This window comes from Mesocricetus auratus, unplaced genomic scaffold (assembly GCF_017639785.1).
Source record: "Mesocricetus auratus isolate SY011 unplaced genomic scaffold, BCM_Maur_2.0 Super-Scaffold_4256, whole genome shotgun sequence".
NCBI lineage: Eukaryota > Metazoa > Chordata > Mammalia > Rodentia > Cricetidae > Mesocricetus > Mesocricetus auratus.
The window spans coordinates 34,953,741-35,202,277 of record NW_024429182.1 but is presented as its reverse complement, the minus strand read 5'-3'; the positions used below and the strand labels follow the sequence as shown (position 1 = coordinate 35,202,277).

The window sequence follows — 248,537 nt, the reverse complement described above, 5'->3', positions numbered from 1 at the left end:
GAGCCCTTTTTGGAACTGGATCCATCAGCTCTTGTCAAACTTCCAGATGACAAAAGGCATGACTGCAGCTTCATGAGCCCCCTGAGGAAGAAACCTTCAACATCATGTTTGTCTAAAGCTGTCGGGTATTGGAATAATTTGGGGCTCACCCAACAGGTTATGTGTATATGTTTAACATTTTAAAAATCTGTTTTAAACTTTTGAAGAGTTATATGTGTGTGGGTGTTTGGCCTGCAGGTATGAATGTATACCATGTGTGCCTGGTACCGGTGGAAGCCAGAGAGGGCATGAGACCATCTAGACATAGAGTTAGATGGTTGTGGGGAGCAACCCGGAGTCATCTGGAAAACAGCCAGTGCTCTTCACTGCGGAGCCATCTCTCCAGCCTCCTCTTCTTAGATATTTCACCGTAATACAAAGCTGATTAACCATGTGCAGCGTTCTTAGCATTTCTATTGTTCTGCCCGTTTGCTATGTCACGCTTTCTCAAACATTCTTTATGGTGGGGCCACTGGATTATTTCCAACTTTTCAAAATACTGTCACAATAAAAAATATTGCACATTAGCTGGTCTGGTACTGAGAGTGCAGTAGACCAGGACTCTTAGATACATAGAAGGCAACACAGAGAAGAGCTCCTAAAGTACACAGACAGCTATGAGCAAATATTGAATACACACAAAGGTTAGATAAGTGAATGACCTTTCTGAGGACCTACGGCAGTGAAGGGGGCTGGGTGACGTTATTTGTTTAGACAGTAATAATGGCTTGCTAGAGAAATACAGAAGCCACAGGAGACAATAGGGCCTTGGAAGGGACCTATAAATAATTGCCTTGGCTGAGAGTGTCAAAGCAGAATCTCAGAGAGAGTACCCCTGAACTCAAGCCATTGTCCCCAGCCTGTGAGGCTCTGCCCTCCTCCTCTGGCTGGGCTTTGTCCAGTTGACAATTGTGGCTGGAAGAGAAAAGATGACTTGGGTTTTCTTTGTTTAAATTCAGCTCTGTGTTATACATACCAGGTCTTCTCTGAGCGTGGCACTCATGAAAAGCCTCTTAAGAAGCCAACAGCGGTGGTGCATGCCTTTAGTACCAGCACTCAGGTGGATCTCTGAGTTCCAGGCCAGCAGGTCTATGGTGGGGGCGGGGGGAGTCACGATCTTCCAACTGTCTTTCCCTAGATTCGTTGGTTCTGCCATCCCGCCTTCAACACCATCCACCTTCCTGACGAGGTTCAGGACTGGCGGATAGGCACACTGCTATTCTTGGCTGTGACTTCTTCCTCATGTGCATGCCGGCTGAGGCTGTAGCTCAGAGGAAGAGAGAGTGCTTACTCGACACTTGGTCCTCAGCGCTGCAAAATAGAAAATGGAAACAAACTGAGAAAAACAACGAGACTCGATTAAAGAGAGTCACACAAGATACAGGAAGGTGCACTAACATGACCGGTGCTACTTTTCATTTAGGGCCCTTCCTGTCCTCAGTCTGGGGATGCTGCCCCGCCACAGAACAGAGGGCGAAGAACTCGATGTCCCTCAGTGGCAGGCGGGTTTCTTCAGCAGCTGCATCTCCTATTAGATCTCAGCAGTGCTAATCCTCAACTGAATGTGTGGCAACCCCCAGCCCCACCCCCACACTGCCGCCCTTGCCCTCAGAAGGTTGCTCCTCCCCACTCCCAATCAGCCACACCAGAGAACCTTCATTTTTTCTTCCACTCAACATTTGTTTGAGGAGAAGACTTTGAGTCTCAAAAGAAGGCTCAGTTATTTGAACACCGCTGGGTTAGACAATGGTGCTCTGAGGTCAAGATCAAAAGGTCACTGGGTCAGGATCGCCCTGCCAAGAGGAGAGTAGCTTTGGTGACAGTGAAACAGTATGTTATTATCAGCAGCTAAATGAAAACAAAAAGCCAGAACTGAGACAGTGACCTAATGCATACATTGTACCAGCTGAAAGTGACCCGATTCCACCTTGGTTCCAATCCTGTCCTCATCGTCATGGCTTCCTGCAGAGAGTGTAACCGGTTGGAGCCTCCATCATCTTCTCCACACACTGTAAACAATACCCATGACCACCTCACAGGACAGCCAAGCTGGCTTCCGGGAACGCTTTTCCATCAGTGCCAAGCACAAAGTAAACTTGCAATGCATTTAATCCACTTTTAAAATTTTATTTTATTTACTGGTAACATTTTATGACTTTTAAGCTAAAATCTGTATTGCAGATATATATATATATATATATATATATATATACATGTACCCTTGTATACATACATCTATATATGCAATGCCCCTGCAGCCCTAAAGTTTCTTGGGATCATTCACGTTTGTGTCATTTGAAAGCCTCACTAGCACTTTAAGCAGAACAGGCCCATGGTGCATACTTGGTAAATAATATTTCCAAATGAAGCAAGTGTGCCGGGCCAGGCTTGTACACATAATCCCTCGACTAACCATCCCAGTATTGTCACACTCCTTTCGATGTTCTATAAATATTTGATAACAGCCACAATAACGTAATAATTATAATTATGCCTAAAGATTACCCTTAGCACGATATTCCTGAAGTAGGTTAGCAACATATAAAACTTACATAGGCTTTCAATTCAATGCAATAAATTCCAACATGTTTTAGAATAACTATAGCAAATGAATCGTTCTTCACCGTTTCACCCCCCCCCCCACGCCCACTTCCAGGGAGTGGGCATTGGGGCTGCCACACTCTGGGTTGCAATGTGTTGGATCCGCTTCTCTTTCCACATTTAGGTAATTACCACCTTACTTGTTTTCTAACCGTAGGCATCTGGACTATTTTGCTGTCATTGTCTGGGCTTTGTAATGTTCATGACTAAGAGGCAAAGTAGCCAGTGAAATGTGAGTTCAGAACATTGGTGCATAGGAGGGACTAGAGCTGGTCGGGTGGGCCATTCGTTTCTGCTTCCTTGATTACGGTTTTCTTCTTAAGAAGAGGTCGCCTGAGCAGCGTTCTTGGAGAGGAGAGCCAGTGCCACAAGCAGAGGGGAGTGGTCCACATGGAGACTTACAGATTTGATTTTGTAATTCTTTTTCAAGTGCTATGTTTATGTGTATGAGGGTCCTGTCTGCATGTATGTATGTGTGCCCTGTGAGTTCCTGGTGTCAGAGAGCCCAGAAGTGTTGGACCTGCTGAAACTGGAGTTTCAGAAAGTTGTAAGCCACAATGCAGGCGCTGCAAACCAAACCTGGGTCCTTGTCTAAAGCAGCAAGAGTCATTGTTATTGTTGCTTTGGTTTGAGACAGGGTGGTACTCTGTAGCTCAGGTCGACTGGAACTCATTCTGTGGCCAGGCTGCCCTTGAACTTGCAACAGTCCTCCTGACAGAGCCTCCTGAGTGCTAGGAAAACAGGCTTGAACCATCAAGCCTACCTTGAGTGTCTTTGTTTGTTTGGTGGTGTTTCTTCAAGACAGGGTTTGCCTGTGTAACGTTGGCTGTCCTGGAACTTGCTCTATAGATGAGGCTGGCCTCAAACTCACAGAGATCCACCCGCCTCTGCCTCCTGAGTGCTGGTTTAAAGGCGTGCGCCACCGCCTGGCTTGAGTTTTTAACATTAACAAATATTCTGTAGAAAGAACTATCCTTATGCGAGGACTTTGGGCAAGGGTAAGAGGACATATAGTTCCCCTTAGTAAATCTAGGGCCCTAAAGGGTTTACTCCATTGGAAAAGGACATGAACGTGGTGGCACCAGGTGTCGAGAAAGGTATACCCCTGCCCCAGGTTACCTGTTCCCTGTGAAGACTCTTTTTTTTTTTTTTTTGCCTCCGTTTGAATACTCAAAACAGACACAAGCCCATTTCTCACTGCTCTGTGCAATGTTCAGCATTACCCCACTCCCAAGAAAACATCAACAATCAGGCTACACATACAAAACCCTCTCACCTAGAACTGGGGCATACAACCTTTACTTATTATGTTCCATATTTATTTGTTTATTTGGTTTTTTGAGACAGGGCTTCTCTGTGGCTTTGGAGGCTGTCCTGGAACTAGCTCTTGTAGACCAGGCTGGTCTTGAACTCAGAGAGATCCACTTGCCTCTGCCTCCTGAGTTCTGGGATTAAAGGCGTGCACCACCAACTCCCTACTCCCATTTTATGTATTTTTAAGGGAAATGAGAACCAGACTACTATATCTGAAATGCTAGCACTTGGGAGGCTGAGGCAACCTGTACCACACAGGGTTCTTCCATGAAAACAAACAAATAAATAAAATAAATAAATAAAGTGAACTGCAGAAGAGTATAAAGAAGAAAAGCACCCTCCCCCCCAGGGTCTGTACTGATTCCTCTGGTCCAAAAGATACCTTTTGCTTCTGGTGTCTCCTGCCTGGGTGTCGTTTTCTCCCCCCCCCCACTTCCTTGTTTCATGTTCCCTCTTGGAACACTGGATTCCCAAGTGCAGGATGGTCAAGGCTGAGGAGTTCCTATTTTGATGAGACATTAAATGTTTTTGCATTTGTTTATTGACTATTCTGGGTGTGTATGTACCATGTCATTCATGTAGAGGAGGACATCTTGTAGGGAGTTCTCTCCTTCAGCTGTATAGGTCCTAGGGACTGAATGCAGGACAACAGTGCCATTATGGGGCTGAGTCCTGGCTCTTGGTGAAGAGGTGTTTTGTTTTTTGTCTTTTTCCCTTTTTTTCTTCTTAGACAGGGTCTCTCTATGGATTCTTGACTGTCCTGGAATTCTATGTAGGTCAGGCTGGCTTCAAACTGACAAAGATCTGCTTGCCTGGATCTCCTGATGCTGGGATCAAAGGTGTGCACCACCACACCCAGCCTGATAGAATGATTTAAAAAGTGTGAAACTGAGCTTCAAAAACAGACAAACAAACAAACAAGCAAGCAAGGCCGGGTGATGGTGGTGCATGCCTTTAATCCCAGCACTTGGAGCAGAGGCAAGTGGATCTCTATGAGTTCAAGGCCGGCCTAATATACAGAGCTAGTTCCAGGACAGCCAGGACTACACAGAGGAACCCTGCCTCAGGGGAAAAACTAACAAACAAAGAAACAAACAATCCCCCCAAAACCAACTACTGAGCTTCATATTAATTGCTTCATATTAATGTAATTAATAAGAATTAAGTCAGTAACTATATAGAAAACAACAATGATGACTTGCATGTGTTCAAAACTGGTATTTGTGGGGTGAGGGAGACTGCACACAGTCAGCAAAGTGCATGCTGCATAAGCGTGGGGATCAGCTTGCGTTCCCAGCACCCACGCACAAGGGCAGCCATAGCGGTGTGTGCCTGTAATCCCGCCGCGCCCATAATCCCACCACACCCGTGGAGGTGGAGACAAGAGGATCCCTGGGGCTTGTTGTCCAGCCAATCTAGTTGAACTGGTGATCCCCAGGTTCAGTGAGAGACCCTGTCTTGAAAAATGAGGTGGAGCTAGGAGGTGGTGGTGCACGGCTTTAATTCCAACACTCAGGAGGCAGAAGCAGGCAGATCTCTGAGTTTGAGACCAGCCTGGTCTACAGAGTGAGTTCTAAGACAGCCAGGACTGTTGTCTGGGAAAATCAAAAAAAGAAAAGAAAAAAAAAAAGGTGGAGAACCACTGAGGTCGATGCCCAGCATAACCTCTGACCTCCACACACACAATCATGTACACATTGAAGATGCACACACATGAACATGTATAACACAATACACACACACACACAAACCCTGATACTTTAACTCAGCTATTTTAAAAAGACAGACCTAAACTTCAAGCCAGAAATAACAGATGGACATTGAAGACTCTTTCACAGCTTGCCCTTTGAGGTAGAGTTCAGCCTTGAATAACACAGCAGTTAGAGTGCCTACCCCCTGTGAGGTAGAAAAATCCCCATATAATTAAATTAGCTACACAGCTTGCTGTTGGCTTGCAATGACTAACAGAAGGCCTATGAACCATATTCTGTATATTACACATATTGTAGACAGAGAAAATTTATGAAAAGCCAGGGAGCATTTTTTTTGTTTTTGTTTTTATGAGACAGGGTTTCTCTGTATTGTTTTGGAGGCTGTTGGTCCAGCCCAGCCTCGAACTCACAGAGATCCGCCTGCCTCTGCCTCCCGAGTGCTGGGATTAAAGGCCTGCGCCACCACCGCCCTGCTCAGGCTTGTTTCTAACTAGCTCTTATAAGTTAAATTAACTCATTTCTCTTCATCTACGTTATGTCACATGGCTCCTGGCTTTTACCTCTCCTCCTGCATGTCCTGCTCCCTCTGCCTCCAGCTGGCAACTCTTCCTTTCTTTTTCCAGGAGACCTCTCTGCCCTCAGAAATTCTGCCTAGTCACTTCCTGCCTAGCTATTGGTCATTCAGATCCTTATTAAGCCAATCACAGTGACTTATCTTCACACAGTATAAAGAATATTCCTCAACACAGCACACAGAACCTTAAAATGAAAATTAATCTAAAAAAAACATGCACAAAGGTCCATTTGAAACCTTTACTAAGAATTCTTGGCTAAGCCTGCTTCTGCACAAGTCACCCATCTTCTGCTTGAATGGCTCAACTGTCTCCCTCCAATCTCCAATCCCAGTTTCACCTGTATCTCGATGTCCTTCCCTGACATCAGAAGGATGATGTCAAGGCACTTGGAACCAAAGGAAAGTTTACTGAATGGATATAAACAGAAAAGACTGTTCCATCTTCAGAGGCTGGATATGAGCTTCCTTTTTTAAAAAATATTTTATTTATTTATTTGTTATGTATACAGTGTTCTGCCTACATGTAGGCCTGCAGGCCAGAAGAGGGCAACAGATCTCATTATAGATGTTTGTGAGCTACCATGTCCTTGCTGGGAATTGAACTCTGGACCTCTGGCACTGCTCTTAGCCTCTGAGCCATCTCGGGGCCCCCCATGGGCTTCCTTTATAGCTAAGGATGAGTGCTCACTCATTGACCCAAACAACTGTTTTATTACAGCTCAGCTTAAATCCTGGAACTAGCTCTTGTAGACCAGGCTGGTCTCGAACTTATAGAGATCCACCTGCCTCTGCCTCCCAAGTGCTGGGATTAAAGGCATATGCCACCACCGCCCTGCTTGCTTCAACATTCTAACACAGCAGTGTTAAGACCTGTGTGGAATTAGAATTCTTCTGGAAGAGCTGCAAATCACTGCTAGTATGTTTTATATAAATTCAAGAGCTTCTATATATGTTGACATGTCTGACAATTTTTTTTTTTTGCATGTTGCACTTCCAAGAAATGTCTCACTCTGTAGAAGATTCCATTCAAAAGACTGATGTTCGCCCATGGTTACTCCCTGCTACCATCCCACTGCAGGTGAGCTGGGGTGTAGAATCAAGTGCTGACTGATGTCTCTTCTACAGCCTGGAGAGACCTCCAGAGTGAAAGATGCCTCAGCTTTGAAAACCCGTATACTGCTATCGCTTTTGCTCATGTGACACAAGACAGGCAGACCCTAGAGACAGAAAAGTAAAGCTTAGCGGTTGCCAGAGGCTGGGGGTGGGGTGGGATGGGGAGGCTGACGATGGTTCTGTGGTTTCTTACCAGGGTGATGAAATTACTCTGAAATGAGTGGCAATGGTCTGTCTGTAACTTTGTGAGTATCTTCAAGCACTCCAACTGTGCACAGTGAGGGTAAACTATTTGTGTCAGTTGCTTGAGTAAATATAAAGTGTCAAATATAAATCTGAAATTTGGAATCTGCTACTTTGTTTGTTTTTGAAACAGGGTTTCACTGTATATAGCATTGGATGACCACCTGGTTGGTCTCGAACTCCCAGAGATGTACCTGCCTCTATCTCCCAAGTGCTGGGGCTAAAGGCGTGTACCACCACAATAGGCTTGCTAGAATTTTTTTTAATTGATCACATTTTCCTGCTGTTTGAAAGCCTGCATGTTTAAAATACTCATTGACTAAACATAAAGAGGGAGAAATGAAGGGGAGGTCAAGACTTGGAATGCTGGAGATGGAGGGCATTGATTTTTTTTCTTTTTTCTTTTGCATGTGTGTGGTGTTCATGTATTGTGTGGTCATATTAGTGTGTGCAGGTGAACATACGTTTGTGTATGCATGCAGAGGCCAGAACATGAAGACCAGACATGAAGTCGGGTGTCTTCGTGGAGCGCTGCGCACCTTATTTATAAAGGGGGGGCCATCTTGCTGAACTTACAGCTCACTGATCTATTAGTCTAGCACATCAGCTGAGGACACTTTAAAAACATAGCAATTCCGGTCCTCTGATTCTCTGCTGGTGAACACATTTGATTGTAATCATCCTTAACAGCGAAAGGCGGCACCATGAGGCCATGTGGCAGAGTATCTCCTGAATCCAAGGACCCATGAGGTCCCCAGTCACCGCCTGGCCCTGTCACCCAGGGCCTAAGTGCCTAGAAAAGGAGCACTCTAGGCTGTCTTTGCTTGTTCTCTCCATCTGACCTGGGGGAGGGGCAGCAGTTTGAGGACTTCGCAGGAGTGTATCCTGGAGAATCAAGGTAGCTTCAGTTCTGCAGCTTCTCTCCAGGGCGAGCCGTTCCCCACACAACATCACGCTCTTCTCTAAGCAGTTAACAGATAGTGAGGTGTGGGCGTTATGCTTGTTTTGGTTACACCAGTGTTTTTTGTTTCCATGTAACCCAGGCTGGCCTAGAACTTGCTATGTAGCAGAATATGACTTAGAACCCCTGATCCTTCTGGCTCCAGACTTGTGCCGCCCTGGCAATTTAAACACCAATTACTCGGCCTTCCTGTCCCTAACCACCTTCTTAAAAGAGGTCTCGGCCCCCAGCTCATCTCTTGTGGATCTATTGCCCTTGCTCCAGGTGGAGCTTTTAGGACAACTGACTTCTTTCTTGGGCTCCACACCCTGGAGCCAGGCCGAGTCATCTACAACGCCAGACTCCTCACTCGTCAAGGTGCTGGAAGGAATGTACTTAGGCCCCTGCGTTGTCCTGGTTGGCTGGAAGTTTCCAGTCGTTTCAGAGAGGTCCTGCTTTAGACTTGTGAGCTAGAGTCCCCTACTCCATCCAAGTTCCCAAATGAACTTCTTCTTCGTCTTCGTCTTCGTCTTCTCTGTATTGTTTTGGAGGCTGTCCTGGAACTTGCTCTGTAGACCACGCTGGCCTCGAATTCACAGAGATCCGCCTGCCTCTGCCTCCAGAGTGCTGGGATTAAAGGCTGCACCACCAACGCCCACCAACGCCCGGCCCAAACCAACTTCTTAACAGCACCGCGCACAGGCGGCTATTGGGGTATTAATCTGCACCTGGCACGGCCAGCTCGCCTAGTCGGTAACTTGCACGAACCGAGGACATCCAGGAAAGGATGTAATTCATCCCCTGAGAACGGGACGGTCGCGTTGATGGGAAGAAACCAGAAGTGCGGAGGTACGTCTGGAAGAGTTGAGGTAGCGCGCAGGCGCACTGGGCTCTCCACGGTGGGCTCCTCGGTACAAAGAGTGCGCTGGCTCTGGCGAACTTCTGATCCAAGCTGCGGCCGGTCTGTCCTTGCCCGTGCGTCCCTGCACGCGGTGACTCCGGACAGCCCCGGGGTACTCGTACGCGGCGCTGCAGGATCCGGCTCCGTGCTCCTGGTGCAACTGGAATTTGATTCTGGCGCTGCCCGAGGCTCCGCCCCGCGCTTCCCAGTCCCGCCCCGCCAGCCGCCCGCCCTGCGCCAGCTCCAGACCAGCGGCGCTGGAGGTGAGTAGTGGCAGTTCTGCGCTCCTGTCCCCTGCTGGGACGATCTGAGACGCCTGGGCTCCGACCCGGTCCCGAGCCAACTCGGTGGCCAGCTTCTCACTCTTGGTGCGTGCTGGGGCGCACGGCGACACTGGCACTAGGATTGCCCTGGGGGTCGGTGAGGTTGCCTCGGCTAGCAGCCGCCTGGGATCACCGCTGGCTCTCGAGGGGGCGGCGCCTCCCGACCCGGAGTGGGGCGCGCTGGCCTTTGGGTACCTCTCCGGCCTTTCGGAGCCGGGGTGCGGTGCAGAGCCCTTTTCTGAAGCGTCTCCGGGGTAAGATCGGTGGACCGTCTGGCTGGGAGGAGCGGCGATTAGGACCCCTTTATTCTGGTTCTGGAGCGGCAGGTGGCCCCGGCTGGTGTTGCCGGGTCTGGGCTTGGGGGAGGGGTGGGGCGCGGCCTTCAGGGACCGCCCTAAGCTCAGGGACAGGGGTGGGTTCCTGAGGACCTGCGGTGTCAGGTCCAGTAGGGCGGGTGGCTGGTCCCGAGGCACACTTGGTCGCTCAGGCACGTGGGGAACCCCGCGCTCCCGGGCCGCGGGGCTGGTGAGTCTGGTCCCCTCGCCAGGTCCCTTTGCAACTTTCAAAGGCAACTTTTCGCGGGCGGTCCCGCTGGAGCTGACTGAGCGCAGCTAAGCTGATCTGGCGCAGGCCGTGTAGTTTGCGTTGACAACGTTCTGTGGCGTCCCCCAGCGCTTGCTTTCTTCACTTCTCTTCTGAGAGTCGGCTCATCTTATTAATGTATCGAATCAGACCCAGAGCCGGAGACAAATCAGGAATGCCGATCCCCCAGATCAGTGACCTTGGTCGTCACCTGGACTAGATGAGAACCTAAGCCTCCTTATTTATGTTAATGGTGAGCTTGTTCGAGTTGGTTTTTATACGGTATTTAGTTGTTAATCTTGTTTTCTCTTTTCGTGCATCGCTCTCCAATAGGTCTTTGGATCTTTCCACGTTTAATCTATTTAAACTTAATTTTAAAAGTTGAGATATAATAAACATCATCCATATACCTCTTAAAATTCATGAGTCGTTGACTTTTAATATAATCATAAAATTATTTCATCAACACAAATCAGAAGATTTTCATTGCTCCCCACCTTCCCACAAAAACCTTAACCCACTCCGCCCCCCACCCCCGCCGTTTGCTCTTTCTGCCTCCTTGGCCTTTCTCCCATTGTAAGGGGATAGGTAGTGAGTGAGAAGACACGTGATCAAACTTTGGTTGTTCTACTGTTAAATTTTGGGAAAGGTGCTGAGCCGGGTGGCTGCGGGTAAGTGTGGCAGTTGCTTGGGGAGATTAAAAAGGGTGAACATGGAGAAGTGTGTGCCCTTGCACTAGGAAGTCTGCCCTTGCACTGAGTGCTCTGTGTCCAGGGGGCCTTTGGCAATCTTTCTGAGCCCTAGGGTTGCCTCCTCCACGGGTCGCCGTGGTTGATAAGAGTTACTCTAGAAAGAGTGGGGCGGGAGAGCGGAACAGAGTGAACTGGAAGGATTGCAGGTATCAGAGAACATGCACTCTCACTAAGGAGAGACTAAAGGGGAAAAACTTCACATTTAAAAGCAAGGGTTGTTTGTTTTTAGTCCTGGGGCTCCAACTCAGAACCTCAACCATGTTAAATAAGTATTCTACCGCTGGGCTCCACTCTTAGCGACTGAAAGTACTTTTAAAATGTTGCCAAAATTGCAGGCATTGATTCATCGAAAACTAGGTTATTACTGGAGATCATAAGGGGTTCTCTTCCAGGAAGGATGAGAGGGAGGGGAAGGGTCTAGATGGGGAGCAAACAAAGGTTTGGGGAGGCAGTTCCTTTTAACAGCTGTGTAGTATTCTATTTCAAGACTGTACTACACTATCCATTTTAGGATTGTAACAGTTTCTAGTTTGTCTGTGGCAATTGGGACTTTGAATCTGCATACATGCATACATGTATTGGGAATAGGAGTCAAGCTAGGGGTTCTAACCTAGAGTTTGGATTAGATGATACTGCCAGATTTCCAAAGTAGTGTTCTGTTTTGTTTTTTGTTTTTGTTTTTGTGTGTGTGTGTGTGTGTGTGTGTGTTTTAGATTATATTTTTATCAGCTGTGTGCATGAACTTTATACTGGCCTTAAACCACAATTAAACTTAAATAAGAGATTTGTAGCAGTGTCCTCTATTTGTTCATTTGAAGTCACAATTCTAATACTTCTGTAGTGTTTGTTTATTAAATATTATATTTTAACAGTTTTGAAATATTATTAAAATATCATAAAACCCGTGTGTGTGTGTGTGTGTGTGTGTGTGTGAGAGAGAGAGAGAGAGAGAGAGAGAGAGAGAGAGAGAGAGAGAGAGAGAGAGAGAGAGAGAATTGACATGGGATCTCAGGCTGGCCTCAAACTCCCTTCTAATAGAGGACAGTCTTGAACTTCCAAGTGCTGGGATTGTGGAGATGTGCTACCATGTTCACTTAGGCACTGGGGTGATTCTGGGGTGTGCTTTCATGTGACAGTAGTCACATATAATTCCCACTGTTGGGAATGTTTAGTCTTTCTTTGGAATGGTATGTATTGCTGCAGAAGTGATCTTTGTGGGTAGTTTTCCCTCTCATTCTTGGTTGTTTTTGTAGCTGGGGCTTCTCCTTTGTGTGTCTCTGAATCCTTGTTGTGTTGCTCCCTGTAAAGCTGAGGGACCTCTGAACCTCGTATGGAATTGAGTAAAGAAGTCTGTAAGTTGGTAATACAGCACAGCAAGAGGGTCTCTTGTGGGTTGAGATGCTATTTCTGAAGATAATGACAAGGTTGACCCTGCTATCTTCCTTCTAAATAGACCAAATTGCAATTTCATTGAAGAGTCAGGTTCAATTTTCCTTTGTGAGATACTTTGTGGCAAAGACTCTGAGCCAGGGGCTTTAGTAGACAAAAGAAGGACCTACTATAAAGTGGTTTGTTTTGTTTGTCCAGAAAGAATATGTAAAAATGTAAAGCTGGACAAAATCCAGCCCCAGACAGGGGGTTAGTCTTATCTCTTTGGTGTTTGCTGTGGATGCTCCGGAGTGGGCCCTGAGAGCTGTCAGTCTTGGGCTGACCTTCAAGGGATCTCAGGGGAAGTGAGGGACCACTGAGCATCTCTAGGTAGCCACACATTGCTGTTCTTCAGGAAGAGGGTAAATATCAGAGCCACACTCAAGTTCACATGACGAGAGCTGCTTCTTACCTGCACATCGGCGCTATCGGGGCTCCTTGTGAGGACTGGAGAGGCTGGGGTTCTTGAGTGACTGTTTTGTGTAACTGGAGTTTGCAACTTCTTTTCTTTTCTGTTGTAATTCAGTGGAAATTTCCCTAGTGGGGAATCTGGTGAATAAGGTGGTACCCCTTAAGTCTGGTAAATAATAATTATATGTCTATGGCATGCAGTGTCCTGATGGAGGCATCCTGAGCATATAGCAAGCGGGGAGGCACCAAAGTACGGAGCCAGAAAAGGAGGAAGGGGTTCGGCCTGCCTGCAGTGGGCCCCAGTGGTTCATTCTCAGGCAGTCATTGAATTGGGGGGAGGTAGCAGGGGTCTAGGTGACAAGCAGTGATTGTACCTTGAGAACCAGGAGCTCAGGTAAGCAGCGCTGTAGAAGTTAGGCACCAGCAGTGCTGGACATGTGATGGCCCTTTGAATGGCAGTTTGAGATTGCTGCCTTTGTCCATGGACTTGTGACTGTCAGGCCTTCCTGCACATGCAAATAGTGTTGTTCTGTGTCCAGATCCCCTGGCTGGAATGTAGGATCTGTTGCTTGCTTTGTGAACTTTGGTGAGCTACTGAACTGCTCTAGGCTCCACTTTCCCTTCTGTGAAATGGGTAAGTAGGCTGAGTCTGTGGCATAGGCCTGTCATCCCAGAGACTCAGGTTGTGGGACTAATCATGAGTTCAAGGCCAGTCTGGGAGAGACACCCGTCTCCAAATACAAAACAAACAAAACCACACAAGGATACTAGGTCTTCCTAGTTATTGCTCGGCAACAAGAATACCTAAGAGGAGGTGGTGCTCCTTCTTAGCTATTTCTAAGTTCTGAATTTTAAGGTTTCTAATTTTCACAGTGCAATTAGGTTAGACAACAACAAGTTTACATTGAAAACTAAAACCCATCACTTCTCTGATCCCAGCTTGCTGTGGTCTGTTTCTGATTTTAGATGGTTATTATTTAAAAAAATTAAAAATAAAAAACCACAAACAGTGACTTAAAAATAGTTTGCTAGTCTTTCCGATTCTGTGGGTCAGCAATGTGGACAGGGCAGGGCAAGCTTGTTGAGGAAGTCAACAGGGACTGAGCTTCTCTGGAGAGTCTTGGGTATCAGAAGGGAGGCTGGACTCAATTTTGACCACTTCTGGGAGGGCACACAGGGTGACTTCATTTGTCTCCTTGATGACTTAGCATGGTGGTTCCGTAGTTGGGCTTTGTTTATGCAGGGTGGATTTCCCCCATGGGTTAGTCGGTAGTTCTGCAGGGAGGGAGGGAGGGAGAGAGTGAGAGGTTTTAAATTAAGGAACTCACCATTCCGGAGACTGCTAGTATAAAATCTGCAGTGTGGGCTGGCATATGGCAAGGCAGGCTGGGCATGATATAAATGAAAACTGAAGAAACTGAATTGACTGGAGAATACCTGCCCCCATCATGGATGATAATTTGATTTTCCTAGAGCTAGGTTTACATGTCACTCTCCTCCAAAAGCAGCCTTGAGTTCACACTGGAAATCAGCCCTACAGCAAACACCCCCACAAAGCAGGTAGAAACTCCCTTTATAACCCAGTCTCAAAAGTTAGGTAATGTACCCTGCTTTTGACAACTATACAGACTTCAAGGGAGGCATAAGCGTGTCAAAACATTTGCCCCTCATAAAGCTGTTTATCTTCTAGATTTGATGTCACAGATTTGCCACCCACCCACCTTCCAGGAAGCAGTGGAATTGATATTACTACCCCATTCTCTTCTCTCTTACAGTTGTGTGTGTGTGTGTGTGTGTGTGTGTGTGTGTCGTGTGTGTCTGCTTGCTAACTTTAGTTAATAGTCTTTGTATTTTTAGGTAGAGCATTCCATCCTTTCTTTACAAGGCTCTGGAGCCCAGGTTTGTTGACTGTGCTGACTGTGCATTGTGTGCTTGAGAGGGGCCACAAAAGAGAAAATGGAATTGGCTTGGGTGTGGGAGAGCTGACCTTGAGGCTGCCGTGAGCCTCCCCCCTTTCCCTAGGTACTGGAGATGCAGTTGTCTTTGCCCAGGGCAGATGGGGTCCTGAGAACAGACAGTGGCATCACCTAAGGGTTTTATTTCACCCTTGGTTTTTAAGTGTAGACCTGTTAGCTTTTTCCAGTCTTGCAGTTTGCATTTAAATGGTGGTTGCTGGAAGCAAATGCCACCCTCAGTATGAAGACTCTTGGGACAGGCACAGCTCTAGTTTCTCTGGATGTGTACGCAGAAGGGCTTGTTAATAGTGAGCATCCTTATGCTAATTTCATTACAGAAGCAATCGGTTCATTGGAAACAATTATAGTGCAGTGTCAGGAGCCCTGTAGCTCAGAAGAAGGTGGCTTTAAAAAAAATTCATTTAGTTAATGGAATTGGCCAGTGAAGCTTACTCTAAGTCTCTGAGGACACACTAATCCCTGTTTGTATTAGGAGCCCTGAGGATCATAGAACTGCTGCTCTTGTTGCACAAACACTGTGTAGCAAAAACCACTTTCAGCGTTTCTTAAAATGAAAATGTTGGCTTGATTTGAGACAAGAATATAAACTCCTATTCGTTGGTATTTGCATTCCAGTTTGGGTCTCTTGGCAGTAGATCTTTCTGTCTGTCTCACTTTGTCTCTCTTTCTTTGCGCCACCCCTCCCCCATCTGTGACAGAGTCTCCCGGGGTAGCCCAGACTGACAACAAACCTGGAGATCCTCTTGCCTCAGCACACCATGCCTGCCTGTTGTCTCCTCTCCTTTGCTTTCCTCCCCATTTCCTCGTCTCCATTCTTTGTGCTCCCCCCACAACGGGCAGTTCCTTGGCTGTGAAGGTAGCTGCAGGTTGGGATTGCCTCTCCTTTGTCACCAAACTACCTTTCCCCAAGGAGGCCCTAGATCTTTGTATTGTAGTCCCTTGACATTACTACTCGTATCTCTGGTATCCAGATTAATTTTGCCTGTTTTGAATCTTATATATACATACAATCATAGGGTGTGACCTTCTGTTTCTGGCTTTTCTCCTTGTGTTCTGTTCCTTAAATAATCTTCACTGTTGTTTGGGGATTATGGGTTGTCTCCATGCTTGCTGCTGTCTAGTAGTTTTTTTTTTTTTTTTTTACGAGACAGGGTTTCTCTGTATTGTTTTGGAGGCTGTCGGTCCAGCCCGGCCTCGAACTCACAGAGATCCGCCTGCCTCTGCCTCCCGAGTGCTGGGATTAAAGGCGTGCACCACCACCGCCCGGCCTGTCTAGTGTTTTATATTTTGAATGTCCCACTCTTTATCATCTTACTGTGGAAGACACAGGGTGGTTGCCCCTTTGAGGCTAATATAAATAAGACCATTGTGATGAGTAATCTTGGTTGTTCACCTGATACACTTGGGAAGAGGGAACCTCAGTTAGGAGTTGCCTCCTCAGATTGGCCTGTGGAATGTCTGTGAGTATTTTCTCGATTGATAATTGATGGAGGAGGACCCAGCCCACTGCGGGAAGCAGCATTCTTAGGCAGGTGGTCCTGGGTTGTGAATGAAAAGAAAAAAAATAAAAAGGAAAGGATATGACTGGACCTGGTTTTTGATAACAAATGAATGAAAAAAATAAAAAGGGAAGGACTGCTCCTAGGTGGAGGAGAATGTTTATTGTAGATTTGTGGGAGAGCATAGCCAGAGGCAGAGACAGGGCTATCTGGGAGAGTCCAGAGTGGACGTAAGCAGACTGAGCTGGGCCAGGAACGGGGTAGGGGGAGGAAGAAGGGAGAGAAAGGAGCTAGGTGAAGCAGCCAGGAGACCCAAAGGTACAAAGAGAGAGCCGGTAACCAAAATGGTTGGCTTATCTGGGGAAGGGCAGCTGGGGGAAGGACAGCCCAGCCCCTGGGCTGGAGAAGTTTAGGGTAGGGGGTGGGGTATGCCAGCCTGGAGGACTCTGTAACAGGTAGGGGCTCAAGGATGCTGGGAGAGCCTGGCCAGGTTCACTTTGATATGTTAAGTAGGCTCCTCAGCCATTTGCTCCAGGTTTGAAGCCTAAGTGGATAGCAAGCCAGAGGAGTGAGCCAGTAACCGTGGTCTCTGCTTCAGTTCCTGCCTTCAGGCTCCTGCCCTGACTTCCCTCAGTGATGGACTGGTACCCGGAAGTGTAATTGAAACAAACTCTTTCCACCCCAGTGTTTTATCACAGCAGTAGAAAAGAAATTAGGACCATGCCATGAAGCTCCTTTGTACTGGTTTTTGTTTTGTTTTGTTTTGTTTTTTGAGACAGGGTTTCTCTGTATTGTTTTGGAGGCTGTCCTGGAACTCCCTCTGTAGACCAGGATGGCTTCGAACTCACAGAGATCCGCCTGCCTCTGCCTCCCAAGTGCTGGGATTAAAGGCATGTGCCACCAACGCCCGGCTTCCTTTGTGCCATTTTTATTGTTGATGAACATGCTGGGCATCATCTACTTGGGAAATATGTCTAGGAATAGAGTGGTTGGTTCTGGAGTTGAAATGGGGTAGGAATTGCCAAAGTGACTTCGCTAGTGTCTGCTCTGGACATTGGTGTGTCAGCTCTAAAGCCCCACTTTTATATTTTTGTCAATGGTTACAATTGTCTGTGGCTTCATTTTAACTGTGTAAGTGCATGCTACTGAGTTTTCCAGATGACTAATGAAGACAAGAGTCCCTAAAGTGCATATTCTTTATACTTTTTGGTATAACAAAATAGGAAGTTCATTAGAGGTCATCTAGAGCTGGCAGGGCATGGCAGTGGTGACTGTACACCCAGCATTTGGTGGAATCTTGAGTTCTGGGCCAGGGAAACCCTGCCTGAAAACCAAACAACCAGCCAACCACCAGGACGATTTGTATCACTTACTTATAACTGCTCCTCCATACCACAAAATTCACCTTTTTTCATCTTTTCAAGGGATTTATGTCTAATCAAAATTGAAAGAATAGAAATTTATTAGATAAACCCAGCTAATTCTAAGAGTGTGATATTCAGTGTATTGTTAGGTTTGAAAGCTGATACTCAAGCTATTTCAACTTTTATATTGTGCTAAATTAGTTCATTGATTTTTGCTTCCTGAGGTGACATTTTTTACAGGAGACAGTGTCTGAGTCATGCTGTGGAATGGGTCAGGAAGAAAGGGAGGAGAAGGGGGGCGGGGGATGGGAGGAGAGTAATGGAGAGTCTAATTGACCCAGGGTCAGGTGATATGGTGAGGAATCCTAGGCATGGAGTTTTTGATGCTGACTGGGGAAAAACACATTGTCTTAGGAACTTAACCTGTGGGGTAGAGAGCTTGGTGTGCTTTGATTCATGTCCTGGTGGCTGTTTTGAATTTTTTCCTTCACCTTCAGAGCTCTTGTTTTGTCTTTTCCATTGGTTTTGTTTGTTTCTTCCGCTGTGCCGCCCTAGCTGCCCTGGAACTCACTCTGTAGACCAGGCCTGGCCTCGAACTCATAGGGAGCCACCTGACACTCCATTCCATGTTTGCACTACCACCACCCCACCTCAGCTCATTCTTTTTAAGGACTTGCATTTCTTTAAGAGTACCATGCATGGGGCTGGAAAAGATGGTTCAGCGGTTAACAGCACTGGTTGCTCTTCCAGAGGACCCTGGTTCAATTCCCAGCACCCACATGACAGCTCACAACTGTCTGTAACTTCAATTCCAGGCGATCTGACACCTTCACACCAATACACATCAAATAAAGGTTTTAAAAAAAACAACAAAAAACTAGCATTCAGCTGGTGCTAACTGGTTTGTGTATTCTCTTGGACCTTGGAAATTAGTATGAGCAAGGGATGGATGCCTGTGGATACCTATAACATACTTGTGAGGATTGTCCCTGTTGCTTGGTGAGTGTAAGTCCTGGGCTATGAAAGAGGGAATCTGGGCTTCAACCTGGGATGCAGAATCAGATTTTTGTCTCTAGAGCCATCCCTTTAACTTCCTTCAGAGCTAAACTGGGGAGTGGGATTATTTCACTGAACCCCTATCAAGGAGAGGATATTGGAGAGACATGGATGAAGGAGGTATTAGCCCTGGTAGGCTTTCTGGAAGACATTTGGATAACCCACTGCAGATGGGACTTTCTGTGCGTTGTTTTTGCTGGTTCTGCTGTGAAACCGTGTCTTTCGGGAGGCAGTGGAGAATGCTTATGGCTCTGGGAATTGTTGGCAGTGCTGGAAATGTTAGGTTCAGGGCAGAGCCCCTGGCTCTTGGCTACAGGGGGGGAGAAGCTAGGCTGCCCTTGATAGGCATTCTAAAATATTTGCTAAAACACATCTGAGCTATTTTTTATCAGTAGCAGAAGTGCCTGAAGGTTCTGCTTTACCAGTCACCTCTGTGGTGGGTCAGGCACCCGGTGGTACCTGCCCCTTGGCTGCAGAGTCCCTGTTTCCATCAGCTAGCCCTTAGCACTTAAGATTTAAAGTAGTCCCAGTGAAGTTTGACCCCAGCCACCAAGTGTGCTTCTGAACCCCCCTTTTTTGTTCTCTCACTCCTGTCCCCTCACCCCTTTCATGGATTTAGAACATGGGGGAGCCATGTCTCATGTTCCTGAGGATGCTGCCCAGGAAACAGGAAAAGCCAGCTGACGGCCTTTGTGGCCCCACTCCCGAGCTCATTTTACCTGCTGGAGGATTTAAGAGTCTCATTGGGACACAGTGTCTCTCCTTGAGAGAGGAAAGCTGTTCCAGCGGGTCACCTCTCAAGGTACAAAGTGAGCAGTGAGAAAAAGAAAACAACAACAAACTCTGAAATGTGGATGACCTGGTAGCACTTGCTTTTTAAATCCCAACAGTCGGGAGGAAGAGGGAGGCATATCTCTGTGAGTTCAAAGCCAGCCTGGCCTACATAGCAAGTACCTGCCACCCAGAGCTGCTTTGGTGGGAAGAATGGTTATGCCTGCTCCTACTCCTTACACTTAGAAGCAAAGGCGGTGAGAAATTCAGGGGCAGTGGACTTTATACAGTGTAGCAGTCATTGTCTTGGAAACTTGTAAAGAAAATGACTTGGAAACTTCTGAAGAAAACTTCTATCTAGTTTACCCAGATAGCTGAGTGTGCCCATCTGATGGAGCCTAGTCAGAGCCACTATAGAGTTGTTGATTGTGGTTCAGGCGAGGCCTGTGGTCAAATCTGACCTTATCTCTCCTGGACTCTGAGTTTGCTAGACCAGCATTTCCTCTCCTGCTTCTCCTCACTGTTGCCCAGCTCTGGGTTGAGAGGATCTGGTTGGATATATGGCAGGACTTAGGCCCTTGGGACTCTGGAGTCTCAACCTCACTTTTTCTTGCTGGACATGTCTCCCTCGCTTTTCTGTGTTTGACAAGAAGCTCAGAAAACATCATGCTGAAGGGTGTAAGTATGTTTTGGTGAATTTGGAGTGAATGCTGGGAGCACATAGGAAGGACAATCAGAACGGAAAGACGATTCCTGACTGAGACGCCCTAGAAAATCAGAAGGGTTGCCTTGATTACTTTAGAGAAACGGGCCACCACCCTCACCAGCCCACATGGACCAGGGAGGTAGAACTCTCATAAAAAGTGACAAATGGGGGCTGGTTTCCAGGGGCCTGGCTGGCCACTTCTATTGAGTTCTGCCATCACCATCTCTGAGCATTCTTAACCTGCTTTTTTTTTTTTTCTGTCTGCAAATGGGAATGCTGAAGGCTGCCTCACTGCAGTGGGATAATCCTTCTGTAAACTGTGAATATGCATTCCTCTCATTGATTAATAATAAACTGAGTTGGCCTATAGCCAGGTAGAATAAGACTAGGTGGGAAAGCCAAAGAGAGATACAGGGAGAAAGAAGGGCACAGTCAGGAGACGCCAGAGGAACAAGATGCCAGAAGACAGGTAAAGCCATGAAGCTATCTGGCAATATAGAAATGAATAGAAATGGATTAATTTCGGTTGTAAGAGCTAGTTTGTAGTAAGCCTGAGCTATAGGCTGAGCATTCTGTAATCAAAATCAGCTTTTGTGTGTTTATTTGATACTGAGTGGTCGGGACAAAAGAAAAGCTCTGCATCCAATTACACCTCACAGCAGACCTGAGGGGGTGCTCAGTGAGGTAGTGTATTGTGGACCTCTGGCTCACAAAGAGCATTGTTGAATGTTGCTCAGGAACTGTTGAGGGCAGAAGTTCCTGGGGCCTGGGTTGAGGAAAGATGAGATCTTTTTCTTGGGATATCCAAATTGGTGCTTGGCACATCTTTTCTGAGATCTGTGGGTGTAGGGGTTGGGAGTGGGGCTGGAGGGGACTGCAGGTTGAGTAGAAACTTCCCAGGTCTGTGGTACAAGCAATTCATTGTTGGCAACAGTGTTTCCAGAGAATCTGCATAAACGCCAGTGATAAACTCCCCCCACACCCCTCCTGTGGCTGGCCTGAAGTTTGAGGAGAGGAGATAGTGATTTGTAACATTTATTCCTGGAGGGCTACCAGAGGTAGCTTCCTCATTTCAGACAAGTGCAGAGTTGGCATGAGGAGTCCCAGGTTACTTTCTGGGCCACTGGAGAACACAGTGTTGTCTGTTCTCCTATGCATTCAAACAAACTTTCCCTCATCAGTACAAGTTTAGAGAGTCAGGGTGGGTCACAGAGAAGACACTTGTTCACTTGTCATGTATGTCTATAGACCTGTGTAAATTATGTGAAGACAATTACAGGAGAGTAAGAATGACGGAAAACTCAGTTTTTAAACTGAATAAGATGACATTTGTAGTCATCAGGAAAATGCCTATTAAGACTATTGCAAACAACCGGTCAAAATTTAAAAATGACAAATCTTGATGAATAATAGCAGAGATGTAGACATGCACTCTATTGTATGGTGCTGATCAAAGTGTGAGTGAGTTTATCCACTTTGGAGAGCTGTTTGGAAGTACCACTTAATGCTGAACACACCCTGTGACTTAGCAACCACACTCATTTCCATGGAAAGGTATGTATCATATACTAGCTGAACATATATAGTCATCAAAAGCATTTGGGGGACTCTATAAATAGTGCTGATTAGAAGCAATCCAAATGGGTCAAAGGTCACTATGGCATAGTTCTACAATGGAGTATTACTCAGCATCAAAAAGGAAGAATGGCAGTCATCCAGAATAAGACAGATTGTATAGATGCTATAAGAGAAATAAGTCAGACACAGCTACTTATTCCATGACTTCATTTATACAAAGCTCAGAACTAGACAGAACCAGCCTAGGTGGTAGAAGCCAGGACAGGGCAGACTGGGGCAGGGAAGGAGGGGTGGGGATGTCTAGTCACTCTGCCCTGTCTCTGGTCTAGGTGTTGACAGGTATTTTCATTTGTAAGACTTAATCCAGATAAACATTTATAGAAGGCTAACTGTTACTGTTCCATTTACAGATGTACAGATCAGGTTTTTTTTTTTTTAAGGTAAAGTCATTTGAAAGATATTTTGTTAAAAGGAAAAACCATGTGGTTTAAACAGGCCAGCATCTGGAAAAACATCTGTGAGATTGCTGGTTAGTTTTATGTTAACTTGATGCAAGCTATAGACATCTGAGAAGAGGCAGGCTCTGTATGATCAGGATGTAGGGCATTTTCTTAATTAGTGACTGATGGGGGAGAGCCCAGCCCATTGTGGGTGGGGCCATCCCTGGGCTGATGGTCCTGGGCTCTATAAGAAAGCAGGTTGAACAAGTCATTAGGAGCAAGCCCTTAAACAGCAGCCCTCCATGGCCTCTGCATCAGCTCCTGCCTCCAGGTTCCTGCCCTGCTTGAGTTCCTGACTCCTTTCAATGATGAACAGTGCTGTGGAAGTTTAAGACAAACCCTTTCCTCCCCAAGTTGCTTTTGGTCCTGGTATTTCATCGTAGCAATAGAAATCCTAAGGCAGAGATCAAGTAATATTCATCAAGTTCTTTTTAATTGGTGTTTGAAAAAAAAGTAGTTCAAATCTTGGTCAGCTGTCCAGGCAGCCACTAAGACTAAGGAGTTGAGCCAAACCAGATACCTAAAAAGATTTCTACTTTCCATCACATTGGCAGACAGTTAGTTACATTTCCTGGTTTTTCCAGGAGCTGGGTCTGCCAGTTAAGTTTATAACCTCGATTCTTGCTTTATCCCCTACTGGTTAGACATTAATTACACACCTGTGCAAAGACTGGCTGGACGGTGTCTTCTGTGAACTCACTATTGTTTTCATTAAGGTCTTCTCAAGGTCAGGCAAACCAGTAGCTCAGTCTTCTTGTTCCCCAGAGCAGTGTGCAGAAGCTAAAAACTTTAAGTGGAGAAAAGGCAGACACTGTTTTCTATTTGTTTTCTCATTGGTTAGCTGAGCGTTCTCTAACAGTGAAACCTGTATACCTGGCTACTCCTTCAGACCGCTCTAGGTGGTAATTCCACTCCTGGTTGTTATCATTGGTTTCAAGAATGAAGTGGTTGCGTCACTTGCCGTAGACAGTGACTTAAACCACTTTTATATTATATGACAGCAAGAACTTTGTTGCTGGGGACTTGCTGGCTTTGGGTTCAGACTGAACAGGCTAGCATACCCACTCTGAGACATAGTCTAGTGGCAGAGTGTAAGGAAGGAAATGCCTCTGTGCCTTTTTGTGGATCCATTCCACTTACTTGCAGTGGGTGAAAGCCAGTCACACGACAAGCTGGCCAGCAGGAGGAGGTGGGAGTATAATTAATTCTTCCATCGGGGAATATTGTACGTCATGTAACAAAGGGAGGGGTATGATCTTCTTGCAGGGAGGACAGCAAATAATTGCAAATAATGTAATCTCCCATAATAGAAAACTATATTTAATTCAGAAGGGTTTAATGACCTCTATGGCAATGCTGAAGTGTTTTTAGAATTGATTAAAGTGCATTCTGAGTTTCATTTTGGAAGGTTATGCCTCAGAAATCTGCCTGGATTTGGAAAACAAGGTCCACTCTCTGGACAGGACTGATTAATATTTCATGGGCTGAGAGCTGTACTCTCAGCTTGGTGACTTTCCATTCACCGTTACTAAGAGCCCAGCTCTGCATTTTAGCCGAGAAATCGTGTTTCTTAGGGCTAGAAATGTAACTGACTTAACATGTGCAAGTTCCTCCGTTCACTCATCATACCACCCCCCAGCCCCTCCCCTTCCCGTGCACGCCCTGCAAAAGAAAAACCAACCATAATTATATTTGTTATTCTCTGGGCTTTCATGTCTGGATTTTTCGCGTTTCATCTTATGAGTCAAGTAATCTTGTTTAATTACCCAGGTTGATATGGTCCTGCCACCAGCCACTAGTTAGAGGTGATAGTGCTCTCAAGAGAAGGGTAGGCATGTAAGACGGGAGGTGCATATGGGCAAAGGGCTTCCTCCTCCAGCCTGAGAACCTAAATTTAATCCCCAGCATCCACATAAAAGTCAGGTGTGGCAGCCGGGTGACTGTAATTCTAGAACTGGGGAGGTGGGGATGGGAGGGTCTTGGGACTTGCTGACTTTCAAGTCTAGCCAAGCGTGTGAGCTCCATGATCAGTAAAAGTCCATTAGATGCCTTTAGGAAAGCTATGGTGTGTAAGAATTCAAGTCTAATTACCGAAGGGGAGCACAGGTATATAGAGAGCTGTGTATGCCCCGGCTGAGCTGGTTTTCTTTTAGCTTTCTCTCAAGTCCCAGCCCTTTTTGGTGAGTATTCTGAAACAGCACTAGGAATGTGCTCCTTCTCTGTCTCCTTCCCTTCGGTTGAATGAAACTCAGATAGGCATCAACATCTTGGCAAACTGCTATTGTCTCCTTCTTTGGTTGCTTCACAACTCTTGCTTCTTAAACCCAAAGCCCTTAATTTTAGGAAAAGTATCTTTTGAAGTATTTCTTGCCACAGTTCTGTAAAAGCAGTTGTTAGCTAAGACTTGAAAGGATTACTTTGTGCGTGCATCCTAGGCACAGAAGAAATTCTAACAGGCTTTTCACAAGTGATAGTGTGGGTTCCCAAAGCTGAGGAGTAAACATCCTCCTGGAATTTGTTTTTCTCTTGAAGTCTTTGGAGGAATCCCTTTGAATTCGGGGAATCCTTGCAAGTTTTGATGCATGGGTGCACACAGAAACTGGTAGTATTTCATGTGCCTGAGTTGCCTGTATTGGAGCTGATGACTCTATCGGGTGCACTGTATTTCTTTCTACTTAAGTAGGTGGCTAATTTTAGGCACTGTGACTGGCAGGGGACCATAGGAGTTAAGTCAATGTCCCTGCAACCCTGGTGACTGCATTTCTTTTAGAACTGGGGTCTTCAAGTCAACTCTTAAGCAAAGTGTACACCTACCTAGTATTTTACCGCATCAGGTTTTACTCCAAAGATTAGTACTTTTTAAAAAAAAATTTGTTCACCTATAGCCATTAGACTCTTACAAATTATGTTTTCTGTTTAAGATGGTTTTAAGTAAGTTCTGCATGTAAATCCACACCTATCCCCAATTCCACCTCTCAGGAATGAGGTTTGGAAAAAACAAAGTACTGATGATTCTGGTTTATTTTGCAATCTTAATCATTTCAGAATTGATAAAAATTATGGTGGTGACTAGAAAGCCTTAGAAATGCTGAACTCTTCAAGGAATGTGACTCTCCTGGCATTGTCTCCAAAAACTTCTCCCAGTGAATGAGACTGCAAGGTGGTGACTGTCCTAACCCAAGTAGGAGTTAGTTGGTAGGCAGCGCCAGCAACAGTGACCCAGAAACCACCAGCTATTCTTAGAACTACTTGCAAAGTAGCTGTTATTATTGGGGCAGTACAGATAAAGCTATTCCTTGGTTCTCATTTGTTGTGAAGCAAAATCACTAAGAACAACCTCCCCATCCCAATCTGGAATATTAGATCTGGGAAAAGTTTTAGCAATGGATTATTCATGTATGTTTGCAAACTTTGTTTATTGAGGCTTGGTGTCACTGTAACCCAGGCTGGCCTTGAACTTGCTATGTAGCTGAAGGTGACCTAGAACTCCTGATCTACCTGTTTCAACCTCCCAAAGGTTAGAACTATAATTATGCACCACCTGTTGAAAACAGAACTCAGGTCTTCATGCATCCTAGGCAAGCACTCTACCAGCTGGTCTACCTCTCTGGCTCATGTTTATATAATTGAAAAAGACAAGTTCTGCAAAGGCTTTAAGTACGCCACCAATGCCTGCCCCCCCCCCCCCCCCATACAGGGTTTCTCTGTATTGTTTTGGAGACTGTCCTGGAGCTCGCTCTGTAGACCAGGTTGGCCTCAAACTCACAGAGCTCCGCCTGCCTCTGCCTCCTTATATAAAACAAATCTCTTTTTTAAAAAGGCTAAAAGGCTAAAATGATGCTGTGCAGTGGTGGCACATGCGTTTAATCCCAGCACTCGGGAGGCAGAGGCAGGTGGATCTCTGTGAGTTCGAGGCCAGCTGGTCTACAGAGCGAGTTCCAGGACAGGCTCCAAAACAATACAGAGAAACCCTGTCTTGAAAAAACCAAAAAAAGCAAAGCTTTAAGTGAAACTGCCTGCCCCACCATTGTCATCCTCCAGTGCTGTCCACTTAGTTTTAGTATGAGTGATTTACATGCATTGGTGTGCACCGTCTGCATGACTTAGTTTTAGTATGAGTGATTTACATGTATTGGTGTGCACCGTCTGCATCTGCATGACTTAGTTTTAGTATGAGTGATTTACATGCATTGGTGTGCACCATCTGCATGACTGGCGACCTTGGAGGTCAGAAGGTGTCAGATACCCCAGATTGGGAGTCATGGTTGTTTGTGAGTCATCTTGTGGGTGCTGGGAATTGAACCCAGGTCCTCTCCAAGAACAACAAGTGCTCTTAACCACTGAGCCATCTCTCCAGACCCAGTCTACATTATTTTTTGAGACAGAGTCTCTCACTGATTTGACAAACTAGCTGTTCCGCAAGCTCCAGGGCTCCTCTTGTTTCCCCGCCTCTCCCTTGCTGGGGTTACAGTTGTACCACCATATCTAGCTTTTTAATGTGGGTACTAGGGGTTCAAGCCAAGGTATTCATGCTTGTGTGGCGCTTAATTGACTGAACTATCTCTCCAACCCCTAAATGACAGTTTCTTGAGAGAGTGTTCTGGGCTGTCATTTTAAAATAATAATAATAATAAGAAGAAGAACTTTAGATAGTGTTTATTGAAGTTATTTTGTGGAAGAAGATGAAGATATAGCTTGTAACTTTTCAGGGTGGTAAACAAATGGCTCAATGAATAAGAGGGCTAACTGTGCAAGCACGAGGACCTGGGTTCAAATCCCAGAACCTACATAAAAAGCCAGATATGGTTAAATGTGCCTTAATCCCAGCACTGGGAATGGAGATGCGAGGGGTCCTGAGGGCTGGTTGCTCAGCCAGCCTAGCTGAATGGTGAGACCCTGTCTCGAGTTTGGAAAGATAAGAGCTGTAGAGGGAGGGTTCCCTGCATCCTGCTCTGCAGCCACAGGTGCTCACCCTGGCCTACACACCATCCTCTTGTGTACAAGCCACATGCATGCTCACACTGGCTTACACACCATCCTCATGTGTACAAGCCACATGCATGCTCACCCTGGCCTACACACCATCCTCATGTGTAGTACCACACGCATGCTCACCCTGGCTTACACACCATTCTCATGCTACACCCTGCCTTACACACCATTCTCGTGTGTACAAGCCACATGCATGCTATGTCCCCTCAGAACCATGAAGATGTACACCCACAAGGACTACCTGTTTGTGGGCAGGGATAAAGAGTGGGGTTTTCTTTTCATTCTCTTGGTGAACGTTTTAAATTCTTTGTGCCAAGAATTATGAATGACCTTTTTTTTTAATTCATTTTTTTCTGGGAACACAGTAGCCTTTTAAATCTAGACACAAGAGCTATTTTAGTTTCTGGAAGGTTTATTGTCTCTCACAGTCCCATTCCCCCTTTAGAAGTCTTTTCATCAGATTTCTAGTTTCAAATGTTAGTCATTCAAGAGCGATCCTCTGTGTTTTTTACCATTTCCTTCTCCTAATTTTTGTCTTGATTCTAAAAACCCGTCTGTTCTAGTTTGTTTTATGAATTGCCACAGCTTTATTTGACCGTTTTGATGAATTAAAAAATGATTATCAAATGACGAACGCATGGCTTATATAAAGTTCTAAGTGTATTGAAGAGGCCCCCCAGCCATCCCCAGAGACCCTGCTCATGCGACCACTTTGACTATAGCAGCACAGTATTTTTTTTAATGGACACCCCTCATTCTGTTTAATTTGTTTCCCATGAATCTTCTTATACCCGGATGCTGAAGGATACAGCCTTGAGTGTTTATTGTTGGGCTCACATGATGAATTCCGTGTTGTCAGGTGACAGGACCCATGCATTTGTACTTGTAGAGGTTGCTCCACTGCTTTTTGGTAAGGCTGGGCTGGCCCCTGCCAGGGAAGTGCAGAAGCTACTGTTTCTCTGGAAGTTTCAGGGGTTTTTTGTATGAAAAAAATGGTATCTCAAGCGGTTTTAGTTTTTACTTTTTTTAAGAGGCTGAGTGTCTTTCCATGAGCCCATAATTGCCATTTGTGTTTTGCCGGTCTCTGAGCTGTTAGTCCTTCACTATCCAGCCATCGTGTCGCTTTGACTTTGTCACTTTGTGTGCACTGGAAGCAAATCCCCTTATCTGTGAAAACAAGTCCTTCTTATCTGTGAAAATAAGGGAGGAAAAATAAACTAGGACCCTACTTACCTAAACCAGTTCAAAATGGAGCAATGATTTTATTATGGAAACTTAAAAACTGGGGCTGGAGGTAGATCTGAGAAGGCACTTATTTCCCTCCTACAAGGCCCTGACTCCAACCCCACCACCAAAAAATGCAAACACAACAACAACACACAAAAAGCCCTGAAACCATAGACATAGCAGAGGAAACACTCCTTGGACAATAGAAAAAAAAAAAAACAGCCAGGCATGGGTCGTCACACCTTTGGGGTTTTTTGTTGTTGTTGTTTTTTTTTTTTTTTGCTTTTTGAGACAGGGTTTCTCTGTATTGTTTTGGAGGCTGTCCTGGAACTAGCTCTTGTAGACCAGGCTGGCCTTGAACTCACAGAGATCTGCCTGCCTCTGCCTCCCGAGTCCTGGGATTAAAGGCGAGTGCCACCAACGCCCAGCTAAGATTAGTTTTTTATTAGGGAGGATGCAGTTTAATTTTATGTATTTGACTATTGATTCTAACCTTCAGTTTCATAATGGCATTTAAACCTGAATTTCACATCACTTAAAAGAAACCACTCAGAGTTTATGTAACTTGAAAATCTGATGACCTGGGCTGACAGAGGTCAGGGTTTTAACTGGAAGTTTGCCTGTCTGCCTGCCGGCCTTTCCTTCCTTCCTTCCTTCCTTCCTTCCTTCCTTCCTTCCTTCCTTCCTTCCTTCCTTCCTTCCTCCTCCCTCCTTCCTTCCTTCCTTTCCTTGCTCCCTCCCACCCTTCCTTCCTCGCTGTCTGGAAAGCATGGTATTATAGCACAGGTAAGACATACTTAATTATTCACCTATGGGCTCAAGGTTGGCTACATATCAACATTCCACTTTTAGAGGAATGAGTAAAAAAAACTAGTTGCAAAGCAAAACCTTTGGATGGAGGGATGGGTTGGGGCAACTCTGTCATTTGAGGTGAACTCAGGTAACCTGGGGATGACAAGCTCAGCTTTAGCTTCTGTTTATGTGAGGTAGAAAAGAGACTGCCATGAGTCAAAATCTGATTCATTCTGAATCATTTTGGTGTCCTGAAGCAGCCCATAAAATGTAGACCCACTGCCATATGTTTGAGGGAGACCTGTTGCGTGTTATTACACTAGGGGAAAGTGTGTTTTTGGGCATGTGTACCTGATGACCAGACAGTATATCTGATGTGCTGTGTAAGGTATTTTAAAGCTTCTCTCTGGGTAATAATTAGTTTCAAAGACTGATTGGGCTGGGCTTGTGATACAGGTCTGTAATCCAGGATTTGAGAGGCTGGGGCAGGAAGGTCCCAAGTTTGAGCTACAAAACTTGGCTACAAAAACAAAAGAATAGTCAAAACACTGGTAGCTCAGTATGAACGCAAATGGGGAGCAATTATGGAGTGGTTTGTAAAGTAATTGATAGATTATGCCATGCTTGGCCTCTGTTTAGGCATATGCTGTATTCTCTCTCTCTCTCTCTCTCTCTCTCTCTCTCTCTCTCTCTCTCTCTCTCTCTCTCTCTCTCTCTCTGTTTAGTGGCTCAATAGCTTCCCCCTCTTTTGCTTGTATGTGTGTGATATGCAAACATGTGTAGAGTTACATTTACTGTATATGGGTCTCTGTGTATTTTTTTTTAGTGGTTCAATAGCATTTGGGTTTTCTTTTCTCTTTTTTGCATGTATGTGTGTGATATGCAAGCACACGTATAGGTATGTTTACTGTATATTGGTGTATGTTGCTACGTGTAAGGCCAGAGGTTGGCATTGTGAGTACTCTGTACCTTATGAATTGAGACAGGGTCAGTTTTTTTCTATTTTAACCAGTTTCCTTCCTTCCTTTTCCTTCTTTCCTTCATTCCTTCCTTCTTCTCTCCCTCCCTCCCTCCCTTCCCTCTCTCCTTTGTTACTGGGAATAGAGCCCAGGACTCACACATGCTAGGCACTGTCCACTGAGCTGTGCTCCTACCTCTGTTTTTTTAAGTGTTTTAGCTGTGTTGCCACTGTGTTCATGTTTTTGTGACCAGCATCAGCCTCCCTGCCAAAGCAGGAGCTGTGTCCCACTAAACTTAACTCACTTCTGCACACAAGCCCTGGTGACATCTATTCTGCTTCTCTGTGATTGTTTTATTTAGATACAGAATTAATACTCAGGCGCTTTAACCCTCTGTGTGAAAGTCTTCATCAGTATGCTGGGTTTCGGCACCCACTTCTACTGAAGCCAGACCTTGGGGTTTTTTGGAGCACCTTGAAATGGGATGAAACTTGTCTGACACAGCATCACTCTTCCAGGTTTCTGGAGTGTAGATCAAAGCTTTTCTTAGGGTAGCATCGCAGCCAACTTGTCTTTCATATTTCTTGGCCACGGAACTAAATTGGCCCCTGATTTATGATAAAGCTTGTGTACTCAGCTGCAGGAGGGAGCAGGGAGGTGACTGTGGTCACAGGCAGGGTGACTTGTAGAAGATAATGGGGGGAGAGAGAGAGAGAGAGAGAGAGAGAGAGAGAGAGAGAGAGAGAGAGAGAGAGAGAGAGAAAGGAGGTTGTGATAATCATTTATTTTGCCAGTAAAATTTGTTGAGCCCTGAGGGCAGTTTGGAGGAGTCATAGCTGAATTTCACTTCTGTTGAGAGTGTGTCATAAGTGTTAACCCTGGACTAGGCACATGAGTTCGTCTCGGGCTTTAGAGCTGCTAGCTTGTGACTTCAGACTAACTTGTTTAACCTTAAGTTTCCTCATCTGAGGAGTGGACATAGAAAGTGCCACTCTTTGGAAGGTCAGATAATACTTCCATAGCACACTGAAGGCCATGCACAGTCTAAAGACTTTTATATGAGGCCTCATGTCCCTGGACAGAACAATGAAGTGGAAATTATATTTTAAATGTATACTATACATCTATAATTACATATGTACATATGCTAGATGTGTGTGTGTGTGTGCGCGCGTGCACGTGCGTGCGTGTGTGTATGAATCTTGTTGAAGGTGCCCAATGAGAAGTGAGTACTCCAGAGTCCCCAACTGGAGTGGGCAGAATAAATAAAGCTATGAAAAGTCAGGGCTTTTGAGCTGTTTCTACATGTTACTGCTTTCCTCTGAGCCCTGGGTTGGAGTTTGCTTTCTGTAGTTAGGTTCATTATATAATTGTGACTCAAGCCGCCCCTTTCTCATGTTTATGACAAGCAAAACAAAATCCGTTCAGTTTGGGAGGATCTGGATGCTTACCAGCTGCCACGCCCAGATTCCACAGAGTGGGTGAGATAAGGGGAATGTCACCTAGCACCTTTCCCTCTCGGCTCTTCTGCACAGGCCCTAGTAGAATTTGCCACCTGGGGGTCGGGGCAGCAGTGGGCAGGGCTCAGAGCTGCTTCCCCTGACTCTTGCACTGGAGCTCCGCTGCTGCCCATCTTGCTCCACTTGGAAAGGGCGTTGAGCAATAACATATCGTGGGAGTGTGAAGAATGAGCCCTTAGACCAGCCTGACTTGGAGAAATTCAGCAAATGAAATGCAGAAATGTAGGTCCTTGCAGCTTCTGTGGGAGAACTTCTGAAGCCTGTTCTGTTTGGAAAGCCAGATTGTGCTCATTGCGCTCCTGTGCCGTGACCACAAGTCTGTGTCCCAGAGTCGTGACTGGGAGCCATCGGGAGCGGTGAGGGTGAGCAGGAGCTGTGGGAGGTCTTCTCAGCAGGAACTAGATCTAGAAAGAATGAGTGGAGGAGGCAAGGCTGGCTCTGGAGTGGACTGCAGACTAACATGCCTAATCTCATCTTTCTCTACTTGGCTTTTTAATAGAAATGACATTTCGTGTACTCCTGTGTGTGCGGATGTCCGAGGATGGCATGTAGGTTTGCAGAGACTGGACTGGGGTCGTAGGTTTGGTGGCCAGTGCCTTTATCAGCTGAGCCATCTCACTGACTCCATGCTGGGCTTTATGGGAAGAGTTCCTAGGGTGGCTTCCCCTTGGTTATGCAGTAGTCTCCGGGATGACATTATCCTGGGGAATGAGCTATTGCTGTCATTGAGGATATGGATGCAAACGGGCTAAAAAGGCTGCATGCTTTGAGTGTTTTTCTTCTTCCTGTGATGCCTTCTTCTTGGAAATTTTATGAAAAGCATAAAAATGAAAACTTAATTACATTAGGAAAGGAAAACTGTCATTCTTACAAAGATCATTCTATATGTTTCTATAAAATCTGCTTTGCCTTGCCCTTGAAGTGTTGAACGGGCACTGTTTTGTAGCTTGGGTTTTGTGTTATAACTACGCAGGTGGAGGCTGAGGTGGGAAGCCAGGCTTGGAGAATTGAGAGTGATGTATTTCTCTGAGGTCACCCCATCACCCCTTCCTGTTGGCCGAACAACCGTGGGACCTGGCACATCACTTCCTGTCCAACTTGGCACCGAGAGTGGCGCAGTGCCTCTGCCTAGTGCTCTCTGATTGGCAGGTTTCCAGCCACACAGTCACCCTGAGAAACAACTTAGCCTCCCCCTTTGCTTTCTGCAGCCTTGGGCAGCTTCCCCAGACGTTGGTACCTCTGTCCCCTGCATTTTGGAATAGCTGCATTGAGTCCTCAGGCCTCGCTTTGTTTAGCACTGGCTTTGGAATAAGGTCCCTTAGCCTGATTCCCTTCTCCATGCCAGGTGCCCATATCTTTCCTCGGAGAAGTTGTATCACGTGCTTTCCTGTGGGAGAAAGGAAGACAGAGACCTGTCAGTCATTTTCTTCCCCAAGCAGAAAGGAACTCAGATAACTGTTCTAGTGTTCCATCTGTTAAGCCCTGTTACTGAGCTTTTCCATGTTTGACCCTGATTGCTGGATTGCTGAGTAAGCCTTGGTGTAGGTTGCAGAGAGGCTACTGGTCCAATGACTAGGATATAAAGATGTTTTAAAGAAGGGGCCTGGAGTGGTGACTCAAGCCCCTAATCCCAGAACTTGGGAGGCAGAGGCAGGTGGATCTTTCTGAGTTTGAGGCCCCAGCCGGAGCTGTTACATAGAGAAATCCTGTCTCTAAAAACCAAACAACAACAACCATATGTTCTGAGGAAAACCACCTTCTGCAGTTTGAGTGAGAGGGATGGGGAAGCTGCCGTGAGGACCAGGCTCCTAGCTTGGAGGTTTCACTCCCCAGAGCATATAGGCAGCAGGTGGGCTGGTATTTGTGTTGTTTTCTGTTATCTGCAATCTGTTTACCATGCTTCCCTCTGAGCGCTCAGCTGTTAACACTCACGTTTCTGTTAACAGGTCCATTCAAACCATTCTGTAAGTTTTCTGTCATGTTCCCCTCAGTTCTTGCAGGCTCCACACAGCACGTAATTCCAAAGCTGCTCCCGTGGTGTTTAACCTGTCCTTTCAGCATCCCCTTGTCTGCATTAGTTTCCCATCTCTGCTGTAGCAGAAGGTACACATCTAATGCTGAAACACAAACTCTTCTACCACAGTATAGGGCCAGAAGTTCCACGTGGATCTCTCTAGAGCAGTGGTTCTCAATCTGTGAGTAGCAACCCCTCCTGGGGTCCAATGACCCTTCCACAGGGGTCACCTAAGACCCCTGTCGGAAAATAGACATTTACATTAAAATTCATAACAGTATCGAAATTACGGTTAGGAAGCAGCAATGAAAATAATTTTATAGTTGGGGGGTCGCCACAACATAAGGAACTATATTAAGGGGTCTCAGCATTAGGAAGGTTGAGAGCTACTGCTCTAGAGTAAAACCCACAGGCTGGCCAGGCTGGCTCTAGAAGGCTCTAGAAGAGTCCATGACCATCATGATGGGGAGCATGGCCATGACAGATATGGTGCTGGAGCAGTAGCTGAGATCTTACATCTTGAGAACATAGCCAGGGGGTAGAGAGCTAACTGGAAATGGCGTGGGCTTTTGAAATTGTGAAGACTACTTCCAGTGACACATATCCTCCAATTTGCTTCCTAATCCTTCCCAAACAGTTCCACCAAACATTCAGCTGTGTGAATCCACGGGGGCCATTCTTATTCAACCCCCCCACAGAACCCGTGGTCCTTGCTTATGGAGGCAGTATGCATTCCCTGGCTCATGACTCCTCCTCCCCACAGTTTTCAAGGGGTGAGCCCCATTAACGTTTTCAAATTTCCTTGGCGTTTCTTCTGGCTTTTTAGGATTCATGATTAGCCTGGCCCCATTTGGGTAATCCAGGAGATGGTCCCCCATGTCAGCATCCTTAGCCTCCATCTGGCCAGCAGAATCGCTTCTGCTGAATGTGTTAGGTGTTCACAGGTTCGGGAATTAGGAGCAAAGCAGTTTCAAGAGATAGAGCTTCCTGTCTGCCATGTGAATCCAGAGTACAGTCAGTCATCTGGTCTGTGTTTATAGATGTTACTTGAATAGTGGAACTATGAGCATTTTCTCCAGGGTACATTTTTCACGTGGGGCTGGGAACATGAACCCCTTCGGGGTGAAATGACCATTTCACACAGGCCACCTAAGACCATCAGAAAACACAATATGTTTTGTAACAGTAGCAAAATTACAGTTATGAAGTGGCAACAGAAACAATTGTATAGCTGGGGGTCACCACAACATGAGGGACTGTGTTAAAGGGTGGCAGCGTTAGGGAGGTTGAGAACCACTGTATTTGATGAAGAGTGGGAGCCCCCTCGCCCCTCGTCTTAGGGACTGGAATGAGAAAGGGAAGCAAAGGAACCATTGGGGCTGTGACCGTCCTCCTTGTTGTGAATTGAAGAAAGAAGCCTACTGTCCAGAAGACACCATTCATGACTGACACAGGATGCTGGGTTAGGAGACTGAGGGGCCTCCTAAGGGCTCCTTCCCCTTTGAAGGCGAAGCTAAGCTGAATTGTTGTTTGATCCTGTGTGCTTTGTTGGAAAATTGGACCCCTCTGTGGCATTTGGCATGTTACTGAGCAGGGTTCCTTTGTGGGGGGCAGAAGCCCCCTCTCGAGACACCTGGAATTTGATGCCAGCTCCCATCTGACAGCTGGCTCGCCTGTCGGGCCCTCACAAGCTAGGTCTCGTCTGAGGAAAAAATGTGCAAGCAGATCAAAGCATGAGTGGGTTAAATTAATTTTTCAGTAAACTACTGGTTTAGGAGAGTGTAAACACCATCTCTCGGGTCCCTGATAAGCAAGGAATTTTGAGTCTTTTTGTGTTTTTTTTTAAGATTGTTCAGTCTGCATTTGATATATGTGTGTCTCAATATGCTAGAAAAGAACTCTGAAAACTGGATCCGGCTGTGTACGATGAAGCCCCGCGGAAACTAGCCTGTGATGCTCATGCTAGGTGACTGCAGCGCCTGCCTTCCTCAGAGCAGTGGTTCTCAGCAGGCTGGGGGTGGGAGTGAGAATTCTCCAGGGACATTCTGTCATGCAGACACATTTCTGGTCACTGTGACTTGGGAGGTGCCACTGGCATCTACAGAACATAGGGCAGAGACTCTCACCGCCCCCATGACAGCCCCACAGCTGAGAATTACATAACTCAAAATATCAACAAGACCTGAGGTTGAGAAACCTAGACTGAGGGGCGATGGTTTTCTGATTTTCACTTGTTGGGTATTTCTCTTTTCCTCCCCTTCCCTTTCCTCATCCCTCCCCTCTCCCCTTCCCTTCCTTCTTCTCTTTCTCTTACCTCCCTCCCTCCCTCCCTCCCTCCCTCCCTCCCTCCCTCCCTCCCTCCCTCCCTCTCTCCCTCCCTCCACTGTGAGACAGGGTATCTTAATTATTTCTCTATTGCTGTGCTGAGACACCCTGACCAAGGCAATTTTTAGACACAGAGTGCATGGGGGCCTTCCACTTTCAGAGACTTAAGAGTCTGACCACCACCGGGCGTTGGTGGCGCACGCCTTTAATCCCAGCACTCGGGAGGCAGAGGCAGGCGGATCTCTGTGAGTTCGAGGCCAGGCTGGACCGACAGCCTCCAAAACAGAGAAACCCTGTCTCGTAAAACCAAAAAAAAAAAAAAAAGAGTCTGACCACCATGGAGGGGAGTATGGCAGTTGGCAGGCAGGCATGGTGCTGGAGCAGTAGCCAAGAGCTTGCTTAGATTTTGGAGGCAGGGAGGTAACTGGAGACAGTGTGGGCCTTTGGACCTCTTCCAATCCTGCCATACTCCCTGGTCTTTCCCAAACAGTTACACCAAGTGAGGTTCAGGCATTCAAATATATAAGTCTCTAGAGGCAATTCTTATTGAAATCTCCACAATGTCTCTTATTATTGTAACCCTGGATAGCCTGGAACTTACTGTAAAGACCAGGCTGGCCTCGAACTCACAGCGCTCCTCCCTGCCTCTGCCTCCTGAGTGCTGGGGTTAAAGGCGGGTGCCGCCACACCTGGCTGATTTCTTAATCCTACTACTGTATTGAGTTTCTTTGGTGATAGTGATAGGGATTCATGACGGCTTGGTTTCCCAATAACCGGAACATCGTGGCCTGGGCTCCCGTACTTTGCTTATGCCTGCACCTTGCTCGAGGTCTTCGTCTTTTTGCCTTGAATCTGAGTCACTCAGGGCAGCAGGGAGGAGCAAATGGCAGCTGTGGCAGGATCAGCTCGGGGAAAGATGGTCTGGGCTGCTCCTCACCCCTGCTCCTCACCTGAAAAAAACAGTGGATAGTAGCAGCGACTTAGGGTGTTTGTGGGTTTTTGAGGCAGAGGCTGCTGCCAAGTGTGCCATGGAACAGACATGCGAATGTAAATGCCCCTTTCCCAGGCGACTTGCTCTAGGGGCCTAAAAGCCATGCTGTATATTTTAAAACTTAATAGGGAAGCCTTACAATTCTGGGCTTGCTCTTGGCTCTCCCTGGAAAGAGAAGGGAATTTAGAGCTTTTCTGCAAAGGTTACTCCATGATGGACAAAGCACTCTCAAGTACTTCAGGAGCATGAGGGCCTCAGGCCAGAGCTATTTTATCACCGACTTGACAGCAGCTAGTTCAAGTTGTAACACTCCAGACTTAATTACAGAGCCCATGGTTCCTTCACACAGGTGGGTTTTGGCATTTCCTAGATTTGATGAAAGCTAGGGGGTTCATATTCGTTCTCCATCCCTCCCACTTTCTTGCAGTTAATCCTAGGACCTCTTACACGATAGGACCTCTTACTCTCCTACTGAATGTTGCCATCTCTCACACACATGCACACGCATGCACGTGCTTTTTTTAGTTACCAGACCAACCTTACATTTTGATCCCCCTGTCTTATCCTCGTAAGTTACTAGGATTATAGACTGGTATCCAGGCCCAGCATGTTGATTGAAAACTGGCTTAGAATATGTGGCTAGGAGTAAAATTGTGTTTGAATCCCATTGCTAATGTGACTGGACCCTCACTGTTGTAGTTGGTAAGACAGTCATAGTCCCATAAATGGTTATTAAAAGAGTCTAATTAAGGCTTAGTAAATATGTAAAAAAGGATACTTATAAACGTTATTGTTTGGGAAATCTTCAGTTTTTAAGTAGCATCTCCATATTTTTCTCTAGGTTGTTTTATTTGGAGTCTTGTGGTTTTATGCAAATTTTAAGGGTTTTGTTAGTTTTGTTACTTGTTTCTGTTTCTTTGAAAATTATCACTGGTCTTTTTATTATTAGCCTTGGCTGTCCTGAAATTCACTCTGTAAACCAGGCTGGCCTCAAACTCAGAGATCCACCTGCCTCTCCCCTCCCTAGTGCTGGGATTAAAGGTGTGCACCACTGTGCCTTCCTATGTTACTGGCATTTTGATAAGGATTCTGTTGAATCTGTAGTTTGCTTAGGTAATGTCATCTTAGCTATATTCTGATCCATGGACAGATAATATCTTTCTATCCTTTTCAATGTTTTTAATATTTGTAGCTGTTCCACAGATCTCTTCTTGCTTTAATTTGTCCCTAATTTTTTTTTTTGAGACAGAATTTCTCTGTGTAGCCCTAGCTGTATTGGAACTCACTCTGTAGACCAGGTTGGCCTCAAACTCAGAACTCAGGTCCACCTGCCTCTGCTTCCCAAGTGCTAGTATTGAATGCCTGGCATTCCTAAATTTTTTTACTGGTATTGTAAATGAAATAATTTTTTAATTTTCTGTTTTGGCTAGTTCATAATTTATCTCACGCTGATTTTACAGACTGAAACACTCTTGTATGACACTATTCCTTGAGGGACAAGAACAAACATCTGGGGCTGGAGAGATGGCTCAGAGGTTAAGAGCACTGGCTGCTCTTCCAGAGGACCTGAGTTCAATTCCCAGCAACCCCATGGTGGCTCACAGTCATCTATAATGCCCTCTTCTGGCATGCAGCTATGTGCAGATAGAGCACTCATAAACTATAAATATTAGAAAAAGAACAAATATCTGCTTATCACAGATAGGGAACTGATGACAGATCAAGGTAAGGGTACCACCAAAGTTCAGCTTTGTAGTGAGCTTTTTTCTGTCTAGCAGCTCCCAAGTCATGACATGGAGACTTATTATTAATTATGAAAGCTTGGCCAATAACTTAGGCTTGTTTCTAACAAGCTCTTATAACTTAAATTAACACATTTCTATTAATGTACTCTCTGCCTCATGGTTTCATTACCTCATCTGTGTACTGTCCATCCTGCTTTCCTCCATGTCTCATGGCTTCTGTGCCCTTCTTCCCAGTGTTCTCTGTGCCTGGAAACCCTGCCTAGCGATTGGCTGATCAGGTTTTTTTTAAGCCAACAGAGTGACGCATCTTCACAGCCATTGAGTTTATTGGGGTTATTCGCAGGAACAGATATAACTCAAAGACAGCTGCACCACCAAAGCCCACCCCAGCACACCTGGCAGGTCACTGGGAGTGCAGGCATCTCAGAAGGTTGGAGAGTGTCCTTTCCATGAAGTCTCAGCGTCTTCCAGTCAGCTCAGCTGATGGTACTGTTAGTCTGAGCCTCTTTTAGGCAACTCGGTTTGTCTGAGAGTGTCTCACAGCAGTTGTTGCTTATGTATTTTGGGGGAAAGAGGGACCTAGTGAATCTGATCAGCTTCAGGGACTTCCTGAAGCCTTCAAATTGTTTATTTCCTGAGTTTAAGCATTTTTGTGCAAGATGGAGCATTTAACCTGTGTCTCGAACCTCCCTCCAAGATGGAAGAGATGGCTACACAACAAACACTAATTCATATTTTAAACAAATTTAAGGTGGAATTTTAATTTTTTTTATATTTAAGACTGTATTGTCTACAAAGAGACTCCTGTGACTTGGATGGAATTTGTTTTCATGTCTTATTGCTCAGGACAGGTCCAGTACATACTGTCTAGAACTGACAGTAGGAGATACTCTTGTTGTTTCTGATTGTAAAGGATAAGCTTTGGTTTTCTACTGCTGAGTCTGGTGTTGGTGGTGAGATTGTAATATACAGTCTCTATTACACTGAGGCATATTTCTTCCATACCTACTTGTTTGAGAGGGTTCTTTTTGAGAAAAAAATTTAATCCTAAAGGCACATAAAATTTTGTAAAATTCTTTTTCTGTGCCTGTTAAGATGATCATGAAATTTTAATCTTTGATTTTTGTTAATGTGGCATATCATACTTATCAATTTTCATATAGGTGTTGAACCATCTTTGCACACCAGGCCTAAGTTTCACTGATCATGGTGTGTACTAAGTGTCTCTTCTGGCCTGCGATGGTGTGTATGTGTGTGTGTGCATGTACACAGTGCTGAGTATGGAGTCAGTTTTCACCTTCTACCATGTGGTCTCCAGGGACTGCACTCAAGGTTGTCAAGCTAGGTGGCAAGCACCCACCTGCCTTGATGTATTTCTTGAGGGCAGTTCTGTGTTTTGTGTACTTAGATACAGCTATGGCTCTGGTACTGAGAGGGTGTTCTGTAGTCTTGGTACTTACTGTGTTCATTGGCAATAATGAGTCACAGCAGATTTGAGGTCGGCAGTTCATATAGCTAAAAGGTTTATAGCTAAAAGAAATGGAGTCTGTGTACTTTTGTAGGCAGAGTCAGTGTTCTGATGGGAGAGGCTCAACCCCACGTAGACACCTAACAGTGGGAACAAAAGTCAGAGATGAAACATGCTGGGAAAGGTTGAGCTAACTGGGGGTGGGGTGGGGCACACATGCTCTGAAAGGAGGCAGAGCACGCTCTGTTCGCACCAGGAGAGAGCGAAGTTTGAGACTTCACACTGCAGAGTAGAGTTGGGTGTGCATAGGATAGGGGGTGGGTATAGATTATAGAGGTGCGCTGTGGGAAGAACTCTTGGACTTTTCTCGAGGGTGGTGGGAAATCTTGGTGAGTTTTATTTTGGTGAGTGATGTGACAGGACGTAGCAGGTTGGAGAAAATGTCTCCGGTGTATATGTGTGAGAAAGGTCTGAGAACAGAGCCTCAGGAATATACCCTGGTGAGTGGAAAGCTAGCCCAGGCCAAGGCTTAGCCAGAGGAAGGTGAACAGACTAGAGTCGGTGGAATGCAAAGAGAAGAGTCAGGGTCAGTGCTGGCTCAGGTTTCCTGGGAGATCAATCAGCTGCTCAGTAAGAAAAATCCTGGGACATTGGTGGGGGACAATGAGCTCCTTTATGGACAGATGGGGGGTGCTAAAGGGGACTTAGTTGGAAAGGAGAGGAATTGAGCTCTATGGGTCTTTACACAGATAGATGGCGGTACAATTGTGAGGTAGTGTGATCACCTGGTTTGAGCGGTGGAATGAGATAATGCTGAGGTTAAAGCTGAAGGAACAGCCCGCAAAGGAGGCGCAGGCTGGCAGCAGGGAGCATTTCCAGGAGGGAGCAGTTGCTGGTGTCAGACTCTGTGGAACTGAGTCATTTCTTCTGGATTTGGCAACAAGAACCATGTAAGTAATTGAATGATTGTCTGACAGGCTCCAAATGGGGAGCATTGTGCAAACAGTACTTCCTCTGGCCTGGTAGGGCCTTGTGTGGATCCATGGGTATGTGCCCCTTTGGATGGGCACAGTTTCTGGGTACATAGCTTGGTGAGTGGACATCATGGCTGGAACTTCATCTCCTATATGCCACCATAGTGAGGATACACCTGTTCAGTCTTCAAACTGCGCCTCTTAAACACCCAACACAAAAGCGTGACACCAAATCTTTATCTTGTCCCAAATGGCATTTGTGCAAAGCTCAAGAGAGGCTGTGTAAACAAACCTTTTAAAATTTGGTTGTGAGCTGGTGCATGCCTTTTAGTATCAGCACTTGGAGACAGAGGCAGAGGCAGAGAGATCTCTGAGTTCAAGGTCAGCCTGGTCTGCTGAGTTCAGGACAGCCAGTGCTACCCAGTGAAATCCTGTTTGAAGGCATTCCTGAGAACATTGGCCCAAGTTTTTACGGACTGTGGCAGTTGTCTCCATGACTCCCCAAATGGTGCCAGAGTGTTCCCAACCTGTGTCTCTTGGTCATCAAGTAGGAAGGAGTTCCTCACTGTTCAGTCTCCTGTAGCCTCCAACACCCACATGTGCAAAATCGGAGATAAAATCTGTGTGTCTGTATTCCTCTCTCCAGGCACTTTGTCAGACATTTGCATTTTAATACCATGGGTCAGCAACTTCTATTTTGGCAACCCAGAAACACTGCTTTGGCTAGTCAAGAGCAGCCCATAATTCATGGAGAGGTTGACAAGGCCTTGGTGTGTGGCTCCTTCGCTGCTAGTCAGCTCCCCTTGACTGCGGGTCTTGGAAAGCAACAAAAGTGTTCTCAGACTTCCAAGAAGCCTTGCTTCTGGCTCTGAGAAGAGGGTAAGAATGCTTCTCACCAGCAGCTTTCCGGCATTTTGGGAGCAGATCAAGTCATTATCTCAACAATGTCAAAACTGTGTTCCCAGCTCTGTTGCTGTTTGAAACATTTGGGGCTGATGGAGCAGAGAAGAATTAATTAGCGACTCTCTCCTGGTGTCCTTTTTCAGCCTTCTCAAATAGCAGTCCAAACACTCTGGCTGCTCATTTGATGATACTGTTCCATTTGATACTAACGATTGCTTGTTAAATTTTGTGAGCCCCTCCAACCTGAGGCTTGCATGTCTTGGTTCCAATGGTCAAGCAAATACATTGCCACCTGCGGTCAATGGGGAAGGAGTTGGATTTGCAGAACCTATTTGGAAAGCCCTGGGTGAGTGTGCTGGGTGCTGATTCTACGCTGAGGAGGGCTTTTTTTTTTTTTTTTTTTTTTTTTAGTGCAACAATGTATAAGTCTAAAGCCCTTGAAAGAAAGTAAATAGGTTTTAATGTTGCCATTTGGCAAAGTCTACAAGCCAGAGAGAATGCGTGGTGGAGAACAGTGTGTGAAAAGCTGATTAAAATGAACTACTGGTCATACTGGCTGTGAATTAGGAATTGGATGTCAGTCTGTTCCTTCTAATTACTGTCTGTAGATATGTATTTTAGGTCTTTTTCTATTAAATTGTTTGCTCTATGGTTTAAAAGAAGGCCTCATGCTAGTCTTCTCTTCCCAAGTGGTGAACACCAATAAATTATAGTAGCCTTGGTCTATAACTCCATGACACTTCATGTAACCTTCACCTATTTGTAGTAAATCAGCTCATATAGTAGAAGGGAAACATAGTGGAAAGCAGGTTTGGGGCAGGGCATTGATGCAGAGTCATATTTCCAGCGATGGCTGATCAGGTTAAAATTCTGGAAGGGAGCTAATTGCAGTTAGGAGAAATAAATTATCAAGAGATCTGGTGTACATACAGCAAGTGGAACATAGTAAATGACAATGCGGCGTGTTCTTAGGCAGTAAAGTGGATGGTATGTGCCTGCACAACAGATGTGACAGCTATGCAAGGTCAGACACTTGCTGATTAGATGGATGTGACTGCGTACATACATTTAGCCAAAGTGTACACACCGGGTTATCGGTCAACTTAAACAAATAAAAAGCACCCAGATCAGCTTGTGCGTGTGCTCATTTAGTCAGGACTATAAAGGTCTCTCTATCTCCACCCCCTCCCTCATTTCTATAATGTGAAATTTGGATCTGTGCTAGAATATGGTTTTTTTTCTGCATTTAAGAGAACTATTTATCATGCTTTGTAACCTTGCTAAATCTTCCAACATGTATTAAAAACCCTTGATAATTATAGTGTCATGGACACAAATGCCAGTAGTCATTGTCAGCTATGTTATGAATAACTGGTCAAAGTGGCCAATGAGGGTTTTTCTCACTTGGGGCATTAACCTAGGAGGGTGTTCCTAAGGTCTGCTACTTAATGCGAGAATCCCTCTTTGTCTAACTTGATACAGGAGAACTTGATACTGACCTGCCTTCTCAGCCCTCAGTGGCTGATATAGATGTCCCTGTGTGGTTTCCAGGTCTATTTTTAACAGTAAACCACAGGAATACTTGCCAGGAATGTATGAGGAGAGAATACAAATGAGTCAATACTTACTTACAAGGTAGTTATGTGAGTTATGTGACAAAATCCAACAGGGGAGCTGAACCTGCTGCACAGGACTGTGGTTCTCACTACTTGGAAGGCCAAGGCGGGAGGGTTGTCAGTTCAAGGCCTGCCTGAGCAACTTAGTAAGACACTGCCTCAGAATGGAAAGCATCGAGTGCTAGAATGGAATTCAGTGGTTCTGTTTTCCTGATGTGCAGAAGGCGGTGGTGCAGTTCCCCACTCTGGAAAGCAGATCCACTCATCTAGGCATGCATTCGTGCATACATGGTTGCATAGGAAAAATAAGGGGGGATGTGATAAAAAGTTAATAGTAGCTGGGCAGTGGTGGTGGCACACGCCTTTAATCCCAGCACTCAGGAGGCAGAGGCCGGTGGATCTCTGTGAGTTCCAGGCCAACCTAGTTTACAGAGCTAGTTGCAGGACAGCCAAGGCTACACAGAGAAGCCCTGTCTCCAAAAAGAAAAAAAAATTAATAGTGGTAAACTTCTCTGGTAATTAAGTAATTGCATTCATTAGTGTATATTCATTGTACAAAATAATGGATTTCATTATGATATTTTCTTGGGCATGTATCATGTACTTTTATGATATCTCCCCCCAGAGTACCCTTTCTTGACCCCTCTTCCTCCTATTTTGCTCCCAAAATAGAGCCATTTTTACTTTTGTGGTGTATATACATTTGTATTTTCTTTTCATTTGTTTGTGTATTTATTTACTTTTTTCTGGTTTTTCCAGACGGGGTTTCTCTGTGAAGCCTTGGCTGTCCTGGAGCTCACTCTGTAGACCAGGATGACCTTTCACTCACAGAGTGCCTGCCGTTTCCTCCTGAGTGATAGACTGAAAGGCATGTGCCACCACACCCGGCTACATTTGTATTTCCATGCAAATGTATATTCACATAAGTATATATGAATGCCTGTGAGTGTGCAAGTATCTCTATGATATGCTGACTATGATATGCTTTCTGTGTGTATCTAGAAGTCTCAGTGTGCTGAAGTTCAGTAAGCTGGTAGTTGTCACGTGACTTTTCTTGGGACACTGTAAAGAAGAAAGGCTATTTACCCCAGATTGGGGGAATTTCTGACAGACCACAGAAGTCTAAGTGGTGAATGTGTGTGTATACCCAAGTTACTTATAGAAGAATGGGCCGTATCCCCAGGAACCTTGGCTGCTTACCCAAAGCTACATCACTGAAGAGTTCCACCCCAGCTTGGGTAACTTACACTAATAACCACACCACAGTCCCCTGTGCACCTTCATGACTGACTAGTGTCTTCCCCCACATACCAAGCAATGGTTTTCTGCTTCTGTAACCTTCGGAGGGGCTGGACCCCGTGAGGATCTTGAGGGTTCCATCTTCCTCCACAAGGACTGTTAATAGACGAGATCTCCCAGGAGCGAGGCGGTTGCATTTGGAGACAGGCATGACCAATCATCAGATTATTTTCTTCAGTAGACCCTGCGTGCTGGCTTCCATAACAGCTGCACTAATTTCTGTTCGCACCTGCAGTGTGTAAGGATGGCTTCCCCTCCTCTCAACCTTCCCAGCGCTTGTTTGTTTTTATGATGGCCATTCTGACTGGGATTGCCAGTCATTTAAATATTTTTTCATTTATTTATTTGTTTTTTGGTGTATGCGCATGTATGTCAATGTCTGTTGCCACAAGCAGCAGTGCAGAGGTCAGGGATATTTGAGACATTCATTCTTTTCCTCTGCTGTGTGGGTTTAGGGGATAGAACCGGAGACATCAGGCTTGGCGGCCAGCACCTTGACTCTCTGCACCACTTCTCTGGCCTGCAATGCACTATTGGTATACGTTTCTACCATGGCTAAGGATATTGAGCATATATTGATTGCCTGCTTATACTTATCTGAAGGACCATCCGTTTAATTCACCTGTTCACTTCCTGACTGGATTATTTGTTTTGTTTATGTTTAAATTTTAAGTTCTTCATATATTTGGATACTAATCCCCTCGAAAGTGTCTGGCAAAGGTCCTTCTCCCATGTGGTGTGCTCTCTCCTCCTTGTGTCATTTCCTTTGTTGTCCAAAAGCAAAACCCACAGCAAACCAGAAACAGCCTGTCTTGTCTTTTCTCCAAGGCAAAGTGTCCAGGGTTGGTTTGACTATTTGGGATCTTTTGTGTTTACATGTGAATTTTGGAACTTTTTACAAGTTTTATTTCCTTAATTTAATTTTATTGTTATTATAATTTTGGTCTTTCAAGACAGGGTTTCTCTATGTAACAGCCCTCTATGTCCTAGAAGTAGCTCTGTAGATCAGGCTGGCCTCAAATTTACAGAGATCCTCCTGCCTGTGTCTCCTGAGTGCTGGGATTAAAGGCCTGTGCAACCATGGCCCAGCTTTTTCTGTTTTTAAAACTTTAATTTTCCTGTTTGTGTGAAGAATATCATTGGAGTATTGACGGGGAGTTTCTTATAGGCTGCTCTCAGTGGTAAATCCATTTCTAGAGTATCAATCATGCTTCTCTGGGTGCATGGTATATCTTAAACGTCTTTAGCATCTTCAGTGTAACATTGCAGAGTATTTAATTTCTCTCATTACATTTATTTTGGGGCATTTTATTTACTGAGGCTATTGTACACAGGATTGTTTTATTTCCTGATTTATTTTGTGGCTTGTTCATTATCGAGGTATAGAAAAGCTATGATTTTTGTATTTTGATTTTGTGTCCTGCTGCTTTTCTGAACATTTGTTAGATCTGAGAGTTTTCTAGGAGAGTCTTTAGGGCAGCAGTTCTCATCCTGTGGGTCACACGTGACACTGCTCGGTAACAAAATTATAGTTACAAAGTAGCAACAAAAATAAACTTATGGTTGAGGGTTTCTAAGACCATTGGGAGTATGTTTTTCTGATGCTTGTGGCCCACGGGTTGAGAACCTCTGCTTTAGGGTCTTTGAGTACAAAGACCAATGTCTGCAAATAGGGATAATTTTACTTTCTGCTTTCTTGTATGTATCCAATTGATTGATTGATTGATCTGGCTAAGACTTACTGGTGTGACATTGAATTAGAATAGAGTGTGGCCACCGCAGGAAGCAGAGGCAGGAAGATCTCTATGAGTTGGAGGCCAGCCTGGTCTACAGAGCTAGTTCTAGGACAGCTAGGGCTACACAGAGAAACCCTAGAGTGTGGCCACCCTGACTGATTCCTGATTATAGGGAAAATGATTTTCAGTTACAATGTTTCCTATAGCTTTTTCAGGAAGGTATGTACAGAGCCTTTATTGTGTTTAGGCTATGTTCCTTCTAGTCCAAGTTTCTTCATTTCTTCAGGGCTTTTCTCATAAAGGTGTTTGAATTTTGTCAACGGCCTTTTCTGCCTTTGTGCAGATAACTGTCGTTGTGATTTCTGTCACTGAGTCTATTTATGGACTGTATTACCTTTTTTTTTTTTAATGTATCTTAAGGCATCAACGGAATGAAACCAACTTGCTGGTGACATATAATTCAATGTGCTGTTGAACTTCTTCTGGTCAGGATTTTAAAAGTTTTTTATTGATCATTTTATCTTTATGTGATAAAGATACACTGTAAGGGGGGAAGTAAGTATAAGTAATGTGAATGATGGTAGTTTTATAATCTGGCTGTTTCACATCAAATTATAGATGTGAGATTACAAAATTAATATCCTTTCAATTCCATCAAAAGTTTGAAGGAAGTGTCTTCCGTTCTTTATTATTTCCACTGGGAAATAGAGGAGTATATGTGAATTTTCAACTTAACTGGTCTCTGGTTTCATTCCTCCCTTTGTCCTACTTTGATATTTCTTTCTGGTCTATTATTATGAAGTGTTTTAGAGACCAGTGAATAGCTGATCAGAACACTTTGTAAGATCTCAACTTCCTGGGCTGGAAATGAATGCTTGCCAGCTGCCAATCTAAGCCACTCACCACCCACCCAACCTCCCAGCATCACAGACTTTGGGCAGAGTGTTTAGCAGCAAGTGATGGAGTCTCATGCTCATTGGGTGACTTTGTTTATTTAAAATTTCTTCAGCTTGCTTTCTTGTTTTTATGAGTTTGGACTCTCTAAATCTAGTGTAGGCCAGTCTTCAGCATTTTCAGTCCTCCTGCCTCAGCCTCATGGGTGCTGGGGTTGCAGATATTCTTCAGCTCTTGTTGTGTTTGTTTATTTTTATTTTTTTCCATTGGTGTTTTGCCATGGGCATTGGATTCCCTGGAACTGGAGTTATAGACAATTGTGAGCTGTCAGGTGGGTGCTGGGAATTGAACCCAGGTCTCCTGGAAGAGCAGTTAGTGCTCTTAACCACTGAGCCAGCACCCTAGCCCAGCTCTTTTCATGACAGAATTAAAGTAAATCGGTAGAGAAAAAGTCTTACAGTATTTTGAGACAGGCTCTATCTCATGGTGAGAAGTTTCCTTTCCCCTAGATCAGTAGTTCTCAATCTTCCTAATACTCTGACTCCTTGATACAGCTCCTCACATGGTGGTGATCCCCAGCCATAAAATTATTTCATTGCTACTTCATAACTGTAATTTTACTACTGTTATGAGTTGTAATGTAAGTATCTGACTTGCAGGTTATCTGATGTGCGGCCCCTGTGAGAGGGTCATTTGAGTGAATGTCTGGGAAGTCTTTAAAAATGACTCGTTTTCTTTTCCCTATTCTGGCTCTAACAGCTGTCTAAACACACAGTTTGAGGTGGGAACAACCTGGTTTCCTCAATCCGCAGGCTGCACTGGGGGTGTGTGACAATGAAGAGTCTCCATCCTCCCTCTGTCCCAGCCACCTGGCCCCTTTGTTCTTTCTTCTTGTTCTCTGGGCAGCAGTGACTCCAGAACTAAGGAACTAGGAAGTGGGGGACTAAATCCCTGTGCAGGTGGCCGGCTATTGTGTGGGGGAAGTCAGCCTGGTTCTTCCTGGGGCTGCTTTCATCTCCTCAGCCTCCAGAGGGTAAAATGATGCCTCACTGGGGCTGGAGGTTGTCAAACACAAAGCGGTGGGGTCAGAAAGGTCCCCAGGGAAATCTAGAAAAGTAGATGTGCCACTGGGGAAAACTTACTTGGTGGAGTTTAGTCTTCTCTGAGGCTGTTGAAATCAAGGACTTGCTTTCATGTGTGGGTGCGTGTGGAATGTTGACAGTCTTGATACCATCAAATGGGATGCAAGATACACAGAGTTGCAAGTGTGTATATTGGGAAACATGTGGGCAGGAGCATGTACATACACACACACACACACACACACACACACACACGTTGGATCAAACAGCCTTCCTCGATGACAACTGTAATTATCAGTACTGTTTTAGATAATTCTAAGCAGAAGCTTCCATCTTTAGCTTTTTAATGAAAACTGTCAGGATGTTTACTACAAAAAAACCTGAACCTGCCATTTAATAATGTTCCTAGCCACTCCTTTCTCCCACAGTGGCAAAGGGGCCTAAGTGCAGATCTTAAACAGTGTCAAGCTTTGAGCCGAAACAGCAGGAGCAAGTATACCACCTTCTCTAGAAGCCTCGGGAGTGACCTGAACTGTCCTCAGCAGGGGAGGCAGCTCCTGGCTGGAGGGGGAGCAGGGAAAGCCCTGAGTGACTCCTTTGGAATGTGTGAAGAGCAGGGCTAGGAGGGAGGCAGGGCTCAGCTAAACTTTGTGTCAGGACCAGGAAGGATGTCTGGTTACCATGGTTGCCATGAGCATGCGCCTCAGGGAAACCAAAATGGTGAGAACCCCAAGTGGTTACTCACTCTTCCACCCTAGGGGAATTTCTAAGTATGAAAAAGGTTCAAGATACACAACAATCCAAGCCCTGGGGAGGCAGAGGCAGTGGATCTCCCTGAGTCCAAGACCAGCCGGTTTCCATATCAACTTCGAGACTAACCAAGGCTATGCAGTGTGATCCTGCCCCCAGATCCCCATATGATGTTGTGCATTTTGGAGGCACATCATCTTCCATGATGAGATGTAGGACCAGATTCTATATACTAGGTTATTGTGTTTTATAGGTTTGGTTCAAAGGATTTTAGAATTTACTTGTTTGTGTATAAGTATTTGCCTGCGTGTATGTCTGTGGAACTTGTGTGTGCCTGGTGTCACGAGAGTGTCAGATTCCCTGGAACTGCATTTATGCGGTTGTTAGCCAACTTGTGAGTCCTGGGAACAGAACTCAGATCCTCTTCAAGACTGCTGAGTCACTTCTCCAGCCCAATTCCTAGAATCTTTAACCTGAAGTCAGCGAGTCATTTAAATGACAAAGGCTCCTATTTATCTTTTTCTTGATTCCTCTGGAAACCAGACCAATTGTTAGAAGGTTTTGCTCTGGCCCCGGTGGGTCTGAGAATCTGTGTTCACCTTCCACTTTTGAAATTAGCTGACTACTCTGGCTTGGGAAGACAGTAATGTCCAGAAGGCTGCTGAAAATTCACTCTCTTTTGTGCACCAGACCCTGAGCTCATTATGTTAGCAACACAGCCAAGAACAGGCATGGTGCCAGCCGGCATGCAGCTTCCAGCCCAGAATCACAAACACTAAACAAAGTTACTAATGGGCAAGAAGTAAAAGGAGCCTGTAATGGGAGGCCATAACCTAGCTTAGACCAGGCAAACATTCCTGGTGACTTAACCCCTAAGGACTAATAGAATTAGCTGTGTGAAGGTTAGAATGGGCGCTCTGTGGTGTAACTGTGGGACATTTGCAAAGGCCATAAGGTAGAGGGGGGGCTCTCCCCTTCTTGAGGAGCGGATTGGGATTATGTGGTCACTAAGGGAGAATGGACAGGGGAGAAGAAGGAAGGATGAACCAATAGGAAGCCAAGAGTAAATGACCTGCCCAGGACTCCACCCAGATCTGTTCACACCTCTTTCCTTAGCGATGACAGGAATATTTGGTGATGATGCTTATATCAACTCAGTATGTATTTAAGCTGTTTCACTTTATTGTTTGAAACAGGGTCTTAGTATATAGACCAAACTGGTCTCAAACCCCAAGATATCTGCTTGCCCCTGCCTCTCAAGTGTTGAGATTAAAGAAGTGGGCCTCCTCTCCCAGCAACCCAGTACAAATTTAAAAGATCCTTCAATGATTTCTTTATAAATGGTGTTTGCATTTTTTAATTATAATATAAAACATTGTAATGTTAACCACAAAAAGTCAGGAAAGACTCAATGAATGAACTCAAAGAGATTTGAAATGTTGCCTGCCTCAGCCAAAATATAGCCTAAAAAATTTTTTAGTCACATCCTCGACCACTCCACCAGGTCTGTGCTTTGACCTGGCTTTCTCCTCATGGCAGTTTGAGGGTCTTTAAAGAAAGTTCTAGGAGGTGTTTTCTCATCATCACAGTGTTTTCAGTTGGAAGGTTTGCACACTGTTTTTGTGGGTTTTGTTGTTGTTATCTTGTTACTTTTTAGTATCCAGCCTAGAATGAACTATTTTCCATCATGGACATTTAGACGTTTGTATCCCTTGTCTTCTCTGGACTCGTGAATGTTGAGAAGCATTTAGATTCAGACTAAATTGTTAGCTGATAGTAATGAAATTATTGCTGGACTCCTGTGGTCCTAGACAGTGACTGTCTTTGCTTTCATTCCCCTCATTTCCTTTTCTCTCTCATTCCCTCCCCCTCTTTCTTTTCCACTTTCCCTTCCTTTTTCGAGTTGAGGTCACTTATCCTCCTGCCTCAGTCTCTCGTGTCCTTGGGACTCAGATGACAGTAGACTTCAAACCCTTTGATTCTCAAGACTTCTGCACGCTCAGGGCTGTGTGATGATTTTTAATTACATGTTTTGAAGCTGAGGTTCCGGAGACTGAGTTTCCCAGCAGTCCCTAGGTGGGCTGTGACTAAGCAGAGACCTCAGTTGTTTTTAGGTTTTCAGTTAGTACTGGGTGTTGCCTTGATGCTGGGTTTCTGTGTAAGCAGAGGTATGCCCTTCTAAACTCTAGGAAGAACTCAATTCCAGAGCCCAAGTGAGGAAAAAATGAAAGCCAGTTGCTAAATTTTACATTATTCTTTGTCACTTTTGATAAATTCAAACCTTCCTTTTATTTGACTTTACTTCCAAAGAAATATTAGAAAACCAATAGACTGCACCCAATAGATTTAGTGAAAACTAAACCCAAATACCAAGGCAATCCGAGGGAATGATCCCTTTAAATACATCACTCTAAGAGGGGATCCTCAAATTTCTGTGCTCAGCTGAGTCCCCTGGAGGCCTGAGGTGTAAAGTATGGGGTCTCTGAGTCCAGTTTAGCCTTTTTTCTTTCCTTCCCCTTTTTGGCTTTTCGAGACAGGGTTTCTCTATGTAGCAGTCCTGGCTGCCCTGGAATTTATTTTGTAGAACAGGCTGACCTTGAACTCACCGAGATCCCGCCTGCCACTGCTTCCCAAGTGCTGGGATTAAAAGTGTGTGCCCTGCCATTCTAGCCTTTTCTGTGTCTGGCCTGAGAGCTGGTGTGTCTCACAAATTCCTAGGCGATGAGTCTTCATCTGTCCATCCACAGATACGAATGTGACTGGGGAGGCCAGGAAGTCCCACCATGTGTAAGGGGGCGGTGGTGGGAGTGCCTCCAAGCTCCAGGAGAGCCTGTGTGTCTTGAGTGAAGTCTGAAGGTCTAAGGACCATGAGCCCTGACGTCTAAGGGCAGGAGAAAAAAAAAACACGTTGGTTATGTTTCCATCACAGTGATCAAACACCGTGACCAAAAGTAACTCAGGGAGGAAAGGGTTTCTTTTGCTTACACTTCCACATGTCAGTCCATTATGAAGAGAAGTCAGGGGAGGAGCTGAAGCAGAGGCCATGGAGGAGCACTGCTTTACTGGCTTGTCTCCACAGCTTGTTCAGCCTGCTTTCTTAGTCTTCCTTTTCCCTTTCCTCCTCCTTCTCTTTCTCCCTCCTTCCTCTTCTTGATCAAGACAGTGTTTCTTTGTGCAGCTTGTCTGTCCTGGGCTTGCTTTGTAGGCTGACCTCAAACTCAGAGATCGGCCAGCCTCTGTCTCTCAAGTGCTGGGAAGAAGGACGCGCTCCACCACCACCCGGGTGACTCAGCCTGCTTGCTTTTCTTTTTTGGTTTTTCGAGACAGGGTTTCTTCTGAGACTTTGGGAGGCTGTCCTGGAATTCACTCTGTAGACCAGGCTGGCCTCGAACTCACAGAGATCTGCCTGCCTCTGCCTCCCCAGTGTTGGGATTAAAGGTGTGCGCCACTGCAACCACCACCACCACCACCATCAGCCTGCTTTAGGATTACCTGCCCAGGGGCTGCACTGCTGCCCCCACCACCATGGGCTGGGCCCTGCCCTGTCAATCATTAATCAAGAACATGCCCCACAGACTTGCCTACAGGCAATCTGACAGGTGTTTATTTTTCAATTGAGAGTCCTTTTCCCCAAATGACTACCTTGTATCAGGGTTGACGTAAAACTAGCCAGCACATGATGTGAGCTAAGAGATGATTTGCCTTCCCTCCATTTCTGTTGTGATTTGGATGCCTGTCCACACTGTTGAAAGAGGTCTTCTCCATAACGTCTCCAACTGCATGCAGGTCTTTTGCAGAGGTAGACTCACGGACATACCTCGAAGTGACTTACTAGTCATCCCAGACTTGCTCCGTTAACTCTATGTGACGGCTGGACTAAACTGTCACCTTAGATAATGCTGCTGCTGTTGCTGGTGCTGCTGCTGCTGCTGGAATTCTGGGCCACACACTCTGAGTACCACTGGTGAGCAGTGAGACAGAGTTCTGGGACAGTATTAGTACTAATGAAATAAGATGATCCAGTCCTGAATCCTGGAGAGAGCCATTTCCCAATTCTCGATACATTTGTAATCAATAGCAAGTGGATCCGATGCTCATCAGGGGTGGCGTGAGGCAAGGACTCTGTGGAGCCAGCATGGAGGCAGCACCACCTTTAGGTGGATAGCGGAAGAGTGTGCTCCACCCCGTTACATGTGATGGCACAGAAGTGCATTCTGGGATGACTGTACTCTTCTATCCTGCTAGGCAGGAGACAAGGGCATGCACACTACTTGAAATAATCATATGACTAAACATCAGCTTACGTCCAGATTCCGGTACCAGCCAGTCATAGTGGTGCAGAGGTAGGTGGGTCTTTGTGAGTTCCAGGGCAGCTTGGTCTAAGCGTGTGTGCGTGTGCGTGTGCGTGTGTGTGTGTTTGTGTGTGTGTGTGTGTGGTGTGTTACAAAACAATCAAACAAAAAATTCAGAAACCTGTTTAGTTTACTCGGGGACAGAGGGGTATGTGTGATTGACTTCCTCTGGGGTGGTTTTGGCCACAAGAACTGGATCCCTCCCTCCCTCCCTCCCTCCCTCCCTCCCTCCCTCCCTCCCTCCCTCCCTCCCTCCCTCCTTCTCTCCCTTCCTCCCTGCCTCCTTGCAGTGACTGAGAAGTAGCTGGATAGCTGAAATCACAGAGTAAGCCTTCAGGAATTCCTTCAGCTGTGATGTGTCCAGACTTGTACCAGCATACAAAGTTTTGGATTTGACAAGATCTGTGGGTTCCCAGCGCGTAAGCGGTTTTTAAAAAAAGTGCTTTTCAAAATACAATTAGGGAAAAATTCCTTTGAAATGCTCGAGTTACCCTTGGGTGGTTATAAAGGTACTGACAGCTCCTTCTACTTTTGAATTAAAATGATTTTTAACCTTTCTTATGCTACGGTACCATCATTAATTGTGTACACAAACATCATTGGTCATGTGTGAAGTGATCGTTAGGATTTTTTGCAGAGCTATACTTAAGTCAACTGGTTTTTTTTTTAATCATAGCACTCTAATTAAGATGTTACTGTGAAGTTGGTGGGGAGGTTGGTCACAGCTCTACAGTTTTTCTTTTCCTATTTGGGGTGAGCGTGGTGGAAAGATAGATATTACTGAATACAAAAGCATTTTTCAAATTCGTGTTTTATGAATGAGAGGGAATCTGAGCTTACTTTTGATAATAAATGTCAAATTGGAGAAGGGGAGGCCAGAGTGTGTGGTTCAGTTGGTTAAGTGTTAACCTAGCATACCTGAAGCCCTAGGTTTGATCCCTAGCACCCAATAAAACTGGGTGTGCTGTCGCGTGCCTGAAACACTTGGGCAGGGGAGAGATGGAAGGGGGGGAGGGGGGAGGAGATGGAAGGGGCGGGATAGACATTGAAGTTCAGCCTCAGCTACTGCAGCAGCCAGTTCTCCTGAAACAAAGAGGAGGAGCGAGATGGTTCAATTGATAAGGTACTTGCTGGGAAGACGTAAGGACCTGAGATCAGAACCCTCGCGCCCGTGTGATAGCTGTACATGGTGGTATACATCTGGTAAGTCCAGGCTGGAGGGGACATCATCCTGAAGATAGGATCCCTGGTTTTTGTCCATGCTGACAAGAATGTCTGTCTAGCTGAATCTGCACATTCCAGTGGGGAAGGATTGGGGAAGACTGCTGATGTCGTGGCAACCTCTGACCTCCATAAACTCCCCGGTGTACATACCTGACACCCCCCCTACCCCACCCCACCGTCCACACAAATGAGCAAGGTGGGAGAAAAAAATGCATTGTTAGTTATCTTATTGTTCTTTTTAAACTTGTTGAGCATGTCAAAGCTTTCCTGTATGCCTGTCTGTCAAGACGGTGGGAAGTATTTGTAAACTTGATAGCTGAGCTGTGCTGACTGCTGGCTGAGTATGGTTTAAATCCTGGTCTCTGGAGTTGGAGACATGTTCCTGACTGTGTCAGGGAACCCTAGGCCTCAGTTTTCCCTTCTGTAAATCAGCTGTGATCATAGTAACCTTCACATATGGTTCTGAAGTACCCTACTTGGTCCTTGTATCTTGGCTATCATCCTGGTAAGTTGAGGGCCATGCCTATTTTCTTTTCTAGAGATAAATAAGAACCCAAGAGATAGACATTTGCACTGCTTTCATCCATTTCAAGCTTATTTGATTTTGGTCTTTTGGGGGTAAGAAAATACAGATTTGCAAGCAGGAAACTTTTGAACTTGTAGCCAGGTTATTAAGGTGTGGTGTACAAGGGCGTTTATGGCATGGAGGTTTAGGAAATGAAATGATCTAGGCCCTGTGTGTGGAAGATTTCCCCTTTCAAGTTCATCACTCCATGGGCCTGAAGTGTGAGTTTTCTAGCTGGATTGTTGGTGCCATTAAGATAATTCAGCCTCTTACCCAATTACTCTCGTTCTCCTCTTTCCACCTCTTTGAAGCCCTCTGGTTCTTGCCCTGCTGTGTGTTGTTCTGCATAGTTTGAGGTTTTGTTATTTTCCACTTTCTTGGGGGCATTCCTCCAACTTAATTTTTCTGGTTGAGCGAGCTTGTTTTCTTCGAGCTCTGTGGCGCTTTTCTGCATTAGTCTCAGGCAAGTCTCAGTCATTATGCTGGGGCCTGGAGAGCCTTGTTTAGGGTCTTGAATAAATGCACTAGAACAACAGCTTTGAAATAAAAGCTCTGCAGACAGCTCACAATAGGAATTACAACCTTTCTTAGGTTTGATAGTGACATGGTCATGTAAAGCAAAAATCTTTATCGGCTATGTAAAGGAAGTTCTTAAAGGTTAAGAGAGAGCTTACTTTTGCTCTAAGATGTAATAGCAAAGGGCTGGAGAGATGGCTTCTTGGTTAAGAACACTGGCTTCTCTTGCAGAGGACCTGGGTTCAATTCCCAGCCCCCACATGGCAGTCACAACCACCCATAACTTTCCTTGGCAAGGGATCCTGTGCCGCTTCTGGTCTCTGGGCAACAGGTGCACATGACACACACACACACACACACACACACACACACACACACGCATGCATGCACGCACACACTCATGTATAAAATAAAAATAAATCCAAAGAAACTGGACAAAAGAAGGACTAGATGAAAAAGAGTAGCCAAGGATCATACTTGTTGCAGCTCACTGTGTGTCGGATTCACGTCTAATCTCCTCATTGTTATATATGTTGGATGTTTTCTTGAGTAACAGATTCTAAAATGGAGCTCTGGGATCCTAGCATGAGTTTCTCATCTACATGCGTATCTTCTCTGTCTGTATTTGCATCTGTATATGCAACTGTCACATCAGAACATTTAAAGGCTCCTTGAGCACCAGTGGAGGAAATATTTATGCTCTGAACTTTTTGGGTAGCTGTTGAAAAATGAGTTTTAAAACAGACAGAAATGTAGGTACAGTCATGTGATGGAGGATACAGATGTTTCAGGAGACTGCTCACATAACTAATGCAATCTGTACGTTAAGAAGGCGGTCTGAGGTGTCTGAGGCTACCTAGCAACCGAGGAAATGTGTTTGCTGCTGGGCCTGTACAAAGGTAGCAGACATGTCAAGGAAGCAAGGTGTCAAAAGGTTAGTGTGGTCCAGAGAGAGGGTTGGAAGAGAAAGTCAAGTCTGGACAGTAAAATCATCCACAAATCATTTGAATGTTGTGACAAAGGACATTTATAAGGGAGCTGAAGGAAGGTATACAGAACCCCATTTGACCTCAACTGGGAATCTGTGTGGAATGCACATTTAAATAGATTTTAGTGAGCAGATGAATTTGTAAATAGAGAATCTATTAATGATATTATAAGTACTTTTACTTATTTTGTTCATGAATTTTTTATGTATAGGTATCTGTATTTTTTCTTAGCTCTGGGGGAAACCTTACTGATAGGCACTGAACATTTTTTTCTCAGAGATTAGGTACTGTCTTGAGAATTGTCTGATCTGTTCTTGTGCCTTACAGATTTATTCAAAACTATTAAAGTCACTGAGGAATTTTTGCAGTTGTCACTGATTTAATTTGTTGTGTGATGAATTTTATAGTAATCTTTGACTTATGTTGAGTCTTTTAGTTTTTTTCCCTCTAACTTTAGAAAACTCAGGGGTGGTGGGTTTTAAATGGAAAGATCAAAACAGCTATGTATAAAATTGGTAGCTACCCAGGCTGAGGGAAGTGACCACATGTGAACGACACTTGAACTGAGGTTGAAATGTTCAATCCCAATTTCATCTTGTCTTAGCATACTTTAATGTCTTGGAAAGGTAATCCATTTCAAAATTCTTCACAAACTTCACAAGATTGTTAGAAAAAAAAGTATATATTACCTTATGTATAGACTTCTGTTGTTAGTCTTTGAAGACGGGAGAAAGACCAAATGATTGAAAAGACAAAGACTGATTTTAAGAAACTGACCCATAGCAATTTCCTGAGAGAGAAAATGCCTGGGGTTTTCTAAGCCAGGAGGCTCTAGGTGATCCCTAGTGCAGTCTCAGTTCCATCCTGAATACAGAGACGTCCCCACCATGTGCCCAGACTGGCCTTTGCCTTCTTCATGCCTGTGCTCCAAGCCTGGCAACAAGTTCCTTCCTACACAGTAGTGCTGCTCTTCTGGAACTGTCCTTGGCCTTTTGTAGTTGTTTGTGGATGTTTCAGGTTTTCCCTGGTAGAACAGGAGCTTCTCTCGCAGGCAGTATTTTCTAGACAAGTGCTCTGAAAGGAGGAGAAGAGACATGATTATAGACAAGTGAAGGACGTGCGGGGAGGGAAGGATTGGTCCAGGGTTAGCGAGGAGGGAAGTCCTTATGAGTTCTCCAAGAACTAGCCCCTGCTAAGGTCATCTGGCTCCCTTGAAAACGAGTTTCCTGATGCAGAGAACATTTGGGTAATGGCATTGCTAGAAAATGCCAGAATAAAGCAGAGTGCTGGTCTGAGTTTCTCAAGATGGTTTTAGGTGAGTTGTAAAAATAAGGGCCAGAGAGACAGGTACATGCCTTTAATCCCAGTACTGGGGGTGGGGAGCAGAGTCAGACAGATAGATCTCTGTGAGTTCGAGTCCAGGCTGGTCTACAAGAGCGAGTTCCAGGATCATCAGGGCTACAGAGAAACCCTTTCTCAAAAAAAAATGTGAGAGAGAGAGAGAGAGAGAGAGAGAGAGAGAGAGAGAGAGAGAGAATGCCTTCTCATTTCACTAATTCAAGGTTTTTCCTGTACATACATACACAAACATATATTATTATTATTATTATTAACAGTTGCTTTGTTATCAGATTGAGCCTGTATATCTGTACATGTTTATAAATATCTTTAATGACATTTATATGAATGTACTCTTACTAAAACTGTCTTTGGGGATAAAGAGGTAGCTCATTGATTGACAGTTGCTTTGCTAGAGGACCCAGGTTAGATTCCCAGCACCCACATGGCAGCTCACAGTCATCTGTAATGCCAATCTCAGGGAATTCCATCCAGTCAAATGGGTAGAGCAGTTCTTACCAAGTGACAAAAATCTTAGTTTGGGAAATGTGACCTTTGCTGAAGAATGTGGGTCAGATTCTCCAAAATGGAATGCAGGTTGAAGTTGGTTCTTTCGATGTTACTTATGGCTCTCCATACTTTCCCAGCGGTATGAAGGGATCTGCTAAAGTCTGGTAACCAAGTCAGAGATGCTGTAGGAGGGGTTTGCATCTAACTGTTAAGATCTATCAGTAGAGGCTGGTTTAGAGTCCCACCACCCACATAGCTACTCACAACAGCCTATAAATTCAGTTCCATGGAATCCTGGAACTGTCTTCGGGCCCCTAATGGGAATACACACATGTGGTGAACAGGCATATAGACACCCATATGCAGAAAAAAAAATCTCTCCCTAGGAAAACAATGCGACATCCAAAGAGATCAATTAGCAAAGAGAGACACAGGGCAGCCTCAGTTCAGTGCTCCACAGAGTGGGTCACACAGTGGACTAACCATTCGGTTTTATTTAATTTATTAGTTAGTTAATTTTTGGTTCTACTCGAGACAGGGTCTTTTGTAGCCTAGGTTGTCCTTGAACTTGCTAAGAAGCTGGGGATGACTTTGAACTAATAAGTCTCCTATCTCCACCTTCCTGGTGCTGGGATTAGAGACATGGCTACCTCATCTGGCTGTTTACCTGTTGTAGTATTTATACAAGTCAGGGGTTTATTTGTTTGTTTGCTGTTTGTTTTCGAGACAGAGTTTCTCTGTGTAGTCCTGCCTGTTCTGAAACTAGCTCTATAGACCAGGCTGACCTTGAAGTCATAGGTCCACTTGCCTCTGCCTCCCAAGTGCTGAGATTAAAGGTGTGTGTGTCAGTCTTCTGTGAAATAAATCGATTGTGTTTCTATACAGACCCAGAATGGAGTAAGCTTTGCTTCTGAGGCACTGGAATCAGGCAAAAGTTCAGGGTTGTTTTGCTCATGTTTTACCCTGGCAGCCCCCAGGCTCAGCCTGCATAGACAGTGTGAATCCGAGGGCTTCTCTACGCAGTAGATTCAGCCATACTGTCTGGTGAGCAGTGGACCTCCACAAGCCTTGAATTCTTAGTGTGTGAGACAAATGACCAGTTACCACATTCCCAAAGTCACTGTGAGGATTATATGCAGTGGTGCATACTTTTTAATCTGTAAACTGCTGCATGATTATTGGCTGTCATTGGCAGCTTCTAGAACATTCTTAATGGACAAAGAAGCTAATAAGCTTCATCAAGAAGAGGTATTCTAATTTTATTGTTTTCATGTTTGCCTCATAGCTGCATCTCACTTACACATTTGTTGAATGAATGCAAGAAGAATATATGGGGGCTGTAATGAAACAGTAAATCTGCATTATTTTCCCCCTTGAAAAGATGTACTTGTCTTTATGGGATTAACCCTGTTACTCTTAGCTTTAAAATGGGGAACCAAGGCCACTTGATCTCAGCAGATTCCAGTTACTGCATCTGGTATCCTCGTGTTTTTTAAAGATAGAACCAGGCCTCCTGTCGTGTAAATTCTTTCAGAGCAAAGGGATGCAATCTTGTATCGGACTTGATTTACTCACCCTTATCAAAACTATTTTTTTTTTTCATCTGTCAAACTCTGATGTGCTAGGAAGCCAGTGTCCCTGAGTTCCTGATATGGCAACTCTGTCTGTGTCTCTGCCCTTTGTGCATTGTGTTTGGTCTCTAATAATGAGTGTTCCATTCACTGGAAAGTCTGAAGAGCCATTGTGTAGCTGAGTGACATTGTGTCAGTTCTCTGCCTTGTGCTTGGGAGTAGAAGTGGAGTTTTTCTTCTGGGGGGTCCTCTCTCACTGCCACTCAGAGGATGCAGCCGAAGAGGGAAGCCTATGAATACGCCTCCCAAGTAAGTACTCTGAGTTTAGGACAGTATGATTATTATGTGTGTTTATATGTTAAAACGAAAAAGTAGAACTAATCATTTCTTATCCCCAGTCTTTGGGTAAAAAAAGCATCAATGAAATTCAATGCAGTTGTAGTTGTGCGTGCATTCCTAGGAGATGGTCCATTAAAAAGAATAGAGTAAGTGCAGTGTATCCAGTGATGCTTAGGGAGCCCTGGCCGAGCAGTATGTTTGATCAGTGGTAACTTTGTTGCTGGAAAGTGATGTAAGAATCTAGACTGTGGCAGGGCTTGCATCGGTGCTAAGAGAATATTGCTGGAGTCTGGGGAAACGTCACAGATGTTGCCTTTTTTCTTTGCTGTTACTCATTGTTGTTGGTGGGCTCCTTGACAAGCACAGGGTCTTTGTCATGATCCTTCACAAATGTCTTAACCTCTGTCACTCAGTGTAATAGAAAATGTACTTTCTGGGTCAAGTCTAAGATTAAAAATGTTTTGAGAGACTCAGATATGCTCCAGCAGGCAAAGAAGTGTGCTGCCATGCCTGATGACCTGAGTCCAACCAATGCCTGGGACTCACATGGTGGAAGGCAAGAACCAACTGTCTTCTACCCCTCCCTCTCCCTCTCTCAGGTGAGAACCAACTGTTCTCTCTCTCTCTGCCCATTTCCCTCCCTCCCTCCCTCCCTCCCTCCCTCTCTCTCTCTCTCTCTGCCCATTTCCCTCCCTCCCTCCCTCCCTCCCTCTCCCTCTCCCTCTCCCTCTCCCTCTCCCTCTCTCTCTCTCTCTCTCTCTCTCTCTCTCTCTCTCTCTCTCTGTCTCTCTCACACACACAGAGGAGAGTGAATAAATCTACTAAAAAAATTATGCCTTTACTGTAACGTGTAGTCTTCCTGCCTGCCGCTTGGTTCCTGTTGCTGCTTTCAGCCCCCAAATAACAGGAAGACATATATTAATTATGAAGCTGTTGGCCATTTGCTTGGTTTCTTATCGTCTAGCTCTGACTTGATTATTAACATATAATTACTAATATATGTTTTATAAGAACTTATCTTTTTGAGGACACACTCCTGAGCACCCATTGCTCCCAGGAGATCACATGGTGAGAGCTCTCCTCACTACAATTCCCAGAATACTCCTAGACTCCTAGTCCCACCTGTCTTGTTTCCCTATTGGCCAACAGTGCTTTATTCAGAATGATGTCTCCCAACACTTTACCGTCGACAAAAATTCTGAGCCACACCCTCAATGTAGACAATTTGTAAATGATTCACACATGTCTGCCTCAATAGAGAATACATGGTCTGCTTTTTTCATGTTAATAACATGAAGTGCACATAGTTTGTACTGTGTCCTAATTAGCTCTAATTGTCAACCTAGCACAACCTGGTGTCATCTGAGAGAAAAGTCTTGATTGCAAAATTTTCTGGATCAGATCAGCCTGTGGGCATGTCTGAGCTAGCAGGGGCAGGTGTCTTAGTAGTTGATTGATGAGGGGGGGCTAGCCCACTGTGGGTGGTACCATCCCTAGGTAGGTGCAAGCTGAATGGGCCTGAGCCAGAGAGCAAAGTTCCTGTTTCCAGTTCCCGTTTTGTTTTGAGACCTCCCTGAGTGATGACCAGTGACCTAGAAGTGTAAGATAATAAATATTTCCTACCCTGAGCTGCTTTTGGTCAGAATGCTCATTACAGCAACAGAAATCAAACTAGAACACAGCGCTGACACAGGATGTGGACAAGGTGTTTTAAGTGTCCTGGGAGCCATGTTGGCTTCGTCGATATTAGAAACTACCAAAAAGGGCACGTGGTGTACCTCCTTCTGCTCAGTCCAACAATTTGGCAGTCCTGTTATCTGAGCATCTTTTGTGGCTCCTTTCCCATCGCGTCCCAATGCTTCCTCACCCAAATTCCTGGGAGTTGAGAGCTGATGGTCTAAGCTCACCTTACCTTAAGCTCATGCAATCTCAACATTGCTTTGGCTCCTCCCGACGAATCCATTCTGGTCCACACCGGTGGCTGTGTTCAAGGGGGATGGTCATGTGGCCCACATGTGGCTGCCACCTTGAATGTGTGGGGCTCTCCACTGTGAAGGAGCCTGAGGAAGCTGGGCAGTGACTGACCTCATTACACAAAGGACTTTAAGAAAAGGAAGCAAGGGCTGGAGAGGTGGCTCAGAGGTTAAGAGCACTGACTGCTCTTCCAGAGGACCTGAGTTCAATTCCCAGCAACCACATGGTGGCTCACAGCCATCTACAATTCAATCTGGTGCCCTCTTCTGACAGAACACTGTATATGTAATAAATAAATAAATCTTAAAAAAAAAAAAAGGAAGCAAAACCTGCCTTCCTCGGTGAAACCCATGACCCTTGTGAGGACCAGAAAGAGTGGCTAGACAGCCTTTTTGTAATTAGAGGAACCAGAGACTACTCAGTGTATACAGAGCCTTCATGCCCTCCTACCTTTCCTGACTTGTGACTGCTGGTGAGAAAATGGTAACACCCCAACTTTAGGGCTTTGCCAGGACCCCTTACAATGGGGAAGTGAGTGCTGGACAATGAATTACAGTTGCTCCCATCTGGCCTGGTACACAAAGAGACCTTAAAAGATTTCTCTACAGAGCCCAACTGTTCTTCTAGGTCCCTACTGGCTACCTGGGAAGCACCATCAAAATGAAGTGTGGTTGGAGTGTGAAACCTAACTATTCACGGAGATGGTTTCTTCTGGAAGTGGTACTTTTCTTCATGGAGGTTTGGTGCCACATTGGTTCCTGCTAAAGCATCTTGGCTACCAGATGCCTGCCTGCCAAGCTTGTACATTTGGGTAGTTCACAGCATTAAACCTGGAGGTAGTTTTAACTGACTTTGATTCCCATCTTAGGGAGGGAGAAAAACATTCAAAAGTTAAGTTGAGCATAGGGACACATGTCTGTAATCCCAGCACTGAGTTAGAAGCAGGAAGATCAGTGTTCAGGGTCATCCTGGGCTGTGTAGTCTGGGCAACCAGACAGACAGACAGACAGACACACATACACACACACACACACACACACACACACACACACACACCTGTCTCAAGCAAATTACTCCTTACGTCAAAAAAATTAAGTCATTTGTCTATTGTCTGTAGCTGCAGACTAGCCAGGCATGAAAGGTTTGGATCCTGAGTGAGAAAAGTGTACATTTTATTCCTTCTCACAACATTGCTACCAAGCTACCAAGCTTCACCACCTGAGTCTGGTCTCCAGAAGCCACATGGTGAGAGGAGAGAACCAGCGGGCGAGCTGTCTTCTGACCTCCACAGGCATTCTGTGCCATGCTCGGCCTCCTGACCCCCCATGTAAATAGGTCAGTGTAAAAGAATAAGTTAGCCTCCCCAGACAGACTTCAGATGGAAGGGGAAACCATTTAAATTCTCTGGTCGTTTCTGGTTTTTCTTGACCTTCGTTTCACACCTAGCTTTCAGCTTAACCAAACTTATTTCCCCATCTTAGACTCTTCATAGATGTAATGTCTGCGTAGTAGCTGAAAAATCAAGTTTTTGAAAAATTTGCCATTGTCATGGTAAATCAGTGACTGTATTTGCGCTGAAGTCGCTGGACTGATTGTCACACATGAACATACACAGGTCTGTCTGTCTTGGTGTCTGTCAGTCACACTGCACCTTATATTTTGAGACAGTCTCTCACTCCATCTGGAGCTCACCAACTTGGCTAGACTAGCTGGCCAGGAAAGCCCGCAGATCTGTGTTTCTGCGTTCCCAGCACCAGGGTTCCAGGCATGCAAGCAGCATGGTGGTCAGCTCTTTTACACTGGTGTGTGTCTGGGATTGAATTCAGGTCCTCACACTTAAGTGCCAAGCACTTTAGCAACAGAGCAGACACCTCCCTAGCCTGGCTGTATTTTAAAGCCTTATTATTTTCTTACTATGTGTTATTAGCTGCAAAATTATAGGGTCAGAAGTAACATTAAAATAAATCGTAAGCCGGATGTGATGGCTCACACCTCTAATCTCAACATTTGGGAGCTGAGGCAAGAGGATGGCTGCGTGTTCAAGGTCAACCTGGGCTACAAAGTGAGACGCTATCTCACCAAAACCAAACAAGATTATACCCACATTGAAGACTTGATACATTTTATTAAGTTGATTCATTTTACAACTGAGCCGGCTTTTGGCTGCCACTGCTGACTGTCAGTGCTCCCTTGCCAGCAGGGAGTGGTAAGGATTGTTCCAGTGCGTCTCCCCCAGCCTTCTTCATCTGGGGAGGCCCCTCATGTGACGAGACCCTTGGTGCAGTGTCTTCGTCAGTAGAATGAGTCTGACCCAGTCTTGTATGCCTGCTTCCCTGCTACTCTTCCAAGGCCTTCCCTTCCTGGTCTCAAATCTGACTCAAAGAGCAGTGATGAGCCCGGAACAGCCCTGTGATCCCTCCTTGAGTCCTGTATCTCTGTAACCATTTACCTTGGGTGGAACTTCTGAGATGCTGTTAGAGTTGTTATTTCTGTGTTTTTTGTCTTTTTTGTAATTGTTTAGTGCATTTATTCATTGTTACCTTTTTCAAATGGATTGGTTATTTGTTCTCATTTGGGCAGGTGGTTCTCTTTAATTCCTCAACGTTTGTATCTCTCTTTGTTCTCCTGGTCACTGGTCACGGGAGGTGTTCTTTAATTCTGTACTGTCTTTGCTCCTAAGCTTTTCTGTATTTTCATAATAATAATGTAACTGGATTTGTGTTTCAATCAATAGTTATTGAGAAGAATTTGCTTTTCATGTGTTGGGATTCATTTGTGCAAATGCCCATCACTTCTGTCATGGTTTTGTCTTAATTTGTGCTTCGAGTGTGGTCTGTCATAGTTACTGGTAAGAGTTTATGAATTCTTCTATGCTCTAATACAATTTATACTTGTGTACATTTGAAACAAGTTATTAATATAAAGATGACTTAGGTTTGCGTTTTACAATCCCAAACTGCATTCTCGTGACTGTGGGGGGGGTGTCTTGAGTACAAAGTGACCATGAAACCTTGACTCCTAGCAGAATAGCTTTGAGGTTGAGTTATGCTGCCTGGCTGCCCAGAGGGCACAGCTGGTGGATGCCCTACCCAATACAGGGAAGAGAAATCAAGACATGGTCCCCAGAAACCTAACCTGTGACCTAGACTGGGTCCCCAGGTACTTTTCACCAGGAGGTCCCATCTGTTAAAAGATGTTCATCATCCTGAAAGGCAGGAGAATTGTAATGCTGCTGATAAAACCTAATGTGTCTGCTTAACACCATTTATTATGGAAATTCAGGGTTAGACAATTCACTTTCCTTTTTAAAATCATCTGCCTCCATTAACTTAGATTGGTGTGTGTGTGTATGTGTGTGTGTAGAAAGAGTTGTATACACACATATACATACTAGGTAGCAAATTATATTGATTTTAGATGTGATTTTATTAGCTTGAAAGCCCATTTGCATAGTTCTTTGCTAGACTTCATCAACTTTTTAAATGCTTGCCTAATAATTTAAGTTTCTGACTTTTACAATAATGAAGTAAGCAGCAAATGCCTTTCTTTGTAAATATTTTTGGTGAACATTATTTCCTTACTGTGTGTTTTTTTTTAAGAGGGAAAAAATTAACTTCAGAAGGTTCAAAACTTATAGCTATCTGTGGTGGGTACATACATGCCTGCTATGCCAACATACTGCAGAGGGAGGAGGATCCCAAGTTCCAGGCCAGCCTTCTAACACCCCAGACCCGGCTAACACCCCCAGACCCTGCCTCATTTTGCTTTAAGCCATTTTGTTATTTTGATAGGCATGCTTATTTTATGTGTATGAGTGCTTTGCCTGCATCTGTGTATGTATGTATGTGCACCAAGTACATGTGTGGTGCCCTCTGAGGTCAGAAGAAGGTGATGTATCCCTTGGAACTGGAGTTATGGATGATTGTGAGGCACTAAGTAGATGCTGGGAACTGAACCCAGGTCCTTTGCAGGCACACAAGTGCACTTAAAACTATGAGCCAACTCTTCAGCCCCAGTTTGGCTTTTTTGAATGAATACTAGGAATACAGTTGGCATTCAGGGTCTTGGTGACAATTTTTTTTCTTGTCGGTCTTTTGTTTTAATTTATTTTTTACATTCCAATCCCAGTTCCCCCTCCCTCCTGTCCTTCTCTCCCCACCCCACCCCCACCTCCCACCTGCTCCTAAGAAGAGGGTAAGGCCTCCCCTAGGAAGTCTACTAAGTCTGTCCCATCATTTCATTGAGGCAGGACCAAGGCACCTCCCCACCTCCCCTTGTGTCTAGGTATCTCTCTATACATAATAGGCTCTACCACATTTGTGCATTAGTGTTAGATCTTGGATCCACTGCCAGTGGCCTCATATATTGCCCCAGTCACACCATTGTCACCTATATTAAGGGAGTCTAGTTCGGTCTTAAGCAGACCTGAGTCAGTGATCTCTCACTAACTCGGGTCAGCTGATTCTGTGGGTTTCCCCATCATGGTCTTGACTCCTTTGTTCGTATTATCATTCCTCCCTCACTTCGATTGTACTCCAGGAGCTTGGCCCATTGGTTAGTTATGGATTTCTGCGTCTGTTTCCATCTGTTTCTGAAAGAGGGTTCTAGCTTCTTTGGGGTTGTGGATTATAGGCTGAGTATCTTTTGCTTTATGTCTGGTATCCACTTATGTGTAAGTACATACTATATTTGTATGTACTTAGGATGATTTGTTTTAGTTCTGTCCATTTGTCTGAAAATTTTAGGATGCCATTGTTTCTTACTGCTGAGTAGTACTCCATTGTGTAAATATGTCACATTTTCTTTATCCATTCTTTGGTTGAAGGGCATTTAGGTTGTTTCCAAGAGCTGGCTATTATGCATAATGTTGCTATGAACCTAGTTGAGCAAATGTCCTTGTGGTGTGAGTGTTCAGCTGACAGTCTCAAACACACAGAATGAGCAATGTCCTTTATTAGATAAACAGCACAGTTTATTCAAAGGCAGTGGAATAATTATCCAGAGAGAATTAATGGTTTATAGGGAAGTTAGGCATTTGGTGAACAATTCAGCTTCTTAGTTTCATGAATCAAGTCTTTAAGTTTACTTCGTTATGCCCAGGTTCCCTGTGGGTCTAGAGCACCTGTGGGCAGGCATTCTTGTGGAGACACCTATTTCTGTTTCTTGGTTGATTTTGGTTTTGAGACAGTTCATTACCTAAGTAGTATAGGTTGACCCCAAGTTCATGACTGCCCATGGCTTCCTTGGCCTCCTGAGTACTGAGATTATAGATGTGTGCAGCTACGCCCAATGGAGTAGTTCAGTTTTAAAACAAGTTGAAACCAAGAAGTTGATGTTTTCCTTCCACTAATACATCTCAGGCTTATATGTGTAATAGTGACTAAAATGTATATTTAGTGTTTTTAAGGCATGTCCACTTTAGCAGGAAAGTTTAAAATGTTAATGTGTTTGCTGCATGAGTACCTATTATAACTGATGAGGACATAAAAGCTGTTTGTGGCAGAATGACTTTGTGTTTTCCAATTTTATAGACAGTAATCCCAGAGATTCAGTCTCCTACTGGAATAGGATGGGGATGCTGAGTAGAGGAACTCAGTAGAACTTGCTTTTGCATTCTTTTATTTTTAAAGATTTATTTACTTATTTATTATGTTTATATTTTTACATTATGTTATTTATACAGGGTGTTGCCTGCAGGCTAGAGGAGGGCACCAGATCTCATTAAGGATGGTTGTGAGCCACCATGTGAGTGTTGGGAATTGAATTCAGAACCTTTGGAAGATCAGCCAGTGCTCTTAACCTCTGAGCCATCTCTCCAGTCCCTGCTTTTGCATTCTTGGCAGTCTCTTCAACCTTGCAGCAGTATATGTGCTAATCCAGGGGAGTTTAACTTTAAGAGGAAGTCCCCTTTTCTCCTAGCAAGCTTTATAAATAATAACTGCTGTGGATTTTAGTCACTGGCAGAAGAGGAAGAAAATCTGGCTGTCTGGGGCTCAGGACGGGGTGGGTCTAGACCATGGTAATTATAGAGTGCTTCCTGGTTTAATACCACCACAGAGCAGTCTTCACTGAAGAATGAAAGACAGTGTGACAAAGAACCAGAGAGATGGCTCAGGGGTTAAAAGTACTGTCTGCTCTTGCAGAGGACCTGGCCTCGGTTCCCAGCACCCATCTACTGGCTCACAATTCTGTAAAATGCCAGTATCTGGGGATCTCATGCCCTCTTCTGGCCACCAGGGGCACTGCTGGCACACAAAATACCCAAACACGTTAAATTAAAATTTAAAATGATACTTTGTCACTGGGTGATGGTGGCACAGACCTTTAATCCCAGTGCTTGGGAGGCCAGCCTGCTCTACAGAGTGAGTTCTAGGATAGCCAGGACTACATAGAGAAACCCTGTGTCCAAAAACTAACACCCCCCCCCCCAATACTTTGTCAGTGGGAAGGTCCTGGAATAAAGTTGATTCTTGACTAGTTTCTGTTTAGGATCATGATTTTCTTCTTTAAGCTGGAAGATGTAACTGGCTGTGAGCATCGAAGGAAGGCTCCAGGGAGCGTAGCACAGATGCTGATGATATGATTAAAGCCTTCTCTAACTCGGCTCTCATCGGCTCCCCAATCCCAGTCATAATACTTGTTTTCCAAATCTGAGAAGATGGAAACATTATTTCATTGCAGTAAAAGTAGCTGCTATGTGGCCGGAGAGATGGCTCAGTGAATCTGGAGTGAGAAGATGGAGACATTATTTCATTGTAGTAACAGAGGGATGGCTCCGTGGTTGCTCTTGCAGAGGACCTGGCTTAAGTTCCCATCTTACAACCACCAGTAACTCCAGTTCCAGGAGGTCTGATGCCATCTTCTTGCATTCATGAGCACCAGGTATATGTGTGTTGCACACACATCCTTCCCCCCCACCCAATTTTGAAAAGGTGGCTGAAGTTGGAAGGTCAGTTTTCCCGTCTTACAGCTGAGTGCACGATTTGGAAAGGTGTGCTGTTGGCTTACAGAACAATGAGCTGCTTGTTTCTGTACTTGCAGCTGACTTTAATTAGAGACTGAGGGTAGAAGGTAAGGTGTTTGGAGGAGCTGGGGAAGGTGTTAGTGGGCTGGCCCATCCCCCACAGCCCAGAACTTCCGGGGTGTGTGCTGGGGCAATCTGGATTTGTCTTTTCTGGTGGAAGAAGTCTTAGCCTGTAAAATCACAGAGTTGTCATGTCCATCACATGGTCTTTGTTCTTTGACCACAAAGACTTGGAGGGCTCAGCTCACACTTCTCCTCTCTCTTGGGAAAAGTAGAAGTTTGTCACTCGTAACCTTCCCTAAAGATAAGGAGCATGAGGCTGGGCATGGGTGTCTGCTGAAAGACCAGCAATGGAAGTCTGCTGAGGGTCTGTCAGTCAATACTGCAGGTCTTGTGGGTGGGGCTGCAGCAGAGTCCTGGCCCCGCCTCCCATTCTTTACCCCTGGATTGAAGTAGGACATTTATACATTCCCAAGATGAGCAGCATGGGAGAGACCTTAGGTTTGTAATGCTTTATTGAAGGGTTTGTGTGTGTGTGTGTGTGTGTGTGTGTGTGTGTGTGTGTGTGTTTTAGTTGAAACCTGTATGAATTGGCTGTATCATATCACAAACAGAACTTGTTTTTTTTAATTATTTATTTAATTTAAATTAGAAACAAGTTTGCTTTACATGTCAATCCCAGCTCCCTCCAGAACTTGTTTTTTGTTTTAATGAGGAAAAGTGAAAACATTTTAAAGTTTCAGAATCTGATTTTTTAAAAATTTTTAGAAGACTCCCATTTGCAAAGCTTTAACATAAAACAACAATACCGACGTGAACAAACAAGCAAACAAACATGGTACCTGTATCTTTATCCCACCTGTTGTTTTCCAGGGAGGAGCTCTGGACCCTGATTTAAATGTCATACATACTTCAATTAAACCAGGAAAAATATCCTAGGAGAAGAAGTAGTTTCTAATACAAAGTAACATCTTAAAAATTACATAGTAGTGGGGGATTTATAAGTCTGGAGATAAGTGTCCATTTACATATGGGAAGGTAGGGTATGACATCTGTACAGGACATGCCTGAGGTCTGTCACATAATGGTGACAAAAGCCACATTCCTAGGAGGGATTTCTGTGTGTGTGTGTAATTAATGCAATCACTAACAGAGCTGGTGCTTAGGCGACAGGTAGGTGACAGTGGCCTGAGCCATGGCTTCAGGAGTAGCTCTCTGTTTGGATCTCTGGACCAGACTAAGCACATCATCAGGTGTTCCCAGTCGCTTTTCATTCTCAGACTCAGTAAGTTCACTCTAGAATGATGAATCCAACAGTGGTTTAAAAAAAGAAAAGAAAAACAGATAACGAGTCTCCGTATACTCCTGATAGGGTAAAGATTGGGAACCACAGACTAGAAACGTCCTTTTAACCACTGCATTCGTTTCGTTGTCCTGGTCTGCACTGGTTCTCCATGCCATCAGCAGGGGAAGCAGCCTCCTTTGAGGACTGCCATAGACAGGCTTACTAGCGCCACAAAGGTAGCCTTAGGGGGTGCAGAGGGACTCTGGGAGCTGAGCAGAGCCTGCTGAGTCACCTCCACTCTGCCCTTAGTTCCCTGCATCCAGTGCTCCGTGGCACTTCCTCTTTATGGAGCTGTCTGTCATTCTCAGTCCAGCCTCGATGTCTGCCTTGGCTCTTTGCTGAGGGTCACTGAGGGAGATAACATTTCACTCAGAGTCTGTGCATGCTGGTTCAACTCAGATATGGGAGGCCTCGAGATAAACTTGGCGCTTCCCCTGAAGCTGATTTTATTTCAGACGGAGGGGCCTTATCTTGTAAGTCATTAATATCCTTTGCCTGCCAGGGTAGCAGGTGCTCGGATGTGCAGTGTTTGAAGGGATCTCTAGACAGTTAACACCAACTCTGCATTGTCTCCTAGAGAGCTGGCATCTTCTGCTTCTCTAAAATGTGCTCTCTGGATCCAAGCAGTATCACCTAGGAAGGCTCTAGGAGCATGACTCACACGCTCCACCCCAAACCTCTTGAGTCAGAAGTTCTGAGGTGGGACCAACCGATTTAACAAACCCCAGGGGGCGATTTTGAAGCATGCTAATATTTGAGAAGTACTGTACTTAAGCATAATTAATTTTTTTCTAAGTTTTAACACAGTAGTCTTGTACCTCCTAGTATTTGTGTTTGCCTAGTTCTTGAAGTTTCTCTTGCTATTGGCTTCTGCCTTTTAGTTTACTATGATCTGATAAGATACAGGCAGTATTTAGATTCTTTTGTATTTGTTGAGACTTTCTTGTGGCCTAGAATGTAGTCTGTTTTAGAGATGGTCCCTTGGGCTGCAGAGAAGAATGTGCTTTGTTACTTAATATGTGGGGTATTCTGTAAGTCCATTTGATCAGTAGTATGACTTAACTCTGAAGTTTCTTTGTTGATTTTTAGTTTCAATGATGTATGTAAAGATGGACTAGTCACTCCCACCCCCACTCCCTGGGGGGGTTTCTCTGTGTAGCCCTAGCTGTTTTAGAACTCGTTTTGTAGACCAGGCTGGCCTCTGCCTCCCAAGTGCTGGAATTAAAGGTATGTGTCATCACTGCCTGGCTGAAATGGATTGATATTATATCAGGACTGAGTTGACTTTTAGGGCTATTAGTATGAAATTGGGAGGCCTGATCTTCAGCATATGTATGTTTGCAATTGTAACTTCTCAATGAATGTTTTCATTTTCTAATATGTAGTGTCCTTTTAAAAACCTCTCTAATGTTGGTGTGCTGTCTACTTTATCAGACACCAGGATCTCCTGCTTGTTTCAGGTCTCGGCTTGCTTGATAGACTGGCTTCCATGGTTGAACTGTGTTGGACATGATGCATTCCTTCCTACCTTTCCTTTGTTCCGTTTCTCGAATGAAATTCATTCTCTGCTGTGCCCTTATGATTGAAACTGTCTTCCTTACTCCCGTATACTATTCCTTTTAGCATCCACAGTGCTGGCTTGATCACAAACTGCCTTAGTTTGTGATTGGTTTGAAATGCCCCATCTCTCTATTTTGAAGGGCAGTTTCCTGGCTATAGCAGTGTTGGTTGGGAGTTACTTACTTGAGTATGAAATATGTCATTCCATGTGTTCCATGCTTTTAGGGTGCCGGTGAGATAGTTGATGTTACTGATGTGTTTGGGGGTGATTTAGTGTTTTCCCTTTGGAATGTTTCCTATCATTTCCTTGCTTTGTATATTTGAGATTGTTTCTCTGTGTGTTTTTGGTAGAATCATGTTGCCTTTTCCCGTGTGTGTGTGTGTGTGTGTGTGTGTGTGTGTGTGTGTGTGTATGTGTGTGTGTGTGCGTGTGCGTGCGTGCATGCGCATGCATGCTCACATTCATCTGTCTGTGTCTGTGTGGTGTGTGTCTATGGTGTGTTTGTTGTGTGGGGTGTGTGTGTGGGGTGCAGTAGGTGCATGTGGTGTGGTGTGTGTGCATGTGTATGTGTGTGTTGGTTTCTGTTGCTTAACTGTTAGTTTGATATCTCCCCCACTTTAATCTGGGGCTCTTTCCTACTGTGCAGCCTGTTCTTAAGGGCTCAGGCCCTAACCCTACACATTGAGAGGAACATAACGCTCTTTTGGGATGGGGTTTCTGTTTGCCCTCTTCCTGTGGGGACCCACGGGATTAGAACTGTGTTCATTTTGGCTTCTTGCCTTCTTAGCTGACCTTTTACTTGACACCATTCAGCTCTTCTGTCACCATCTCTGGATTTTCAGAGCTCTTTCTCTTTGGAACATAGTCCATACTTTCTTTTTAGAACTATTTTTTTGAGGGAGGATCTCACAATGTGGCCCTGTCTGGCCTGGAACTCACAAAGATGCACCTGCCTCTGCCTCCTGCGCTAGGATTAAAGGTGGACTCCACCACGGCTTTCCTTATACTCACTCCTCTCCTCATGGTGGCAGCTTCCAGTCAGCCATCTGACAGAGAAGTCTTCTGCATGGATTTAATAAAATGTGTATAGCTGAAAACAGGAGTTGACCACATGCCAGGTTTGGAAAGTGTGTAATGGAGTGTTCGGTTGACAGCATCAAAGAATAGAGCTTGCTGAGTCTGAGAGGTGAAGCCCCTGTGTCTGGAGCGAGGCGAGGTCTAGCTCGCCGCCTCTGGTGTTCGCAGGCGCAGGCACTCCTCCGTCATGCATCTCTCCCCGCCATCCCCTACCACTCTGCCTGCTTTAGGGCTCCCGGCACACACAGAAAACAGAACTCATGGAAGAGATGGTTCCACTGGCAATCTTTCGCTACAAGGAACAAAACCAATTTAGGAATGAATTTATCAGGATCCTGAAATACTCCTTAGAGACCAGGAGCCTCAGAAAACCTGCCGTCCTCACCTCTCAGCTCTGTCCTCGGTGTTCTGAAGGTCAGGGTTGTGTAAGCCGTTCACTCCCTGGGTCCTTTTTGTCAGGCTATTTGTTGCATCAACAGCAATGAAGCTAGGACATAGGGAGTGTTTGGGAGGTGGAGGATGGCCTTTGACACCATGGCCTCATAGGCAAACCCCAAAGAGACCACAGAAAGGACAGAGGCATTCTCCCTGCACATACCATTAGCATGATGTTGCGGAATTATCCTTAATCCCACTCTAGGGGAGTGACCTTCGTGGGCTCTAGACTGATTCTAAACCAGAGGGAGTGTGGGTCTCTTCCGAGTTACTCCATTCCTGAGGCCCCGTGGCTGTCATCACCTGATGTGTTCAGTGATGCCTGTCTCTGTTAGTGCAGGCCTTTGATGAGACAGTGGTGACAAGGGAGCCCAAGTTCTTAGTGAACGGCTTCGAGGTCAAAGCCTTTTCATGGTGTCTGTGTGCTTTAAAAGCCTCCCTTACTGAGAATGTTGAAAGCCAATGACACACAACTAAGACAATGGGCATTGAACCCTCCTTTTCTCCTTTTCTCCCCTTTCTTCGGTCAATAGTTGATTTGAATTGGGGATGAATCTTAGTCCACAAACCAGAGGTACTGATTATTGCCTTTTTCCTGTTGACTTAATATTCACAGTGAGCGTCTCTCTTTGGGTAGCAAGGTTTACCTTGGTGTTCTGAGACTCTTCCCACACCTCCCTTCTGGGGTTGTGTGGTGATTTCAATGAAAATGGTCCCCATAGGTTCCTAAGAAGCAGCACTTTCAGGAGATGTGGCCTTGTTGGAGGAAGTGTGTCACTGGGGCGAGCTTTGAGGTTTGAGAAGTTCAAGCCAGGCCCATTGGCTCACTCTCTCTTCCTGCTGCCTTCAGATCCAGATGTAGAACTCCCAGCTCCTTCTCCAGCACCGTGCCTGCCTGTGCATTGCCATTTTTCCTGCCATGGTGATGTTGGATAAAATCTCTGAACTGTAAGCCAGCCCCAATTACATGTTTTCCTTCATAAGAGTTTCTGTGGTCATGGTGTCTCATCATAGCAATAAAACCCTAAGACAGGTTGTGTTACGCTTCCAGGCCTGATTGCACGTCACAGTGCCAGTGTTGACACTGGTCCCTGCCACTTTTGGACCACTTTTGATGCCATGCTTTGTATACATTCGGCATCTGACCTTTCTCCTGTGGGTGCAGCCAGAGGGCAGATGTGGCTCTGCTATTGTAGCCTCCTTAAAGCTGGGAAGCCAGAGCTACATGTAACTCGGATTTAAACACTTAGTGAACTTCCTGCTGCCAAATCAGTGATGAGCTAACTCAGGCTTGGGTGCTGCCCGGTGGTCTATAAGCCATGCTTCCTCAGTTTACCTAGCCACAGTTCTTTTTCTATAGCTTCCGTGGCTACATCACTCTGTGGGGATGCCAGCTGTACTTGCTTATGACTCCTGAGATGCACAGGACTATACCTGCTATCAGGTGGCAGGGGAATTTGAGACATCTGGCTTCCCAAAGCTAATATGGAAACTTTTCTATTGCACACATGTTACCCTTCAAATTTCTAGCATTGTCTTCAAAGCATCACCAGATTAATCCAAGTATGTGTTTTCCCTTTCTGGCAATGAGCCATTTGGATCCACTAATAGTCTTTGATAAAAAAAAAACCCTATCTTCCTGGGTCACATAGCCATGAACTTTTGCCCTCAGGCCTCAGCAAAGAGCTGTGAGCGCATCAAGTTTAGTCTGCAGCTGCCTCCTGTTGTCCTAGTTTCAGACCCTTAGCACAGCTACTACAGTAAAAAGTAAGATGGGCATTTGGGTAGATAATTAGTGCTAAGTGAGGAGGACACCTGCAGGGTGACAAAGCCCACCCCCGGCACGGACAGAAACAGGCTTGTCGGAGAGTTCTGTGAAGCCCTTGACATCTAGAGTCGTAGCACAGACTGTGTATAAAATATTTATAGAACACAGTGTGTTTCACCTTTGACAAAAGAAGGGGTTCGCATATGCACTGTTACTATGGTATGCACGGTTACTATGGACGTCGCTAACCGATAAGCCACTGGAGGGCCTTTGGAAGAAAGGAAAGCATTTGCCGTTGCTTTTGTAGTGGCTGAGAGAGTGACCTTGATTCTCAGCCAAAAATACTTAACTTTTCATATATTCTCAGAGTGACCCTTAAGTATGAAGAAACATAATGGGGGAGAAGTGAGTTTACCTGTGACTGAGTTTACTAGAGATGCTGAATAGAATGGAGGGAACTATGTATGCTGATTCATGATTTATTAAAGCTTCTGTGAGGATTCAGAAAGCAAAGCCAGCTATAAGCTATAGAGGTCAGGCAGTGATGGTAGACACTTTTAATCCCAGGACTCAGGATTAAGAGGTAGATGGATCTCTGTTAACTCAAGGCCACACTGACAACTTGAAATTGATCCAGTCCGGAAAAGAAACAGCTCGCACAAAGGTGATCTAAGCACCTGGGATCACACGCCTTTAATCCCAGCACTAGGGAGGTGATATGGCTGGGCCGAGAAAGGAATTAAAGGAGGAGGAGACAGGAACTGAGAACTTTTGCCTCTGAGGATTCATGGGGACAGGATTGCCATTTCAGCTGGGTAGAGGTAAGATCTACTGGCTTGGCTGCTTTGCTTTTCTGTTCTTCAGCTTGAAGGTTGAACCCCAATATCAGTCTCTGGGTCTTCTATTTTTCCTGTTACAGCTAGGAGCTGTTTTGAAGCTTAGCCTCTGGGATTATAACTGACAAATCCAAAAGAGCTGAGAAGAGTCTTAAGAATCAGTATATGGCTTATATGTGTGTGTATGGTATGTGTGTGTGTGTGTGTGTATGTGTGTGCGTCAGCCAGCATTCCTGCGTGTGCACCTATAATAGAGGCTAGAGGTCGATGTTTGGTGTCTTCTTTTATCCGCCCCCCCACCCTTTAAAGCATACTCTTATTGAACCCAGAGCTTAACCATTTTAGCCAAACCGTCTGGTCAGAGATACCCTGGGCTCCATCCGTCTCCACCTGACCCCTCAAGCACTAGAATTGCTAACATGTGCTGTCATGCTTTGGTCTGACATAAGGGATCTGAACTCAGGTCCTCATGCCTGTGTAGCAAACACTCAGTAAGCCATCGTCCCATCCCCACATGACCAAGTATCTCTCTCTCGGTTGTGTGTCTGTCTGTAAAAGAGGAATGCTAGTGCCCACCTAACCGCCTGATAAAGGCCTGGAGGATTAAGGCACCTGTTGCTTTTAGTAAGTGGGGGCGATCTCATTTGTTCATCTGTTTTTATGAAGATTACTTTCTGTGATCTTTGAAATAGGCCAATAACGTGGAGCTGCTCCTCTTCTGGAAAATCATAAGCCAGGGAAGGATGGGCAAGGAACAGGCACATGCTAGTGTCTTTCGATACGAAAGCCTCTGGAGACCAGGTCTTTTGGAGACACATAGGCTTCAGCAGACTTTACAAGTGGATATTCCCCTGATATAACAAGGTGGTGTAAATCCATATGGGGAACACTCAGGTAGAAAAATAAACAAAGGGCATGAACAAGAAGTATGAGGAGGTAAAATATGTTTAGCTTATATGCACACTGAGTTTGAAGTATCTATAGACGATAATAGTGAAAAAAAATATTACCCAATTATTAGAGGGGTATGGAAGAGTGGCATTGCCACGTGCCATGGGTTTGACATTCTTATTCATATGATTAGTCTGTGACTTATTTCACAGTATCTTTATTCTCACATGATTGGTCTGTGGCATTTTCCAGAAAAATAACAAATGGTGTGTGACAAGGTATCCAACTCAGCATTGTTTTACAATGCTTAGAAATGGTTTCAGTGAGTCAAAAGGGTTTTAAAATGAGATCTCATGCAACCTTTAAAATAAAGGTGTTAAAAACTAATAAACGACAGTACTTCCCTTAAAATAAATAGGAAAACCCAATTAAAAATAATGTCAGATAATTCCTGTTTGTGTATTATGTTTATAAATTGGCCAAAGAGGGACAAGATCCAACAAGATGCTAATGGTACTTAAAAAGTCTTATCTCTTGAATTTCCTGACCTTATAGTTGAGAACACACTAATTTTTTATTTTTCTTGAGACAGGGTTTCTCAGTGTAACAGCCCCAGCTGTCCTGGAACTCAAAGAGATCCGCCTGCCTCTGCTCCCAAGTGCTGGGATTAAAGGCATGTGCCACCAACGCCCATTTTAGAACAAACACTATCTTGAAAGATGAAAACATGTTACTTGAAAAATCATTGAGCATTAACTTTGTAAATTACCTAACGTTGTGCTGTTGATTTGACGCAGCATCCTATCTGTTTTCTTTTATCTGTGTGAATAACCATCCATCGCGTTCCTGCAGCAGCAGTAGATTAAATGCTGCCTCTCCTGGCTTGACAGCGGAAAGTGCTGAATGGCTCTGTGAGATTTCTTAGGGAGACAAAACCAGGCAAGCAGGGTGGCGTTGGCAGTGCAGAGTTTGACAGCTTAGAACCGAAGTATCTCCAGCTGGTGGTGATATTTTGGGAGCTGGTGGAAACTTTAGGAGCTGGGAGCTGGCTGGAGGAAGTAGCTTGCGCGTGGGGTTTTATCATCATGCATCATGCCTCGTCCTGCTAGCTCTGTTTCCTGGCCCCCATGAGGTGAACCTAGAGGCTCCACCCTGTGAAACTGTCTGTCCAAATGAGGCCTTCCTCTCTAAGTTGTTTCTGTCAGGGTGTCTCACACAGAGGGGTGAAACTAAATAACTGAGGTGTTTTTTACCAGGATGTTGGCCAGGCAGACTCCAGGGTTTGAAAGTGGCTGGCAGTCCACCTTCGGGTTCTTGACAAGCAAGTCTTCTGTTTCCATTTGCCCTCCTTGTTTCTCCTCAGTCTCCTGCCACAGGCATCCTGTGGCAGCCATATTGAAAACTGCACCTGTGGCTTCCAGTTTCTCAAGGCTGAGGCCTCCTGTGAGTGTCCATCTCTTCGGCTCGCCTCTGTGCTGTGTGACTCTGCTGTTGGCACTGTCTCTCACCTTTGTAGTGGCTCCCTCTCTCCTCCGTCAGTTACTTCCTGCGTTCCTCAGCAACTTCACTAATCTTCAACTCATCTCCACTCAGGGCCTTCCTTTAGATTTGTTGTTGTTGTTGTGGTTTTTGAGACAGGGTTCCTCTGCACATCTCTGGCTGTCCTGGAACTTGCTATGCAGACCAGGCTGACCTTGAACTCACAGCGATCGGTCTGTCTTTGCTGGGATTGAAGGCGTGGGTCACCACCACCTGGCCTTCTTTAGTTCTCTATCCATCACCTTTGGGATAAAATTATAGTCACCCATCATCTTTGCCCTTGGCCAGTTATTGTCAGTTATGCTGAGAGCTTGGTTGTGAGAGTCCATTTGAAATGATCACTGCGGCGTGAGATGTGACACATGCTGGACATACGTAAAACTCATCTCTTAGCTCCATGAGACAATCCTTAGACTGAACGGTCTGTTAAATGGTGCCCAGCCTCCCGACATTGCCTCTCAAAGTCTTCTGTAAATGTGCTGGGCCATATTCATATGTACCCCTGGACCTATATGACCCAGCAGGTTAGATGTGCCTGGTATCCACTGGTGGTTGAACCTGGCACACAGAAATTGTAAACAATTGGGTAGCAATATATTTCAAAGCAAACATGTTGTGAATTAATAAAACCAGGCAGATATATCTCCTCAAACATTTAATATGTCTTTGTGGTGAAAACTTTCAAATTCCTTTTAGTAAAAGAAACTTAGTAAAGGCCTGTTGACCTCAAAGAGCACTGGCAGAGCTGACCCAGAAGAGAGTTAAAGTGAAGATATTCACTTTTCAGCTGGACAGTAAACTCGATACACAGTGCCACATTGGACAGTGATGTTAGGTGGTGTGTGATGTGAGGGTTACAGTATGTGGATGATGAGTGTTGCTGGGGCTGGAAACCCCAGCATGTATCTCACAAGGGGACATGATGGTTCATAGGCAGGCTATAGGTGCATGTTTTTGGCAGTTGGACTGGGCTCACTGGAACAGACGAAATTGGAAAGTGTGAGGAGCCGCCCTCGCTATCGCTATCGCCATTAGAAGATGGCGCTGACATCTGCTGTCAGTTGGAGTTTACCGTTTAAGCTGTGCCTCACCCGTCATCTGGGGTGATGAGCAAACCACCAATCCCGGCTCTACACGTCTCACTCGGAGCTCCTAGGCTTATATAAGGGGCTGGGTTTCTTAGCTTGGGGGTCTCCCTCTCAGAAGCTGATCATCTATCTCTCAAGATGTATTAAAGCTTTACTGCAGAAGGATCCGAGAGTCCTGCGTCGTTCTTGCTGGCGAGACGGTAGCGCGGGACAGGAAAGCACATAGTTAATAGATGTAGATCATGGAACAACTGAAAGCCAGCAGAGGAGTTTATATTTGGCAGAAGACAAAATCTTTAACACTAAGGATATGGGTAAAAGAGGGCTTGGGGTTCAGAAGGGTTTTTTGTGTTGTTTTTGTTTTTTCTTCGAGACAGTGTTTCTTTGTATTGCTTTGGAGCCTGTCCTGGAACTCACTCTATAGACCAGGCTGGCTTCAAACTCACAGAGATCCACCTGCCTCTGCTGGGATTAAAGGCATGCGCCACCACCACCCAGCAGGGGTTTAGATGTTTTAAGGCTAGAGAGCCTCAGGGTTGGTGGTGTTCTGTAAGGTAGGATGGAAATGGCTAATGCTGTTGAGCACCTGTGGTGGGGCCAGGAGACAACAGATTGTACTGTCCTTATTTTAACAGCAGCCTCTGGGATGCATGTTCTCATTTTACTCATAGCGAAGGTGAGATTTTTGGCAGAGCAGACATAACCTGGTTACATTCTGCAGAGTGGCAGGAGCATGATTCACATCCCAGGGACCTCTGATGTCCTAGAGCAATGAGGGTGTGAAAGCTGGCATCGGTTCTTGATTGTGTAGACAAGAAAACCAAGAGCTCGGGGACAAGGCAATCTGTTCAAGGCTGCAGGAAACAGGAAGAGAGCGGGCAGGTGGCAATCCACAGGAAGGGTCCAGGCTTCGGGTTAAGAAGACACATGCTGTATGCCTATGGATTTAGTAACAGGCAGTGTTACTAAGTCACTGTTACTAAAACAGTGGTGGTGGATGGCTGTTGGAATTGGGAGTGGTGGAGAGCTTGGTTGAGTGACAGCCTCAAGGTTTTTATCCCAGTAAAATTGCCACTTAGAATGTTGATGATGGAGCAGTCTGAGTGCGGAATGGCAGGAAACCATGGAAAGATCGGTGGGATGCGTGAGCTGACCTATGCATATCTTAGCAACTACACAGAACGGTGACAACTAGGGATGGAAGGCAGCGAGGGACCACGCCTCTTCTTTGAAAGAATACATCACCCGAGAGTGGCAGCCAGCCTTCAGCTAGAGCAGAGACTGGCTCTTGCAATTTCCTCAGTTCTTTATTCTGCTCCCGCTCCCAGCAGGAAAGTTGAGGTTTGACCCAGTCATTGACTACCCCACCTGTGGCTCTCAACCTAGAAAGGAGACTGGACCATCACATCTCCCTCACTGGGATCTTTTCCCTTCCAGAGTGATTGTCTCCATACTGGAGGGACGGCTGAGCTACTGGATTACATCCGTCTTCTGACCATACTAGGGAGCTGTCTGTGGAGTTGAAATGTTTATTGCAGTAACCTCTGACCTTACCTGATTAAGGTAAGCTTTTACTTTTTTTTTTATCTTATAGCCATAGCCATCACAAAGTTGTCGTGTTTGTCTTCTATAACTTTACTTTTTACAGACATCAATCCATTCTCTTCCACAGGTTTTTATGTTCTAATATTCCATTCAGAACCCTCTCAATCTGAAAATGTATAAGAGTGCAGAAAATATTTTTATAGGGTGAAATATGAGCAGGCTGTTTGATGCTGAAAAATGGAGGTCAAATATATTACTCCTCAGATTAAATCAATAAAATATTCCATTTCCATAAACACAGTATGCACAGGCTAGATTATACTAGAAAAATTTATTAGACCAAGAGATGTATTATTAAGGCTACTTGAAATAAATGGAAATACTTAAATATTAATACATTGCTGTTTTAATTCAAAAGACAAAAGTAATACAGGGAATTTAAAAGAAAAATATTGTCTCACTTTCAGAGATGTTAACATTTCACTGGGTTATTTTCCCAGTTTATGTAGTGTGCATGGTTCATTTGCTAGATTGGCTTAGAAATGATTGATGTTTATCACAGTCTTGCCCTGTGTCAGTCTCCACACCATCCCCTTTGGAGGTGTTAATTTATTGACTCCTATAAAAATTATTTCTTGAGCTGGGTGGTGGCGGCACACACCTTTAATCCCAGCAGAGGCAGGCAGATCTCTATGAGTTTGAGGCCAGTCTGGTCTACAAGAGCTAGTTCCAGGACAGCTTCCAAAGCCACAGAGAAACATCCCCCAGCCCCCCCCCAAATAAACAATTTCTTTTGTCCTTTATTATTGTTTGTGAGTGTGTGTGCATGCAAAGGTCAGAAGACAATCTGGATTCTCTTCCTTTCACTGTGGATTGTGGGGATTGAACTCAGGTCACTGGGTTTGTACAGGACCGTGTCTCTCCAGCCTGTCAGTTTATTAACTTTCAGTGATGCTGTGAGATTCTTTTGTTGCCATTTGCATCCAAGAAAAATGAGACTTGGGGAAATTAAGTCACTATCCATGCTTGTAAACTTGGGCTAATAAGCCCCACTGATAGGCTGTTACACACAGTTCACAACATGTCATTTTACATGACTGCGTAACATGCTCCACCCTATCCTTTTCTTGTCTGTACACATCACTTCTCTTTATATAACTCTAGAAGCTTCCTTATTGGGAGCATTTGTCATCCACATGTATGATTATTTCTGTAGAATGAATTGCTTCCACCATGGCCTTGACAGGGTTGATGGGACACTCTGCTAGTTGGTTTTCAGAATTGCTTCCACCATGGCCTTGATAGGGTTGATGGGACACTCTGCTAGTTGGTTTTCAGAAAGCTGTGCCAATGAGGCTCCATGACTTCGGAGTACAGAAGTAACTGACAATGCCCAGCAGCACTTGAAGACTGCAGTTTGAATGATGTCCTGATTTTAGAGATCCCTTAGGTTCTTGCATGTAGTTCCTCTTCACCCAGTGTTCTGGAGACAGTCACATCTGCACTCTCTCTTTTGGTCATTGCTAATGGAGTTTCAGGACAGGGCATAAGGGTGCAGGCTCTGCAGTAAGATGCCTGGCTTTAGATCATGGGGAGTCTACTCTGCCTCCGGTTCCCTGGCCTCCCTGTAAAACACTCTAGGATGGCCTCCCCTGTAAAACACTTTAGGATGGCCTCCCCTGTAAAACACTTTAGGATGGCCTGTCTTCGTACATGCTCAGTAATTGTCTGCTGCAGCTGTCTTCCAGAAGTACATGCTCACAAAAATAAAAACCAGAATAAAAGCAACAATGACGACAGAACAAAGGCTATGCTTGTTTTGAATGCAATGTGATTGTTACCAAATTAGTAAATCACAGTAGAAACTAGAGCACTGATAATGTCATACTTTCAGCATTAGCTGTGATTAACTGAAGCCCACACATAGCCATGCCTGCCTCAATTGATGCAGAGAGGTCACGTATAAGGGCAGAATAGAAACAGAGTAACCAGGCTCTTGCCCCTACATGGCTCCCATTGGACTGGACACACACACACACACACACACACACACACACACACACACACACACACACACTGTATACCTGTGAGGGAAGTGGTTTTGTAGGGGAGTAACTTAACTTGAGGATTAAGTGTTTTGCTCACTGTAGTTCATGAAATGGCAGAGCTGGCAAATACTCTACACTTCTATCTCTGTGTCCTTATTGATGCTCCCTGGGGAGAGCCAGGGACAGAGATGTCCCGGTAAGGGAAGGGCAAACTGATGTTCCCTAGGAGAGGGCAGCCATGTTGGGAGGAGGAGGCTTGGGCAGGGACCAGGTGGAGAGCAAGTGTGCATAAAGGGAGAAGTTAAGGACCTCAGAGGGCTGAATGAAGATGCAAGGAAGAGGATTTCCTTCTTTGCTGTTTGAGTCAGGATCTCTTGTATCCCAGGCCTTAAATTCCCTACATAGCCCAGGCTGACCCAGAACATCTTTTAAAAAATTATTGTTGTTGTTAGTGTGCTCTGTGTATATATGTGTGTGTGTGTGTGTGTGTGTTTGCATGTGTGCATATACATGTGCATGTATGGTTACTCATGCTGTGTTTTATATGTGTGTAGGGGTGAGTATGCCTCAGCACACACATGAGTGTCAGAGAATATCTTTGTAGAGTTGACCCTCTCCTTCCACATTAACATGGGTTCTAGAGATGGTATTCAGGTTGTCGGGTTTGTTAGGAAGGGGCCTTTGCCTTCTGAGCCATCCTTCTGACCAACTTTGAACTTCTCACTCTCCCAACCTCACCTCTTGAGTGCAGGACCACTGTTACGTGTCATCACAACCAAGTTATATAGTGCTGGGGATCAAACCCAGGGCTTCATGGATGTGACAAAAGCACTGTATCGATGGAGCTATATCCCTCCCTGCCGTTGTCACTGTTCCGTTGCTGTGAAGAGACACCATGGTCAAGGCAACTCCTATAGAGAAACATTTAGCTGGGCTCACTTACAGTCTCAGAGGTTCAGTCCATTATCATCATGTCAGGGAGCATGGTAGATGCAGGCATAATAGGAGACTGGGCCTGGCACGACATTTTAAAACCTCAAAGCCCACTCCCAGTGCGACACACTTTCCCCTACAAGGCCACATCTGTTCTAATAGGCTACACCTATACCAGCCATTGGGGTCGTTCTTCTTCAAACCACTGCAATCCCCATGCCCTACTTTTAAAATTGATAGGTAATTTGCATATCTATGCTGTATGGTGTAGAAGTGTAGTACATGTTGACAGATACAGTAATGATCACATGGAATGATGGGTATATGTCATCTCGATCACTTGTTATGTATTGGGCACTCTAAAAATTCTTTCTGAAAATAATTGTATGTGTGTAAATGCATGTGTACATGTGTACTCTTGCATGTAGAGGCCAGCTGTCACCTTCAGATGTCATTCCTCAGGGTCCATCAACCCTGTTTTGGAAACATGACCTTCACTGGTCTGGGGCTTTCCCATTAGGCTAGGCTACCTGATCAGTGAGCCACAGAGATCACACATCTTTGTCTGCCCAGCACTGGAATCAAGCCATGTGTCACTGCATATAGCTTTTTATGTAAGTGATGGGGATACAAACTCAAGTTCCTTAGGCTTGCACAGAAAGCCCTTTACCAACTAAGTCATCTCCACCGCTAACTGAGACAGAAAGTGTGTTTTCTCAAAACCAAGAGCACACAGACCCGGGAGCTCTGAGATAAAAAAGGACCATTCTTAAAATGTTCTGTGTAACCCAGGCAGACCTCGTTGGGATCCTGTCTTAACTTCTCTTAGCTGGGATTACGGCACCACCACATCTGATGCCAAGGCTCCTCAAAAAAGGAAGAATTAAATGATAGTGAAGATCTCCAGAGTGGTAGGGTGTGGGCTTTAGATCAGAGGAGGGGGACATGCCCAGCAAGACTGAGAAGGAATTGCTGTGTAGGAGGCTAGACAGGCAGTGTGCCCTCAGCTCCACTTGTGGTCCTGAGGAGGGCTGGCCAGCATCTGAAGCCACTGGAAGGATGTAGATGCTTCTGATTATCTCTACCCACTGTGACGCTGTTTCTGGTGGCCAAGTGGCTGTCAGGCCATGTTCCCGATTTGCTGGAGTCAGTGCCAGCTTTGACAGTTGCTCAAGTGGACACATGGACCCTGACTAGTGAGGAGCAGGGATTGCTGGCTCAGGTTTGCTTTGAAAAGTCTTTGTTCAGAGCTGTTCTTTGTGGTGCTTTCCTGAATATAGAAATGATGTTGGACTCAGTGCGTGCTTCCAGAATCCCCCTACCATTGCCACAGTTCTCTAGGCTATGAACCTCCACTCCAAGGCAATTTAGGTAGACAAGTAGTTTTCAACTTTCCTGATGCTGCAACCCTTTAATACATTTCTTCATGTTGTGGTGATCCCCTTCCCCCAACCATGTTGCTACTTTATGACTGTAATTTTGCTACTGTTATGAAGTATAATGTGAATGTCTGGCATACAGGATATCTGATACGCGTCATCTAAATATCTGATACCAAAGGGAGTGTGTCCCACAGGTTGAGAAGTACTGTGATAGTATAAAGCATGTCTCATTTCATGATACTTGGTTTCTTTTTCTTAAAGATTTGGCTTTGTAAAACTTTTTATTTATTTTTATTAACGTGCATTCATGTTTTGCCTGTGTGTATGTGTGAAGGTGTTGGATCCCCTGAAACTGGAGTTTGCAGGCAAATATGAGCTGCCATGTGGGTGCTGGGAATTGGACCAGGGTCCTCTGGAAGAGCAGCCAGTGCTCTTAACCACTGAGCCATCTCTCCAGCCCCGAACTTTTTTGCTTTTGCTCATTTGTTTGAGAGTCTCACTGTAGTTCAGGCTAGCCTCAAAACTGTAGTTGCCTCAAAAGTACAACTTGGTTTGTTATTAAGAATGATTGTATTGTCAGTTTAAATACAAAATTCACCTGCTTTTATCAGTTACAAAGAGCAAAACTTCCTCCACATCAATAAGTGACTATTTTGCAGTTATCTAAGGTAATTGAGGAGTTGGCTTTAGAAATGTACTGTAGTTAACAGCTCTCTTTAGACTTATTTGTTAATATCCATCCTTTTAACTATATGTTTGAGGCCAATCTAAGTTTTTCCTTACTATAAAATCAAGAAAGAGGTTTTTTTGCTCTATGTTTCCTGGAAGCCTAATCCAGTCTATAGTCCTTCTATCACTATGTAAGAGGTCTCTCTCTCTCTTCCCATATCTTTATCACTGGAGAAAACTTCATTTTTTACTAAGGAGGCAGGGAGATGGGTTAGTTATGAAGGTACCAGTTGCCAAACCTCACGGCCTGAGTTCTAGCCCTGAGACTCAATATAGCAGGAGAGAACTGACTCCCGCCAGGTGTCCTTAGACATCACATGTGCAACATGGTGCTTGTACACATCACCCCCTGCCCCACACAAAAGAAATAATGCTTTAAAAAATGGGGGACTGATGAGATGGCTCAGCAGGTGGCCTTGCTGCCAGGCCCCATGGCCTGTGTTCCCTCCCCAGGACCCACATGTGGAAGGAAAAACCACCTCCTGCAGGTTGTCCTCTGACCCCCATGCATGTCTTAGCACATGCTTCCCCTCCCCAGAAAAGCATGCAGTTAAAGCAACAACAAAACAAAGTTCCTGGGGCCTTACAGACATAGGAACTTTTTCTAGCGCATTCATGTTTGTTCTTTTGTGGATTTTTCTAGCCATGCACTTTGACTATTTCTCTAGAGAAGTGCCTATTTTTGTTTCTACTTTTCCAGAATGTTTTCCTTCTAAAATGTCCTACTATGGAAGTATTAGTCACTTTTTGGCCTTGAATCATGCTTAGTGCTTTTGACTATATGTAAACATTTTAGACAGTCGAGTGTTTATTTTCCTTTATTATTTCGGCATAGATTCATTTGGAAACAAGAATGTGGTAGTCATTGCACTGTTGTAATCTCTATCGGGTGTGGGCCCACTGGACACACCCTGCCTGGGCCCGTCCCGACATTCTCTTTATCATGGCCTGCAAGGTGTGACAGGATCTGGCTGGGCCTGCTCTCCATCCCCACCTCTTGTCTCCCTTGAACACTGTGTTCCAGTGCTTGGTGCAGGGAACAAATGTGCACGCGCGCGCACACACACACAGACACGCACACACACACGCACACGCGCACACACACACAGACACACACACGTTCTAGAATGAAGACTTTATCTCCTGGTGCTTGGGGATCACTTGGCTTCTTGTTCATTAACTCTCAACTAGTTACTTTACAAACTTACTGGCCTGTGACTTTGGACTCATCTTCATAATAATGCATACTTAAGAGTTGTTAGGATTCACTAGGGCCATTCATGCAAAGCTCTTGGAAATGTCCCCCAGCACAGAAGTGTCCCCGCCTTGCCTGGGTCACCTTCCTGGTATTGCAGGCTTCAGTTTAGACTTCCGCCAAGAGTGTCCTGTGGTCTACCCGCCCATCATTCTCTGCAAAATTCTCCTACTTGGCAGTCTTGTCTCTTCCTTTAAGCACTTACCAGTTGCAATTTTTTTTTTATTTATCTTTCCCCTGTAACTCACATGGGGTAGGGGCTGTGTCTGTAACAGGGTGTCTAGTGCTTTACTTTCTGTATTTAGAAGTCATGAACCAGAACAATGTCCCAGCCACCGGACTGCATGGGAATTGACTTACATTTTCTTATTGTTGTTTTATGACTTTATTTGACATTTTAAATACATCCACTTGAACTTTAGCTTGAAATATTATTTGAGATAGGGCATTTCCCCCTCCTAATGAGTAGCCTAAATGAGTAGCCAAATACAATTCTTTTAAGTCTCCAACTCAAATGTATGCCCTTGGCGACTCATAGTAATTTTGTTTCTTTTGTGTGCTTTTCTCTCATTGGATAGTCCTGTATGAAAAGTCAATGCAGAAGCTGTTCGTAGATTTGAGCCAAATTGGTGAGCGTGCAGGCGGGAAGCCGGGAAAGATAATCCTGGGGTCCTCCCTCAGGGCCCTGCTTCTAAGAAGGAGGGAAGGAGCTGGCGCTAGCTTGGGACTGGTACCACTGGCTCAATGTCCAGTGCTTCTAAACTTGCTGGGAGTTTTAGACAATCTTGTTTCAGGAAATTCTGTCTACTTAGAAATCGCTGGAACTGGGAGATTTCAGCCTTCTGGTACCTGAAGCCCTTTCCCAACCCAGTCTTCCACTTAGATGTACTTTTAGGACTTGGTAGTTTAAAAAATATTGATTGCTATTCCTTATTTTAACTCTTTTAAAATTAATGGCACAAGTAATGCATGCTCACATACTTAATAAAATATGTACGGAAACCAAATAGAAGGTGGGAGAGTCGACTTGGTGGTTAAGAACATTAGTTGTCCATGCAAAGGACCCAGGTTCAATTCCCAGCACCCACATGGTGGCCCATACAACTTTCTGTAACTCTAGTCCTAGGGAATTGAATTTTTTCTTCTCTGGTGTGTGTGCAGAGGGCAATGAAATCTAAAAATATTTTTTAAAAAGAAAGTAAACAAGTATCCTACTTCCTAACTTCCCTTTCTTGTACCCTGCTGAGTTTCTTGGGTGCCCTACCAGACCTACACTCTCTTTCCCTCCCTCTGTCCCTCTCTCCCTTGCTCCCCCCCCACACATACACGCTCTCTCTCTTATCTATGCACTTGCATGGTTTTCTGAACAACATCAAAACCCGACTTTCTTGCACACATCAATGGGTGGCTTTAGTAACACTTGCTGCCTTTGTTTCTTGGTTGGCAGCGTCCTAGAGAAGTCACCAACTGATGCTTTCCCAGGCTTTGAAACACCAGACCCCACTTAGCCTCTGCGACTCACTGGAAGCAGTCTTCAGAGGCCAGACGCCCTGGCACATTCCAGGATGTGGCACAATCTGATAGCAATTTCTGTTTCACTACAGAGGAAGAAATGGGGATTTGGGCACTGTATGAATGGGAGAGAAGTTCACAAGGCTGAAAACTTAGCTACAGTTTTTATTGGATTATGACAAAATCGTTTGATTTCTCTAAGAAACAGGATAGCAGGTGGGACGCAGTCAGGTCATAAAATCATCATAGTCGCTCTTCTTACAAGGCCCCTGTGCCCACCTCCATTTGGTACTGGAAGACTGAACCCAGTGTCCTATATATGCTGCATGATGTCCTGGCCCAGACTACATCCCACCCTTTCTTCGGCTTTTCTTACGCCATGAACAGAAGATAAATTTGGGGTGGGTGAGGGTGGTGGACAGAGTTGACTCCTGGCTGTGCCCTTCACACTGGCTCTAGAGAGCACACAGTCAACCAGCCTGGCTCTGATGGATAGCACCCAGCCCTGAAAACTGCAGAGCTGGCTGTAAGTGATGGAGGCTGTGGGCTTCCACGGAATTGCACTTGGAAGGGTTTTCCACAGTGCCCACCTTATCACACTGCAGAGGCAAGTTTCATTGCTTAAGGGGACAATTTACGGCTATGGCCTCATCTCCATGTTTTAGTTCTTTATGTTTTTCTGCCTCTTAATAAAATGGGAATTCACCAAGCAATTAAATAGTAGTGTAGTTTTCAGGCAGGGAGTGGAAAAAGGCTAACTAGGGGGAAAGGGCTAACATGATTGACAGAAGCTGGGAGGAGATTTACATTGAGAATAACTCGTCCCTCAAAACTTTCTTCATTTTCCTGGCGGGGATTACAGGGTAAATCATTGGCCGGGAGGATGAATGATTAAAAATGCAGGAGTTATGATTTCTTTTTGACTTTGTAAGTCTCTAAATCCTTCTCCACCCTAACATGGAGTTTCATTTCAGAGTGTGAAGCAGTGTGCCCAGGATTAAAGTGATCCCAGGTACCGTGAAATCTTAAAGCGTTAATTAGCTGAGGTTGTTTGTATTTCACGGGCTATTTTAAGAAAAGATGAGATGAGGGACAGAACCCAGGGGTTTGCTTTTCACTTCCTGAACTTAGATCCGTAACAGTAGACATCCTAACATATTTAATAATATTGGGTGAGGTTTCTGTAGTTTCTGAAATGTTTAAAAATAGCCTTGATAATTTTTTCATGCTGTTAGTGTATTTACAGTTCTAGCTAATATAATTCAAGAGTTCATTTCTTACAGATCACACCTGTCTCAAACATTCTCGTATCTGCTAAAGCAGTAATTTACAATATCCTAAGTCCTTGGTGTCTTAACTATAAAGGTACAGAAAATCAGATCCAAGGGGCACAGTGATCACAGCCAGTAACTGCTACCTTGTTCTCCATGGAGTTCTTCCCAGTGCCCTCCCCCTCCCCCGACCATGGACACTGCAAGGGACTCAGAGAGTGGAAATGAAAGAAATGTCCACGCCTAGCCGGGCATTGATGGTGCACGCCTTTAATCCCAACACTCGGGAGGCAGAGGCAGGCGGATCTCTGTGAGTTCGAGGCCAGCCTGGTCTACAGAGTGAGTTTCAGGACAGCCTCCAAAACAATAAAGAGAAAAAACCCTGTTTCGAAAAAAAAAAAAGTCCACACCTCTCAAGTCTCTCTTTTCCTTGCAACCTTTAGCATTAGTAGTTTTTTGTTTTGTTTGAGGAGGGGGGCATGGTTTTTCTGTAGCTTTGGAACTTGTCTTGGAACCCACTCTGTAGACCAGGCTGGTCTCAAACACACGGAGATTCACCTGTCTCTGCCTCCCAAGTGCTGGTATTAAAGATGTACACCACCACCGCCCAGCTCAGCATTAATAATTTTTTAATGACACTTAAAATGAGGCAAAGCTTTTAAAAACTGAATGGATCAGATTTCATTCCAGTCACCCTTCCTCTGCCATGAGGTGACGCCCTTTTGATTGACCCCCTGTGGTTGGTGCAGACCGTGTCCACTGGAGGAATTTAGAGACTAGAGGTGTGTGAATGTTCATATCACCCTTTCTCCTACCCTACAATAATCACATTGAAATGGCTCAAAGAAACGTGGGCAAGTTGTAATAGTTGGTACCCTTTGACAAAGGATTCACTAGGAATTAATGTGCCCGAGCTCCCAGAAAAATAAATGTTCAGCTTACCTCAGTCAGCAAGACAAGAGCACCAGGAATACAGTGCAGCACCCCCGCCCTGCGCTTCCTGCTGTGCTCCTGGAGGGGGCGCTGGTGAACAGTTAACCCAGAGAACAGGGGACTGTTTATTTCTAGAAGCTGATGAAGGGGAACCAGAAGGCGCTTCAAGCAAACATCCTTATCTCCTCTCCCAAGGTCCCATGCTTGGGTTTCAGTTTCTTACCAGAGAGGAAAGAGGACACGAAGCCTCTTTGGTTGCACGTGTTTGGATGAGGTTTGCGTGGACACGAGGAAGAGCAGCCAGAACACAGCCCAGACTGAGCGCACTTAATTATGTCCCAGGCATGTGTCCCATTGCATGGGACCAGGATTGCGTAACTCCTGATTGGGGGGGTGTTTCCTCTCCCTCACCACAGTCCTTCACTCAGGGTATTTCTCAGAGTGGCAGCTAGATGTAGAACGTCCTCATGTAAACCGGCCCCACTGTCCCAATGTCCCACTGTCCCACCGTCCAGCTTTTCCATGCTAACATGTCAAAAAAGAATTGGTGACATACTCGCTTCTTGTAAAATGATTTATTTTATTCATATTTAATTTATTATTTTATTTATCCGTGTGTCTGACACATGGTGTGCAGGTGCCTGTGGAGGCCGTGAAGAGGTCATTGAATCCCTGATGCCCGAGTTACAGGTGGTTGTGAGCCACTGTGTGGGTGCTGGGAACTGAACTCGGGTCCTTTGGAAGACCAGCAAATGTTAACAATTGTGCCACCTCTCCAGCGCCAATGCTGTATTCTTACCTTTGTGCTATTTCTCAAACTTTATTTTTTATTAAGATAAAATTTTCATAGTAAAAAATTAATTTATGTGTCACTCCCATCTCTGTTTTGCAAGCTTTTTATCATTGTAAAAGAATGCTCTGGGTGCACAGGCAGCCTTGCTATTCCCTGTGCACCCAACATCCAACAGCCGTTAATCTGCCTCAGGATCTATGAACTCACTAATCCTGAGCATTTCACATAAATGCTATTTTACACCAGTGTGATATTTTGTGTAAATGAATGTTTCTCTCCTGCCCAACAGTTCCTGAATAAACACTCAGAGACTTATATTAGTTGTAATTGTTTGGTCAGTGACTCAGGCTCTTACTGGCTAGTGCTACATATAAATCAACCTATTTCTAATAATCTGTGTATTGCCATGTGCCCCATGGCTTACTGGTAACGCTATGGCATCTTACTCCTTCGGTGGCTGCTGCGTCTCCCTTGACTCCTCCTTTTTTTCTCCCACTATCTCTGTTTGGATTTCCCGCCTATTATCTATATTCCGCCCTACCATAGGCCGAAGCTGCCTTTTACTAACCGATGGCACTAAAACATATTCACAGCACACAGAGGGCATCCCACATCACTTGTGTATCTCATGTCGTTCAGTTGGTGTGTTTTCAGAGTGCAGGCATATCACAGTGTGCATCAGCTGTGTTTGGGATGAATGGTACTCCATCATCTGTGTAAACCATTATGTGTGTGTGTTTCTCTACTAACCCTTTTCTGTTTGACTGTTACCACTCAGGGCTTAAGAGCTTGCATCACTGTTTCTCACACCTGTGGGTTTCGTATCTTAAAGTGTGCTGTGTCCTATAGGAATTCTATTGAATTGCTTTGAGAAACTAACAAAATGTTTTCCATATCAGCTGACCAGCTTCATTCTCACTACACAGAAGGAGTTTCCCATTTCCTCACATCCTTCCAGTTCATTATTCTTTAAAACCGAGGTAACTACCATAGGGACTATCAACAGTGGCTCACCGAGATGTGGTTCTACACAACCCGTGGTACGGATGATTTCTTCCATGTTCTTACTGGCCATTTGTATACTTTCTTTGGAGGAGTGTCTATGCAAGTCCTTGCCTGTTTTCATAGTTGGATCATTTGTCTTTTGAGTGTTGAGTTGTGGGATTCCTTGCATATTCTGGATGCTAACCTCTATCAGATACTGATTGCAGGCATTTTTTTTTTTTTACTTCATAATTGCTTTGTTGCCAAGGAGGTTAGATTTTGGTGGACTCCTAGTGTCTGAGAATCCATTTCGGAAAGTTATGCATATTTATGGATGTACCTTTTTTTTTGGCTTTTCGAGACAGGATTTATGGATGTACTTTTTAAAAAAGCATTTTGTGTCTTTGATATTGAAATCACTAACTCACTTGGAGTTAACCTTTCATGTGGTGTGGGGTTGCGCCCAACGCCACCCTCTCACACAGTAAGTTTCTCAGCATTGTTTGTTGACAGAACTGCCTTTGCTCATCCAGTGGCCTCTGCACTTTGTTAAAAGCCTCTGGTCTGTATGTCTGTCCTTACGTCACCACCATGCTGTCTTATCACTACAGCTCTAACTTTTGTAAGTGGGGGGTGTGGGTGTCCATGCTTTGTAATTTTCAGCATTGTTTGGATTGCTTAATCTCCCTTGCAGCTTCATATGAGTGAAAGGCCCTGTATCTTTGTTTTTTAGTTTTGCTTTTTAGGAGTGTTATTTGTAGTAAGTATATTGAATGTGCTGGTTACTTGGGGCAGTGTTTTACATCTTAAAATATTAGGATTTGTAATCTGTGAATATGGGGTACCTTTTTAAATTTTCTTCTTCTGAGACAGGAGTCTTATGTAGCCCAGGCTAGCCTTGAACTTGCCATCCTTCTGCATGAGCCTCTCAAGTACTGGGAATTCAGGCCTATTCCACCATATGTGGATACTTAGAGTCTCTTCCCATTTATTTTTAGGTCTCACTTAATTTATAGCCACAATTTTACATGGTCTTTAATTCACAAACCTGTTTCAATTTCATTACCCTTTAAAAGTATTTTATTCCTATTTAACAAAACACCCGACTTCCGTCTTTTTCCCCCTCTTTCCCTCCTCTCTCTTCTCCAGACAGGGTGTCATGTAGCTCAGGCTGACCTCTGACTTGTCATTTAGCTGACGATGACCTTGAACTCCCAATTCTCCTGCTTCTACCTCCCAAGTACAATGGTTGCAGGCATCTGTCACCACACACCCAGCAGAATTTTTTGCTTTCATTTATTTTTATTTATGTGTATGAGTGTGTGTATGTGGGCAGGGGGTTAGGTCAGATCCCGTGGAGCTGGAGCTACAGGTGGTTGTGAGTCACTCAGTGTGAGTGCTGATAAATAGACTCTTCCCTAGTAAGCCATCTCTTCAGCTCCCTGAATTAGTTTCTTGATTTCCTTTTGGACTGTTCATTCCTGTGAATAGAAATACAACAGCCTTTTAACCTTTATTGTCTTTGAAACTAATTTCTGGGACTGGAGATGTAGATCAGTACATTATAAGGTCTCAGGGTCAAATGTGAGTACCACGAAATAACAACCATGTGATAATAATAATAACTTCTATTGGTTATTTAAAACATCTGGATAGGAACTTCACTATCCATCCAGATGTCTTTTTAGGGCCACCCCATTGTAATTTCTGTGCATCCTTTTACAAATTCTCTTTTTATCTACATGCAAATACAGTTCCTTTCTAGTTCACTCAGAATGTACTTGGTCTTTTGATCTGTGTTTGCCTGCAGATGTGGGGTATTTTCTTCCTCTCTCTATCTAGGCTCCTTTAATGCTGAGGGTAGTTTACTGTACAGAGGTATCTTCTATAAGAGCTGTGTTTTATCAGTGGTGGTGGTGCATACTTTTAGATCTTTATGAGTTCAAGACCAACCTGGTCTACAGAGCAAGTTCCAGGACAGCCTCCAAAACAATACAGAGAAACCCTGTCTCGAGAAATAAAAACAAACAAACAAACAAAAAACAGGGGTGGGGGGATTTTTGTGTTTTAATGAATACTTACTTTTTTTCAGGGGGTGTTTTTGTTTTTTCCATTGCAAACAGTCATATACTGTGTCAGTTTGTAACTCCTTGACTGTCAAAAGAATTCCTGAAATGAGAAAAGCATATATCTTACCTTTTAGAAAACTCTTCAGGTTGGAGGATATAGCTTGGCAAGAGGCCCTGACTTCTGTCCCCAGAACTACACAGAGGGGGGGGAAGGGAGGGAGGAAGGGGAAAGAGAGACCCCTATCTACATATTTTTAAAGATTTATTTGATAAACTATATATAACCCTCTTAGGGCTTTTTTCAATGTGTAGCTCAGTAATACTAAGGACAGTCATGTGGCTGTACACCCAATATCAGAATTCTTTCTCATCACAAATGACAAGAGCGCCACACTCATCAATCCACCCCCCTTCCTTTCTTCCTCCGGCAGCCATTTTACCTTGTGCCTGTAAGTTTGACTGTGGTAACCCTGTAGGCAGTGTCATACACTATTCACCTTTTAACACTTTGCTTATTTTACTTATTAGTAAAGCGTCCTCGAGATTTTTAAGACTGAATAATAATACTTCACTGTATTGGGTGCTGCACTTTGATGGACAGTAAGAGCCCCACCCTCTTTAAAAATAAAGTGCCTGCTCCCTTCTGGTCCTAGATGCCTCCCATCGTTACCCAGGATCATCCCACTGATGATTAAGTGCCTGAGAAGGAAGGAAAGATGTGTATCTGAGTCTTTGTCTTCCCATACATGCAGTGATGTAGAGGACAGCAGGCATGGAGCTGAGCTACGTAAACATCGGGGATCGCAGGCCTTGTGTTCCAACTTAATACTGCTAAGCCATGGAGCAGCTGCAGCACACCCCTGATTCTAGGCGCTTCTCTCCCTCGACCTTCGCACGCCCTACCCCATTCTCAGCTACCTTCTTTATCCCTCCACCCTTTTCTGGCAGAACCTCTTAAATAGCTTTGATTTTATGCCAGCAGGTTTGTCCTTTGTTGGCAGATTCTGTGAGTACCCATCTTTCTAGGTTAGGAATTTGCTTGCTTCTCTGAAGTTAAAGACTTGGATTTATCCAGTGTTCTTCTAGATTCATTTCTGTTCTGGTGATGAAATACTCTGAAAAGAAAGAAAGAAACAGGGCACACAGGGGCTTTCCAGTTTTACAGTCCATCACTGCAAGGAAGTCAAGGCAGCAACTTGTAATAGCTAGTCACATGGCATCCACAGTCAAGGGCAGGGAGAAACGAATGCATGTATGCTTGCTTATGCTCAGTTCTGTTGCTCCTTCCTAGGGAATGGTACTGCCCACACTGGACTGGGTTTTCCCATGCCGTTAAGACAGTCTCCCACAGACAGGCCCGTAGGCTGAGCCATTGTAGACAATCCTTCCTTGAGACCCTCTTCTCAGGGATTCTAAGTTGTGTCAAGTTGACAGTCACAGCTGACCATCACTGTAGATGCTAACTGAAAGGAAACCAGACCATGCTTTCCCCTCAGGAGCACCACTGTGATATGTGTGAGCCTCGGGTCTTAAGCCTTCCCAGGAAGATACTTTTGTACAGTGTCCCCGAAGAGGAAGAAGCTGGAAGGAAGCCAGGAGGAAGGATACCCCTGGCTCTTCTCTTGGTTTGCCTAAATTTTTGTAAGTGCTAGAAAACGGTTCAGAGTATGTACTGCTCTCACAGAGGAATCCAAGCACTCACACTAGTTGTGTTTAGAATAGGATGCGGGAGGGCTAGAGAGAAGGCTCAGAGCACTTAGTGCTCTATCAGAGGACCGAAGTTCGGGTCCCAGCATCTACAGCAGGTGGCCCATAAATGTATGTAATTTCTACCAAAGGAGTCAATTTCCACTTCTGACCTCCATGGGCACATGCACACACTTGTATATAGAAACACACACACACACACACCCCTAAGAAAACAAACCCAAAAAACTATTGACAGAGGCCAGGTGTGTCTGAGGACTCCTACTTGCTGAGACATCTCTCCAGTCCCAAATAAATCCATTTCTTTTTAAAGAAACTAGACTGAACACTTTAAACTAAATGCCAAGTTATTTGTGTTTGCTGTGCGCGCCTCTGAGGCGGGAAATAGAGCTGACCCTCTGTGCAGCGACCACCTACTTATTTATCCTAGGAAGTTCCTGTTGTTGGATAAACAAACTTGAAGAAATGGCCAGTTTTACTAAAACAGAAGTGATTAGCCCCGCTGGGTGTTTTGGTTAGTTTGTTTTTTGGTTGTGTTGTATTGGTTTGTTTTTTGTGGTTTTGAGAGCATTTGCCATCTTAACGTGCATCCAAAAAGTGAGTAGGAAATGAACCAGAAAGGAGAGTTTGGCTGTAAATGAATCAGTGCCACTCAGGCTCTTGGACGGTTAGCATAGGTAAACACACTGGAGTGCCTTGTTAGAATTTCTTTGGTCGTAAGAGTTCCTTGGTGGTGTACGACTTTAATCCCAGGATTCCAGAGACTGAGGCCGCCCAGAGTACACAGAGAAGCCCTGTCTGGAAAAGCAAAAGAGAAAAACAGAATTTTCCTGCTTTAGATCCTTTTCGTTTAGTGACCTGGTACAGTCAGGAGCGCAGGGAGGTGGAAAGAGTGAACTCTGTCTTTCTTTTCTGACTGCAGGAGTTGCCCAGAGAAGACCCCAGATAACCCATAGCAATGAGAGGATGGGAGGAGCCGGGATCATCCGACACCTTTCTCTTCCTTCCGTGTTGATTTATTTGGTGTCTTATGATTTGGTGTAACAGTCCCACTGGCTGAATCCCTTGACCCAGGCTCAGACATAGAACTGATGTAGCCCAGGCTCAGGCACAGCGCTGATGGAGCTTGTTTCTGGTTTCAGACAAGGGATGGGATAGTGGACGAAGCTTCTCCGTCTTTTGAGAATTGGGATGGGATTGAAGATACAAGCCGTGTTAAAGTGAGTGGGGTGGCTGTCTGAGTGTCCATGGCAGTCTCTGAGGCTGACTCTAGTAAATGCAGGAGACTTTCAGATGTGTACCCTGTGATGCTATGAATGTTAGCTCAAAATGGTTCATGCTGGTTAACGTCAAGTTTACATAAAATTGGGGTATAAATGTGCATTCAGACATTTAACAAAACCAAACCAAAAAATAACTGAGTCCATTGTTCATACTGCATGTGTGTGTCTGTGTGTGTGTGTGTGTGTGTGTGTGTGTTTGTGTTTGATTACCCTCCCCCCAAGACAGAGTTTCTCTGTGTAATAGCCTTGGCTGGCCTGGAATTCTCTTTGTAGACCAGGCTGGCCTTGAACTCACAGAGATCCATCTGCCTCTGCCTCCTGAGTGCTGGAATTAAAAGTGCACCATGTGTTTTCTTTAAGACAGCCATGCTTTGTTTTAAGTGCTTCTGAAAGTAGACAGAAATCACATCGAGGCCTTTCATTAGAAAAGTAAGGTTCCATTGCATTGGTGTGCTAGACTATGTGCTGGTGGATCCTTGATCTGTTCCTAGGTTATCCCCATCATAGATACTTAGCAGCTAGTAGAAAGAAAAGGTTGTGTTTTTTTTTTCTATGTTGACTTGGCTGTTAAGAACACCTCTTCTGGGCTGGAGAGATGGCTCAGTGGTTGAGAGCACTGACTGTTCTTCCAGAGGACCCCGGTTCAAGTTCTAGCACCCTCTTGGCGGTTCATGGCTGCCTATGACACCCTCACATGCGCATGCATGCAGGCAAAACACCAGTGCACACAAAATGAAAATAAATATTAAAACAAAACCACCCTGTCTTCTGGAGGATGAGAGCTGGGTCCCCAGCACTTGTGAGATCATCTGCCTTTAATTTCAGGGAGATAGGTGCCCTCTTGTGGCCTCTGTGGATACTGCACTCATGTACAAACCCACATGTAGACTAGATACATAATTAAAACCTTTTTTTTTTTTTTTTGCTTTTTGAAAAAGTAATCAGGATTAATAGGTTTTCTGTAACATGATAATAGGTATAATAGTTTTCCTGATGATACACTAAGCCAAACTGAAAAAGTAACAAAACAGGTATATTTGAGTAAAGCAACTCCCAGGTGAGTTCTCCAGTCACAGAGATCCAGGCCGGGGAAGTCATGCCCAGAACTAAATCAGGGAGGTTATATAGCCTGTAGGAGACGGGAGATGATGCATCCACCACAGGCTGGGTTTGTGCCCAAGTATGATTAAAAAAATGCTTGCTGGGCAGTGGTGGCACATGACTTTAATTCCAGCACTTGGGAGGCAGAGTCAGGTGGATTTCTGTGAGTTCAAGGTCAGCCTGATCTATAGAGTGAGTTCCAGGACAGTCAGCTACAGAGAGAAACCCTGTCTCGAAAAACAAAACAAACAAAAATCCCAACCAAACAGACCAAAAAACTTCAGGGAAAGAGCTGCCAAAGCACCAAGAATGCAGAGCTAGGCTTTCTGGTGTCCTTTCTTTGCTGAAGATTCTCTGAGAGGGCAGGGTTTGGAGAAAGAGAGAAGGGACTTCTCAGACTGGGCAGGAGCCAGCTGGAGGTTCCAACCAAACAAGGATAAAAACAAACAAACAAACCATTTTGCTGGTGGTGCTGGAGGAGGGGAGAGGCAGGAGAGAGAAGAGGTAGGGAAGGACCCTCCCCCTCCTCAGCGGACGGCCAGCCCTGAACTAAATACTCAGGGGTACAGGAGACCACACAGCTTAGTCCAGAAAGCTACCGGGTCTAGAGAGGCATGAAAATGTGCTTTGTCTGGTGAGAATTGTTCTCTTCGGGAAGGGTGGCGTCAAGCATGGGAGGGAGAGTGACTTGGTCTCGGAAGAGCTGGCTGGTCTGCACCACCAAGGTGGAGAGGAACACTGGGCTCGTGCTGATGGATGCCCCTGTGGTCTGAGTCTTCTGAGCAGACTGGTTAGACTCTGGCTCTCATTTTCCCTTTTAGCTAACTATATAGAATTAGCATTGGCATATTTGAGCTTAAGTATACAATATATAAGAATTTTAGCTAGCCCATGGTGGCACATGCCTTTAATCCTCACACTTGGGAGGGAGGCAGAGGCAGGCGGGTCTCTGAGTTCAAGAAACCAGCCTGGTCTACAGGGTGGGTTCCAGGACAGCTAGGGCTACACAGAGAAACCCTGTCTCAGGAAAAAAAATTTTTTAAAGAGGTAATTTTTAAAGGTATAAGCCAGTGCCCTCTGTAAAACTGCAGTTAATGAGAGCCAGAATTTGCAAGCTCTTAATACTTGTTCATTGTCTCCTCAGATCTGTATTAAGGCCCTACTGTGTGCCTGATGCTGTTCTTCTGTGGCGATAGCAGATAGAAGACAGAAGGGGGAGAGGGGGAGGGAGGACGGAGAGGAAGGGGGAGGGAAGCATCGTGCTCTCAGGAAGATAGTGTTCCCTAAGGTTTGGATTAGATGAGGCTGGCCGCGGAGTTGGTGTAAAATCCAGGGAGAGAGTTGACGTGGCTTGTCTCACTCAGTCTTTAAGTGTATGCTCAGGGGAAACTTTAACTGGCACTTGACTTCTAATTTTATGAGTTTTTGTGGACCATCCTTCAGAATAACGATCAGGCACATCCTTTCATCCATTATCACCCCCACCCCCATTTATTTGCATGTTGTTGGGTCTTTAGAGTGGCACTGAGATTCACTTTGTCCTAAACTCCTTGTGCACAGGTGACTGTGCCTGCACATCGAAGGCTCAGCTGGTACTCCCCTGCCGTGGGCTTGTCGGCTCATGCGCAGTCTTGCGTTTCACACTGACCCAGCATTGGCTGCATATGCCTGAAAACCTGTGCTTTGCTCCAGGATAGGAGAGCCAGATTGTCAGCTCACCCAGCCCAGAGGTGGAGTTCCAGAAACATTTTCTCTCAGATCTGTGAGATTGTGACTTTTCTTGTTATCCCAAGTCAGTGTGACTGAGGGGAGGTTATGTGCGATGGCAAGAGCGGGAGGCAAAGAAAAGGGGAATGGATGTGTGACGTTAGGTGGATCTAGAAGCATCGTAAAAACATCCCCTTCCTCCCATGCCTGCTGCCCTCGGCTAGCTGAAGCTTAGCGCTGGAAGTTGTCATGTGGGAATTCCTCTGTGTGATTATCCAACACTGTGAAATTTTAGAAGGATGGGATAAAACTTTCAAAATTATAACAAGTGTGACTTTATGTGGGCCTGGGGGATGGCTTAGTTGGTAAAATGTCCACTGTGCAAGCATGAAGACTTGAGGTCCAATCCATAGCTCCATGTTTAAAAAAATAAAGAACAGGCATGTTTGTACATGTTTGGGCAGGGTGGTATTGGAGATAATCTAATCTCTGGAGCCCACTGGCCAGCTAGTCTAGCCAATCCATAAACTCTAAGTTGAGTGAGAGACGCCGTCTGAAAAACATAAGGTGAACAGCAGTAATGAAAGACACCCAACATTTACCTCTGACTTACACAGACACACGCATGCACACACACACACACACACACACATGCACACACACAGGCGTGCACATACAAATACACACATAGAAACTTTACATTATGTTTTTGATGATAGACCAATTTTTAAAATTTTAAATCAGCATTTGTATATACTCTTAAAGACCTAAAAGATTTTGAAAACGCTTCTATTGGAGTTGGACGTGTTGCCTCACAGCTGTTACCCTAGCACGTGAGGAAGAAGAGCCAGAAGACTGTGAATTGGAGGCCAGCCTACACTCCCTCAGAGAGTCCAAGACCAGCCTGGGATACGGAGTACTAGCAAGTAACTAAACAAGAGCAATGTTATCCGTGGGGCAGTGCAGTTGCTTCAGGTCATGTAAGAGGAAGAGGGCACGGGAAAGCATTTGATGGAGATGGTTGGCATTTACAGGGATCTACAGTGATAAACAGCTTCTCCTGAGGGAGGAGCACAGCCATCACTCAGGGAGATGTGGTCACTCAGGCTTTCATCAAGCCAACGGAATAGGCAGAATCCAAAACTTGTTCTTAAAGAGTGTCAGTTATTAGGGTGTGCCTGGTGAGCCACACCTGAGAAGCTACCTAGATGAAGCCAACTCATAGTTTCTTCATAGCCTCCACCCCAGTTGATGGTACAGATTGTATCCAGGGGAGGTGACCTAAGCCAGTGGTAGACCTTGAGTGGGATAAGGCAAGGGCGATATGCATAATGGATGCATTCATACGCATTGCCTCCGTACAGCCTGTTCTTGGATGGAAGCATGGGAAATAACACATAGGCATGTACTCACGCCTCTTGTCAGCGCTCGGGTCACTGCTGGCCTCCTACTCTCTCGCCTGGCTGCCCGTGGGACTGAATCTCTTGGAAGAACATTGAAAATCTTTATGTTATGAGAACCTGAGAACCAAAGGGAAGAAAACTTGACTCCTGAGAGAGAGAGAGAGACAGAGACAGAGACAGAGACAGAGACAGAGACAGAGAGACAGACAGAGAAGACTGAGTGCCGTTTCCTTCATTTAGTAAAGTTTACCTTGTTATTCTCGGCATGAGGTTTATGATGGCACTACAGCATTGTAATTGAGAGAGCATCTGTAAGCTTATTGCTTCTAATTTAAATGGATTGGTTTGTGTGTTCTTTGGGGATTCTTTAACTTTAATTGGCAGGCACCACAGAACCATTGTAAACACATCCGGCAGTCATCGATCTGCTCATGTACGTTTTGCCTTTTAATCCATGAACCTCTCTCATTTCCTTTAGTGGACTTTTCATCACAACTTAAGCCTCTAAATTCTCGTAGAGTCTGATCAATAGCTTAGTTTGGAACTGCAGCAAAGTTAATTTTCCACAGACCACTGACTAGCCAGTAGTTTATGTTTATTTGTTAAAGAAAACAAAATGTTTTCACATGACCTGTAACTTTCACCATTCTCATATAACAAATGTTTTTGTTTGTATAGTTAGTATGAATTTTGATGTGCTTTAATATTTTGGGGGGGTGGACACAACATTTTCTTGAGATATTGGGATTTTCTGCTTATTTATGAAGTCTTTGCAGTTATGATACATTCAATTTCATTAACATACTATGATATATAGACTTTTAATGTTAAAAGTGTAGACTGTTTAATCCTTTGCCACAATAGATATTATTGAATGAGGTCCTCATACGGTAATCATCTATTTCCTTGGAATAAATTCATAAGCATAACTAGATCTTGGGACTAAGTATATATATATATATTTTTTTTTTTTTTTGGGTTTTTCGAAACAGGGTTTCTCTGTGGCTTTGGAGGCTGTCCTGGAACTAGCTCTTGTAGACCAGGCTGGCCTCGAACTCACAGAGATCGCCTGCCTCTGCCTCCCAAGTGCTGGGATTAAAGGCGTGCACCACCAATGCCCGGCCTAAGTATATTTTAATATTCTCAAACACTTTCTATTTATCAAAATTCTTTAAAACTATAAAAGTAAACACACTTGTCTTTACAAGGTAGAACAATTTAGACATAGGTTAAAAAATAATTGTCTACCCAACCTTAGCTCCACTCAGCAAAATGAACCGTGATGTACCCTTAAGCCAATGGATGATACACAGAATGAGAAAGATAGTTCTGATGGGAAGGGGGTCTGATAGAAGCGATGATAATGAACTATGTAGTTAAAAAGTAAAGCTAGGTACGGGGTTAGCTGAGTGATGTTCTCTTTAATACGGTCTCCCAACACACTGTTGTAGTAATCAGCGTTGGCCTAGTGTAGCAGCTGGATGGCAAAGGGCAGGCTCCTATGTGGTGTCCTTGCCCCTTGAGCTAAGGCTGGAATCAGCTCTCCTGGGCCACAGGTCACTGAAGAATCCTTGCAGGTAAGTGAAGAGTGATCTGTCTGGGGCCCTCGAGGAATGCTCATACTGCAAAGCAGGGAGGGTGGGTTGAGACGGCTTTTCTGTCTTTATGTCTGTGAACTGGCTGAGACTTGTCTTCATGGTCTAGATCCATGGGTAGAAGTCAAGTCTGTGGTTTTACTGCTTCTCTGGGAATTGCAGTGAGCCAAGAGACCAGTATATAGTACTGCTGTTGACACAGCTAATGTCTTTTAGGAGCCCAAAGAAGGCAGCAATGGTGTTCTCCCATTTGGCTGTCTTATTGGAGTGTTTCAAAGTCTGTGCTCACTTCCTCTGTTACTCTGGCCTGATTGTCACTTTGAGTGCCAGCCTGTCTCCCTTCATCCCTGTTTTCCAAGAGAAGGTGCCCTGACATGAATACTAGGTTTTTGGCCTTTAAAGATGTCATGTTATTGACCCCCAAAGTTGTTTGCTAGAATAGGCCTAGACCACAACTTTCTACTAGAAACATCAGACTAAGGAATCTTATACTAAATCATGGACGCTGTCAATGAACCAAGTTCAGCTCTCTGGGCCAAATTCTTCACTCATTCTGGGCCACAGTTTCTAGTTTCTAAAATTGCGTGTCTAGGCTTTGTTTCCGGGATTCCATCTATAACATAAGTAGAAAGGATTAGAAACCTCAACTGATGGTTGAGTTTGGAATAAAAACCATGAGACTGCCTGTCTGTCATGCTTTCTGATGTGTCCATATCAAACACCTGGGCTGGCGTGGGCTGGATATCATAGTTTGTGTTCCCTGCAGGGAGGCTAATTCCAGACAAGCTAGGTTTCATGTCCCTTGTGGGTACCACAAGCCTATCTTGTATAGGAGTACATCGGAAGCTTGGAGGACGACTCCCTGGCCTCTGGATGACACCAGTCTCACTTTTCCGAGGCCTTTTTGATAGTTTATCTTCCGAGTAATGTTTCAGTTCCCTCCAGCACCCGGATCGTGTGACTCTTTTGTGCGTGCATGCCTAAGCCTATAAAAACAATCTTCTGAGATAAAACAGCTTCCACTTGCGTAAGGAACACACCTGCTATGCCAAGTGCCTCCTGTCTCGCCCCACCCACACCTCCTATACCATCCTTTGCTGATAAAACCCTTTAGCTGTTCTGTGCTTTGGCCAGTTCGTTAAGCACAGGTTGTAGATGGCTCAGTGGGTGTGTGCACAGCGTGGTGATAAGCCAGCCTGTGCCAGCCTGGGTGGGTGTTTGTGAAGGTGTCTTGGGGTTTTCAATGTCATCATCTTTGTGCCTGCTGCTGCTGCTGAAATAGTTTATGCTCTACCTTTAGGTAAACCGATGTAGTAAAACTGAAAGGCTTTCCTATCAGTGCTTGATATTTGGGAGAATGTGGGTACCTGCCAAGGAATGGGACAAAATGAGTACTGAATTTGTAGGGTGACGAGTAAAGAATCCTGTCAGCCGAGCAAGCTGCAGGAATTAAAGGCAGACACTCCAGGAAGCCACTCTGGAATGAGTAGAAGGTGGGTCATCTCTTTGTGAGGACACTAGTCGGAGGTCCAGTTTGTATACCAGCACCTCTCCTAATAGAGAGTGTACGGGTTGGAGGAGGAGGCCCTAAGCGTCAGGGATCCCCATGGTCTGATGTTGGTTGGGATGAGCCTGTAGTTGCACAGCCAGGGTCCCAGTGAGAATACCAGGTATATGGCAAGCAATCCTGATGGCCTTTATTTATACGCACCAATCTTGGTTTGGGAAAATTTTATGTTGGCTTAAAAGAGCATGTAAAAGGAACTACAAAAATCGTAGATGAAGATACTGGGACAGCAGAAAGAGGGAGTGAGAAAAGGAACAGCTTGTAGGGCTTGGGGACATGCTGGGATAGCCACTGTCTGGTTGCAGGTCCCCTCAGCCAAGGGAAACAAGGAATTGGGACCAGTTGCTCCGTTCAGCTGGGGGGGGGGTGAGGTTACATTGGCACTAGCTCAGGAAAACCACAGGGTGTCACCACATGGGGAGCCATGGTCCTGGCCACCAGCCACATGTTCAGTGAGGATAGCTGTGCAGCTGTCACTGCTGGAGATGGACAGAGCTCCGGTGCATTATGGGAAACTAGAATTTGTTTGTGCACCCCACTGTGCCTATTTCTGAAGACTGACTGATGCTTACATGTAGTGGGCCACATTCTGACAGCTTTCTATTCACTCTCGCCAATGATCTGCATATAAGGCATCAAGGAGGTTACGAAGAGCGGACTTACTTAGCTTCTGGAGTTGCTTTAGAGATGCTCTTTGCATCAGGCACTGTTCACTAGATGGCAGTATTAGCAGCCTTTTGGGGAGTTCAATTGCATTATGACTCTGAAAGACTTTTTTTTAAAAAGGCAGGAAAGTCGTTTAACCAACGCTGTACTTGAAAGAGCAATTTTGCCCTCTCCTTTCACAGAAGCCTGGGGCAAGTGGGAGGGTTAGGGGGGGACTGGGGGTCATGAGCTGCTGCTGGAGGCAGCTGTGGGCATCTCTGGATGCATGGCACTGGGGGTGTAGATATTTTCACTAGGAGCAACTGTCAGTATTGTGCTCTACTCGCTTAGGGCTAAGGCTATCGGGTTCCCAGACATGTCCCTTGCTGCTTTCTCTTTTTTAGATCAGGGCAGAGTGATTGACAGTCAATTTGGAATAATTCTAATATTATCATTAATGGTGTATCAATAAGATGTGAAAATGTATTTCACGAGTGGAGATATATTTTAGACATCTCAGGAAATGAGGTGCCTTTCTCTGTTTATGTGAGGCTGGTTCCCCACTTCTGCCTTTGAGGAGAGATTATATACCTATCTAGTTTTAATGAAAACTCAGATCACTTTAAAATTAAAATGGTATCAAACTCACAGTGGTTCAACCTTACAATTTTTACTGTGTCTTGGTTAGCACTTGGGAAGTCCTAGAAGATCTGCCCTCCTTGTCTTATCCCTAGTGGCAGTTTGCTGCTGGCATTTTGCATGGGTCAGCTCCTTGGCTGCATGGGGCTGTCCTGTGGGTTTGCAGGTTATTCTGTGTCCCTGGCCGTCATCCACTAAACAGCCGAAGTGTTCTCAGACATGACTCAGTAATATTGTGTGTCTGTGAGCATAGTCTTCTAAAGAAATGTGCATTTGGGGCTGGTAAGATGACTCACTGAGTGAAGGCACTTCCTGCCAAGCCTGATGATTTGAGTTCAAACCCTAGAACCCATATGGTGTTAGTGGAGAAAGACAACTTCCTGCAAGTTTTCCTCTGAGCTCTGAGAGAGAGAGAGAGAGAGAGAGAGAGAGGGAGGGAGGGAGGGAGGGGTGCACATACACATACAGAGATAAAATAGAGCTATCATTTTTTTAAAAGAAACATAATCTGCTTTGTATATATTAAAATCCCTACTGTGGCCCCTTACCTCCCTCCTCTTATCAGCATTCATTTTATGCTCTGACTCTGGTTCACTCAATGGAAACAGATTTTCCTTGGTATACAGTTGTGCTGGTTTCATGGTGTGAGTATTTATCCTCACCATGCCTTTCTCTTGCTCTCCTGCCATCTGTTGAGTTGACAGCCCTTGTCAAGGTGGCCTCTTCTCCACCCCACCACCACCTCATTAGATAAATAACACCTTATGCAAGTGGGGACCATTAGTTTTCATTCTGTGAATTTTAGCATCATCTTCCTAAGATCAATAAAGCTGTAACACTCACCGTTGCTTCACGGTAACCATCTGTTCATTCATTCATTCGTTCATTCATTCGTCGTGTTTGCCGTGTTCTGTCTGCATGTATGCCTGCAGCCCAGAAGAGGGCACCAGATCTTATTACAGATGGTTGTGAGCTCCCATACATACACACACACACACACACACACACACACACACACACACTTGGGGTTGTATAATTATTTCTCTGGCAAACATTGTTGCTAGCGGAAGAAGTTTTGAGAAGCCCTGCTCTAGGGAAACAGTTGACTAATTTAGTTGTCAGTCACTTTTCTGGCTGGTTTTTGCATCGTTACACTTTTAACATCGGCTTCTGGATACTGGTTAGGTCAGCATACCACATTAGGCCTGTGTCACTGGGAACAGATTTTACCTATTTCCTTTGATATCTAAAGACAGAAAATAGTGGCAGAGGACACAGCACCTGGCACCTGGCTGACTAAACACACAAGGACAGGAAGAGAAAATAGGGACCCCGGCCTCTGGTTCCAGGAAATGTTGGCTTACTGCTGTTCCTTGGTATGCCAAGATCCGAAGGGGAGGCCAAGTGACATGCATGTTCCCTACTTGAGTGGATGCCATTGCTTGCCTTAGACAAGCCCGGTCAGGCAGAACAGCCCAAAGAGAAGCTCATGTTGAAGACCAGCAGGAACTCCTTTGTAGGCCTGATTCCAGAGTTACCTCCCCACCCAGCAACAGTGCAGCACCACACCCTGATTGACACCCAAAGAATGTTGTTTAATGCTAGCATGTATCAGGCAATAAGGTGGACTTTTCAGGTTTAGGTGAACGTAGAAATAGTTCAGGTTAGTAACATTTTCCCCCTTTGAGCCAGGCTCTCATGCAGCTCATATTGGCTCAGTCTTACCGTGTAGCCAAGACTAGGCTTAAATTTATAGGGCTTTTGCCTCCACCTGCTGAGTGTTGGGATTACAGGCAGTAGCCAACATGCCCAGCTATGGGTACTAGACTTTTAATTTTCATCCAATCCCTAGAACACCCTCATTTTAAGGAAAATCTGTGAGGACTCAGGTAAAACTACCTTTGGTAATAAGTTAGTGATTTCTTTGGATGTAATTGGCGTTAACTCATGTCTGGAGCAACTTGAATTAACCATGGTGGACCATGTATAGATGGTTAAAGTAAATATTTAAATGTAAGTTACTATGAGGCTGTGTATCTCAGATTTTTATTTTAATTTACAAAATTTTCATTGCTTCTCAAACCTGACATTTAATCCAAATGTAACTTAAAGGATTACTCTATTTAAATTTATTTGGTACCAGATTTCACAATGGGAATATTTGAAAGCCTGTCCACTCGTTTATTTACCTATCCAACCATCCATCCACCCACCCGTGTATCCATCTATCTACCCATCCATCCATCCTCCCATGTACTCATCTATCTATTCAACCATCCATCCACCCACCCTCCCACTCATTCATCCATCCATCCATCCCTCCACCCATCTATCCATCCACCCACTCATCCATCCATTCATCCCTCCACCCATGTATTCATCTATTTAACCATCCATCTACCCACCCTCCCACTCATCCATCTATCCCTCTACCCATCTATCCATCCATTCATCATTTACTCATTCATCCATCTGCCCATGTATCCATCCATCCACCCACCCACCCATCCATCCATCCATCCATCTATCCATCCACCCATGTATTCATCTATCTATTCATCCATCCATCCACCCATCTGTCCATCCATCCATTCATCCATCTACTCATTCATCCACCTACCCACCCACCCACCCACCCACCCACCCACCCATCCATCCATCCCAGTTTATTAAGTTCCTTGTGTAGAGGCATCTGGTATTAATTGTGGTAGTAATTATATTGAACAAACCACAAATTCAGTGCCTTTGAGTAAGAAGCAGCAGGTTATGCTACACTCATCCCTGCTGAGGCTACAGCTGACTGCTCCCAGGAGACCTCAGTCTGTTGCAGGGCGTCTTTACTTTTCATCCATTTGCCTCTAGTCCTGACTAGGGGCGAAAGAGCAAGGTTGGCTCCATGCTTGCCCTTAAGCTTTCCTCTTGGATTGGCACGTGGCATTCCTAACACTTCATAACATAATGTATGACCTATTTAAGTCATCTTTAAGGACTGTCTCCATTCTCTTACCAAGTTTATATTCTGCAGTGTTCCAGTCCAGGCATTTCTTTTGTCTCCTGAAGATGTATGGGACCCAGAGGCTAGAGGGGAAAGAACAAGGCGCGGCCAGCATCTAGTGTCCTGGCTTTCATTTCCTTTATTTTCTCAAAAATGTCAGCTCTTATTCATGTGGGTATATCTGCTTTGTCTGAGAAATAATTATCTTTTATCTCTGTTCAAAGAAGTGGGGGACCCTGAAGCTTAGCTCTGTTTATCCTGGAAGCCAGCCTGGCAGGCAGAGCCAGCACCACCCTTAAAGCTACTCGGTGGTGATAAGGAGCCAGACGCTCTTGTTCCATCTAGCTATGGGGGGGGGTGCATGCAAAAATGGGCTGATGGGAAAAACTACTCATGAAGCATGTTTCTCCCACTGTAAGTTAAGGCCAGGAAGCAGCCACCTGTGCCTATCACCCTTGGCACAGGCTCAGATCGGCAGGCTGGGTCAGGGCAGGTATCCAGTCTCATTTGGAAACATTCTTCTGTTGTTCTCTCCCTGTTCATGTTTCTCACAGGAGCAGGCTCCACTTAGACTAGCTGCTTTCATAAAGATGAAAACACATGTTTGTAGAGTGGAACGTCTTCTAGTAGGAGGGTGTGGGTGGAGTGGAGGATGGAGTGAATTCTGGTTGCTGACAGTCAACACAGTTAGAGGACCGCCCTGGACACCAAGCTGATTGTAGGTAGCTGTCAGAGAAGTAAGTGTGGGCACCTACTCCTGATACAGCCCACCCTGCACAGAGAGGCACCTTCCTGAAGACCACTTCCGACACCACCCTCGGAATTCCACTTTTGTTGGACAAACAACTGAATTCCCAAGAATAGAGTGCACAATTCATTGAGAAAAAAATGAACTGTGTTCTCCATTCCAGATCTGTTGCCTCCCAGTCAAAATATTTATCAGGAAGAAGTTATTTTTAAGTAAAGATGGCTTTACATCTTGAGACTGTTTAAATGTTTACACAAAGAGCTGACATCAGTCTGGAATCTTCCACTCTTTTAGAATGAAATGAGCCACCAGATAGATAATCTTGGTAGCTTTCCAGCATTCAGCAAGGGATAAGAGCACATGATGATCTGTAAGTAATTTTACCTTCAACATGTGAATGCGTGGATAGATTTCTCCCGCCAGCCTCGCTATCATTTTTAAGGGCTTCACATAAAAATTACCCCTATATTAAAATCTAGAAACATTAGAATATTGAGAATTTTATATAAATTTAAGATACACAAGGCAGACTTTTCCTTGGGTGATGCATTTTAGTCTATTGCTGTGATAAAACAAGACAAAAACAAGCAATAAACAGAAGACAGAGTTTAAGCCAGGCATGGTGGCATATGCCTTTTATCCTAGCACTCAGGATGGTTCTCTGTAAGCTCGAGGCCAGCCTGATCTACAGAGCAAGTTCCAGGACAGCCAAGTCTACACAGAGAAACAAAACAAAACAGAAGACAGGGTTTATTTGGTTCCTTCGAGAAGGCTTCATTATGGTGGGGAGCAAGAGGCAGACATGACAGTGGGAGCTGGAAGGTGAGAGTTCATGATCTTGAGCCACAAGGAAAGGAACCAAACCAGAAATGGCAAGAGGCTTTTAATCTCTAATTTTGCTCCCAGTAACACACTTTCTCCAGCAAAGCCTTATCTCCTAAACCGCCTTAGAACAGCGCCACCAACTGGGGAGTGGGGGAACAGTACGTTTTCAAATGCCTGAGACTACGGAGGGAGGGGGGACGGGGGGGGAGGGAGAGAGAGAGAGAGAGAGAGAGAGAGAGAGAGAGAGAGAGAGAGAGAGAGAGAGAGAGAGAGAGAGAGAGAAAGTTGTTGTTTAACTTCAGTTACCGTTCTCTGGCTTAGGTCCTATTGTTGTGTTATCAGTTGTCTAATTTAGGTCCAGGCCAACCAAGGCACACTGGTATCTAAGATGGTCTTCTTTTCTATTACCCAGTGCCCAGTGTCATCCACCAACAACACCAGTTGAATTCCTATCACGTCTTAGAAATGGGCCATTAACTCTTAAACTGTCTCTCAGTCAAAACCTAATTTTTGTGGACTGATGTGTTCAGCAAGTGATTCTTTGGAAGAAAAACCAAAACAGTAGTTAACTTTTCTGTGTATGTATAGTAAATTGAACCCAGAGCTGTGACCCCGCTGAATAATTGTGAGCCTGGCTACTGAGCTATCTCCAGGCCATTGATAATAACTTTTTGAAGTTAAACACTGGGTAGAAGAAAATTCAGAAATATAAGGTTTGCTGAAATAAGAAATGATACTTTTTCAGGAAGAGGGTAGGCAAGGTTTTGCTGTATAAGCCGGGCAAGTTTCAAATCTCATGAGGCTCCTGCCTCAGCCTCCTAAGTGCTGTGGTTGCGGGCGTCTGCATACAGTATGGACCTAGCCAGCACTTTCCTGTGACGAGAGTACTCCGTTTGCCTGGAAGCTAGTCAGCATTTGATCATCCAGAGCATAGCATTTGAGTCAAGTTTCCCATCTCATCTGCAACGCTGCAATTAAAGGCCAACCTACCCAACATGCTTCAGGAGTAAAAAGGACTTACTCTCTGTTTTCAGCGTTCCTTGCCTCAAACCCACCAGCCCTCTGGGGGATCCTATCCTATTGAGTAAAAACTTTTACTTTGGGGCTTCATCTTATTTAGGTCACAGAACACCTCACAGCTATAAGGTAATGTTAGCATCTCAGTAGTTGGCGACTACAGTCAAAGAGAGATTAATGATCCAAGTTGCTTGCCTGCCGTAGCTCTGTCAGAAGTCTGTCATTGAATGTGGGCTTTATGACTCATTGCTGACTATATAGTGAAACGAGTGTGAAGAAGGCCTGGAGGTGTGCCCTTGAGTCATAGTCAAATTCACTGGACTGGCTAAGTGTAGACATTCTCAAGTCGTCATTGCTACAAGTGAGAATTAGTGAAGAAAAAGCCTTTCCCAACGGCCAGGAGTCAGTTCATCCGTGTTCTCATCTGGCACGGCTGCCCTCATGGCCTTGAGCAAACCCCGCCAGTACTGTCAGCACCACAGTGTTTGCTCCTCAAACACCCCCTGTCAACTGTGGTGTCTTCCTGCTGACCGCCCTAGTAGGGGGGGTGTTGCCCTAGCAGGGGACACAAAGATTTCCAGATGCTCTGTCAGTGACATTGCTTTGTCCTAGGAATCTCAAGCATTGCTAATGCCTCTTCGGAAGGAAGGAGGGGAGGAGAGGGAAATGCTTATATTAATTTTTTCAACCCTCATTTAAGCATATATGATGAGAGTCTTCCATGGTACGGACTGCTTTTATAGTTTTTATTGCTCCTTTGTGTCATGGAGATAAGTGATGGAGAGAAGACAAGGACTAGAACCATTTGGGCTAGGCAAGGAATACAGGAATCCTCATGAAATTTATCTAGAACCAATGACTACAATTGTTTTGTCTCTAAGACAACTCCTCTTGGAGTACTAAGAAGCCAGTGTTTGTCTCATGTTCCTGTTCTCCTTGGACTCTGTTATGGGGTTCTGTTCTGGGTGTGGCAGAAACACCATGGCCAAAATGCAAGTTGGGGAGAAAGGGGCTTATTGATGAAAGTCAGGACAGGAACTCCAACAGGTCAGGAACCTGGAGGCAGGAGCAGATGCAGAGGCCACAGAGGAATGCTGCCTGCTCGCTTGTTCCTCATGATCTCATGATGTGCTCAGCCTGCTTTCTTTCTTTTCTTCTCTCAAGACAAGGTTTCTCTGTGTAACAGCTTTGGCTGTCTTGGGACTCACTCTGTAAACCACTGAGATCCACCTGCCCCTGCTTCCTGAGTGCAGTGATTAAAGACATGCACCACTACTTCTCGGCCAGACTGCTTGCTTTCTTAGAGAACCTAGGACCACCAGCCCAGGGACAGCACCATCCACAATGGGCTGGGCCCTCCCCCATCAATCATCAAGAAAATGTCCAACAGGCTTGCTTACAGCCTGATCATATGGAGGTGTTTTCTTAATTGAGGTTCCCTCCTCTTGGATGACTTTAGCTTGTATCAAGTCGACATGAACACCTATCCAGTACACCTATCTTGCCCCATGTACATGGATGAAAGACATGTATTCTTAGAAAGAGGGTGTTTTCTATGGGACAGTACAGAGGACAAAGAGTGTTAGGTGTGTGAAAACATGTTTAACAACATTGGCTTCTGGGAAATGCAAATCAAAACCACCTTAAAGTTTTACTCATTCTGATGACTAAAAAATTAAAATGTTTTAGTGAAGATTTGGAAAAAAAGAACTATTGCATACTTGCTATTAGGGGTTATGGAAGTTAATGTGGTCACTATGGTAACAGTATGAACATGCCCCTCAAATTTAGAACCACCATAGGATGCAGCAGTCTTCCTTTTACCTGTCTATCTGAAGACTGAAGACATATTTGTACCCCTAGGATCAAAATTAATGTATAAGTATTCATAAATAGGATCAAAATTAATGTATAAGTATTCATAAATAGGATCAAAATTAATGTATAAGTATTCATAAATAGGATCAAAATTAATGTATAAGTATTCATAAATAGGATCAAAATTAATGTATAAGTATTCATAAATAGGATCAAAATTAATGTATAAGTATTCATAAATAGGATCAAAATTAATGTATAAGTATTCATAAATAGGATCAAAATTAATGTATAAGTATTCATAAATAGCTAATATATGGGATCAGCTAAGGTGTCCATCAAACAACATACGCACACAGACACAGACACACATACACACATACACACATGCACATACATACACACACATACACACATACACATACACACACATACATACACACATACACACACACATACACACATACACATACAGACACACACACACACATGCACATACATACACACACACAGACACACACATACACACACACATGCACATACATACACACACAGACACACATACACACACAGACACATACACACATGCACATACAGACACAGACACACACACACACATACATACACACACAGACACAGACACACACATACACACATACACACACAGACACAGACACACACACACATACACACACACACAGACACACACATACACACACAGACACAGACATACACACATACATACACAGACACACACATACACATACATACACACACATACACACATACACACACAGACACAGACACACACATACACACATGCACACACACACATACACACACAGACACAGACACACACACATACACACATACACACACAGATACACACATACATACATACACACACAGACACAGACACACACAGACACATACACACACATACACACACAGACACAGACACACACATACACACATACACACACAGACACACACACATACACACATACACATACATACACACACACACAGACACACACATACATACATACACACACAGACACACACACACAGACACACACACACATACACACACAGATACACACATACACACATACACACACAGACACAGACACACACATACACACATACACACACAGACACAGACACACACATACACACATACACACACAGACACAGACACACACACACACATACACACACAGACACACACATACACACATACACACACAGACACAGACACACACATACACACATACACACACAGACACAGACACACACATACACACATACGCACACAGACACACACATACACACAGACACACACAGACACACACAGACACACACAGACACAGACACACACATACGCATACATACACACACAGACACAGACACACACATACGCATACATACACACACACAGTAATAAAGATGAAGAAAATTCTGCCATTTGGAACAATGTGAACTTGGAGGCTGTTGTAGTATGTGACACAAGCCAGATTCAGAAAGGCAAATACTGTCCAGTCTCTCAGAGGAATCTGTAAATCCTACCCCTACTCCATCCCCCACCCCACACCCCTCCAGCCCTCTACACTTCTGCATGGAGGAAAAGACTGCTGGGAAGATTTGTTGAGACGTAATTGTCCATTCATTTCCTAAGTTCTTATCAAGCTGGTCCCTGTAAGGAGTGCTACTTGAGCTTTGAGCCAAAATCTAGGAATAGGAAACATTTACATCTTTAAGAACTCAAGTCCAACAAAAACGCTGGCTGTCAGCCTTTTCGAAGTGAAGCAAACTGTGTTTCCTGGTTTCCCAGAAACCCGTGTGGGCCTGAACCAACCTGGGCTCAGAGCTTTTGTTTTTCTGCCTTTCCTTTGAATCTACTGGAAACTTGTGGGCTGAGTCTTCTGATAGTTGTCCGTTGTTTAAAGTTTTACTTTTCTACGTTCATTTTTATGCAAGGGGATGTTTGGAAAATCCCCAGACTCAAGGTCACTTAAAGAAAAAAAGAATCACTCTTCAAATTGGTGTTTTGTCTGAGGTACTGCCCTGCTGTGTTTGCTTACTGAAGCTGCCTCCACAGAGTCACTCAGACAGAGGTTTAGAATAAAATGAACAAAAAGAAGCTTCAAGCCTCTTCGACCAATGGGGCCTGTGCTTTAAAATGGCCGGAGAGATGTCAGGGCTTAAGAGTACTGACTTAATGTAACTCAGAGAATTAGGTTTGAATCCCGTCATGCATAGTGACTCAACATCCTTTTGTAACTCTGGTTTCAGTGGATCAATACCCTCTTCTGCCATGGACACTGCAAGCACATGGTGCAATACATACGTACAGGCAGACACTCATACACATAAAATAAAAATAAATCTCTTTTTTAAAAGGGCTAAAATGATGCTGGGCAGCGGTGGAGCACACCTTTAATCCCAGCACTTGGGAGGCAGAAGCAGGTGGATCTCTGTGAGTTTGAGGTCAGCCTGGTCTACAGAGTGAGTTCCAGGACAGGCTCCAAACCTACAGAGAAACCCTGTCTCAAAACAAAACAAAAACAACTCCCCCCCCCCCAAAAAAAACCAAAAATGACTCAGGAGGCAGAGGTAGGTTGATCTCTATGAGTTTGAAGCCAGCCAAGGAAGGCTACATAGAAAAAACCCTGTCCAAAAAAAAAAAAAAAAAAAGTTAAAATCATTCATTAGAGAAGTGGTTCTCAGCTTATGGGTCTCAACCCCCTTGTGATGGGGTGATCCTTTCCCAGCAATCACATATATGTGATAGCCTACATATCACATATTTACATTATAATTCACAATAGTAACAAAATTACAGTCATGACATAACAACAACAATACTGTTATGGTTGGGGTCCCCACAACAGGAGGAGCTGTATTAAAGGGCCGCGGCATTGGACGGTTGAGAGCCACCGCGTTAGAGTACATTGCAGGAAGAGTGTGAGGGCGAGTGAGCTGCTGGAGACAGCCTGCGGATGCTGTGGCTGCATCAGGACACTCAGTCAGAGCTGAGCCGAAGAAGCGAGGTGTGGGACTGTGGAGACTAGAGGCAAAGGGCAGGGCTGGGGCAGGTGAACGGATGGGCCACAGGTCCAGACAGATGCACGGACTACAGTTCAACAGACCTCATCATATCCCGGAACTCCAGGAGGCCAGGGCCTGCCTGTTGATCACCTGGTACACACAGGGTGGCCGTCCAGGTGAGGGCGTTGTACCCCTTCCTCACTCTGCCGTGTTCAGTGCGTTCTCAGGTCTGGGTTTCCTGACTCAATCCCAATTTTCTAGGATAAATGTAGAGAGCATTATTTTTTTCTCCTGTTTACTTTTGGGAGTAATTCTGTTAGCCCGGGCGGTGCCACACAGATGGAACTGTTCGTGTGTCCACCAAGGGACACAATTTACCTGCATTTGCATTAAACATGGAGCCAAATGTGTCCTCCAAAATCTCATCTCTAGGGACAAGACAGCCTGAATAACCTCTGTGTTATACAATATGGAGGGGCTGGGAAGGTGACTCCATGGTTAAATGCTTGCTCTTCTTGGAGAAGATGAGAGTCAGTTCCAGCACCCACATGGAGTTGCTCACAGCTGCCTCTAACTTCAGTTCCAAAGGATCTGACACTGCTTTGTCTCACTTATGCACAGACAGACGGATAGATGGACATACACACACACACACACACTCTCTCTCTCTCTCTCTCTCTCTCTCTCTCTCTCTCTCTCTCTCTCTCTCTCTCTCTCTCTCTCTCTCTCTCTCGCAAAAATCTTATACAGTATAGAGTAAATTAGAGCAGGACATTGCCTGATCTTATCTCTCTGTCTCTCTCAGTATCTCCCCCTCCCTCCCTCCCTCTTCCCCAGACCTCCCCATCTTTCTACCCCAGCCTTCTGAATGCTAGTGTCTCAGACTTGCCCCACCATGCCCTCCCCGACCCATGTTCCTTTACATTTCTTATATTCTGAGTAGATACCAGGATTTCTCAATGTCTTTGCTTTCCAACTTCTCCTTCATCTCCTTTTGTCTTTAGTTGCTCTTTTATGTTTTATTTCTTAGTTCCTTAGCATCCTTTATTCCCAGCCCCATAGGGTGATGGACAGCAGAGAGTGAACAGCACCGTTCACTGTTCCTAGACCCCCATGCACTAAAGAAGACAATTCCTTAGTATGCCTGTCTGCTCTTAATGCCGTGGTCAAGTCTGCACCGAGGCAGGCAGCGCCTTCATGGGCTGTCTCCCTGCCGGCTCATCTCCCTAAACATGCCTCCCTTCAGTATACTCAGGACCAGCGGGGTTTGACGTAGATGCATTCGCCTTAGATCCCTGCCCCAAACACCTTTCTCCCTGTCTGTCTACTCTGTGCCATGGACAGGACCTTCTTTTTCTCCTTGTTAATAAGCTTTCCTGATAGGTACCTCCACATAGTCTAGGAGACCCTGATGCTGGTCTGGTCTCCGAGAGCCCAGATGCCGCTGCCGAGGATCTTTTCCCAGTTTGGAATAGTCCTGGTTTGGATTTGGTCTCTTCCATCCTGTCTGGCCCCATTGTGGATCATCGGCTGAGGTCTAGCTGTTAAGGGAAAAAAATGATATCATTCTACTTTGGTGGTGGTGTCGTGGCTGGGAGTAGATGTGTGGGGATTGAGGACTCCACATCCTGTCCTGGATTGATGGATTTGTTTTTTTTTCTCTCTCTTTCTATTTTTAGCAATAAGTAATAACTAAGCCTCCTGAAGAATTTGGGTCCAAACAGGGTTGAGGCCCATGTCAGCAATATGTGCTTGGTTACTTAGCAAGAGTTTATTTACTTGTTTGTTCCATGCTAACTAAAAATAAACCACAAAATCTATAAGGAGTATTCAGACATCTTTCATCAATTATAGCAAGCACAGTTTTCCCGACATGGTATTGTCTTAAATAGACAAAATATTTTAAACAGTTGTTTGTTACATTTCCTCCCTGATCCTAGAGAACATTTTCCCCCTTTATTGTTCGAGAGAGCTAAAGCAGAGAGCCCTTGTCTCCTGACTTGAAGTTAGACAATCAGAGGGAAGGGCAGAAACTGCAAGGTTTCGCTGTAGATCCCTCCTCAGGTCCGTTCCCGTCAGTGGGCCACCTGCTGGTTCCCCTTCCGCCTTTGGACCTTGGTTTCTGTGTTGGCCTCTTCCTGACTTTGTTCTTAGCTGTAGACTCTGAATAACTCTCAAGTTGGGTCTTACACTGGACATAGCTGCCTTCATGTGTCTCTGCTCCTAGATGCACATTGTCTGTCCACTTGTCGCAGATCTGTCTCTACATCCTTGGCTTCTGCTGGTTACCAGGAGTGCTGAGAAACCAGAGCCAATGTTATAGATTCCCGGCCCTAGGGCCATTGGCCACCTACAGGACAGGACAGGACCTACAGGACAGGTCCTCAAAGAAGACTCCTCTTGGTCTGCCCAGTTTCTAGTTCCCACACTGAGATACATCTCCTTGTCATCCTTGTTTCTATAGAGAGTTGATTTCTTGGTGACGTTTGGTGGCCCTAGGTGGACCAGTGGAGGGTTGCCTTGCTCAACTCCCCATCTTGAATGTTTTTCCTTTCTCAGTGACACATAAAATAATGTGTATTTTATGATCTCAGATTACATGGGAGGATGTCTGCTCCTAACCCTGCATATGAGTTTTCCTGACATGGCACTTTCTTTCTGTCACAGGGATGAGCAGATACCCTGGCTCCCTCCCATATGCTCAGGCTTGGCTTGCTTGCCTAGTAAAAGCAGCCCAAGCTTGCTCCCACTCCCGTACCCTTCCCCCACCTCTGGGACAGCTGCCTGCCTTGTCTTCCTGATGGTTGCACACATGCAACAGAAATACAATGTTAATAAATATTTCTGCATGTAATGGAGAAACAAGCTGTAAAAATAGTCATTTGCCATCTGCTCGGCTGAATTGCGGAAAGCTGTGACATTTTCTGATTCAGTAACTTAACTATTGCTCCTCCTGTCCAAACAGATTATAAATATCCAAACACATGTCTTGAGACAAAGTTATCTTTCTCAGAAGCAAATATAAATGACAAATGTTACCCGATTCCCTCTAACCCCTGGAGTCCATGCTCTAGGTTGTACTACTACATGTCTGTGGTACAAACATGTCAGGGACATCCCCGTGCCTATGAAAGAGGTAAAGAGACTAATGGAGTTCCCAGTGAGTGGCTGAGGGTGTGGCTTTCACATAGCCACAGTAGTGACCTGTCTTCCCAGGGCCTCTGTATGTCGCATGCTTGACCAGGCTCTGCATGTATTACCTCATCCATGATGGAGTCTGGCCACTCCTGTTAGGAGCAAAGAGAATAATAGGAATAAAAGGCAGTAATCCAAAGCATGAACTCAGTCAGGTCCAGAGTGAGAGAGGCTGTAGAGAGCTTGGTCAAACTTTGCTTGTTGGAAGATAAACAAAGGGCACAGCGAGGACTTTCCTGGCTGGTGGGGGACGAGTCACTGTATAAGCAGTTGGAGGTGCGTGTATTGCTGTTATTTCTGCTTTGCATCAAATGCATCCACAGATTGTGTCTGTTCCTTTGCCTTCGAGATAAAGACCATGAGCTTGCAAGTTGGTGATGGATTAAACACGCAGTGCAGTATGTGCCCCGCAAACAGAATTATCTATTCAAGTTCTGTAACCCACAGTCCAGCACTCAGCATTTGTGAGGCTTCTGTTCTGGGCAGGCAGCTGGACCAGGGAGTTCCCGGGGATGCCACCCCATGATTCGAGATTGCTTTCCTGTCTTGAGAGCCAGCATGTACACTCTGGGGCGCAGTTACCCACCCCGACTTCTGCTTCCATTCCCCACTCCTCCGCTGGAACAGCTGAGGGCTTTCTTGCTTCTCTCCCTCTAGTTGAGTCCTTTCCTTTGTGCCAGTCCAGAACAGCAATTCCAGAAGACTAACCGAGCCCAGGTGTCTTTTAGTGACCCCCCCCCCCCCCGCCCCCAGCTCCTCATTGGTTTCAAAATACAAGGCAAATTCCTTAGCTTGGCACACACAGCCTTAGTCATCCACGCTTGGATATCTGATTTCCCACAACTTCATACACACCCCATCCTGTGGGCTCTGCCCCTGCCCTCTTGGAAGAGCCTGCTTCCTTCCCTCCAGGGCCAACTTACTCATTTCTAAGACTCCCTGACGGCCGGGTGTCCTCTCTTCCTCTGTCGACATCCTTATTTGGGTCATCCTCCGTCTTTCTGCACCTCTGTAGGTCTGAGCTCTCTGCTGGACGAAGTACAATACAGGTGTGTCATGATGACTTCCAGCTCTCTTCCCTCCACGCGTACCCAGCCTTGCTGTCAACCCCCTCTCCCTAGAATGAACACTATGCCTAGCCTGTGTAACCACTCAGTGGAACCTGGCCTGTATAACCACTCAGTGAAACTTGAATGATGGAGGTGAACTTTGACTCTTAGTGTATGAGGAGATATTGGTCGAGTTGTAGGAGCAGAAGTGAATGTCTAGCAGGGTTTGTGCTATAGTGCCAGTAGCCACCAGCTTTTCCAGGGTTTCTTACTCGAAAACAAATTACTGAGTTCTGTGCTCTGAGATTTTGCTCTTTGGGATGAGGTGCTTTATTTGTCTTGATAATTGGCCTTTACCTTGGGGCTCTAAGAGACAAGGTTAAAGGAAGGGATGGGATGGTGTGGTAATTGTATTGTTCTTCTCAAAAGGAAAGTTAATAGAAACTATTTTAAAAACTGGCTGGAGAAGGTAATTACTGGGAGCATGGAGAAGATAATTACTTATTTCATTTACTGTAACTGGTGCAGATGGATGCTCTGCAGAATGCAACAGCTTAGAGCTTTTTTTTTTTCTCAGAGCTTCCTTGCGTAGGTTTAGCAGCCCCAAGGTACAGGGCAAAGCCTTCCTCTGGGATGAGCTTTGGGAATTAATTCCTTAGCTGCCTTTTGACTGCCTCTTTGTGAACGGAATGGTCTACTCTGAGGGTCTGTAATTGAGCCTCCCCAGGAGAGTGCCTGGGTGCCTCATCTAAGGGAGTAGTTGGAAATGGGTTTTAAGCAGAGGCAGGCTAGTCCTCTCCCTTGTCTTAGGATATTCCATGCTGGGTCTGTCTCTGTTGGCACACTTCTGGAACCCTATAAGAGGGTGGTGGAATAAAATATTTCATAGACTTCAGGCAGGAGCCCTTCTCTATCCCATCCAAGTTTCTACCAACATAAGAATCCTCATGATGAAGTCTTGCCCATAGCAAACTATCCGCATTCTGGGGCCTGGCAGTACAGGCTCTTGAGAAATCTTCTGATTCATCTTAGTCTTGTTGTTTGATTGTGTACCAGGTGCAAATAAGAGACCAAGAAAAATCTTGACTCAGAGTGTCTGCTTTATATTAAATCCAGGAAGAACGTCTTTAAGGTTAATTGAGTATTGGCACAGTGCTGCCATCAGCCGCCCAAGTTGTCCCAGCCACTGCACTCTCCTGCCCCGCTCATGCCAGCACACCCTCAGATTACATAGAAACAGCGTGGCATCCTGACCTAGCGTCGTGTGCCCCCTTTAGAGCTATGGAAGATGGCCCACGGGAATACGCTAGAACTGAGTCACATGGCCTTTCCTGTACCAGTCACTGGCAAGGAGAATAAGGTTAGATGGGCACCATCCTCAGTGAAACAAAGGTAGAAAACAAAGGCTTCAGGGCCTATTCCACACTGCTACCCCTTGCCAGTTTAGTTTATGTTATCTTTTTTAATTTTTCGTGCATGGGCGTTTTGCCTTCATGTATACCTGTGCACTACAGGTGTGTCTGGTGGCCACAGAGGCCAGAGAGTTTATTAGATCCCATGGACCTGTAGTTAGATGGTGTGAGCCACCACGTGGGTGCTGGGAATTGAACCTGGGACCTCTGGAAGAGCAGCCAGTGCTCTTAACTATCTCTCTAGCCTCTCCAGTCACACGTACGGTCCTTCAGCACTTACTTGTAAATCTTTTATGTTCTTATGTACTTTTCAGAGAGCCACAGACCTTGACTGTGTTTGTGCAGCCCTCTTCTGAGGTGTTAAGACGGCAATGTTCACACATCCTAGTCATAGCCCCTTTGAGCCTAGACTAGTCCTTAGAATAGGATGCGTGTGGTCCCTTTCCATTCAGAATCCCTTATTAGTGAGTGAAGAAAAGTAAACAATTTCCCCCCCCCCTTTCCCATTTCCATGTGTGTGGTATGTGCATATGTGTGTTTGAGTGTGTATAAGCGCACGATGTGTGCACATGATCATGGAGACCCAAGGTTGCTGCTGGGATGGTTCTCCGCCATTTTCCCACCTTACTCATTCTGTTAATCAGACCCAGAGCTCATGCCATGTCTGGTCTCACCTCACAGCTTGCTCTGGGCAAGCCCATCTCCACCTTTTGAGACGGGAATTACAGGCACATGGGTTCTGCGTTCCAAAATAGCCCTGCACTTGGGTGGCAAGCCCTTTAACTACTGGCCCCAGCCCTTAACTTTTAGGGGGCACAAGGTATTTAACCCCCTTAATATTGTTGCGTAGCTGATTATTTCTGACAAGTGGATACACATCAGAGCTAGTACACACTGGATAGCTAACAATTCAGAAAGCGTGTTGACTCAGGCATCATTTCAAACAACTGTCAGGTAGTCTGGGGGAAGGGCCCAGTCTGCTCCCTAGGAATAGGGGTGTGTTCTGAGAGTGCTGCCGAGGGCTCCATATACAAGCCCTTCCTCTACAGAGCTATGGAATAATCTCAAAATTTCCAAGCTTTGTACTCAAACTGTTTCGGGTAAGCATATCTGATTGTATAAGCTTTGATGACTAAATCCACCTTCCTTCCTTGTCTGCATGGGTAACATCTCATTTCTCCACTTCCCGTAGAACCCATGCCAATATTTCAGCAGTCAGAGAGGCTCAGTTCCCATCACTGAGTACACATTGCTAGGAGAGGGAGGGAGCAATGGAGGAAGAGGGAGAGGGAGAGGGAGAAGGGGAGGGAGAAGGAGAGGGAGACATTGAGGCCAGAGGTGTCAGATCTCCTATAGCTGAACCACCCAGCGTGGGTTCCCGGATCCAAGCGTAGGTTGCCTGAGAGAGCAGTATGCATGCCCTCTTAACCACTGAGCCATCTCTCCAGCCACTCACAGCTGTGTTCCCACAATGCTCAGCTCTTGCTGCCCTCCGTGGGTCCTATCTTCAGGCCCCGGTGCCTTGTGGGAGTAGTGTATTATTATTGTTTACTTTCTCCTTCAAATTTTTTAAGTCAGGATGCATATATCATGGTATTTTCTCACAGTCACCTTGCCTCTCACCATCCCAGGAATATTTTCTGTCCAGTTATATTCGAGTCTGGCCGTGCCCAGCCCCCCCGGGTTTTTGACGATTCTGTCTTTGTTTCACTTTTTACCACCAGTTGCCTAATTATCAGCAGTGTCAGGAAAACGTCTGTATCTTTTCTCAGGTTCACTGTTCCCAGGGTTTCTTCTTCTTTCAGACACTCCCTGATAGCCTCGTTATGCACTCACGGTGACGATGGGGAAGCTTTTGTGCGGGCGGGCGCTGTCGGGTGTTCTTTCCTGGCCTTTCATCTGTGACAATACTTGGCTTAGGGACTAGAGGGCTGGGTGGCCCTTGTATAGCCCATTTTGCATGGTTCAACGTTTATTTGGTTGTGACTAATGATGAATGGAACCTGGTGGCTTAAGCAGCAGAGGTTCTTAAATGGCAAAACCTCCAATGTACTTATTCAAACAGTTTGCTGGTCCCTACACCCAAGGATTTCTGAGTCACTAAGTCTGGGGTGAGGCCTGGGAACTGGTGCTAGTAAGTTGTCTGGTCACAAAAGCACAGCTTTCTCTGGGGACCACACTTGAGACGCTCTGTCAAGAAACAGCCCAGGAATGAGTACACATCTCTTTAGGTTAAGTGTTGGATGCTAGCCAGGCCTGTTGGTACAGGACTGTAACCTCAGCTAGGGAGCTGAAGCAGAAGTTCAAGCCTCCCTGAACTACAGGGAGGGTCAGGGCTAGCTAGGGTTTAAGGCCAGCCTTGGCAACTTAGCGAGACCCTGTCTCAAAACAAACATTTTTGAACAGGATGGTATGTAGCTTGAAGTGAAGATTAAGTTGCCCCCTTAGCTTGCAAGAGGCCCTAGTTTCAACACACATACACACATGCATGTATGTTCTCAAGCACAAATTGATATATATTTGGGAGATTTTAGCTAGGTACTTTTCAGATACCCTCATAGTAGGTACTCATGTGGGATACCTTTTATTAGGTATACATTTTAAAATGAATTCTTAAATCAAGACATACTTAAGCATTAAGAAAGTAAATATTTTTTGGAAAGCAGATCTTGGAGTTGATGGATTCAGTTGGCTCAGTAATGTCAGATACTTGGGCTGGTATTGTTTCCTTCTTTTCATCACCATGGGGCCTCAGGCTCCTGGGTCCCCAGACTGGTTCTCCTTGGTGACAGAGCAGCTGCAGAAGTATTCAGATCTTATTCAGGTGCAAGCCATTCAGTGTCCTAGCTTACATACTATCAGTAACTATTGGAGACACTGAAATCTGAAGCATGTTTTGGCAAAGATAACCACTAAGGTGTAAACAGAGCAGTCACAGAGACAGATTGACTTGCTTACCTAAGAAACGTACTGTGTGGTTCTTCCTCAGCCTACTCCTTAATAACTGAAGCTTTGAATCAATTTCTTGACCGTCTCCATACATTCAGGGTCCTTCACCTCATAGAATCTTCCAGCTCCAAGGATTTTGTTGCAGGGCTAGTAAAGCAAACAAACAAAATGCTACCATCTCCATCCGGAATTCTGCGGCCAGTCCAGCATGGCAGCATGAGGCTGCAGACAGACCCACCACCTGGGCCAGAGGCTCTGCAAACAGGACTGACGCCACCATGGCCGCAATGGGCAGTGAGTTCCCTGGACAGGCCCTCTGCTCCACCGCCTTCCTGCCCCACTGGGGTGTCCATACAGCCTGCCCAGCTGAAGGCTCGTCTGAACCAGCCCCTCCCACCTGCTGACTCCAGCCTGAGCCCTTTCAGGCCTGGTCACCGTCTGGCCCTTGAAGAAGGTATCTGGGATGCGTGCTGAGCCAAGGCTAATCCAGTTTTGTTGAAGGGAAGCCTATGAAGAAGGTTTCTGACGAATCTGTTTCCTCCTGGGCATGGAGGCTAAAGTTACATTTTGGCACCAGCTGCGTGAGGCATCCCAGTGTGTCCCGTCTGTCAGAGGCTGGGTACTTGGCAAGGGCTCTGTTGGTTCTTTATTCCCAGGCTCTGGGCCCATGCCAGGCTACCTTCCCTTTGAAGTGTCTTAATGTTTTCCTTCGTAATCTTGTTAAGTTTGACTTCTGTGGAAGAAGGACTTAGTTCTTCCTAATTCTCTCTTCCTGTCAATTCCTCTGATCCCCAAATCAATGTGGATACTGGCACTGCCTCCTTTGACCTCCCAAAAGGGACATTCGGTGATGCTCACCACTTGGGAGCAGTTTATACCTTTTACCTGCAGCTTGAGCAAACACATTGTTTTCAGCATATTTAACTTTCTTCATGAGTTTTAAGGCATTCCACCTTTTAAAAAGCGAATGACTTGGAATGATTTTACGTAATACATGGAGGAAGAATCAGGTATCATGGAAGTCTCATTCCTGTGGCAGTCTGATTAAAACACTCCCAAAACACACTCCCTTCCCTCCCCCAACTTGGATGCTAAACAGTTGCTTTATCCAGCATTTCTTCAAAGCTGCTGTTTGACTGTCTGGCATTGTACTCCATCCTGTTTCCCTTAAATATCCCTTAAGTCTTCTCATCCATGTCACTGGCAGTAATGGTTGTCAAGAGCCCACTTTCTTCCACTTGAAGATTTGATGTTGGATGATTTCCTGAGCAGGGCAGCAGCCATGTGCCTCCTGGAAGTGCCTCAGGCTCCGTGTGAGGTTTCTGTCATAGCCAGGGCTGCTGTAACAGAATGCCGGAGGTGGGATCACTTAAATAGCCTAAGCTCAAGTTCCGGAGGCATGGGCATCCAACATCAAGGTCCCAGGAGTTCAGTATGTGGTGAGGGCCTCCTCCTCATGGGTGGACAGTGTTGTCTATGTTTTCACATGCTAAAAGAACACATAGGCTGACCTGGATCCTGGATCCAGAAGCCTTTTTTTTTTTTAAAGGGCACTGATTCTATTCATAGCACATATCCCTCAAAACTGACCTCCAAGAAACACAGGAGCTAGGTGTGTGTGTGTGTGTTTTTGTTCATACATGCGTGTGTCCTTGCATGTGTGCGTGCATGTGTTCATGGGTGTGCATGCATACAAGCTCATGCATGCACATGCGTGCAGAGACCAACATTCTTTGTCTCTCCCTCAGAGCTTTATACTCTTCTCTCTGTCTCTCTTCTTTGTTTGCTTTTTTTGAGACAGGATTTCTCTGTGTAACCCGCCTGCCTGCTTTTGCCTCCTGTGTACTACCACGCCCTGGCTGGGGCTTTATTCTCTTGAGGCAGGGTCTCTCAATGTAACCCTGGAGCGTGCGGGTTTTCAGCTAGCCTGGCTGGCCAGCAAGCCCCACTGATTTGCCTGTGTCTGCCCCTCACCAATAGGTTCCAGATTACACTAGGCCATGCCTGGCTGTTTGTGCAGATGCTGGGGATCTGAACTCATGCTCTCAAGCTTGTGCAAGCAAATGCTCTTACCCACTCCAAGCTGAGCTATCTCCCCAGCCCAAGCTCTGCTCCTAGAACCATTGCCTTAGGAGTTAAGCCTCATCATTTGAATTTGGGATGGGGGTAGACAGAGGTGTTCTGAGCCCAGCAGCCTCCCAACCTCGGTGTGTGCGGTTCCCTTTTAGAAGAAAACCCATTTCTGAGAGAGGCGCTCAAAAACCCTGTTCGCCATCTGTGTGCCCTGTGAAGCTGAAGGCCCTCGCTCTCGTTCTCATCCTGACTGTCCATCCGAAAGGAAACTCTGTTTGTGGACCCACATCAGCATCTTTACATGCCTGTCTGAGTGTTAATTAAGCTGTAAAGCGGAGTGCCAAATTTTGATGTCAGTGTGTGGCAGATGTTGCCAAGAGCCCAAACCAGTTTCCTTTCACCACCAGTGAGTGATGCTCGCAGCCTGAAGAGCTAGCCCAGTGATGGTGGAAAATTCAGCTGAGGAAAACCAGAATCCCTATGGGAAGTGCTAATTAATGCCAGGAGATACACACGGCCATGCAGACCACATATTTAGATGCTGTCTGAGCATGTGCGCTGTCTTTATCAGATAAACAAATGAAAGTCTTTTGTGTAATTGTTTCCTGTGTGTAATCCTTATCAGATGCATCATTAGAAGTAAAGGGGAACAGCTTGCAGCCTCTTAGGGTTGTCTGTAGCCTCTGTACTATGCTTAATGAGACCCCTTGTGCTGCTGCAGACCACGCATAGGTGGAGCAGCCTGCAGAAGTCAGGATGCTATTCCAGTTATTGTGGGTCCAAAGAAACTCTAGGCACCTGACCTTGTAGTTAAGGACCTTGTGTCATCTTACAGCATCTGGACTCTCTGATTTTTTCTCATACCCTCTCATCAAATCTTACCTTTCCCTACCAGCTTTCTGATCTTACAGATCAGGGAAATGCAGACATTTTTGTGGTTGGTTGTTTTGGTTTTACACCTCTGCGTGTGAATATGGGTACGTGTGCTGCCACAGCACTTGTATGGCAGGTGTTGGGGCTTTCTCCCCACCCCACCCCTTGTTGTCTTTCTTGTTTGCTGATACATACATCCCAGGCTAGCTGCCACCAAGACTTTCCTGCATCCCCTCCCGTCCCACTACAGGAGTAATAAGACACTGGGATTAAACATGGATGTGAGTGTGCTTGGCTTTATGTGGGTTCTGGGGATTTGGACTCGTCTTCACACTTGCTGGACAAATGCTTTCATCCACTGAGCCATCTTCCACACACTAAATTTTAATTTGGATAATATTATTGAAGTTTAATTGAAGTATAATTCACCACACAGGAAGTACACCCATTTGTTAACATGTGCTAATGTTACTTAGTCCTACAGCCATCACCACAAGCAATGTTTGAATGTTTCTGTCATTCCAAAAAGAAAACTGATTGGCAGTTATGAACCATTCCCTCCTAGCCTTGCCATCACATGCCCGATCTAGGAACCATTAATCTGACTTCTGTCTGAGCCTGTTTTGCTTTTTCCTTGGGGATTTGATGCTCTCTGATAGCTCCTGGCTTGGATTTCTCAGTGAATATACCCAGTGCACTCTGATGCACCAGCACTTGGGTTTTTACTTCTCATCCCTCTGTGTCTCCCAACTCACAGCCTCTGTATCTGAGAGCAGGAAGGGTCCCGGAATAAACTGGTCTTCAGAAAACTCTGTAGTTAAGTCACTGCAGGCTTTACCAAGTCAGTGGGAGAGACAGCATTCTGAAGGTTCCCTGCAAAGACCCTTTTCCCCTCTCCCCCTCACCTTAGAAAGAGGAGTTGTCTATGCAGCAATTTCTCTAAATTGATTTACACTTGAGCAAATAAAAGTTGGAAAGCATTTGGCAGGTCTGGTTTTGAACCGGTTGCTGATTTTGCTAATGTTCGTAGGAGAAGGACTTACTTTTGAGGATGCCCTACCCAGAACTCCAGGTTCCTGTTTGCACTCAGCCTCCAGCACTGAGGGATAGTTGGCATTTCTCTGAATTTGCTGATAAGATTCTCCATCCTTGAGGGACAATAGTACAAGCTAGACAAGGAATGGTAGCATGAGATATTTAACTTTTGAGATACTTGGCTGTGAGTTCTTCACAGTAAACACGTGCCTGTCCCCTGACTTCCCCACATCTTTGAGCTCTATAGATGGAAAAAAATTGGTGCCTGAGAAGCTCATGCCAAGGTGATGGGAGGGTATCTTTAGAGGTCTGCAAGTGTTTTGTTAATGCCTGTTTATGACTATCTCTATCTCTCTCCTCCTCCTACTTTATAGTTTTTTTGTATTAAATATGTCAACATGTTTTTGTAAGAAGCAGAGTAACCTTTTTGTAAGAAGAAAGCCTGTTTAGAAACACACAGACAACACAAGGAAGTCCATTTTCAAGTGCCTGCTTAGGTCCTGATTTGAAAAGATCTTATGGCTTAAAATAAAAAAAATGTAATTTGTTGATTTTGTATATTTCAAGATAAAGGTTTTGATCTGAAAATGTGTTGGGGCATCAGGTAGGAGGATGACATTTCTCTGTCTCATCCATCTTCCTTTGAAATCATAATCAGATGTTTTTGGTATGCATTTGTATGTGTGAATGAGATCTCTGGGATATATGTATTATATATCCATAGATATCCATATATATGCATTTTATATCCACAGATATCCATATATATGCATTTTAATAAGGTTTGCATTATAGCAACCTTCAAATATCTTTTTGATCACTTGGCGTTGTGTTAAAGTCTATCCTTTGCTGTATTATAACTTTCTGTATTAATTAACTCTTTCCATGCTGCTTCTGTAGAAAAAGATTAGGTTTTGCCTTTTCATTCGTTTTGAAGTGTATGGTCTTGTTTGTTTGTCCTCCCAAAATGTCAGTCCAGTGCTCTCTCTTCTCCCGTTAGAATTCCAGTCAAGACAAATGACTTTAAAATTTTTTTATTACTTTTGTATTTTGTGTTGGGTGGTTTTGATCTGTGTACGTGTGTATACTACATGAATTTCTGGTGCAAGAGGAGGTCGGAAAGCAGCATCAGATCCCCTGGGAGTGGAGTTATAGGCAATTGTGAGCCACCGTTCGGGTGCTAGGATGCCATCTCGGGTCTTCAGGAAGAGAATTCAGTACTCGTAGTCTCTCAGCCATCTTCCCAGCCCACAAAGAATTTTTTAGCCTCAGTGTACTAACCACCTTTGATTGGCTTTTCCTCTGAGAACAGGTACATGCTAGTGTGGGGTGTGCTCATCACGGTGTAGCACATATCTGTTTCCACCCCGCCCCCTGGTTATTCCGCATGGAGAGCCCATGGTGCTACCACTCAGCCTGTGGAACAGGGAAGTGGAGTAGAGGGGACTCTGGCCTTGTGGGCCTGAAGATAAACTATGCTGTCTCCTGGAGAGATGCTTAAACCAAGCACCAGCTTTGGAATCAATGTGGTCGTTCAGATTTGTGTGGTTTTGACAAAGCACCATTCCTTTGGTTAAAGTGGGTAAAAAGGAGTTACATTTTATTCTGAAACATGTAAGAATTCAAGAATTAGGTCCTGAAAGTGGGTATGGTGTTGCATACCTGTAATCCTAGCACTCAAGAGGCTGACACCAAAGGGTCACAAATACAGGGCCTGTCTGGCCTACATAGTGAATTCAAGGTCAAAATCTGTGATGGGCGCCAGGCTCAGCTCCAGGTGAGATGTGCTGTGATGCTATAGCCATTTTCCAGCACTTCCTGGCATACTGGTATGCTCTGTTATGAGGTGACAAGATGGGAAATCAACAGTAAGTTTAAAAATACTACCACTTAGCTGGGCAGTGGTGGCGCACGCCTTTAATCCCAGCACTCGGGAGGCAGAGACAGGCAGATCTCTGTGAGTTCGAGGCCAGGCTGGACCGACAGCCTCCACAACAATACAGAGAAACCCTGTCTTATAAAACAAAACAAAACAAAAAAAATACTACCACTTTATGGTTCCTTTCTCTGCTTTTCCATGAGATACAGACAAGCCTCTGTTCTTATCTTTGGAACCACTCAGGTCTCAAAACTAGGGAAAACGATAGAAAACTAGTTCTTTTGGTCAGTGTCCATCCACTTTCATTTTGAAAATACAGCTTTAGTTTTCTTTAAACAAAAGAAAACATAGTGCGGTTTGACTCAAGGAAGGGTCTTGAGGGGAAGCATCCATAGATAGCTGGGTCGTCCAAGTGCCCAAGCACTGAGTGCTGGAGCTAAGTGTTCTGGCTTATCTTGTTTCCTCAGAGCAGTGAATACTAAGTAAGTACCGAACAGCTCGGTTTCCTCTTCCGGCTCACAGACACACGTAGCAGAGATGAAGCATCGGACCGGACATCAGCTCCCACCCACACTCCCCCCAGTTGGTAGGGTGGGGAGCGATTTTCATAGCGATGCCGGTACAGTCCAAGGAGAAGTGTTGTAAAGATCTGTTTAAAACACCCTTCTGACAATTTGATGTGGGGCCAAGGTTGAGTAGTTCTGAGGTGTCAGCCCCAAACCATGGTTTCCAATCTGTTCTGAAGGATGCAGGCACCATCGGACCCCAAGCCTGTGTGACACAGCGAGAGTAGCAAGTCATCAGGAAGTGGGTGCCTCACCCAACTCTGACTCTGGGTGCTGTTGTCCCTTCCCTGAGTTAGGGTGGCATGTGTGGCCCCCAGTTTTGAGGATGGTTGTGATTAGTTGAGATGGGGGGGGCTCCTGGTACAGCAAAGGGCTTTAGTGTGCCTGTCCCTGCAAAGAATTAGGAGTGAAATTCCCAGCACTGATTCCTCGGGGCTGTGAGGACAGGAATGTGGGCCAGAGGGACAAGATAATGAGGAAGTGAGATAAGGTCCCCTTCCTGCTCCATCCTAGGGGTGGCCTGGGATTTTGAACCGTCCCCTTTACTTTTCGAAACAAAACCAGACCACACTTCTAACTAGCTTGTGACTCTGTGTTACACTTCACCAAGTGTCCTCATGTACACAGACAAGAATTTGGACGTATCCTGTTCTCCGGAGCTGCTTCAGTGACCCAGGGGGGTTTCTACTCACCCAGCATTGCCTCTGATACTCATGTCTTTGCTTTGGGGATGCGTTTGCTCAACTATAAGGCCATTTCTGAGATAAGTATGTATGTTAATATGTAATATTTTCCCTTACATTCCTTGTCCTTTTCATTTTTTTAAAACAGGGAATCTTTAATTTTATGGCTTGAAACTTTTAAAATTACTTCTTTTATGCATGTAACCTATGTTGAGATTCTGACATGACAGCTCATCAGTGCCAGAACTTCACCTGTGGCTTGCTAGCATTTGTTTGGAGGTGTTAAGAGGCAGTTCTAGAAGGTTCCTTGAGTCCAACTATGTTTTTGATGAAGATGTGCTCCTGCCTCACGTTTTGGTCTGCCTGATTGGTACATGACAAGCTGGGGATACAGCAGTGGGTAGTGAGGGCACTCTGGGTGACTCAGGGTGAGAAACTGGATGTTTTCTGTTAATTTTTCCTCGGTGTCTGTTGTGTGCATACAGTAACTGAGCTTAAAGATAGAGACTGCTCTGAGCAGAGAGTGAAGAGTAAACACAGAAGCCGGTGTGGAGCAGCTCTAACGTCATATAAGATTCAAACCCACTGAGAGCACATTTGCTACTTTGCAGAGAGATTTTTTAAAAGATTTTATTTATTATGTATACAGCACTTCATGTATGCCTGCAGGCCAGAAGAGGGCACCAGATCTCATTACAGATGGTTGTGAGCCACCATGTGGTTGCTGGGAATTGAACTCAGGACCTCTGGAAGAGCAGCCAATGCTCTTAACCTCTGAGCCATCTTTCCAGCCCAGCAGAGAGATTTTTGATATGCTCTTTGGCAGATATGTTCATCATATGCAAAGCCATAAAATTGGGGATGGAACTCAGAATTCCCTCCCGTGTTTTTGGTTTCTGAAGAACAACACAATTCTATACATAGTTGTAGGATATGAGCAGGCTGTCTTTTTTCTTTTCTTTTCTTTTCTTTTCTTTTCTTTTCTTTTCTTCTCACCCACCTCTTGGAATTTACTTATAGGAAATTAATGGGGAATTACACAAAGCATCCTGTCAAAATGTTGCAAAGTGAAAAATACTCCAAATATTTAGTAATTAAGGAAGGTCAAACAAAATATGTAACAAATATGAAAGAATTCTATGCAACCAGTAATAAAAGTTATTGTCTTACATAGCTTGTATTATGGTGTGATGTGGGGTGTGTGTGTGTGTGTGTGTGTGTGTGTGTGTGTGTGTGTGTGTGTGCGCGTGTGTGCTTAGTTTTTGAGACATGGTTTGTCTATTTAGCTCTGGCTGGTCTGGAACTCACTGTGTAGACCAGACTGGCCTTGAACTCATAGATCTGCCTCTGCCTCCCAAGTGCTGGGATTAAAGACGTACCACCTCGCCCTGCTACAATGTTATGTGTTATAAAGTAACATTTGGAAATAAACTTGGGCATATACAAGCACAGGGAAGAGCCAGGAAACCACACTAAGCATGCACTCTTGAGGATTCTGTACCTCGTGAGATGCTCAGCAGTTGTTTCTCCAGTGTTTGGCAGGGCCGCCTGTGTTAAAGACGAGTACTCTCCGAGTATGTGGAGACCGTGTGTGTGCCCACCTGTCAGCAGACTCCTGGGTTGCCACATGCTGAATGTTGTGACTAATTCTGTAGTGAGCATGGGGTTCAGTGTTTTGGAAGCAAGTTGCTGAATCATAGAGTAACTCTGTTTCTTGTTTTGGGGAAGCTTCCATTATAACTACCTTTTTATTTTTTATTTTTCAGTTCTGATAACGGGCACACGCAGTCCTATGTCTTCACTTTACCATTGTTGTTAATTAGGGAGACAGGGCTGGCGTGATGGCGAAGCTCCCTAATTAACAACAACCATCACTTGCTATCTTGGAAGACAGCTCTGCCCACCACTGCACCACCAATGTCACTTAGTAGTTTGGAGTTTGATGGCAACTGTGAGGTGATAATTCACTGTGGTCTTGTTTTGCTTTGCTTGGCACTGAGAACTTTCACCAGGTAGCACGTTATAAAGTGCTTCATCGTAAAGTTTACCCTAAGTAGAAACTTATCTGTTCTTGGAAAACACACACACACACACACACACACACACACACATCTCCCTGGGAGATTTCTCTTTAGCATAACTGAGCCTTTCTGAACCCAGAGGCTGGTGATAGCTTGAAGGTGAAATCCTCAATGTGAGGTCCCAGAATCCAGTGTCTTCCCTCCTGACGCATTGCTTCCAAGGTCTGTGAGCCTCAGAAACACAAGCATGAGCCTGCTTTGTTTACCCTGTAGTATCCAATACTGTCTGCTATCACATACTGAGGTTTAATATTGGTTTAAACAAACCATTGAAAGTTGGGCTTCCTGGGATAGCTTCTAAACCACTGAGAGGCATTTTGTTAAAATCCTGGACACTTCCTGGCTCCTGGAGCCTTGAAACTTGGTTTCTTCCTGGTGACTCTTCCTGTCAAGCTGTGGGGTTAAGACCATCTGCTGTACATCGGGGTCTCCTAGAAACTTGTTAAAGTGTGCATCGCTGGGTATGGCTCCTAGAGGCTTGGTCCATGACTAGGACAATCTGAGGATTTTCATTTCTTTTTTCCTTTTATTGAAAATACTTTTCTCACATAACATATCCTGATTATGGTTTCCCCCCCCTCTCAGTTCCTTCCCACCTCCACTCCCATCCAGATCCCCTCCCTTTCTGTCTATCATTAGAAAAGAACAGACATCTAAGAGTAATAATAAAAACATAACAAAGTATAATAAGATAAAACAAAAACTATCACAAGGACAAGACCAAAAAAAAAAAAAAAAAGAAAAAGAAAAAGAAAAAAGAAGGAAAAGTGCTCAAGAGAATGCACTAGAGTCAGAGACCCACTGTTTGCTCACTCATTGTTAATACTCAGACATCTGTACTGGCATCCTCAGCTGCAGCCACTAAGAGCATTCATCACCTGTGCACATTCACTACGTCCCCTTAGAAAGGGCCAGCCACCTCCCATCTCTCTTCTCTCCGTTCTTCTCTCTCCTCTGCCTGGATCTCTGTCACTATCCCCCTCCCCCCCTTTTCTCTTGTGCTACTCCTGTTTCCAGAGGCTGGTCTCCCCCGCTCCTCTCCCCTCCCGCCTTTTCCTGTTTCCTTTCCCCTAATGAAAAACCCTCCACGTGAGCTCTGTTGCGTGGTGTCTTTTCCTCTCAAGCCGCTTTTTAAATTACAACACTCATAAAAACACTAAATTGGAACATTTCTTACAAAATTCTGGGAGGCAATGCTGCTGCGCCTGCTGTTGTGGGGACTTCACTCTAAGATAAACCATTTTAAGGTTAAGAATCTGAGGGTGTGTAACTGGTCCCATTTTACTTAGTGACGGCTCCAGTAGTAATGGGTCAGTTGAAAAATAATCTTAGAGGATGTCACTGGAGAATATAATCCCAGAGGAAATAAAGGGAAAGTTTTCTCTGAGAGCAGCAAATGAGAACTTCTTAAATTATTTAAACAGGACTCATTTAAAGTCTTCCAAGTACAGGGACTGAATTCTCTTACATCTGTGCTGTTGGTCTTGTTCTGTTTTGGTTTGTTGAGACAGGGTTTAGTTCTGGCTGTCATGGAACTTGCTCTGTAGATCAGGATGGCCTCAAACTCACAGAAATCTGCCTGCCACTACCTCCCAATGTTAGTCTTATTCTTAATGTCGGACTATGGAACGGTACTGATGTTTTAACTCATGAAGCACTGGAAGACAGAATTCTTTCTCAGCAACAACAAGGCACCGGTAATCTGGTCACACTTGTAAACAGTTTAGTTTCCATTAGGATTGTGTTCCCCAAGACGTTTGCAGGAGGGCCAGGGCAGGTGAGAACACGCTGCTCCATGGTGCCTCACCTGAGAGATGTTTTCCTACAAAGTTGGCAACAAGTTGAGAGGTATTCGTGAAAGGAAGAGAGGGTGGTGTGCTTGTGACTGCTCCATAGTCTGTCACTTGTGGGGGCAGGAGAGAAGTTGGTTGTCACTGTCCAGTGAACTTTCACCCCAGAAAGTTTTCTGGAAAGAAACTTCCGCAAGCATTAGTTCTTATTATATGTACAGGAAACCATGTCTGTCCCAGCAACCCAGCTGGAGCAGACCCTAAGTGGAGCTCTGAAAACATCTGGAGGCTTCCAGGTGGCATTAGCCTGCCCACGGCTCCTACACACTCTAGGAAAGATACCAGTGTCCTTTTGCAGTGTTGGGTGTATGTGGATGAGCAATAGGGGTCTATGAGCAGGCACGGCACACCCACACTCACACCCACACCCACACCCACTTGGGAACAGTGTAAGTACATGAGGAGGCAGATGTGACCGTGGGAACTTTTCAAATAAGGCGGAAAGGAACCTATGCGTCCTTTGTTCTCAAAGCACGATCTTCAGTTAACTTATTTCAGAGAGAAGAGGATGGGTGTGTGTCTGCTTTGCTCAATGCTGTATACTCTGAGGTTCACAATCAGACTGGCTTATGGTGACCAGACACTGAATGAATGAATGAATGAGTCTGTACTCTGAGGTTCACAATCAGACTGGCTTATGGTGACCAGACACTGAATGAATGAATGAATGAATGAATGAGTCTGTACTCTGAGGTTCACACTCTGACTGACTATGATGACCAGACATTGAATGAATGAAAGAACGAATGAAGAAACAAACTTATTCACTGGTGTTTATTTTGTTTTCTCCTTAGCATCTGCATTTTAATTGGTTTCTGTGATAAAAACACCTAATTCAGCCTTTTATCTGGGATTTACCCAACACATGAAACTGCAAATATAGCTAGCTGTGTAGACAACATAGCCTAAAATACCCCAATAAGCAAACCCCAGCCTTCTTTTTCCATTAGAAAGGAAAGCCAGTATCTAGGTAAGATTCTAATTTATATCTTGATCCATAGTAAAGATCCCTCTGTCCTTCCCACTCAAAGAAAGTGATCTGCTGTAGACTGGGGACTCCATGAGGTTGGATCATACTAGGTAGCATGACTGTAAAACCAGGAAGGGCTGGGTGGTATATCTCACCCCCACTCCCTCGCTCCCATCCCCTACCCCCCACCCCCACTCCCAGATGGTCGGAAGCCAGTAAGCACAGGAGACCACTGGGAGAGAGTCTGATCCTGAATGGTGGCCACACTGACATAACTTTTGATTGTTGCCATTAATTAGATAGTTGGCTGTCTTTGCAAAGTTTACAGGAATGCATAGACAGTTGTATGTGATGTGATGTGTGTGGTGAGTTAGGTTTTTGGAGACTTGGTTGAAAGACTAACTTAAACGGGATTGAGCTGTGCAGTTTTTAAAACTGGAGCAAAGGTGTTTGTGCGTGTACGCGCCCAGTTGCTTTTGGTGGAGTGTTTCCTTCAGGTTTCTCTCAGGTTGTCTTAAGCCGTCTTGCTGCCTTGCGCCGTGCACACTTCTTTCGGTCTAACAGAGGTGGGTGGCCTCGAGCATCCTTGCTCTGAGCCTGTGTATCCCCGTGCAGCCTTTGAAAGGGACATCACGTGTTGGCACGTGTACGTTCTCTTGTGTCAAAGTCTTGTGCTCTTCCTGCTAATCCCACAAGCAGAGAGCCAGCTCAGCTGTGTCTGCTCAGCCATGTAGCCACATGTGACTGGGTCATTCTAAGTCTTTGGTACTCGTAAAATGAGGGAATGGATTTTAGTATTTGCGTGTTCTTATCTTAGAAGGGGAAAACAAGGTGGTCAGTATGTTTTAATAAAATGTATCATAATGTCATCATTTCCTAAGATTTCCTTCAGGCTTTATTAACACTCAGAACAAGGATATGTCTTACAAGTGAATGTAATCTCTCTTCTTCCTTCTCCTCTCCATCCTCTTCTCCTCCTTTTTTCTGAGAATCAAGCCCAGGACCTTATACATGCTAAACACATGCTGTACCACCATGTGTTAACCTCATAGTCAGCCCCAGTATGGTTTTGGTAAGCATCTTATTTTTTAAATTTTTGTTTTTATGTGTTATTAGTGGTTTGCTTGTGTGTCTGTGCACCACATAGGTGCAATGCCTACAGAGGCCAGGAGAGGGCGGTGGATCCCCAGGACTGGAGTTACATATGATTCTGAGCCACCATGTGGGTGCTGGGAATCGAACCTGTATCCTCTGGAAGAGCATCCAGCACTCGTAACCACTTAGCCATCTCTTCAGCTCTGGTTATTTTATAATTTTATCATCATTTAATTAGTAAAATATGTTTTCAGATCAGCATCACTTAATGGTGCATCATACAATAGGTGAGGTTTCCCATTTCAGTTTTAAGAAATCCTAGCAAGGGATGAACACACACACACGTGCACACGTACCTCAATTTCTCCATCTGCTGTCTTTCATTGGTATGCTCTTCACAGAACTCTATTGGGTTGCTTTTCATAATGTTTCATTTCAGCTAATGTAACGTATTTGTGAGCTCAATTCTTTATCTTGTTCACTGAGCTACACTTGGGCTACTATGGAGGTGATCTTCAGGACCGCTCAGTCTCTGGAAATAAAAAGATAAGGCATGCCGGGCGGTGGTGTCACACGCCTTTAATTCCAGCACTCGGGAGGCAGAGGCAGGCGGATCTCTGTGAGTTCGAGGCCGGGCTGGACCAATAGCCTCCAAAACAATACAGAGAAACCCTGTCCCGTAAAAACCAAAAAAAAAAAAAAAAAAAAGATAAGGCACAATCTTCATTTTTTCTATTGAAGCATTTTCCCAAACCGTAAAAAATGCTTTTTGCAGGTACCAGAATTCAGCCACAATTGCATTACCAGAGTTAGTGGTTGCACTATCCTCCAAGGGAGAAAAGAAGTGCTTTATTGAGCTGTAACAAGGGAATGGACCATGGCCATTCTCTGCTTTCTTCAATGGGCTGCATTTCAGGAGAAAGAGGAAGTTGGCACAACTGGAGGGCCATCTGTCAGATGGAATAGTACCTGGGAGGGACAGATCCACAATTTACAGCTATTCTCAACACAGGCACATCCCGTGACAGGGTGCCTTGTTATTTTATCTGTGACATGCTTGTAGCTCCTACTTTTAGGCTTCCTTCTTTTTATTGGATTGTTGTGTTTTAGGAGAGGGTGGGAGAGACCAATTTGGATCTGAGATAAAGATCTCCTGCCAGGTGAGAGAGGTTCAATTGGGGGGGGAGGGAGCATGCCTGTGTATACCTGTGTGTTGGGCCAAAGTCCATGAAGCTTGGCTGGGAAGACTCTGGGTGCATCTCTATTCAAATACCTTGACACATACTTCATTCACCCCCAACACCCACAGCTTGTTTCTTCTTGCCTTCTGTTTGCCCTCAATAGGTTAAATGGTGGTATTTACAAGCCTCTCTGAATTGATTCCACAGTACAAATCTGAGAGGCCACTGAGGGGCCAGCAAACAGGGTTCAGCCTCAGGTTTTTGAGGTTTTTGCTGTGGCTTTTAGAAGTGTGGTTAGTTGAAGATTCCAGAAGCTTGGCTTCTCTCCTTGACTCCCTCCTTTTCCCACCCCTCCCCTCAAGTCTTTCCAGGCCCCACATTCTTTTGTGAAAGCCTTACCTGGCAGACATGGACTGTCATTTCTGTCCTTGAAAGCTAATGTTCTCTCTGTCCCTTTCCCTTTAACCCGGCCATCGAACACCATGCACAGTTTAGTGCCTTGCAAGTTCAGTGCCCCTGATTCCCAGGGAGTGTTGGTAATGGCTTCTTAATCAGAGAGATTAGAGCCATCTTGCCCTGGTGTGCAGAAGCTGGGAGCCTTCTGGGAGTGGAAGACTCAGTATCTGGTTTCCGACCATAGCACTTCACTGTAGCTAGAAGAATGTGCAGGAAGACGTGCCTGACAGAAGCAGCCTTCAGCAACAACAAAACGTCCTTTTTTGACTTTGCAGCTATGAGGAGTGAGGAAAATTTCACTAGCTAAGGAGCAAGGTTCTCGGCCTATGTGATCACCGTCATCAGCCATGTTTTCCCTTCACTCATACTTAAAAGTATTACCAACATCCCTTGTGTTCAGAAAAAAGCCTGAGAGTTGCCTGTAACATGGGAATCATATACTCTTGCATCTCCCCTTTCAAAGCAAATAAAGCCCAAATGACAAGATGAGTCCAGACATTGGATTGTTATTATTAATATTATTGTTGTTGTTGTTGAAGTAATGAAGGAGCCAGCATCGTCCATTAGTACATCAGCCAGGGGCAGCCACAATGAACATCCTTCTCACGTTTTCTTTTTTTAAGATTTATTATATATACAGTGTTCTGTATGCCTGCAGGCCAGAAAAGGGCACCAAGTCCCATTACAGATGGTTGGGAGCCACCATGTGGGTGCTGGAAATTGAACTTAGGACCTCTGGAAGAGCAGCCAGTGCTCTTAACCACTGAGCCATCTCTCCAGCCAATCCTTCTGATTTTTAATTAAATGCACAAAGACACATTTAAAGAAAAACAAACGCAGATTTAGGATTTGATTGGTAGCATCGTTTGTTTGTTTGTTTGGTCAGTTTTATTTTGTTTTTCAAGACAGGGTTTCTCTGTAGCTTTGGAGCCTGTCCTGGACCTCACTCTGTATACCAGGCTAGCCTTGAACTCACAGAGATCTGCCTGTCTCTGCCTTCCAAGTGCTGGGATTAAAGACGTGTGCCACCACTGCCAGGCTGGTATCATCTTTTTTTTAAAAATCAGTGATATTTAAAATCATGGTGTATTTATGCATATGACAATTTAGATTTTAACAGCAGTTAGAGATTAATGATGTTGACTGTCCTCTGCATTGCCATTGTTAATAGCGTGTTGATTTTTGTGGGGTGGGTGTGTAGGTGTGTGCAAACACACAGACACATAACACCTATTGTATAACTTGCAGTTTTTATTTATTTGAGTGTGTGGCGTGTCAACACATGTGCCATGAGTGTATGTGGCGGTCTGGAGAGCACTTGCTATAGAGGCAGGGTCTCTCGTTGCTGCTGCTGGCCTGCGTTCTCCTTGGCCGTGAACTTGTACCCGTTCTCCTGGCGCTGCCTCCCATCTCACAGAGGTTGCTGGCTTTCTGGCTTTGAGCCGCCATACCTGGCTTTTGATGTGGGTGCTGGGGTTGAACTTGGGTCCTCCAGCTTGTGTAGCAAGTGGTTTTACTTTCTAAATCATCTTGTCAGCCCTGTCTTGGTTTTTAAAATCAACTTACACTGAGCATTTTACCATAGCCGTAACAAATCTCGGTGACTTCGGTGGCTGTGCTAGGGTGGCATATGTTTCCACTGTTATTTTAGCACACTCTTGTCCCTGAGAGGTCGCTTGGCTTCCTGGCTGACACCACTTCACAGGGAGGAGTGCTGCCTCTGGCCTCATAGGTCTGGAGTTAGGATGGATTGGCAATGTTCTTGTTTATAATTAACTTTCTTTGCCAGTTTTTTATAGAAGCATTTTCAAAAAGCAATGGCTAGAGCAGTATTTTTTCTTTCTAGATTATTTCTTGCTTATTTCAAAGTTTGTAACTGTTATATGTCTCAATTCAGTAACCCGAGGTAACCTTTAACAAAAAGTCAATGTAAAACCAAAGATATATGGTGTTGTATGCAATCCAGTGTCTCTGACTGCACGTCAAGCTATCATTTGAGGTTTGTCTAACAGAACAGTGCAAGATACTGATGGTTTGGATCATTTTGTTTGGCTGGGCAGTGTTGGTGTCACACGCTTTTAATCCGAGCACTGGGGGTGGGGGAGTGGGCAGGGGCAGGTGGATCTCTGTGAGTTTGAGACCAGTCTGGTCTACAGAGTAAGTTCCAGGACAGTCAGAGCAACATAGAGAAACCCTGTCTCAAAAAAACTGGGGGTGGGGGTGGATGATGGAAGGCGCTGTATTAATATTTTAGCAAAGTGACTGCACAGAAGAAAGTGGGACTGGGTAAAAGGCTTGATAGTTAAAAATAATTCATAAAGAGTTTACCTTTAAGGGACAGGGCATCTTGTGCAAGAACTGCTTTGAAATTGCAGCTGATAAATGAGATTATTGAACCAACTTATAGAAAAGCAGGTGAGCTTCAAAACTTTTATATATATATGCATGCATGCATGCATGCATGCATACAGACAGACAGACAGACAGACAGACATAAAGAGCACTGAAGAGGGACATGTGTCAGGTGTCCTACTTCCTAGCCAGTGTCTGGGAGCCAGCTTTCTCTCCACAGGGTGTATTGTTTAGGTCTAGACACTGGTACGCCCGTGGGCATCATTCCTCTGGCCACTTTGGAGCCAGGCCTCATGCAGCCACCACCTGGATCCTCAGTCTGTCTCCATTCTAATCTGCTGTCTCCATTACAATCGCCTCTGTCCACAGAAACCATGTCTTGAATGTTCTGATGGGACTCTCTTTATCATGTCAGGTTGAAAGCCTTTGGGAGCTTGCTGTATGAAATTCGCACAAATCCTCACTGTTCGCTGTGTCCATCCTTGGATTTAAACCAGCATGGCTTATACTACGAAAGTCAACGGCCATGGTACAGGTAAGTGCACTCTGATGACAGAGAGAGGGAATGGTATGTCTTTGCTCAAATTGCTTTCTTATTTCTCTTTTAATAAAGGATAGATAATAGTAAGTGGCCTAGAGAAGTAGAATTTCACAGCAACTTTCTATCTTGTTGAAGTTGCTTATTTATTTATTTATTTTTATTTATTTATTTGTTTGTGTTGGCTTTACGGACGCTGTAACGATACGCGACACACAGTTACTGAAAGGGAAGCTAAGTATTTAATTTAGAAAATTACTCACACGATACCAAACCCCGAGAAGCCCAGCAGATCTCAGCTAGCGACTGGACCGGAAGCCGAACTCCAGGAAAAGAGAGCGAGACTTCCTGTGCGCTGTCTTTTATGCCTTCCCCAGTAACGCCCCTAGCCATGCCCAAAAGTGGGCTTGGCTAGTGACGTAGTTCTGCCTACATACGTATACGTCTTTATGTCCAGCCGTATACGTCTTTAGTCCTGCCTAAAGTGGGTGTGGTTAGCGGTGTGGTAAACCGCCCTTTTATTACCTCATCTGTATGCGCCTCTAGTAAGTCACATGTTTCATGGCGGCATAGACTTCCTCCTACAATTCCCCTTTTAGTCTAAAAAAGGACAACTAACTTGTGTCCATGAACAAAATGTATCAAACATCTATTCTATCTAAACCTAAACTTATCTTAAAGAAACACCCAAATATGAACACCTCCTTCCAATCCCAACTCTAAAATAATGGAAAACTAACACTAACAGGTGTAAACTTATAATATCAATAGTAGGGAGAGGGGGCGTGGAATTCTCAAAACTACTTCCTGCTGAGATGGGACGATGATAATCTCATGGGGACCTGTGAAAAGAAAATGTTAGTATAACAAAATCTGAGTAGATCAGACAGTCTCAGTATGGCAGGAGCTGCTTGATTGAAGTTCCTGACTGAGGTTCTAGTGTTGATTGAAGCTCTTATCTTGAAGCTCTGGTCAGATTGTAGAAGATGTGCTATTTCTGTTCCTTGGTCTGGAGTTGTGTCGAGTGATGTAGTTTCAAGCCAGTTTCAGGATAGTGCTTGTCAGGTGGAGTCAATGATGTGGGGCAATTCAGATGCCTCCAGTCGAATCAGGTGAAGTCAAGGAAGTGGATCCTCATTCTCTTTCGGAAGCAGTTGAAGATTGCTGTCAGGAAATCCCTTGTTCTCTGGAAAACTCGAACATTACTGTTAACAAAGAAATATTTTAACTTTCACATGTAAGCATACAGAAGAGGTGACAATAGGGAAGATGGAAAACCTGGAGGAAATTAGACTGTTCAGAAAAAGAAATCCATAGATAACAGTCCCTCATTTTATTTCTTCTGTCTTATATCAATGGCTCTTTGATATAATACAGAAATTCTGAATTGTATTTAAATAACATGCTTGGGTTTAGAGTAGGAGAGCCAATCCAACTCCAAAGCCAGCTTCAGTTAAATGAATGGGAATTGAGGTATGTGAAGAAATAAAGATAAAAGTGTACTATGAAAAAGCAATATAGAGAGATTTAGACTTTGATACCACACAGTGTGTGTTTGATGGTCCTCAGGGTAGCTATTCATTCTTCTACAGGAATCCATGTGTCCAGTATTCTTTGCTGAGTTTACCTGTGAGGACAAAAACAAAGCACTTCTCTTTCCTTTTAGGAGGTCACTTTACCCATTGTGGACTATGAATTTGTAGATGGGCTGTTATCTTCCTCCTCCTGAGATGTTTTCTGTTCTGATCGAATTTTTATTAATTTTGATGGAACCCAAACCTTTTCTTCTCCTGTGGAAACAAAAGCATAACCCCTTCCCCAACGTAACACATATCCTGGTTTCCAGACTGAGGTCATAACATCCTTAAAATACACCGGTTGGTTCAGTTCAGAAGTCTTCTCTGTAGTCCAGTGTCTTTCTGCTGCAGTTTGTCCTTTTTCATCAGCATTAAGAAAATTCAACGTTAGTAAAGCATTGTGTAACCTGTGTCTAGGTGTCTTTGTTTTCCTGGCTGTTTATGAAGCATCTCCTTTAAGGTTCGGTTAGACCTTTCAATTATTGCTTGTCCTGTGGGATTGTAAGGTATACCAGTTACATGTTTTATATTATAATATTTGAAGAATTGTTCCAATTTACTGGAGACATATGCTGGACCATTGTCAGTTTTTATTGTTTTAGGTATACCCATAACAGCCATTACCTCTAAGAGGTGTGTAATAACAGAGTCAGCTTTTTCAGAGCTGAGGGCAGTAGCCCATTGGAAGCCTGAGAACGTGTCTATAGTATGGTGTACATATTTCAAACTGCCAAATTCTGGGAAGTGAAATACATCCATTTGCAAAAGTTCATTTCTGTGAACACCTTTAGGATTACAACCTGCTGGTAATGGAGTTTGAGTGTACAATGAGCAACTGGGACAATTTCTTACTATTTCTTTGGCTTGTTGCCAGGTGATAGAAAAATCCTTCTGTAAACCTTTGCTGTTAACATGGTGTTTCTTATGAAATTCTGAAGCTTCCAACACATTACCTACTAATAAACGATCAATTTCATCATTGCCTTGTGCCAGAGGACCTGGCAGACCTGTATGGGATCTGATGTGTTATATATATAGGATGAGTCCTGTTTCTGATGATTTCCTGCAATTGTAAAAACAATGAGGTTAATTCTGTATTATCAGGAACAAATTCTGCAGTCTCAATGTGCAGGACAACTCTTTCCGCATACTGAGAATCCGTGACTATATTGAGAGGCTCTGTAAAGTCCTTAAGTACCATCAGAATGGCATATAACTCTGCCTTTTGTACGGAGTTGTAAGGGCTTTGAACTACTTTACTTATTTTTCCTGATTTATACCCTGCTTTACCTGATTTGTTTGCATCCGTGTAGAAGGTAAGAACTCCAGAAATAGGTGTTTGCCTCACGATACGTGGAAGAATCCAAATTGTTTTCTTTATGAATTTGATTCTCTCTGTTTTGGGATAGTTATTACTAATACTTCCCAAAAAGTCACTGCAAGCTATTTGCCAATACTCATTATCCTTCCATAAGGAGGAAATTTCCTCATTCGTTAATGGTACAATAATTTCAGCTGGGTCTTTCCCAGTCAGTTGACGAAGCCTTAATTTACCTTTTAATATCAAATCAGATATCTTTTCTATATATGTTTTCAATTTTTTATTTTGTTTATGTGGCAGAAATACCCATTCTAGAATGATGTCGTCCCTCTGCATTAATATTCCTGAGGGTATTCTCTAGATGGTAAAATAACCAGAATACAGTCCAGATTTGGATCCACACGGTCCACATGTGCTTCTAATATTCTCTTTTCTACCCATTCTAATTCTTTTTCAGCCTCAGCTGATAGTACTCGTGGGCTGTTTAGGTCTTTATCTCCTTTTAAAGCCATTTTCAGGTGTTTTAAATCATGCCCTTCTACACCAATAATCGTCTGTAATTGAGAGATTTCTCCTAATAGTTTTTGAAGATCATTAAGAGTCCGGTAACGATCTCTTCTGATCTGTACTTTCTGTGGTCTAATTTTCTGAGCATCTATTTTATAACCTAAATAGTTAATAGAATCTCCTCTTTGTATTTTTTCTGGTGCAATTTGTAATCCCCAGCAAGGCAAAATTTCCTTTACTGCCTCAAACATCTTTTCCAAAGTATCCTTATTTGAATCAGACAATAATATGTCATCCATATAATGATATATTAACGAATGTGGAAATTTTTTACGAATTATTTCTAGAGGTTTATTCACAAAATATTGACACAAAGTTGGACTGTTTAACATACCTTGAGGTAGTACCTTCCACTGGAATCTCTGTACCGGACGGGAATTATTATAGGTAGGTACTGTGAAGGCAAACTTTTCTCTGTCGTTTTCTTGTAACGGTATGGTGAAGAAACAATCTTTTAAGTCTATAACTATAATTGGCCAATCCTTAGGAATTAGAGAAGGTAACGGCATCCCAGGTTGTAGAGACCCCATAGGCTGAATTACCTTGTTGATGGCTCTAAGATCAGTAACCATTCTCCACTTACCAGACTTCTTCTTGACAACAAAAACAGGTGAATTCCATGCACTAGTTGATTCCTCAATATGTCCAGCATCTAGCTGTTCCTGAACTAACTTCTCCAAAGCCTCTAACTTCTCAGATGTCATAGGCCATTGACCCACCCAGACGGGTTCCTCTGTCAGCCATTTTAATGGTAGAGCTTTTGGTTGCTCTGTAGGTTTGGCACTAGCATCTTGCTTCTGCACAGCCTGTACATTTGGCATCTGTTTTCTGTACTGTCTTACTATATTCTTACTACCACTAAGAGCTTGTCTATAATTCCTAGCTGATACAGGAGGAATTTTAATCTGCGTATTCCATTGCTGGAGTAGATCACGACCCCAGAGGTTTATAGCAATATCTGCAACATATGGCTTTAACCTTCCTCTCTGTCCTTCTGGCCCAATAAAGTCAATCCATCTAACGCTCTGTTTAACTTCAGATAGGGTTCCGATCCCTAAGAATTGAACATTAACCTCTTTTAAAGCCCAGTTTTGTGGCCAGGACTGCTGATTAAGGATAGTGACGTCACTTCCGGTGTCCAGTAATCCGTAAATCACCCTATTATTTACCTTAACCGGAAGTTTGGGTCTATGATATTGTATAGAAGTTTGCCAATATATATGTTTTGTATCTCCTCCTGATGTAATTGATTCATCCTCTGGAGCTAATGTATTATCCAGTGCCGTATTATTTACAATGGGCAGTGGATCTTCTAATTGTCCTGGGAGAGGCTGTCCTCCACTGTCACTGGGAATGACCGGATAATCTTCCTCTTCGGGGCTCCATGGAGCCCCGGAAGCCCGTTTCCCTGCTGTAAAGATCTACCTTGTCTGTCTATTGTGGAAAAGCATTCATCAGTCCAATGGCGCCCCTTCCCACACCTCCTGCATAGACCAGGAGGCTTAGGCCTTCTGTTTGATACATTCCTGGTAAAAGCATTATTTCTAGGAATGCGTTGTCTACAGTTCCTACTAAGATGTCCTATTCTACCACAGTTAAAGCATTTTGCATCTTTACGCCTATTTAAATTCTTTGAGATTGCCTTCCCTACCCATGCCTCTATATCATCACAGGTAGGGTATTTGGCATCCTGGTGCCTCCTCAAACCTGTAGAAATAGCTTCACCTACCCAAGCTCCTGTATCCTGACTTTTACATTCCAGGTTCGCTGTATGCAGAACCCATTCCTCCAATGGCGCTGATCTTATTTTTAATGGCCAAATTACCTGCCTGCATTGAGGATTCGCGTTCTCATACGCCAAAGATTCTATAAGAAGACGCCTGGATTCTGGGTTCGCTACCTGTACCTCTACTGCTCTGGATAATCTCTCTAAAAATTCAGTGAACCTTTCCCTTGGGCCCTGTAATACCTTGGTGTAGGGTTGCATTATCTCTCCTGTTTCACAAACCTTATCCAAGGCATTTAAAGCAGCTGTACGGCACAAAGACAACATGTGCTCATCATATGCAGATTGAACCTGCGTGTCAGCGTAAGGACCCTCCCCAAGAATCTTGTCTTGGGGTACTTCATGACCGTTCTGCAATTCCTGAATCTCAATTGCTTTTGCTTCTTGCCTCCACAAAGCTCTCCATTGAATTTGGCAAGAATTTTCGAGTACTGCAGAGGCTAATTGGGCCCAGTCTTTTGGGGTTACTTTATTTACAGTAGCCCATGAGGTTAGGAGCTCTCTGACAAAGGGAGAATGAAGACCATACATGACAATGGCCTCCTTAATATTTTTTAGATCCTTCATCTGTATAGGCTCCCAGTGATAAGCAATGGGACCATTTGATTGTTTTTTCGTTGCTGGTTTTTCTGTTACAGATACCGGAAAAACCATAGGGGAACGCACAGCAACCTTAGGGAAATCATTCCGGCATTTGAGAAGCTTTGGGAAACTCCTGTCCTGACCTGTTGCCTGTATTTCTGATTCTGAAGTATCAGATTGAGTGTCTTCTAAATCCTGCAGTCTATTCATCATTGTTTCTCTGAGCTCTTGAAGTTCTTGGGACAAATGATTTTCTAAGGATGTCATGGAATCTTTCATTTTTTACATTCATCGTTTACATGTGATTCCAAATTTCTAATAGTCTCATCCTTAGCAAGTACCTCAATAGCATGTAAACTGCCTTCTACAAATGATATTCTATCAGTTAGTTTACCATTGCTCTCAGACATGGAACAATTCTTTTCTGCTAGCATTTCAATTTTATGTTCCAGTCTTTGTAATTTGCTAGTGAAATCATCAAACATGGAACCGTGTTTGTCGTTAAATGTTTCCACATTATGTTCCAATTTTTCAATTCTATCTATGGAACACATTTTTCCTGAAAATAATTCAATTTTGTGTTCCGTCTCTTTAAACCTGTTCGTCAGACCTACATTATCATTTTTAATATCCTGAATATTTTCTACCAACCCTTTCTTACTCTCCTGCAATGAATTTTGCATTTCCTGAATCCTTTGTATTAAGATTTCAAAACTATCCTGCGATGACTGCATGACCTGTATAAGTTTATTCCTATTTTTGAACCATTTCATTAACAAAATTATATTGATTATGAAGCTAATAATCACCATCATGGGTAGGAAGCACCTTTCAGGTAGGTCCTCAACCCTTTCTAAAATCCCATCCATACAAAAACCAAGAAAATTCTTAACATCCTGCATCATAGTGTTAGCTGTTGACATTGTATAAAGCAGTTACGTTTGTTATCAGTGGAGTAATTCAGGCCGAAATCAACAGGCTGCCAGTGAGAGAGCACGTGGTCGGAGTCAGCTGGCCGCCAGTAAAACAGCACGTGGCCGTGAGAGAAACCTTGGAATACCTAACCTTACCGGCAGGTAGACGGTGCTGGTTCCTGGCGGCAGGAATCGTGCCTTGCCGAGCGAAGTGGTGAGGAACTTAGCGAAAGGAGAGTCCACGTGCGCCTGGTCGGGCCGAGAGAAGCCGTTTTTCTGGGTCCCGATTCCAATCCCGCTCCGACACCAAACTGTTGGCTTTACGGACGCTGTAACGATACGCGACACACAGTTACTGAAAGGGAAGCTAAGTATTTAATTTAGAAAATTACTCACACGATACCAAACCCCGAGAAGCCCAGCAGATCTCAGCTAGCGACTGGACCGGAAGCCGAACTCCAGGAAAAGAGAGCGAGACTTCCTGTGCGCTGTCTTTTATGCCTTCCCCAGTAACGCCCCTAGCCATGCCCAAAAGTGGGCTTGGCTAGTGACGTAGTTCTGCCTACATACGTATACGTCTTTATGTCCAGCCGTATACGTCTTTAGTCCTGCCTAAAGTGGGTGTGGTTAGCGGTGTGGTAAACCGCCCTTTTATTACCTCATCTGTATGCGCCTCTAGTAAGTCACATGTTTCATGGCGGCATAGACTTCCTCCTACAGTTTGTTTGTTTGTTTTTGTTTTTCGAGACAGGGTTTCTCTGTGGCTTTGGAGGCTGTCCTGGAACTAGCTCTTGTAAACCAGGCTGGCCTCGAACTCACAGAGATCCTACTGCCTCTGCCTCCCAAGTACTGGGATTAAAGGTGTGCGCCACCAACGCCCTGGTTTGTTTCTTCTTTAATCTCTTAGAAAACTTGCCTTAAAACACACACACACACACACACACACACACACACACACACACACGTGCACGCACGCACGCACACTATTTTAGGGGAGCATCAGAGGACAACTTTGTGGGAGTCCGTGCTCACCTTCCATCATGTGGGTTTTGAACTCAAGTGATCAGTGTTGGCAATAAGTGCCTTTACCCCACTGAGCCATCTGACCAGCCTTTGATTTTCTCTTTACGACAACTCTTACCTAAAAGTTCTGTTGATGGTTGAGAGAGAAATATAAACATTTTGAATGCTGATCTGAGCGTTAGACACACTTGCTCAACTTAGACTTCCCTCTGAGTGGTCGACAAAGAGCAACCACTTTTGATTCTGAAACCCAATTCCTAGGAGTTTTGTTTGATAAGACCAACCATGGGAAAGGGGTGGAGTGAACAGAAACGGAGCCCAGATATATTTTTTGTTTGTTTCTCCAATGTCAGAATTTATTGAGTAACAGTAAATTCATAAAGTTCAGTCAGTTCTGTTGGCTAAGATTCACCATGTGATCTTGTCTTCACTTCCCAGCCTAAGGTTCTTTTGTTCCCATCTTGTTAACTCTTAAGGTCACACATCACACATACCATAATGATACATAGGCTACAGAATGGCCTTACTGAAGGCAGACGCAAGGGTTGTTCTAGTGCGGTGTGGATGGTCAACTAAGATCCACGACTAGGGCAAGTTGGAGCAGGGTGCGCTGCCTGACCAAGTCCTGATGAGTGGCACCAAGCCCAAGCTGTCACCTGGGGACAGTCTGAAGTCCAGTGCTTATCGATCTGATCCTGTGTTGCTGTACCAATCAGTTAGGTGACATGTCTCTGGGTGACATGTCCCAGTGTTAGCTCTCCCTCCTGGATGGGATCCAGCTGAGGGGTTTCATATTCATCATGGATCTGCTGTGTTCTGTAAGCTGTTGGGCCTGGCTTTTCTGTGTCTCCAACCAACTTTCTTTTTTTTTGTTGTTGTTTTTTTTGTTTTTTTGTTTTTACGAGACAGGGTTTCTCTGTATTGTTTTGGAGGCTGTCGGTCCAGCCCGGCCTCGAACTCACAGAGATCCGCCTGCCTCTGCCTCCCGAGTGCTGGAATTAAAGGTGTGCGCCACCACCGCCCGGCCTCCAACCAACTTTCTTAAGTTGATAGTAACTCTTTACTTGGGTAAACAAGCTTTGTGCTTCTTGGTTCCTGATGTACTAGTGGTGGTATGTAGGATGGAGACTCATTCTGACTCAGCATTTGATTGGAAGGGAGCACCTGTTGCTCCATAAGATGGAGTGACTCTGGACAAGACCTAGCTTGAAAGCTATGTAGAGTGACTTAGAGTAGAACATAGCTTGGAGGCCATAAGGAAGAGACTTTATGCTGTAAACAAACTCCTTTTGGAATATATAACCAGCTATGTTTTTCAAACAGGAAGACCTGAACTTTGATTCTTATTTTGGTTAGAGACCTACATATTTCAAATAGCAATTTGCTTTGGTAAGATTTGAGAGAAATTTGTAGAATAACTAGGGGGAAGGGTCATCCTATTAGGTATACATAACCAAAGATGACAGCCTGTGTAAAACAGCACACGGAGTATTGATTCCTCTCTAGAGAACGTGCTCAGTTTTAGCTGAATGATTGGCAGCAGAGCGCTTTCTTCTCAGAGCCTGACCCCAGAGTCCTGGCTTTGCTGACTCAGCACCCTCATGTGTCGGCATTGTATTCAGGAAGGGCAGGGGTGGTTAGCATTTGTGTTCTGGTCAGTTAGCATTTGCACTCTGCTCCTATGGTAGAGATCTGTTTCACCCTCTGTCTCCCTACTGCCTGATTTCGCTTTGCTGCACCCTTCCCTTCTCCTTCCTCCTGAGATCTGGTGGTGTCTGGTGCCATTGGTAACTTTCCCCTACTTGGTTTCCTACCTACCAGGTCTGGGCATCAATGCAAAGTAAGGGAAAGCCCTCAGATTCCTGCGTCCCAGGATGTGTAAGTTGGAATGGTTACTGCAAGCAGGTGTCTGGTCAAGACAAGGGAAAGAAGAGCCTGGCAAGTAAGCCTCTAAGCCTGGGTTCTCAACCTTCCCAATGCTGCCGTCCACGAATACAGTTCCTCATGTTGTGGTGGCCCCCAACCATAAAATCATTTTCTTCTCTTGCTATTTGATACTGTACTTTTGCTACTGTTAGGAATGGTAATATAAGCATCTGTGTTTTCCAATGGTCTTAGACCACCCTTGTGGAAGTGGTTGTTTGACACCCCCCCCACGGGGTTATGACCCACCCACAGGTTGAGAACTTCTGTTTTAGCAAATCAGTCATACACAGTTGTTTCATTAACACACACATGGATTTATGTGCATATGATGCTCATTCGATGCAAAATAGAGAAGTGTTTCATTGTCCAAAAAAATGGTGAGTCCAAAATCCTTGGTATCACTATCACTCAAAAATAGTTTTCTTACTTCTCAAACTTTCACATTTTAAATATTTTAGATGATAAAGATTTTTTCTTATGAAAACCACTGTTTCTGTGTTTTTCCCCTCTCATTTTATATTACATGAGAAATACTTGCCCCTTATTTAAATTGCAAGAGTATATGCTGATTATGAATATATAATTTTGAGGGGCTGGGGAAATTTCGCAGGAGACCCTAAGTTCAGTTCCCAGCAACTGTATCCATCAGGCAGCTCTCTCAACCACCTGTAAGTCCTGCCCTAGTGGCTCCAACTCCCTTCCCTGTTCTCCACAGGGGTCTTCCCTCACGTGTACACACCCCACACACATAGTCATGACCAAGAAATAATTCTTTTTAAAAGTTAGCTTTGTGTGTTGGTTAGGTTTTTTGTCACCTCGACACAAGCTAGAGTCATTTGAGAAGAGGTAATCTCAACTGAGGAAAAGTGACTCCCTGAGTTTGGCCTCAGGCAAACCTGTGGGGCATTTTCTTGATTGACAGTTGATGTAGGAAGGCCCAGTCCATCTTGGGTAGTACCACCCCTGGGCAGGTGCCCCTGAGGTACATAAGAAGGGAGGTTAAGCAAATCAAGGGAGAAAAAGCCCAGTAGGCAGCATTCTTCCTTGTTCCCCTTCATTTCTTGACTCAGAGTTATGTTTGAGTTCCTGCCCTGACTTCCTTCAGTAATGGACTGTGATGTGGAAGTATAAACCAAATGAATCCTTTCATCCCCAAGTTGCTTTTGGTCATGGCATTTTATCACAATAGTAGAAAGAAAACTAAGACGTTACATATGGGTGGGGGAGACTAGTAGGGGCCAGTTACTGATCCTCTGTGAAAAAGGCTAATTTAAACTGGGCGTTGGTGGCACACGCCTTTAATCCCAGCACTTCGAAGGCAGTGGTAGGCGGATCTCTGTGAGTTCAAGACCAGCCTGGTCTACCGGAGTTCCAGGACAGGCTCCAAAACAATACAGAGAAACCCTGTCTCAAACAAAAACAAAAACAAAAGGCTAATTTATTTGGGCCATTTAGTAGAAGTTTTAGATGTAAGCTAATTGTTTGCAGTGTCATCCACCCCCCAAATAAAGTTATATCTATGATTTCTTTAAAATTACATATCCCTTAAATGTGGTCTCCCAATCCTTTCCCTAAAATCAACTGTTTGGGGTTCACAGACAGTGAATAGACAACATTTTTCATGTTCTTATGAATCAAGGGAAAAATGGCCAATAAAAAGCACCTCAAGACTAAACAGCCCTTGTCCCTCAGCTGCTATCAGAAGGACTGGCCGATTGTTTAGGGTTTAAGCTGGGTAAGAAGTGGTCCCATGTCTTCTAAACTCCAGCTTCTCCACAGAGCCCTTGAGATAGAATGGGCAAAGGGTGTTGACTTTAAATAAGAGCATTGGTGCTGTAATTCATAAATAACCCTTATGACGCGGTTCTGACACAGAGGTAAAGATTGTGTGAGGGGCACACATGTCTACCTGCACTGTCCAGCCTAAGATAAACCCTGCCAGGACACAGCAATTGCTGAGTACCTGCTGTGTGCCAGGTACTCATTTTGTGCTAGGAATGTAGCAATGAACAAAACAGGCATGAATCTCTGCCCTCCGGGATTGTATACAGTGGAAGCCAGGGTCTCCTGTAGGCAGAGATGCTAACTAAAATAGAGCATGTGTTTACACCAGGGAAGTGTTGTGTGTCTGAGGTTCACTTTTAATCGGTGATCTACTTGTGCTTGCTAAACCTGGCCAACCTGCCCCACCCAAATCCCTTCCATTTGCATCATTCTCCTTGTCATTCACTCCTCTCTGCATCAGTTGTCGCCATGACACTGTCTCCTTTTAGCAGAGCTTCAGCTCCATTTCTGACCACGGGCACAGTTTGTGTGCATCTGTCCAAAACATGACTGGTGACTGCAGTCTGCCCTTAGGAGCTTGTCTCATCAAGATCGCTCTTGACTCTTCTATAGCTAGCTAGACAGAAAACGGGGATCATTGGTTAGGAAGATAGCCGGATTCCTTTGGGGTCTCGGAAATGGGGACAATCTGCTCTTCACCCAAGTTCCCAAGTCATGTCGTAAACTGGCTACACTGATTGATACCTCCCTAAACACTAATTAATGTTGTGAAACTTTAATTAGACCTTAGGATTCCTTTAGAAGCCAAATAACAAGTGGCTGATTTGTCAGATGAATATAATAACCCATGTCTTCTTCTCTTCCTCACAAGACAGGTGTGAGGAAAAAAGTAAGCCAAGCCGTGCACTCTGCCGTGCATTGTTTTGGGGATCTTTTGAGACAGGGTCTCCCAGGCTGCCCTTAAACTCAGTCCTCTTTCGTCCCGAGTGCTGGGAATATGGGCGTGTGCCCTTCACCTGGTTTGGAAGAGCACTTTTCAAGACACAAGTCCTAGTCAGACGTCAGGGGACAGGCCAGTTGTTCTTGCCCTTTTGTTCCTGTCGTGAGCCCCTGCTCTGGTGCCCTCACGTGGAACCCCGGCAGATGCTGATATGTTGGTGCAATCGTGTTCTCCTCTCTCTCTCTCTTTTCTGACCACTGTTACCATCTTTATGTTTGCTAATAGTTGCCTTCCCCCTTTATGGCTTCTCCCTCTTATCAATCTGTGTCTTTCTTCAGATGTCTACTTACGATGTCTGCTCCACTGTTACTGACTGCATTAAAAAATTTAAGTTATTGGGACTGGTTCAGAGGTTCAAGAGCATTTGCTGCTCCTGTAGAGGACCTGGGTTTGGGTCCCAGCACTCAAACGACAGCTCACAACTTTGTAACTCCAGCTCCAGGGGGTCTGATCGATGCCTCTTCTGGCCTTTGTGGGCACCAGGCACACAAATGGTGCACGTGTACCTCTGCCAACCAACACTCCTACACATAAAATAAAATCACCTTTAACTGTTTTTTAAATTTAATTTGATAACATTCATAAATTGTTAGGAAAACAGAAGGGGGAAGTACTTACAAACACATATTAGGTCTTAGTTTTAGCATTTTCTCTTCCTTTTCAGAAAGACTTAGGACTTCTTCAGTAAGCTTTCGTACATTTTAGTATGCAGTCCTTGGCTTTAACACACTCTGCATTCTGCCCAGTCTTCATGGAAAATAGCTTTCAACGTAATCTTTGTGACTGCTTCCTGATACTCCTGGCCATATTTCTAGAAGCTTGGCTACGCTTCTCTTTTTGTTGGAGTGTTGAAGTAAAGGCTGCAGCATCTTCGCCCACTGAAGATAATGATGCAGAGAGCTTCCTCTCCCTCTTACCTTGCCATCTTTCTCCTCTTCCATGATTTCCTGAGAGTAATTTCACACACACACACACACACACACACACACACACACACACACACACACACACACACAAACGGGAGCTAAAGAGCACAGCTTTTTAGTGACCTCAGTACCTGGTAGAGGTCTTGAATATGCTTAGCCTGGGCAGTGATTTGGCTGTGGATTTTGTCTCTATGCTGATCTCAAATGAGGTACAAAGGGCATTGATAAGGCGGGGTCAAGCAGAGGAGCCCAGGACTCCTGCAGAGCAGGCAAAGCGAGCCGCAGCACCCACAGCCCACTCTGGGTTGTGTAAATATTTTTTCTGGGCAGGCGCATTTCTCAAACAGAACTCTGAGCCCACTGAAGGTGAGCCTAGCAGCTGGAATTTCAAGTTTAAACACTACCCTGCATTGACTAGCCTGCCTAGAATCACTGGTGTGTGCTGAGACCGTCTTTAGAGAGGACACATCAGAGCTGCTGTGGGCTCATGATGGTGAGTTCTAGCCCTGTCACCCAGTTACCCTGGTCCCGCAGCTTAAACTGCTTCTAAACTCTACTATAGTCTGTGGCTTCCGGGGCCTCTTGATTCTGTTTGTTAGATGTGTGTTCTTATTTCATAAGTGGTGTTGTCAAACTGTCAGAAAAAGCCCAGGGTAAAACCAAGTTTCTTAACATAAAAATAGAGGTAGGAGCTAGAGGAGGTTTCTTTTATTTCAGTTGTCTGGCCTCTCTTCCCTCCTCTCAGATGACAAAACACAACTTGTGAAGCTCACACAGTGAGTCAGTGGCTAAGGCGAGTCTGCTTTGTGTTGACATGACAGTGTATATGATATCTGATCAAGGCGGTGTGAGAAAACAGACCAAGGGAGATGTATGTATTTCCACAAAGTTATTAACACCTGGAAAGTGCACGGTTAAAAGCAAAATGTCCTTTAAGCTGGGGATTATGGTAATAGTTTTTTTTTCTTTAATGATAGTTTCTTAATATGTCTGATAAGGGTTGTGTTGATAGTTTACTCCCCTGCGCCTCACAGGGTTTCTCTGTGTAGCTTTGGAGCCTGTCCTGGAACTCTATATGTAGACTAGGCTGGCCTTGAACTCACAGAGATCCAACTGCCTCTGCCTCCCAAGTGTGCTGGGATTAAAGGAGTGCGAGCGCTGCCACCGCCACCACCCCCACCTGGCTAATAGTTTACTTTTTTTGATGCACATTAATGTGCATTGTTTCATTGAACTAAATTAACCTATTTAATGCCTTATATTTCTTTACTGTACCATGAACTTCCTTCCTACCATTGGATGTGTTTATTTATTGGATTCAATTATATTGTGCATTTCAGCTTTTAATAAAACTTAGATGTTAATTTATTGAAAGCTAATTCCACACCAAAGGTCATAAATAAAAATTTTTCTTATAGTAGTGGTCTTCGACAAGGCTGTTTTTTTTTTCTCTAAAGTCAAATAGTTTTGAATTTTATAACTGTTAAAAAGCCAACACTAGTTGCAAATAGAAGACCCTGGGTTTTGAAGTCTTGCCTGTATGGCTAAGCAGAACCCCAGAGTTGACCCCCACCCCTGGAGAGGCTTTGGAGGAGGCTCCCTGCTCAGGGCTTGCCTGATGTACTAACTCAAGGTCAAGGCTTCAATCTTCACCTGTAGGCAGCTTCACCTCCCAAGCATTCTTTCTCCAAGGTTTGCCCAGTCTTAATGGGTTAAGCGTCAGATTTCAAGCAGGCGATTAGGGCTGCCGCTAAGCTGGGACTGGTGACTACCAGCCTCCTGGGCGTAGGAAGGAGAGAAAAGGGCTCCTCCCGGGGTAAAGCGAAGAAAGCCTGAGCTGTGGATTTGGACTGCGGTGACTCTGAGAGCCTGGGAAGCCAGCACAGCCCTTGCCACCAGGGTTTGGGATTCCCACACTCTAGGGCTCCCCGTGGTGAGTATTGCCATTTATTGTGACTTACACGTCTGTGCTCTCTTCCCTGGCTCCAGTGGGCTAGGGGAAGCCATCCATGGACAGCTCACCTTTTCCAGGGTTTGCCTTCTTCCTCCTGCATCCTGGAGAATTTCAGTCCATCTCCTTTGGACAGTCTCAGAGGTTTCTGTGGGCTTGGAGAAAAATGACTGAGAAAAGCTCCAGGTCTCTGTTTTTGGATTCTTTCCTGTAAAAAAGCTGTTTGATTTGATCTGGCATGAAGAACACACGCATAGTTTTTAGATTCATGGAAGCAATAAATTCTTACTCTTTTCTGGAAAAATGCATTAAAATTGCCTTGAGTAGACGTCACTAATAGAAACTTTATGGCAGATCTGGGAATCAGATGTCACAGGATTAGTTCAAGCTGCCGTAGACATCCAGAGAAGCGATTTGCTATCGAAAGTCACAAGTACTGTGTTCACTGAGTTTTTTCTGTGATTTCACATCATTGAAGAAGGTTTTTCTCTCCAAGTTATCTTTTGTAATTTGAATATACTCTCTGGGGCTGGAGAAATAGCTCGATGTATAAAGTTCCTGCTGCGCAAACATGAGGTCCTGAGTTCAAACATTCTCAGGCCAAACAAGGTAGAATTCTCTTTGTTTGTTTGTTTGTTTGTTTCTTTTTTTTTCTTGGCTTCTCTGCGAAATGTATTCTGAGTGAGCTGTTCATTAGCTCATTCATTTTCATATTTCTTAGGGAAAGCATGCTTGTGTTTAGAAGACAAATTGGATTCAGCTTTGGAGCTATACAGTTTATTAGAAAGACTAAAATAATATGTGGCTCATTTGTGTCTAAGTGCTGGAGATCTAAGCTGGGAGCTCTGTTCAGACAAGTGGTCGCCCCACTTAGAAATAATTTTGCTTCTATTTTGAGGATTTTTAAAAATACAGCAGCCAGATTCCTCATCCAAGCAGTTCTTAGAACCAGCGTCAACTAGCATCTAAGCAGTTCTTTGACCAGTGTCAACTAGAACTCAGACTTAAGTGGTATTCTTCAGTCCTCTCACTTCGATAGATGAAAGTGAAGCTACAGGCAGGAAAGCCTTGCCAGGGGACTAGCTGTCTGGTTTGCAAGATTTAACTTAGTTGGAAAATCAAGCTTCTGGGATCCCAACTCAACCTTATTTTATGCAAGCCAAATTTGAAGGATCCTGTGGCAGTTCCTTCACCTGGATCAAGGATTGTAATCTTTGTTACATCTTCAACAGATAGACTTTTATTCATGGAGGAGGTAAACATCCAGAGAAGCAATTTGCTGTCCAAAGTCACAAGTACTGTGATCACTGCGTTCTTTTTCTGTGACTTCATGTCATTGAGGAAGCTTTTTCTCTCCAAGAGATCTTTCGTGTTTTGGGTGTATTCTCTGGGGCTGGAGAAATGTCTCAGTGGGTAAAATGCCTGCTATACAAACATTAGGGCATGAGTTCAGATGCCTAGCACCCATAGGAAAGCCAGGTGTGGTTACAGATATCCGCTCTGGCAGAGCAGAGACAGGTGGATCTCTGAAGCGTGCTGGCATGCCAGCGTAGCCAATCAGTGAGTTCAGGGAGAGGCCCTATGTATAAAGAACAACACAGCCAGGCTTGGTGATGTAGTCCTTAATCCTGGCACTAGGAAGGCAGAGGCAGGCAGAGATGTGTGAGTTCAAGGCCAACCTGGTCTACATAATGAATTCCAGAACATTCAGGGCTACACAGTGAAATCCTGTCTCAAACAAACAAGTAAGCAAGTATGTATGTATGTGTGTATGTATGTTGTGGAAAGTCATACAAGTGTACACAGTCATGTGCATACACACACGAAAGAAAGAAAGAAAGAAAGAAAGAAAGAAAGAAAGAAAGAAAGAAAGAAAGAAAGAAAGACAGGAAAATTAAAAATCAAAATGTTCCTTGTTGGGTAGAACTATGGCCTCTGGATTGATTTACATAACATTTGGTTGAGATGATGAACCTCATCAACTTTTCGGGAAGTTTTGTGAAAACATCGATTGAACACAACTCGTCCACTTTGCCCATCCCTGCCCTTTTCTGAGCCCTTTTGTCTTGTATGAGCGCCCATTAGTATAGGGCATGTTGTTTTCCTGCCACAGTGTGTGTTCAAGTCTCCTGCAAGAAAGGGGACAAATGCTTCAAGTTAGAAATGGCAGGAGGGAGGGGATACTGGGCACTTCCAGTAGTTCGAAACCTGATGCTTAGTGTCTTTGTAATACTACTGGTATGTCAACTCTCCCATCTCTGTTGTCAGTCAACCTCCTCAAGTCCAGAGACCCACCAAGGTACAGCTGATTCTCTGTCCTTCTGTATTTTTAGTGGGCTGGGGTGCTGTATTCCAACTAGGGACATACCAGGCAAACTTGGGGGCACAGCCTGCTCCCCTCCAACCGAAGACAAAGGCTGGCTTGTCTTTCCTTGCCCTGGCAGAGGAGACTGAAGTACTTTCTGGGTTTAGATAGTACGTACCCTCGCTGGTGCCCGGCCTGCAAGTGGTGAATCAGCCTAATGATGCACTGGCATTTACAACACTCCAGGGTGGAGACCTGGAATTCTGTAGGCCAGTGGGGGAGGAGGACGGTTCGCCTGTGAAACGATTCCAACAATGTAGCTTACAGAAAAAAAATTGCAAAACATGAAGCCCTGTGCCACCAGATTTTTCCATTAGCACCAGGCTCTGCGTAGCTTCCAAATCTGCCCCAGGGGCCCGTGAGGGAGATGGCCCCAGTGTGCCATGAATTTTAGGACTGGTCACCTCTCTGTTTATCCCAGAGGGGCCACAGTGAGCCCATGTGTCTCCTCCCCACTCTCTCAACAGAGACAGCCGTAGCTATTTGCCTCTGAAGGCGTGGCTAGGGCTTTATCTGGGTACCAAAAAATAGCAGCTGGAGCCCACCGTGCCTCAGAGTACCAATTTGAAATAAAGAATCCCAAAATAGACATCTAGAAGGTTAAAGGGATTTCAGGTCCAGGGCTTTTCCTCTGTAGAAATCTTGTTTGGTATTTGCTGGACAGCGTGACATTGGGAAAGAAAACCTTGCCATTAGTGGTGGATTTAAATTGAAGTGTTGTTTAGGGACTCGTAGGCAGAGCGATGGGAGACAGCAGAAATACGTGAATTCAGAAAGCTCACTTTAAAATACCCACTCGGGTTGACAGAGGCACGCCGATGAGCCAGCGGCGACCTTGGAAAAGCGTCGTCTCCTATTCCTTTTTCTTGCTAGGTTGTGGTTTTGTTTGGTTCGGTACGATCCGCAAGACTCTGATTTTTCTGTCTCCTTGGACACTTCTTCCCCCACTAACTTTAGAACTAATTTCTTAACTCTGAACCTTTGTTTGGGGCCAGTTTTGACATAAATCCTTGTCTGCTCCTGTCCTCGCCAGTCCTGGTGCCTGAGGCAACCGCGATGGGTTTTCTGGGGCTGGAGGTAGCAAGAGGCCAGACAACTGTGTGAGAGGGAGTGTCCGCTCCATCCCGGTGCTGTTCCCCAGCCTGTGGCTTCGCTTGAAGCGCCAGTCCTGGGCCTGAAGGCCTTTCCTGCATCTGTGAATACAGGTCCTTCATGGCTTTCAAACCCCATGACTCTGCTCTACAAGCAACGTTCATTGATAGGTCCTGTGGAATTCATCTTTTCTTTTTTTAAATCATTTCTCAACAACATCTCTTTTCTTGATGCTTTTTATTATTTTTGATTACGTATGTCTGTGGGTATGTGGATGTGAGTGTAGTCCTTGGAGTCCGAAGGGGGTGTTGGATGTCCTGCCGCTGGAGTTACATGCATTTGTGAGATGCCTGATATGAGAGCTAGTAACCAAACTCCAGTCCTCTGGGAGAGCTGCAAGGGCTCTTGACCACTGAGCTATCTCCAGCTCTTCATCTCTCCTTTTCTGAATTCCAAGAGTATTTGTATTTCTGCCAAATGATTGTCATCACCTGCTTTCAGTAAAGTGTTAGGGTCGTTCTTGTGCCTCGGTTCTGTGCCTCACCCATCTGCAGCAAGAGGTAGGAGTCATGTAGTAGTCTTTATAGACTTGTCCTCCCTGGCTTTGCGGACCAGCAGATTCCCTGTTCAGCCACACTCTCAGTGCCACCGAGTTGTGCAAGCTAACACCGGGCACACACTTCAGAGCAAAAAGCGGACTTGTGGGACTGAAATGGTCCCTGCCACTTGCCAGTCTGACATCGTTCCAGCCCTAGCACGGTGTCCACCAGCCTGTCCACCTGGGTGAACCAAACAGGTGGTTTTCGCTGTGTCACACGCGCTAACTTCCGTTCCGCTTCTTGTTCAGGTTGCAGTGTCTGCTTTCTCTCCATCCTTTCCTCAAAGGCTGGCTTCAGTGACACCCTCAGGGAAACTCTGGATGCAGAGAGGGGCGGAGTGCTGTGAGGGTATGATGAATGGCTGCCTTTGGAGCGCCTGTCAGAGGCTGTTTGGAAAGTTCTCTCCAGCTCCCATGGCCTCTTTCTTTGTGTCTTTCATGCTTGTTGACAACCTGGAGGGAGGGAGAAGGCAGAGGACCAACTGACCCCTTTGCTCAAGCTTATTTAATCTGGCTTAGTGGACTCCTTGGAACTGTGGGTGAGACCCGAGCTGGGGATTCTGGGAGTGTGTCTGCCCTCCTTCTGTCCCCGTTTTCTTGGGATAGCCTCTGCACATCTTTTTTAGGACGTAAGGAAATAGTCCCTGTTGTTCATTCACAGCCTTTGAGGCAGTCCTTGGGAATGTTTAAGGTTTTAATTCCCTCATTTATTTCTGTGCCCCACAGGTGATTTTGCCATTTGACTTTTTAAAATGTTGATTTCAGCCAGGTCTGGTGGCACGGGCTTTAATTCCAGCCATGAGGAGCATGGAACTGGAGGATTGTAAATTGAAGGCCTGTCTAGGCTACCGATTGAGTTGAAGGCCATCCTGAGCAACTTAGGAGACTCTGTGTCAAAATAAAATGTAAACAGAGGGCAGGGGCTGGGGCTCAGGGGTAGAGTGTGTGCTGGTAAGGCCCTCAGTCCCCAGTGCTGCCAGAAGTAAAAAGATAAAACTACAACTAAAATGTTGATTTTGGATCTTGGCTAGACATAGCTGTATCTCTTCCTTTAATCTAATGAGGATAATCATGGGGCGAAAGACAACAGAACACGTGTAAACCCAGAGTGACCGCAGCTCAGACCCCCCGCTCAGGGGGGGAAAGCAGTAACAAAACCAACAGGCTTCTCATTCTTGTCTGTTCAGATAGGACAGTGAGACAGTGTCCTCGTCCTCTGTCACTCTCCTGAGAAGAACCACACCCCTGTGCTGCTAGGACACACCCTTCTCCTGTTGCATGTTGGGCGGCCTATCCTGGGAAAGTTCGCCCTTACGTTAGGTCTCATGAACTGGTCTTGCTAATCCAGGCATATAAAATAGCCCTCTTCCAACACCCAGGGTGGAGCAAGGTCTCCACCCCACAGAAGGAACGAGTATGCAGAGCCTGGCTGACTTGCCCTCTGATCCTCTGCAAGTCCTGCCGCTGTTGGTGGCTGATGGAGGTGAGTAGAGGCACCTCAGTGCTATGGGAGGAACCACACCCACTGCTTCCCTCTGCACAGTTCTCCAGACACCCAGAGGTCCACACCCACACCCCATCACCAGCCTGATGGTAGAGGAGAGGCAAAAGTACAGTAAGAGATTTGAGTGTTGGGACGAAATCTCCAACAAAGCAGCAGCAGCCTAGCCCCTCCGAGCAGTGCAGTGAGTGCTCCTTCCAACCTGTCTCATTAAGGGTGAACATTCATCAGTAGAGTTCTAAAGAGTACACAAGGGAGATGGCTGTGAGGGTGTTGTTTTGGCTATCATCCTTGTCATTATTCCTTTTTTTTTTTAAATAAAGCATCCTGTTAGCTGCATAGCTAAATTAAATGTGAAAGATAGCCAAATTAATGTACAACGAATTACATCTTTTTAAAAGTTGAGTTATATATATATACATATATATATATGTCCCCCTTCAATGGGTTTATAAGATGAAAATCACTGTCAAATAAAAAAAGGAGGGGGGGGTGTAGGTCAGTTGGTAGCGTGCTTGCCTAGCATGTGCAAAACCCAGCACCGCCAGGCATGGCGCTGTGCCTATTAACAGGATCAGAAGTTCAAGGTCGTCTTCATAGTTCAAGGACAACCTGAGCTTCATGAATCCAGAGGGGGCAAGAAAGATAAGAAAAGGAAAGTGACAGAAACAGGAATGAAATTGGAACAGAGGGAGTATCAGGTGTCCTTGCCTAGGACACATGGTGGAAGAGATAATGTCCTGTTTCTTCCACCTGTTGTTTTCATCTGAGATCATTGCCAGGATATTTTAAATTGCTCCATTTTGTATAAAGATATCAATTGCTTTAGTCTCTTTGGGACCAAAAAAAAATCAGAAGCTATGGTAACACTGAACATGGACATCCCAATGGGCACGGTCACTAGAGAAAGAAACAGGTTCTCTGGGTCCTCCAGTTTCCTTAACACACCTTTCCATTCGGTTCAGGTGCTTGACTCGGAAAGTCTCTGACCTAGGCCACGAGGTGCTTGAGTTGTTTAAGGGGTGTGTTAACTGGACTCTAATTGAGAAACCAAAAGAATTTTGCTTGCTTCTCACTCCTGGCTACAGGACAGAATCACTGAGGAGCTTTGAAAATGCTGATGTCCAAGTTGAGCCAGACCCCGGGAGGTCTGATTCTTGGTGGGTGTGGGGGGTCAACATCTAACAACAGCCCGAGGTAGTTTGTTAGTGTCCGGGGACTGAGAACTTCGGGAAGGTTCTAAGCTTGGTGCCAGCTCCTTGAATGACAGAGCAAAAGTCAGTTACTGGCACCTCTTTGTGCCCAGAGTCCTGCCTGGCTGTGAAATGAGGACATGGACTGAGTGGTTGGCATGTTCACAGACACCTTGAAAGGAAATAAATACCCTTGTTTTTCTCCCTGAGAAGGACTGAAATTGAACTTGTCCTGTCACCGGAGGACCTCGAATGAACACAGTCCTGTCTATGATGGACAGGGCAGAGCTCTCTGTGATTTTTTTTTTTTTAACGAGACAGGGTTTCTCTGTATTGTTTTGGAGGCTGTCGGTCCAGCCCGGCCTCGAACTCACAGAGATCCACCTGCCTCTGCCTCGAGAGTGCTGGGATTAAAGGCGTGCGCCACCACCGCCCAGCTCTCTCTGTGATTTTATAGAGACAGGATATAAGGGGTATGCCCAGATGAGAGCAGGGGCAAGCTGCTCTGAGTGCCTCGGTGGGAGAGGAGGCTCAGGGGATAAGGAGTGGCCTCAAGGGGCCCTGGGAGATGGTGAGAGGGAGTCCTTGTTAGGTTTCTATTGCTGTGATGAAACGCCATGACCAAAAGCAGCTTGGAGGGAAAGGCTTTATTTCACTTACACTTCATCACTGAGTGAAGTCAGGACAAGAACTTAAGCAGGACAGAAACCTGGAAGCAGGCGCTGATGCAGAGGCCACATAAGGGAGCTGCTCACTGGCTTGCTCCCCGTGCTTACTCAGCCTGCTTTCTTATAGAACCCAGGGGTGACCCCTTCCCCATCAGCCACTCATTAAGAAAATGCCTTACAAAGTTGCCTGCAGTTGGATCTTATGGAGACATTTTCTCAGTTGAGGTCCCCCATCCAGTGACGCTTGCTTGTGTCAAGTTGACATAAAAACTAGCCTTTACAGAGGGGGAGGGTTGTGTTTATTTTCAGTGCTAGGGATTGAACCCAGAGCCTTGGGCATTCTAGGCAAGACCCCTACCACTGGGCTACACTCCCAGCCCCCAGAACTGACATGGCCCTCACTCAGAGAAGAAATAGTATATGCAAGCCCCTAAAATACCACTACCAAAACACAAACTTTAGCAGAAAATTTTTTACAGCATCAAGATACTATTCAGATGCTTTCCCTAACTTTAACTCTATATCGAGAGGTTTTTTTGCGGGGGGGGGCGCTAATAGTTTGTGGCTGTATTAGTTCAGAATTTTCTTTTTCTGAAGTTGGAAGAAAATTTCTTTGCAGAAATCTGCCTATCCTTACTCCTCCCCATGATTCCAAGATGCCAGCTCCTTTTCCCAGACCCTCTTGTCACCATAAAAGCTGCAGGATGGAGTGTGTCTGGCTGGGCAACACGACACGGTGTCAGGGCACAGGGTACTGTGTGCGAGTGACATAAGCTTATCTATGAAATGCTCACACCTGCTTTGGCAGGACTGCTGTAGTGATGAATGAGGTCATACATGGAGAAACCACTTGGATAGGCACTTCAGCCGTAGGTGAATGATGGCAGACTGCCAGAGGGTGGGCGGTGGGGCAATGTGGGCAGGCTGTTCCAAGAATGACAGCTAGTGCGCTTGTTCCTGCTGTAGGGCATTAGCAAGAAGGGGAACAGGAGAGGGGGGGAGGTAACAGGCCTCCTGAGGTGTCACCATGGGATCCACATTAGCACTCAGCTTCTCTCTTCTCTCTTGATGAGGGGTAGAATCCCAGAGGACAGTCTTGCTGTGACAATACCGTCATCGTGCAGCAGAGCTGAGGGCTGGAGGTGTTGAAGCCCCCACTCTGCTCTGGTGTCAGCTTAGGCCTAAGCTACCACAGCAGCCCACGGTCTGCAGCTGGCGTCCTTTCTCCTCGGGAGTCCCTTTTCCTGGCTCCTCCCCAGCTGTCAGAGAAGCGAAGCAGCCCGAGGGTCCTCTCCTCCCTCAGCTCCGTGGCTTCTTGCTTGCTCTGTCTGAAGAGGGTGATGAAAATGGTCCCTGGTGGGAACCTTTGTGACTGATGGTTTCCCAAGGAACTCGTTTTCTCAGGAGTTTCCCTCCCAACTTCTCTGTCATCCTCCAACAAAAGACTAGACGTTTATTTGCATACAATAACTGTTGTCCTGCCAGAATTCACGTAGATGCACATGGGTGACTGACTGCACAGAGTCAGATACGGGCCACAGAAGCCAAATAGCACCCAATGCTCTATATACTAAATCAGATCCTTACTAGAGCACAATGTTTATCTGTAAAAACGTAGCCAAGGGCTTTTATAGGATCAAGAAATACTATACTCTGACGATTTCCTTATTTAACTTTTTATTCTATGTAATAGGCGTTTTGCTTGCGTGTGTGTGTGTGTGTGTATGTGTGTGTGTGTGTGTGTGTGTGTGTGTGCAAGGAGGGCTAGAAGAGGGCATTAGGTCTCCTGGGGACTGGAGCTACAGACAGGCGTGAACCACAGTGTTGGTGCAGGGAATCAAACCCTAAGAGTGCAGCCAGTGCTCTTAACTGCTGACCCACCGCCTCAGCCCCTTAGTTTAATTCTTTTTTTTATAATTTATTTAACTTTATTTTATGTGCATTGGTGTAAAGGTGTCAAATTCCCTGGAACTGAGTTACAGATATTTGTGAGCTGTCATGTGGGTGCTGGGAATTGAACCCCAGTCCTCTGAAAGAGCAGGCAGTGCTCTTAGCTGCTGAGCCATCTCTCCAGCACCCTTGGTTTAATTCTTAGTAACAGACTTTGTGATATTAATATGTAGCTTTGGCTAAAGTAATGTGACTATAATACAGAATTTTATTATTAAAAAAATAGAAGCCAATTTATTTGTGGAAAGCAAATGCTAAGGCATTTAGGGTGATGAGCATCTTTTAAAACTGGACCCTGATGATGGATAACTAACTTCACATTTAATGTGTGTCACTTTGTCTGTTTGGTTTTTTGTTTTTTGTTTGTTTGTTTGTTTTAGTCCAGAACTGGGGGGTGGGGTTGAAATGAAGAGGTTCCACTAAACTTTCTTACCTAATGGAGGTGTTGGTGAGTAAAGTAACTTAGAATTATTGAGGCTTGATATTTCAAATCTGTGACGCTGTGTAGGAAGAAGTTTCTTGTCCCGACTACCTGTTCGTCTCCGTAGATGCTTCTAAATTACCATATAAAACTTAATATTATTCATAAAAAAATCTCTGCCAAATAGCTCAGACTTACTACTAACTAGCTCTTACTTTCAAAGTTAGCCCATATTCCTTATTTACGCTCTGCCATGCGGCCATCTTATTCTCTCTGCGTCTCTCTGGTTAGGATCTCCTGGCTCCTCCCTTCTCTTTCCCATCATCCTTAGTTTGGTAGCCCCATCTGTGCTTCCTGCCTGGCTATTGGCCAGTCAGCATTTTACTAAACCAATTCGAGTGACAAATCTTTGCAGTGTACAAGAGGATGATTCCACAGCAACACTGAAGCCTTGCCCTCATTGTATTTCTCTTTGAACCAGCTGGCTAGTTTGGTATAAAAGGGGCCAAATGAATGCCATGGCTTTAGTCATAATAGGTTTAGCTTCTCACAGAAAAATGAATGCTGGGAAGATGGGCACACACAAAGCCCCCAGTGTGGTCCCAGCTAGAAAGAGGATGGATGGAAAGGCAAATGGCTGGGGGTGGGGTGAGGCGTGGGCAGGCATGGGGGTCTGAGTGCGCAGAGCAACTGGACAGGGCCTGTGAGTTCTGAAAGCCTACAGCTTTCTTTGTAGCTTCCCCAATCACAGGAGATCTCTATGGTCTTGTTTGGAACTGGCTTCTCTTGTTAGTGCTCTATTAGAATTTAGCTAATCGTCCTTGGGAGGGGGGCACATCTGTCCTGTGTGCTTTGGTTGAGACAGGTACCACTGTTGCTGCTGCTGCTGCTGCTGCTTCTTCTTCTTCTTCTTCTTCTTCTTCTTCTTCTTCTTCTTCTTCTTCTTCTTCTTCTTCTTCTTCTTCTTCTTCTTCTCTTCTTCTTCTTCTTCTTCTTGTTCTTCTTCTTGTTCTTCTTCTTCTTCTTCTTCTTCTTGTTCTTGTTCTTCTTGTTCTTGTTCTTGTTCTTGTTCTTCTTCTTGTTCTTGTTCTTCTTCTTCTTCTTCTTCTTCTCCCCTCCTCCTCCTCTGTCTCCCACCCCCCTCCTCTACCACTCCTTCTCCCCCTCCCTCCCCCCCATCCCTTCCCTCCCTTCCTTGCAGTGATGAACTTAAATCATTTCAGGGACACAATTGTACTCATTTTAAAAACAGAAGCAAAAGCTTGTCCATTGATGCCACCACACCGAACAGAATGTACATGGCCCAGAATTAATGGGAGGGGCTGTGACTTACAAAGGGTGCTTTCAGCCTTCAGATTCCAAGTTGCATTAAATAAGAATTGTTAGACCCAAGGTTAGCTTGTAAGCCTCACCTGCAAAAAGACTAGGTAATTTCCTGGGATTCTGGGAGGTGTAGTTCTTAGAAAACAACGAAGCCTCATGGGAATTTAGGGTGGCCTGTGGGTTTTGTCTATAAGAGGCCACCCAGCTGGAAAGCATCCAGGTGGTGGTTCTGACCAAGTTCCATCTTGGTCGGTATTTAACATTGTAATGAAAGCTTGCTTAAATTTGGTCAAAATGGTGGGATTGGTTTTTCTCCAGTGAATTTCAGGATTAACAGACTATCCTCACCAGCCCAGCCAAGAGGGATGGAACCTTTCTCTCTTCCTGGATTTAAGAAACTCCATTTCTAATACAGCCTTGCAGAGAGGGAGGGTGCCTTGCTGAAGAGTGGGGGAGGGGCCCACCTTGGCCTGTTTTGCACGGTTTCATTCATTGGTGATTTTGCTGTCTCACGGAGCTCCATGTCATGGAATTAGACACTGTGACTGTGAGCTGGTCAGGAAATTCCAAAATGGGTATAAATAAATGCTCTGCCATGGCTCCTGGGCTCTGTGCCTGGGAGTATGTGGAGTCTCTTTAATGCTGAGACTTCCTGCCTTGCTGAAAATGACAGCTATTGTGTCCCTGGGTGGCTAAGTAGGAATGCCCAAAAAAGACAGGGGAGCGTGACTTGTGGGTGGGGGCTGCTTCGGTACAAAGTGGAGCTCTGTGTGTTATGAAAAATATTTGCCTTTATTACAGGCTGGAAAAAATAACTCAGCACTTGCCTCTGGGTTCAGTGAAAACTTTCCCTTTAGCCCGTGGCTATGGCACAAAGATGTCATTGTAGGCCTAGCGACCATTTCACACAGATGTTAAAGCTTGGGTTTCTGAGTTTGTGGTTTACTTAAATTCCAAGATTTCCCATATGTTATTAATCAGTCCCTCTTTAGATATTTGTTCTTACGAGTTTTTTCTTTTGTTTTTAAAGATTTATTTATTTTATGTGTGTGGTGTTTTAACCCTGCGTGTATGTCCATGTGCGTGCCCGCTGCCCACAGAGGCCAAAAGAGGGCATCGGATCCCCCGGAACCAGAGTTACTGGGAGTTGTGAGCTGCTATGTCAGTGCTGAGAAATGAGCCCAGGTCTACTGCAAGACAACCAATACTCTTTTTTTTTTTTTTTTTGTCGTTCTTCTGTTTTGTTTTTCAAGACAGGGTTTCTCTGTAGCTTTGGAGGCTGTTCTGGAACTCGCTCAGTAGATCAGGCTGGCCTTGAATTCACAGAGATCCACCTGTCTCTGCCTAAGATATAGTAAATCTGGTTCTGGCTTCCTATGTCAGCTCTGTAAGGGCTGGGCTCCCTGCAAGAGTTCTCCTACACATCCCGAAAGTGTAGTTGTGCTCAAGTCAGCCTCAGCCTGGATACCTTGTTTGCTTTTCACAGAACTGTCTTTGTCATCTGGCCTGTATCCTATGTATGCTTAGAGTTGCACAGGATTCTTTTTGTGTTTTGGAGGAACAGGGTTTCACCATATAGCCCTTGCTGGCCTGGAATTCAATATCTAGACCTCACGGAGATCCATCTGACCCTGCCTCCAAGTGATAGGATTAAAAGTGTGCTCTGCCATACCAGGCCCAAAATGTTTCTTGTGTGGTTTGATCTTTGGTTTTCTGTTTATTTTATGGTTATGGGTATTTTGCATGTGTATATCTGTTACTTTGAGTGTGCCTGTGCCCAAGGCGATTAGACAAAAGCCTAGGATTTCCTGAAACTGGAGTTACAGATAGCTGTGAGCTGTAAAAATGGGTACCAGGAATCAAACTTGGATCCTCTGTAAGAGCAGTCAGTGCTCTTAACCCTGAGCCATCGCTCTTACCCAGGCATAAAGGTTGAGAAGCAGCTCTTCCCTGTGTGTGGGAGATAAAGCTGGGCTGATTCAGCACGAGGTCTCTAACTAGACAATGAACGTTAGGTAGAGGGCAAACAGCATGGGTCAGGCTGGTGAAATGCTATAGATTATTGACAGAGTTGTTACATCTGTTGTTGACTCTGAACAATGGATAAAAGGACTGTTGTGCCTGCCATGTGCTACCTGCCTCCTCAAGCACCTCCCTGGTCCAGCATACCCTTTAATAAGACATATGCTATTTTGTTCCCAGGGACAGTGACTGACACTTGTTGCCTGACCTCTGACTTCTTAAGTCATGTGCAAGGTAGAACTATAAAAGGGAGTTCTTAATTGGTCTAAATAATGAAAACCCAGAGTCAGATATAGAGGAAAATACCAAGAAATCAAAGAAGAAGGAACAAGTCAAAGCCACCTTTACCTCCTTAGAGTATCAGTGGACTCAAGAGTGAGTTTCTGTTTATTCCTGCTTATATCATCTCTCAGCCCAGCAATCTCACTTCCTGTCTGTCTGTACAGACCTCCAGACCTCTATGGTTAGCTAGTGGCAAGCTCCATCCTCTGATCTTCAGACAGGCTTTATTTGTACAAGCAAGATATCACCACATAGAACCAGGGACACTGCCGATGGGTTGATGTATTTGGGGAGGGGGTGGGAGGTGGCTCAGTCTTGCTGACTGACCAGGAGGCAGCTGGAAAGGTGTCTGTGAACAGGCCCTGCAGAGAGCAAGCCACAGGTCTTTCTGGAAACTCACCTGCTCTGACAGCTCCTGCATTTAATGTCTACCAACACTGGCTCACTAGCATGAGTGTAGTCAGCAACTATCCAGTCAAGCAGCAGCAACTGTAGAAATCTTGGAATATTAGTGGGCCCGACCATTTTACACATTAAATTAACACCACCTTGGCGGGGGCATGGATTCTTGCTGCCCATTGCTTGACCATGAATAAAGAACCACTTGTAGTGCATGCTCTTGGTCAACAAAATGAAAACTGTACCTTTCTGCAGCTTCGGAAGGCCCTGCTGTAATGACCACCATGGAAATATACTGGGTGGTTTTCAGGCACCTCTGTGCAGTGTTTAGGTGCTCTCAGCTGTGAGGACCTCCCCAGAGACTACAGAGTGAGCTCTCATTACCGTCATCGCACACCCCTGGGGGAAGAATATATTTTACCTTGGCCTAATATGCTTTGAAAAGTGAGGCTGTTTGCCCACTTTTGTTTTACATCCTTCCTGTCTGTTATTGGTGCTGGTCCAGGTCTTCCCTTCTACCTATCCAGCATCCAGCCCTCACCCCAGAACATACACATGCTCATGCATACCCTGCTTCACAACTCCAACTCAGGACTCAAGATAAAGGTTAACAGATTCCCCTGATTTTGAACAAGTGTCACACATAACCTCAGACCCCAACTTCATGGGGCCCTGACAGAACTTAGGACAGAGTTCTGCATAATTTCTGGGTTATCAGGTTGTTAGTGACCTGGTAATAGTAACAGAGACCCCCAGCATCCCTGCCCATCTTCACAGCAGTGATACAAGTGCCTATTTTCCTAATTATGCAGCTAGAGGATAATCCAACCTGCCAATAACTAGCAAGTAGTATGGGCAGTCTGCCCTCGCTTACCTGCTTTTAATATATGATCTCCTCCCCTGCTATACTTATTCATCAGTAGATGCCCAGATGCGAGGGTTTGGTGTCAACACATACTAAGCATGTGGTATGCTAAGTATCAGGCTAGCTAGGCACTGAAAGACATATATATATATATATATATATATATGTATATATATATATATATTGCTCAGTTCCCACTTCCTAAAACACTTACAGTTGAGGGTGGGGGTGAGCCATGTGCCTGCTAACCATGACATGGGGCATCAAATCCTGCAAAGACCTTAGGAGCATGATGGGAACAAGGTGACCACTTCTGCCTGGAACAGAGAAGCTAAGGCGTAAGCGGGGCTTTTAAGGAAGATGAGCCATGAGGCTTAGGCTCTGAAGGACAGCATAGTTGGTAGAGTCTGGAGAGGTGTGCGCTAGATGGAGAGAGAAGCCACAGAGAGGTATGAATATTGTGTGGTACGCTGAGGTGAGTGGGTAGAAACATGGAAAGTGCTAGACTGAGGCTAAACTGTGGAAGATCAAGGCCGCAGAAAGGAACGCCTGGTGATGTTTTTGTAATGGGACACATCAGTCTACAGCTTGAGAGAGACGCTGTGTTCTCAGAAGTCCCTCAAAGGAAGGGAACTTCGTCTGATGGAGCAGTACTGGAGAGCAGACTGACTGCTAAGTCTGCAAGACACTCATCGGGGCTTGGCCTGGCTCTGTGATGACCGTCCGGCTGTCTTCCTGCACCTTTAAAGTGGGAAGGAGGGCTGGAGAGATGCCCAGAGGTTAAGAGCCGTGTCTATTCTTCAGAGAACCTGAGTTCAGTTCCCAGCCACCACATGGTGGCTCACAACCATCTGTAATGAGGTCTGGTGCCCTCTTCTGGCCTGCATACAGAACACTGTATGACAAATAAATGAATGAATGAATGAATAAATAAATAAATAAATAATAAAATTAAGTGGAAGGGAGGGACAGAGGGTTGGAGAGAGGGACAGAGGAAGGAATTGAAGTCTATCTTTTTAAGTAATCCAGTCTCTGTCAGTCTGAAACAGTTTTGTTTCCTTTCTTTGTGACTTTGGGAGTTTCCAAAAGAAACCTTTGGCGCTATAGCTTTTTCCTTTAGGTGGGATCCGCAAATGTCTCTCTCTAGTCTCCAGCCGTATCTCACTTAGCAAAAGTGACTCCACTCACCTCAGTGCACTTCACAGGGGCACGATGCCGCTTTGGCCACTGTGGGCTTCCTCGCTGTAGCGTCACTTTCCCTTCAAGACAGACAGTCCGTTTTGTCATGAGGTTTTCTGAGACCACAGCAATAGTCTCGTCTTTGGTAGGAAATATTCCATCCAGCAGCCGTCGCAGCCATTCCTGTCTGGTAATTTTGTGTTCCCATAATCCTTACCTTGGTCATCAGCTGGAACTCTTCTCTAGCATCATGGGCTCACAGATACTTATCAGTTGGTTATTATCATTAATTATATTATTTTGAGGCTTAAATTATCCAAGTGGCCAGTGGGGTTCTGGAAGAGTCTCTGAACCAAGCCGACCACTCGGCTTGGGTTGAAATTGCTAATGTGCTGAGAGTTGAGAGTAGCAACTGACAGGCCGCGGGGCCAGCTGTGGGCTCTAGAAGCCTCCCTCATGCAGTGTCACCCAAAGGAAGATCTCGGCCCACAGGAGTGTTCAGGACATAAGGCAAGCCAACCCCAGCCCTAGCTTTGAAGCCATCTGGTGGGTAAATATTTTTAATCTGGGAGAGGGGAGCATTGCTTAAGTCTCTCGAGACCCTCTCTGAGTGGTAGGATGTCATTGTCCCATCCACCCCATCCCCACCCCAAGGCAACTAGTCAGGTCTGGGTGGAGAAATTACAGTTACAGAAGGGTTAAAAGTACAGAAACTCCTGCCTGCTGCCAGGTCAGCCTTGTGGCTGACACTTTTGAATCCTTACTGTTCCCCTCCCTGAATCTCAGGGTATGGAGAAAATCTGCATTCCTCCCTAAGCGCAGATTCCCTAAATGTCCTCTGCCTGCTTTCTGGCATTACTCATGGCACCTCTGTCCTTCACAGATTAGATTTATTGTTGTTTAATGACCTCCAGAAGAGGAAACCCCTCCCCCACCATTTTCTCCACAGTGAGTCATTGGCTTAAAGAAAAATATTTTCCTTTTTAGTAGCAGAATGGGGTAGCAGATAGAGGCTGGCACAGCCTTGGTCCTGGTGTCTGGTCTCCAGCTCAGCCCACAGGGGCTGATATTTGTCAGGACTTCTTAGTTTCCTCCTAAGTACAGGGTGGAGAGGAGGAGAGATAGGCACCAAGACACAAGTCCCGACTGCCCAAATACGGAGTGTCGGCTTGAATGGTTTAATGTCATGCCTTGCTGATTGTCCAGCTTGTTAACTAGACAATACTCACTTGTGAGACTGAAGAGAAGATTTGTACAAACAATCCTTGGAAACCTACCAGAAGATGGAAAGGAATTTTAATATGTAATCCTTCGACTAGCAAGAGAAATCTTATAAAAATGTAAATGGACCATTTCGCTCTTTATGTAAATACCCAATAGCTTCAAGATGCACATCAGGATCCAAAACTGGTCTTTCCCTATCCTCCTCCTCTGCTAGCAATGTTTCTCATCCCCTCCCCCATGTGAGGCTGCCCAGCTGACCTCTCAAGTGCAGCTCCCAAAAATCACCCCTACCCCTGCCCGCGGGAGAACCCCTGTTTCACCTCCACAGTATTTACTAAGGCAGTTGCTAATCTGTAGAAGTCTGTCTTCTCTAGGTGGCGAGTTCTACCAGGGCAGGCTCGCTCCATGGCTGTTCTGTTCAACAGTAAGCAGCTTTGCCCCGTATTGGATTCTTCAAAAATAGTTATTACATGAAAAACTACATCCGTCATCCTCCTAAGATGAGGCTCCCCCTATGGAGTGCAGTAGTGTTGCCAGTAGGGAAGCTGGAAATGTGAGCTAGTATAGAAAGGAAGGCTTGTGTAGAGATCATGTACAGGTTAACAGCTGTGACTCAGCTTACACACATGGAGATGAAGGCTAAAGATCTAAAGAAAGAAGCACCACGCCCTCTAACAGCCACATGAACAAAGCGAACTGTAAAGCTGCTGCTTTGCTACTTTGGGTCTGGTACTTAAAGCTTTGGAAATATCCTTTCACTTTCTTGTTTCATTTGCGTAAGTGTTGGGACAGTTATTCAGAGTAGCTGTAGGGAGGTGCTACAAGATTAAGACAGGCAGTCTGCACTCCTAGAGGAAAGAACAGCAGCTTTCTTCAAAAGGAGCCTGGCACCCTTGGAGTGGCTGAATAAATGAATGGGTTTTAGCTGGGAGGAAAGGGGCAGATTTGGAAGCTACTCATGCTATCCAGCACTGGGGCAGCTGAGGCACAGCTTGAGTTTGAGGCCAGCCTGAGATGCAACACAGCAAGACTATCTCAAGAAGCAAAATAAAGAAGTAAATAAAACAAAGTAACTGTTGGATAAATTCAAGAAAGCGTCTTACCTGCCACACATTCCTTTTTTGCAGAATGCAGGATACTCATGTTACTGGCATCTCTCTTGTGGGTTCCTGTATCCTGAATAGTGTTTCTGGTGGATTTGGTATTGGGTGGGAAGGTACTTGGATCTGAAAGCTTAATGCTCAGTGTCTTTGGAGCGCTTCCTGCTAGACCTGTTCTGAAGGGCACAGTCCAGCGCCACTTCCTGCCTTCTCTGTACCACTGTCCCTGCCTGGAGGCGCTGGCTTGCTAGCCCAGACACCTTCAAATGCTGAAGAACTCACTCCATGGGCCTTGCCTCCCTCCAGTTCATCCTCATGGCCTCCTTCCTGCCTCCAGGCCATGGATGCTGCAGGTCCTCTGTGATGTTCCCCACAGCAGCCACTGCACTCGGACACTTGGCCATGTGGGGATCTGTAGTGATGCCAGGCCTCTCTGGGACTGATACAGCTCCTGGGCCAGGTCCCCACACTTCCTGTGAGAGGGGACGATGTGTTCATGGGAACTAACTAGTTAGCTTCAGCAGTCAGTGAGAATGTCAGATGAATGAAAACACCCTAACAATGTGTGAAGTTGTGGCACACGGGTGTAATTATTCTTCATGGCGTCCTCAGTAATTGGACTTAAAGTGTGCAGCAGAACAAAGGGGTCATTGTGTCCTGACAAATAGAGTAATAATATCAGAGCCATGTCCATTTAAAAGTCCAGGGGCATTGTTTTGGAAATGTCTGGTGCTTTTTGCCCATAATAAAGACTAGCTCGTTATAGTCTAGAAAACAGTGTTTCTTATGCAAAAGTGGCATTTTCTCAGAAAGATAAATATTGCGTATTTTCTGTCATATACAGAATCTAAATTTAAAAAGATGTGAAAGTAAAACAGGAACTCTTTAGAGAAGGGGGCATAAGGAAGAGACAGGAGGAATAAGCCAGGCAGTGCAGAATGTGAGTATGACTGACGTACATAGTACCCACGTGAGAGAACGTCACCACAAAGCCTATTGTTCTTTACGATGAGTATATGCTGATTAAAAAGGCAGGCACCGCTGGGTGGTGGTGGTGCACGCCTTTGATCCCAGCACTCGGGAGGCAGAGGCAGGCAGATCTTTGTGAGTTTGAGGCCGGGCTGGACCGACAGCCTCAAAAACAATACAGAGAAACCCTGTCTCGTAAAAACCATAAAGAAAAAGAAAAAAAAGAAAAGACAGGCGCCGAGTCATGGTGGGCACAGATCTATGTATGCCACCACTCACAAGACAGAGGCAGGAGAATCACTAAGTTTGAGGTCTGCAGAACAAGCTCCATGTCCTATCGCTACACAGCAAGACTGTTTTTTTACAAAGAGCACCCTGTCCCTGGCTCATAGTCTCATTGAGAAATAGAGGGATGAAAGGCACAGCCCGGATGTGGCTCAGATACTTTGCTCTGTTGGGAGGCTAAAAGAAAGATTGTTTTGCAAGAGGGCAGACCAGGCATTGAGCACCAAGCACCACCTCTGGGCTCTGCTCACTAAGCCACTCACCAGTGGTAGCGCTTGCCATCTCTCCCTTGTGATGTTGCCGGATGTCACCGTGGAGAACAAAACTGAGTTGGGAACCACTGCTGGCCAGTCACACCCCGCACTAGTTAGCTGCTCTCTATCTACGCTGCTGCTTCTTGGTGAGTAGAGTCCGGTTTAGGTCTTCCCAAATTAAATTATTTTGACAATGAATTTAGTTTGTTTAAAAAGTTAAAACTGAATAAGTAACACATTATGACCCTAGATGAAATGATTTTTAGCCTATCTCTATCTCAATATCACTGGTGAATGGAGAAGAGCCACAAGAAAATGCTACACTGTTGTTGAAGCCACAGCTGGGCCTTTTTCATGGGGTTTGGATATTTTTGTTGTTGTTTTTTTTTTATTTTGTTTTGTTTTTTTGAGGCAGGGTTTCTCTGTGTAGCTTTGGAGCCTGTCCTGGAACTATCTCTTGTGGACCAGGCTAGTCTCGAACTCACAGAGATCCGCCTGTCTCTGCCTCCCGAGTGCTGGGATTAAAGACATGTGCCACCACCGCCTGATTGGGGTTTGGAATTTTACAGAAGGTAAATGCACACATAAAGAAAAAGCCTTATCAGCCAGGTGTTGGTGGCACATACCTTTAATCCCAGCACTCGGGAGACAGAGGCAGGCGGATCTCTGTGAGTTCGAGGCCAGCCTGGTCTACAAGAGCTAGTTCCAGGACAGGCTCCAAAGCAATACCGAGAAACCCTGTCTCGAAAAAAAAAGAAAAAAAAGAAAGAAAAAGAAAAATCTGTAGATTTTGGTTTCCCTCTGAACTCATGGGAATCCATCCTGAACATGGGGAGTTTTCTCTGATGGAGGCTGTCACATTAGTTTGTGGTTACCCCTAATTGCAGACCAGACAAACGGTGTAGAGAGAAGAGGAGAAAGGAGAAAGGTCTATATGACCTTTGATTTTTCAGGTGTGAGGCCAGTTCAGAAAGGGTGCTGGTCCAAGAAGCTGTGCAACACACTGTTGGCAAGCCGCCCAGTTACCCAAACACACTGTCTTTGGCCTTCATTTCACTTCTGCGTGGCATCTCTGGTTTTTTGCTTTTTTTTTTTTCCTGTGTGCCCCATCTGCACTAGACTGTCAGCCACATAAGAGTGGAGACCTTGTTCCTTTCATTTGCGTTACGACCCTAGCTCAGCAGGAAGTGGTGATGATGAATGGATGATAGATTTTAATAAGCCGTTAGTCTCAATATTGACTATAAGTTGCACATAAGAATGCCCATCTTCTTTGCTCTAAACCTCCCAGTGACTATTGGGACCTATTAATTGCTGCCATGTATAATAGCACACACCTTTAAACCCAGCACTTGAGAGGCAAAGGCAGGTAAATCTGTGAGTGCAAAGTCAGCCTGTCTTATGTAATGAATTCCAGGTCAGTCAGAGATGCGTGATGAGACTGTCTTTCAAAAGAGAAAGCCCTCAGACCATTTTAACTGGCTCTCTGAATGTAAGCTCTCTACCTAGCTCAGTCCAGTCCCTGCATGGTTGTCAAGGACAAATTTCTGGTGCCTTTTAACTTTATCTCCTAACTGGCGGCCAAATACTACAGTTGACAAAGTGCCCTGCTCTTGGTCCCAGGACCAAGGCCTCTTCTGCTCTTATCCCCTGTCTGACCTGCCCCGAAGCTGCTCTCACAGACACAGCCCTGCCCCTCTTCCCTTGGTGTTCTTATCGTTAATACCTGGTCTTCAAAACCCAGCTCTTGGGCATCCCGTTCGGCTCTGGCCACTTGTTCATGTGTTGTGGTCTGACTTGTTGATAGCATGCCGTTGTAACTAACCAGCCTGTATTCATTTCCTCAGCTAGCCTAGACATCTCATTTCATTTCTTATAACTTTTTCCTCCTTCTCTTTCAACAGAATAAGATCATTTTTCTGCACGCAGTAAGCTTTCAGTAAAAGTTACATAATGAAGATTGAGGGGTGCTAGGGGTAGTCTGACTCCATAACTACATTCCCAGACATTCAGAAAATTCTCGTAAACACCTGGGCAGCCCTCCAGTTCCAGAACCCTCGGAAGCTGTTGCTTGCAGAATTCCACATAGCCGGTGGAATTTTGGCTGTGTGAAAACACACATATTTCTGTTAGTCTAAAAAGGGTTTTTTAGATAGCTAAAAAGTTTCTTTATAACTCAGCTATGGATTTTTTTCTAAAAAACCATTGTTTTGTGCTTCCTTATTCTTGAATTACCAATTTTCATAGTAAAATCTTTACTGTTGTAATTAATACCTCCTTGGTTTAATTATTTACCATTTTCTTCTGCAATTTGGGGGTAGGGTAGGGATAAGAAGAAGATACAGGATAGAAACTGCTCTTAGAATTTGGGATAACTCTAAAGTTCACTTCTCTCACATGAAAGTACAGAGATGGAGGCTCTTCAAGAGTTTTAATACTGGCTTTGATCCACAAAGCCGCTTGAGACCGAGATTCCTTCTAGCACATGGGTCTTCTATCCCCAGGTGTAAACTCAAGGGCCAAGTTAGCAGCCAGTGATCTTAGCATCATATCTGCACCAGAGGAAGGAATGGAGAAAAGAATTCGAAAGATTATTCCTGGGTCTCTTGAGGAAGGGTCGGTGGGGGTGGGGTTGTTTCATGAACTGACTGCTTATGGCCACACTAACAGTAAAAGTAGATTGGAGGAAATACTGGCTTTCTATTTACTCATCTAAAAATAAGTTACTTGTACTGTGGAAGAGGAATATTAACTGTCTTCCCTTGCCACATTCACGCTCTGCCCATTTGAGTCACTTAGACTTTACTGCGGTGCATTCCTGTAGGAACGATGACTTCTGTGGTAGTTTTTTTTTCCCTTAAGTGTCCATGTGGCATAAAATTTTGTAAAGTGCAAAATATATATCACCCCTAACTCCACACCCTGAAAATAACCACTAAAGGGGTCTTAAACATCTACTTTGTTCCTAACATCTTGTTAAGTGGTGTATAAAGTGTTTGAAAATTCGATCTATTGCTCTGAGGATGTTTATAGTATGGGGGGGATAAAGTTAAGACATACTTTTATACAGAAAAGTTGAGAAATAAGAATGGGCCATAGGTATGTCAGCAGGTACTTGTCTAACGACATACTGAAAATCAGCAGATTAAAAAAAAATAGTGAGATTATGTCCTGGCTGTGGTGGCCACACCTCTTTTCCAAACACTTGGGACATAGAGGCTGGGGGATCTCTGATTGAAGGCTGGTTTACACAGCTAGTTCTAAGGTAGCAAGGAGTATCTAATGAGGTTCCATCTCAAAAAAACAATAAATAAGTTAATTAAATAAAAAGTATTGAAGTGAGGCTGACTGTTTCAATGTAATAGAGTACCTAGTACCCAGGATGATTGCACAGGTGACACTTTGACAATCTTGTTTGTTGTTTGTTTGGGGGGGGGGTGTTTCTCCATCTGCTCTATCTGGTTTTTGTTGTTGTTTCTTTTTGCTAGGACCCTATCAGTATTAGGGATTCAGCAGTGTTTGGGAAAGAAGTCTGCTGTGGTTAAATTCTAACTGCCGCTGATTTCCAGGGGAGAAGTCCAAACTGTCACTTGGGGATAATTCAGAGTGACCCAGACCTTTGGTTTTCTCTACTCCCTGAGCTTGGGAAGTAGCTAAATATAGACCAGCTAAGTTTTGTGGAAAAGTGTACTGGGGGTGGAGAGGAGATGTGAAACCCGACACTGAATCCACTCACTTTTCCTTCTGGGAACATTGGTGAGAGAAACCTAGAAGTCATGCCAGCTGCCACCGCCTCAGACATGATTGACTTTTTCTTTGTAAAGTCTCTCTGTGATGTTCTTGTTAACATGCCCTGCTTTGTTTGCAGCTGATAAAGGGTCTGTTCCATTAATTTCCTTTAAGATTCATGGCCAGGGTTCTGGCTGTTGGAAGGGAACTGTTGGTTACCGGTCACCTGTCAGGAGCTAGGCTGAGAAGTGTCCTTCAGTGCTCCGGAACAGTGGCCAATTGTGGCCCTGCCCTTCCTCAGGTGACCCAGGCTGAGTTTGCTGGGCCTGCCTCCAGAACACAGACTCTTTGATGAAGTGTCTGGCCCCAGGGGCAGACTGAGCCCTCTGTGGAGAGGCTCACATTGCCGGCTTTATTTGGGCTCCTGGCAAAACTGCATCGCAGAGCGCAGGTTTTCCGAAGAAGGCAGGCGGCTTCCTGTTTTCATTAAGACACCAGGGGGATGCCGGACTGCTGAGTGTGCCTTGCTGGTGACGGTGGCGCGGACGCGGGGAGCCCTCATTGGTGTAGGCTGGGCCTCTCATTGGTGTAGGCTGGGCCTATGGTGTCCCTGCGGGCCTGGGAGGTGTGTGCGTGAGTTGACAGGCGTTCCCTTAAGTGGAGAGGAGAGGAATCCAGGCTTGGGGTAGCCGGAGGCTGCCCTGCTGTGAGCCTGCTTTAGGTGAGCTGGGGAGGGGAGAGCTTAGGGGGACTGGATCGAGTGCTTAGAGGGTGAAGGCGACCTGTAGATGGCTCCCGCACCTTTCTCACTGGACCCTGAGCGACCTCCCTGCCTGGCACCATACTGTGAGCCCCGAGTGAGTATTACCCCACCCCCGGACACCCTGGGCTGGTGGGATCTATCCTGTTTTTCCTTGCTTCCTTTGGAACTTCAGACAGTTCTGGAAACAGGTCTGGCTGCATATTTTAAGCTAGGGCACTGTCCTGTGGAGTTGTAAGCTAGAAAACAGGAGAGGGGAAGACACATTCTGTTAGCATGAGCTCAAATTTCCAGACACTGGCGCTCTGGGTCAGCTCATGCTAGGGCACTTATTTCAAAGAGAAAAAGAGAATTCCTTAACAGTTTTAACACTGCTGTGTGGCGGCGGCTGCGGGGGAAGCAGCGGTCCTAGGGTAGTTTAGATTTGGGGATTGTGTATGTCTATGGAATGGTTGTGTATATATGGAATGATTGAACCCCAGGACTCAGGCCACAGGCTAGCCAAACATTCTTATCTTAATATTGTTTGGTAGTGAGACACAAAGAATGTGTGCCCATTTTTATTCCCATTTGGCAGAGTTTCAGGAGAGAAACAGGGAAGCAAGGGCTGGGGGGAGGGGCGTGTCATTCCAAGCTTTCTCGGCATGAGTTGTAATGTGGAGCCTTGGTGGGGACTGGAGGGCAGGTATCTGCCTAAGTTTGCTTCACATCCTAGGGCCTGACAATAGTGTAGGCAGGGGGACAACCCGGACTGGGGCTGGGGGACAGGTGGCTCTTATTTTCACTCCTAGCTTTTGGTCCTTTTCATAGACCTGAAGTTAGTGTGGCTGTAGAAAAACATATGACCTACAGTTTAAACAAACAAAACGACATTGCTTTTAAATTTGCAATGCACAGTTCAGATCAGCAGCAAGGTCTGGGCTTTGAAAGGTTCCTGTGTTTCCTCTTTTATGTTTGGTTTAGCCAGAAGTAGCATTTACTGAATAGCACATGAGCTCAAACTTGGAGTATGATTTGCCCTTCCGTTCCTCCCTGGACCTGTTTGGGTTGCTTGTGATGATAAAACCAGGTATTTGTGAATTAGTGAATGTTGTGTCAGAAAGCAAAACATGACGGAGCGGAGAAAACTTTCCTCCAGTTGGGAGAGGGTTTTAAGTAGGGAGGGAAAGTGAGCAGTAGGTGAAAGTCTGTCCTCTGACCATGTTCTTGCACCCAGGCTACCAGAGGATTTACTCCCTGTCCTGTGTCCTCAGCTTAGAAACAGGAAGGGGTCAGGGCAAAATGGAACCATGTGGAAATAGTCAGACACTGGTGGCTCTTAGCCACTGGCAAGAAAAGACTACCAAACCTGAAGAAAAATGAATGCCTGCACACACACACACACACACACACACACACACACACACACACACACACGCACGCACGCACGCACGCACGCACGCACCTGACTCCATGCTTCTGCTATGCCCCTCTCTTTTACTCTGCTGACTTGGTGCATATTGAGACTTAGTAGACTCTGTATAAGATGCCCTCTCCCTTTTCCTTCAAAGAACTGTAGAGAACAAGTGGTCTATACAGCCATGTTGCCAGGCTTTTTGTACCGATTAACTCTCAAGACCATTGTTTCATACTGTTATGAGTTGAATACTTGAATACTTGAATTGTCCTTCTAGTTTTTTTGTGGAAGGAGGGTTAACACTGTAAATTGCTCTACTACTGAGCTACATCCACTGTCCTTTTGAATTTTCATGTTGAAATAAGATCTCTCAGTTGCCCAGACTGGCCTTGAATTTGGAATCCTCAGTCTCTCCAGTAGACTTCTGCCATTATGATAGTCAGTGACTCCATTTTCATTCAGAGTTGAGGTTCAGAAAATAGGACTACCAGCTCCAATAGCAGACCAGCTTGTGCTACACTCACAAGTAATTATTCTTAGTAAAATATGTAATGCGTGTGTTATCATGTTTTCTCCTCTCTCTTAGAAAAAGCAGATGGCGTTCTGAATGGAGACCATAACAAGGAACAGAAAGACCCATATTTTGTGGAAACCCCTTATGGTTTTCAGCTAGACCTGGATTTCGTCAAATACGTGGATGACATACAGAAGGGAAATACGATCAAGAAACTCAACATCCAGAAGAAGCGAAAGCCATCTGCACCATGTCCAGAAGTCAGGGCCACACCTGCTCATCAAGGTGTGTGGACTTCCACAGAATCCCTGTCATCCTCCAACAGTGACGACAGCAAGCAGTGTCCCAGTTTCCTCCTAGCCAGAAGCCACACTACATCAACCCCAATCCCACGGCCGCCTGTCCCACTAGAGGCCTCACCCGCTTTTGTCATCCCAGAAAACCGACAGCTACTGCCTCCTCCCTCGCCTCAACTCCCGAAGCACAACCTTCATGTCACCAAGACATTGATGGAGACCCGGAGAAGACTTGAACAGGAGAGAGTCACCATGCAGATGGCACCGGGTGAGTTCAGAAGGCCCAGGCTGGCCAGTTTTGGAGGCATGGGCTCTACGAGCTCCCTCCCATCCTTTATGGGTTCTGGTAACCACAATTCGGCCATGCACCAGCTTCAGAATGGATACCAAGGCAATGGGGATTATGGTAGCTATGTCCCAGCTACCACTTCCTCCATGGGGAGCTCCATCCGCCACAGCCCATTGAGTTCAGGGATCTCCACCCCCGTGACCAATGTGAGCCCCATGCACCTGCAGCATATTCGAGAACAGATGGCCATCGCCTTAAAACGCCTGAAGGAACTGGAGGAGCAGGTGAGGACCATCCCCGTGCTCCAGGTTAAGATATCTGTCTTGCAAGAAGAGAAAAGGCAGTTGGCCTCCCAGCTGAAAAACCAGAGGGCTGCATCCCAGAATGAGGCATGTGGTGTGAGGAAGCGGTCCTACAGTGCAGGCAATGCCTCCCAGCTGGAATTGCTTTCCCGAACCCGAAGAGGTGGCGGGGAACTGTACATCGACTATGAGGAGGAAGAGATGGAGAGCGTGCAGCAGAGCACACAGAGGATCAAGGAGTTCCGGCAGCTCACGGCTGACATGCAGGCGCTGGAGCAGAAGATTCAGGATAGTAGCTATGAGGCCCCGTCAGAGCTCAGGGAGAATGGACAGTGCCCGGCTCGGGAGTGCAAGTCTGTGGCTGTGGGCAGCGATGAGAAAATGAGTGACATTGTTGTTTACCACAGAGACGTCAGGGCCTGCAAGGATACAGCTGTAGGGACAGTCACTGAGACGAGAAACTTTGGCATCGGTGTGACGGAAGCCATGCTCGGGGTCATGACTGAAGCTGACAAAGAGATTGAGCTACAACAACAGACCATAGAGGCCTTAAAGGAAAAGATTTACCGCCTGGAAGTACAGCTTAAAGAAACCACCCATGATCGGGAGATGACTAAGCTAAAGCAAGAACTACAGGCTGCTGGATCCAGGAAAAAAGTTGACAAGGCCACAATGGCCCAGCCACTTGTCTTCAGCAAGTTGGTGGAGGCACTAGTGCCAACCAGAGACCAAATGGTTGGCAGCCACGTGGACACAACAGATTCATGTGTTGGGACCTCTGTGCAAACAAGTAGTGTAGGCATCTCCTGCCAACCTGACTGCAAGAGTGAAGTCGTGGGGCCCGAGCTGCCTATGAATTGGTGGGTCGTGAAGGAGAGAGTGGAAATGCGTGACCGATGCATAGGGAAGTCCGTTGAGACTTGTGACCGGAGTGTGGGCGTGGAAGTCAGCGTCTGTGAAACAGGCAGCAACACAGAGGCTTCTGGGAGCGACCTGACACTCCTTAAGACAAACTTGAACCTCAAAGATGTACGGTCCATTGGCTGTGGAGACTGTTCTGTTGATGTGATTGTCTGCTTTCCCAAGGAGTGCACCTCCCGAAGCATGAACACAGAGGCCGTAGGCCAGGAGGAAGTTGCTATCATGGCGGTGCCTCATACCACAAACCAGCACACCAGCACAACTCTGGAGCAGGTGGACCAGTGCATGAACACAGAGGCAGCCACCCTTGTGGAGTCCTGCACCAACACTTTCCTCAGTACCCTGGACAAGCAGACCAGTACCCAGACTGTGGAGATGCGAACGGTGGCCATCGGAGAAGGCCGTGTCAAAGACATCAACCCCTCCACTAAGACTCGGTCTGTTGGTGTTGGGACGGTGCTGTCTGGCAATTCTGGGTTTGACAAGCCGTGTGCTGTGAAGACCAAAGAGTCAGGCGTGGGACAGATAAATATTCATGACAACTATCTAGTTGGTCTCAAAATGAGGACCATAGCTTGTGGGCCTCCACAATTGACTGTGGGACTGATGGGCAGCAGGAGGAGCGTGGGGGTTGGGAACGAGCCAGTAGAGGATCTCTTGGAGGATCCTCCTCAGCCTCAGCTTGCACCTGGGATGGTGACTGGTTTGGATCACTACATTGAGCGCGTGCAGAAGCTGCTGGCAGAGCAGCAGACCTTGCTGGCTGAGAACTACAGTGAGCTCGCAGAGGCGTTTGGGGAGCCTCATTCACAGATCGGCTCCCTCAACTCACAGCTCATCAGCACCCTGTCATCCATCAATTCTGTCATGAAGTCTGCAAGCACGGAAGAGCTCAGGAACCCTGACTTCCAGAAAACCAGGCTGGGTAAAACCCCAGGTAGGTGGTAACCCCAGGGACCTGAACAGGAGGACAAGGGGCAACTTATGCAGAACAGAGGTTTGTATAGCTGAGCGCAAAGAGTAGGAAATCCAAAGCATGGCACCAACTTTCTGCATGTTCTTCTTTTGCTCTAACATAGCAAAGAATGCATCGTATGGTGAGATGGAACAAAAATGTACCCATTCCCAGGATACTGACGTCAGTCCATGAGGACAGAGGGATGCATGTTCCACCACAGGAATTGTTAGGGACACATTCAAACCATAGGAGGAAAGATGGGGAGGATGTCTCTCTAGGAAGTAAGGAAGTTTTGTTTTATTTTTTAACTGTTGGAACTATTATTTTGGAATCTTGGAGAAAGCTTTAGGATGGGAATGAGTCGAATGCAAACCAAGAGCATACGCAGCCTTGCCAAACCTCAGTATCTCAAAGCTCCTCTGCCCTCTGGCTTCAGGCTAACACAGGAAAGCAAGTCTATATATGAGGCCTGGCCACCCTGGAGGTGTCCTCTGAGGCTTTATATGCTGCCTCGTGTCTGTCTTCTGGTTATATATTTGCTCGTTTTATACAGAACTGCTTTAAAAATGCCTGTATTGTTTATATGCATAATTATGAGTATATGACCAATTAAAAATTCTAGAGTAAAATGTCCTCTGTTAGCATTTTATGAGAGGGTAGACACTTCATTGACTTATTAAGATGGCAAATAACCTTTGAATTACCACTTCATCTCAGCACAGGCTCTGAGGATATTTTACAGAGTTCAGCCAGAGTCCCTCCCTGCTGGGGTCACCGGGCCACAAGCAATAAACAGGAGGGCTATGTTAGGTCAGGAAGTAGCAAGTGCTATGGAGACTGCTTCCAATTACGGGGACAGGGAGTGGAGTATCTGGAGTGGACGGTATACTGTTGAGATCAGGGACCCATAAGCAAGGACTGACGATGATGTTTTCCTTTGCTTGTGTTGATAGGCACCTACACTTTTGTCTTTCCCATTCATTGAGATTCCTCATCTGTTTCTAAGTGAAAGCTAGTCATTTAGCAATCACCCTGGGATATTCTGTGATGTAGCATCTCCCCAAGAGTCTCTCTAAAGTGACTTCCCATGGGACCAGGAGCTCAGTCTTTACACGGTGTCCTACTAATCCCGGTCATGACCCGAGGCTTCCATCCCTGATGTAACAGTTCTCACGAACCTGTCTAACTCATCAAGTTAATCTTTTTGTGAAAATGTGGGGAGTAGATTTTATTAAGACACCCATAGAAGTCTCAGTGTGCCCCTTTATATCTGGAAAGGACAGTAGACAGTACCCTTCCTATATCTCCCTGGGTTTATGCTTTCAAACCTGGATGATTATTAGTTTTTAGTATCTGTGCTATAGGACAGTGTTTATTGTAAAAGAAAAAATGTACGTGACAACTGATGTTTATGTGGGTTTGCTTTTAATAATTCTAATGCGTGTATATATATGTATATGTATAACTAATATACTCTAATATATTATAGTTATATTTATAACTCTAATAAATACACAGAGGAGTAGTTTTAGAATAAATAGGATTAGATTGATATGTGGGCTGAAATGAAGTCTTACATGTCTGCCTCCTCATCCTTTAAAAAAAATCATGATGTCAGATGTTGATGTCAAACTTTGTCAGTACCTCAGAAACAGGTGGCAGAGGGGATACAAAAACATGTTCTTCCCAGCCTTCCTTCCTCCTCCCAAAACTGGGATTACTATTTCACATTCTTGTCAAGAGTATTCCACTGTATCACTGGAGTAATTTGTGGCCTCCTGTGCGTGGGGACCAGGAAGTTTCATTGGACTGCGCTACAGTGTGTTTTGGGCTGTGTCCAGTAAGGCTGACATTCAGTGTGTAGATCCTGACCCGACAATGACCACCTAATTAACCAGCTAATACACATGAGATCTGGGGCAGCTGGGAACAAAAGGAAACTAATACTCTCGTAGCAGGTGGTTAGTCATATTGGTTTCCACTGTCAGAGTACACAAGAGCAACCTTAAAGGCCGTCTATAACTCATATCACAAATGTATTGCAACCAAGATCTGACGAGAAAGGAATTAGGTCAAGAATGTACCCCACATAGGGCGTTTGTATGTGTGGGCTGGATACAGGAAGGTGGTAGCATTCTTAACACTGGGTCATCATACCTACCTCGTAATCCACAGTATCCCGCACACAGTGTAGGAATTCACATCAGTGCCAAAAGGCATTTGTTCACACAATCTTATCCTTAAAAAACAATAAGGAATTGGGTTTGACTTGTCTCAGAGTATCAGTAGTGGCTTGTACAAACTCAGTTCTTTCAAGAAGTTAACTTCGGGCTCTGAAGCCAGCCAGGCTGTCTGAGTCCAGATTCTCTCTGCAGAGAGGTTGTCTGTGGCAGGTTCTAATGAGGAGTCAGGGAATGTAAGAGGGTAGCATGAAGTGGTCTGCAGCACTGAGCATAAGGGCTAAGTGAAAACTGCTGCCTCGGGTGTCTGAGTTCTTCCAGAAATGGACTTGTTGAGAAAAGTTGCCAAACAAAGCTTGTGCAAGTAACCTTTGACTTCTTTCTTGTTTTGTTTTTCTTTTTTCTTTTTTTTTTTTTAATGTCTGAGTGTTTTGCCTGAATGTATGCCAGTGCACCATGTGAATGACTGGTTCCTGCAGAAGAGGGCATCAGATCCTCTGAACATAGAGTTATAAATGCTTTGTGAGCCACCATTCAGGTGCTGGGAATCAAACCCAAGTCCTCAAAAAAAAAAAAAAAAAAAAAAACGAGTGCTCTTAGCCCTGAGCCATCTTGTCAGCCCCTCCCCTTTTAATCCCAAATTTTTGTGTTCATAATTCCAACTTGTGAATTCTCTCTTACACACACACACACACACACACACCAATTATTATGCCTGTCCAACTAATATTTTATCAAGATAAAGAAATATTATAGGGAAATGGGGTATGATAAATTGTCAGGTCATGGTCATTCAAGAGCAGTAATTAGGCTCAATACATCATTACACAATATATACAAGTATTATACCCTGTCTGTAGACCCATTCTTTCTAGAGTTAAGGGTTTAATGATGGAGTCACTTATCAGCTTGTAAACTGTTGTCATTCTCCCACCCCGTCCAAGACAGTATCTCATTGTATAGCCTGGATGACCTAGAACTCAACTCTGTAGACAAGGTTGGTCTTGAACTCAGAGATCCACCTGCCTCTGGCTCCTGAGCACTGGGATTAAGGGCATGTGCCCACCACCACCCAGCAGCAAACTGTTATTTTAACCATATCATCACACTGAATACTTTCATTCTATTTAAAATTTCATTGGGAGTGAAATTGGGTGTCCTTTAGAAGAACTTGACACATTATGTTCTCCTGTAGTACCCCTGTGTGTGCTAGCTATGTACCAGAGTGCAGGTATGTGACTTCTGTTTTAGAAACATGCTTTCTTTTTCTAACAAAATTTGAATCACAAATTATACTATCCCCTCTGTATTTTCTCACCTAAATGATCATAAATGTTCTCTCAGGATTTGAGGGACAGTGTGTCATGGCTTTGACACAGCAGAACTTGGTGATGACTAGAAGTATTGTTTCTCTTGTACATCTTGTACAGTTAAAGTGGTCACAGGAAGTAAATCCTGCCCCTGCCTCTCCCCCCTTAACAAACCCTCACTGTGTGGATCAGGCTGGCCTTTTACTAGATCCTCCTGGCTCAGCCTTCCCAAGGATACCAGGTGTACACCACTGTTCCTGGCTAAGAGGAAGGAAACTCCTGTTATTAACAAAAACTCTTAAGAAGTTTTATTTTTTTCCTTTACACCAGTGGGATTATAATGATTTAAGGAGTTAAGGAGTGGAGTTTCCTTTTCCTCTCTCTCTCTCTCTCTCTCTCTCTCTCTCTCTCTCTCTCTCTCTCTCTCTCTCTCTCTCTCTCTCTCATTTTTTCCTTTTGGAAAGGGGAAGAAAATTCTAGACAAATGACTCAGTTACAAATACCCTAAAAATATCTAACTATCCCTGAGCAAACACAGATAGAACTGAACTGCCTCCCACATGGTTTTTGGAGAATTCATCTTTTACACTCAAAGGAGTTGCTGCTTAAACAGTCTCTGTGTTTGCATTCTTGGTTCTCTGGGGTTTGTTTAAAACGTTTATAAACTTGAAGACCTTAGCTGTGCAAGTTTGTAGAAGGAAATCTAGCCAAAACTAGAGTGGGAAATGAAACAGTTACAGAATTCTTTTAGTGAGCTGTCTCCTTGTTTCTTGAGCTACACCACTCAGTATCTGTTTTTCGTTTTTGCATCCCTTTTAAAAATGTTACAAAAATATCAAAATAAGCCAGGCCAAAGGGTCTTGGAACACCAACCGTGTTTAAATGGCCTGGGAAGGTGAGGGGTCTCTGCTGACCTGGGAGTCTGGAGAGCTGGCTGTTTCTCAGCCCTGGGAATTTGTTAGTCTCCGCAGAGTCTGAGTTCTGTGTCTGGGTCAAGTCAGACTCACCCCCCCCCCAGATTCCCCTCCCAGCAGAACTTTCTATGGAAGTAGCTATGTAAAACTGGCTATCCATTTCAGCTAAGGGCATTCCTCTGAATACATTTAAACATACATTATCTGCTACCACCTATTACCTACCCCCACCACCAAATGAATACTTCAGTTTTAGGGCATATTGGAATAAATGTACTTAAAGCACAGGGTTGTCTGTATCTAGGCTTAAGATGAACCCAGGTCCTTGCTGAGGAGGCTGTCTGTCACAGAGCTGCATCCCAATCTTCTTAATCTAGAGTCAATCCATAACTTTGAATACCTTTATACTTCAATCTTTTTCTTTTCTTTTGTGAAATAGTCCATAATTGTATCTTATTCTCAAAAGTGATAGCTAAATGAGGTGTGGTGATCCATGTCTATAATCCTAATACTTCAGAGGTAGAGGCCAAGGATCAGAGGATCCGAGGTTGGACTATATAAGGCTAGCCTGGTGTATATAAAGCCCTGTGTTGAAAAAGAGAAAGACATTACTTCTGATGGGCATGTTCTATGGGGCCCACACTTTTACTCCCAGCATTCAGGCAGGAGGCTAAGACAGGTGGATCTCTAAGTTTGAGATAGTAGGTTTATATAGTGAATTTTGGGCTAACCAGAAGGAAAAAGTAAGACCCTACCTCTTTTTTTTTCTTTCCTTCTTTTTTTTTTTTTTTAAGAGCTAGTTGAGCTGGAGAGATGGCTGTACAATTAAAGGCTAGGGCTCACAACCAAAACCTGGCCAGAGAGATGACTCAGTGGTTATGCATACTTAATAATCTTTCAGAGGATCCTCCAAGTTCAGTTCCTAGCACCCACATGGTAGCTCACAACCCTCTGTGACTCCAGTTCCAGGACATCCAACATCCTCTTCTGGCCTCTACACCAGGTGTGCACAAGGTACACATGTGTACATGTTTGCAAAATACTCACATAAAATAAAAATAAGTGGGCTGACTAGTGGTAGCACACACCTTTAATCCCGGCACCCAGGAAGCAGAGGCAGGCAGATCTCTGAGTTTGAGGCCAGACTAGTCTACAGAGTGAGAATGAGTTCCATGACAGCCAGCGCTGTTACACAGACAAACCCAACCTGAGGGGGGGGGGGGCATGGCATGACTTTTATGTGACCCTGAAAGATTGGGATTGTAGGACTGGTCACTTGACCATTTGTTAATGATCTTGGGAAAAGGCATTCATCTGTGAAGGAACGATCTTAAAAGGACTTAACTCCGCCCCCTCCCTTGGCAGCCCTTCAGCTGACACTTGTCTCAAAGTTCTGCTCTCTTGAACTGTTGATCTTCCTAAATGGTTATTAGCAAATTCATGGTGTCCACAGGAATGGCAAACACAGTCGATGATGGTACTGTGTCTTTTCCTGAGCGGAGACTCAGTCATACTTCAGTAAAATTTAGACTCTGTATTGCCCCCCCCACCTATTCATGTTGATCAATAGTTGTATGTTAAATGCCAACTGTATTTTTAAAAAAATGTGGTGCTTCAACAAAGAGATAGACAGATGTACCATGAATAACTGGCCCTCTGTTTGGGCAGCTAAGACATGTGTGACAGAAATGATCACCTGTGGAGATAACGCTAGGTAACAGAAAGGTGCTCAGGGTTCAGCTGTGGTCAAGGCCACCAAGGTCTGGGGAGGAGAAGAGGACCTTCGCTTCTCTGGGAGGAGCCTGGACAGGGTACATTTTATTTAACTCAGCCTTAGTTAATGCAGCCTGGGATTTCTGGGTCAAGTCATGGGAGGGTATATAATTAAATGTGGGTGGGGTTGTACTGAAAAAGAATCTGATTCTTAAGTCCACTCTAGCGTTGTAATTTCCGAGTGAGTGTCCACTTTCGATACGTGCTTGGCAGCCATTTGAACTATTCTCAGGAAAATACCACAATGGTGCTAGAAATGACTGAACTGCAGCTCTGACCTGTTGCTGTGGTTCCAGGGCTTCTGGCTGGAAGTCACTGTTTATGTCGCTGACTCCATGCTTGTCCACTCGGGGCAGAATTCCAAGAGAAAAGGTCCTGCTCCTCCATCCAAGCCATGCACTTTTTCTCCCCCCCCCCCCACAAAGGGACCTTTGTCAAAAATAGAATCTCTGCTTCTCCCTCGAGTCAATGCAAGCCAGTGTGTGCACCCCAAGGGCGCGTCCCTGCTTGTGCCCATCCACTCCCCAGGAGATTCAGCTACACTTTGGGGGAAACACCTAAAGTCATGGGTGGCCTCCATCGTGAGTCAGAAATTATGATTCTTCTCATTCTTGACAGGGAAGCTAAGCGGTCTTTAAAACTCACTCGGAATGCTAAACCTTAGGCACTGCTGCTCGGCTAGTTAGCCTGCCATACTGTTCAGAGTTATGTTTTCTAAAAGCATCTGGGAAAATAAATAAAATTTGGATTTGCTTGCCAGAGTAGTGTAGATATCTGTGGATGAAACTTTCAAACTTCATCATAGTAAATTTTCAAAAGCCAGGGAAAAATGTCACAGCAGAATTAGAAGGAAGGAACCCTGTAAAATTCTCCTAGTTTTCACAGAATGTTTTATTTAGTACTTTGTTTCTAATGTTCCTAATGGTGGGAATACTATAAAGTTTACATTATTTTTCTTCAATATAGTTTGCCTTCACTATAGAGATTGTCCACATATTAATTCCTGCATGTACTTTAGAACTATAATTAATACATTGAATGGATGCTTTTCACTTTGCAGAACACTAAGATTTCTGTTACTCACCGTCTTTTTGTCATCACTAACCTGGCCAAGTCCTAAAATGAAGCTCATGCTTTATTTTTATCTGTGACCGCTTTTAATGACTTAGCGACAAAAGCCATCTCACAGCGGCCCACTCCTCTTTCTGTCATTTCCCTGATTATACATGTGGGAGCCATTGCCGCCCAGTGGGTATCTGGAACATCTGGACTATAGGGCCAGCATTCTGGAAGGTGTTTTATAATCACTACTCGTGCATTTTGCTATTGTTTGAGGAACATGTAATGTTTGCTATGGACTTCTACCATTGGTGGTCCAGGCCTGTTAATTAAACCACCAGTTATTTCTAAGACCCCATACACATCCAAGCTGATAAGTTAAGACTGAGGGGCATGTACTCTTATTTTTCAGCAGTCAAGTTGTAGTTTTGTTTAATCTTAATTTAACAGTTCTTGATCCTGGCTGCAGGGGACAATTGTGGGGAAAGGTTAAAAACAAAACAGAAACTGGGCATGGCAGCACATGCCTTTAAAGTAGGCACTGACTGAAGAGGCGGAGGCAGGCTGCTCTCTGAGGCCAGCTGGGTCTACATAGCACATTCTAGGCCAGCCAGAGCCTCAGAACAATGATGATGGTGATTCCTGAGCCCACCAGCACATAGTAGCCCTTTTTTGTCTTTTTAAAAATCCCATTCCCTCATATGCATGACTCCCAGTCATGACCAGGGTTAAAGTCATCTCACTGGAGTTTGCTGGCCACTCTGGTTTTGCCTGTCCATCCCCACTCTTCTTGCATGTGGCACAGTCCTCTGTCGGAGCTTTATGCTGGGCCAGGTGCCACTCCATATGATGCCCATGCCTATAGGAGGGGCCTTGCCAAGCTCAGGGAATCACGCTCAGGCTGTTCAAGTCCAGCCAGTTTAAACGCCACCCAGAACAGATTTTTCCAGCAATGTAGGTAGCAATTCTCCCTGATGTGACTAATTCAGGCTAGTTTGGTGCCTGGTGACCTTGCCTTACCTGTTGGCCTTGACAGCATCTCTGACTTCCAGGAGAGTTGCACAGATGCTTAGCAGAGGACATCTGTTGTCCAGTACTGTTCCAAACCCTGCAGAAGACACACAGATACAGATGCCTCAGGGACTTCACAGAGCCTGCCCTCCCAGGGAGGGAATGCAGGGGAGCTGAGAATGCAGGGTGGGGAGTGTTTTGTTTGCACCGTGAAGGCTTTCTGGAATGGTGTCCTAGAAAAGCAGAATTAAAAGAATAGGATTTAGATCACGTCTTGGAAAGAGCGTGAATAGGACTAACCATGAAAGGTGGCAGAATGCCAGGCTGGTGAACAGCTTACTGAGAGAAGACTTCACGCTGTGTCACACCACCACATGGAACCCGTAACGGCTGCATAGAATTCTCTGTCAGAGTGCCCTATAGCTCACCCACCAGCTTCTTACAGAGACTGTGATGTCAGCTTCGCCTATCCATTTTAAATATGAGCCTTACAGAGACTGTGGTGTCAGCTTCTCCCATATTTTAAATATGAACATTATGAGAACCCTTCTGTATGTTTCTGTGAATCCTTAGAATAATACTTTTGGAAATCAAATTACTAGAAAACAGCTGATCCATACTTAGTATGGATTATACAAAGCGAAGTAGTAGTAAATATATGAAAATTTTTAATCACCATAGCTGATTCATTTTAGTGGAGTTTTACTGATTAAGCGTCTATAAAGGTATATTGTTATAGTTAACTGGGCATAGTGGTATGCAGAGGCAGCAGGCAAGATTTCTGAGAGTTTGAGGCCAGCTTGGTCTATGTGGGAAGTTCTAGGCCTGCCAGGGTCATATAATGTGTCTCAAACTAACATATATATCCACAGATTCCCATTTATTTGCTTTTTAATTTAATCTTATATTATCAACATCATTTTAGTGCCAGTCTTATTGAGAATTATGTGGTACATATCTGTCCGGTGAACAGATATGAAATGCTTCTCATGTGGAGAGGTAATCTAGTAAACATGATGAGAGGAAAGTTGACAGGGAAATATTTCTAAGACTTACCCTATCCCTGTGGCATAGACCCCCAAAGTGTGGCAGATGATTTCACTGAGATAGGAAAAGTTGGTTTCACTTGAGGGAGGGGAAGAAAGATGTGGCGTGTGGAGCTAGGGAGATGGAAGAGCTGGCAGGAAATGAGGGACCCCAACTTTGGCTCCCCTGGACTTGGGTCCCTTTCTCCACAAAGACCAAAGGAATAAGGGGACGACAATGGAAAACAAGATGGTGCCAGGCCATGATGGCTCTGTGTGTCCTCCAGGCTGTGAGGACTCCATTTCCCAAGCTTCCCTGGTGGAGGAGCTGCCCTGTAGGTTGTGTTGGCTTTTTTCCTCAGTTGGAGTCTTAATGGTGTTGCAGACGGATGGGAACATGGTTCCTGCACCAGTGTACCAGAGAGAGGCAGTGACAGTGGCAGAGAGATGGCAAGCCTTGGTAGGTCAGCATTGCGGTGACAAGGGCAGAGCTTAACAGCCGCTGAAGGCCTTGGAGGGGTGAGTCTGGAGGGGTGAGTCTGGAGGGGTGAGTCTGGAGGGGTGAGTCTGGAGGGGTGAGTCTGGAGGGGTGAGTCTGGAGGGGTGAGTCTGGAGGGGTGAGTCTGGAGGGGTGAGTCTGGAGGGGTGAGTCTGGAGGGGTGAGTCTGGAGGGGTGAGTCTGGAGGGGTGAGTCTGGAGGGGTGAGTCTGGAGGGGTGAGTCTGGAGGGGTGAGTCTGGAGGGGTGAGTCTGGAGGGGTGAGTCTGGAGGGGTGAGTCTGGAGGGGTGAGTCTGGAGGGGTGAGTCTGGAGGGGTGAGTCTGGAGGGGTGAGTCTGGAGGGGTGAGGAGTCTAGGTGACGCAAATAAGCAATGTGATGGACTCAAAGGGGAGGCGCAAGAAGTCGCTGAGGAGAGGCTGAGTTGTGAGACGTGGGTTTTGTTTTGTCTTAAAATTTTTTTTAAATAATTTACTTTTTTGATTATTTTTAAATTTTTTTTATTAATTTCAAAAATAATTTACTTTAAAAAGTGTGTTTGCATTAGTGTTTGCCTGTGTGAGGTTGTTAGACCCCCTGGAACTGAAGTTACACACAGTTGTGAACTGCCATGTGGGGTTTGGGTATTGAACCCGGGTCCTTTGGAAGAGCAGCCAGTGCTCTTAATCAAGCCATCTCTCCAGCTCCATGAGAATTGTTCTTAACAAAATGACTTTTGAGTATGTTGTGCGGTCCTAGTACCACATGCCCACACTCTGTTCTTTCTGGACAGGAAATCACTTGGAATGTACGTGTAAGTGTGGAGGCCTTCGGTCCGAAGGACTGTTAAATGTGCCAGTGCCCCAGCCTGAGCGAGAGACGGGAATGGTAGAAGGGAAGCTGGTCAGAGGCCGTGACCAGTTCCTCACTCAGGGAAATACTCTGTCCCCAGTGAACCTGACAGATGACCAGATAGCCACCGGCCTCTATGGTGAGTCTCCTCACAGCGTGGTGTTGGAATTGTAGGCAGCACTGCCAGCATCCCAGCTGATGGTTTATGTATTGACCTGGAAAACAGGTTATATAATTTTTTTGGCAGCTAGGAGGTCTAAGAGTATCTTTACCACAAAGCATGTTATGTAGTCTTAGCTACAAATTGTGTGCTATACAAACAACCCTCCATTCTTTTACATGCTGGCATGCATATCCACTCCCGGCCAACGAGGTTATTAGCCAAAGAAAAAGTATACCAATATCCCTACCTTGTCCTAAGTGTGTCTTAAGGGTGAAATGAGATACAACGTCACTTTATAAACATTATAGCCTGGTACAGATGCCCCTTGTCACCCAGTTTGTAATGTCTGGGCACACTGACAGATTTTCCCCCATTTAAAAGAACATTATTGATAGAATGATAGATTACTTTCTCTGTTTGCACACACTTTCCCAATGGGTTTCATGAACGTTTCTCACAGAAGCACACTAAGGTCTGTCTGTATTCACAAACATGAGGAAAGAATGCCCACTCAATTTAACTTGTGTGATTTCCATCACTTTGATTCCCTTTTTTTTTTTTTACAGTATATCCAAATAATGAAAACACACTGAAGTCCATCATGAAGAAAAGTGATGGGAATAAAGACTCCAACGGCACCAAAAAGAACCTTCAGTTCATTGGAATTAATGGCGGGTAAGGCAACTTGGTGGTGTTTGAGTGCAGAGACACCTGTCTCCTTTGCCTCCTGCCTACTTAAGTCACTGTCAAGGCGCCTAGTCTCGATGATAGAAGAGTCCCTCCTCAGAAAGGTGCACCCGGGCTTATCTTCTCTCCTCTTGCTCCTCCTTCAAGGGTACCCACTGAAGCTGGGAAAGTGATATCTCCTCACCTCTGACCTGAGGGGGGAAGCATCTGTAATAAGAAAACGGGAGGATTGCTGCTCTCCTTTGGATGCTTGTACATGTTAGAATACTGGAGGCAACAGGAAGAGGCTAGCAGCGTTGGTCCAGGGCCCAGTGACAGTCATCCACTTCTCCAGAATGGATTGCTTTTGCCTTAGCTCCCTGTGTTCATGAGCAAAACTATAGGGCATTTCAGCTGAAGAGTAGTAGCCCGGCCCTCGCTCCAGTTCCTTGCTTTCTGCATAGAATCCCTAGCAGTTATTGGCCCAGGTGGTTGAGCCTGTTTGTCCTCCTGCAGCTGAATCAAAGCAATTAGTCGATTACTCAATAAGCAAGCAACAGTGCAGCGTTGGGTATTTATAGGGAAGTGGCTACCAAGAGAGGCTTAACATGATGGTGCATGTTTTACAAATCTTCGGCTTTATTGAATGATGTGGCCCAGAAGATTTCAAAGGACATGCAAGAGAGGAACTATTGGTTACTTTTATCGTCTGTTCACCTTGACAATGGGAGAACAAAGGGGTCAAAAATAGGAAGGATGGAGGGAGAAACAGCAACTGCAGATCTGCTTTTCTATAAAGTCACCTTCTCAATTTATTCTGAGCTAATGGTGTCATGCCTATTTTGTTATTATTATTACTATTAAGCCAAGTGGTATATGATATCAGTCATCAACAGGGAGATACCTCTTTGATGTCAGAACTCACTGTAAATCTACTAGATCTTACTTTGAATTCCCACCTCCCTCTCCGAGAGACAGGGTTTCTCTGTGTGGCTTTGGAGACTATCCTGGAACTCATGCTGTAGACCAGGCTGACCTCAGACTCATAGAGATCTGCTGTCTCTGCCCCCTGAGTGCTAGGATCAAAGGCACCACCACCACCCACCTCTTACTTTGAATTTCCAAGTGTAGGCTCTAAACCACTGTAGGTGTCTGCAGTCAGGCAACAACTTTCCCTTTGCAGGAATGTCTGTCACTGGGTCTTTATGGGGACACCCTGCATCTCCTGAAATCCCAATTGCCACCTAGGTATGAGACAACTTCAAGTGATGATTCCAGCTCAGATGGAAGCTCTTCTTCCGAGTCAGATGACGAGTGTGACACCATTGAGTGTCCTCCCGAGGAAGAAGAGGAGGAAGAGGAGGAGGACGACACTCGGGGAATGGCGGAAGGGCACCATGCAATTAATATTGAAGGTTTCAAGTCTGCCAGGGTGGAAGATGAAATGCAGGTTCCAGAATGTGAACCTGAGAAGGTGGAAATCAGAGAGAGGTGTGGTACATTCCCCTCCCCTCCCCGGTTCCTCCCATGCTTGGTGTGCTTGGGTCATTGAATTAACTGTTTCAGACAGTTTACGACTGTATCTGTGGGTTTAGTCTTGTCTGTGTCTCGGAGGCATGCACATCTGGTCAAGGTACTAGTAAATACAAGTGCAGAGTATGGTCTCTCTCAGATCTCCTAGCTTAGCAATGAGAAGGGCTCAGTTGATAGTCTCCTTTGTTTGCTGAAGCTTTAACTCTTTGCTGCCTAACTTGGCATATGGAACCGTGGTCCACTATAGCGTCTATTGTTTGAACACGTCACCTTGTGTACAAAGACATCTTAGGCATTTCTGATGACCAGCACACTATATAAGATTTCAAATTTTATCTTAATTCAAATGTGGGAATCGTTATCACACAACCATTGTATATGTGCAGAACAAGAGTTTAGCCTCAACTAAAACTCCTGCTAACTGGAAAGGTGGTGGACATCAGTCCCATGGCCCTGTTTTGTTGCTTACTGAGTGATTAGGAACACAGCAGTAGATGTGGGACTGTCATAAATATCAGCTGAAGTAAAGTCTCATACACTCTGGTTGGCTAAAATATCACCTGAGAAGGAGTGGGTTTGAGACACTGTTAGTAAGTATGGAATTTGCTTATAAAATGAGAAAAGATGGAAACGTCAGTGTGGTTTTTTGTTCTATAAAGTATACTTGGAACATTTCAGCAAGTGTTTGCTCTGTTCCATTTGTCAAATGGAAGCTTGCTGACAACACAAGGTAAGTGTTTCCAGAGGGTTTGGAATGTCTTCTGAGGTTCAAATGACTTTATTGATATATTACCATGTCATTGAATTTGGGGCTTTGCATATGTGTTGAACAAACACTTGAGTTCACTAGATTGGGTAAAACATAATAGAAATATAGTAATTTAGACCTCTTTAATTCCTTAAGAGTAATATATATGTATATATATAGGTAATAAGCTACATACATATATATTTTTTAATAGAGTCTCACTGTGTAGTCCTGGCTGGACTGGAACTCACCATGTAGATAGATCATGGCTAGCCTCAAACTCACAGAGATCGCTTGCCTTTGCCTCCCAAGTACTGAGATCAAAGGCATGTGTCATCACACCTGCCCGAGACTATTTTTAAGAACTTAAAATAAAAGGAATAAACTTTTCCATATGTTATTTTGTAATGTCCAAAATGGACAAACTGATGTAGTAGAAGTTACCCTTATGCAGTTACCTTCATCGCAGAGACACTGGCTTTGTTGTAGTGATGTCAGTAACCCATGCCTGGACACAGCTCCAGTCATCATGACCCGCCTAGGCTGGCCTATTAAATGGTTGTGGGCTTTCAGATAAAAATCACTTTTATCTTATGGCAAGTCCTGAGTTTTCTGTATTTCTTTTCTCTCCCCTTTAGGTATGAATTAAGCGAAAAGATGTTGTCTGCCTGCAACTTACTGAAAAATAACATAAATGATCCCAAAGCTTTGACCAGCAAAGATATGGTGAGTCTGATGATAGGAACAATCCCCAGGCTACGCAGCGTCACCCAGGTGCCCCATGGTCAGGAATGTGGCAGCCTGAGCTGTTCTGTGCGCGTTTCTTCCTGAGCCATTCATTTCCAGCATGTCTGGCAGAGGGAACATCGTACTGCCCAGCTCAGGGAGCACACTGTGTCCCTGAGGCCCAGCTTCCTCTATCCTTTACCCACCCTGTACTTTGCTCGGGGCGGAGGCATCTGGGAAGCACATACTTGGCAGAAAGAAAGAGAGGGCTAATTGCAGGCAGTCTTCTTCTTTCTCCATGTTCTGCTTCTGCCCACAGAACCTTCTGATCCAAAGAGCAGCATCCCAGAATGTTTTCAAAAGCAAGGAGTTTTTAGAAGAAATGTATCTGGGATGAGGTCAGCCTTCCTTTCAGTTAGGAAAGTACACATTAGGTTCTGGTGTGGAATGCAGATGGCCACTATTTTTAAACAGAAAAATAGCTGCACTGTCATGTCACAGTTGGAGAGATGCAGAGGCAGGTAGCATAGTGGCCGTGATTATCTTAAGGGTCAGGAGTAGCACAACACAGGACACGAAGGTAGTGTTATGTCAGCGGCTCACCTGGCATACTGACAGGTGACTCACTCCTGTGCTGACAGCCAGATCTGCAGCTCCTTGACCTGGCCAGGCCTCTGACTGGCAACTCCATCTTCAGGGCATTGTGAAAATGTGGCTTCTTGCATTAATTTGATAATAACATAGATCTGAATCTTTGTGTGTCAGCAGGTTTGGCTCATTTAAGGCTGAGTCATCCGAGCCCTAATCTGCTGCTCAGGTGACTTACAAGGCTCTCGGGGTTTTGGAGCTATGAAAGCAAAAATCCTTGAAACATAATTGGAATGCTGTGGGCCTGGCACGTTATGTTAGAAGTTGACAGTGGCTGTCGCATGCTTGGATACAAGTACACCAGGAACTTGTGTCCATGAGGCCACACTAGCCAAACCTAGCCCCCAATATCTGTGGCCCTGAGAGATGTGTCCATAGGGCCTGCAAGATGACTTAGTGGGTAAAGGTGCTTGCTGTCAACCTGATGGCCGAAATCTGAGCCCCAGGCCCCACCTTGTGCTTGAAGACAACCAAAATCTTGAGGTTATTCTCTGACCTCCAGACATGCTTGTGATGTGTGTGTTGCGTGTGCATGTGTGTGCACAGGCTAGCGTGCCCATGCGCATGTGCACACAAAATAAACGTATAAGAAGATGTTTAAGTATTTGTAGAATACCAGCCACCTTGTCAGACTGGTAGTGCTAGAATTAGATTATTCCAGTTTTCTCTTTGAGATAGTTGCTCACACTTAGCTCAGGTTGGCCTGGAACTTGCTATGTAGCCTAGGCTAGTGTCACCTCCCAGCCTAGTGCAGTGGGAAAGTTGGAGCTAGTCAGTCTGGGTCAGGAGGCAGTTTAGTTGTGAGAGGGCTAAGTTCTTCCTGATTCCAATGAAAAATTCACTTGCAAGACCAGTTAGTTTCAGTAAACACAAACAGCTCAAAAGTTGAGCCAGACCTACTAGATACTATAAAAATGAGGGGGTTTTGTTTTAAAGAGAAGATACAGAGTAAGGCAGATACCCAGGGTTATTTGTTCATAAGTAGTAGACTCCAGAATTGAACCTTGGGGATCTGGCTCTAAACTCATTTGCACACTGTTGTGACCTCTTTCTTAGTTATCACAGTGTGGACAAACCAGGAGAAGTTCAAGTTTGCTGCTTGAAGCTGTTCTTGAGGCACTGGGTCTCTCTAGACTTGAGAGCAGATGCTGAGAACATACACTTTGACTATAAAAGGCCTGGTTGTTTGGACTTTCAGAGAGAGCTATAAATAGAACAGCAACTTGGTGTTTTGGCAGAGGTTCTGTCTGAACACCCTCCAGCATGAGTGGTTCCGAGTGTCCAGTCAGAAGTCGGCTGTGCCAGCCATGGTGGGTGACTATATCACTGCCTTTGAGGCTGTCTCCCCGGACGTGCTCCGCTACATCATCAACATGGCCGACGGCAATGGGAACACCGCCCTCCACTACAGCGTGTCCCACTCCAACTTCCAGATCGTCAAGCTGCTTCTGGATGCAGGTATGGAGGCTGCCCTGTTGCTCCCCTAGGGACAGGCAGGCTGTGACTTGTGCTTACAAAGCCAGTTGATCTATGCCTGAGTTCTTTGGCCGTCCTAAAGTCTCTTCATTGTGTTTCCACATGACATGGCAAGAATATTGTTCTTGAGTCATGATGGGAGGCAATGAAGAAACGGAATCCCGATCTATTTTGAAAGGAGGTTTTAAAGATATTCTCGCTGCAGGTCAGCTGTCTTCAGATGAGGTGTACCCCTGCTAATAAACATGACTACACTTGCTCCTCGATGAATCATGCAGGCTTGGCGGCAGAGTACTGCTCACAGGCCCAGAGTCACAGCTTTGGTGTCTGCGACCACCCCATTTGTCCTTGTACGCCAGCCTCCATGTGGCCCTATAGAAGTGAGTGGTTGCTCAGGGTGGTGAGTAGAAAAGCCACGATAGAGTCATCATTGATCCTGCCCAACTACATGGCTCCCAAAGAATCACAAAAATCAGAGACAGTGTTTCCTGTTACCACCGGACCATGTTAACTGACGCTAGTGACGCGCCATCCCAGAATGCAGCTCTGGGTCATCTTATACATGGCGTGAGAGGGCAGTACAGGAGGAGCCCCTTGAGAACGTAACCCTTCAGTAAGTGTGCCCAAGTGGGGCAGCCCCCAAATCACTTCCATCATTAAATAGTATTTTTGGTACGCCACTAACACAGAATTCACACTAACTCAGTCCAGTGAGGACATAATGTCAACCCCTGATTTATGTGATGAAATTGTACGATTTCCTTTATTGTCTCTTGATGGCCTGATGAGCATTACTCCATCTCAGAGTTGTTAATACAGAGAAGAATAATCCAAGCATGCTTGTCATTTGTTCATGTTCTCAGTTTCCGACTTCCCTTTCTTGGTGTGGGGTTGTTGGAGCTATGGCCCACAGCCTTCTGCATGCTGGACAAGCACTCTCAGTGAGCTACTCCAGGGCTGCCTAGTCTCCATTTCAGTGCCCACGTTAAGGGATAACTGCTTCCACCTGACGATGGGAAGGGGGTACAGGCTTCCTTCCCTCCAGACAGTAAGCTTTAGCTGGGGATACTGTTAAACTAGGAACATGCCTAATACCCAGGGAAGCTGAGAACAAGATTACAGCATTGCTCTTGAAATGAATGGCTTTTTTTCTGCCCTCAGAACCCAGAATGGATATCTTGCCAAACTGAATTGATTCTGTTGTTAGGTTGTTTCAGTTAATCACTTCATTTACTTTTTATTGCTTGCTATTTTGAATAGATTTCATAACTCTAGGTGCGAGGACCTTGGGTACCCACTTTGCTACCAGGAATCTTTGCTTCTTACACATAAGCCCTTCTGTGCATCCCATTGTGTTATTACGTAATGGAGTGGGATCCTGGGCATTTGATACTTGATAGGTATAAAAGCTACTTTCCATTACTCTTCATCCTGGTGTGCTGTTAAAGCTCTGGAACGCTTCTTGAGAATGGAGAACAGAGAACCATAGCTCATTGGGGTCGGGTAGTCCTTGGCAGTTCCTATCTTGGAGGACTTACTGCGTTAATATTGATCTCACAGAACAAGCACTAGCGTTAGAAGCCATGAGGTTGCGTTTCTGAACATGTGCCAGTCTAGATGCTCACTAGGGCTTATGCTCCAGAGCAAGTACACTTAGAACCTCCTCGCACACCGCCAGGCTGTCCCACCAAAATCACCAGTCACAAGCAGGGCACACTGCAGTAACTTGCTGCCACTTCTGCTGCTGCCAGCCCTCTGAGACAGGGCATAAAAACAAGCGTTTCCTTCTTAGTTGTTTCCATTCCCAGAGAACTTTTCACAGGGCTCTTGTAAACACCACACTTCCCATGAACACCTGCTGCTCTAGATGGCTCTCCCTAAAGAGATTCCTTTCTTGTAGACGTGTGTAACGTAGATCACCAGAACAAGGCGGGGTACACGCCTATCATGCTGGCAGCCCTCGCAGCCGTGGAGGCAGAGAAAGACATGCAGGTCGTAGAAGAACTCTTTGGCTGTGGAGACGTGAATGCCAAGGCCAGTCAGGTTGGTGTCTTGCTTACTATGCTAGCTACCCGTGCCCTGGCCAGCGTGTGATGTGACCAGGTTGACGGAGTAGCGGTGGTGGCAGCTGCAGCACTGACCAGCAGTGACACGTGGGTTCAGTCCCACGATGCCAACGTCGGCCTACTTTGTCTAGCCTCCCAGGCAGCTTGCAGGGGAACTACAAATATGCGTGTCTGCAAAGGACCCTACCTGTGTAGGGTTCTCACCATACACCCATTGCCTACTGATTCCAACTATCTTGCCCAGCTTTATACCAGACCCAGAGCTCTAAGCCTAAATGTGTTCCTAATTTGACCTTAAACCTCTTTGGAGCTATCTACCTTGCTATACTAAGACAGCCTTAGAGTTGTGGTGAAAACCTGACTCCACCCTACGTGCTCTTCCTTAGCTCATGGCTCCAGTGCCTTGGTGTGTCATTTATCCCGCCCCTCCCCCAGCCTTCCTGCCCAGTCTGCACTTCCGAACCTAACCCTCACTTCTTTCTCAGGCAGGACAGACAGCCCTCATGCTGGCCGTCAGTCATGGGCGAATAGACATGGTGAAGGGCCTACTGGCCTGTGGGGCTGATGTCAATATCCAGGACGACGAAGGCTCCACTGCCCTGATGTGTGCCAGCGAACATGGGCATGTGGAGATCGTCAAGTTACTGCTGGCCCAGCCAGGCTGCAATAGCCAGCTGGAGGACAATGTGAGTAGCACTGGGCCTCCAGCCAGGGGTGGGTGGGTGGGGGCCCCTCTGTCCTGCTCCTTGTAGCCTGGTGGCGTCCAGGCCTCTTCCTTTTATAGCCCAACTGAACAGCTTTTACCATTTATAGTCTGACACTACATTAGCTAAGAGCAAAAATAAATAAATGGACCTCACCCTTGAGTTCATAAAAGGAAGACTGTGAGAACCAGTGTCCCATAATGGGAGTGAACAGATCGGCCCTAGAAAAATCACACTCGGTGGAAGCAGTGTGTGAGCAGTCTCTCGGTAGAAGTTTGTTTGTTTGTTTTTCCCCTTGGATGGACCACTTAACCATGCAAATGCAGTGTCACAGGTGAGCTGCCATGGCCTATCAACATGGATATTCTGTGACACATAAGCCAAGAAGTCCACGAGCTCCCTTACTGTTCTGAGTACATTTTCTCAATCAGCTCCCAGTCTGTCCCACTCCAAGATAAGCCTTGCAAGAGGACAAGCCAAAGAGACCATGCACTTGCAGGCAGAAAGCATAGTACTAGCACTCGGCTGTCCAGGGTCAAGGGAGGTCAGACCAGGCCAATCCTGGTTTTGAAAGTTTATCTCTGTGGAACACAGGTTCAAGCCAGTGCTTCCTTCATTTCAAAACAGCATAAAGTTAGTTACAGGAAAAATATCCTCCTTTGCCGTAAATTTCAGATCCTGCTGGGCTCACTCCAACAAGCAAAACAGGGGAGTCTTCACTAGGGAGAAGGGCAGCCCCCTCCTGTCTCCAGGGAACATGCAATTCCCTTCGCTTGCTCCAGGAGCGAGAGTTTACAGCTTGCCTTTTCCCCACTACAGTTTCAGCCGCATGTGTTTGGGAGTTTGTTCAATTGCTTTCTTTCTAAAAACTTGTCTGTCTGTAGTAAGAATCTATAACAGAATGGAGCCCAGATATCCTGGCTACCCAGCTAATTGCCCACTTCCTTACCCACACACAAGTAGGCTGACCTCCAGAAAAAAAGCTGCTCCCTGGATTCGCAGTGTGGGAGGTGCTAATATTCAACATGGGAATCGTTTCCTGTTGCTGTGACCAAAGGAGAGTCCCTACTTCAAAACCAGACAGGAAATAAGCTGCATTGTCCCCTTGTCTTAGTTCCTTCATATCCAGTTCAGGCCCTGCAATTTAATAAGGACCAAACGATTAACAAAACAATGTTTCTATCTCATATTTAGTGTTTCCCCCTGGTATTTCCAGAAGATACATGCATGCACGCTGGCAGGGTGGAGTGCTTATGTGTGAATGTGACCTCCAGCTTTCAGTAGAGGTGCTATCAGCTACAAGATCACAGCTTCCTCATCCAGAGGAAGGCTGAGGTGTTTGCAACTGGCTAGACTTGTTCACATACACCCTAGTTCTTGCCTGATCATTTGTGACTGTAAGGAAAGCCACTAAGGTTTCTACCCCTCTTATTTCTACCACCCCTTCTGGAGGGTGGGGCAATTGGATAGGGGGTTCTTTGTGGACAGCCTTCAGTTTTTAATGTAGCATATGGACCTGTGTGAACACATCTCTCTTGCCAACACTGATAGGCAAAGCCAAAGTAAATGAATGATTCTCCTTGTGTTTGGCGTCTTATGAACAGAGGCTAGCCTCTCTTATCCCCGCATCCTCAAGACCCAACACAAAAGATTCAGAAACACTGCCTGAAGGACTGAACAGATGGCTAAATTTGGAGGACTTTATCAGTTTTCTTACCTTCTGACTGCTTGACATTTGAGAGACTCAGCCTGATCTGTTGTGTCCATTTCCTCTTTAGGATGGCAGCACCGCTCTGTCCATAGCCCTGGAAGCTGGGCACAAGGACATTGCTCTTCTTCTATACGCCCACGGCAACTTTGCAAAAGCCCCGTCTCCGGTCAGTATCGCGCATTTGGCATTTACAGAAAGGATGGAATCCACAGGCTGGCAGGCCACCTTTCCTAGGGGAATTGACAGGCCACAGGGTCTTCTGAAAATGGGAATTTTAGCCCAGAGCTTCATCATTTCTACCCCCATGCCAGGGAAGGCTGGGCCTCAGACATCCTTGGGAGACAGCAGCTCTCATGAGGGGCCAGTTCCATGCTTGGTGATCCATACAGCACAGGCTGAGCCCGTGGCTACATGCCACTGTGTTCCTGACACTGTTCCTAAAGCCGTCAGTGGGCTGTGCATCATCTCCAAGTTTACTCCGCGTGGGAGGCTGACCGGCTCAGACAGCCGGACAAGTCCTGCTAAGCCTGGCTGGCTTTAGAGCCACGCCTGCTGAGGATGGACATCTGTCCCTCATTCTCAGCTAGAGCTCTCCTGGCTCTGGCACGCAGGTGGGTGTCCGCTGTGATGAGGCAGTGTCCTGAAGTCACTTATTAACTAACCTCCACTTTCTTCCTTTCCTGGGCTCTAGGGCACCCCTAGGCTCGGAAGAAAGACATCGCCTGGTCCTACTCACCGAGGTTCCTTTGACTGACGATGTAAACATAGCCCTCCATGTGCGTGCCACCACGAAGCTGCTAATTATTCCTGTTGGGGCGACAGATACTGAATGTATATGGACCACGCTGGGCTGAACAGCAAACAGAAGAAATGTAAAGGAGTAAGCTGAAGGCTGACACTTTTGCAGGGAAAACAGAGCTGGTGGGAAATGGCCAAGCTAAGTTCAGGCAGTCTCTCTAGCCTTCTGCTCTTGGAGGACTTGGACCCAGCTCTGTGGCTGCTGAATTGACTCTGTTTAGTTGCAGTGGTAGGAAATGGTAGTCTGGCTTGACCGGACCACTTCTACAATGTAAGCAAGTGACAGGTTCTCCATGACATTGTTGTTTTAAAATTTTCCACAAATACTTACACTTACTAAAGTGGAACCTTTGGGAAACCTTTCCAGTATTCCATTCCAGGATGCTTTTGTTCATTTCTCTCTTGTCTTTTGAAATAAGAAACTTGAGATGACCTTGATCATTAGCCGCTTGGCCCCCAGGCTGATAACGTATGGCTTAAAAATAAAAGATGGGCTCTCAAACCATATAAACTTACAACAAGAAATATTTCCAGCTGGTTTATCTAGGTGGATGTATTATATGACTTTTTATATAAAAAATTGACACAGCATTTTCAACTTTTATATTCCACAATAGAGTCATAAAGAAACATGTAATGTTACATTTTTTAACAGCTGCCCAACTGTGTCTGTATCTGGTGATAAGGATTGAATTAGGTAGAGGAGTGGGCTCCAAATTTGCCTCTAGGGAAACATAGTGTAGTTCTCTGTGTATTTCTATCACGTCACATTCACTTTGGTCCTGTGTATGTATTTAAATGTTTGAAGTGCCTTAGACTCTTGCCATATTTTCAAAATAAAATTTCATTAAGCTCCTTCAGCGTGTCCCTGGTTCATCACTGACAGATAGCTGTCTGCCTGGCTCTGATGACTTACAGCACTGGCCACAAATGCTGATGGATGGTTTGGGCTGGGAGAACAACAGCATGGTCTACTGGCCCCAAGCTCCAAGCGAGGCCTGATTTCTAAAGGTGTGACACAGGTTCCACATCCCCAGGTTGCATGCCACAACACTGAAATTTACGACCTTATTAAACACGGCACGATCAGCCAGACAACCTCCAAGGAGCCCCCTACCCCAGGGTGATTCCTCCAGATGCATGAATGCTAGCCCTGAACTAACTTGGAAATGCAGCTACCAGTGGTTGGCTAAAGGGGGGACAGGAAGCCAGGCAGGGTTTTTTAAAGTTTCGGGTTTTCTAGAGGAGGAGTTGTGAGAGAAGCGCTGGGGATGGATTCAGGTCGGCCTGGGCCAGCCGACTGCTCCACAGCAGGCCTGGGGCCTCAGGGCCAGCCGAATGCTCGGCAGCATGCCTGGGCCTCTGGGGTAGAAACCTGCCCTCTTCTGTGAACTGTAAAAGTGAGGTTGCCGAGACTGGAACTCCCACACCGCTCTCTCTCCCCAAACAGATCTGCCAGCTCTGGGATTCCAACTACATTTTGGCTCAGGAAGTTATTAAAACCTGAGTCCCATGGACCAGAAATGGGAACAATAAATTAAAGTCAGAGTGAGGGGCCCTCTGAAGGGAAATGACAAGGGCTTTGTCTGCCCCTTATTGGCCACAAGTGACAAGGGCTTTGTCTGCCCCTTATTGGCCACAAGTGCCTTCTGAGCAAAGAGCCGTTTCTCAGGGGGTTATGATCCTGGGGATTTTGTTTTACTGAGAGGTAAAAAGCATTAATACTGTAAATGTGGGGCCAGGGTGGGGGGGGGGGGTCTAACACAGTGGTGTTGTTTACCTAACATGCACAAGACCTGAGTTCAATCCTCAACCTGACCTAGTGTGTGTGTGTGTGTGTGTGTGTGTGTGTGTGTGTGTGTGTGTGTGTAAATGAGAAAATGAAATGAACCCTTGTGCTCTGATAAAAACAAGTGCTTTTTTTATCTTTGAGTGAAGTCTTACACACTGTGTATCTAACCTCTGGGTAGTGCACACTGGCCCAGGCCATGTTTGCGCTCAGTACTGGACACCTCAAATGCTTTTTATCTTCAATCTCCACACACTATATACACAAGCCTGATTACCCCCATTGGTAAGGCTGTGGTTTATAGAGGCACAGCTTTGTAAAGGGACTCTGAAACGAGGCTTGGGCCAGGTCCCTAAGTGAGGGCAGCTTAGCTAAGGGAGGAGACAGTCAGCTTTATCTTCTGATCCAGTAAGAGGGAACAAAACCTTTAGGTATCACCAAGTTCCTAGGAACCTTTGCCCTGGAAATTCCAGCTGAAGGCTAGATTTGCCCAGACAACAGGACAAGCACAGAGGGAACTTAGAGACTTTGATATCAAGAAAATGATGGGGAAGTGTTTTGCTTCTGGGAACATACTACTGACTCAAGTGCCCAAATACAACAAAGTGTTGAATACTGACGTGCAGTTTTTGTTTGCTTTTTAGTTTTATGTGCATTGGTGGAGCTTTCTGTTTGTTTTTGTTTTTTGCCTGCGTATATGTCTGTGTGAGGGTCAGAGCCCCTGGAACTGGAGTTAGTTACATACAAGTGTGAGCTGCCATGTGGCTGCTGGGACTTGAACCTGGGTCCTCTGGAAGAGCAGCCAGAGCTCCCAACCATTGAGCCATCTCTCCAGTTCCTCTGAGAGGAGTGTTATCCCTGCCTTTGTAATACGGAGACTGCTGTTATAGACACGTGAGAATCCTTACAGAACACTGCTAATTTTTTTTTCCTCAAAGGAAATAATGAGCAGCTAACCACCTTTCTTTAAATCTCAGTGGCTCTAGAGGACCAGCTGCAAATGGAAAGACCCTCGTGTGTAAGTTTCCCATTCACAGAGCAGGTAAGGATTTCCTGGAAAGACCCTTGTGTGTAAGTTTCCCATTCACAGAGCAGGTAAGGATTTCCTGGAAAGACCCTTGTGTGTAAGTTTCCCATTCACAGAGCAGGTAAGGATTTCCTGGAAAGACCCTCGTGTGTAAGTTTCCCATTCACAGAGCAGGTAAGGATTTCCTGGAAAGACCCTTGTGTGTAAGTTTCCCATTCACAGAGCAGGTAAGGATTTCCTGGAAAGACCCTTGTGTGTAAGTTTCCCATTCACAGAGCAGGTAAGGATTTCCTGGAAAGACCCTCGTGTGTAAGTTTCCCATTCACAGAGCAGGTAAGGATTTCCTGGAAAGACCCTTGTGTGTAAGTTTCCCATTCACAGAGCAGGTAAGGATTTCCTGGAAAGACCCTTGTGTGTAAGTTTCCCATTCACAGAGCAGGTAAGGATTTCCTGGGAAGACCCTTGTGTGTAAGTTCCTATTCACAGAGCAGGTAAGGATTTCCTGGAAAGGTGGCTAGAAGCCATACCTGCTGCCTCTCCCCTGGAATCTGGTGCCTTGGGTCTGCAAGCATCCCATGTACTTGTCAGTGAGAGTTAAGTCCACCCTGAGAATTCCTTCCCCGTTACCAGACACTCCACAGGTGTTTTTGCAGGGAAGACAGGCAAGGTGGGTGGAGCTGTGTCAAAACCAGGAACTCTGTTCCTCTGCTGTACCAGGAGCCCATCTACACTTAGTGTCTATGTTGCTTGTCTATGTGCAAGGGCATTTCTGAGCCTCCTGGGATAGTCGTCCATGGTAGGCCAGGAACACTGACTGCCACCGTACCATTTTTTCCATGCTCAGTTACCATGAGGGTTATGACTGTCTGAGCAGGCAGGCAGGCTGCTCTTGGTATGTTTTCCCAATTTAATCTTTTCCTTCCCACTTCCTCATGGAACTGGAGTGTGGTTACTCAGGGAGGCCATGAACCTTTGCTTTGGCTTTGAAATAGTGATACTTTTCCATTCTCTTTTTTACTAAAAGCACATTTTTTTAAAAGCCCCGGCCCTTGGCAGGAAACAATTTTATTTTACATTCTGCAGAAGGAAATTACTAATCATAAGTTTACTCTGCTCTTGTTTGGCATGGCTGTAATTTAGAAGTCAGCAGATTATAAAAATACATCCAGAGTGCATTTTGTTGGAGACACTTACCACAAAAGGATGTGGTGAGCCCTTGGCCACCGTGCTCCAGACCTACCCAGGTCCCACTTCCTCTCACTGCAGTCACTATTGGTACCCTTGGGGATGAGAGATAATGATGAGCCCAGACGGTATACTGAGCTACCCACTCTGGATTTGACAAACCTGCTGTGCAGAGGTTGAAAGGCTAAGTGCGGGTACAGAGTGTCTGGTGTTAGAAGACATTTGGGCAGTTTTGGGAAATCAGCCAGCCCTCTGCCTCTGCTTAATTTAAGTCCTTTGGTGATCTAATAGGCCAGAAGATGCCTTGTTTTCAAATCATGAGACCAGCATAAGAGGGTTTAAGCCAGAACAAGCTAGTAGGTGCTTCCTTCTCCACATTCCAGAAGGAACCAGTTTATGAGTTCTTGAGCCACTGAAAGGGTGAGGCTGGGTGCTAAACAAAGAGAAAAAGGCCTGCTGTGGGTGGGCAGGAACCACTCTCTGTCAGCCATTCGCCATGACTTAATACAACCACCTAAGACCAGGTCCCAGCTGGGAGGACCACTTGCTTGTTAGGAAATACTGGCTGTTTGTATATAAGCATATAGCTTCACTACCTAGGTTGAGTCCTTAAAAGCTTCGGTAGCTCAACGCATCCACCCCCAGGCCTGCCTGAAGTAGCACTTTCCAGAAAAATCCCATCTCTGACAGCACAACCAGTAGGACCAGCCTCTGTGTTTGGGTTTGAAATGCCACCTGCCAGGACTGAGGGGTTCCAGTGTGTGGCTGGTGAATACTAATTGAACAAATGAGTCTAAGAGAGTCAGGCTGTGGACGTCAGAAGAGAGTTGCTGTTGGGGAGGAAAGCCTGGGGTGGAGGGTGGGGATTAGGAAGAAACTACTGAGCTGAGATGGCCACTTCCCTCCTGGGTGGCAACAGCAGCGTTCTCTTCATTTTGCCGAGTACTACTGCTGTGTACACTCTGTGCATCGATAATAGCGTCAGGATGTTTCTAGTTAAAAGTTTGGTCAAGGCTGGAGAGATGTCTCTGCAGTTAAGAGCATTGGCTGATCTTCCAGAGGACCCAGGTTCAATTCCCAGCACCCACATGACAGCTCACAACTGCCTGTAACTCCAGTTCCAGAGGATCTGGCATCCTCACATAGACATACATGCAGGCAAAATACCAATGTACATAAAATAAAAATAAACCATTAAACACAAAACTTGGTCACAGGAAATCTGAGGGTGGATGGTTTAGATCCAAAGGTTGGAAGCAAAGAGATAGTGACGGCTGAAAACCTGAAGCTCTTGACCCCACCGTGTATCTATGTCAGTGATGGCTCTGCTCGCCGTGAGTGCAAATGGCTACTCGGAACCTCGGATTCTAGCCAGCAGGACTGTCCTCAGATTGTCTGGTGCTTTTAGCAGTTGGGAAAGAATAGAATATACTTCCCATCCTATTCTGAAGGAAGCCTTGGCCATGTGATTCGCTCTGCCAACACAACGTTGGTGGAAGCAATGTGTCAACTCCAGGTGGAAGCTTTAAAAGCCATTGTAAAGGCATAGAGTGGATCTACAGAATTTTCCAGATTCATCTCGAACCTGGTTCCTAGAAGTAGGCTGCTGTAACAGGACACTTGGTTGGTGTGGGCAGCAGGGTAACTATCACTGGGGACTCCCCCAAACAATGCCAAAGTTTAAATGACTGCTTTCTGAATCCCAGGAATGACACATACAACCATCCTAGTTCCTCAGAGACAGGGTCCCCAACTGTGTGCAGTATATGCCTGGGCCACTTCTGTGTCACCTGGATTGTAAGACAGATTGTATCTTGGGCTCTTGCAGCTCTAGTGCACATAGAATTCCCTGGTGGGCTCATGGACCAATCCCCAAGGTTCCAGATTACACAGTATAGGGCAGGCCCAGGAATCAGCATTTCCACAGTTCTCCATTCATCCAGAGGACACACTGTGAGCAGAAGACTCGTTGTAAGTAAACCTTCCCTTACCTCAGCTGCAAGGGCCTGTCTGGAAGGACTCCTTCAGGGCAGAGAGAATACCTCGGGGTCCATGTCTGTCACCTAGGGGTGTCTCTTTTGCATCTTTCAGAAACTAAGCCTTAGTAGTCACAATGTGCCCTGTAGAATTTGTGCTTCCCAATGGAGAGACAATTCTGAAAAGATGCCTTTTCCTACAACAAGCCTCCCTTTTCTACGGCTCAGACAGCATAGCCCATGTTTATAAACCCTGCATTCATCTACAGTTCGCTTTCAGAAGTTGCCCAGCGTTCATGACTTACGTCATAGCAGTCTTGTGTGAAGAAAGAAAATGGCTCCCATTCACTTAGACCCCCCTCCCGGCTGTGCATCCCAGAGTCTGTGTCTCCCTCCCTGATGAATGCCCCTTTAGAGCCCCGTTGGTCTCCCCTGGAGTCCCAGTGAGAGTCCAGCAAAACCACACAGCTGCTGTCCCAGCAGCTGCCCCTGAACCCCGCCCTCTGTTCTCATCCTGTCACTGGCCAAAAGCACACAACGGTCCTTACACAGCCAAGACATAGGCCACCCTAGACATGCCTGCCAGCAGCTGAGACAGGCACATCTGTGAGGGAAAGTACCAGAACCCTCGGGACCAGGAGCCAACTGAAGGTACCCGCTGTAATGAAGGCATACAGGACATGTCAGTGCTGCAGAGAGAGATTGAGTTAAAATGGAAAAAAGGCAGAAGAAATCAGTGTTTTAAACTGGGAAACTGGAGCCGATGCGTTTATATCCTTCCTGTCTATAAATTAATCTCCCAAGACTCGGCTCCCAGAGGTTCAATCATGGAGACTGATTGATGGACGGCCTTGATGGCCAAAGGAACAACAGTAAAGTGTACGTCATTCAATCACTGTCAGGATATAAGGCCAGACACATAATCAAAGACCCAGAAGCTCAGAGTTTATCTTCCAAACACTTTTTCCCCTCAAGACAGAGTTTCTCTGTGTAGCTTTGGCTGTTCTTATACGTAGAGTGAGTTTGAACTCAGGCTGGCCTTGAACTCAGAGATTTGCTTGCTTCTGCCTCCCTCCCCAGTGCTGGGATTAAAGGAGTGCACCACCACCACCACCACCACCACCACCACCACCACCACCACCACCACCACCACCACCACCCCCAATGGGCCTGTCTTACAGACTCTTGATCCTGGCCTTTATGGGTTTTGCTTGTTTGTTTCAGTTTTGCTGGCTTTGTCTATTCATGTTTGGGTTTGGTTTTTGTTTGTGTTAGGGGTGTGTGTGTGTGTGTATGTGTTTTGAGACAGAGTCCTGATGTGCAGCCCTGAATGGCCACTTGGTACTCACCAAGTATTGCAGACTAGCTTCAAACTCACACCAGTCACCCCGCTTCAGCCTCCTAAGTGCTAGGATTGTAGGTGTGAGTGACCAAGTCCAGTTTGTAAAGTGTTTTCAAAAGTAGAGATTGGATTTATTTTTATGTGTCAGAGTTTAAATCATTCAGCTAAAGAGTACAATAATCCTACAGTTGTCAGAGCACTGGATCTTGGATTCAAAAATGTGTTTTGCCCACAAAGCAAAAGATACCCAGCCTACAATCAACAACCCCAGAGAAGCTAGAACCTTCTTTCAGAAACAGATGGAAACAGATGCAGAAATCCACAGCTAACCATTGGAGTACAATCGAAGTGAGGGAGGAGAGCTAATATGAACAAAGGAATCAAGACCATGATGGGGAAACCCATAGGATCAGCTGACCCGAGCTAGAGAGAGATCAGTGACTCAGGTCTGACAAAGGGGGAACCTGCATAATATCTAACTAGACTCCTTTAATATAAGTGACAGTATTGTGACTGGGACAATATATGAGGTCACTAGCAGTGGGTCCAAGATCTAACTCTAATGCACAAACTGACTTAGTGGAGTCAATTCTATTGGAAGAGATACCTTGCTCAGCCTAGACATAGGGGTGTGGGGGATGGAGAGGTGCCTTGGTCCTGCCTCAAGGAGATGATGAGACAGACTAGGCAGACTTCCTGAGGGAGGCCTTTACCCTCTCTGAGGAGCAATGGGAGGTAGGGGAAATGGGAGGAGCTGGAGGAGAGGAGGGGGGTGAACTGGGATTGAAATGTAAAAGAAAATTAATAAAAAGTAAAAAAAATTGTTCTGTCAAAATTTTTTCTATGCTTCTAATCCATATTAATATTAGGAAAGCAAATCACTTTACACACCAATAACCCTTTCAACTATCAGTACATTCACTAACTACTACATGGAGAAGAACTCTATCCAGATGCCAGCATGATGAATGCTAACCCATGCAATGACCTGGCCTAGCTGGGTAACAAGACTGTTATCCAAATTTTTGCAAATACAAGGAGTTGTGTTTGTGAGATTTGGCTCCTGTTTGCTTGATGCCTAATCAAGAATGCCTTTCACCTTTCACTGGCAGAGTTTTGCCTGTGAAAGTCTGATACAGGTTTCCAGCCACACCATGTTTATTGCTGGAGGAGAGCTGTGCCTGTAAGTGAATGTAAGATGGGAACAGCAGCTCCTTAGAAACTGTTGTGGTAACCCAAACTGAGAGAAGTACATCATCATAGAGTCTTGGGCACCAGTTCTGGATAATACTTTGAGGTAAAGAACACAGAAGGGAGAACTAGATTTTTCTAGCACATTCTCTTTGAGGAGCTGACAATATTAAGCTTGGGGAAATTTGACTGCCACAGTCTATGGCAGAATCACAGAGGCACGAGCACGTCAGAGTCCCCTCAGCTCTTAGCTAGGGATTATTCTCCCTGCAAGCCATGGCTACTTCTTGGTGCCAATAAGAAAGGGTCCAAAATAGAATCTGCATTCTTGTCCATTAAACTTCCTGAGGTGCTCTTAATTAGTAAGACTGTTTAGGAAAAGACAGACAGGCATCTATCTACCTTGTGATAGCAGACAGCAACCTGACCTCTCTTTGGAAGGCTGCAAGGTTGGGACCATGCTAGCATGCCTGAGTGTTGAGGTTGCAGTAGAGACAGAACCTGGCAGAGAAGACACCCTGCTGGATCAAGATGTAGCTCCTTCTCCAGCACCATGTCTGCCTGCATGCTGCCATGTCCCACATGGTGATAATGGACCGAACCTCTGAAACTGTAAAGGCCACCCCATTAAATGTTTTATTTTACAAAAGTTGCTGTGATCATGGTGACTCTTCACAGCAATTAAAACCCTAACTAAGACACTAAGAATACCTACGATACATGTAAGTCTGTATATCATATACATATATATACATATATATATTTCATATGAAATTTGCCCATCTGGGGCTTACAATACTCCACCAAGTGACTTTAACTATCTAACTCCAACACGTGGCATGAGAAGCCCTCTTGAGTTGCTGGTCAGGGTTATCCAAGAGGTTCCCCAGACATATCTCTGTGGCCTTTGGTTGCTCCCCACCAAGGTGGAAGGTTAAGTCCCCACTGCTGAAGACTCCAGGCACTTTGGTTACATGACCCATAGGAACCAAGTTAGATCTGATCTCAAAGCCTCCTCCCTAAGGACTAGCTCTCATGGTACCAGGAGCACCATGTAAGCTTTCAAAGGAAGGAAGTAACCAATGCTTCTATCCAGCTATGATGCCTATGAGCCACAACAAAGACCAGCATGACATAATAACCCTAAGGGTGCAGTAGTGGTACACATACCTGGCATTAACCAACAGCTCTCTAATTGGGTGTAAGGCTTGCTCAACAACAGGGAAATTATGCCTGGTACTGAAAACATGGAACTGGGGCTAGTGAAGTCATAGATCTGGGAGGAGAACCTATAACCATTACTTTACTAAATGCATATAGTCTCTAACTATAATCTAAATATTTGTCCTTATACACACAGAAAAATGTAGTTCTCACAACTCACCAAGGAAACTTCTCTTTGTGACAGAGACTGTTACAGAAAACCACAGCCTATCAAAATGCAGAGTTGTGAAGCCCATTCCAACTGACACATCTCCGACATGACTTTTTTTTTTTTTTTTTTGGTTTTTCGAGACAGGGTTTCTCTGTGGCTTTGGAGGCTGTCCTGGAACTCGCTCTGTAGACCAGGCTGACCTTGAACTCACAGAGATCTGCCTGCCTCTGCCTCCCGAGTGCTGGGACCGACATGACTCTTGTCTCTAAGGCTCAGGGATCATTGCAGAAGATGGCACAGGAAGACTGAAAGAGCCAGAGGATCGGGAACTTTGCTGTGAGATTGTATCTTCTAGAAATGTAAGCAAAGCTAAACACATGAAGTCTCACCAACATGGCTACCAAACATGGCCTGGACAAGGATGACACCAAAGGACATACTCACGTGGAAGGAAAGTCCATGAGACCCCAACACGAGACAAAGACATACAGGCAACTAAAGAACGCTGAGAAAGAAGAAATAGTCCTCCCCAGGGAAAAGCACACCAGTTGGTATCTGATACCAAATGGCCAGCCCGAAAACACATATGTACAAGTAATATCATATGGACCAAACAGGGTGTGCTTACATATTTAGGAATACACCCATACACACATCACCACCACCAGTTAAAGGAAAAGAGCCCATGAGTTTAAAGAGTAGGGGGCATGCCTGAGAGGGTTTGATAGGGAGGAAAGAGACGGGGGAAATGTCATTATAAACTCAATTTTAAAATTCATCTAAAAATATTACTAGCACCCCTCTACGCCCAAAAAAAAAGTGCCAAAATACAAGCAGAGGCAGCATCATTTGCTGAGCTGAAAGGAAGGAGCCTGGCTCAGAGCAACGTGTGGAGTTTACCACTGAGGTGAGTCTACGTGAGGCTCATGGTGAGGCTGGGTGGCTGCCACTCTAGGGTAGTTTTATGAGGAAAAAAAGCACGTGTTGGGAGTTGGCAGACAAATTCCACCCTATTCTGGCAAGAAGAGAGGCATGTACTGAGTCAACACTTACAGTAAAACAAGACATTAAAACAAGCCTTAGGAGACATTAAGTCAAGAAATGCTTACCCAGTAAAATCAACTAAGTAGGCCATTTTTCCTTAGATAAAATGAGCCAACACCTATGGTCCCTCTATAAGGGGACTTGTCATGAGGCATAAGAAGCTGAGTGTCCTAAAGTCCCAGCCAGACTGCTCTACTTCAAAACCTTAGCAGGACAATTTGCTCCTTAGTGAGTCCTGACCCATCAGCTCCCCCTGGTGGCCAGCTGTGAACACACCCACGTTCTACCCCTCCTAGTGAGCTTCTCAAACAGGATGTAGGGTTTATAAACCCAGAACACATCTGCAATCTTGGGTTGCACTGCATAGAGTAATAGTACACCTCGTGAAGATCTACCTGTATATGTGTTATGAGTCACGAAGTAAAGTGCAGTTGTCACAGTGAGTAGGGTAAAAATTTAAAATGCTTGCAAAGCCAGACAGAGAACACAACTGTCCACAGCAGCTCCTGGCAGGGAACAAAGGATGGAATCATCTGGAAGTGCCCGTCTGGGCTCCTTCTGGTCACAGACATGTGGGCCGGAAGAGGTACCAAAGCAGGGGGAGGGGCAGCCCCGGCCACTGCGGGACTAGGGCACGCAGAAGGTGGGCCAAGTTCCAGAGCCGCAGGTGCCCGAGACAAAAGCAGCAAGGGTTTCCAAGGACTGGCAGAGGTGGCGTGGGAACAGAACTCAGGGCTGGGGAGTTTGTCCTGAGCCATGTCAGGAAGGAAATGATGGGCACAAGGCACAGGAGAGGAATAGCGGTGTTTGCAAGCCAGAGCTGGGGAGGATTTGCGGGGTAGAGCCACTACCTCATGACTTTTCCTGGAAACCTGTATCTGAAACCTTATCTGTCTCTCTTTTCATTACTTCTCTATTATTGTTACAGCACCGGGGACTGAACCCAGAACTCACTGTCTCTGTTTTTTATTGTTTTGTAGTGAAATATACATAGCACAAGTTTGCCATTTTAACCATTTAAAATATTGATTCAGTAATAGACAGAACCTGGAATCAACCTAGATTCCACTCAACCAAAGAACAGATAAGGAAAATGTGACACATTTGCACAATGGAGTACTACTCAGCAGTAAAAAAACAACGGCATCTTGAAATTTGCAGGCAAATGGATGGAATTAGAAAAAGCCATCTTGAGGGAGGTAACACAGACCCAGAAAGACAAATATGTACTCACTCATAAGTAGATATTAGACATAAAACAAAGGACAACCAGACTGCAGGCCACAACCCCAGAGAACCTAGAAGACCCTAAAAGAGACATACATCAATCTGCCTAATAAGGGGAAATAGACAAGATCTCCTGAGTAAATTGGGAGTGTGGGGGATGGGGGTGGGGGAGGTGGAATGGGAGAAGGGAGGAGGGAATGGGAATGAGGGGAAAATGTATAGCTCAATAAAAAATGTCAAAAAATATTGATTCAGTGACATTATGGTTATTCAATGTCCTGTAACCATCATCTCTATTTCCAGAACTTTGCCATCACCTTAAAAGAAAAAAGAAACTACAAATATTAAGCAAAAATGGCCTCTGCTTTCTTTCTGTGCTCCTTCCTGTCTGAGATGCCTCATTTAAGCGTCACGTGACACCTGTCATTCATAGCTGTTCCGTTTAACTTGGTGTGTTTCGAAGGCTCATTCATATTATAACCTATCCAAAAGACCCACTGTGTGCTTGTGCCTGTCTGGCTTATAGAACAGCCTGTGGATGAAGGCATGGGATGTTGCCACTAGCTGTATCATTGCTGAATTTTAAGTGAAAGGACTGACACTGAGATACTCCCAGGATTCTTTGGGAAACCTGGTCAGAAAGGCTAGGCTTCCCGCCTCCTGGGCCAAGAACTTCTGTCACCACTAGAAGCTACCGAGAGCGATCTTGCCTTGACATCATTTATTTCACCCTCTGCTCATTTCAGTGGTGAATGTTCAACTATATACAGCCCCTGTTTCTGAGTGTGTTATACACGCTAATCCACTTTCTCCTCGCCACAAACCTAGGAGGCAGCTGTATGCCGTGGCGCTTCCCCTTGTGTAAGATTCCAGACAGGAAGAATCGACTCTGGTTCTTTTTATCTTCCCCTACCCCATGGCCAGGAAAAGACTGCAAGCTGAGCTGTATGTGACCTGTGCAAACATCTCTGTCCTGTGACCACGTAGACTTGGGAAACAGCCTGCTTTGACTGTAAAGGACAAAGGACTACTGGACAATAACGTCTTCTGACCTCACATGACTTCCCTGATACATCTCTAGACCCTACTAAACTAGTGACGCCAGGTCTGATTCTGAGCATGCCCTGGCTCTCAGAGAACAATTATCCAGAATCCATTCACCCTCAAGTCTCACCTCCAGCCGATTACGGTGACTATAAGCTAGAGCCTGGCCAGCAATGTACAAAGCCCAGAAGTACATTAGTTTCAAGAACTCTACCCTAGTTTTAGTTAGGTCCTGAGACTTCCTAATTGTGGAGACAGAAACTTCTAGAACAAAAGCCAAAGGATCCATAGTTTCTTTCTTTAAGCTTATTATACTTAAGCAAGCAAGCAACAAGGCTATCACTCCCACCCTTGGGATAAAAGCATGGAGATTGCTGTTCCCAACAGAACAAACAAGGCACTTAATTTCCCAGCTCTGGGGAGAAAAGATATTATTAGAAAGTCTGCATTCTCAGGGACTCTGTGTCCTTGAAGTGTGACTGCCCAGTTCTCTGGGTTATAATTTTAGGAACCATATCTAAGGACATCGGTTGATCAGGTAAACAGAATTTATTTACCCGACTCTGTACCTCAGCTATGACCCTGATAAGTTCCTCAAGGTGCCCTTCCCAAGCTCCCAGCCGGCTTGCTGCTTCTGTTCCCTTTGGGAAAGTCTCTGAGCGCCAGGCAGGGCTCAAATGCCTGGCTAATTCACGTGTGTGCTTGTTCTAAGATTTTTCTCTTCACCTTTCTTGCCTGCCAGGGTTAAGCCAGGTCTTCTGCCTCAGAAGTATGGTGCCACAGAAATCAGGGTTGGCTGATATCACATGTCTGTAATCCCAGGAAGATAGGGGCAGGAAGATCATTGCTAGCTGGATCTACACAGTGAGTTCCAGATCAGCCAGGCTACATAGGGAGACATAACCAAAAAAAAAAAAAAAAAAAAAAAAAAGGAAGGGAAGAAGGAAGGAAGGAAGGAAGGAAGGAGAGAGGGAGGGAGGGGGGAAGGAAGAAAGGAAGGAGGGAGGGAGGGAAGAAAGGAAGGAGGGAGGGAAGGAGGGAACGGGAAAAAGAGAAGGAAGGAAGGAGGGAGGGGGGAAGGAAGAAGGAAGGAAAGGAAGGAAGGAAGGAAGGAAGGAAGGAAGGAAGGAAGGAAGGAAGGAAGGAAGGAAGGGTGATACAAAGCGGGATAGAGAATGGGCGGTGACGGGCAGTAGACAGGTCGGAATACTGGTTTTTCTGCCACAGACTGGTGTCTCTGCGCCTGACCCATTCTCTGGTGCTCAGTGAAACACCGCCCATGCTCAGTTGTGTACACAGTCTTCCCTGCAAGGCCTTCATGATTCAGCCAGGGTCCACCCAAGAAACAGCCAACAGAACACAGACACTAAGACAGTGGTATAGGAGGGCCTGAGCTGTGAGAGTCTTGAAGCCAGCAACCTCTACAATGTGCCATCTTTGTTTAGGTTGGAGGCCCAGAAAAGCCAGTGATGTGATTCTAGTCCAAAGCCAAAAGCCTGCAGCCCAGGAAGTCACAGTCTGATTGCAGCAGAGGATGGAGACCCTGGCAGAGGCAGGAGAACTTGCCCTTCCAAGTCTTTGTCCTATTGGACTCAAATAGATGGGATGGTGAATGTCTTTTTTTTTTCTTTCTTTTTTTTTTTTGTCTTATGGAAACTCTCTCACAGACACACCCAGAGATTATAGCTCATTAGTTAGGTGGACATTTTTTTATTTGTCTGTTTGCTTTTCAAGACAGGAGTTCTCTTCATAACCCTAACTGTCCTGGAACTCGCTCTGTAGACCAGGCAGGCCTTGTACTCAGAGATCTGCCTGCCTCTGCCTCCCAAGTGCTATGATTAAAGGCGTGTGCCACCACTGTTCAGCTAGATGGGCATTCTTACCCAAGCAGTAAATTAACTATCACAAACCGGTTGTCCAGACTTCTTCACAATTGAGTGCCCTGAGACCCTGAAGCCTGACATTCTACCTTGCCCAAGTTAGGACTACAAGGAATCCATTCGCACAAGAAGCCGGCAGTACTTACAGGCTGCAGCACCCCGCCTGTAATATACAGATTCTATAGTCTCATACACACACAGCCAACAACCCTGTCCTACTTATGTGCAGGTCATACGACCTGCTGACCATGAAGAAACTTCTAGAAGGAGAGTCTGCAGCTGCTTTCTCTGAGCCTGTCACAGCCGGGAAGTCAATGGAGCCTGTGCCAATGGAGACACTCCGTAACCCACACAAGCACCGTGGGAATGCTGGCAGTTTTGCTCAGGGGAAACTCTTCAGTTTTTTTTCTCTCCAGTTTGGGCTGCTTTTCTCTCTTTTCCCTCAACAGCATTTCTCTAGGAGAACAGAGGTGCTCAGATAAGAGCAAGCATCATTCTCGGATACCCACAAGCAGGAATAATGACGGGGCCCCACTCTCACAGCGGGCCATCCACCGCAGAGCTGACTGAACTCATCTGGTTGCTATGGTAGATGGGGCAGGCAATGGGATGCAGCCTAAAGTCAGCAAGAAGACTCCTCTGAGGAACCTCTAGGCCGATGGTTCTCAACCTTCCTGACGCCGTGACCCTTTAATACAGTTCCTCATGTTGTGATTCCCAACCATAAAAGTATTGTCGTTGCTACTTCATAGCTGTAGTTCTTCTGCTGTGACGGATCGTAAGGTAAGTACCTATGTTTTTCTACAGTCTTAGGTGGCCCCTGTGAAGGGTTGTGACCCACGGGTTGCTCGAGGCTATCTGTGGAGTCCAGAGAGGAGCACTGTCCTCCAAGGACTGGGACCTCTGGCAGGCAGCCCACCCTGGGCCTCACCAGACCTGTGTTCTTCTCAATGCACTGCTCTGCAGTCTCACCACGTTCAGGGCCATTCTAGAATGTTCCTGTGAGTTTCAGCCTATCATCTGAAACGGTTCGCTTAACCCGCCTCCCGGACAGCAGCTGGTAGTGATCACTGCCTCCCGGCAGGCCCATCACCGTGTGAACGGGGCCACGTGCTACCTCGCCACACCCATCACCCAGCTGTCCTGATGCCCTGTTTCTCCTCCTCTCTCCCACAGCTGCCTCCTCCGTTCAGAGCATCAGTTTCTCTGTGGGCTGCCTGGAGGGTGTCCAAATTGGTCTCTCTTGGGAATATCCCAAGGGTTTGATTTAAGCTCTTAAAAGAGGGATTTACACGGAATTTTGCAGTGTTGAAGATGCATCGCGGCTCTTTTCTCATTTCCATGGCTTTTTCAGCCCTTCCTTCCTGCTTTGTGCCCCGGGGGATTGTTATGTTTGAGTGAGAAAGTCTTCCACGGGCTGGAGTCCCTGGACACGTGGTCCCCAGGGTGGCCCGGCTTCAGAAGGGTGAGTCCTACAAGGGTGAAGCTGGCCACCAGAGGGCGACCTTATGGATTGGCCTGGTGTGGTTCCTGGCCTAAGCGCCCTGCTTCCAGGTCTACAAGATGCAAGGGGTCCCAGTTCCAGATACCTGGCACCACAAACACTATGAAGGCTGCCACACATTTCCTGCCATGATGGACTGTGCCCTCAAACCAACCATGAGCCAGAAATGAATCCTTGCTCCTTAAGTAGTTTATGTGTTTGGTGACACTGTGTAAAAGAATAAAGTAAGGAACTTTTACTACTTGGGTAACTATTTAATAGCTATCCTAGTCTTTTCTTCACACACATACAGTTAAAGATTTACAACTGGACATAACAACCTTTGGCTAACTACAGCTGTCAGGAAACAAAACCCACGAGCCAGACTGGGTCCGTGGAGTCCAGTGGTCTTCTGCCACCTAGTGTCCACATTGGATACTGCAGCCTCTTCCATGTGACACTTCCAAGGATGTAATCCTACCTCCTCCCTCTCTCATGGCTAACACCCTCATCTTTCAACCAACCCAGGGATGTCATGGAGTGCAAGTGTCACCATGCTACAGGGAGAAATCATGAGCTTTTGGACTGGACAGAACGACCCAGAGTTTGCCACATTCTCCTCCTGAGACTTGGAGCAAGGGCATGACTTCTACGTCTGGTGAATGTCAACTGTGAGAATGATGTCTGACTTGTGACCATTGCACTTGCATGAGGACCTAGTTTTGATCCCTAGGACTCACATTTTAAAAGCCAGGCAGGCATAGTAACAAGTGGGAGTTATCCCAGCCTAAGAGGGGATGGGGAGGGGTAGAGAGAGGCGAATCATCAGAGTTCACTGGCCAGCCAGCCCAGTTTAATTGGTGATTTCCAGGCCAATGTATGACCTTATACCACAAAACAAGTGCATAAAGCCTAAACAAAAACCTAGGCTGTCCTCTGGCTTCTGCACACATATGTACAGACAGGAACATGCACACATACATACACACAAAAGGAAAGTCCAAAGGCTGCACTGTAAATGTTAAATATTATAAAGTACTTGTAAATCTTAGATCAGTGAGTGCCCGGGACAGTGGAAAGAGGGGAACGAAACAGAACAGACATGGGGTGGGGAGGACAACGACAACCACATGGACACAACATGTGGCAACGGACAGTTTAGCTTCCTTCCTAGTGCCAGAGTCAATCTCTGAAGAGTTCAGAGAGGTGAGGAGCAGATGGTGACTGCCCGAGTGGGGCTGGTTTTGAGTTGCTCTTGTACCCTCAACTCCAAATTCACAAGAAGAAACTGACCCATCTGGATTTGGGCCCAGCCTCATCTGAATATCAGAGAGCACTCGTCATCTGGAACTCGGCTGGCATTGTGGAGCATTTACTGTACCACAGGTGACCCTGAACTGAGGTGTCATGGCAACAGGCTTGGGAGTGGGAGAATCCATCCGAAATCCAGAGCGAGGTCAGAAGACCCTGAGACTATGGGCTGTGAACTTCTGGGAAGTTCAACGACATAGGCTGATTCTGCCATCCGTCTGGCTCTGAAGGATCAGCTGGTGTAGCTGGGCGGTAGTGGCGCTCGCCTTTAATCCCAGCACTCAAGAAAGCAGAGGCAGGTGGATCTCTGAGTTCAAGGCTAGCCAGGGCTACATAGAAAAACTATCTTAGGAAGCAGAAGAAGCAGCAGCAGAAGAATCAACTGATGTAAGTCTCATTTTTAAGGATTTATTTTTATTATTTTAAGGTGTGTGTGTGTGTGTGTGTGTGTGTGTGTGTGTGTGTGTGTGTGTGTACACGAGTGCAGGTGCCTGCTGAGTCCATAGGTATTGGAACCCCTGAAGTTGGAGTTACAGGCAGTTGTGAGATACCCAAGATCGGTGCTAGGAGGTGAACCAGGGTCCTCTCCAAGAGCAGTGTGCTGTTTAATGGCCCAGCCATCTCTCTAACTCCCAAAGTCTCACTTATATCCCTTTACCCATAAGGAAACCAAATCACAGAGAAGTTAGAGTCCTTGCTGGTCATGACAGGGATGCTTGGCTCTAAGCAGAACACATTCTCTTCACTGCAGCTGAGGTCTCCCTCTTCAGCATCATAGCCTGGGCAGAAGATAACTTCAGGAAATGTTCCTGAGGGAATCACAGCCAGACCTGATGGTCTGGGTAGGAGGCATTTACACATGACCCCACAGAAAACAGGCACATTTAAATCTGTTCTTTAACTTTGATGACCCCTCTTTACCTATTTGAGATAAGGATAAAGGGTTTGTTGTTTTTGTAAAAACAAAAATCTGTGTGTACATTTTTGGAGCTGCAGTTTGAACTCAGGGCCCAAAGAATGTTCAGCATGTGCTCTATGACTGAACTGCACCAGCAGACCCCGGCTGTCTGAACGCATTATGCATGTTGTAGGAAGCACGGTTTACATTCTGGAAAATACTAGACAGGAAATTCTTTTTCTTTTCTTCTTTCTTTCTTTATTTTATTTTAATTTTTTTGGAGACAGAATCTCTCTTTGCTGCCTAACTGGTCTTGAATTCATTTGCTTAGAGATGTCGTCTCAGTTCTGAGTGCTAGGGGCCACAGGTAAATGCTATCAATCTTTACTTCAATTCTTCTAGCAGAGAAATTAACCCAGTGCAGAGTCATTTATAAGTAATGTTTCCTGTTGCTCTTACATGTATCCTGTTATTTTTGTTTGTTTGGGGACAGTGTCCCATGTAGCCCAGGTTGAACATAAACTCTTTACCCTGCATCGATCTTCTAAGTGCTGGGATTACAGGAACACATCAGTATGGCCTGCTCTTTTTAGGGTTAGTGAATGTGTGTGTGATACATTGTTAAAGAAGCTCTATGCATACTGAAAAATTTCAAAACATCCCTGTTTCAGACTGCATGACCAGCCACATTACCAGGGCTCTAGGCATTGCCCACCCAACATGTGATGTCCTTACCCAGTTGGGCCCTGGGACCTGCTTCTGCCATCAGACTACAGCAATAAGATGCCACATTTGTGATCATGTCACATCTAACTGAGATGCTTGCATCCTGTGGAGACCCCCCCCCCCCTCACTGTTTGAGGAAACAGGAGTTGGTGCTGAGAAGAGTCACACTGTGAGGCCCTGAGTGTGACCTTTGATTGATGGCAAGAAACCCAGGTCCTTAGTATGACCACTCATGGGGCACTCATTGATGCTAACAGCTTGTGAGCAAGGAAAAGGCTCCCTCCCACTGGAGCCTGGATGAGATCACGGGCCCACTGAGCTTCTGGGAAGCAGCCTCGTAGCCGTAGCAGCTTAGTTGTGCCCAGACCTGGGGAGTTTGGATCATAAATTGGTGTTGTCTTAGACCATGTTTGGAGTAATGCCTTGCATCAACAGGTAAATGGATTTCCTCCAGCTCTGCAAGATCCCAAAGAGAAGATGACCAAGGGGAAGAAAAGTGGCCACAGCCCCTGCTATCATGAAGAGGAGGCCAAAACTCTCAGGACTGAGTACAACGAATGTGAAGAGAAATCCCTGTCTCTGTGGAAGCAATGCCCTGGGTCCAAAAATCTGTGGCTCACATTTCTAAGCTGGAAAAGGTAGAAGCTCAAAAGAATTCACCACCGCCAGGCGTTGGTGGCACATGCCTTTAATCCCAGCACTTGGGAGGCAGAGGCAGGCAGATCTCTGTGAGTTCAAGGCCAGCCTGGTCTACAGAGCGAGTTCCAGGACAGCCTCCAAAACATTACAGAGAAACCTTGTCTCAAAAAACAAAACAAAAAAAAAACCTACCATCAAACTGGATTAGAATTTACACTGTTGAGTTTGTACATATGGGTAATAAAAATTGTCTATCATCAGTGTCAAAAATAGATGGCTAATATAATTACATAACACAGTATATTATCATTATTCAAAGAGCACATTTAGAAGGTTTGTTTCACCATCCTGGCTCAAATTAATCCACAGTCATTGAAAACCCAAGCAAAACCAGAAAGTTCAGAAACAAAAACAGGCAGGCAGACAAGCCAACCCAAAGTATAGTTTTAAGCTGCCTATCCCTGGGACTTAGTTTAAATTAATTGTGTTTTAACTGCTTTGCTTGCTTTAGAGGTTTTCTCTCTTTTATTTTATGTGTATGGATGTTTTGCCTGCCTTTATGTCTGGGTGCTATGTTTCTGCAGTGCCCGCAGAGGCCGGTTTCTCATGACACTGGAGTTAGAGGCAGTCGGGTTGCACGGGTGCTGGGAACCAGCCCTGGTTCCTCTGCAAAAGCAGTTAAGAGCTCTTAGCTTAGCCCCAAGCAACTCCTCTTTATGGAGATGATGTTTGAACTGGATTAGGAAGTGAGGGCCTCAGGTGATAGTCAACTGAACTCACAGATCTCTACCTTGACCCACTTAGATTTGAAAACTGGCAGATGCTGTAAAGGAAATGGACTTCTGCTGTTGATAATCTGTGCCCTGACACACCTGACAACTAGCCCCGGGAAATCGTGGCCTTATTAGAATGGGTTTCTACAAAGATGTGTTTACAAAGAGCTTGTGCAGATTTGGATATAACTTTGATAACTGTTTAGTATAGAGAAACGCTGCCCTTCATCCTGGCAGGGAGTTGACATTCTCTCGGGAGCAACTTCTACATTAACTTCTATTTTCAAGAGGAAGCTAAAAACGTAGTAACTCATATAAAGCCATGTACCCCCAGCCCCCAAACCCTATCCAAATGCGTCAGTGCTGCCCCAGCTAGTCGAGAGGCTGAGTGGGGGGCCTCACTTGGGTCTAGGATTTTCAGGCCAGTCTAAGTAACCTAGTGAAAAGTCATGTCAACATTTTAAAATGAAAAGGGCAACTTGGGGGCTGGGGATGCATCTCAGTTGTCAAAGAACTTGCCTAGCATTTGGAAAGCTATGGGTCCAACCTCCAGCACTGCATAAAAGCACACGTGGTGGCGCATGCCTGTGACCCCAGGACCCAGGAGCTAGAGGCAGGAGGATCAGGAGTTGAAGGCATTCTTGGTTTCTGAGTTTGAGGTCAGTCTGGGTTCCCTGAAATTCTGTCTCAGCAAACAAAAAAGGGAGCTAGGAAGGGGTGCTTTCTTTTTGTTTGTTTGTTTTTTGTTTTTTTGAGACAGGGTGTTGTTTTGGAGGCTGTCCTGGAACTCGATCTGTAGACCAGGCTGGCCTTGAACTCAGAGATCCGCCTGTCTCTGCCTCCTGAGTGCTAGGATTAGAGGGTGCCCGGCTGGAAGGAGTGCTTTTATTCAAGTCACAGACTAATTTCATTATTTGTCTGTAAGAGTGAGGCTGACTGTATCTGTATTTAGGCTCCCTGGGCCCCGTGGAAAAGTCTTGGGTTTTTAGGAAGGGGGCTGGAGTGCAGTTTCTAAAGTTGGGGTAGTGTCTCATGTCGAGGTAGGGCGTGGGACCCGTCTCTATGGTCTCCGTGTTCTAACATCCTGGGCCACCATAGGCTGACGGGCATGAGCAGATCCACACAAGGATGCAGAAGCAGGTTGGCAGCTGGTATGAAGCCTGGCTTTCTCAGCAGCGTTGTGGGCGCCCATTTCTACACTCTAGTCTAGAAAGTTAAACTCTAGCCTGGGGCTAGCATGTAATGGTTTCACCTCCCCCTGGAGGGTGCCTTCCGGGGGTCTCAAACCTGGACCGGCCACATGAGACAGTAGAAGAGAAACCAGCAGCTTCTGCAAGGAAATAAGGCCAGTTAGCAAACACACTGGCTGGTTCATCCACGGCAGCTTGGGCAATTTACAGGCGTGAAAGCCTGGGAAGTGCTTGCTTTCCCTCCCGTCACAGATGTCAACTCTTGAACCTCACTGCTCATCAGCATTTCCTGGAAAATGTGTTTGAGTAGATTGCTGGCCCATGCCCAGAGTTTCTCATTGAATAGGCCTGAGATGGGACCGGGAGAGTACACTTCCACGGAATGCCCAGGAGATGCTGCTGGCCAGGAAATAAACACTTAGGAAACCACCTTTTGAAGTAGAGTTCGTTTCTCCCTGGCTTCACTGTCTGTGGCCACAGTGTCCAGGAGTGTCTCCTAAGACTGCCTAGCCTCCCAGTTAACAGCTCTGATAAACTCCTTTCTGCCTAAGGTCGCTTTAGTGAATCCTGCCCTCTGTGGCTGAGCCTGTTTGCACGTGAGAGTCTTGGATGCATGTAGCAAAGCTCTACTATTCTAGAAATTCATCACTGAAGTCCCCCCCTTCTCAGCAGGGACCTGTGAGAATACTGTCACTGAAGCCCCCCCTCTTCTCAGCAGGGACCCGTGAGAATACTGCCACTGGCTCCGTGTTCTAGCCCAGTTACATGACTCACGAGGACACACTCCTTATCTCCCAGATGTCCTTGTCATACTCAGATAGCTCGCCTTATTCATCCTCTACCTGCCCCGAAAAGCATGTCAGGAATGACAGAAGAGGCTGTAGTAGGGGTGGAGATGGGGGCGCCGTTAGAGTCTATGAACCTTAAGACACGAGTGTCTTGAATCTAGTCCTAACCTAGCTCCACAGAAGGAGCCAGCTCACTGGGCCCAAAAATTGTTCCTTTGGGCGAAGCATCTTGACAATAACAACAACAACAACAACTGAACAAGCCCCTCCTCACACTGTGGCACTTTAGAGTGTGTAAGAGTGGCAAAATGACATCCTGCTAGATGTGTCTTTTAAAAATTGTTAGAAGATTTTGATTTAGCCAGTAAGATTTTTATTTAGCACATGCATGCATGCATGCGAGTGCACTGCCCACACCCACCTACCCTCCCCCACACAGAGCTCTTCAGGTAAATGTCTCTCCAGTTAGGTTTTAAGATGTGTATCATTTACTTGATAAATCAGAGGCCTATGGAGAGGAGTTATGGTCCCCTGCACAAATAGGCATTTGGACAGCTTTAAAAATGCATACTCTTTACACCCAAATGCCAGGGAAATCCCCAAGGAAAGTGGTTATTATGAGCAAAGAACAACCACTTTTCAAAACCGAGGTGCGTTCCTGGTCCAGTGGCCGTTAAAGCTTGCCTTCTCCAAGAGTTGTATGAAGAACTACTGATTTACTTATTTAAAACACTAACCACTGCTGGTCTTGCTCACTAAGAGGGGGGTGGGACACTCCTCCACCCACAGCTCAGGCTGGCACAGTGTTTTCGCCCTCCTACAATCATTGCAATCTTGTGAGGAGCAGTCCCAGGCACGACACCCACCCTCCATCTGTGGGGCTGGGGGCTGGTGATATTTACAAGCTCACCCCATGATCTTCATGGGTAGTCTAGGATGGAAACCCCCAGGAATGAACAAAGAAATCAAGTTCACACAGCTAAAGCCTTGGATAACACGTACTGTCTTTAAAGACTTAAGAGTCCTCCCTCCCTCCCTCCCTCTCTCCCTCCCTCCCTCCCTTCTTCCCCTCCTCCCTCCCCCTCCTTTCCTTCCTTAGGTGGATGGGTTGGTGGGTGAGGGGTTGAGAGAGGACTTTACTAGAACTCACAATGTAGACCAGGCTGACCTCAAACAGAGCCTCACCAGCCTCTGCCTCTTGAGTGTTGGGATTAATGGTGTGGGTCCTCATGCCCAGGTTTTCCTTCTTTCTACTATAGTAGGAATTTATTTCGCATTTCCTAGTTCATTACATCATAAATATGATTTATTTCCTTCTCCCTGAACATTTTCTGAAACTTCCTTTTGCCACAAGAGTCCAAACTATTATATAAAGGACATCAGGTTAAAGTGACTAATTATTTCAACCAGGGACTAGCTTAGGCGTTTCCCAAGCGAAGAGATATATGCTGTGGCAAACTCCTTTAAGCTTGAGAAAGCCTAAGGATGGTTGGTCCCAACAGCAACTGAGAATAGGCAGGATAGGCCGCAGCACGGTGGACGACACCATCAGACGCATGGGTGTCTTTTAACTGGCACAGGTGTAGTCACAAAGTTCACTCACAGTTTGCTCTAGAGCCCTGCACCTACCATATTCAATGCTTGAGATACTGCGTTACTGCTACTTGGAAAATCCACAGTAGAGGGCGGCAGCAATTTTGCCAAGAGGTGCCCCTCCTCACTGCAACACATTTTAAGCCTTCAAATGACGTGATGAAATAGGAATAAAAGGGAAGGCATGGACAAATGCGCTACCCAAGGATTTTCACACAAGGAGGAAATGATCTTAACCCTGGGAAAAAGTGACCCTGGGTCTTCTCTGTTGGTCTCATTAGGTGGAGACACGGACCTTGGAGTCACCTGACATCACACGCCGCAGTGTTTATGAATGCCCTTATTCCTCACACCTGCTTCATCTCTGGCACGTGCTGAAGGCCCCAGCCTACAACAACTAAATTCTAAAATTAATATTTTTAAACTAAGACAAAAAATCTGTTCCATCTAAGAGCTGCAGTTCAGGACTTGTTTACAAAGCCTAAGCTGGCAAGATAAAAATGAATGAAAATGACCCAAAATTATAGTCCCTTGAAACTGATGTTAAATAGGTTATGGTCATATATAGGACAGGTGTATTTAACGGTTTTATATTATAAGAAACAGGGGGGAGGCGATTACAACTTCAAAGGTATGAAATATAGAAATTAAATAAGAGCTATCTCCTATTCTACTCCAACATTTGCCAGTCTTTTAGGGTTTTTTTCATCTCTTAATCTCCCCTTATCATATTTAATAGACATCAACACCTTTTAATGTACAAAACTCTCACACTGACAAAAGTAAGCATGTTTCCTGCAGGGTGAGGCTGTCTCCTGTAACACTTCTCCATGTCCTAGAGCATGAACCATGACGGTAGCCTGGCAGACTCAACCTGTGTTAATTGTGCACAACTCATAGATTAATTGCAGAGAAACATACATTGCTGTTTTTAAGGCTTGATAATATCCACAGATAATTGCCTCTGAGCACTTAATACTAACCTGTTTTCCAGGTATTCAAGAAATTTAAATCCAGAGATGTAATCAGTAACACAAACAACTTTTAGGATTTATTACCGGGCTAAGTAAAACTATTGTGGGTTATTAGCCACTCTGAGATACTCAAGCATGGGACAGGTCTCATTGCAGTGATAAAAATTTGAGTATTTTGAAGAGAATTTGATTATGAAAATTTACACTTAACAATTGTCAATGATAAGCTCGGTAGTGGTTTTGAACGTCTTCAATCCTGACACTCAGGAGGCAGAGAGGGACAGATCTTTCTTTTCATAGGACTTCATGCTGTTTCATTTCGTCAACATGTATGTATGACAATAATGTACAGTAGTTACACATCTACAGCACTAAACATCCAGAAAACACAGGGGGAAGTAGAAAATACGTCAGTTGGTAGTGTCCTATATCCTCTGAGGTTTGGTTTTCAGCTCTATTTTCTCCACATGTAAATTAAGAGTTTGTCTTTATATATTTTAAGGTTTTGTACTCTGAATAGTCTAGCTTCCTGAAATATCTCTTCTGGTTACTTTTTGATCTATGAATTAGTTACTTCTTTATTGCTGTGACAAAACACCATGGCCATTTTATTGCCAGGAGCATGGTAGCAGGCAGGCAGGCATGGTGCTGGAGCAGACGAGAGTGTACATCCAAGTCCACAAACAAGAAGCAGACAGAGCACACTGGGGATGGTGGGAGGCCTTTGAAACTTTAAGTAGGCCTCAGTAACCCTCCTTTCCAGTATGGCCACACCTCTGGATCCTTCCCAGTCACCAACACGTAAGGGGTGGGAGATGCATCTCATTCAAGTCACCAGTCTGAGTCCTGTTGCTATAGCAGTATCCCAAGCAGGTTAGTTAGAAAGAAATAAAGCTTGACTTACGGTTTGGCAGATTGAAAAGTTCCAGAAGGAGTGACTGCAGCCGTCAGGGGTCTTGTGCTGCAGAGTCACACGATGGTGTAGGAGGAAGTCAGTGGAAGAGCTGGGAGTGGACCGAGTTTGGCATGAGAGGTGTCAGGTGGCCTTGAAAAGCATTGCTACATCCATGCACTCCCCAGGGCAAAGCCCTCAAGACCTAACTGCCTCTTAAAGGCCCACCACCGCCTCTCAACACCTTTACATTGATAACCAGACTTCTCAACCTGAGTTTTGGCAAGGGAAATGTCACCGTTAAACAATGACAGTCTTCTGTTACTTCTTATGGGAATAGATGTGCAGGGATAGTTTCAAGTAATATAAATATGCACAAAGCAGCCCTAATCTCTCTCCAATATAGTTTTTGCTTTGTTTTGTTTTTCCAGACAGGGTTTCTCTGTGTGACAGTCCCATCTGTCCTGGAACTCGCTCTGTACACCAGGCTGGCCTGGAATGCACAGAGATCCGCCTGCCTCTGCCTCCCAAGTGCTAGGATTAAAGGCGTGCGCCACCACCACTCAGTACCAACACTTTCCTTAGAGGAGATGGTGTCTACACATCCTCTGAAATGTGTCATACCGTGGCTCAGCTCTGAAATTTGCTTCTGCTTACGAGAGCCTCATTTCCATGTCAGAATGTGTCGACATACCTCTTTCAGTGTTGCACTGAAGGAATAACCCTTGCTTCAGTTAACCCAACCTCCTAGGAAGATAATTAAAAGCCTTCCTAGCAACAACAAATCAGCAGGGCCACGGGGATTGCTCAGCAGCTAAAGGCACTTGCTGCCCAAACTGAGGGTCAAACCCCGGGACCAGCATGATAGAAGGAGACAACCAACATCCTCAAGTTTTCTGACCTCCATACACCTGCCATGGCACATGCACGCCCCACCTCCAACACAAATAATAAACAGGGAGTCAACCTACAGGATTCCTAGCTTGGATTACAGTCTGGTTTCCTACAAGAAGATCAGTTGCTTTTGTAGGTAGGAAACTTACTTTTTAATAACAAGGCATCTTCAGACACATGCACATTGGAACATTAGCCTTTCTCCAGTTCGCCTATGGGGCCTCCGGGGGAGTGGTCAGCCGCCGTGGTCAGGGTCTGGGTCACTCAGCCTGAACCCCTCCCTGGCCTATTGCTCTTCCTCTGCTCACCCTTTCTGCTCCCACACTCAGCTCTTCTCAGAACAGGATCCCTTGAGGTTACTCAAGCCTACTACAGAAGTTGGTAGCATTTTGCTGGCCACAAACTCTTAATGTCCTTCACAAGGAAGAAAGGCAAAGGATGAAGTAATTCCCAAGAGTGGTTTTTTTGTTTGTTTGTTTGTTTTGTAGTTTTTTTAACACCTGGACAATGGAGGAAGATGTTAAATGAGCAGGAAGGAAATCTGGTGGCTCTGGAATCCAAGCCTGTTGATTCATTCAGTCCAGCTCCACTCAAATTCACAGACCACTTGAAGAGAAAGTCCTTACCTTCTCGGCCAAGACGTGGGTGAAAGGCGCGGATGAGCACGACTGTCAGAGTCAAAGTGCAGCAGGCTGTGGGATTTACTGATGAGTAACCGGGAAGTCTTTAAGGAAACTTTGGGTCATGAGAAGCCACTGGTCAAGGAGGCCGCTTCCTCAGTGAGGGCAAGAAAAATATCAGAGACCTCCAAGGACTCGACGTGTCTGACCTGCTCACCCTGGCTGGAGGATGGGAAGCCAAATGTCTTTTTGAGTTCAAAGGGTACTGTCCTGGGAAAAGGAAATGATTAGGGTTTACATCTGAGCCCAGGTTTGTAACAAAGAAATTGCTTCATAATTTAAAAATTATTCATTCCCATCCTTTGCCCTGGCCTCATTCCAGGAAGTGGCAACTCAACTGTATCCAATGAGAGACAAAAGATAATAAATAAAAGAGTAGCAATTAATCGTGCATCCCAATTCAAGGGGCTGGGCTGCTGGCTCACGCCCGAGTGCTTTATCAAATTTAGCTCCATTATGACTGTGTTTCAAATGATGTCTATACTCACGGCTGAGTGCTGGGACCACAAGGCTTTTCAGATAGAAAAGCATCTAAACTTAGCATAGATTGTAATGGGATTCTATCATTTGTACAGTACAAGGCAAAGTGCTGAAAATGGCAGTTTAATGAGTCATGCAGAGTGGCTTAGCGCTCAGTCACTGATCCCATTATTTCCCCCTTCAAAGGCCACTGGAAGCAGCATGATAGAGCTATTTTTCAGATGCCTTGCTTTGGGGGTAATTCTTGCCCGTTTCCTTGCTACATAAAACAGCAAAGACCCTTCTTTTGATCTCCATGGGCATCAGTCATGTATGTGGTGTCCCGACATATATGTAGGCTATATATATATATATATATATATATATATATATATATGCTAAAAATGTTCAATAAAATAAAAAGCAGAAGCATCCCCAAACCCAAAATCCCAGGTTCCTGACAAACCAGACTGCAACCAGATCTACACCAAGAAAATAAATAAGAACCATGAAGACGCTTGAAACACAATGGCCCCGTGGACCTGTGCTTTCCTGGCTACCGGTCTGGATAGATTTGGAAACAGGTGTGGGTGAGAGCCCTGATGAAACCCGGTAAGAATATGCTGCTCCTCAGCCTGCCCTTGGCTGTAGATCCCTGAAGGTGCCCTTAGCAGCCCTAACAGGCAAAGGTTTCCCTGCTTGGGTGGAAAATCTAATTTGAACAGGGCACTAATTCTTTCATTTGCTGCCCTCCATGTTTTCATCTTCAAGCCATAATTTCACCTGCCAACTCAGGGAAATAGCCTTTAATAGCACAGAGGCTTTGAAAGGTTAGCCTGGCATTGATTCCATATTGAGATTTTGTACTCTCACTGCTGAGTGAAACCTAACCGTGGAGGTGGCCCCAAAGGGTCACCTCCTTGTTGTACTCTTGGGAGAGAAGGCTGGTTATGCCCACCTAACAAAGTCAACCTAACTACCCTTTCAGAGCTGAGCTGTCCTTTCTCCTGATGTGAACAAGTCAAAGGAAGCAAGAATGTCCCATTTGCCAGTCACTAGCCTGGTGTGTGGGACAATGAAAGGAGAGGAGAATGTACAACTGAAAGGGACTATGACTCCCCCCCCCTAAATTTAAAGGTATAGCACTCAAGAAAGAAAAGAAGCAAATTTCAAATGACTATAATTCTCGATACTACGTGGAAGCCTAGGAAAGGAGAGGGTCTAGCCTCGACAAATGCAAACAAAGGCAGGGTCCTTTAACCACATCCCAGGGTATAGCAAGGTTTCTCTAGATCATGCCACAGGTGGAGAAGGTTACTCATCGGAGGTCCCAGAAAGTACATCGGCTTTAATGAGTTGACTCCTGTGCTGGATAGCTAACTATATGTCAACTTGACACAAGCGAGAGTCGTTGGAGAGAAGGGAGCATCACTTGAGAAAATGCCTCCATAAGCTCTGTTTGTAGGCAAGGCATTTTCTGAATCCGTGATTGATAGGGGAGGATCAAGCCCATAGTGACTGGAGCCATCCCTGGGCTGGTGGTCCTGGGTTCTACAAGAAAGCGGGCTGAGCAAGCGGCAAGGAGCAAGTTAGGAAAAAGCACCCCTCCGTGGCCTCTGCTTCAACTCCTGTTTTCAGGTTTCTGCTCTGCTTCAGTTGCTGCCTTGGCTTCCCTCAACGGGATGGATATGTGAGATAAATAAACCTTTTCTCTCCAAGTCGCTTTTGGTCATGGTGTTTCATCACAGCCAATAGTAACCATAACTAAGACAACTTTGTAATCTGAACTTTGGCAGTTTGTGGTACTCAGATCCTGAGCAAACATTTGCTTTGCTACACACATTGTATATTTGCAAGATACACAAGGATTCTCCCATTATTTTCCAAGCACACAAGGCATGATTAGTCCTAATTCACTAACTGGGTCACAGCTTATCAGTCTGTGGGTGGGATGACAGAATGGGGGGGTGAGCAAAATGTAAAACAATTGAAAATTAACTCAAAATCAAGTATGCAACAAATCCAAGGTGTTTCTGGAAGCTCTAGGGCCAGTTATTTTATACACCTCACTGCAGCCTTGGTTCTGAACACAACACGGACACTTTGCACTAAATATGCCACCATTCAACACAATGTCAGCGAACACTGTCTGATACACTTGAGCTGGGACTCAAGGCTAGTGTAATTTATTGTTCTCTAGAGCAGTTGTATTCATGGTGTCATTGCTGACATACAAATATTTCTGCCCTTATAGGAACTGTGGTTTGAGAGAATAGCCCCATAGGCTCATATTTAAATACTTGGTCCTGGGTTGGTGGAACTATTTCCAAAGGTCTGGGAGGTGTGGCCTTGTTGGACAAGGTGTGTTACTGAGGGTGGGCTTTGAGGTTTGAAAAGGCCATGCCATTGCCTGTTAGCGCTCTCTCTCTCTCTCTCTCTCTCTCTCTGCCTTGTGCGTGTGTCTCAGGATGTGAACTCTCAGCTACTGCTCCACTGCCTCGCCTCCCAATATGACGGTCATGGACTGACCTGGAAACTGCGGGCAAACTCCAAATAAGCTTTCTTATGTAAGTTTCCTTGGTCGTGTGTCTCTTCACAGCAACAGAAAGGTAACTAAGACAGGAGCATAATGTTTAGTTATGGAAAACAAAGCTTTTCATATATTCCTACCAGCCGCCCTCAGCATCTAACCATCAAGTTACTCTATCTATATACTGAACTGTCTTAAAAAATGATTTAAAAACTTGCTGTTTGAGAGGCTGGTGGTTAGGATCATTGACTGCTTTTCCAAAGGACCCAGGCTCAACTCCCAACACACATGGTAGCTCAGAACTGTCTGTAACTCCAACCCCAGAGGATCTGGTGCCCTCTTCTGGCCACTGAAGACACAGACATACAAACATATAAGATAATTTTAAAACTTGCTGTTTCATTAATAAATTGTTAAATGAATTTTGGCTTAGTTTGGCTTGGAAGGTAGTGCAGAATTTCCAACAGTTTCCTTAAAGACACTTCTTTCTGTATCCCATACATAGTTATGGAAGAGTCTCTTCATTCTCCAGTCCTAAATATCCATCCAAGGTTTAATACTTTGTGTAAAAATAAATGCATGAAGCCCTGCAGAGGTGGTGCACACCTTTAATCCCAGCACTGAGTTTGAAGCCAGCCTGGTCTACAGAGTGAGTTCCAGGACAGCCAAGGCTATACAGAGAAACCCTGTCTTGAAGAACCAATAAATAAATAAATGGATGAATGCATGAACCTTATTGCTATGTAAATCTGCTTCACCATTATTTTTAGTTTTTAAAAGAGATTTGTATTTTGTGTGTATGTGTTCATTTAAGTGTATGCCACCTACCTGTTCAGGTGTCCACAGAGGCCAGCAGAGGGCATCAGGTCTCCAATAGCTGGAGTTCTGAGTGGCCATGGGCAAAACTCAAGTTCTCTGGAAGAGAAGGACCCTCTCTTAAGCACTGAGCCATTTCCCCAGCTCTGCTTTTGTCTTTAGCAAATGGTAAAATTACATCATGCTATAAAATGTACTTAAGAGTTGCTTTTAGATTTTTTTCTGATGTACTACCAGCAAATGGTTGGTATAGCCTATTTTATGTATCTATGTATGTTCAAAGCCACATACACTTTTCTGTGGTAAAAAGGGATTTTAAGAGGAAAAGTGGCTCAGCCCTGCCTTAGCTAGCCAGCAGGTGGAACAGTGTGCTCGTGCACTAGGGCTGCCTAAAAAAGCGAGAGTGCATTGGCAGGGTGCTTCCTGCTGAGGGCAGCAGTGAGGGGCTGGACATTCCAGGCTCCTCTACTAGCTGCTGGTGTTTGCTGGCAGATTTTTTTTGTTTTTTGTTTTGTTTTGTTTTTGCTGCTTTTTTGTTCCTTGGCTTAAAGAACCTTTACTTTGCCATTCTCCCTGAATGTGTCTGTGACCAAGTTTGTCTCATGTCCCATTTTATAAAAATAACAGGTATACTGAGCTAGAAGTTTCCCTACTCCACTGTGACATCATTTTAAGTGACCTTTGTTGTGTGATATTTGTACAGTGTGTGAAGGTATATTGCTGTGATTGGCATAATGAAAAGCTGGACAGCCAGTAGCTAAGCTGGAGGTATAGGCAGGACTTCAGGGCAGAGAGAGGAAGAGGAATCTCGGTGCTTGAGAGAGAGGCGAGGAGACATGGGGCAAGCAGGATGGGCTGTATGTAACAGGACATAGATTAGTAGAAATGGGTTAATTTGGGTTATAAGAGCAGCTTAAAAACAAGCCTGAGCTCTAAGCTGAGCTTTCATAATTAATAAGTCTCCTTTGTTGTTATTTGTGAGCTAGCCGCCTAAAGAAAAATCTGACTACAGATCACACCTGCAAAGACCCACCCCCTCTTCGAAGAAGACCACATTTAGAAGCACTGGCAATAAGAACTTCAGAACATGAATTCTTGCAGATCGTCACTCAAACCCACTCAGATTACTTTACTTTAGGGAAAAATGGCTGAGTGATGGATTGAAATTCTCCTCTTGTTAAATATAAAGCTATTTTTCAAATGAAACACATAATACTGGATTTTTAAATAATCTAAATGCAACTTGAATAACCTTGGGTGTGCCATTTACAGCATTATGCTCTCTTATTTATAAAAATTAGGGATCTAGAGCCAGTGTCTTGTGGCACACACCTTTAATTCCAGCACTTGGGGGCAGGGGCAGTCAGATCTCTGGGTTCAAGGTCAGCCTGATCTACAGAGTAAATTCCAGTTCAGTCAGACTGCCAGGGCTACAGAGAAAGCCTGCCTTGAAGAAAAAAAAAGCTAGGATGATCTTAAAGTCCTTTCTAGTATAAAGTCCTTTCTAGTATTAAAAATCTAAGCCCAAAGAACAGGGGGTAGTTTATAAAAAAAAAAACAAAACCAAAAAACTAAAGTTTTATGAGCTTAGAATCAGATAACAAGAGCCTATCCAAAAAAAATAAGACGCTGGGGCTGTGGAGACGCCTCTGTGGGTAGTGTTTGCCATGCAAACTTGAAGACCTGAGTTCAACCCCAGAGCCCATGTACTAGCTGGGCACAGTAGCAGGCATCTGTCATAGCAGCACTCCTGTGGTGAGGTGGGAAGCAGAGACCAGAGAGTCCTTGGAAGCTCATGTGCCAGCTATCTTGCTACACACAACAACCAAGAGAGACCCTCGTCTCCAACAAGGTGACGACTGATAGCTCAGGTCTCTCACCTCTACAGGCATGTGGCTGCACATCACACACACAGTTCACAAGCACACACACACACACACACACACACACATTCTTTTTAAATTGGCATTGGCAGCTACGGAGACAAACAGATCTACTCCTGCAGCCTCCATGTGTGTACAGTTCTTCAGGGTAATCCTAAATACGTAAGCAATTCTGGTTCCCCAAAGACGCACTCCTCACCGCCCCCAGGTTCTTTGGCACAGTTTCTGTGGGCGCTACATCCTTAAATGACTGTAGTTAGAAATAACCAACTCAAATCTGGCCATATGTGCTGAGGTCATTCTGAAAGCAGGAGACCAGCTTTCTTGCAGGGTGTGATGTTTATGTATACATGTAAAATAGTGTTATTTTTACAGCTCACAAACTAAATTCCCCATCAAAATTGCTCCAGAGAGCAATTATTCACAGGGCCACAAAACTCAGCCCCTTTAGCAGCATTATTATGATCACCTAACTGAATACGGGCAGATTTACAAACGTTATTGTTTGTGTGTGTGTGTGTGTGTGTGTGTGTGTGTGTGTGTGTGTGTATTAAGGTCAGTGGACAACTACAGGTGTCAGTCCTTGCCTTTGCCTTGTTTGAGGCAGAGTTTTTTGTTTTTCCCACTGAATTGCCAGACTAGCAGCATCAAGAGCCTCAGAGGATTCTCCTGTCTTTACTGGCAGCCTTCCAGAGGAAGGCTGGGATGATAGATGCCTAATGCTGTATCCAGCTTTCAGTCCTGAAGCGTGTGACAGGGGCTTCACCCACAGAGCCACCTCCTCAGGCCCAGAACTGCTCTCCTGGCTTTAACAAAGCCTTGCTTGGTATCTTTGGTTGTTAATGTCCAGTGCAGATCAAAGCTGATTGTCAGGGTGCTATTCTTTCTGCCTGTGTGACAGAGCAGTCCTGGTCCTAGCTTTTTAAGGATAACCACGGGGAACTGGGCGGTGATGGCACACACCTTCAATCCCAGCACTTGAGAGGCAGAGGCAGGGGGATCCACAAACAAGCAAGCAAACAAACAAACATAAAATGGAGAGGGGGGGTGTGTTGGAGAGATGGCTCAGTGGTTAAGAGCACCTGCTGCTCTTGAAGAGGACCTGGGTTCAGTTCCCAGCACCAACATGAATTCTCACAGTGGTCTGTAACTTCAGTTCCAGGGGCTCTAACTTTCTCCTCTGACCTCCTTGGGCATGAAACATGCACATGATATACATAAATACATGCAGATAAAATACCCACACATAAAATGGATGAGTCTAATTTAAAAAAGAAAGAATAACTAGGGTTTCATGCAGGAGAAGCATACAAAAGAGATGGTTATAAAGAGAAACCTTTTCCTTGAGAGAAGCCTTCCCGCCAGCCTGGTTCCAGAGCCGCATCAGTCCCAAATAAACACACAGGAGGCTATATTAATCATGAAGCTGTTGGCCTTGCTTGTTTCTTACTGGCTAGCTCTGATTTAAGTAATTACCCCATAATTGTTAATCTAAGCATTTCTCTTACCAGAGAATAGTTCCAGGCTTCCTACCCCATGGCGTTACATCTTGACTCTCTGTGTTTCTCCTACCCAGAGTCCTCCTGGATTCCTAGTCCCACCTATCTTGGTTCCCTATTGGCCCAACAGTGCTTTATTGACATAATCACAGGACTTCCCCCATCATCTCCTCTTTTCTATCTAAACAAAAGGAAAGGTTTTAACTTTAACATAGTCAAATTATATATAAAAGAACAGTTATCAAGTAAGAACATAGTTACAATATTTTGTCTATCAACATTTAGCAAGATTTAAAGAAAATATCATCTATCTCATTCTTGTGAATCCAAAGTCCTATATGTAGCTTATCTTTTATCATAACTAAGGAAAACTATAATTATAACTACCTGTCTTCAACTCCATCAAAGACCACAGAAGGATAATATATAAACACTAGGATTGGCAGAGACATTTTGCTACCTGGACAGTCACCCAAAGTTCCTCTGTAAGCTAGGCAGTGGTGGCGCACACCTTTAATCCCAGCACTCGGGAGGCAGAGGCAGGTCGATCTCTGTGAGTTCGAGGCCGGGCTGGACTGATAGCCTCCAAAACAATACAGAGAAACCCTGTCTCGTAAAAACCTAAAAAAAAAAAGTTCCTCTGTAACGTTGGGGCATCCATCTTCAGCCCATAGGCCACAATGTGTCCAGAAGATGTCTCAGCAAAGCAGGAAATTTCAAACTGTCCATCTGCATTGGCAGTCTGTCAGTCATTTCTCTGTGTCCTGCAGAAAGTCTCGTAGACTCTTCCATGAAGCAGGAACCCTGTAAGACTGAGTTCAGTAGTCACTTTCCTGTGAGTCCTGCATGTTCAGATTATACAACAACAGTCAAACAATCTAGGCAAGAGCAGTTTCTTGCCCAAATGGCTAATCTTGCCATGTTGAAAGCAAACTCCATAACAAGTTTCTTTGATGCCCATCTTCCTTTTAGATGTAATTGGTGCTGCCAGAAGCAGACATTTCTCATTGTCAAGAAAAACCCTAAACCATTTTAAATGCCATTTTCTGAAGGTCTTTGGAAGGTTTGAAGACTATCTATCTGTCTCAAATACATCTCTATATATCTAGAAAACCTAATTTACCTAACTATAAGTTCTGACTATTATAAGTGACTATCTATAATCTGTATTTAATTACGCATTACATTTTAAAAGATCAGTATAAGCACAATACTTAATCAAGAGGAGAAATATACATATCACAAAATTGACCTTGAATTTTTATCAATAAATGAAAAACAATACCCATACCATAATTCCCCTTTTACCATTAAAAAGAGATTGGCTGTGATCATTAGCCAATTATAAACAACCTCATTTAAATGAAAGCAAAGATTTATAAACAAGATGGGAATTAGGACGTCGCTCATTCCAAACTGCTTCCTGCTGGAAGTGGGTGCTGTTCATACCATGGGGATCATGACAAAACTCAGAAACCTGTATACGTCCTTATTTTCATGGTCTGTAAAACTCCATCATCTTAGCTGTCTCAATTGTTGAAACACCTGGCCCACTGCTTACAGGGGTCTTGGTTCATCAAACCACAGAAGCCTGGAAGGAATCCTCAGCTTTTCATTTTCTGTAGAAACACAAACAAAAACTCCTTTCCCAAGTAACATATCCTTATATTTAAATTTTGAAGTCAAGGCATTTCCAAAAGATGTAAGTTGGATTAATTCAGCAGCATTTATAATCAAGTGTATTTTAGCAGTTGTTCCTTCCTAAGCAATCAAAAAACTGAAAAACATAATAGCGTACAGTATCCAGACTCTCTGTGTATTTTCCATCTTTACGTGGCTTATTTATTTGTCTATTATTATTACTGTATTTCTTTTACTTTTATTTCTTTATTTATTTCTCTGAGACAGGGTTTCTCTTTGGAAATCTGCCTGCCTCTGCCTCTGCAGCAATCCTACCGGCTTGTGCCACCACAGCCGGCTTCTCTAGTTATTTACCATTATGTCCTTTGTTTTTCTCTCTCTCAATCTTACGTATATTTTTAAACACACTGTAAACCTTTAGAGGCTTTTCTTAATCCAAGTCTGACTTTACTGTAAATTTTTATGTTTTTCTGGCCACGTGTCTTATCTGTCAAAACCGTGGCTGTTTAAACTGCTGTTTTTCCAAGATGGCAGGGGTAAGCGTGACTCCAGCTGCCGGCTTGGAGATGTGGTCACTGCCACTTCCAGCTGTACGTATAACTTTTAATTCATTAGCAAAGCCTCTTAAAAGAACCTTGTTGGCTTTGGGATTTTTTTTTTATGCTGAGTCAGGAAGCCTAACTTAAACCAGCCGCAAGTCTCTGCTTGCCGCTAACAAAACAGAGCCCACCTGAGAAAATGCTGCTACCAAAAATCTGTGCTTCTCTCCGTTCTTATGTTTCTAAAATTCCTTTAAAACTTTTCTCATTCTACATGGAAATTCATCATCCCACTCCTGATCACCATTATGTAAAGAGAAACCTTTTCCTTGAGAGAAGCCTTCCTGCCAGCCTGGCTCTAGAGCCGCATCAGTCCCAAATAAACACACAGGAGGCTATATTAATCATGAAGCTGTTGGCCTTGCTTGTTTCTTACTGGCTAGCTCTGACTTAAGTATTTACCCCATAATTGTTAATCTAAGTATTTCTCCTACTGGAGAATAGTTCCGGGCTTCCTAACCCATGGCGTTACATCTTGACTCTCTGTGTTTCACCTTCCCAGAGTCCTCTTGGACTCCTAGTCCCACCTATCTTGGTTCCCTGTTGGCCCAACAGTGCTTTATTGACATAATCACAGGACTTCCCCCATCAGATGGTGATGACTTTCGACAACTCTCTGGGTCTAGTGGTGGAGGAATGTAGTCCTGGCTACTTGGAAGAATACGACAGAAGGACAGATTTAGAATTTGAAGCCTATTTAGGCTATGCAGTGAGTTCAAAGACAAATTACTTA

The 248,537-nt window shown here is 45.1% G+C and overlaps 1 protein-coding gene and 1 long non-coding RNA gene across 6 annotated transcripts; one reads left to right on the top strand and one right to left on the bottom strand.

Annotated features, from left to right (window-relative positions):
- Positions 1-9,875: 9,875 nt before the first annotated feature.
- On the top strand, positions 9,876-211,312 carry Kank1 (KN motif and ankyrin repeat domains 1). 4 transcript variants are annotated; one of them, XM_040746150.1, is made up of 13 exons: positions 9,877-10,014; positions 82,050-82,175; positions 144,282-144,401; positions 185,924-188,596; positions 199,159-199,356; positions 199,947-200,055; positions 201,295-201,537; positions 202,966-203,053; positions 204,940-205,159; positions 207,078-207,220; positions 207,729-207,929; positions 209,726-209,824; positions 210,350-211,312. In XM_040746150.1, exons 3-13 carry the CDS (start codon positions 144,365-144,367, stop codon positions 210,410-210,412), a joined length of 4,074 nt encoding a protein of 1,357 aa, XP_040602084.1. In that variant the 5' UTR covers positions 9,877-10,014; positions 82,050-82,175; positions 144,282-144,364; the 3' UTR covers positions 210,413-211,312. The 4 variants fall into 4 exon arrangements, with proteins under 4 accessions (XP_040602095.1, XP_040602084.1, XP_040602089.1 ...); XM_040746155.1 differs by lacking the exon at positions 9,877-10,014 and adding an exon at positions 41,253-41,366; XM_040746158.1 differs by lacking the exon at positions 9,877-10,014 and adding an exon at positions 60,946-61,044.
- On the bottom strand, positions 117,987-127,303 carry LOC121140495. Of its 2 annotated transcripts, none has more exons than XR_005877357.1 (5): positions 127,170-127,303; positions 126,782-126,919; positions 122,286-122,391; positions 119,555-119,708; positions 117,987-118,424 (listed from the first exon to the last, which is right to left on the bottom strand). It is a non-coding gene; the product is annotated as an uncharacterized LOC121140495 (long non-coding RNA). The 2 variants fall into 2 exon arrangements; XR_005877358.1 differs by having other exon boundaries at positions 122,286-122,388.
- Positions 211,313-248,537: the final 37,225 nt, after the last annotated feature.

Coding starts and splice junctions, on each gene's coding strand:
- Kank1 (XM_040746150.1), top strand. CDS start 144,365: ATGGCTTATACTACGAAAGTCAACGGCCATGGTACAG. Junction 199,357..199,946: donor GATAGCCACCGGCCTCTATG/GTGAGTCTCCTC, acceptor TTTTTTTTACAG/TATATCCAAATAATGAAAAC. Junction 209,825..210,349: donor TTGCAAAAGCCCCGTCTCCG/GTCAGTATCGCG, acceptor CCTGGGCTCTAG/GGCACCCCTAGGCTCGGAAG.